We start from the raw sequence: 272,288 nt of genomic DNA on the forward strand, positions 1-272,288 counted from the left end.
AAGCTCAGCTCTGGCAGGAGCTGCTGGGCTTCCTTGCTGCCTCACGGGGCTGCTCCTGCCCCTGCCCTGCCCAGGCGGTGGTCCCGGCAGCTGCCTGCGCGCACAAGGGTGACCTTTCCCTGTGTGAACAGCAAAGCTCCCAGCTATCCCAGGAATGTGACCCTGGCTGCTGTGCAGCTGGGAACAGCCATGGCCTGGGTCCCTGCCAGCCAGCTGCAGCTTCCCCCCTGCCGAGGGCTTTGAGGAGGCCAGTGCTCTCATGCTGGCATTGCCCAGTGCCCACTGGGCAATGGCACCCACCAACCTGGGAAGGCACTGGGTGCCCAAATCTCGCTGCTGATTGTACATCCCACCAGCATGGGAGCTCGCAGGGGGCAGCCCCATGGGCAGCCTGAGCCCTCCTGTCAGCTGTGGGCTCGTAAAAACCCTTCCTCAAGCGATGCCCTATGGAAATCTGGGGAAAAGCTGGACTTGGCAGTGATGATGAGGGTGTCTGAGTTGTGCTGGGTGCACTCCAAGGCCGGGGTGTGTGTGGGGGGACTGGCATGCAGAGGGCTCAGCAGATAGTGGGGACAGTGGAGCTGCTGTAACATTGGGGAGGGGGCTGTGTAGCACCCTGAGAGCTGTGGGGTGGTGTTTGTGGGTGAGGGTGTATCTGCAATGGGGTGAGTACTGGCCCGCAAGGGGATGGGGGGCTGAGCCATAGAGCTCGGATGGCCAATGGCGGGAGGCAGAGAGAGAAGTTACTTGTTTTTCTAGAGAAAACACTTGGAGCAATGAGCGCAATGGCCATATATGTCTAAACGCTCCCTGGAAAGATGCTAATGACGCAAAATACAGAGGGCTACAGATAAACTTGGGCTGCGGGAGACGGGGTTTTATTTGCACACTTTAAGTTTTGCAGTAAAATGACATAATTGATGATGTTTATTCCTGTGGCAGTGCACTCAGCAGCCTTGCTCTGAACATTCCTTCTAACAATATTTGATATTTTTCCCCATTTTTTTTTCCATATTGGACAGGGTGGGGGTAATAACCGCCTGCCCCGTGTGAGGTTGTGGCAGGGACTGGCGGTGCCCTGTCCGTGGCTGGCTGTGGGGCAGGGGCACGTCTCCCTGGCTGGAGCGGGATGCCCCTTTGGGGCTCTGGGGAGTGACCAGTGGGGCTGAGGCAGTGCCCAAGGAGGGCAGAGGGAGGGGGGATCACCCTGGCACAGGGCAGGTGCCTGGTGGCCTCGTCAGCTGGGAGGAGGGTGGGCGCAGGCATCCTGCAGCCTCAATTCCCCTCTTGTCTCCGGAGGCTCCCCTGCGGCGGGGCCAGCTCCGGTGAGAAGCCGCAATGTCGGGCAGCCAGGCGCTGGGTAAATATCCCAGCGGCCGCCTTCGTGCCTTCCTCACTCAGCGGGACGGGCGGATGCAAGAATGTGCTGGGTAAACAGGGCTGGAGTGGGACTGGGGTGGGTGGGCTGCCCCCATCGTCTGCTGGGAGTTGGGGGCTGCTGGGGCAGAGGCAGCCCCGGGGCTGGAGGAGCTGAGCTGAGAGGCAGCACCCTGCTGCCATCAGGGGGGGCCAGGCTGAGGGCTGTCCCGGTGCTGCTTGCCGGGGGTGGGGGGATGGGGGTGGTCCTGGCTGGTGCAGGTGGGTGTCCCTGGGGAACCTTTGGAGAGGAGGTTGTGGGGTGGGAGGTCTGGCAGCGGGGCAGGGCTGGTTGGGAGATGTAGACAGGGCTTTCAGGTGGTGTGGCGGTGGGGTGTCCAGGGATGGAGGCAGGGATCCTGGGCCAGGATCTGCTCTCTGCTATGCTCAACACCAGGCTCCCCATGTGCGCTGCCAACTCCCAGCCTGCAGATCTGTCCCCAGGGATGACAGAGGGAGAAACCTCCCTGTCAAACACCCTCAGACCCAGCTGTGGGGCTCCCCTATTTCCCCCATTCTCCTGATCTCACCCCCCTCCCAGGCTCCCTGAAGTGGCAGGGATGCCCAAGGCTCCAGCAATGCCTGTGACCATGGGGAATCTCATCCCTCGGCTTGGCCAGGCTGCCCTGCTCCTCAGACATGGCGCCTGGAGCAGGGCTAGAGCCGGAGCGCACGGTGACCCTGCTCCCTTTGGTCACCCCACTCAGCGGGCAGGACTGGGTGCCCCCTCCCATCCTTCCTGAGGTCCCTGATGGAGCCCCAAGGGGTGGTTGGCCATGAACCACATGGAGCCAGACACAAACTTCTCTGAGACAACATAATTTACTGCGGTGTGGATGGGAAAGGGGTGCCTGGGCTGAGTCCTGGTGGCGGGGGTGTGTGTGTAAGGGATGCAGCAGGGCATTTGGGATGGGAAGGGTGGGGGTGCCCAGGCAGGGGCCAGGCTGCTCTGGGCACTTGGTCTTGCGGGGACCCGTCTGTGAAGACAGTGGGGCAGGAGAGACCTGCTTCGTCTGGGGTGGATCCCTGTGAAAGTGGGATAATCCAGGGCTGGGGTGAGGGCATGGGATGCTTTGGTGGGCTGGAGTAGGGATTTGAGGGAGCTAAGGGTCTGGGGCATGTCATCAGGGAGCTGGGCAGGGGTCTCAGGTGCAGCCAAGGGGTCCCAAGAAAGTCAAGCAGGAATTCTAAGTGCATGCAAGGGTCCCTGGGGTGCTGGGCAGAGGGCTTGAGGGTAGCCAAGTGTCTCTGGTGCAGACCAGGGCTCATAAGCATGCAGAGCAAGGGTCCTGGGTGCAGACTAAGCTCCTGGGTGTGGGCAGGGATCCTGAGAGGGTAACAGGGGTCCCAGGCCAAGGCAGGGGTCCTGACTGTGGATCAAGGCTCCCACGAATGCAGCTGGGAATCCTGGGGGTGCAGAGCAGGGTCCTGGGGCAGTCAAGGGGCTGAGGGGAGCAGAGCTGGGGTCCTGGGGTGCAACCAGGGATGCAGCCAGGGTGTTGGGGTGCAGCATCAGGCCAGTGCAGGAGTCCCAGGGCAGGGTGGGCAGAGCCCTAGTGCTGCCCAGCCCCATAGAGCAGGGGGTGGTAGAGGGGGCAGGGGTAGGAGAACATGAACTTGACGGCGAACTTCATCTCCTTGTTGTGCTTCTGCCAGGGGTAGACTGCGAGGAGGAGCAGGCGGCCGCCCACCTTGCGGCCCATCACCAGGAAGCTGCCGCTGAGGCTGTCGAGCTGGGGGCAGGGGCAGGTGCCCGCGTTCCTCATGTGCAGCACCATCTTCTTGGTGTCCTTGCGCTTGAGCGGGCCCAGCTTCAGCACCTTCTTCTTCTGGGCAGCCACCAGCCGCCGCTCCCCGTTCTCCTCTGTCATCTCCTTGATGCGCATCTTCACCACTGTGTGGGGCAGCCATGGGGCACAGTTGGGGGTGTGTGTGTATAAAACTGCTCTGGGGTGCTGCTGGGGGGGGGTCTGGGCTAGGCACCTGTGCAGGACAGGGTGCAGCCTGTCCCTGGGGTGGGACCCAGAAGAAAGGGTGCTGGGGAATTTACTGTGTAGGGAGGGGAAGGGCCTGTTGGTGGGGGGTTTCAGCAGAGGTCCACACTGACCCTCCCAAATATCCCATTCTGCCTATCCCCCCACTGATGTCTTCTTGTGTGGTGCACCCATCCCATGCACCCAGGGTCCAAGGAGATGGCTCGCGGGGTCTCCCATGGGATGTCCCTGGAAAGACATGCCCTCTGGCCGACCCTTGCCTGGGCTGTCAGAGCTGGGGGAGGGCAGCCCCTTGTCCAGGGGGGACTGGGAAGGGGACACCAGCACTCACCAAAGTCACTGGAGCACATCTGCTCCATCATGCCATCCGCCTTGTGCTCCATCTCGCACTGGGTGCAGATCTTGGACACTGTGGTGAGAGACCAGCCACTGTCACAGCTCGCTGATGCCTGTCACCTGGGCCAACTCTGTGGGGATATGCTGGGAGAGCCCTGGCAGCCCCCCTGCTCCCTGGGCAGCTGTGCCGGGGTGATGCTGGGGGCACAGAGCCCCTCACTGGCTGATGTCCCAGCACCCCCCTGCCCCCCCCGTAGGGATGGCATATGGGGACACCCCCTGTCCAGCTGCCAGTGCTTTGGGGCACAGCAGCAGCAGCAGTGAGGGTGGCCCCCGCCTGAAGGGTGTCACAGCCCTGTTCCTGACCTTGGCTGCCTTTGGGTGATGTCCCCTCCCCTGCCTAAAGGGACAGCCACCCTGTGACAGCAGCATGGGGCCCATACCCACGGATGCAGGATGCTCTTTGCTGCTGGGATGGGACACAGCGAGAGGAGAGGGACACAGCTCTGCCATGGGTCCCCCAGCAGCTCCCACCTCATCCCGTGTTCACCCCCAGTGCTGCTCCCGTGGCTGCTCCGCTCTCCCCTGCCCTGGGGCAGCCCTGTGCAGGCAGCTGGGTGCCCAGCTCCACTGGGACCAGGGTGCCTGGCTCCCTGGACAGCAAGGGATGCCCAGCCAAAGCAGCTGATGCTGCTGGTACTATGCCCACTTGTGCCCTGCGGCAGACAGAGGGTCCTTGGCCAGTGCCAGCACCCCAGGCACTGCTTTGAGGGGTGCAAAGGTGGAGGTGCAGATGCTCCGCAGGAGGACCCTGCATGGGGCTCCCCAGCAACATGGGGACATACTGCTGGCAGGTGCCCTGCATGCATCCCCATCCCACTGCAGTGCCCCTCCTGCTTACCTGGCGGTGGGGTGACCTTACTGTTCCCGAACTGGACGGCAATGCAGAGCTCGTGGTCAGAGGGAAACTTGCCACAGTGCAGCATCTCGGGCCAGGGGAAGCCGTAGGACTCCATGACGGGGGCGCAGGAGTCACGCACCACCTCGCAGAGGGAGCGGCAGGGGTAGACGGGCCGGTCGAGGCAGACGGGGGCGAAGAGGGAGCAGAGGAAGAGCTGGGTGTCGGTGTGGCACTGCTTGGCGAGCAGGGGCACCCAGCTGCTGGCCTGCTGCTTGGCCTCGGCCATGGTCTCATGCTCCAGCAGGTTGGGCAGCCGCATGCGCTTGTAGCCCACGTCGCGACAGAGCTGCATGTCGGGCGGGATGTCGAGGCACTGCGGCTCCCGCCCGTAGAAGCGCCCGTGGGGCAGGCTCTCGGGCTGCCAGCCGTAGTAGTCGTAGTGCTGCCCGCCGCCGGGGGACCCCGCCAGCGCCAGCGCCAGGGCCAGCAGCGCCGAGCCCCGGACCCCCGGGGGGCCGCCCGCCCGCCGCATCGCCGCCGCCCTCCTGCCGCCGCCGCCGGCCGTGCCTGCCGAGCGGGACGGGACGGGACGGGACGGGAGCGCGGTCGGGCGCGCTGCCTCCTGCCCTTGGCGCCTCCCACGCCCGCAGCCCTTTCTAAGGAGCCCGGGGAGGCCTCGCCGGCAGCCAATGTGCTCCGGCTGACGGCGCCCCCGCCCTCGCCCCCCGACCCGCGGCTGGCCCCCCCCCGGCCACCCGGCTGCCGCTTGCCCTCCCGCCCCGCTGCCCCAGACTTTCCCCCCTGCGGTGGCCGGCTGGGTGTCACCTGCAGGCAGCTCCCCCACAAGCTCCCCCCGGCTCTGTGTGTCGCTGGGGCAATGCCCCCTGGACGGGCTGGCTCGCCTGGGGCGGCAGTGTTGTAGACACAAGGTGCCCCTGTTATCCACCAGCCCCTCTGTCCCCATCCCACCTGGCACCCCAAAGGCACACCCTGGCATGGGGCAGGAGCCTCTGGTTCCTATCCTATGTGTCCCCCCCCCGCCATGGTCTCCTGTGCCCCATGGGGTATGGGTTTGGGGGTGCTTGGGGGGATGGAGGAGCAGGACACCCCAGCGGCTTCATACTGCAGCACTGGGGGGCAGCAGGGGCACAAGCTCATGCCAGGTACCATGTGTGGCATCGATACCAAGGTGATATCATGGGCATGGGGTCCTTATTCCTCGTGGAGAGCCCGGGGCAGCCCATGGTCTGCTGGGCACAGGCAGAGCTGGGGTTACACCTCCCAGCAAAGGGCTTGCACCCCGGCTCTGCTGGTGCCTTGGACACAGGCAGAGCTGGAGCCCGAGCATGGTGAGGGAGGGCAGCGCTGGGGCCACATTCCCCCATCCCCTTGGAGACAGGCTGGGCTGAGGGGTGCAAGGCTCAAGACCCCATTAGAAACCCGTTTGTCTGTGAGGGTTATCTGGGGCACCCCCTCCCCTTCCCGCGATCGATGCCCCTGCCCGGCCAGCGGGCTCTGGGCTGCCTCTGGCCCCTGCTCACCGGATAAGGCGGCTCTGTTAATGGGCGACAGAGCAAACAGCCTGGTGCAGGCAGGTGATAGCAGTTGCCCTTTGCACAGGGCTGGGAGTGGGGACTGTCCCCCCAGCCCCAGTGGGATCCATCTGCTTTTGGGCCATGCTGGAAACTTCACCTGCATGTCCTGCTCTTGCCTGCAGCCTGCCTGCCCTCCCCATGCCCTCCATGCTGGGCACAGCGCCTGGCATCGCATCGCCCAGGGATACTCGCTGCTGGACCAATGGTGGCCTGAGCTCATCCCGCTGTGGCCAAGCTCCGGAGATGGCACCATTAATGTGTAACGGCCAGGGAGCACGATAAGATAGAGTGGTGCTTTATCGGGGCTGCCCGGTAGCAGGAGGGAGGGTGCCAGAGGCATCAGGCTGTCACAGGAGGACTGAGATTGCCTGGAGATAAATGCTGGTAGAAAATAACTAATCCATGATGGATGGGCCAGGGCAGGGCGGCCGGGGAGCTCGGCTAATTGCCATGGGAGCTGGGCTGGGGCCGGTGAGACCTGGGAGCCAGAGCAGGGAGGTGGAGGCAGAGGGAGGCTGCATGTACGGACGGAGCTGCCAGTGTGCGGGATGCCGAGCACACCTTGCCCTGCGGGTGTGCAGTGTCCTGGGGCTGTCCCTGTGGCACCGCCAGCACTGGTGCTGCCCTGCTCTTGGCCATGGACCAGTTGCTCTCCCCACCTGTCCTGTCCCCCAAGCCGGGTCCAGCACCCACAGTCCCTCCCAAGGAAGGTGCTGGAGGTGCCGAGCACCCTGCACCGGCTGGCACCCCACCAGATAAAAGCAAGGGGGCCGGGGGGCAGTGTGGGGAGTGAGGGGCTCCCTGCCAGCTGGCCTGGCCCCCCCATCTGTCACGATGCCTTCATTAGAGCCTCTGAGTCACCTCCTGGCAGTGTGGCCATGCTGGGGGGAGCAGGGCTGGCCCCAGGAGAAGGGTGGCTGGCCCCTGCTCCCACCCTGCCAGGTGTCCTGGCAGCCTTGTCCCTGTGCTGACACCTCGCCTCTGCTCTGCGGGGGTCCCTGCTGCACCCCCATTTCTTCCTTAACCCTTCCCCACCCAGGCTGTCACAGGGCTGGGGGGAGACGCAGCCAGGGGAGGTAGATCTGGGCTGCACCCCGGGGAAGGGGATGGCCCCAGGGCAGCTGGAGCTGGCACCCTCCCCTGTGTCCTGTCTGCGCAGGCTGCTCCGGTGCCCGTGTCCCTGTCCTGTGCCTGCGCAGCCGGCTGGGGAACTGACACTTGTGGCTGTCACTCTGGGGAGCCGGCTGTGCCACCGCCTGTGTCATCCGTCACGGCAGCAACATCGGAAGCGGGGCCATGGGGGCTGCCCCCTCCACCGTGGGGACCTCGGGGACGGCCAGCCAGGGTGGCATGGTAAGAGGACATCCCCTGGGGGTGCACCTTCACCACTCCGGGCCCTCCCCAGGGACCTGCGCCTGGCTGTAACACAGAGCAGATCTGAGCCAGGGGAGCAGGAGACTCCTGGGAAATGAGATGCTGAGCAGGGTCCTGGTCACCTCTTCCTGTCCCCTCCCATCGTGTCCCCGTTCCGCCTCTCACTGCAGCTTTGGGTGCTGCCGACTGTGCTTCTGTGGGCAGAGATGCATCCCCTGGGGCAGGGTGGGCTGCCTCCAATCCTCCTCTCCTCCCCATCCTCCCATCCTCCCTGTCCAGCACCATCCCAGGCTCCTGGGACTCCTGGATCTCGGGCTGCACCAGTGCTGGGCATGGGTTGCACTCGCCATGGAGCAGGGACCCTCAGGAGGTGATGGCATACCGGGGCTGGCCATGAAGGGACATGCATCCCAAGGTGTCTGGCAGCTCCCAGGAGAGAGCACCCCGGCATGGGGGCAATGCGGGGCTGGCAGCACGGCTCCACAGGGGTGGCCCTGCCTGGGGGTGGCCGAGGGAGGTTGGGGTACAGCTGGGGGCACCGTGGGGCTGAGCTGGACATGGGACCATCAGGGCGGGCAGAGGGCAGAGGCAGCGGTGGCCGTGCACTTGCCCTGCGCCCACACACACTCCTGCTCGCCCGGCAGCCCCAGGAATGTGGCTGGCAGCGCTCCCAGCCCAGCTGCGGGGCCGAGGCTGCCCTGGCGCCCTCCCAGCCCCCCCGGCAGCTCCTGGCCCTGCCCGGCTCCCGCCAGCCTGCACACAGACCCCCTGTTCACTGCTGCTCCCCCACTAGCCCCCGCTCTGCGGGGCAAGGAAGGGGCACATCCTGCGTGGGGTCGCCTCTGGGCAAGAGCCCCCTTGCATGGCACTGTGCATGGGGACATGGGGACGCTCGCTGCAGTAGTTCTGGCCCCCTGCCCCGCTGGAGAGCTGGGAAAAGCCACCCACGTCTGCTCTGTCCCCGGCGCGGGGGCAATCCTCACACAGCTCCCAGCCAGCACATTTGCCAAAGCTGGACCTTGGCACCTTGCTCCGAAACTGCATCGCCCTCTGCTTGCCTGTTTGCAGAGGGATGTGATGCTGTGTGTCCCTCCCCGGGCTGTGCGCTCCTGCGAGGTGCACTGGGCACTGCCCCCACCATCTTTGGGGGCTCCCAGTGCAACAGGGTCCTGGCATCACCCGTCAGGAAGGACGCAGTTGGGTATGGTGGTGCTGTGGGCGCCCTGGAGGGGTGCCCATCCTCGGGGTGTCCAGACTGTAGGGCTGGTGGTACCCTGTTTTGCGGCATTCTCTGTGTCCTGCATGAAGGGACAGGCTGGGGCACTTGGAGCTGTTTTCCAGTGGCTTCAAGTGTGGGGGACATGCCCCCCCCCCAATTCTGGTGCACACACCTGGCATCTCCCAGGAAAGGTTATCAGCTAATCATCCTGTCCCACTGTCTCTGCACGCCTCCCAAATGTCACCGTTGTCCTCGCTGGGGCAGTGAGCTCATGCTCCCCCCCGCCGTTAATGAAAGCCCCCCCAGCACTGTGTGAAGCAGCTGCCAGGGCCTTGCCCTGCCGTGGCCCTTTTGAAGTGGAGCCGAAGCTGCTGACAGCCCTGACGGGTGGGGAGGGGGCCTGGCACACAGTGGGTGCAGGATCGGGCCCCAAGAACTGATCCCCGGCTAGTCACAGGGCTCCATCCATCCCCCACGGCCCCCAGCCACTGTGCCAGGACTGCAGGGACAGTCGGGGTGCGTGGATGAGGGGACGCGCTGGGGACACCCCCCAGTCCTGGCCTGGGAGCCAAGCACAGGGGCTGTACCAGGGACGTTGTGGGGCATGGCTGCCGCACTGTGATGGGCACAGGCACGCTGGCTGCGTGGGGCTGGCTGCAGGGGTCCCAAGTGCACCACACGCCTGCCCTGTGGGGCCAGGGGCAGGGGCTCTGGGTGATCAGGCAGAGCCGGGGGGCAAGGTCTCTGGGGTCTGTCTGTGGGACAGGTCAGAGCCCCCTCACTCCAGGTGCAGGGGAGGACCCAGGCAGGGGAATAAAGGCAGCGCTGGCAGCAGCCGTATGTGCGGTGGCCGCCCCCGCTGCCAGGCAGCCTAAAAATAGCCCCTCAGGGCTGAGGCAGATGGAGCAGAAGGGCCAGAGCCCTGTTGCTGCGGGCACCCTGCCAGCCCCCTGCGCGGTGCCAGGGGCCAGGGGGGCCGCAAGCGGGGCCATGCAGTGCTTTGGGACTGCCCTGAGCCCCCGTTGCCCCTGCTCCTACTGCCTGGGATCCCATCAGCTACGCCAGCCCTCCTCCCGCTCTGCTGGGAGCCATGGCATGGCATGGCCCTGGGTGGGCTCTGGACATGTGGGTGCTGCGGGCACCATGGCGAAGGCCAGGGTCTGTGTGGGGATGGGGGGTCACTGTGGGGTGCAGGTTGTCCCTGTCTTGCCTGCCACTGTGCAAGGCTTCCTCCTGGGTAGTATGGTTGGCAGAAGGTGGCTCCCCATGATGGGGTGAAGTTGTCCCACCAAAGGACACTCCTTGACATGTGCCCTGGTCCTGCAGACAGCAAGTCTCTGCCTTGTGAGGCAGCTGGAGCCCAGGACCAAGGGTCCAGTGCCTGGGCTGGGTTGGTGCAACCAGAGAAGGGACATCCCTGGGGCAGCACTGCAGGGTGCAGGCAGGTGGGCAGAACCTGGGGTGGCAGGGACAGCTGGGCCCGCCCCAGCTGCTCTCGGCCCCTCGCCACGGCGTAGGAGAGCAAACTTCATCTCCTGGCGGGTGCAGCATTGCCATGGCAACTGGCAGGGCGCGGGCAGGCGAGCCCTGACGTGGCGTTGACAGCAGCGCGGGAAGGAGCCAGGATGCAGGGCTTGGTCTTGGGGGCATCTGGGGACACGTTTGGGCGTGTGAGTGCATGCGTGTGCATGCACAGGGGCGCAGGCAGATGTGTGCCTGCCCAAACGCCTGCTTCTGTGTGCATGTGTGTGTGTGTACATGGGAGAGCACCCCCCCACACCTCCCGGAGGCTTTGGCTCTGTAACACTGGGTGTACCCCATTGCTCTGGCAGGGATACTCTGGACCCCAGGAGCAGCAGGTTTTCCCCAAAATTCCCCAAAAAGCTATGGGATCTGTAGTTTTGTGTTTGGGGGGGGAGATGAGCCCTCCACCCCAGGTCCCTGCCTGCACATGTCCCTTTGTCACAAACCCTGCCACACTCCAGCACGCCGGGGCTGCCTCCCACCCCTCCAGAGCTCTGCCTCTCCTCACACCGCCGTGGGCTGATGCTCAGGGCAGGGAGTAGGAGTCAGCCGGAGCTGCCCCTGTTTCGTCAGAGCCCTGTGCCGCTGGCAGCCAGCCGTGCTGTGTTAGCAGCCTGAGCAGAGATGCTGGCAGGGCCCCGCGCTGCCTTCAGCATCTCCCAGGTGTTGAGGGAAGGGCTGGCTGCTCTCCTGCCTGAGGAGGGCCCTGTGCCCAGCCACAGCATCCCTCCCGCCTCATCCCGGCCCCAGCTGCGAGCACCCCCTCCTTCGCCTCCTGGGAGAGCCTCTGTCGCTCCCCCCCCCGGTTTGGCATTTCTCTGCCTCTAATTGAGCTGTCAATGGGCAGAGATAACAGGGAATTCGTTAGCTCTCCTCTTTGATGTCTAGGACCGCAGCACCCGCTCCAGCCAGCTGCGAATCCTTCGCAAACAAACACCTTCAGACAAGGCCCCTTGGCATGGCAGGCTGCCGGCCCCACGGCCGGGATGGCCCCCCAGATCCCCACGGGGCCACCGCCCCGGCTACCTCCAACTGCACCCCCTCGGTAGTCAGTTCCGCCCGCCCCCGCCCGGGGACCTACAGCCGCATCCCCTCAGCAACCGGGGCCCCGGTAGCGGCGGTGCTGGCCGGACCCCCAGGACCTAGAGCAGCAGCTCCCCCGCCCTGGTACCGCCGTCCCTAGGGGCTCCGTGCCGGTAGTGGCGGACGCCCATCCCCGCCGCCTCGGGGCGGTCCGCGGCGGGGCCGGGCGGCTGCGCACACGGGGCGGCCGGGCCCGCCCCCGCCGCTCGGAACGGCAGCACCGCGGACAGCGCCGGTGTCCCCGCGCCGCCCGGCACGGCCCCGGTGACAGCGCCGGTGTGTGTCCCCCCCCCGCGACCCCCGGCCCCCGCCGCGCCCCGGCACAGCCCAGCCCGGCCCGGCCCGGGGCCACGCCGCGCCATGGCCACGGAGGTGGGTGCGCGGCGGCACGGCGGGGGCCACCCCGGCAGCGGGCACCTCCCGGAGCTCCCCCCCGGCCCTGCCCTCCGCTCCCGCCGCCACCGGGCGGTTGGGAGAGGGGGGGAATGGGGTCCGCGGGAGGTGCGGGGGGGTGGGGGGGCAGCGTGGGGCTGGGCCCCGCCGTGGGGTGCACTGGGGGGGGGGTTGTCGGTGTCGGGCTGGGAGGGGTGCGTGGTTTGTGTGCGCACAGAAAGGACGGTGTGCGTGGACTGCTGGGGGGGGTAAAGGGGGTGTCCTTGTCGGAGGGCGCAGTGTGGTTCTGGGGTGGGGTGCCCCGGGAGGAGGGGTGCCTGTGGGGCTGGGGATCCCTCTGCCGGGTGCCGCGGGTGGGACCCGGGACAGGGGCAGAGGGTCTGTGGAGCACACAGCTGGGGTGGCCCCATGTCACCCAAGGGGAAGCACAGGGAGGGGTCTGACACCCGCCCTTGGCACAGCCTGGCCCCTGCATCCTCCCATCCTCCTCTCCGGCCCCTGAAGCTGCCCCATGGCCCAGACCCCAGGGGGCTGGTGTGGACCCTCGTACCCTGGGGGGTGCCGGGGCTGGGCTGAGTGCCTGCCGCTGCCGCTGATCCCTTTTGTGCAGCCGCCCCACTGCAGGCTGCCCAGCCGCTGCGCTGCTGCTGCAGACCTGCTGCCGGTGGCCCCGCTGCCGGCAGCCCCCTGCTCCGCTTGCTTCCCTCCTCCTGCCTGGGAGCTGCTGGGGTGACTGCGTGCTGGGGCGCTGCTGAGGACAGAGGGCGGTCCCCTCCCCGGGCTGTGGCTCACCAGGGACACACACCGGAGCATGCTGCACGGGCCAGGCACCTGAGGCAGGGAGAACACACACTCACACACTCGCCCACGCTCCGAGCGGGAGGCTGCTGTGACATCCTCCCCTTGCTGCCATCCTCCCTTCACCCCTGGCCTTGCACCTCCTGCACCAAGCTCTGCTCTTGGCATGACACAGCCCATGCTGGGGGCTCCCTGCCTCGGGGCGTGTGAGCCTGCAGCCCCCATGCCTTGGTGCTGGGGGAATGGTATTGCTCCCGGCATCCCCAGTTACCAGCAGGGATGCCCATTGCCCCCCGAGTGCAGCCCCCCATCTCACTTCCCTGCTCCCCAGGTGCACAGCCTGCAGGAGCTGCGGCGTAGTGCATCCCTGGCCACCAAGGTCTTCGTGCAGCGGGATTACAGTGAAGGGACCACATGCCAGTTCCAGACAAAGTTCCCCGCCGAGCTGGAGAGCCGGGTAGGAAGCCTGGCAGGCCAACAGGGATGGGGGATGCCCTATGTTGGTGCCCTGTGGGGGGTCAGGGGGGAGAGGGGTCTGAAATCGTGGTGCCCCTATAGGGTATTGTATGGCCCTGGGCCAGCTGATGCTGCTGGGTGCACGCCACCACAGCCACCTCGCCCAGTGTGCAAGGGCTGGGGTGCTCCTGGGGACCAGGAGGCTCTGGCGCAGGGCTGCAGGCTCAGCAGGTCTTGGCATGGATGGGCAGTGGGCAGGGGCCGGGGAGCTGAGGCATCAAGCTGGGAAGGGAGAGAGGGTTAATGGTCCCCAAGACCCCACAGGGAGGAGGACAGGGCAGTGCAGGGGGTCAGCCTCTGCACAGACTCCTCTTCATCCCAGTTTCTGCTCTAGATCGAGCGGCAGCTCTTTGAGGAAACTGTGAAAACCCTTAATGGCTTCTACGCCGAGGCAGAGAAGATTGGGGGCAGCTCGTACCTGGAGGGGTGTCTGGCCTGCGCCACCGCCTATTTCATCTTCCTCTGCATGGAGACGCACTACGAGAAGGTGCTGAGCCCCAGGGGAGGGCTCGGGGACAGGCATAGCTGCAGGCCTGGGGGCGGGCACAGGGATGGCACAGGGACCATGGGGGCTGGAGGCCAGAGATGGCATCAGGGCTGGCAGGGGGGGACATGAGAGCTGGCAGGCCCTGAGTGTTGCTCTGTGTGCTGGCAGGTACTGAAGAAGATCTCCAAGTACATCCAGGAGCAGAATGAGAAGATCTATGCGCCCCGGGGGCTGCTGCTCACCGACCCCTTGGAGCGTGGCATGAGGGTCGTATCCTCTGGGCAGTGGGGTGTTGGGGGGATGACAAGGGTGAGGGGTGGGGGGACACTGCGAGCGGGTGCTGGGCAATTGGATTTGTGGCTGGCACATCCCACCGATGATCCTTAGCAGAGCCCAGATCGAGATCTCCATCTATGAGGACCGGTGCAGCAGCGGCAGCTCCAGCAGCGGCAGCTCCAGCAGCAGCAGCGGCGGCGGGGGCGGCGGGGCGGGGGGTCGGTGACTGGCCGGGAGTCCCTGCAGGGACTCGTACTGCCGGGACAGTGGCCTTTCCGAGCTCCGCAGGCTGCACTACCAGAGCACCCGCTTCTGAGCCCAGGGAGGGTGGGAGGGGGAGGCCGGGGGCTGCCCAGAGGGGCTGCCCACCCCACCTCTGTTCTGTGCCCCCCGCAGTGGCTCTGCCGCTGCTCAGACCCACTGCGGGCAGGGGCTGGTGCTGGGGTGTCCCATGTGCTTCCCACTGAGCCAAACCAGTGCCAAGGGGCTGCCGCAGCCCCCCGGGGCACTCTGCGCTGCTGCCCCTGCCCCAAGCGAAGGAGCTTGCCCTGCCGCGGGCAGCACCCTGCGTGCCATGCATGGGGGAGCAAAGCCCCAGGCAGCTCTAAAGGGGGGGGATACAGGCTTATCCCTTGCTGCACCCCCTCCCTGGGGCGTCCCGCTCTTGGTGCTGCAGGGTGGGCTCAGCCGCCGTGTGCCCACTGCCCAGGGAGCCTGGCAGAGCCCTGGTGCTGCTTCATCTGCATGATGGTGCCATGCATTCGCCCCGGCCCTGCCCCCCGCGCTGCCCGTTGCTGCTCCCCAGCCCTGGCCAGACGCCCTCACCCTTCTGGCAGCAGCATCCTCCTGCACTGCCCGCCACACTGGGCACTGGTTTCTGCTCCCTGCCTGACTTGGTGTCACGCTCAGCCAGACTCAGAAAGGTCCCCAACCCTAAGCCCCGTGCCCAGGGCAGGGAAGTACAGCACTGGCCAGGCCCCTGCCCTTGTGCTGTGTGCCCTGGGCTAGTGCATGGCCCAGCATAGTGGAGGCTGAGCTGTGGCATAGGTGAGCCAGGCTCCCTGCCCAGTCCTGGCAGAGCCTGCCCCACACCTGGCTGCCAGCAGCCCCCTGCCTGCTCTGCCCCATGACCTGCTCCCATGCAGGAAGTAGATCCACCAGGACCCTTCCTCTCCTGCTGCTGAACCCTCCCCTGCCCACACATCCTGCATGCTTCTGCCACCAGCACCCCGATTCTCAGCCCCCGAGGAGCACCTGGGCCCAGCTGCAAGGGGTGGGGGTTCATGGGCCAGGGTCAGATGGCGGGAATTGGAGGGTCCCTGTGACATCCAGCACCCTGGGAAGAAGAGCCCCTGCCTGGGTGCAGCGCTGAACCGAGATGGTGTTTCTCTCACAGGGTCCCGGAGGAAGGACCCTGCCCTGTGGGACTCCTTTTGGCTTGGCCACAGCGGTGTGTGTGCAGGGTGGCCCTGGCCCCGCCGTTCCTGCTGGGGCCCCCCTGCATGGAGACCTTCCTCAATAAACCCCGCACTTCATCCTCTGTCTCCTGCTCTGTGTCCTCCTGGGTCGAGCGGGGAGATGGTGGTGGGAGCACAGAGCCAGGCTGGGCTGGGGCTGGGCATCCCCCAGTACACCGGGGGGCACGGAGCCCCACAAAGAGGGAGAGCATGGGGGGAAATAAGGGGGAGAGATGAGGCAGTGCATGAGGGGGATGGGGACAGCTCTGTGGCCCCGGTGACAGGGACCCACAGGGAAACTAGTGCAGGAAAGGGTTTATTCAGTTGGCATCGGGTGCAACCAGCATGGGGCTGGGGGCGAGCAGGGGGCACCTGGCTGTGCCAGGTCAGGCTAGTTGCGCTGGCAGCGCCCGCCTGCCCCCAGGGAGAAGCCATGGCGGCAGTGGCAGTGGAAGGAGCCGTGGCTGTTGTGGCAGATGTGGTCGCAGGGGCCGGGCTGTGCCTGGCACTCGTCTATGTCTGGAAGAGAAGGGGAGAGGGTCAGAGCTGCACAAAGGGCACGGTCGTCATGTGGCACGGGCAGGACAGGGGATGGAAGGGACATGGGGCAGGGTGGGGGCAGCTCGTGAAGCTGGGATATGAACGCATCTCCAATGCCTGCACCCACGCAGCTGTGGTCCTGCCACTGCTTGTCCCCGAGGCTGTCAGGTGGCAGATGCCTCCTCACTTCACCAACTCCTGCACAGCCACAGCCACAGCCCCGCCGTGTTTTGGGTTGGCCGGGACCAGGGCTGTGAGCACAACAGGGCACCCCAGGAAACAGCATCCCTGCTCCCAGGGCAGCACGGCTGCACCTGGCAGGGGCGGGCAGGTGAGTGCCACTGGCTGCCGGCCCCGCTGCCTGCAGGTACTCACCCAGGCACTGGCTGGCAGTGGGATCAAGGGGACGGAAGCCCGGGCGACAATGGCAGGTGTGTGCCCCGGGGGTGTTGGTGCAGAGCTGACTGCAGTTGTGCAAGCCCTGGGCACACTCGTTGATGTCTGGTGGTGGGGAAGAGAGTGGCATGGGGTTATAACACATGGCAAGAAGGCAGCACAGCCCCAGCCTGCTACACCCCATCCATCCCCCCCAGTGCTGCACATCTGGCTGTGCTCCTGTGGCTGGGACCAGGGATAGGCACGGGCAGAGCTGCATGGGGCCGCTGTGCACCCTCCAACTAGCTCCTGACCCCACGGCATGGGGAGTTGGGGGATGCTGAGGCTGCTCCCCACCCGGCCCCCGCTTCCCCGTGCAGCTCCAGGGCAGGGTTGGCAGAAGCACGGGCACAGCTCTGCCCCACACAGCTCAGCAGGCCAGGCTAATAGACAGGATATAGTTTATTGGGGGAGGACAGGGTTCTCCAGGAGAGGGGTTGGAAGACTGAGCAGGGTCCGACTCCAAACAGTGGGGTCAATACATTAAAAAATAGACCAGGAGGGTCCTTTCCCCGCAGGACTTGGGGGGACCCTCCTCTGCTGGGGCTGGGGGGGGGCGGTCCCCTTCACCAAGGAAGGGGGGTCCCCACCACCGAGGAGGGGGCAGGCGAAGCACACACGTCGCAGGCCAAACCAGCAGGCACACGGTACGGTATCGAGGCGACGGAGCAAGCGACGGGGTGGGGAGGTGCCAGCGAAGGGGCGCTGCCCCGGGGGCTGCTTTCCCAGACATGGAGCAAGGGGCAAGCCCCCGCCACGGCCGGGCAGCCAGGCTCCGTGCCCGTCCCACCGCCGGCCGCCCCGGCAGGGCACAGCCGGCACTTCCAGGGTGGTTCGACATGGAGAGAGAGAGAGAAAGAGAAAGAGAGAGACAGGCAGAGACCGGCCGGTCCTTCCGCCAAGGCTGCTCTGGCATGTTACGGGCAGGGGTTAAAGTGCATAGAGGCAAAGGCAGAGTCCAAGGACTAGAGGGAGGAGGGCACCAAGGGGGGGCCCAGGCCAGCTCCCGACGGAGGGATATCCCCCAAAAAAGGCCACTTGAGCTGCACAGAGAAGGAGCAAGAAAGAAAAAGAGAGAGAAAGAGAGAGAGAGAGAGAGAGAGAGAAGGGGAGTCAGTGGGGGCTCAGCAGGAGGCGCAGGATGAACAGATACAGAGCCAGGGCGCAAGGGGCTGGACAGCTGCGTGGCAGCTTGCGGGATACGGCCAGGCCTTGGGTGGCAGGGGTGCAACAGCATCCCAGGGAGGTGCTTCGGGGCTGCACAGGGTCAGGGCATCCCCGCCGTCACTCACCCACGCAAGCCGTGCCGTCCTCGTTGGGCTCGAAGCCCCGGCTGCAGCGCTTGTTGCTGCGGCACCGGTACCCGCCGTAGGTGTTGATGCAGACGGGTTTGTCCCGGGGACAGACGAAGGGGAACTCGGTGCACTCGTCCATGTCTGCGGGCAGAGAGGCCTTGGTGGGATGCACGGGCTGGGAGCTTAGGGCTGCTGGCCATGGCCCCTCCAGTTTCCCCCGCACATGCCGAATGACCTCCCCCCAGAGGTAGCCATGCACAAGCCATGCCTCTGCTCGGGAGGCTGATGGCATGGCCACTGTCACATCCCCGTTGCCCCTCCATCACTTGTGGCTCTAGCGCAACGCCTGTCACATGCCTGCCATGCCTCCCACCCCCAGCACAGCACTCTACCCCCTCCCCGTGACACCATGGGTCCCCTCCGGAGCCGTGCCACTGCCCCCAATCCCACACCCTGTGCCGGGCAGGCAGTTGTACCCTGCACTGAGCCAGGTAGCAGCCCTGCCTGCACACCCAGCCTCCTCCCTGGCTGCTGCCCCCAGCTGCGCCCAGGGGGACGTGCCACAGCATCCAAGGTGCAGGCACTCACCTACACAGCGTCCGTTCTCGTGCTGGGAGAATCCCTGCCCGCACTGCATTTGGGGAGAAGCAGAGACCGCCGGGATGGGGAGGAATCAGCCCTGGGCAGCCATCGAGCCAGCAGAGCCCAGCCCCTCATTCCTGCCCCCCAAAGCCTCCTGCCCTGTGCCCCCACCTGTCCCTCACCTCCAGCGGGGCAGGCATGAGTGGCTCCTCCACATCCAGAGGGTAGGGGACCTCCAGGACAGAGTTAGTCTCACTGCTGGCCACAGCTCGCACCACGACGCGGCCATCCGGCCAGGTCACCTCCAGGCTGCTGGCTTCGTCGCGCCCTGCAGGCGGGCAGCCTGTCAGAGGGGGGGTCTCCGGGGCGGGCAGGGGCTGAAAGGAGGTGGGGGGGTGGTAGGGATGGAGGGGCAAAGCCTCCCCTTGCTCCCTGATCCGGGACGCAGGTGCCCGTGGTGACAGCCCATGCACAGGGATGCAGCCCAAGGGGTGCATGTGGGAACGATGGGCTGCCCTGCCAGCCATCAGGGACACCCCTGTGGGCTTGGCCGCTGGCCACGCTGAGCCATGGACGGTTAATGGGCAGGGGAAGCCCCAGTGCCTGGGCAAAGCAGCAGGCAGGGTGTGGGGAAGGAGTAGGTGCTCCTTGCAGCAGGGCTGCCGTGGCTGGGCACCCTGCCTGCAGCTTCCCCTGGAGCCCACCACGCCCAGGGCGATGGGCATGGATGACTATCATCAGGTGGCCACCAAGGTGACAGAGGTGGCCCCTGGTTGGTAGGGGGTGCAGGGCTCAAGAGCCCATCAAGTGGGGTGCTGGGGATGGCTGGGGGTGGAGGTAGCCCCCCTGGCTCACCCAGTCCGAAGTGCGCCACGGGCTCCATCTCGCAGAGGTACCCTGATCCACCATCGATGATGCGCAGGTGGGCCCCGCTGCGCCGCGTGAACAGCACCACCTTGGCCCCCCGAGCAAAGGCCCCGAAACGGGTGCGGGGGATGACACGCAGCCAGTTGTTGCTGGTGCCCTGGGAGGGAGCAGGGATACTGAGCCCGGAGAGGCAGAAGGAATGGGGACAACGTGAGGATCCTCTGCTTGACTCACCTGAGTGCCCTTGAAGATGGAGATTGGCTGTGCCATGGACTCGCCATGGGACAGGATCAGGTCCAGCATCCCATCACCGTCGAAATCCGTCACTGCACCCCCTGCAAGGACAGGATCAGGTCATGTCTGGGGTCTGGCCCCATGTCTTTAAGCAGTAGACTCTGCTGCCAGTGCCGGCAGCAGCACTCACAGTGATGCGGGGGCAGTAGGGATGATGGAGTGACCCCAGTGGAGGCAGATGGGTGACACCCTGCAATCAGGTGGGTCAGCTCCCCCGGCAGTGGGGGAACAGGGGCAGGCAGTGCCTGGGGGGCTGTGAGACACAGGAGGCTGCCTGGTCCACTCCCAAACACAGAGGCTAGCTTTGAACAGTGGAAGAAGCTCCCCAAGACCAAAGCCCTGGAAACAAGAGATGGCACCCTGAGCTGTGTACAGGTGGAGAGAGAAACCACAGGGACACTGCTGGGTCATGGGGGCTCCAGTGAGCTGGTGGTGAGCAGGCAGGTGACCAAGCTGGGCATGTGGCATCCCCAGGCACAGAGCGTGCCAGGTGGTGCTGTGGTACACCCCCGGCACAGGCTGCCCCTGCCAGGAGTGAGGGGGCTCACCCGTGCCCCGACCCTCTGGCTCCAGCGCATCCCCCGGATTCAGCTCTTCCACAATGGGGTCCGAGTGCTCCCTGCGGATGAGCCTGCGGAGCACGGACAGGATGTTAGTGTCAGCCCTTGCGGCCCCCGGCAGCTCCCTGTCCCCCTTGAGCAGCTTTGCAGAGAGGTTACAGCCCTGGTGGTGATGCTGGTGGCTTTGCAGGGTGGATAGGGGACGGGACTGGCCCCTGCCTGTTGGCACCTCACATCCCTGCTCCATGGAGGGGTGACAGGGATGTTGTGAGAGCCTGGCTCTTGTGGGACTGAACTGTGGAGCAGCACTGCCATCTCCGAACACTGCCGCAACCCTCTGGGACTGGATACCCTCCCCCCAGGTCCTCCCCACCACACCACTACCCCCCACCCACCCACAGGTGCCAGCACCAGGCGGGGACAACCAACTCCCACCACCCTGCATGGCGGGTGAGGAGGTGTCACGCAGCGGTAATGAGGAATTGACCCCCACGATCAACAGGAGCCACAAACAAGCTTCCACACGGCTGCTAATCAGCGGTGCTGGGGACCCCGGGGGCTGCTGCAGGCACGATCGCAGTGGCTGGTAATGATGCTGGGAAGGGCTCAGTCACGGTGCCTTTATTAGCCGAGCCCCAGCAGTGGCACTGCTGGAGAGGAGCCCCGTGAGCCTGGCTGTGCCGCAAGAGCTGCTCGGCCCCCCTGATACCCGCTGTGCTCCTACCGGAAGAGGCGGTTGGCGGAGGAGCCGCGGTAGGCGATGTTATTGAAGAAAACCTCCAGCTCTTGGTCGTTGTCGAAGTCGGCTGCGATGACGGTGCGGACGGGGGACGGCATGGAGAACTTGGGGGTGGCGATGTCCTGCGCAAGGGATGGGCACAGGGTGACAACGGGTACGGGGAGCGGGACACCGGGCTTCACCCACATTTGCTTCACAGGGTGCTTCACAGCACCCTGATGGTCGTCCACAGACCCAGCAGTGGGGGGGTCCCGTTCCCAGCCCTCACCCGGAATCGGACGCGCCCAGGGGCCCCGCTCTGCAGGTAGAGGCGGTGCGGCCCGTTCCAGTTGCCGTAGACGATGTCCACCCGGCCGTCACGGTTGAAGTCAGCCAGCGCCACGCCACGTCCGTGCTGGTAGGGGTCATCCAGCCCTGGGGAGCCGCAAGGGAACGGGGGGAGATGGGACCCCCTCCCTGCCTCCGTCTCCCTGGGATGCCTCCCAGGATATGCCCCGTGGTCCCCCCGGCAGGTCCTCCCCACACAGGGCTGCATCCCTGCCCTGATGAGTGCCCTGGTGCACCTCAGCAACCCCCAGCAGTCAGTGGGGCTCTGTGCCCCCAGGGCTGTCCCCCCACCCTCTGCTCAGCCCGCCCAGGCAGGCAGGGGCAGGCAGAGCCATCCCTGCCCTGGACACCCCGACACCTGGGTCCTCCCCCCTGCTCCCCCTACTCACCCACGGCAGCTGCGACGTCCCGGTATGTCCCGTCCCCCCGGTTGTGGAAGAGGAAATTGGGGCTGTTCTCGTTACCGCAGAATATGTCGGAGGCGCTGTCGCTCAGGATGGGGCCCACGGCCACCCCACGGCCCCCTGGGGACAGCAGCCCTGGGGTGAGGGGGCTGCTGGCACCCTGCCCCGGGGTGGGGGGGGGTGTTCATGCCCCCCCCATGCCCACCCGGTGCTCTTGGGACCCCCGGCATGCCTCCCTCACCCACCTCCCTCCCTCAGTCCCTCTCATCAGTAGCTAATTGGGCCTGGCAGCCGCTTGTGTCACTTCCAACTCTAATCACTGCCATCGCCATGGTGACAATACTCCTAATTAGTGACAATTTACTGCTGGGGAGACTGGGCATGGCGGCAGTCCCCACAGTGGTGGGGCAGCATGGGGCGCAGGCTGGCATGTTCCCTGCTGCCCTGCCTTTGTGTCCACGTCCCCCTGCCATGCCGCCAGCCCTGCAGATGTTGTGGGCTCCGGAGGGATCAGCCAGGGTGATGGTGGGTACAGGGGTCCTGGGCAAGCATCTCGTGGCCCTGGTCCCTTCCACGGGCCGTGGGTCTGCCACTAGATGGGGCAGTCCGGCAGCCTAAAGCGTGGCGTGGGCCACTGCCTGGAATGGGGTCCCACACTCGCCATGCCCAGCGGTGCCCCGTCCCCTCCGTGGGGCCACAGCAGCCGGGTACCTGTGTACTTGTTGACGCCAGCCTGGGCGGCCACGTCCACCAGCACCACGACGCCGCGGGCAGGGTCGCTGGCAGCCACGTCCATCTCGATCAGGGCGTGGGGGCCCACGTTGCCGCTGGCGTAGTTGGCGATGTAGATGGAGTACCTGCCGGAGCCCTGCGGCCGGCGGCACCTCCTCAGCACCCACCCACCCAAAACCCGACTCCATGGGGACCACGGGATCCCTGCCGTGGGGCTGGATGCTCTCATGGCTCCATGGGACCAGGCACTGCTACCACGTGCTGAGCAAGAGCTCTGCAAAGCCCATGGTGAAAAGCACCCTGGGAGTGGTGTCCTGGGGATGTGCCTCTGTGGTCCCCAGGCTCAGGGTGCTGGCACAGAGCATCCTGCCCACCCCCCCTCCCAGCATCCCCAATGTGCCAGGTCCACCACATCCCCACCACCCCCCTTGTCCCATGCAGCAGCTGGACCCTGATTTAGTGATAATCGTTTGGAAACAAACCACTGGGGGAGGAGGAAGAAGAAAGAGCAGGTGACAGGAACATAAATCACCTCGACAGGCACGTTTATCAGCTGGCGGCAACCGTGTGGACAGGCGCCCGCAGTCCCCACAGCCGGGGGGGCTCCCAGCCCTGACAGCCAGGGGCTGCTGGGAAGCACCCCCCAGCCCCAGCAGGGAGTGGGATGGGGCTGGTGCCCAGGGGAGGGGAAAGGTCCCTGGGGCCCCACAGGGGAGGATTGGAGGGGCATGGAGGGGTGGGAAAGGAGCAGGGATGCCCCCGGCACACCATGCCCTGCCTGCTCACCGTCCGGTCCACGCAGGCGACGGAGCGCCCGGCAAAGCGGCTGGCCACATCCCGGTTCACCTCGTCGCTCAGGAGGTCCTCCCAGCGCCCGTTGCGGAGCTTGAAGAGCTTGTCTGTGTAGGTGGCCATGCCTGGGCGGGGGGGGACGACACAGGTCAGGGGGCTGCAGCATCCCGCCTTGTCCCAAGGAGGGTGCCCTGTGGCAAGGGGAGGCTGTGGAAGGGGCACCCTTTTTCCAGAGCATCCCAGACCCCTGCTCTGTCCCCCACAGCCCCCAGCAGTGCCACGGGGCCAAGCTGCCGCTGCAAGAGCCCCTGTGACCCTTAAGAGCCACCAGGAGACATGCAGAAGAATCAACTCATTAAGGTAAAATGTGTCCCAATGGGGCACAGCCCCGTAGATCATCCCCAGGAAGGTAAAAAATCGATGCGGTGCCAGGCACAGGCAGCGAGCCGCGCTGCCCGTGACAGCGCCGATGGCAGCGCCTGATTTAGGGACAGGTGTGCTGGCGGTCACCGCCAGCCCGGGTAATTAGGAGCGTCAGGAAGACAGATCCACCGCGTGGAGGTCAGGGCGGTGGGACAGGGACACAGAGCTGGGCTGGAACACTGACCCAGGGAGCTCCGGGGATGCCCGGTGCCGGGCTGGGGCATGCGGGTCTCCTCCCCATGACAGACATCCCGGGAACTGGGACAGCACCGTCAGGGCAGGATTAGACCTGGCTTGGTCCAGCGGGCACAGAGGAATCATGGCACGGAGGGACAGAGCTGCCTCAGGGCGGGATTTACAGCACAGGGTCCCTGTGGCAGGGCAGCCCTGGGGGTGTCGGGGAAGTTGCCGTCCCAATTGGGGTGCCGCGGGGAGGGCGATGGGCAGCTGGAAGTGCTGACTCGGCGGCTGGCTGGGCTCAGCGTCCCGCCTGCGCTGCCATCAATCAATGGAGCCACTCAACTGAGAAATTAACTCCAGCCCGCACACATCCCTCACGCGCCGAAGGTCGCAGGCGGCCATGCCGGGAGCTCCCCCGGCACCCGGGCCTCGGGGCACAGCCGCCGGCGGGGCTCACCGGAGAAGGCGTTGTTGGTGTTGAGGAAGTAGACCTCCTCGCGGCCATCCCCGTCGATGTCGCAGGCTGTCACGCCGATGGCGTTGCCCTGCCGGTCCCGCAGCGCGTAGTACGGGGAGCCCCGCTCGTCCTCCGCCAAGTTCACCAGCCGTCCCCGTGCCTTGTCATACTTGAGCACCAGGTTGGGGCCATTGTACCTGTGGGTGCGAGCAGGGGTGATGGCTCCTCAAGGCTTGGGGACAGGATGAAAGCCCCCATGCCTGGGGGGACACTGGGTGCGACATCAGATTTTCCCCATAATGGGCACAGCAGGGACCTGTGTGGTCCCTGGAGGTCAGGGACCCTGGGCTGCCCTCAGCACCCGAACTTGGGGCTGGCTCCTGGCTGCCAGTGGGGAGGGCTCAGCCTGGACCTGTTCCAGCCCATGTCGGGCATTCCATGTCTACCTGGCCTGGGTACCACAGGGCAGTGCCAAGTAGGTGGCCAGCAGGGCAGGATGGGGCACAGGTTCCTGCTTGCAGCTCTTTCCCAGGGCAGGGAAACCGGCACACAAGGCAAATCCTCTCGGCACGCTGCTCCCCACAGGCTCCCCGCCTGCTCCTGCCCCGTGCACCAGTAAACAAGTTATACAACGGGCACCGTGGCCGCTTACAAAACCCCAGCTGGCTGCTTGGCTCAGCTCGGCTGGGAGTGGTGGCCTGGGCCCCTCAGGGGGTCCCTGGTGGTCCCGTGGCTTGGTCCCCCAGGCTGATGCTCAGAGCGGTGGCAGGGCTGGACTCTGCCTGCCACCATGGTGCCCTGGCTCCTGCAGCCCCCCCAGCTGGGTTCTGTGGGGGTGAGGGGTCCCCTCCAGGTGAGCACACCCACGTGTGCAAGCCTCCCTTGGGGGTGAACGCGGCAGTGTGTACACAGACACACTGTGCTGGCAGCCCACAGCTGTGCCAGCACACACACACAGAGGCTGTGCCATTGTCCCCACTGCCCCCAGCCAGGGCTGGACCTGCTGGCAGCAGCTGCTCCATGTCCAGCCCGGCTCGGGCGCTGGCAGTGCACGGCTCCCTGCCTCCTGCCTGCCCTTCCGAGCCATCACTCCAATAAAGGGCTATAAAAAACCTCCAGCCAATTAACCGAATCTCCGGAGAGCGCTGAGTCCTGTCAGCGGAGCCGAGCCGGCTTGGGGACACACTGGCTCTGCACTGCAGGGTGGACCCTGGCCACTGGGCAGCTGCCACCGCCCCGCAGAGGGGGGACCTGGCCCCGGGATGGGGGCACCCACGTGGCCCCACGCAGGCGCCCGGCTGGCGTCAACACCCTATGCGGGTGTATGCAGACCCCCAGCCCACCACCTTTGTGCACACCCCCTCAGCCAGCCACATGCGCGTGGAGGAATGAAGACCTCCAGGCCCTGCAGGGCCACCAGGTCCCGCTGTCACCCAGGCACTGGGTACACCACTCACCCCGCCACCACGATCTCGAAGTCACCGTCGGCATCCAGGTCGGTGACAGCCACGCCGTAGTTGAGCTGTGTGGGGTTGCTGTCATAGTCAGGTGGGAGGAGGCGGTGGGTGATGGCCGTGAACATGGGCTCGCTGCGCTGGGAGCCCTCGCTGAGCCAGGCCAGGGACAGCAGCCACAGCGCCAGCATCCTGGGCACCTGGGAGAGACCTGCATCCAGTCAGCTCCAGGAGGGGACCCTGGTCCACGGTGCCCGAGCGTCCCCACCGCCCTTGCACAGGAGATGCTCTCTTTCCACCCTTTGCCACCCATCCCAGCTTGTGCCACCCCACCATCCCCCAGACGCTTGGGTGCTGTCACAGCTCTGGCACCCCCACGCACGGACCCTCCTGGCTGCAGCTCACCCTCAGGGCTTCCTTGGGACAGGACCGTACCCCAGCGAGCTAGGAGCCAAGGCTGAGCAGGAGCAGGGCTGTGGGAGCCCATCCCATGGGAGGGACCCAGGAGGCGGCAGGAGGGCTGTGGGGTGCTGACGAAGCTGGGCTCAGCCCCAGCTCGCCCTGCCCCAAGGGGCTGCCAGCACCCAGGCTCCTGGCAAGTCATGATGGCAATCCCTGCTCCCTTGGCAGGGCCAGAGGAAGCAGGTGGTCACCTGGCTGGGGAGCTTATCCCTCCCGAGCTGGAGAAGGCCATGGAGAGAACATGGGGATACTCTGCCAGGTGACTCCTGCATGCCTCAGTTTCTCCACTCTGCTGGCACTGGCTCTCCCGGGGGCTCTGCAGGGTGAGCTCCTCCCAAGCCAGCTGGGGAAGGTGTCTGCACAGGGACGTGGTCACGGGAAGGAGATGCTGGGAGGAACAGGAGACTGGGAGAAGAGGCTCAATTAACCTGGACTGCGGACGATGGTGCCTGCCAGCACTGCTGGCAAGGCTGCGGAGATTTTGGAGCTGGCTCTGACCTGGCTGTAACACGGGTGACGAGCAAGGTGGCACTTAGGCCGGCCAGCCCTTGCCATAGGCCAGGCGGTCCCCTCCAGAGGGGGAAAGTCCAGCACTGAGCTGTGTGTCCCTGGGCTGTGGGCACGACCCCATGTGCCAGTGCTCCTGCTGGGAGCAAGAGCATCCTGTCCCACTCTCGCAGCCTGGAGGGATGGCTGGGGAACCCGGCCACCAAGGCAGGGGTTACTGCTCCATGTGGCCATGCCATCCCCCTGGGAAGGGCTGCCCCTGCTTCCTGGGGAGCCAGGAACAGCCCCCAGCACCGTCATGGGGATAGGGGAGAATGGCCCCGCTGCCAGCTGGTCCCCATGCTGTGGATCCTGCCAGCGAGCAAAGGAAGCTGTGGCAGCTGTGTGGTGCCACACATGCCTGGCTTGGAGAAGGGAAGCGGTCTGATGGTTTAGATCCTGGCAGATCCACCGGGCTGCGGGAGCAGCCTGCTGTGCCTCCCCTGGGGATGGGAATGGTCCCAAGGGCCTTTGGGGGGCCAAGGATTCCCCTGCCACAAGCAAATAGCTTTCTTGCCCACCTGGCTGGGCAGGAAGGGACTGTCCTCCAGCTGCAAAGGAGACCTTGAATCCCACTGCTCAGCACACCCAGAGCCCTGCCTCGCACTGCCCAGGCCCTGCTCCCCTTCCCTCTCCAATCCCATCTGCTCCTCAGGTGCGGCTGCAAGGGTGGATTTGTGTGTGTCCAACACTACTCTGTGCGGCTCCCGTCCCCTCCCTAGCATGACCCGCATCCTCCCACAGACCCAGGCGCAGCCAGACCCCCTCTGGCACCGTGCTCTCCACCACCCAGGCGGGCTCGAAGCACTGTGCCTGTCACCCTGCCATCCTGTCCAGAGCAGCTCTCCAGGGGCAGGAGCTTGGGTCTTTCCCTGGTGCAGGTGCCCGATGCAAGCCACATGTGATGGCGAATGGGGTTTCATTGGGTTGCACAGAGATGGGACAGGCCCTGGGTGTCACTCTGCATTGCCAGGCAGCGAGGGAGGGAGAGCCTTTTCCACAGCCCCACACTGGGCTCACTGAAGTAAGCGTGGGGGAGAGCCACCCACATGTGGACGTATGGGTGCAGGGCTACAACGTGAGCCCCAGCCGATGCAGAGTGGTGTCCCCTCACCCCTGGCCACAGCCAGGCAATGGGTGGCTGGCCCCAGGCCACCAGCAGGACTGTTCTTGCTCTGCCTTCCTTCCATCTCCTGCTCCCCGCAGCTTGGCCCGTTCCCCAGGTACCCCCCCACCCCATCCAGCTGCAGCCAAAATCCCTCCAGGCTGGATGGAGCCTTTCCAGGAGGAAACAATGTTCCTGATTGGAGACAAAAGGCTTTTCCCAGCAGATCCGGTGCTTGGTGCCATGGGGAAGGGATGCACGGCCCAGAGCCAGGCTGTTTTGGGAGGCGGGAGGGAGGCTCAGGCTCTGCATGACGGATGGGAAAGGCCTTGTGGTTCCCAGCATGCTGCTGATAGCACCAAGGCCCCAGCGTGAAGCTCCACCTGAGGTTTGAGGCTGCGGGGTCCTGTTTGTACGCAGGGCAGAGCTCAGCCTCTCTTGTCCAAGCAGAGCCACGTCCTGGCTTGTGTCGTAGCATCTGGTGGCAAGGTCACCCCAGGAACTGCGGTCACCCCAGGGTGCTCAGTGCGGATAAGCTGGTGACATGAAGCCAAGGGGCCAGGCAGGGGTAGAGTCAGCAGAAGGATGGGAACAAGGCAGGGTGTGCGATGGGCACCTGTGCAGGGTGCAGCCAGGCAGCGCAGGGACAGGGTGCTGGCCCCATGGCAGGGATGCACCTTGTAGGGCTCATCTGTCCCTGTGCATGGCTGCAGCTGGCAATGCCCTGTGGGGAGGATGGGTTGGGACTGGGAAGCGAGCCATGGGGCAGGCAGTGCCCCAGACCCCTCATGGCAGGTGGGGAAATACTGTCCCCAGAGCTTCTTATGCACCCACATGCGCATCCCCAGCCCTTGGCCCACATCATGTGGAGGGTGGGAGCTGGCTGTCTGTGCAGCCACCCCATCCCGCATGCCACCGTGACATCGCCGCCCACCACACTACGCACCCCAGTGATGTCATGCTCCACCACTGCAGTGACATCCCATCCCGGGCCGCAGCCACCTCCATTACTGGAGCTGGCTATAACATCACATTGACATTGTGCGGCAGGGGCCTCATGACACCCCAAAAAGCACCCCAGAGCAGTGACAACAAGGTGACATCACAGCAGCCCATGACATCATGCTGCATGTGCCCCAGTAACATCATATTCCTGTTCCTGCCATTCCCAGGCTGCCACAGCTGTACCCGCCAGGGCAGAGGACAGGGAGTAGATGTCCCGCAGACGCTGCAGCCCCTCTCCCACAGCAGCTGCGCTGCCCAGGGGTGCCAGCAGTGTCCCCTCCACAGCACCTCAGCCCCAAGCAGCCCAGCCCCTGCAGTGCCTCTGCTCCAGTCAGAGCCCATAGCCCTGGACCTGCTGCCCCGGCTGCTCCACGCTACCGTGGGCTCAGCACTGCTCCCTCCAACACCCCTCTCGCAGACCCTGGCCTATGCATGCATCCCATCGCAGATGCTTCCGACGGGCACAAAGCCCCCAGCTGCTGGCTGTCCCATCCCTCTCCCCTCCCAGGCAGGACTCCTCAGCACCGGTCCTGGCACGCTGGGGCTCAGCCAGCAGCAGCTAATGCAGTGTGGAGACGAGCAGTCACCTTAGCCTCTGAGCTCAGCCCAAAGGGACACCAGGTCCTTGGGGGTCTCAGCTGCAGCCACCTGCTCCCAGACCCACCAGCCCACAACCAGCCCCTTCCCACGCAGGCACACACACGGATGGACTCCTCTATCTGCAGCCCCCGGCCCCTCTGTGGGCTCAGCCACGACCAAGCACAAATGTCCCTAGAAAGAGGAGCTGCCTGTTCTCCCTCTCTGTCCCTTGCGTCTTGCCACCCTGATGCCTCTCCCCCACTTCCAGCCCACACCCCCCATCACCACTCCATCCTCCCGAGCCCCGTCCCCCCCAGCCCATCATCCCCTTTCCTCCCGCCTTGTCACCCCGCATACCCCTCCACGCTGCGGGGACAGCCCCGCTCCGCCCGCCACCAACTTCTTTCCGGGCCGGTGACCGTGCCGGAGTTGACAGCCACCCCCTCCCCGCCCGGGAATCCCCGGGAAAACTTCACGGAGCAGCAAACCACCCCCTTACTCACGGGCCAGGGGGGCTGCCCGGCGCCCCCGCGGCGGCGGGAGCGCATCCCGCAGCGCCCGCCTTGCCGCCCGCCGCACCGCCCGGCTCCGGTTCCGCCGCTCCCCCGGCTTCCGACGGGGCTGGCCCGGTCGAACGGCGCCTTATGTAGGGGCGGGCGGCGGCGGCAGCGCCAATGAGCGGGGTGAGGGGGGCCGCTGCCAATGGAGAGCGCGGAGGTGGGGCTGCGCCGCGCTGATTTACTGTCCCCATCGCAGGGATGCTGCGGGGGGGGGAGGAACCGCTGGGGAGCATCGCCCCGGGCACTGAGCCCGCCGGGGCTGGAAGTGGTGGGGGGGCTCCGGGACGAGCGGAGCATCGCTTCCCGGGCAGCCGGAGCCGCGGCGAAGGAGCTCCTGGCCGCGGGGGGCTCCCGGCTCGTAGGAGAGGAGCTGCACCCCGCGGTCACCCCGTGGATGGGGGGGGGGGGGGGGGCGAGGAGGTGACACTGGGGGCACGGCTCCCCACCTTCTGCAAGGGCAGCTTGGGCGATGGGGTGAGCAGGGCTAGGGACCTGCCCCGGCCTCGGTGCAGCGGGGGTTTGCCCCACAGAGCAATGCAACTGTGGGCACGGGAGGGGGAAAGGGAGCGCAGCTGGGCAGCCCCTGTAGTGCAACACCCAGCCGCACCCCGAGGGCTCAGCACCCTCCCTCTGCCGTCACCCTGCAGGTCACCCACCTCTCTGCTGCCACCCTCCCTCTTCAGGGACCCCAGGAGTAGCTCTGCCCTGGCAGCCAGTCCAAACTGACAGAAAGGCCTCATCTCAGGCCAGGCAAGGCACTGATTTGCCCAAAATCCTGAAGCCAGTGGATGTGTCCAGGCAGGATCACACTTAGTCTGCAAGTCTGCCTTCCCTGACATGCCTTTCTCCTGCGTGGCCGCTGTGGGGCTGGTCACAGAGCTCTCCATGTGTCTCTGGATGCAGAAAGTGGCTGTGGCAGAGACTGGGACAGCACTGGCAGGGCATAAGGCTACCAGGTCACCTCAGCAGAGCACGTTTGCAGGTGCCCCAGCACAGAGCCTGGGGCTGTAGTCACCAGGAGAGACAGTGAGACACCAGGAGAGACATGATGGGAGACAGCAGGAGCCGCAGGAGCCCACGCCATTTGGGCTGCTTCAAGTGGCTAATCACCTGCCCTGCTAAAACCCTTATTTCTCATTCGAACGTGTCTGGCTACAGCTTCTGCCTGTTGCTCCCGCTTCTTCTCTCCTTGCTGGATTCAAGAGCTCTCCAGTTCCAGTGATTGTCTCCGACGACGGTGCTTCCATGCGACCATCAAGTACCCTTTGATTTCATTTCCGATGACCCGCTCTCGCAGGGTGCCTGTCTGAGCACTGGGCTTGCTGCGCAGCTGCATGCTGCAGGGTCCCCACGGCCAGTGTGACAGTGTCTGGGCACAGGGAACCCGCTGTGGGGCACTGCTGTGGGGCAGAAACCGCCTCTGCTCTCTATGTTCACTGTGGGGCGACTGGGATGCCCACTGGGGCTGGGCTGGGCGTGAGCGTCACACATGTGCAATGCTGCGCTCCTGTGCCTGCCCGTTGGTGTCCCACAGCCCGGGTGCCCGGCTGCAGCCTCGCACATGCATGTGCGCTCAGGGCAAGCACCCGCTCTGCTGAGTCGTTAGCTCATCCCAGATTTAGTAACCACCTGGGTAATTATTAGCACAAACTCCGCCAGCCGCCTCCCAACACTCTCCCTGTGACTGGCAGGTACAGAACACAGGCGCCGGCAGGAAGCCAGCTCGAGCATGCCGAGACTGCGAATGGTGCTGGGCACACCGGCTCCCTGGGGCCGCGAACCCGACGTGCCAGCACACCGGGGCCCGGCCCTGGACGCGTGTGCACCCACCGGCACCCACGCACCTGTACAGTGCGCGCATAGGTGTGCACGCATGGTGTGCACAGCTGGACAAGCAGCGTGGTGCGCACACACGCAGCTCCGCAGGTGCCCACGCCGTGTCAGCGGGGATGTGCTCACACCGGGACACCCCGTGGGCACACGCGCGCTGCGTGCATGCGGGGCATACGTGCTGGGAGGGCCTTGCACGCTCCAGTCCCCATCCCACGCTGCTGGCACCCAGCGGGGTGATTTTCCACTTGCGGGGCTGCAAGGTGCTACCCAATACATCCTGTTGGAGCCCCCCAGTGCCCTTCCCATGGATGCTGCCACCCCATCAGGCTGGGACATTTCTCTGTGGGACAAGAGCAGCCAGCAGGTACATCAGGATCACAACTGCCGTGACTGTAATCCACAGCCCTGCATCGGTCCCTGTGCCCTGTGCCGGCCCAACCTGGCCCAGCCACCTCCATCCTACCCCTCTGCTCACACAGTGGAGCAGGGACCCCCGTGCAGGACACGGGTCTCTGCGAGGAGCTGCGGAGGGGAGCGCAGAGCATCAGTGAAAGGAGCTGGGACCTACGTGGGGATGTTCGCGAGGCGGTGAGGCAGGGCACTGGGGCGCGGGGAGCCTGGCTGTGCGGCGCACAGGGGATGCGCAGGGGACGGTGGTGGCGGCAGTGGGGACAATGCACAGGAAATTAGAGCGAGAGGCAGGCAGACACGCTGCGGGGGGAAGGGAGCCGCTGCGCTCCACCAAGGGCTGCACGCAGGCTGGGGGAGGCTCTTCTGCTGAGCCGGGGACAGTGTGAGCACCAGCCACCTCTTCACACACCCAGGACCCCCTTTCCCATCCTCAGAGCTTTCCGGAGGTGTCCTGGCTTTCCCTGGGGTGCTTGCTCCATCCATGCTGACCCAGCCCCCTGGGAGTGGGGACCCCCTTGCAGCCAACAACCCTGGCACACTGCATTCCCTGTGCCTGGTGGCTCACCTGCCAGCCCAGGATCTCCATGGGGAGAAGGGAGTGGGACACTGGGGACTGGTCTGCCCCTTGCTTGCACTGCAATGGGTGGAAGGGTGGCACAGGGCTGTTTGCTGACAGTGCCAAGTGCTCTGGCCAGCCAGGGTGAACCTGTGGGGTGGCAGGGACAGGTGACCCCCATGGTCCTTGCAGGGACAGCACTGCTCTGGGAGCTGGATGACCCTCAGCAGGACAGGAATCCACTCAGGATCAGCTGGATTCGTGGAGCACCCAGTCTGTCCCCTCCAGCGAATTCCAGATGGTGCAATACAAACCGGGTGCAGGTGAGCAGAGCAGTGCTGACAATGTAGGCACTAACCTCCAAGGTTCTTCACTGGGGCTGCCGTTCCTCTTTCTAGAGCATCATGAAGGCTGAGACACCTGCACGCAGCCTGCTGGGTGCACAGCACGCACACAGCCAGCGCACTCACATGCACCTCCACGCACACATGCAAGAGTCTGTGTGCAGCCGCCCCGTCTGCACACACTCTCTGTGCACGCAGATGGTGTGCGAGCACTCGATGCCCTGCCCAAATGTGCGCACAGCCGGTACGCGCACACACACACACACATATCTGCACTCACATGCGGACGCAACGATGGGCACGCACCCCACCGGGCACGCTGCCCTGCACGCTGCTGCACGCTGCACCCACCAGCACAGCCCGGGCAGCAGCCGGGAGGGCTGCACCAGCCACCCTTGCTGCTTTTTGACACTAGAAGAAGGGACACGCTGTCACCGCAGCACGCTGCGGGATCCCTCAGCCGCCGAGCCAACCCCGGCTCCTGCCTGGCACTGCTTCCTTCTCTGGAGGGGCTGTGCTGGGACCTCCCCGCTCTGAGGGTCTAATTTCCACCCTAAATGTATTCATGGATAATTCATCCCCAGTCATTCCTGTGCTAACGTTGTCTTTTAGCTGAAATAGCTCTTCTCCTCCCTGGCGTTTACCCCGCTGATGTATTTATAGTGAGCGCTCCGTTCCCCCGCTGCCTGCACGGTGCTGGGCACGAGCCACTGTCCTCCCATCACGGGTCTCCCGGGCTCTGCCTCCCCTGGCAGCCCTGTCACGCCTCTGCTCCTCTCCCAGGCTGGCTCCAGCACAGGCAGGTCCCCCGGGGCCCATGCAGGGACGCGAGCAAGTCCCCGGCCGTGCCAGAAATACCTCTCCTGGTTCCTCCTAGGATTGCTCCTGCCTCTCCCACGACTGCATGCCCATCGTGCAGTGGCTCACAGCGATGGACTCCCACACTCAGCCGGCTGCTTGCTCCATCCCTCTCTTCCCTGCCGTCCCCTCCCTGTTACTGTCCCGCTGTGCCTGACCTCCTGCTTTGCCTGCAGACCCCTGCCTCCTCTGGTCTTGCACCCCGGGCCAGCCTGCTGCTCCCTGGTGCCTGGACACCTCCCAAACCAGGGGCTCTTTGTACCGGGGCTGGCAGTGATTTGGGGACTGCCACCCATCCCAGCAGCTCTCCGTGAGCTGGACCCTTCCCTCATCCCCTCCTCCTGCCAGTGAGGTCCTTCTTAGGCGCTTGCTGAGCATTGGAACCCCTGGCGAGGCATCATCTTATCACAGAGGCCAGGTCAACCCCCAGGTGTGTTTCATCTTCCCCTCCCCTTCATCACGGGCTTCCCATACCCTCGGCAGCAGCCGGGCACGAAGGCTGGGCCCTGGGTGCTGCCCAGCCCGGGGTTCCCCAGGGGTGCCCAGCCCCTGCCTCCATCCCCCCGCCCCTGCAGCTCTCTCCCACCCCAGTCCCTGGCTCTGTACAGCCTCCCCAGTCCCCGCACCGTCCCCAGCCACTCCTGTCACCGTGTGCAGTGCCCCCGGGTCCCTGCTTGGACTCTTCCTGTCGCCGGGACATCATTAGAAATGTTAATTATTAATTATCACTAAAAGCCCTTTTTGCTGCATTGCTGTTCTCTGCCTATCTCTCTGCCCCGTGCTGCCTGTAACCGGATCCGCCCGTGCTTGCCTCCCGCCTCGCAGTCCCCGTCCCTGCGTCCCAGCTTTCCCTCCCTACCTGCTGGGGTGCAGGGTGGGGGAGTGAGGGCAGACACAGCCCCCCATCCCCCTGCGGGACATGACATGGGACGAGCTGAACTTGTTCCCCCTGGGATCCCGGAGCCATGGACGGCATCGAGATGCACCGGTGCCAGCACTCTGGGGACTCCCCCACCCCATGGCAGAAGAGGGGACAGGAGGCCAGAGGAGGGACCTGGCTGGTTCTGTGGTGGAGCCAGGGACTGTCAACTCTTCTCTGCCAGGGATGATGGGGTCCCTCGTGAAAGGAGCACTGGGACGGGGCTTCCTGGCTGGTAGGGTCTCAGCAGAGTGGAGGAGTCGGGCTGCGCTCTATCCCACCCAGGCACCTTCCCTGGCTGGGGAAGAGCAAACAGGCTGTGGGGAAACCTGGGGTGCTGCTGGGAGCCAGCTGGGGCTGGCAGCACCAGTGGGGCCAGTAGACACTCAGGGCAGCCATCAGCTTCGGAGGAGCCGTGCAGCTGCAGGGAGGCAGGGGGATGCCCAACCTGCCCAGCTCAGCCTCTTCTGCCAGGGCTCCTGAAAGATTTATCAGCTCCAAGTGGACCCCGCTGATGAATCAATTAAGATCATGGCCTATCTAAAGCAGTCCGGTTCCTTCTCATGGGGCAGTGGCTGTCACCCGACACAGTGGCACTGCCACAGCCAGCGCTGGATGAGATCGCGAGCTGCTTCCAGTCACAGCACCCCCAAGGGCTGGCTGCTGGGCAGAAACCGCCTCCTGGCAGCGTCTCTGCCCACCGGAGCCAGCCACACTGCCCTGGTACCTCCTAGGGACTGTGGCAGGATGGGCCACGATGGAGTGGGCTGTGACACAGCGCCAACAGGGGCTACCTCGAGTCAGGATAAAGCCTGGATGCCGCCCAAGAGGTCTCTCCTGCTTATTCCCCCCCATCTCCCGAAGGAGCCAGGCTACCTGGATTAGCAAGGGCCCCAGCCCCGGGGCTGTCACCGGCCACCCAGTGCTGCTGCAGGGTCCTGCTGAGAGCTGGAAAGCAAGACAATAGCAGGAAGGAGACGACAGGGAGAGCTCAGGGAGAGGCGTTTGGGAGCAGGCTCCCCGGGGGAGCGCAGGGAGGAGCACCCAGGCCGCTCCTGGAGCGGTATTGATTCCTGCAGCACAAGCGCTGCCTTCTGTGCCTGTTCATTGTAGATGTGCGGGAAAACAGGGAGCAAGAGACCCTGGCTCCCCCCTCCACAGCCAGCCCACATTCCCAGGGGCACGGCCCCATTGCGTCCCTGCCTGCGAGCTGCCGATAGCATCGGCGCCTTGCCCGTACCACGGGCTGCTTCCTTACATTATACAGCGCTGTCACGAGCCACCGAGTCCCCAGGTGTTTGGTGCAATAATGCAAAGCAGATCTAATCCACCCCAGCTCCGAGCTCTCCGCAGTCCCCTCCCCACAGGCTGAGCGTGTCCCCTGGCTGGGCTGTGGCTGCTCTGGGTGTCCCCGGCACGCTCCAGCTTCTGGGCGATTCCCTCCTTGCCCCTGCGTGCCCGTTGCACCTCCCCAGAGCTTTTCTCTGCCAAAAGCACTCTGTAAGCATTTGCTCTGCAGCAATAAATCAGAGGGATGCTCACACGAGCACGGGCCAGTGCTGGGCTCCCTGGGACTGGGGCACAGCGAGGTGCCTGAGGAGATGCTCAGCCCCAGAACATTACTCCTTAATTTCCCAGTGCTTCAGCACAAAGCTCAGTGGGTCCTGGGCACCACCGGCAGGTCTCTGAGCTCCTTGGGGTGTTTGGCTACTTGAAAGCAGAAGCAAAGCAAGCGGGGACTCCTCTGCACCCCGAGTATGGTCCCAGAGGGTTCCCAGGGCTGGCTGGGGGCTGGCGTGGCTGCAGCAGCCCTGATACCCCCTGACAAGGCAGCTCCCCATCCCCGGATCATGGCTGGCTCTGGGTGTCCCTCCTGCTCACAGCCTGGCAGGGAGTTGGGGGGCAGCCAAAGCCCCTACCTGCTCTGACACCCCATGTGTGTGTTGAGCCAGGAAGTTCTCAGCTTCCCAAGAGCTGTGGGAGTCACAGGGGGTGACAGGCTGGGAGGATGCTCCAGGGCTGGGGGAGAAAAGGCTGCTTGGGGAGCCAGAGCAGAGACGAGGTTGCCTGCTGCTGTCTCTCCTTCCCATCCCGAGGGCCAGGGCTCAGCCCAGCACAGGATGCCGCGCGAGTGGGAGCTGGATGCACAGCGCGCCTGCCATCAGACCCAGATCTGGGGCCGCTGACAGCTCCTTTCTCTCCCGCGCTGCTCCTTTCAGCCTGTGCCTCCCCGCGGCCCCGGCTGACGCAGCTGCAGATGAACAGACAAGGAGAGCCAGGCAGCACTCCCGGCCCGCTCCGCTGTCCCCGGGGAGGCACAGGCACGGCAGTTTTAAATCGAGACTCTTCAGAAGCAAGAGCAGCCCCGGCTATCAGCAGAGAGCGGCCGGCTGGCTCCCGGCACCCGCTCCTGCTGGCTGCGTGATGTGGGCAGTGGGTTTTAGGATGCCGAGGCAGCCAGGACTGGGGAGCTGGGCCCCGTGATGCAGAGCCATGGGGTGCTGCAGCTCCCAACAACGCTGGGCTGAGCGCCTGGGGCATGGCTGGGCTGGGGACAGACCTGGCAGCACCAGCCAAGCCCCTGCCCCAGCACTGGGAGTGGTGGGAGTTCAGTGCCACCTTGCTCTGCACAGAACATCAGTCAGCCCTTGGGGGAATGGGATCTCCACTCCTGGGAAGGCTCCCAGGACCCCTGAGACCCACCCAACCCAGGAGAAGGTGGGCCATGGCCAAGCAAAGCCCTGCACCCCCCCTCTGGGGTACTTGGCCTCAGGGGGTGGTGCAAGCGGGGTGCCTTTACACCACCCCTCTTTCCTGGGGAGCATGGGGGTGTCAGCGGCGCAATGGGTCCCTGTCCCTGTGGATGGTAGTCTGGAGGGTACCACGGTGTCCCTTGTGGGAGGCAGCAGCACAGACACAGCTGCAGGGGCTGGAGGGGACACGTGAGGTTGTCTCCAGTGGGGGCCAGCGAGAGGGTCCTTCTGCAGCCCACACCTCGCAGCGCTCGGACCGCACTGCTGCTGCCATGGAAACTGCTGTGGAGCATCATCCTGCCCTACCGGCCAGGGTGACCAGGCCACCGCGGTCCCCAGCCTTCCTTGGGCTCTGTCTGCGGGCACCTGGGTTGATAGAGTGGGAAAGGCTGTGTCCTCCCTGCCAGCCACTGTCCCTGGGTCACCCTGGGGCTGTGATGGGATGGGGGCACCCCTGGGTGGGACACCGAGGGAGCATCAGGGATGGAGAAGCCAGGGAAGCGCTGGCAGGGGGTGTCTGGTGCCATTCCCAGACAAACCCAGCTCCCACGCGGCCAGGGGCTCCACGCTGCTTGGCCTCCCACAAACATAAATCATTTTCTAATTTATAACATGAATAATTGATTTTGCCTCCGTAGCTGGCGATAAATCTCCTGTGCGCACATGCATAAGAAAATAATAATAATGAAAGCGATCAGGATCTGCTGCCATCGATTACCTGCAAGAGGGACCATGGTCCCGTGTGTGCCATGGTGGGTTGGGGCAGGGGCTGGTTCCCAGGGGGTGCTGGGTGGCCCTGGCTGGTGTGAGCCTTCCTTGTCCTGCTTGGGGCCATGTGGCTGGGGCAGGATGACCCTACCCATCTGTGGCGGTCTTGCCCAAGGGTTGTCCTACCCAACCCTCCCTTCCTGGTCTCAGGAGTGATCCCGCAGGACTGTGGCGATGGAGCGCAGCTTCATTCCCAGGGTCCTGCCTTGTTCACACCTGCACCCAAATAAAGGGAAATCAAAGGTGAAACACATTATTGCTTGGGTCCACCACTCAGCACAGAAGAACCAGGTCTCTGGGGCTAATGTATCTGCTGTGCTGGGACCCTGTGGCTGTACGGGGACCCACACTGCGCAGTCAGGAAGGTCCAAGTACTTTAGGGCATCCCAGACCTCAGGCATCAGCAGTCCCAGCCCTGTAGCTGCACCTGAGGAGGGATAAGATGCTTGGCACAGCCCCATGCACTGATGCCTCATGCAATGCCTCAGTGACACCTTGCCAGGGTGGCAGGTGACTGGTCCCGGTCTCTCAGGAGCTGCACAGCCTCTGGGGAGCTGCAGAAGCCACCAGGCTGCCTGGGGACCAGTCCCTTGTCCCACCACACACAGGTGGTGTGCACACTGTGGGGTATCACTCCTCCCTCACCCACACCGTGGGGGCCGCCTGCGAAGCAATTGCTTGGGAATCGCATCGGAGAGCTTCGGCTCGTTAGGAAGCCGATCCTGGGAGGGGGGCACTGGCAGAGAACCCCCCCTGTCCATCAGCCAGACAAACCAGCATGGCTGCACCAGCCTGCCCAAAGCCTTCCCAGCCCCGTGCCCCAGCCAGCCGCGTCACAGCCCCATTCCGCCCTCGGCCGGCAGTGGCAGCAAGCCCCACGCCTGCCGGCACCCCAAGGGCAGCCCCCTCTCCCCTGCCAGCCCCCCGCCCGTGGGACGATCCATCCCTGTTCCCCGGGGTGCCCCATCCTTCCCCGAAGGCACAGACCCCAGCTCGGCAGCGCTTTGCGGCACCAGCCGGTGGATGCGCTTGTCCCGGGCATTCTCCCCACGCTGCCGGCGAGCACCGGGGCCCCGTGCGTTATCTGGCGGGTGCAGGCGGGCTGCTCCTCGCCAAACCCCAGGAAGGAAGCGGAGCAAAGCTGCCCGGCGCAGACACCTTCCTCCCCGCCTGGGTGTCTGGGCAGCCGGCACGGCGGCCAGCCCGCAGCGCTGCGGCGGGAGGGCGGGATGTGGCCCGGGGGTGCCTCAGCCCCCGGTAATTCCCCCCGGTGCAGCCGGGAGCGGATGTAGGCGTGTGGGGGGGAATCTGCCCCGGCCCTGCCAGCACAGCCGCAGCGAGCACCGCTGCGTGTGACATTAAACGGTAACGGGGAACCCCACGGCAGCCTCCGGTGGGGGCACCCGGGAACGGGGGTCGCTCTCCCTCCTGCGCCCATCCCCGCCATGGCCACGGAGCTGCCGGGTGGTGCCTGGGGGCGGAAGGGCCGCGGTGGCACCGGGGCTGCCCGTCGCGGTCCCTGCTCCGGGGATGCGCCGAGGACCGAGGAGGAGGTGGGGGGGGGGGGGAGCGGAACGGCGGCCCATGTGCCCACGGGGGTGCCGGCGCGGGGGGAGCGTCCGCCCGGGGCGCGGGGCGGGTGCCGGTGCCGCACTACAGGTCCCGGCGCTCCCCGCGGCGGGGCGGGATGGGGCGGGCCCGGCGCGGCGGAAGCGGCGGCGGCGGCGCGGAGCGGCGGGGGACCCGGCGCGGCCACTGGTAACGGCGGGGGCTCGGCAGGCGGCACGGCCCCGGCCCGGTACGGCGGGGCGCTCGGGGCGGGGGCACGGCAGTCCGGGGTGTGCTCCCTGCCCGGTCCCCCGGCTGCACGCCCTGTCCCGCTCTCCCCCACCCCATGGCCCTGCCCTGCCCTCTACCTCATGTCCCATCCCTGTCCCCTACCCCATGACCCAGCCCTGTCCCCTACCCCACGCGCCATCCATGCCCCCCAGCCCTGTCACCCAACTCGCTGTCCCAGCCCTCACCCCCCACCCCCTGTCCCTGGCCTGTCCCGTACCCCATGTCCCATCCATGCCTCCCACCTTGCTTTCCCAGCCCTGTCCCCCACCCTGCTGTCCCAGAGCCGACCCCCACCCCATGTCCTTGGCCTGTCCCCCACTCCATAGCCCAGCCCCGACCCTCACCCTGCTTCTCCAGCCCTGTCCCCCACCCAGCTGTCCCAACCCTGTCCTGTACCCCGTGTCCCATCCCCCATGTCCCATCCATGCCTCCCACCTTGCTTTCCAAGCCCTGACCCTTACCCCATGTCCCATCCCTGACCCCCACCCTGCTGTCCCAGCCCTGTCCTCTACTCTGTGTCCCATTCCTGTCCCCCACCCCACTGTCCTTGCCCTGTCGCCTACCCCATGTCCCTGCCCTGTCACCCACCCCACTGGCAAGTAGCCCCTGGAGCTCCCAGGTAGCACGGCACATTGCAGACCCCGTAACTCTCCCCAACTTACTGAATCATGTCACCGGGGCGATGCCGACGGTGACAGCCCTCGAGGGCAGGGGAGTTATATGGCATCCCCGGGTGCTTGGTGTGCTGGGCTCCCATGGCTCATAAAACACATGCCCAGTGCTCCCAGGCGCTGTACGCTGTTTTTCACGGCTGCCTGCCTGCCCTCGGTGTCCCCTCCATCCTTCACGCTGCCCATGGGGCTCTGCGTGCTGCCCACCGTGGGGCTGTCACAGCCCGGGGCTGGCCTGTGGCATGGTGCCAGTGACCAGCTTCTGCCCCTTGCATGTTTTGGGGTGGTCACCCTGGCCACCTGCTTTCCAGTCTTCCTGAGCACACCATCGGGCTCTGTGCCTTGCTTTCCAGGCTGCTCCTGCCCACTGAGTAGCTGCTTTGGGTTATGTTCCCTTTGTTTTCCCAGGCTGGGTCTCGTTTTGTTTCCTGCCTACATTTTGCGGAGCCTTTGAATGATTTATCTGCTTTTGCCAGTGTTTGCAACACCTCTCTGCTCGGTATCATCTACAAAGATAATTGCAATTCACTATTCAAGTGAAAGTTTGTGAGATGGTGTAAAACCATCTGTAAAAGCAGCAAAGTTCAGCTAAATTGCTTCTCGCTTGGCTTATCCATAAGCTTTTCCCAGCAATTCTTCCAAAATAACTCCCGCTGGGCAAGCCAGTGTCCTTCATCCAGTGGTGGGTGTGCAGGCTCCTTCCTCTGGCCGTGAGGTTCTGCGCTAGGGATGGGCACAGGGTTTATCCTGGAGGTGGCTTGGCTTTTATTGTCCTTTCTCGCGCAGAAAATCAGCGCCTGGTTTACTCTGCCCGGCACCAGGGCCCCGGTTTCGTTCCGGCACCGCGTGTGTGTCGGCGGGTTAATCGGTTTGTCTGGGCACCAGCCACACTGGCCAGGTGACCATGTCTATGTGGAGATGCTGTTTTTGCTTTCCCTGCAGCTGTTTGTGCGAGGCCTCCGCCTCATTTGCATTTTTCTGGTTAAAAACAGTAATTTTGCCCTTTCGAGTCATCTTTATTTTTGAGCCGTCATTAATTTTCTCTCCCTCCTCATTTATTAATAGACCTTTTCACTTTTGTGCTGATTCTGCCTGGATATATTTGTGAAGTCCTTTGTATTCCCCTTAGCCCTCCAGCTGTTAACTCCTGCTGGTTTGTTGTCCCTTTTCCCCTCTGCAGCAGCGAAGGGACACTATCGACTTACAGATCCCCCTCCTGTCTGAAGTGTTCCCCTTCTCTTGTTCCAGGTATCTCCTAAGAGCATCGCAAGTGAAAGGCATGATTGAAATCTCTCTCTTTTCTCAGCCCCTTTGATGCCTTCACCGCCTCCTCACATAGCCAGCGTTTGCTCCGGCTGCTGGAGAACATCTTTCTGTCGGCAGAAGGAGACAGGGATGTCTTAAAGCCCGTGGAGCTGCCGGCAGGCATCGGATGGGATGCAGCTCTGTGCTCCTTGAAGGGCTTTGCTTTGCCTTGTGCTGGCGGCTCCGTGTTCTTGCCTTCGCTCTGCCTCTCCCTGCCAGGTATCCGTGTCCTGCCCTGGCCCCGTCGCCCGCTGCGTGAACCGGGCGGGCTGGGATGGAGCTCTGCTCCCAGCAGGAGAGGTGCAAGGTAGCCAAAACCTCTGACAATCCTTGCCCGGGCTGCCAGGCGCTGGCGTTGTGCAGTCAGCGAGCGTGCCGTGGTGCATGCCTGGCATGGGATGAGCCGGGTTCCCCAGCGGGGCTGTTTAGAATCTCCTTGTATCTGCCTTTTTATTAGTCTTGTTATTGTATTTATTTTTTTCCCCCTTCTTCAAAGAGCCCAATCTGCGTCAGGCTGTAAAGACTGACATTGCGGGCCCACGAGCTGCGTGCCGAGGCTGCGCACAGTCCCCCAGGGTTCCCGGTCCCCCGGTGCTGCTGTCCCCGTTCGCTGTCAAGGCTTTAAGGTTATCTGCTCTATCGACGGGAGTACGGATTGAGTGGAATTAGAAACCTCGAAGGCTAAAAATACAGCTCCCTGCCAGGAAATGCGGCAGCCTGCTGGGAGGGCGCTGGGTGGCACCGAAACTTTTCCGGGAACTGGCACGCTCCGTGTGAGCCCCGCAGCCTGGCATCCCTGCCCGTTCCCGGGCTCCCTTCACAGTGCCGTGGCTGGCATCTCTGCTTGCAGTGGGAGAAGGTGGTGGGAGCTGTGGCTTTGCTATGGGAGTCGTGCTGTAGGTGTCCTCACCTGCCGGGCAGGGATGCAGGTGATGGAGGAATTTGGTGATGTGCTGCGCAGCGTGTTTGCGATGTGGTCAGCCCTGTCTCACTGTATTTTGCGGGATCCTTCACCAAAGAGGAGAGGGAGAAAACGCTGCCCGTCTGTGCTGCAAACGCAGCATAGAGGGGAAAAGCAGGCTGGCACGTCGCCTGGGCGGCCGCTCTGAGACCTCACAAACTCATGCCATGAGCACAAGCTCCCCATGAGCAGTGTGCTCCTGGGGACGGCGCGAGGGGAGCCTGTGCCTGCGGGGGGATCCGGCCACCTCCTGGATGATGCTCCGGCATCCCCCTGGCCACACCAGGCCGTGTTGTGCCGCGCCGGCGGGCATTATGTGCCAGGCAGCTGGGCAGCACTCCCACCACCACTTTTACCGTGGTGCCATGGCATGCCTGGTCCAGGGCTGCCTTTATCTGCTTGGTGCCGCGATGCCAAGCTGTTTTGCCGCCCGGCTCCAAAAAGTGGGGCAGTACCTGGGGCAGCATGGGCCCTTTTGGGGATGCGCTGCCCGTCTCCACCTGGCTTTGCGGGGTGAGCAGGGAGCTCGGTCCTGGAGGCTGGTAGCGGCAGGCTTGCCCTGCCCAGCGTAGTGTGAATGAGACCCGAAGCCAGGGCCGTTGCTCTGCCTCCCGGAGCATGAAATCGGTCGGTGCCGACGCGTGGCCATGGCACCGATGAAGTGTGTAATAGGCTGGGGGCAGGAGCTGTGCTGCCCTGGGGGGAAGAAAAAAAAGTGCTGCAGCATCCCTGGGGCAGCCACCACCTTGCTGTGATTCTCCCTGGGCTGCAGGAAGAGGCTCTTCCCTGGCAGCGTGCAGCAGACAGAGGCAGGGCTGTGTGGGGAGAGGATGCTCCCAGCACCAGCCGTATGGCTAATGCTGCACCATCTGCTTTGGAGGGTGAGGCAAGGTGAATGGCAAGCTTTCGAGGAGCCCATAAATCCTGCGTGCAAAGGCTCTTCTTGGAGGTGACTCGGGATGCGCGTGGGGTGGTGCTGCTCCTGGCTGCTTCCCGTGCTGGATATCCTCAGGAAGCAGAGCCTGGAGGGATTAGTGATCCCCCCCAAGGCACTCGGCGACGGCTTGGTGCTCCTGCCTTCTCCCTGTGCTGGAAATCCATGGGAAGCAGAGCCTGGAGGGATCAGTGACCCCCTCCCCCGCAAGGCATTCGGTGGTGGCTTGGTGCTCCTGGCTGCTCCCCATGCTGGAAATCCATGGGAAGCAGAGCCTGGAGGGATCACAGAATCACAGAATGGTAGGGGTTGGAAGAGACCTCTGGAGATCATCTAGTCCAATCCCCCTCAAGGCATTCGGTGATGGCTTGGTGCCCCTGGCTGCTCCCAGTGCTGGAAGCAGAGCCTGGAGAGATCAGTGATACCCCCCGCCCAAGGCATTTGGTGATGGCTTGGTGCTCCTGCCTTCTCCCTGTGCTGGAAGTCCATGGGAAGCAGAGCCTGGAGGGATCAGTGATCCCCCCATCCAAGGGGGGCGGGGGGATTCCATGGGAAGCAGAGCCTGGAGGGATCAATGATCCCCCCCGAGGCGTTTGGTGATGGCTTGACTGGGAAAAGTCCTTTAGGAGAACGTGCTTTGGTGTAGCTGGAAGCTCTGTCTAGTTGCTCCCAGTGTCCCCCTCCCCTCCGGCACCCGGGCTGCCGCTCGGTGAGAAAACGCATAACGCCTCGGTGTTGAAAAATGACTAATCCAGACCTTGGAGGCTTTGTAGGATACGTTGCTTTTTCCCGGTCGATAAAGATAAAGGGGATCGTTCTGCCAGCAAAATTAGTGTATCAAAGAGGGGGGAAAAAAAAAAACGACAAGGGCTGTGGAGACAGAAAAATGGTTGGGGCAGCCCCGGGACGGTGCCCGGCATCACCGCGGCGCCCCGTGCCTGCGCCTCGTGCCACGGAGGTGGGCAGGAGCGCGGCCGCGCTCCTGCCCACCTCCGTGGCACGAGGCGCAGGCACGGGGCGCCGCGGTGATGCCGGCAAGCGCTGCCCTGCCTGGGCTTGCCGGTGGTTTCCAGAGAGCCGTGAGACACCCCCATCCATCACGCGGAGGCAGCCATCCGTCTATCCATCCGTATATCGGGAGGAGGGGATGACGATGCCGTGCGGCACGGGCAGCCCCCGGCCGCTTTCCAGCCGGCGGTTGGCCTCCCTTCGCCTTCCCGGCACCGCCGCCGGCTGTCGGCGAGGAACGTTCGCGCCTCGGTCGGGGGCTGCGTGGAGGGGAGGCTAATGTACCGGAGGTGCCTCGGAAATGAGAGCCTTGGATGGGTTCCTGGCCCTATTGATCCGCCGGCAGTTTATGCATCCTGACATTCATAATCTCGGTCGGCGCTGATGGTCCAGATTAATGGGCCCGGGGGCTGTCCATCCGTCACTTCACATTAATTACTGAAGAGGTGTTTTTCCAGTGATTTACCTGACAGCGGCCCGTGATGAATCCCCCTAAACGGAGTGGGCAGTGATTAATCACGGGGCCCCGGCCCGGCCCCGCTCTGCCTTCCCCTCGACCGCAGCGCAGCCCCCCACGCCATCCGTCTCCATAAACCCTGCCTGATGCATATTTATAGGGGTAAGGGGGGCCTGGCAGCTCGCGGCGTGCCTGCTGCTGCCAAAGATGATGAAAAATAAATCTCTGCCAGGACGGGGCGGCAGGTGAGCGGGGGCTATGGTGTGCCGGGGTGGCAGCCATGGTCCCGCACCGGGGTGTCCCCAGGCTGGCGTTTGGTTTCTGGTGTTCTGCAGCTGCTGCAGGCTTCTGCGCGGTTTTTGATGCATGAATGCCACAAGGGCTGTGTGTCCTGCTTCGGCCATGGCCACTGGTCCCTGGGGCTGAGGGGGTCCCAGGCAGCAGCTGCTGGAGCCAGGCAGGCACCTCAGTGATGCTGGCAGGGTTTCCCTGCTTCCCCCAAGCCCGCTACACCCCACCGAAGGCTGCAGGTCTGCGGGGTGCTCCGGGTGCCAAAGCCCATCTGCAGAGCTGCCACCGCAGGGGTGGTGTTGGGGCTCTGCTATCCATCGTTGCGTGCCGGCTGCCATGGGAGCGAGGGTGGGTGCCAGGCTGGGACCCCGACCCACCGCATGTCCGGCTGTGGGGCCGCTGGGACACGGGCAGGGCGGTGACACTGTCTCTCCTTGGCAGGCAGCGGTGGCACCATGCAGCAGGAGGCAGAGGGCGGCCGGACGCGCCGCAGGAAGCCCGACATGGCCCTCTACGTGCCCAAAGCACGGCGGGAGAGAGCGGCGCAAGCAGCAGGTGACACGCTGGCCGGGCACCGCCAGGAGCCCGAGAACCACCGCCTGGTGCAGGACACTTGCTGGGGCAGTGGTGAGGGGCAGAGGCAAAGCCCCCATGCCAGGACACAGGCGGGCAGAGCGGTGAGAAGGGAAATCAAGGTGGATGCCGGCCCGAAGGAGCTGCGGGCAGCCTCTGCCAGGCGCTGCCGGAGTCTGGGAGGCAGCTGTTCCACCATGCTGGAGCACCCAGGGGCATCACCCAGCGTGCGGGAGCCGTGCCCGGATCCGTCTGTTGCCCAGCCCTGTGATGAGCAGGACAAAACATCCCATGATGAAGGACTCGGGAAGCTCAACCGCGGCAGACAGATGATGAGGACCAAGCCTGACCCTCCATCCCCACCAAGTGCCCAGCCTGCGGCCACGGAGGCTACCCATGAGCCTGCGCAGGACCCTGCTGGCCCAGCGCCCCCTGCTAGCCCACTGCTGGCATGTCGGACAGGGCCGAGCGGTGTGTTGGAGCATTTGGGGGACAGCACCCCGGATCCAGCCGGGGACCTCTCCCAGCACCCAGGAGAGGGTGTCCAGCAGCCGGCAGGGCTGGGCAACCGGGACACTGTGCCCCCGCTGGCATGGGAGGTTGCGGGTCCGAAAGCCCAGGAGGAGGAGAGGGAGCATGAAGGGTCTCTCCTGGCAGAGCAGAGCAAGAGCTGTGCCACTGGGGTGCCGGAGGAGGAGAGGTGGGGAGCCATGGCTGAGCTTGCCAGGGAGAGCACCTTGGATGCACCAGGAGGAGCCAGCTGCGAAGCCGGGTGCTCACGGGGTGGCGCGGGCGATGCACTGGTGCTCCCAGGGGAGAGTCCCCCAGGGCAGGGCATCGTCAGCCTGTCCCAGCTCTTGCCAGGCATGGAGGAGAGCAGTGCCGGTGCTGGGCATCCTGGTGGGGAGGGCGACCTGGTGCCTGCAGCGGAGGGAGCGGGCAGCACCTCTGCCTGCACAGATGGCAGCGCTGGGGCTGAGAGCGGCCCTCTGGGTGCTGATGAGAAGCTGGCAAGTGGTTCATGGGAGGGGGCACCCCCAGAGAGATGCGAGCCCCCAGTGCCCCTGGAGCTGCTGTGCCATGGCGTGGAGGGGCTCTCGCCAGCGGCCTGGGCCGGGGAGCCGGTGGGGGTAGGGGAGGACGCGGGCTCATTGCAGCAGCACCAGTGCGGCCAGGAGGATGAGGAGGAAGAGGGAGGTCTCCGCAGCGGTTCCCCAAAGGCAGACCAGGCCAGTGCCGGGACCCCCAGCCAGGCCAGCCCCGGCGCCGAGGAGAGCTGGGACGCGCTGTTCAACGACGATGGGGACTGCCTGGACCCACGCCTGCTGGAGGAGGTACGTCCTGCGAGCCGGGATTTGCCGGGACGGTGGCTGCTGCCTGGTGGGATGCAGGGACAGGGGCCCATGGGGGTCGGCTGTCCCTGTGTCCGCCGGGGTGGGTGCATGGCGGGGTGGGCTGCACCCAGGGGGGCACACAGCCATCCTGCTGTGGTGCCAAAACACCTGGGACCTCCACCTTCCCCCCCAAGGCTGGTTCCCATCCCATCCCACGGTGATGGTGGAGGCTCGGGGAGATCTTCCCTCTATAGTACATTGCTAAAACCTGCTCGAGCAGCGCAACCTGCAACTGTACCCTTGTGAAGTCGGGGCTGGTGATAAAGAAATGGTCTGAGACGTATGGGCTCCCATTTGAAATAGCAACGGGAAGTTTCCTCGAAACTATGGCTTCTTAATCAGCTGTGGCTCATTACCATCCCCTCCTGCACGCGTGCGGCTGAATTTACTACAATTAGCTGCTTAGCGCTGGAACCCACGCCGTTTTCCTGCCGTTTGTGAGGAAAGCTCGGCATCTGCAGCGAGGCTGGATGTCCCTTATTGCATTTTAAATCAGTAGTATCAAACCGGTAATTTTCCAAATGACATTAATGTGCCCAAAGTAACAAACAGCGCTAATAATGTTACAGCCAGCGTCCGTCCACCCTGGGCTGGAAGCAGGGTGTGAAGTGCCGGATGGTGCCCGCTAACAGCTTCTGGGAAGGGATGAGATTAACTCCAGAGCATCGTTACCGAGGAGCGCTGGTACCCACCTCATCCATGGGGCCGTGCTCGGGCTGGTGTGTCCTTGCCGAGCCTGGTGTGGGGCTGGGACAGCATGTGGGGGACGCAGGGCTCACCTCCGGGGCTGCTGGGAGGGAGATGTGGAAGAGGTTTGGGTACCCCCATCCTTGCCTGGCTGTGTTCCCCGCAGCTGCAGTCCCCCACCCTCCAGCCGGGAGGTTGTGGTGAGGGGGGACGGTGCTCCGATGGCAGCACGTGACACTGGCACTGGTTTTCCATGGGCTGGCATGGGAGACATGGCTTCGTCCTCAGGCACAGCGGAACGGCTGCCTGGCCCCACCGGGGAGGCAGGTTAAGGGAGGGCCCCTGTTACGGTGCAGCTGTAGGATGCTGTGGGTGAGGTTGTGCTGCTCTGAGCAGCTCTGGAGCACCCGCGTTAGCTCCCCTGTGCACACGCTCTGAGCAAAGTTTGAGCTTTCCAGGCAGCTCCCCCAGAATGGGTAAATAAGAACCTGGAAAAGGGATTTATCGATTAAAAGTTCCCATCTTCACGCCCGCCCCCTGCAGATTGCCATGCCGAGCCTGGTGCTTCCCAAGCCCTTTGAGCTCTCGGCAGGCAGATGGGGATGTGGCTGCTCAGGGAGGGTGCAGGCTCTCGGGGAGATGGAGCTGCTGTTAATTAACAAAAAGGACAAGAAAATTAGTAGCGTTCTTCCTCGTAACCGAATCCTTATGCGCTGCGGATAGCCGGCAGAGAGCAAGATTTATGACGTTCCGTGTGGAGGAGAGATTTCTGATAGGGGACGGCTCTTTAATCTAGCAGGAAAAAACACCATAGCGAGATCCATTGGCTGGAAGCTGAAACCAGACAAATTCAGAGCAGAAATCAGTTTGAACGCAGAGGGTAATTAAGCACTGCGACCGTTTCCTTGCAGGCTCGGTGGACTCTCCATCAGCCGGCACAGCATGCCGGGGGCCACGGTGCGTGCGTGCCGGTGCACGCCTCCCCTCCAGCTCTGGAGGTGCGCTCTCGGCGAGCGAGCAGGAGCGTAAGCGAGCAGCCACGGACCCTTCTAACGTGCTCCGGCCAGGATGCGTCATTAGGGAGCAGCGAGGCGTGATGGACAGGCTTCATTTCCTGCAGCGTCCTGCCTCTGTTGTCCGTCCGTCCGTCTGTCAGACACTTCCCGGTGCCGGGTGCCTGCTCCCTGCCCTGCCCCGTGGCTGGGGGGCTGCGGGCACCCTGCATGCCCAGGCTGGCAGCGTTGGGGGGACCTGTTGGGCCATGCCTGCCGCGTGGCTGAGCCCGGCTGCCAGACGGCTCCTGTCCTTGCCGCCCCGCCACACCGGGTGATTTGTGAAGGTCAAGGACCGCTCCGGCACTCGGTGCTCCCGCGCTCTAATCATCTTCCCGGCGCCTGGCACTACCCGAGTGCTCTGCTCCCTGGAGCGGCACCGCAGGGCTTCATCCTGCCCGGGGACGGCTCCTTCCCGTCCCCCAAGCGGGCAGGGGGTGCTGGGTGAGTGTGCTGCCCCGCACGGGCTGTGCTCGGTGAATGGGTGATGGTGGCAGGGCAGGCGGCTCTGCCGGCAGCGCTAGCCTGTCCCGGGAGCTCCATAACTCAGCTCTCCCCTCCGCCGGCATCCAGCCGCCCTGGCAGCACCCCCTCACCTGCCGTGAATCCATCTTCCCCATAAAATTGTCGGAATGAGCACTTTTTATTGACTGAGCTGGCTGGGATTTATGGACTCTAACCTTCCAGCCGTAGCGTGCTCCGCTACGATCGCTTGGGGGACCGGGCTGGGAACCCGGCTGAGTTATGTACCTGCTCCCCGGCACCTCGCCAGCCCCACGCTCCGGGGAGGGGGGGAAAGGGGAGCCGACGGTGGCTTCGGGCTGTACCTGGCACGGTGTCACAGCCTGAGTGGGGCTGTGGGTCCCCTCGGCGCGGTTTGGAAAGCAGAGGTGCGGCACGCGGTGGCCACCGGGTGCCGTGGGAAAGAGGGGAGCAGGGGGCGGCTGCCACCCCCGTGTCGTGGCAGTGGGAGGATGACGCCCGTGTTTTACAGTGAAGGTTGAAAAATGGGAGGGGTAGAAAAGCGCTACAGCTGTCATCTTTTAGGGCTGGGGAAAGTGTCCCGCTGTGAGATACTAAACGCACACAACCCGTTTAGCTGATCAAGAAGAAGATTGAGAAGGGACTTGATTAGCGTAAGTGCTGTCACGGGGAGGGGACCGGGGACCGAGGGCTCTTTAATCCAGCGGAGATGCAGAACAAGAACGGCCGGCTGGAAAGGGAAGCCAGACAAATTCAAATGAGAAATAAGGCATAAATTTTTAGCCATGCAGGTGATTAACCGCCAGAACTTGCTCCTTGGGGGAGCTCTGGCTTTTCCATCTTGGTGTCTGGGATGCCGACGGGCTGCGCCGGTGCGTGTGCTGCAGCCAGGACACGCCGAGCCAGGTGCTCCCGCGTGGTGGGAAGACATTATTTTTTCCTCTTGGCCTTGCTTTCCTGCTCCTTGCTGTTCCTGAAATGTATTTTGGGTAACATGTCAGTGTGGAAAGAGGGCTGTGCTTGGGGGTACACGTGCTGTCTCACCAGTGCCATTCCCACCGCATCCCCATCGGGACCACAAAGCGCGTCAAGCGAAGGGATGCTGGTAATGGGAAAAGCAAGTGCATGGCATGAGAGCCCCGGTCGATAACTCCTAATATCTCAACGCCATGAATCCATCTCCAGTGCTGGAGCAGGGTGCGGGGGCCGGACCACTTCCCGGGGAGTGCTTGCCATGGATCGGGAGCTGGCGTGGGACGGGCGGGCATGGGTTGCTCAATGCTGTATCTCTCCCACCCCTGCAGCTCTCGGGGGGTGAGAAGCGGCGTGAGAGCCGTCAGTCACCCCGATTCGACTACTACGGGGCCGAGCCTGCTGCACCGGACCTCAGCGATGACGAGCTGCCCCACGTCATTGAGATCTATGATTTCCCTTCGGATTTCCGCACCGAGGACCTGCTGCGCGTCTTCTGCAGCTATCAGTGAGTCTGCCGGCAATGCCCCATTGCCGGTGCTGGGGTCTCCTGCCTGGGCTCTGCTCCGGACCCCTGCCTGCCCGGTGCCGATGCCTTGCTGAGCTTCCCTCTCTCTGGCAGGAAAAAAGGCTTTGATATTAAGTGGGTGGACGATACGCACGCCCTGGGCATCTTCTCCAGCCCCATAACAGGTACCGCTCCCAGTTCAGCTGGGGATGGGCAGAGGGGAGGCATCCCTGCCTCTCCCGCAGCCGGATCCTGGGCACGGGACTGGCCCCACACGCGGACACCGCTGCTCTCTCCCTGCAGCACGCGATGCCCTCAGCACCAAGCACCTCATGGTGAAGACTCGCCCGCTCTCTCAGGGCACCCGTGCCTCTAAAGCCAAAGCCAGGGCATACGCTGGTGAGTGGTGCTGCCCCATGCCAGCTTGTGCCGTGGTGCTTCTGCTACAGCATCCTCATCCCGATAATTGGGGAGGGATGGGGCAGCCGGCACGGCTCCGCAGCGCTTAAGCGCTGCGGAGCCGTGCCGGCTGCCCCATCCGTCCTGGGATGCCCCTACTGATGTCCCCCATCTCGGCTCACCCAGACTACCTGCAGCCAGCCAAGGAGCGCCCCGAAACATCGGCTGCCCTGGCCAGGCGGCTGGTGATCGGCGCCCTGGGAGTACGCAGCAACCAGACGCCAGCCCAGCGAGATGCTGAGCGGAAGAAGCTGCAAGAAGCCCGGGGTGAGATTTGGATGCCCTGGGGGCGAGTGGAGGGGGGGCTACGGCATGGGGCTTTCTCAGTGGACGACCTTCTCACGGGGTGTTGGGTGGGAGGGAGATGTGCCGGGGTGGGCTCCGGCCACATTCATGGGGAAGTGGGTGGCTGTGGGGTGATGAGGGCGTGGGGTTGACCCTCCTGTTGTCTCCGCAGAGAGGAAACGCCTGGAGAACAAGCAGCGAGAGGATGCCTGGGAGGGCCGGGACTGAGTCGGGAGGCTGCACCTTATCCCTGCTGGAAAAACCTCCCTGGGGTGCCCAGGCCCCTCTCTGCGGGCAGGCAGGACACCCTGCGTCTCGGAGCGGGGATGAATCCTGCACCGCCTCCCAAGCTGCTCCATCTGAAGGGCTGAGCAGGGTGCGTGCAGGCTCGTTGGTGCCATGCGGATGCCGTCGCCATCAGGCAGCACTGCCCATCCTACCCTGGGCAGGACCCCCGGTGCTGCCCGCTGCAGTTGGAGCAGCCGGTGGGACACCGGGAGCTCGTCAGGGAGCACGTGGGGCTGTGCAAGGCGGCCCTGGCCACCTGGCAGGGCCTTGCAAGCGAGAGTTTCTGTCCTTTATTTTGCTAATAAATACCATTTATTTTATTTTCCTGGCCGGGCTGCAGCTCTGCATGCCAGGGAAGGGTGTGCATGCTGGGGAGGGGGGACTGCCGCACATGGCCCCCACCGCCGTGGGGATGTCCACCCTCTCCCAGGTGGTGGGTGTCCCCGGCGGGTGGGTGGGGGGCGCAGGCAGCGGGGCTGGGGCAGGGCGGCGGGCAGGAATGTGCTGGCAGGGACCCTGTTTACTTCCGCGCAGCAGCTGCGGCCCCGAACAGCGGGGCCCTTGTCGGTGCACAGGCAGGGCCACCTCCCCGGCCCCGCGCCGGGCTGTGATGTGGCTGCGCTGCCGGCCCCAGTGGGCTGGGGGCTTCCTGCCCTGCCCCAGCATGGGGGCACGGGCAGGTGGCTGGGACCTGCCTTTGCCTCCTCTGCTCTGCACCCAAAAACCAGCCCTGCGTGCCCCAGCACTCCTGCCCATAGCACCCCCCCCGCCCCCCCAGACTCCTGGGGCAGTGATTTACGGGATTTCCATGCCCTTTGTGGCAGGTGGGGACGGGGACGATGGTTTTCCACCACCCCTGCCAGAGGTTTGTGTGTTTTCAGTCATGGCTGCCTCGCCCCAGCCTGTGCTGAAGGGCTCGTGTGGCTGCCCCGTGTCCCCTGGCTGTCCCCCAGCTTGGCGGCAGCGCAGCCGGTCACGACCCTGTGCCGGCGGCGCTGCCAGCCGGGAGCCGTCTCAGCCGCCGCTCCCAGCCACACGCGGCTTGGCCAGTGGAAATGTCAGGGTATGAAGCTGCTCTCATGCGGAAAGCATCTTCCCCGCCATCCGGCATCCCTTGAACCCCGACCACGGCGGAGCGAGCCTCTGCCGGCACGCGCCTCACCATGGCCCCTGGCCTCGGGCCACCCCAGTGCGTCACCGCCGTCCCCGGCAGCTCCTGCACGTGTGGGGACTGTCACGGGTGGGTAGAACCCAGCCTGTCCCGGCTGTGCAGGGCCAAGGTGCGTGCTGGTAGCCCCCCCACCCCAGTGTCTCCCAGTAAGGTGGGGACGGTTGGGGGTGTGCAAGGAGAGGGGCAGCACTGCCTGGTAGCTGTCTGGCAAAGGGCTGGGCAGCGCAGAGTGTGGGTCAGTGGCAAATATTCCCATTTATTTCCTTTAAAAAAAAAATGTGCTAGAAACCACAGGTGGAAAGTAACGCAGAGAGCAAGGGCACGGTGTCCCCTGTGTCCCCACCCTGTGCCCAGGAGCAAGGGCTTCGAGGGGCAGAGCAGCCCCATCCCTGCTCCCGGGGCTGGGAAGTTGCCAGGGCAGCCTGGGGAAAGCCCGGCATGGTGGCTGCAGCCACGGCGGCTGGTGGGCTGGCTGCTGGCCCGCACTGCTACAGAGCTGGCCCAGTCCCTTTGCGCATATGGGGTCAGCCAGGTCAGGGTCAGGGTCAGGGTGCCCTGGCCAGTGGGGACTGCTGGTGGCAAGCTGGAGCCCCTTGGCACCAGCCATAGGCAGCCAGCCAGTGGCAGGGTGGGGACACTGCCTGGACAGGGGGACATTGCCTATACCAGAGCTGGTCCTGGCTGGGGATTGGCTTTGTGGCCCTAGCGGGGAAAAGCGCAGGGGATGGTGGGGTTGATAATGGGGTACCCCCTGTCCCATAGCACGGCAGCCCTCTCTCATAGCACAGCACCTTTATTGAGGTCAGGACTGGTGCACGAGTGGCAGTGGCTGGGGGGGGGGGGCCTGTCCTGAGCCTGCTGGGGCTGGGGGAGGGGGGGCCAGGCAGGCTGAGGTAGTCATCCTGGGGGGGGCACCGGAGCTGTGGAGGTGGGGGCTGCTGTGGTACCCGGGCCCTTCTCGCAGGTCCTGCTGGCCGCGTGGGGCTGGGGGGCACCGGGCGCTCCCCGCCAGCCCCGGCGCTCGTCGCCATCCTCTGCGGCAGCATCAATAAATACAAAAGTATTGGAGTCCCTGAGCTCAGTCGGGTGCTGCCCAGGCGCAGGGACCGGTGTGCGGTAGCCAGGCTGCCCTGTGGCGCTGCCGGGAGCGTGCCGATGCCGGGGGCCGGGTCACACAAGGTTGTTGGCCAGGCGTTCCCGTCGCTCCAGGTCACTCACCACGTCGGCACCGTAGGCATCACCTGGGGAAAGCAATGGAGTAGGTGGGGGGGAGGACACAGGAGCTGTGGCACCCCTTGCCCCACCACTTGCCCCCACCCTCCTCGCTGTGCTCCCTCCGCTCCAATCCCTCCGTACTTGTGTGGCAGCCATGCATCCAGATGCGTTGCCCATCATACTTGCACTGGCACCGCATCACGTTGTTGGAGAAGTCTGACTCGGCCACCTCGTGTTTGGGGTTGACGACCACCTGGGGAGGGCGAGGGGCAGGCCTGGGGGCACCGCTGCTGTGCCTTGCCCAGGCAGGGCCATGGCACGCACCGTGGGGTGCGGAGCAGCACCCCGATGTGCAGGGTGAGGGGTGCTGGTGGTACCCATGGAGGGCGGCCCCCAGCCCTGAGCTCCGGTGGCTCACTGGCCCCACCCCGGCCCCTCCATCCCGGTACCTGGAAGGTGTAGCTGCCCGGCGGCACATCAGTGATGTCGATCCACTGGCAGTCGATGTCATGGCGGTAGGTGTCCCAGCACCCCACGCTCACCCCCTGCTCCCCAAAGTTGGCACAGGCAAAGCGTCGCTGCAGCCCTGCGGGAGGGAGGGGAGGTGAGGGAGGGCACGGGCAGAGCCCCCACCTTGGAAACCAGGAACGGGGGGGTGTCGCTGGCAGCTCTGCGGCTGCCACCTACCCTCGGGGCAGTTGGTGTCCTCCAGGCAAAAGCTGGCCTTGTGCCCTTCGGCCACCTTGGAGCCGTTGAGCGTCAGCAGGTCATAGTGGGTGAAGACCTCGATGCTGTGGAAGTGCCTGTGGGGACAGGGACTGAGCGTGGGGCCGGTCCCCAGCTGGAGAGTGTGCGGCCAGCCCAGCCAGGAGCGGGCAGCACCCAGAGGCTCGGAGCAAATTACAGCCTTGAAGCCAAATAAAGCCATAATGACAGTGCCAGCGCCGACGCTGCTAATTACCCCGGGGCGGGCCAGCCTCTACGGGATGGGTGCCACCATGCCCTGCCTGGCCCAGGGAGGGGGCAGCCCCCCTGCCAGCTCCTGCCCACGGGCCACTCACCGGTGGCACTGGTGCCAGGTCCAGGCGTGGCGCCCCATCCTGGGTCGGAAATCAGCTCTGCCCAGGTTGTGGATCTGGGAGGAGAAGCGGAGGAGGCGGCGGTGGCCATAAGGCCACTGCATGTGGTCGGCAGAGCGGGAGAGGCAGCGCTCCTCATGGGCACAGTACAGCAACCCCAGTGGCCGGTCCTCCAGGTAGGCTGTCTCCTGAACCAGCTGGGCATTCATCACCAGGTCCGGGGCGTCTGGCATGGAGGGGATCAGTAGGGATGGAGCAGGTGGTCCCCACCCCACATAGCCCCCCCCCACTCTCTGTGGAGCACCCAGGAGAAGGGGGTGGCCCCTCCCGGCAGTACCCCGTGGGCTCCCGGTACTCACGGGCAGTGCAGGTGACCCCTGCCGAGAAGCGTCCCCCGCCGCTGGGGCAGTGGACAGGGCCGTGACGCTGGCACTGCTGGAGGGCCAGCTCGGTGCCAGCACAGCGCACCCCGCTCATCACCACCCGGGTGGCATCGGGGCTGCCTGCCCAGTACCACGTCTCCTGGGCAAAGGAGGAGCACAGCGCTGGGACCAGCCCTGGCACTCCCTGCCAGGACCCACCTTGCCTCCCCTGCCAGCTCCCCCGCCCCAGCGCTGCCACCAGGGCTTGTCCCCCCAGGCTGTCCCATCCCAGAGCCCCCAGCCACCCCATGCCCACATTGCACATCCCGTAGGACCCCTCTCAACCCAGGTCCCGGGTTGGGACCCCGCTCACCTGGAGGGCATGGCTGGCAAAACCCAGCCCCAGCTGCCTGCAGACCACCATGGCCTCGTTCAGCCCCCACTGTGCTCCACACACCGTGCCCCACTGCAGCCGCCCCTGCACCGGCACCAGCACCTCCACGACACCCTCCTCGGGGCTGCGGCCCCCGGCCAGCCGCACCTGTGGGCAAAGAGGGGCTGAGACAGAGCGTGGGGCAGATCCCCATCCCTCCCATGGGGCAGGCAGCCCCATGCACCCAGCTGAACATCTTCCCCACCCTCCTCTTCCTCCTTTCCTACCTGCAAGACCACTTTTGCCAACAGCTCATCCTGCAGACCCCCAGCAGCGTGCTGCTCTGTGTCCCCCCCATCCCCATGGGGATGCTCTGAGCATCCACACCGGGCACAGAGCTTGGGGGGCAGGGGCTGTGCAATGGGGCTGGGGCTCCACGGGCTCTGAGGAGGAGGCAGGGGATCACCTGGCTCTGGAAGTCCATGTGGGGCATGTGGCAGCGGACGGCGGCGTCGGCCTCGTGTCGGCACCCGCTCTGCTCGGCGTTCTGGAAGCGACACTCGGCCAGGGACCGCTCGTGGCCGGTGCACCGCACGTCGCTCATGTGGATGGGCCCCAGACCTGAAGCAGAGAGAGGGTCAGCGCTCCACGCTTTGTGCCTGTCCTGGAGCAGGGGACGCCCCCCACCCTCCTTCCCCTGGTCCGGGGGTTCCCTACAGGCATGGGGCTGCCTGTGGCAGAAGCAGCCAGGGGAGCCCCATCCCAGTGCAGGCTGGAGCTTCCTGGACATGCAAGGGCTTTACCCACCCGTGCCCCTCCAAGCGCAGCAGTGCCCCGAGTTCCTGCCATGCCGTCCACCTCACCTTGACCCATCTGGGCTCCCACCAGGGCTTGCTTCGCCGTCCCGAAGCCCAGCTGCCGGCACACCACGCTGGCTGCGGCCAGGTCCCACTGCTTGTCACACACAGTGCCCCACTGCCCGTGGCGCAGCACCTCCACCCGGCCTTCGCCGATATGGGTGCCCGCTCGCAGCCGCACCGGGAGCACCTGGGCAGGGGGAGCAGCCAGTCAGCGGCCCCAGGGCAGGGCCGCCACGGCTCCAGGACCCTCCGTCAGCAGGATGGGGCATGGGGTCGTGCTGGGACTCACCTTTCCTGGGGAGGTCTTGCTCCTGCCCTTGCTGGTGCCCTTCTGGAAGGCAGGGCCGGGGAGGCAGCTGACAATGGCGTGCATGCCACGGGGGCAGGCATACTGGCGGGGGGCTGGTGGGGCCACCTGTGTGGGGCAGCGGGCCAGGTGGGGCTCTGTGCCCCGGCATTGCACCCTGTGGACCCAGAAGCTGTTCTTCTGGCTGAGGGTCTTCAAGCTGCCAAGGTAGAGGAGCAGGAACAGGCATCAGCTCGGGTGCTGGAGACTGTCCCCCACCCAACACCCGCTCTGGGTGTCCACACGGGGTGTCCCTGCCCAGGACTGAACCCTACCTGGATTTGGGGTCCTTCAGCTTCATGTTCCAGAGCTTCCTGTGGGTGCACAGAGCCGGGAGGTCAGGGGGGGCCATGATGACCCTGCGGGGCTTCAGACCACCCCATCCCACTATCCCTGCCCTCCCCAGCACCCTGTGGCAGGAGCTGGAGCCATGGGGTCCTCCCACGGCATGGCAGGGTGAGGACAGGTTCTCTCCCCACTGGCAATTACCGTGCCAAGCCCGACTGTGCCGTGTGTCCCAGTGGGACTGCGAGATTCCTGGCATCGGCAGGGGCTCATTACAGGTTGTATTTATAGCCCCAGACCGAGGCGGGGGCGGAGGGGCCGAGGGCCACTTGCCTCTCCTCTCCTTCCACTCATGCTTTGCCGGCCATGGCTGGTCACCGTCCCCACATTCCCCTGCCTGCTGCCCAGCCCAGCTCTGTCCCTCTTCGAGGTCCCAAGAAGGGGACCCCGGCTTGGCCAGGCCATACCAGCACCCCACACACCCACCCACGTGTGCATCCCTTCCCTGACAGCCCCCAGTCTCTTTCCCCCATGTCATGTCCCAGCCAGGCACCCTGCCCCACATGCCCCATGGCTGCAACATTGCTCTCCCGCATCCCTACCGGTAGAAGCTGGTGTTGACGTGCTTCTCCTGGGGGAAGCCCAGCATCCCGCAGACCACACGGCTGTTGTTCCTGGTCCAGCCGGCATCGCACACCTGCCTCCAGCGCCCATTGTGCTTCACCTCCACGGCACCCTCCGTCACCGGCACGCTCAGCTTGGCTCGCGCCAGGATGGGCTTGAGCCGCACCTCCTCCAGGCTCAGCCCCGGCACCTGCCACAGTGGGCACAGGGGTGGGCATGGGGGCTCCAGCATCAAGGGCAGGGCGTGAAGGATGGGGAGACGAGGAAGGGTCAAAGGGACCTGCCGAGCCCCTGCATGCATCCTGCTGGGCACTCACCAGGTTACTAGAGATGGTGGCCTGGGGGGAGGCGACAGGCAGGCGCTCTCCCGAGCACACTACGCCGGCGTCCTCGCCATGGTGGCAGTCGCTGGTGCCCCAGCCATTGTGGACACACTCTGCCAGGGAGCCCTCGCTGCCCCCACACCGCACATTGTCCAGCCAGATGGGGCCTGAGGGGACACATGCCGGGCTGGGGGTTCCCATCTCCCTCCCCAGCACCATGGGCTCCATCCAGTGCCCCCCGCAGGCTGCCTGCACCCACAGCCCCCCGGGCAGGCTGCCCCAGCCAGGGCTAAGCATGATGCCCTCACCAGGACCCTGTGCCCCCCCTCCTTCCCCACCTGCCCCCTACCTTCCCCTTGGCCGTAGGTGGCACTATGGGTCCAGGTGATGGCCGCGGTGTAGCCCAGCTGCCGGCAGGCGACGGTGGCCGCGTGGAAGTCGAAGCCATCATCGCAGACAGTGCCCCAGCGCCCCTGGTACAGCACCTCCAGCCGGCCCTCCCCGGCTGGACCCTGTGGCCCTGCCAGCCGCAGCTGCACCGGGGATGGGTCTTGCCTGCTGGGGGCCACCCGGCACAGCAGCAGCACCAGCGGGACCAGGATGGGGCTCACATCAGCCGGCATCACCATTGTGGCTCTGGGAGTGGGATGCCTGGGGACAGCCCGACACTGAGCCCTTGGGGACCACAGCAGGGTGGAGGGTGCTGCTGCAGCCCCCCCATGGCCCATGAGCTGGGCGATAGTGGAGGGATGTCACGGCCCCTCGCATAGTGGTGACATCCCTGTCCCTCCGCTGCGGGGGATGCAGGGGCTGGTCCCTGCCATGCACAGCTTGCAGCATCCACCACCCTGGGGCTCAGCCCCAGCCCCGCACTCACCTGCCCCTCGCCAGAGGCACCCAGCCCTGGCACAGCCGACCCCCCCAGGAACCCACTGCCCCACACTCAGCCCTGCCTGCCAGCAGTCAGGGGCAGCCCCACAAAAACTTCCCTGCCCCTATTGCTTCATGCCTGCCCCTTGCTTCGGGCCATGGGTGGGGGAGCCCCACAGACACACACCCCCCCCGCCCTTATCCTCCTCCTGAGCCCTGTGCGGGACACCAGGGCCTCCTCCCCATCCTGCACGCAGCCCTGTCCCCCACCACCCCACCTCTCCCCTGCATCCCCACTCACAGCACTAGTGGGCTTGCTCCCCGCCCCCCCTCCCCCCCCCCGTCACATCACACTCAGTATGCCCAGACCCTCCCCCCCTCCCCGGCCCCGAGCCACCCCCGGCACTCACCCTGGCAGGGGGTGACGGTGCGGGACAGGCAGCGGTGCGGGACGGGGAGCAGCGAGGGGACGCGGCGCTGGCTGCCGCCGGCCGCCAGCAGCTCTCCTGCCGCCGAGCACCGCCTGCCGCCGCTTTTATGGTGCGGCGGGGTGGGCCGCCCCGGGTGGGGGCCAAGCTGCCCAGCCCGGCCCCGGTTCCCCACCCCCGCACTGTGCCTGGAGCCCAGCCCTGCACCCTGCGCCCCCCCTCCCCCCCAGTCCACCTCTGCCACCCTGGGGCAAACCTGCCCCTGTCCCAACACTTGTGTCGCCCCCCCCCACCCCCAACCTGGGGGATCTGAGCACCCCTGGGATGTCCCCTACCTGCTGTGAGCCTGGACAGCCCCCCTCCAGAATGAACTCAATGGCCCCAGTCAGGGATGCCCCCCCCTCAGCACCATGGGGCTGGCCCCGAGCCAGGCAGAGCATGGGTTTTCTGAGGGTGACAAACTGCCACGCTAGAGGGGGGGCACCTCAAAAGGACACCCTTCACCCCACGCAACAGCTCAAGTGGGAGTGCAGGGGTGGGATTCCTGGGGCTGCTGCAATGGGGCCAGGACTTGGGGGGCACAGAGACTAGGGGAGGCTGTGGGGTGGCACCTGGGGTGTTGGGCATCACCTGGACCATCCCTGAGCCAGGCTGGCTGCGGGGGTCCCCAGGCACAGCCCTCCTCTGTGGGACGTGGAGACGGGGGATGCCCCCCCCGACCTGCCCCGGGAGCAACCTCCAGCTTGGGGTGCCGCCAGTCCCCGGGGCACCCAGCTGCCTGCCCACCCCTGCCGTGGGACGGGGATAAACAGGAAGCCCTGTGCCCTCACCGTGGCCAGGGGCCGGCCAGGAATGTGCCGGTGGCCACCGGGCTGTTTGTTTGGAGTCAAAGCAGCTGGTTCCTGCCGGGAGGAGCCAGGATCAACACAGCCGGGAATAGCCCGTGAGCTCATCGCCACGTCCCGCAGGAGCCTCCAGCATCCCCAGGGTGTGAAGGGGTGCCCAGCCCCGGGACCCCTTCGCAGGGCACCCTCCTGCCAGCCCTATGCCCCAGCTGGGCCTGGGGCACATGTTGGAGCCTCTCCTGGCGTGGGGGTCCCTGGCCAGCCCCAACATGGGGGCCACGGAAAGCCCTGGGGAAGGGCAGAGCTGGGGCCAGCAGTGGAGCCCATGACTCATTCGCGTCTCGACATTTTGGAGCTCAATTACTCAAGTGTGAGACCAGGAGCGCCCCCGCCCCCCCAGGCATCCCCCTCAATGCAGATGCCAGCAGGGGTGCTGGGCAGGCAGGTGCTGTGTCCCGCTGCCGGGGGCAGCAAGAAGAAGGCAGCAGGATGGGGGTCCAGGGGGCTCTCCCACACCTGGGACCTGCCAGCCTCAACCCGCAGCAGTGGGGGCACCGTGTTCAGCTGCTCAGTGTGACCGTGGCAGGATGGGGGTGTCCCCCCTCTCTGTCATCCCCCTCCAGCCCAGCCGTTGGGGCTCATTGGGTGCCAGCACCTGCAGCCCCCCGGCACCCAGCGACTGCAGCAGCTAAAAATACGCCGCCGGCAGCAGGGCAGCCCCGTGCGTGGGAAGCTGTGGGCAGCGGCGGCGTGGGGGGGGACGTGCGGGGCTATTCTCAGAGGGCTGCGGGACTATTCCTGGCCGGTCAATATTGATTCAGCCAGCTCAGGTGCAACAGCTCAGCCTGGCAGCACCGTATTTAGGGCCCGGCGGGAGGCGAGGCGGGCGGCTGAATCGGGAGCATTGTCCGGGGGAGGAAGAGGGCAGGGAGAGGATGTGAGCTCTGTAATCTGCAGCAAGCGGCTCCCGGCAGCAGCCCCAGGAGAGGGGCACACCCCGGGCCTGCCGCCGGCTGAGGGGTGGCCAGCGAGAGCCACTGGGTGTCACGGAGCATCTGCCCTGGGGATGGAGGGATGGGGCCAGAACACGCGCGGGCAGCTCCCCGCAGGAATCGGGGTGTGTGAGGGACATGGCGGGCAGCTGCCAAGTCCTGGCTTCTGCAGTCTCTGAGCTGCTGGGCGCGTGGCCGCTGTACACACAGGCCCTAAGGGCCAGCGGGACAGAGGACAGGTAGCAAAGCAGGTCTTAAGCAGCTCCCTGGTTCCCTGCTTGGGGTGGTCCAGGCCAGCCTGGGGCTGGGTGGCTCCAGCCAGATAGTCCTGCACGCACCTGAGCTTGCGTCAGTGAGCGGAGGAGAGAGGGCGAGGGGCTGGTTATCCCCATTCACCGCGTTGGGACATGCCTGTGCCCTCCGGCAGCTCCCCCAGGGGCTGCATGGCCAGGCAGAGTGCAGCCGCCCACGCCAGCACGTCAGGAGCTGCAGAAAAAACTGAAAAGCCGTAGTAAGAGTGCTCGAAGAAGAGCCCAGGATGAGGTTTATTTCCATGGGTGCAGGTGGGGGCTGAGTGAGGCTCGCCATGGCTGCCCGGTGCCCAGGAGCCACCCGGGCAAGGCTGGGCTGCAGTGGGCTGGGAGCAGCTGTGTGTTCAAGAGGACAATGGCAGCTGGGAGCACAAGGGACCCTGCCAGCCTGCACCCCCTGGCTCTCAGGGGATGCTGCTGCCCTGCAGTGCCCAGGAAGCAAGTTGGGGACGGGCAGAGCTCTGTGTTGGGACAGCACGGTTCACTGCAGCCACAACCCTGCACAGGCAAAGTTGGTGTCACCACTGCCATCACAGCTGCCTGAAGTCCTCGAGGGCCACCTGGGCAGCATTGCGTCCCGCTGCTCCCATCACTCCTCCTCCTGCAAGAGAGCCGAATTGGGGAGCAGGGGGCAGCTCCAGCCCCAGGAGATGGGGCCCAGGGCTGCACCAGCAGAGCCCATGGGAGGGCAGAGAGTGGAGTGGACACCCCCCTACTCCTTGTGCTGCCCACTCACCTCTTCCATGGACCCTGCTCTCCTCCTGCAACCCCCCCAGGAGGGTCCTGGCTCCCAGCCTTACTCACCGGGGTGGGCTCCACTTCCACACAGGTACAAGCCAGGAATTGGGGACCGGTAGCCTGAGTAGGATGGTGCCGGCCGGGCAAAGTACAGCTGGTCCAGAGACATCCCTCCATGGAAGATGTTCTGCAAGCAGAGCTCTGGGTGAGCTGGCTGTGCCCGTCCCAGGGCTGTGTGCCCACCAGCCCTGTCACTGGTGCGATGCTTGGAGCTGAGCTCGCAAGTAACCCACCCCGCCGGGCAGCCCGAAGATCCTCTCCAGGTCTGGTGGCGTCAGGATGTCCCTGCCGATGACGGATGCCTTGAACCCCGGGGCATAGGCTTCGATGCAGTCAAAGACTAGAGAGGGATGAAGGGACTGGTGGGCAGCTTGCGGGGACATGGTGACTGGCTCCTGAGCAGCTCCAGGGTGACTCTGCCCATGGGCAGGGACCAGCACTCCTGGTGTTACCCGGGTCCACATGAGCATTACGTACCCATGTCCATGTATGCGTTACATACCTGTGTCCGCGTACGCGTTTCTGGCCTGCTCGTCCCAGGGCTGCCCGCCTGCCAGCACGGAGGGGGTGTACTGGGTGAAGAGGGACACGACGTGGCAGCCCTGTGGAGCCAGCCCTGGGTCCAGCGCTGAGGGGATGCAGAGCTCGATCATGGGCCTGGGGGAGCAGGACACCAGCTGGGCAGGCAGAGAAGGACCCGAACATCCCAAACCTCTTCTCCTAGCACCACCCGCCATGGCCGTCCTGCCCCTTCCGTGGGGTGCCGAGGTGTGCTGGTGCCGGTTCCTACCTGCTGGAGGGGTGCCCATGGGTGGCCTCAGTGAAGGCCTGGTGCAGGAGGTGGGTGCCCTCGCAGTTGAGATGGATGGAGCACTGGTGGTGGGGCAGGGGCCGGCCGTCGCGGGCATTGGGAGCAGCCAGGAAACTGGGCAGCCGATCCACAGCCACTGGGTACGGGAGGTGGGATGGGGAAAGCCTCTTGCTGAGCATGGCACCAGTGTCCCTCCAGCAGGGACAGCAGTGGAGGTGGCCCCGCTGGTACCTACCATTGATCTTGGTGACAGGAGAGCGCGTGTCGACCTGCTGGATCCGTTGGACAAAATCCTTTGGCAGCTCTTCCTGGGGTGGGAGAGGCCGGGGCAGAGCCCAGCGGTGAGGGGGACAGCCCAGCCAGGGGACGCCACCACGCCAAGCCCCTGCCAGCCCTGCGCGCCCTGTACCTGGGGGGTGAGCTCCAGGAAGGTGATCTGGGGGGAGGCATTGGACAGCACCAGTTTGCTCCTCACCTCGGTCCCGTCCTGCAGCACGACACCCTGCGCCCGCCCGTCCTTGCCCAGCAGCACGTGGCACACTGCCTGGGCAGGTGGAGGGGACAGGACCTCAACAAGAGCATCCCCGCTTCCTCCAGGCCAGCCAGGCAGCTCCCTGCGCCCAGACACCCCTTACCTTCTCAGTAAAGATGTGGGCTCCTCGGGCAGCTGCTGCGCAGGCGATGGCTTGGGACAGAGCCCCCATCCCACCAGCCACATAGCCCCAGGCCCCCCGCCGTCCCTCCAGCTCACCCATCACATGGTGCAACAGTACGTACCTGCGGTGGCAGGACCCCAGGTTAGCCACCGGCTGAGGGGACGAGTCTGTCCCCTGCATGGCCATGGTGATGATGGTGCCACAGCCCCCACAGATTGGGTTGCACCAGCTCGTAGGATGCCAGATCGGTTACAGGGACAACCCGCCGACCAGGACTTGGCCCGACTTGGGGACAGAGGTGTCCAAACAGCAAAGGAACAGTGAGGACCACTCAGGAGAGCCATATGGCAGGGATGGAAGGCAGCCCCTTGCTCAGCTCCAACCCCTGAGCCACCCCTGCAAGGCTAAGCGGGCAGGAGGAGGGAGAGGCAGCGGGGCAGGACATGGGGTGCCAGGGCACAGCAAAGCCAAGGAGTTGCCAGAGCAGAGGATGGCACGGCAGGATGGTGGAGCCATGACCTCCGGGTGGAAGGAACCCTCACCCGCTGCCAGGGGTGTGGGGGCTGGCCATGGCTCCAATCACCGCGTCAGTAGCCAAAGTTGCCTTCAGGGGCTCCGACTCAAACCACTGATCCAGGATCTGGCCCAGGAGAAAAGGAGAGCGCCAGGCTTGGGGTGGGGGGCTGCCACAGCACCCTCGCAGGCAGGCAGGGAGGCGGCTGGTGGCTCCGTGCTGCTGCTGCTGGCACTCACCTTGGAGATGGGGGCTGTGAGCACCTCGTAATAGCGGGGCAGCTGCCGCCCCAGCACCAGCCCTGGGGGTGCAGAGGCAGCGTGAGACCTGCACAACCATGCCAGGGCCAGCTGCCTGCACCCGGGTGGGTTCGGGGACAGACAGTGGGCAAGCCTGCTGGTCTGCCAGCCCAGCTGGAACTCCCGAGGAGCCTGTGCCCTGGGAAGGAAGGAGCATCACTCGCTCCAGGTGTGGGTAAACACCCATTGCCATCAGGGCCTCCTGGCACCCTAAACGTACCTGCCCGCAGCAGGGGCCGCAGGGCTCGCAGGGCCCTGAGCCGCTGGAGCAGGGAGCCCTGCCCCAGGGCAGCTGTATCCACCGGGGGGACATCCAGCAGGGGGTCAAGAGCTGACACCAAGCTCCCCATGAATGCCTCATACTCAGGGTAAGCCTGAAAAGGGACAGAGAGGGGACAAGAGGGACTGTGCCACAGCAGGTGTGATGGATACCCCACCTGGGAGCATCATGGGGTGCGTGCCCCCACGGTACCTGGGCATCCTTCTGGGAGAACTGAGCGATCTGCTGCTGGGTCTGGGCCATGTCGTGCCCCAGCAGGAGGGAGCGGGGGGGGCTCCTGTCCTCCAGCAGCGGGGTGAAGGAGTAGGGGTCCCGCGGGAGCACTCTCAGGCCGTGCCGCTGCAAGACAGGGATGGCAGGACCCATCCTGTGGGGATGACCTGGCAGTGGGCTCACCCTGCCAGTGTGCCAGCAGCCCGGCGAGGGACGGGTGCCGGTACCTGCAGCTCCAGCTCGGCGTAGATCTGCGGCCGCAGCAGGCTGAGCAGGTACGATGCCCGGGAGAACTTGAAGCCTGGAAGATGTGGGGCGGTGGGGGGTGCCCGCACCGAGGGCTAGCTGGGGGCAGGGGGACATGGGGTACACAGGGGTACCTGGCACAATCTCCTCCGTGACGGCCGCGCCACCCAGCACGTGGCGCTTCTCCAGCACAGCCGTGCGCACCCCTGCCTGCTGCAGGTAGGCAGCCTGCGGGGAGCGCGGTGTCATGCTGCCCATCCCTCCAGGTGGGATGTGTTCTTGTCACCCCAAGCACCCTCTTGCACACCATTCTGCTCTCACCAGGGAGGGCCCTGCTCCCCACAGCCCTGTGGGAGCCCCCAGCCCCATGGACCTTGCTACCAACACCCTCCCTTGCCCACGGTGCAGACCCTCCCTGGTCCCCCACCGTCCCCCAGTGATGGAGGTGACAACATCCTGTGCTTGGTACTCACTGCCACCAGCCCGTTGTGCCCTGCAAGGAAAGAGGGAGATGAGCCGAGCCCGGTGGTGGGGCAGTCCCACGGCACAGGGCACCTCGCCATGCCTGGGGCATGCGGCTGCCTCAACCACCCAAATAACAGGGTTCTGGATATGGGGATACAGGTGACAAGGAGCATCCTCTCCCATCCCTATAGCCCTGGCCGTAATGGTGCAGAGGAGGGGGACAGAAGCAGTCAAAGCAGGTGTTCCAGCTGTGCCCTGCACAAGCAGCATGCTGAGGGGGGCTGCAGTGTGTGCCCAGCTGTGCAGGACGCCTGGCAAAGGGAGCATGCCAGAGGGCTGCAACGTGCCCAGCACCACTGTGGTCCCCCCCGGCCACCCCCCAGCCAGCCCTAGGGGGAGGGCAGCTGAGTGTCCCCATCAGCTCCCCGCAGCCCAGCATTACCTGCCCCGATCACCACCGCATCGTACTCCCGCTGCAGCCGGTCTGCAGCTCCGGCATGGGCCAGCCGGGCTCCTGACAGCCCCGGTGACAAATGCCAGCCCTGCAGCCAGCGTGATGGGCAGCCCGTGCCCAGCCTTGCTCGGAACCCGGCTGCCATCACCCCGCAGTGCCCGGCCATGGCTGCCCTGAGCCCAGCAGCCTGGACTTTGCTTTCACCGCAGAGCTTTTCCCAGGCCTTCCGGGCACGGGGAGGGGACAGCGGGGCCAGGGCAGGGGACGCCTTGGCACAGGGCTGGACACTGCGTCCCAGGGCTTGCAAGGCACTGAACGCGGCAGAGCTCTGCCAGGGACTCGCGGGGGGGGGCTGGAGATCAGCCCCAGCGCTGAGAAGGCGACAGGGTCAGATCTTGCCTGGTGCTCAGTGGAATGCCAGCTACTCCCCAGCCTGTACCCCAGGAAAGTGCTGGGCAGGCAGACAGGGGCCTGAGAGCCCCCCCAGCCCCTGTTCTGCTCCAGGGGGAACCCAGGGGCATGTGGCTGGGGTGATGGGCCAACAAGCGCTGGGGGACAGGGGGAGCTTGGTCCCCCCTCGAGCAGGCAAGCCCCAAGCACAGCACTGAGAGCAGAAGGGGCAGCTTGGGGGTGAGCTTGTCCCTGAGCCCAGCACTGTTGCTTGGCAGGGCAAATTCCTGCCCAGCAGGATGGGGCAAAGGCCCTGCCACGGTCCACTGCCCCCTGAACTGCCGTCCCCAGCCCCAGCGAGCAGCACAGAGTGACAAGGGGCAGTGGCTACTGGAGACCCCTGGGGCTGGCCCCATCCCCAGCTGTGCTCGGGGTAGTTTGCATGTGCACTGAGCCCAAATATGCCTAGGAAACACAGGAGCTGCCTCACTTTATCCCCCGTTCACAGCCGAGCTTCACCCCGCGGCTGACGGGTGTCCGTAAGCCCGGGCATGGAGAAGGGGGTGCAGGATGGGCTGCACCTCCCCATAGCCTGCCAAGCCCCTTGAGGGCCCCACACCCCACATTTGGGGGTGAGGGGTAAGGGGGGACAAACCCTGGGCCATTCCTCCACACACGTTTGGCTACACCGTTTTGTTCTCCAGCCAAAGCCCGGTGGCGATGCCAAGCCAATGCTATAAATCCTGCTTTGGAAACGCACTTTTCAGCACAACGGTGATTTGCCAACAACCTCTCAGCCCCACTCTCTGCCTGTCCCTGGAGGCTGCTGGGTGCCAGCAAAGCCCACGGGGAGTGGGGAAGCAGGCAGCCAGAGTCCCAGCCAGACTGGAGGATGGGAATTCTGCCGGTGGCTGCCTGCAGGCCCAGCCGACGGCACACAGACACCGAAAAAGCAACCCAGGCACTGGGAACATCCACAACACCCGCTTTAATCCCAGCCCCCAGGTGGCTGAAGGCAGCTCAGAGCAGGGGGATGCGGGAGGGCTCCCAGAGACGCCGGGCCAAGTCGCAGGCCTGCTGGACCACCAGCTCGGAGGGGATGATGCCCAGGTGCACAGTCAGCAGCTCGTAGCACTTCACCACCTCTGCCTGGTGGTTCTTGCTGTAGTAACGCAGTAGCTTCCTGGGAAGGAGAAGATGGGGGGGCTCAGCAGGTGCAGTGCAGCCTGGCATCCCCTTTCTAACCAGCTTCTCCCTAGCAAGTCTCTGGCAAGGACACAGTACCTGTCCACCAGGCTGGGGAGACAGGCTGTTGCAACCCCAGTGACACTGCAGCCCTGGTACCACCCAGCATCACTCACGGGGACTCCCATGCCAGCACAGCCCCGGGCCCTGGTGCCAAACCACAGGGCTGGGGACTGCTCACCTGTAGTAGTCTCCTGCCAGCATCCCGATGGGAGCGGAGTCATCGGAGAGAACCGGCACCTCCATCACCTCCAGCTTGTAGCCCTGGGGAGAGATGACAGCAGAGGGTGGGAGCAGAGAGGGGACTGCCGAGGAGCCGGCTGTGCCCACAGCCCTGCTCCCTGCCCGCAGGAGCTGCTGGGGGAGAGGGGCTCAGCCCCTTCCTCGCTGCACGTACCAGCTCGTTCTCAAACCAGAGGAAGTAGGAGCAGCAGTAGTCTCCATCCTGCAGCACGAGCGTCGTGTAGCCCTTCTGTAGGTATCGCCGGGCCAATGAGATCAGGGACCAGACCTAGGGGACAAGGAGCACCTGAAGCCTGAGCAGAAAACTCTCTAACCGTCACCCCCTCCTGTGGTCCCCATCCCACCCCCCCGCCCCATGAGCAGTACCTTCCTCTTGATGAAGGCGGCCAGGGGGCCCTTGCCCAGCTCCGAGCTGGACTTCTCTGTCACGCTGAGTGATGGTGCCATCATCTGCCCAGCTGTGCGGTCCACATAGATGAAGTGCACCAGGCCAGGAAAGTCCTCCAGGTACGTGTGGTGGAGGTTAAGGGTGTCCAACAACTTTGGTGCCCTTCCAGGACAGTCCCTGAGCCTTGGGGAAACCGCTTTTGCCCACCACACTCCTCCCCTCGAGCCTGGTGCCAGGGGGACAGGGTCCTCCCCCTCCCACCTCTCCTCGCCGGGCTACCCCCCAGGGACCTCTCCTCGCTGGGCTGGGCTCCCAGCCGCAGGGACGGGTATGACACCATGGTGATATTGCGCCTGCTCTTCACCAGCAGAAAGTCTCGCCAGTCCAGCAGCTTCTCCCTGCCGAAAAGAGGCACGGTGAGATGCTGGAACCCCCCGCCAAGCTCCAGCACAGCTGGGTGTGGGGCAGCCCTCCGGGGATGCCGGCCACCCCCATGCACTCACCTCATCAGCTTCTGGGCACGGTCCCGCAGCCCCTGGGACAGGCTGTGGCTGGCAGAGGCCAGGAAGAGCTGGCGGTACACGGAGCAGAGCTGCCGCTTCACGTTGGCCACTGCCTGCAGCAGCCTGAGCCAGGAGACACAGATGGTGCTGAGTTTAGTGCCTGGGTCCCCAGTGCCGCAGGGACAGCCATGCTGTCCCCCTGCTGGGAAAGTTCCCTGCCTCCCTGGATACTTTCCCCAGCCACCCCGTACTCACTCCAAGGAGCTCGCAGGCTCGCTCCGGGAAAATATCTTGTTTTTGAAGTCCACCCAGGCGTTCTGCAACTAGAGAGAGACAGGGCTCAGCGTCAGGCTGCGGGGACCACAGGACAGGGTCTTTGTGTCCCCACTCCCACCTGGATGTCCTGCCCACTCAGCTTCTTCACAAACTTGTCCATGCGCTGCCGCAGCTCGGCCAGAAATGGGTAGGAGCGTGGGGCTCCCGCCTCTGGCCCCTCTTCCAGCTTCTTCTCCAGCACCAAGAAACCATCCAGCAGCTGGTACAAGGTGACGGCCACCTGGGTTGTGGGGCCCTGCCGGGGAGAGGAGAGGTGGGTCAGCCAAGAACCATCCCACCGTCACTTCCCTCACCTTAGAGGCAGCTCACCTTGGTCAGGAGGACAAGGGAGATGCCTGGCCAGAGTGGGAGGCAGTGCATGGTGTGTGGCAGCAAGGGGCAGTAACCTTCCCGCAGGCTGGCATCCAGGAAGATCCTTCTGGGGTTTGAAGCTTCAGGGACCAGAGGTTCCAAGGTCTGAAGCAAGTCCTCTGCCATCTGGGGAGAGAGGGGAGATGCTCAGCCCCCTGTGGGGATGAGACAGCCTGCACCGACCCAGGACGCTCTGGAGGGACACCAGAAAGCTGCAACCAGGCACTGATGGAGCTGAGGGAGCTACGCGGCAAAAGATCAGCAGGGAGGGAAGTGCCCAGGGACCCCAAAAGAGCAGCAGATAGAGGGGAAGCCGCCTGCAAAGACACAGGTTGCAAACACCTTGCACCAAGGCCAGCACTTGGATGGAGTGTGTGCGGCTTTGCAGCATCTGGCAGGGAAGCAGCCCAGAAAGCCCAGAGGCAGCAGAGGGAGACACCAGACTGCTCTGAGGCAGCCCTGTCCCCTCTGTGCCGACAGCTCTGGACAGGGAGACCGTAAGCAACGCCCCAGAGAGGGTGGCCAGAGCTATCACAATTATGCACAACATGAGGGATGCAGGGCACACCCCCAGCCCTAGAGCCTGGGACACCCACAGCCCCAGCACAGCAAGGGACAAGTGACAAGGACCGGCGACTGCAAAGAGCACCAGGACAGGCTGAGAAGACGCAGAGCCAGGAGGGACTGCAGGACCCCTTGCTCACCTGGATTTCTGCAGTGTCTGCCTCCCCGATGCCCAGCGTCTCAGCGCCCTCCGACCAGCTCTCACTGCCTGCAGGGAGCATGGCAGGTCGCCCTCCCCACCAGCCCCCCACGCAGCCCCGGAGCCTCCGTGGGGCTGGGGGGTGTGGGGCAGGGCTGCTGCCTGGCTGGGCACTCACCCGTGCTGTGCTCGCCTGGTGAGGGCTCAGGCGTGTAGTAAACCTCAGGCACGGATTGATCGTCTGTGTCCTGCCAGCAAGAACAGCTGGGTCAGCGATGGGAGTGACACAGGCTGCCCAGCCAGCGTCCCACCCCGCAGCTCCCGGTCCCAGGGACTCACCTGGTCATCCGAGTCCTTCTCTGCAGCTCCATGGGAGCCAGGGCCACTCACAGGGATGCTCTCGCTTCTCTTGGGTCCCTGGGGGAGCACCTTCCCTGCTGAAGGCTTCTGAAAAAAGGGGAAAAAAATTAAAGCCTGGCCACCAAGGCATCACCCAGCAGGGCCACCCCGACCTGCTGCGCCCCAAAGCCCTGCTCTGGAGCACCTGGGGGCCGAGCTCCTCCTCGGCACTCTGGCTGGGGTACAGGTCCTGCACCAGGAGGATGAGGATGAGCAGGTCAGCGGGGCGGATGGAGCTGGCATTGCGGCTGCGGGCCAGAGAGGGACGGGTCAGCCGGGAGGGTGAGCAGCTGCCCTGGGGAGGGTGGTGGGGCTGGGCGCACCTGGAGTAGAAGGCCAGCAGCTTGGTGTGCACCAGGAGGAAGGCATGGCCCACCTCATCCCCGCCGCGCTCGGGGCTGGTGTTGATGTACTGCACCACCTGCCGCTCCAGGAACTCGATGCACTGCTCGCACAGCTGAGGGTGGATCAGACGCTCCACGGCCTGGGGTGTAGGTGGAGGGGATGGCTGCTGAGCCCCCCCCAGACCCAGCCACACAGCCACAGGGGCAGGTCTGAGCCTCCACTGCCCCAGGAAGCTGCCCCAAAGTCCCCAGTCCAGAGATCTTCCCCGCATCCCAGGACTCTACACAGCCTCGCACCACTGGGACACCCCAAAGGTGGGCGACACCCCGGGGGACAGTACCTCCACCGCAAAGCTCTGGTCCTCCTCCCGCAGGCGGCTGTAGGTCTCCAGCAGACCCCGCAGCAGGCTCCAGACACGCTCCCGCTGCTCCGAATCGGCCGGCCGCAACCTGCAATAGCCACAGAGCCTGAGCCAAGGGCCGGCCATCACCTCCTCGGGTGGGACGGGCACCCCAAAACCCAGCTGCAGCCCAGCAGGCAGGTCCTGCTGCAAAGGGGGGGTCCCAGCTTGGAGACACCCACTCCCACCCCCCAGGTCTGCACGAAGGCACCACTCGGCAGCTGCCCCGGCACCGCGGCGTGCCAGCCCATGCCGGCCGGCTGTGCCCGCTCACTCCTTGCGGACGAGGTGGGAGTCGAGGGTGACGAGGCCGCAGTGAACCTCCACCAAGCGCCGCAGCATGAACAGCATCCGGCGCAGGTCGTCCTCGCTCTCCGTCCCGTCGCCGTTCACCGCGATGTACAGGCAATCCCCGAACTGCAACCGGCAGCGGGGTCAGGATGGGGGGGGTCGGTGTCCCCGGTCGGGGACAGTCGGTCCCCGGTGCCGGCGCCGTCCCTACCATGTGCAGGACGTGGAGATGCCGCCCGCCCTCGGTGGCGAAGCAGGTGTAGGTGTCGGCGAGCTTCTCCAGCAGCGCGGCGCAGGAGATGATGAGGGGGGCGAAGAGGGTGTTGAGGCTGTCCTCCAGCGCCGGGCTCTGTGGGCACACGCTGCGGGGTCAGCGCCCCCCCGCCACCGCGCACCCCGCCGCGAACCCTCCCGCCCCGTCCCGCCCCACCTGCCCGCCGTGGGGTGCCCGCAGCCGGCGGAGGAAGGCGCCATCGGCCCAGTAGAAGAGCAGCTCGGCCGCGCTGCTGGCGATCAGGACGCACCGCATGGCCCGCCCCGACCAGCGGCGGCGGCGCGGGGGCACCGGGACCGCGCGGCTCCGCCCGCCCCGCGCCGCTTCCTGCTCCGCCGCGCGTGACCGCCGCGCCCACGCGCGCAGCGCCCCCACCGGCCCGGCGCGGGCCTGCACCGCGGCCACCGGTCCAGGTCCCGCTCCCGGCCCTGATCCCGGCCCCGATCCCGATCCCGATCCCGGCCCCGGCCCCGGTCCCGGTCCCGGTCCCGCTCCTGCTCCCGGCTCCGGCCCCGGCCCCGGCCCCGGTCGCGCTCCCGGCCCCGGTCCCCGCTCCCGGCCCGCGGCGGACAGAAGACGCCGGCGCGGTTGACAGCCCAACTTTATTACACCTCCGGTAGCGCCTCGGCGCGTCCCGGCTGCTCCTGCCCGCCACACCGGGCAGGACACACTCACGGCCCGGCCCCGCCTCCCGCCGCTCCGCACGCCTCCGGGCCGTATAATTTAATTAGCAACATTTCCAGACGCGGACCCCCGAGCCCCGCCCGGGGCGGTCCCCGGCTCCCCCTCCCTTCCCCCCGCCCCCGCTTTCTCCCGGCCCGCCCCGCCCGCAGCATCCCCGCGCCGGTCCCCGCCGGGATGGCGGCAGCAGAGGGAGCTGCTTCCATGCTCTTGTTGCACCGGCAGCGCTGCCCGCGCCCCCCGAGCAGAGGACAGGGGGACCCGGCTGCTGGAGGGGTCACCCTGAGGGGCAGCGGGACCGGGGACACCGGGGGAGGGTGCCCACGCCAGGCACACCACCCCGGCCCTCCCCATCAGCCGGTGGGCACCGGCCCCCGGGTGCCTCTCGCAGCTTGCCGGATGGATGGCGGCAGGCCCTGCAAATTTGCCGTCGCACCGCTCCGGCGGGATGGTGGCCAGGGCCAAGCAGAGCTCTGCGGTCGCAGGGCGGGAAGAGGGTGCCAAGCCGGAGGGCATCCAGGGTGCAAGGAGGCAGAGGGCACGGCGCGGTGCCTGCCCGAGGTGGCCCTGCTGCGAGGCTGTGCGGGCTGCCGAGGAGGCAACGTGTCCTGGGGAGTGCGCGGGGACAGGAGCGGGGCCGGTGGATCCGTTCTGGGCCACGGGCTATCGGTACCGGCAGGCCAGCGCGTTCACGTTCTTCACCACGTAGAAGCTCATGGTCAGCGGGGGGATGACCAGGGTGCGGCCGGCACGCAGCGGACGAGGCTTTAGCTCGGGGAGGGTCCCGTCGTCCACCATGGCCAGTGGCTGTCCGTTGAGCTGGACCGACCTGTGGGATCAGGAGAGGGTCAGGACGGTGGCATTGAGGACATGGCGGCAGTGGCAGCCCCAGCCGCCAGCATTGCACTTACTTGGAGTGGAGCCCGTCCTTGCCATAGGGCTGCAGCAAGTACTGGTGGACGATCTTATCCCGCAGCGTCCCCGCCAGCTTGATTTTCTTCCGGGAGCGATGCAGGTTGATGATATAAAGGGTGATGGACCCCCGGACGTAGTTGTGGCTGCAAAGGGGAGAAGGGGAGCTGAGGGGCGCATTGACATGATCCCTGGGAGCATCACCTCCAAGAAGAGGTTTGGGGGTCTCTGCAAGAACCGGCCTCATGCAGCCATCCAGAGGGGACATCGCCGTCCTGGCAGCCCCTCCACAGGGAGATGCCACCTCCCCATCACAAATCCCAGCTCTGCGATGACACCTTCCCAATCTCCCCCTCTCCTCCTTGGCCAGGGTGGCATGGCTCAAGGGGGTGCCACAGGGGTGTTGGTTCTGGGGCAGTCCCCACCAGGGCCTCGCAAGGAGGAGGCTGAGAACGGAGGGGAGCTCTGTGCGTGAGTGGCGTCTCCCCCCGCTACCCTGGGCACCAAACTGACAGGTCCAGACACTGATCCTCTGTCCCTGCCTAATCAGGCAGCCCCAAACAAAGGCTATAAAGCACTTTGCACCTGTCAGTTACTGGACAAGGTTTCCTACCGAGCTGGAGGCATGTTGAAAGCATCTGGACTGTGTAAAGAAACAGTCTCTCCTCCTCCACAATAGCAACTTGTGTCTGCGGAGGAGGTGGCTGCCCCCCCCGGCTCGCTGGGGCGCTTTCAAAGACCTTATCAGCGAAACAATAACCAGGCCGGGCTCCCCGGCAGTGCGGCCCGGCGGGTAACCCGACCGACCGGGGGCCCCTCGTGTGAAATCCACTCCCTTGATCTCTGCTGCCGGGGCTGCCCGCTGGCCACCGCACCAGCCCCGGCCGGCCCCATTCCCAGGCATGGGCTCGCCGTGACTTTCATCAGAGGCATCGCCATTCCTGTGCGCTCCCTCCACTGCCACAGCGGCCAGTGCAGCGCCCGAGCGAGTCCCCTTGGGGAACCAACCTTGCCTTGCCAGAGCCAAAGCCTGGGCTCCTGCCCCAGCTCGATGGTCCCCATCTCCTGGGGGTCCCCCCCGCTGCAGCCTCCAGCCTCCCTCGCTTACTTGTGGTAGCTGGTGCAGTGGGCGTAAATGCGGAGCTTGTCGCGAATGACTCTGCCGGGCCGAGGTTTCCTCTGGAGACCGGCCACGTGGATCGCCAGGACCTTGGGACCGATGAGGCGCTTGTAGAGCAGGGACAGCCAGTAGTCCTGCGGGGCAGAGGGGACAGTCAGCAGCACAACGGTCTCACAGTGGGAGTGGGCAAGAGAGGCTGGCTTCCGTGCTTACAGCCTAGCAAAATTTTGGGATGTTGGGATGAAAACGTCGTGTGCCAGATCCCTGCCTTGGGGTGAGCTAGTTTTGTGCAAGCCAAACCAAAATGGCACCACTGTTGACAGGAAAGAGACTAAAGGAAGAACACATTGCTCTGCCCGGGCTGAGAGACACCGATACCCTCTAAAGGAGCTCAGCTTTTGGCTGGGCTGTGGAGCATGGGGAGCAGCATGGAGGTCCTGCCCCATTCGCATGGACCAGCACGTAGCCATACTGTGGCCCTGTTCACCAGCTCCAGCTGAGCTGAGGTGTGATGTCCTGGAGCAGGCAGGTCGCCCTCCACCCCACTCTGTACATGGGGCTGGAGCCCACCAGAGCTCTCCCGTACTCTCCAGCTCTGCTCATGGCATGCTGGCTTTGGTGACTGCTGAGGGTGCTCTAATTCCCAGAGGTTTTTCTCCTGTTTTAAAGCCTCCTGTGGAGTTAAGCACCCATGAACATAGCGCGGGGAAGCCAAGCGCTCAAGAAGTAGGAAATGTTCAGCCCCTGCACACATGCGTTAATGATGCAGCCTTTAATTACGTCACCACATACTACTTTTTCCCTCAGGGCACGGCCTCGCTCGGCACACAGGATGGGCCCCAAGCCCCGGGGAGGGAGGCGAGGCTGTGCAGTGACGGAGGCCACTGCCGGCAGGGCCCCCCCCTCATCCGCTGCAGAAGCTGGGAGGTGTGCAGTAAATGAAGCAGGGTTGTGGGAAGGGAAAGGGCAGTCTCAGGCCCTCGCCTGCCGTTCTGCAGGATGGGGCTTCAGCCCCGCTGCTGCTCCGGGCACCCTGAGTGATGCTGGGGAGATGGAACCTCTCAAGCTGCTTCTCAGGGTGCTGCCTGTGGATGTGCTGGGCACCACCTGGGTGCTGGGCCACCTCCTCACACACAAGCACGCTGGATAAACCCACTCTGTGCAGGCCAGACTGGCGGCCCCAGAGGGATCATGTGTCCCAGGGCAATTGGGATGATCCCCCCAACCCGTCACCAATGTAGGAGTCCCATCAGTGATGGTCATGCTGGCACCAGGGACTGCTCTGCCCAGCAGCATCTGACCCACACAGTGAGGATGACCCGCTGTTGATGCGGAAAGGAGCATGGAGCAAACACCATGTGGCACTCTGTACACTGCCTGGGGAGGTACAAGGAAAGCCCTGCGGGGTCAGGATAGTGCCAGGAAGGGGTCTGCCACCCCAGCGGGGCATGGAAGCCGGGAATGGAGTCTCCAGGGCCCCAGGCTACAGGGGAGGATGGGCAAGTGGAAGCGCAGATCCCTCACACAGGTACAGGTATCCATCCTGTGGGTGGGAAGCCTTCATGCAGCCCCTGATTAACATGCATTTTGGATGAAGAGGCCAGCAGATGAAACACAGAGCAATGCTGCAGCAGCAACCGGCACGAGGAGAATACCCACCGGCCAGACCAGACTGCTGGCCCCATCCTCTCTCCAGCCCAGCTCAGCTGACCAACCAGTTCCAGCAGCGCTGGCCTGGCCTGGCCTGGCACGGGGAGATCCAAACCCATTTCCCACTTTCTGGGTAAGTTTTTGCCACAGCCCTAGAGGAAAAGCCGCCTCCTGCTCTCCTCTCGCTGCTCCCAGCCAAAACCACGGGGCGTTGTGCCACACCAGCCTGGTAACTGCTTCCCTTGCAAACCCCAGGCTCCAGAGGGGACGCGAGGGTGAAGAGAGAGGCTTGTGCACCCCGAGGAGGCTCAGCCCACAAGGCCAAAGCTCCCGGGGAGGATGAGCTGCAGTTGCCCAATACTACAGACATGTGCCATCCCTGTGGTGCATGCCACCGTCCCTGTCCCTGCTGGCTGGCGATGCTGCCCCACACCCTGGGGACATCCCCGCCGGCACCGTGCCATAAGGGCTGTGCCAGCCCACCCAGCTCGGGCTCACGGCAGGCGGGAGAAGCAGTGCCCGGCACACTGCCAGCTCCCTGGCGAGCCATGCCGATTAGCAGGCGTCATTAGATGAGTAATTACTTGGGTTTACGGCGAGGCCAAAGGTGAGCACAGATGGCAGTGTTTAGCCCCACAGTTGTGAATTAAAAGTAAATGAGGTCAGTGCTCCGGGCTACCTGTCAGCTCAGGCTCTTAGGCCACCTTAGGCATGGGATGACCATGGCTAAGCGTGAAGTATTTTGGTGCAGGCAATGCCCCCAGGGCAGCACGGGGACCTACTCGTCCCTCCACCATCTGCAGGAGGCGAAGGGATAGCAGTGATTTTACTTTGCCTTGCTGGCAAGGCTAGCTCCAAAGTCTCCGTTTTGAGAAGGATGTGGAAATACACAAAGAGAGTTCAAAGGAGGGCCAGAAAAACGACCTGGGGCTGGAAAAGGAGCCGTTCAGCGCCGGCCTCAAGGCACTTGAGCTCTTCAGCTTACTGCAGGGAAGCACTGAAGACAGCTGCAGCTTTTCGCGTCATCGCAAGCCCGCTTGTGTCGGGGGCCAAAATCATGTTACTTGCAATAAATTACCAGGAGCTGGTGACACCGAGCATTTGGGTGATGAATTACACGCACACCTAGCACGATGGAAACAAACCCGCCGGGTGCGGGCACTTCCCCCAGCTGGGCTGGTGCTCTGGGGCTGCTCCTGCCACTGGCGTGAGTGAATCCCAGTTAGAATCACACGTGGGATGTTGGGCACCTGCAGCCACTGCCTCCTCTTCAAACGGTGACCAGCTTGGGAAGCAGTCACTCTTGAAACTGATCTTGGCTGCAACTGGGGTGGCTTTACCACCGATCAGCGACCTCTCCCCAGACGCCTGGCAGCGGCTGGCACTCCCTCCCATATGGTAAACCTCGTGCAAGTGTGGACCCAGGCTGGCAGTACCCAGCAGGCAAAGACAAGCACCCACTTTTCAGTATGGTTCCAGGCATCCCGGTGGAGGCAGTCCCAGTGATCCCCTGGGAGATGCACGGCTCCAACCAGCACAACCGCAGAAAGGATTTGGCTTTTGGAGTCAGGGAGGGCTCCCGTTGTGAGGACTGAGCCAGCAATACAGCTGTAGCGGTAGAGGAGGAATAACAGACAGGAATCTGGTCCGCTATTAGTCCCCTGGGAGTTGAGGGAGCTTTCTTGCTTTAATTACTTTGCAGACCCATTAAGCAGTGCTGCCACTGCAGCCCGCGGAGCTGCAGGTGAGAAGCACCTGAAGGCAGAGCCGTCCTGCGCCCCAGGAGGTCTCCTGGCCCCGACCCCTGATTTATGGGCAGGAAGGGCCCTTGTCTCAAGCGAGCTGATGCGCAGAGCTCAGGCCAGACACGTCCACTGAGCACCAAGGGGCCAGTGAAGACCCACGAGCTTTCCACTGGATGGGGAAAGCCCAGAGGGCTTTGCGCACTTGATCTCTTTGCACATTTTAATTCATTGCAGGAGGTTTTAGAGACTTCAGCTTTTGGAAACAAGGCTCATTAGGCAGACCCTCAGACAGACCTATTAACCGGACGCCCTTGTCTCCAGAACCATTAGGAAGGGCGCAGGAGTGTATCCCCACGCTCTCTCCTAGAGGCAGCGAAGCAGCTTTACAGCCCGCCCGAGTTTGTTCAACTCCATGTTCACCAGATGCGAGAAGATGTTGCCATAACCAGAAAACTGGAGTAACAGAGCTGTAGCCCTTCGATCTCCTGGGAGCTGTAACCGGCCAAGGCAGCTGAACTTCAAATGAGCAGGCACAGGCTGGGGCTGCCAGGGCACGGCTCTGTGTCCCCGTGTCGCCAGCAGCATCAGCTGGCTGCTGCCCACCCTCCTCCTCTTCCTCTTGCTTCTTCCCTCTTCTGGAGTTGCCCAAGCTCTTCCTCCGTCCCTCAGGCAAGCTCGAGTTTCAACAGCCTGTTGTAGATTGCTCCATTCCTGCACCTTCATCTGTGTTTTTCCACAGTCCAAGCAACCCGCGCGGCGATAAGGGCTGGCTGGTCTGCCTTCCGTACCCCACAGGACAGAGAGCTTCACTCTTTTATCCCTCTGTTGAGCCTGATGGTTTGTTTTTGGCAAAAACATCTTCCAGAAAAGTAGTGATTGTGGTTGTGAGGGCTTGGAAGGATGGAGAAGCTGCCACTTTCCAGGGAGTCTGTTCCAGCGGTTAAACATCCGCACTGTTAACAATCCCACTCCTTATTTTCAGCTTGAATTTGTCTGGCTTCAGCTTCCAATCAGTGGTTCTTGTTCTTTCTTTTTCTGCTAGATTAAAGAGATCCTCAGCATCCAAAGCCTTCTCCCTCCGGAGGTCCGTACATCCTGTTCAAGCCACGGCTGGTCATTCCTTCAGCAAGGCTGGACTGATGCCGCTTTTAACGTTATCCGTGAGTTTCATGTGCTGCTTGGACTATGGGAATTTGAGGCTTTCTCACCCAAATCCTGTCCAAGGTCCTGTGACAAGCAGAGCAGGGCAGACCCTCTCCCCAAAGGGAAAATTTGCTGAAGTCAAAATGATCTGCTCCAGGAGCTGATGCTGTCCTCACGAGCTCACATGCACCCATCCTCGGGGACGTGAGTTGTTTGCCATTTTGCGTGTGCACCCTCCTGGCATGGAGGTCCTGAAGAGCTGAGGACTCGGTGAGTGGTCTCCTACAACATTTGCTGCCGTACTGGGGGAATTTGAAGGTGTGCCCTGAGCACCACGGGGTCTATGAATAGGGAACAATGCTCCTCCTAGTCCCTAATGAGGGGGATTCAGGTGGACCGGACTGCCAGGAGCCAGCGGTGTGAGCTGGAGATGACAGACCCTTGCTTTGATCCAGGCACCTTCACCTGTGAAAGGATTGGCCAATGCTGCCCAACTCCTTTCTTGCTTAGACTCAGTCCCCGCAGACGCCCACCCACCAGTCCCCTGCGGCTGCTGACATCTCTCCCTGGGCATCCGTTGCTTTCACCGGGCTGATCCCCTTCCTTCCTGCTCTAACGGCTGCGAACGCCTCATCTCACACCACTCTTTCCTGCATCGCCTTCCGCCTTCACATCTTCCCAGCAGCTTTCTCTGCCGGCAAGCGGTCTACAGATGAAGCATGGCATGGGGCTGGGGGGGGCTGCCAGTCCCGCACCCCTGTGCCTTTCGGCTAAGGAGGGAGAAGAGAGGAGGCAGGCAGGGCGAGGGAGGGTGATGGGATGTCAGCCGGTGCAGGAGCGGCTCTGTAGAGCAGAACAGTCGCTGCCGTGGCCGTGTTGTGCACGCTGTGTGCTTACCGGGCTTATGGCAGGCTGGGTCTCCGTCAGGGAAAGGAAACCAGGTCATATTTTGCAACGGCTCTGCAAGGAGTCCCAAAGCGCAGCACGTGGGGACAGCCCAGATAGCCGCTCCCACTCCCAAATAACCTGCTAACATGTGTGCACACATGGGGTTGGAGAGCAGCTTTCTCATCCACTGGTGCCAGCAGCACCACAAGCTCCTTGTTCGGGCTGAGCATCAGCCGTTCGTCCCACAGCCTGGGGTCTCCCCGAGCTGTGCCAGAAGCACAACCCGTCAAGCCTCTGATGAGCATCACGTCTTCCCAGCCTTCAAACCATTGCACCCTTTGCTCAGCCCCTCTCCCATGTCTCTGTCACTTTTGCTCTAAAAGGCCAAATACTGATACTAAGGCAAAATTCCTGCTGTGGGAGCGGCAGACACAGGAATTGCTGCCAGGCACCGGTGGCACCAAGGGGACAGCCTGCTCAGGCACTGGGAAAGTGGCCTGTGGGAAGTGGCCCCTGCCTACCGCTGCCCTTCACAAGCTGGTCCCCAGCCAGTGTCCTCCACCTTCCCAGGGAGCTGAGCAGATGGAGGGACAGCCAAACCTCTCCTTTGTCATCACCTCTCCCCAGCAGGGTCCAGGCCATGGAGGCCGTAGGAAGGGAGCAGAGTTGCTGTTATCAGAGGACTTGGAAACCAAATGTGACTTCTTTGCTGTTTTCTGTTCTGCTGCTGCTTTTCACCATAATGCTACTTTCCTCTGCTCCACCAGCGAGCACCAACCCACCCTGGGAAGGGTCTTGATGTCCCACCTCCTCCACAGCCCCAGGATGGCTCTGTCACCAAGGTGGGCAGGCCCGTCACTAGCACAGTGCCTCCGGGAGACATGGGCAGTGGCTGTGTCCATCCTTCCATGTACCAACTGCTGCTGCTGGTCCCAGCTGGACCATGTCTCTGCCCCAGTCTCCAGTGCAGGAGGAGCAGCCTGGCTCCGGGTCTGCACAAGCCCTGCAGCGCCGGCGCGTGGGTGCCAGAGCTGCTAGCCACAGCACGGCTTTGATGCATTTGAGACTCCAAGCATACACACTTCAGAGACATTTTTTATGGTGCACTAAGAGGGAAAGGCCTCTTAACCCGCCGTGACAGCAAGCAGAGTTTAGGCGCTTTAAATCTGTCTCCTTGCTCTCAGATAAAACGAGCCTCAGAGCAGAGTTAGAGCTCCTGGAAGGCTGAATGCAGCGAGGGTGCAGAGAGCAGAGGATGCCACAGTCCTTGAGTACGACCATGGTTGAAAGGACAAGGCAGCGGAGGGGATGCCCTGCTCAGACCTGCTCCAGGCGTTCATCCCCAGGCTGGCTGGGAGATTTCTGCAGGGCACCATTTCCACTCTGCCCTTCAGCAGGCCGTTCTCCAGCTTGACATCTCCTGGGACAGCCTTTCCCCCACGCACACCTGAACTGCCCGGGATTTCACCCCTCCTTCCCGCAGCCCGAGCGAATATCCCGTACAGACAGCTCCTGCCTGTCCTCGCCTCTCCCACCCCTTCCCCGTCTGCAGGCATCTCTCCCGCCAGAGCCAGTGCAGGGCAGATGGGGGTGCCAGACACCCGCGCGGCAGATTTATGGCCATCAGGAACAGTTTCCATGTGCGTGTGAGCTCCATTGGACCCGCTCCCTCCCTCCACCCCATGTCAATCCCAGGTTTGGGACCGTGACCCTGCTCCCGCGCCACCCACGGCACGCAGCAGCCCAACCCAGCCACCCTCTCCGTGACAGTGACCCCAGAGCCGAGGGTCCCCGCCGGCGGGGGGGGACACGGCAGCCGCAGTCCTGGCCCTGGCAGCTCGGCCGGCTGCGGTGACTCAGTGCTGGGCGTGCAGATGGGCCGGTGCAGCAGCGGGGCTGAATTCCCCCATCCCTGCAGCCAGCTGGCCGGGCTCGGCGGTGGGAGCAGGAGCGCTTGCGGGAAAGGGCTCTCTCCGTACACTTCCCCCTACTGATGCCGAGCCTTCTCTTCGTCTCTTGACACTTGCCCAGCGCAGCAGCCGGGTAGCCACTGTGGGAGTGGATGGCAGGATGGGGATGGGGCAGGTGGGTGAAGACCTGGCCCCCACAGCAGCTGGGGGAGAGGCACCGTCCGGGGAGATGGCTGGGACCTCCAGCTGCAATTAGCAGTGCCTCTGGCCAAGCCAGCTCAGCTAATGAGCGCACCGGGGAGTTCATACGTGCGGCAGGCGGAAGCTGGGGGGCCTGCTCCTGCCCCTGGCACCTGGTGCAGCATCTTGCTGGGGAGTCCCTTGCCTCTGTGCACCCAGAGACCGGGGGGACCAACTGGTGCCCCACTGGGGAGGTGCTGGGACAGGCTGGGCAGGCGCCGTCGGTACCAAATGGCCAGGTGCAGCCCAAGGGTACGTTTCACACCACGGCTCTGCCTTCAGGATCCCAAGGGATGCTGGGGACGGTGGCAACCTGGCACCGGGCTCGTTCACACCAGGGCTTTTATGAAAGCCCGGGTAGAAAGGGGACAGATCGCTAAGGGCAGACCTGATGCGAGCCCAGGGTCCTCCCTCCTCCAGGACAGACAGTAACTTTCCCATGGAGCTCCTCAGTGCCTTTGGGCTAAGCAAAGGAGGTGAAAAATTACCTGCAGCATCCAAGCATCCGACCACGGCACCATCAGGCACCGACCTCTGCACTGCTGCGATGCTTTCTCAAGGACATCATCAATTCTCAGGCAATATCACACTGTCTTCTACTACCACAGCTGAGCAGGCAGCCCCTGCCGTCGCTTCACCCTGTGATCCCTCTGGGCCTTTCTCATGCTGCGTATGAAACTTATATGCAGAAAGGGAGTTTTAGCATCTAACCTAACCCAGGACAACCAAGTATCTCGCCGTCCACAGTCTTGAGGAGAAGGTCCAAGAGGAGCCACAGCTATCAGGAGATGGAAGCCTGGATTTCAGCATTGGCTTTTCCATGGGATTTGCATTGCTCTGGCCCTGCCTAGGAACATGCCCGAGTTTTTCCAAACGTAGGTATAACCTTACAGCACTGTGCATTAAGGGAGTAGAAATTACTACCAAGGACGGATAAAAAAGGAGGAGAGTGCCACATGGAAGAGCGTACAGAAAGGTCTTTAACATGCTCTAACAATCTGAAGAGAAAGCTCACGCCTACCTGGGGGGTTCTGCAATGAAATAAATGTATTGCATGCCTCTGGACTGTTTCAGAGTGATATTAAGGAGAGATGGAGTATGGACACTGCGTGCCTGAAATGAGCCTAGATCTGCGAAATGCCAGACCGGCATTTCAAAGGCACTGGCCTGTGAAGGGCGAATATCAGTGCTGCTCCTGCCCTCCTTTCCTCCGCTCCCCGCTCCCACACACACGTTCAGACGGGTTTAGGTGCAGGCAGGCAGACTGCCGTACCTGCGAGAAGGCTTTATTTGAAGGGCTTCTCAAGCACAAGCCATGCAGTCAAGCCCTGAGTATTATACAGCTGGCTGCCCCAGTCACTCGGGAAGAAAAAGCACTCTAATGATATATGGAAAAGTTATCCCCAAAATAACAAGGCATTAAAACACTTGAGATCAGTTGTATTAAGGTCGGCAGGAGCGTTTCTGATTGCCTGATCGCCCAGCCTGATAGCCTCCATGCCCAGGCCAGGGGAATCTTGTGTCACCCAGTTTCTCCTGTTTTGGTCCCCATTAGTCCAGGAAGAGAAACTTCTTTCCTTGGATCTGCACCTGGAAGGAGGATCAGAGACGCACCTCTGCACCACCTCCGAGGAGAGGGTGCATGGGCAATTCTGGCAGCCAGGACAGGTGCCCAGAGCTGCTCTCTCATGGGTGAAAGACCTGCATGGGGGCACGAATGCCCCTTGCAAGATGCCCCAGAAGCCACAAGATGCTGCTTAGCTCATGAGACAGCTGTATGCGGAAAGCCCAGCAGAGACATGAGCATCTCCCTAATTTCTCCATGAAGCTGCAGTGCCCCTGGGCCACACCGCTGCCATCCGAGACCATTTTTGAGAAGCCAGGCTGTGTTGCACTGGCAAGCCACTGCAGTGCACAGCCAGGGATGGACTAGCTTAAACCTCCGCTTTCAAGGTTCACTCTATCCCTGCCTGCAAGCAGCTGTTCCCAGGTACTCTTGCATTTCCCACTGAAACGGCCAGAGTTTACAAGTTTGTTTTCAAGCCCCACCATGCTGCTCGGGTTTGCTGCCCGGTGCCTGCACCCAGAGAGCGGCTGTGCTCTCTGCCCACCTGACGTGTGGGTACCCCTCGCTAGCTCACAGCATGGCCCCGCCACAGCGGCTAGCATCCTGCTATACGCAGAGCAGTGCAGTGATTTCCCTGCTCCTTCCTCTGTACATAACAAATCCCCCCAGCGCTGCAGCCCCAGGGGAGAGGCAGAATGAGACGTGATGATTTAGAAGCTGACTCCCGTGGCGGTGCCCACCAAGCGACCCCCGTTATCTGCATTCCCCGATCCCCAAACGTGGCACGCACCCCACATTTTACGAGCTTCCTTATGCCACTTGCTGTAACGTGCCCTAACAGAGACAGTACTAAAATGAGCCAGACCAGCAGCATCTGAGGGGCCCAGCTGAAGGACAGGGAGGAGGGCTCCTGTGGCAGCAGCCCAGTGCTCGACAGTGACAGACTACAAATCATGCGCTTTTATACGGGAAGCTCTTTAGCACAAGGATGGAGGGTTGTATTTGCATTGCCAAAGCATCCTTGGACCACGCAGGAAACTCTCCCTGGACCGTTCAGCTCCCCAGCATCTAAGGACACCACTGTAAAAGGCTCAACTCCAGCTCAGCGTGCTGAAACACACCATCCTCTTATCTGACAAGCAGGGATCAGCAGTGGCAGGGGAGAGGGAGGTGCAAAGGCTGCTACGGGGGAGCCCAGCCCTGGCTCCTGGCTCCCTGAGGAGCTGCCAGCTGGAGCTGCGATTGATGCCGCGGTGGTACGACCCTTCTCTCAGCAGGCAGCTGCCTCGCGCCCAGCCGGCGTGCGGAAACCTCTTTGTCGTGGCAGCTAATGAGCAGATTGTATTTCACAGCGCCGCGGCCCGGCGCAGGTAGGGCCAGTGGCTTTCATCTCCCTGATAGCTCCCACGGGAAAAGAGCGGCTGCTGCCCTGGGGAGCAGGTCATGCTCTGGTCTCACTGGGCTTTTTGGTGTTTGCAGCTTTTAAACCCTCTGTAGGGTTCAAACCATCAGGTTTGCACCTGCCCGTGGCTCCTTTAAAGCACAGGAGTGGCAGGAAAGGGGTTGGGGAAGCACCCACTGGAGTTTGCACAGGAACACGATGGTGGGATGTGGGATCAATGCTGAAGCACATGGGAGAGATAGTAAACAGCCATGGCGGGGGTGGCAACTAACTTATTGGGAGAGTTAACTTTAAAACAATAGCAAAATCCAGTTTAAAGACCTCCATTGTGTTAAACAGCCTGGGGTTTATTCCTCGAACTCATCCCCTGGCTTTCATCCCGCTCCTAACTGCACGCCTGCTCCAGCCGCTCCGGGATGCTGCCCCTGCTGTGCCGTGAGAGCTGGCCACTGGCCACCCACTGTCCCTGCTGTGCCTGGTGGGCAGGAGCTGGCCTGTACCCGTCCAGCCATGAGCTGCCTAGGGGACGGGGGGAGATGAGGCTTCACCAGGGGAATTGGCTCTTCAGAAGAAATCCATCAAGTGCTTGCCCCAGGCTCAGATTCATCTCAAAGAAAGTCCAAAGCCCCCCAGCTTTCCCCCAGCCTGGGGCCACCAGATCTGGCAGGTATGCTCGCTGGAGGGGTGCGTGCGGGGGAAGCCCAGGCAGGGGACTGTGCTCTCCTGCTCACTCATCTGCTCTCCGGAGCCACCCACCAGCCCATTCTGGGGGTCTTAGCGCAGACCTCGTGTCACCAACACCCCCCATGTCCCTCCCTGATGCTCATGGATGCTGTCGCGGGGATGCTGTTTTCACCGGCTGAGTAGGTAGAGCTGACGGAGATGCAGCTCCCTCAGCCCCTGTCCCCCCTGCAGCCCCTCCCGAGATTCCAGAGCAGTGTCAAAGGCAGGTTGGCAGCGGCAGGGTTGTGCACTTCTCTGACATGGGTCTGTCCTGCCGGCAGTGTCTGCTGGGTCACAGCCCCCCCAGATCCCTTCCAGGGGCCATGCAGGACACCCAGCCGCTCTGCCAGGCTCTCCGCTTACAAGGCAGTGTATTTACTATCCTCCAAAAAAAAAAAGATGAAAAGGAAATCTGCTACTTTTAACAGTGTTTTTCATACAGTTTCTTTATCAGCACCATGTGTGCTGGGAATTCCCACCTGCCCAGGCATTTTTGAAGAGCGAGGGATGCTGTGGGGCACTGGTGAGGACCGCTGCTCCCTGTGAAGCTGGGAATGCCCTTCACCTCATTTTCTAGAGATCTGAAGTCAGGTGCTGAGGCTCCAGCCTGGCTTCCCTCGGGCCAGCTCACCACTAGCCATCTGGCTGCCTGCCCTGTGCCATGTGTGGTGGTCCTGCCACATCCCTCCCTTCCTCTGACTCCGTAGTCCACCCTGGCACCCGTTGGTGGCACCAGCCTCCCTCCTTTGCTACTGACCCTGGGCACCAGATTAAGTTTCAGCTACAGCTCTCTCATCTGCCTCCAACATGTTGCGTCTGACATGAACTAATGTCCCCTATTAACACTGCAAGAAACAGATCTGGAAAAATTCCTTTTCAAGCAGAGTTCAGACAGGCCACAAGGAGAGAATCCCCCCAAAATGAGCGGTGAGAAGCCAGCGCCAGCGCGATGCCCCCGGGCAGACCTACCGGCAAGGGGTTGAAGTTCTGGTCCACCAGGTGGTTGTGGCCGTGGTCGAGGAAGGAGTGCCGCACCACCACGTCGATGCCCTGGCTGGCCAGCAAGCCCAGCGTGTTCAGCCACCTGGGGATGGAGGGAGCGGGGTCAGGCTGACACAGGGGGAGCTGCCTGCTCCCAGCGCCTCCCATGCCCCCAGGTGTGTCCCCGCGCCTCCCCCCAGAGCCCAGATAATCTTCCTCCATCTTTTGTGATCACGGCCAGCTCTGAAGATCTGAACTGGGGCTGTGCAGCAGGATGCCCGTGCCACGGGGCTGTGCCAGTAGACAAGCCCCAGGAGCCCCAGGAATTGTTGTGGCTTTGAAGAAGGAGAGAAAATGGTTTCCAGAGCAGAGTCCTGCCGAGCGTTTCCCTGGGCAGGTGCCCCAGGAGTGAATGCATGCAAGGATGTGTGGCTGCAACCTGAACCAAAAATGCAAAGCAGGAGGAGACCCCGGGGATCCCGAGCTGCTGAGTGAGGCAAGCCTGTCGGGATGCCAGCCCTGGGGTCCTGGAGCTGGCATGCCCGGATCACACCTCCCTTTCCACGTCCATGCCCTGCGGGCACACCGTGGGTACCCGTGTGGCATCTCGAGCGGTCCCCTCCTTGCTCTGCTTCCCTGGGTACGCCAGAGGTTGGGTCACCTACAGGAAAGCAGAGCTGAGGAGAGGTAACAGGGATGCTACGGAGAGAGTAACGGTGCCCAGGCTGCCGGGGGAGTGCTGAGGGGGTACAGCTGGGGTCTCTGGGCACAGAGCTGGCCCTCTCCTGGCTGCAGTGGCTTTGCAGCACCCGAGCCCACAGAGCCCATGGGGATGGCAGTGCCACAGCACCGGCGAGCTGGCATAACTCACAGGAACCCCGCCGCATAGGAATCGGAGAGGTTGTTCATGCCTCCGGCCGAGGTCGCGCCAACACCTTCCAGCCAGATCTTCTTCCCCGGCGTGTATGTGTTCACTACCTGCGTGGGACACAAAAGCAACCAAAATGACTCTCATGAATCGGTGATTTAAAGCCAAGGCAGACACCTCCTGTGCTATGCTCCGGGAAGGGTTTCAGAGACCTTCAGTATGGTGTTGCTGGGCAGTCAGTGCCTGCCTGGCCCTGGCGTGGCCACCAAGTGTCTTCATCATGTCTGGGTGGTGGGACACTAGTCCTCAACTCTGCTGCCGCTGCTGCCACGTGTCCCCTTCCCGTCTTCTGGAGCTGCTCCTAACATGTCCTCCCAAACGTGCTCTCAAGCTCCCAAACCCAGGCCCTACTCTTTCTCCATGGTCTCCCCACACACTCCCCGTCCCGCAGGCTGCCCTGCCATGTCACCTCAGCTCTCCACGGCCCCATGCAAGGTGGCCACCAGCCAGAGGGAGCACCCGAGCCCTCATGGCTCTGCGGAGTGGGAGCCCTGGGAGCCACATGGAGGAACAGTGGGCACCCACGAAGACAGCAGTGGATATCTCTGGCGACAGGCAGAGCCAGCCCCATGGCTGAGCGGGGGCAGCTTCGATGTTCAAGGGGTCCCTGGCAAGGCAGGACATGGAGGTCTGAGCATGCTGGCCCACCCCTTACAAGGCTCCAGCTGTCAGTGCAGACACCCATGAGATGCCAGGTGGGGTGGGAGGGCTCAGCTGGCCAGAGCTGCCCTCCCCCAGTGCGAGCAACCTCCGGCACCACACAACTCCCCATCCTCTCTCCCACAATCCCACTTCTCCAGGCCGGGCAACGAGCTCCTGCGACCAGATGTCTGCAAACCCAGCGGCCCGAGGAGTGCTCCGCGCAGCCTGATGTATCCTGCCCCATTAGTGAGGAGCGCTGGAATGTGCTGGATGGACTGGGATCCCTCAAAGATGTTAAATACGCCAGCTCTGGGCTGCCTCCCACTCACAGCCTGTGAGAGTCGACATCCCTGACTGAAGCCCCAGAGGTGTTGGCATCCTGCCTGTAATTATCTAAGCCCGCCACCTTCCCCCGTCGGAGAGGAAGCAATAAAACAGGGAAGTGGACAAGCCCAGCTGCTCTAATCAGCCCCGGCAGGATGCACGGACTCAAAGCCAAGCTGGAGGCTATTAGCACCCAGCGCTGTGCTGTTGCTCAGCCGCACTGGCATTCCCGGGAGAGCCCTTCCTCGACCATGCCCCACGCAGACCAAATCCTGCCCCGTGTGCGCGAGAGTTCCCCCAACCTGCATCCAGGGCAGCTCCTCACAGCTGCTGGCCTGGGGATGGATGGGGTCCAGGGAGCCCCTACGGTTGGTGTCCTGTCCTGTCAGGGATGTCACCACCCGTGGCCTGGACAGCAAATGCCATCCCCAGCCATCCCGCTGCTGGTGCCCTGCTCCTAGGCCCCTCCGCTCAGCCCACCCGGGGGCTCCTGCTCCCTTCCCAGCAGTTTCCCAACCCACAGCGGAGGTGGGACATGTTTTGGTGGGGTTGTGTCCCCGCAGGGGGAGCAGGGTGGCCAGTGCATCTCGCTTGCCCCTGTGCTGATCCCGCTGGCCGCCCCACCATGCCTTCCCATAGTGGGAGGATCATCCGCGAGCGTGGATGATTCCCAGCTTGTGCCGGAGGACTCAGCAACCGGCTCCTCTCCTCCGTTTTTGCTGTGCCGACCCTCGCATCCCCTTTCCTGGGGCCTCTTTGAGTTGTTTACTCATCCCACAGTTTCTCCCTGCGGGAATTACAACAGTAAGACATTGTGGTGACTGGTATGGTATGAAAACCTGGACAAGACAGACAGATGGACATCTCCTCTAGTCCCTAAAGCCTTCCCTGCTTACTAGGTGTTCCTTATTTCTTGACGGAATGACAGCTGAGCGGGCCAGTCACGGCCCTGGCCCCTGTATCAGCCGAAGCGGGGGGGACCTGCGAAGCCCCCATTCCCTACCCAGTCGCTAGAGATGCGATGTGTGTCCCCCCGGCCGGCGGGGAGAGGAGCGCTCGCTGCAGGCTGCACTGGCCAGGCAGAGCCGTGGATCTGACACAGCCCGCCAGCAACAGCTGGGTTTTATAACACAGTCAAAACACGATCATCAGGGAAAAAAAACCCAAACCAACAGTTGTTCATAACGATGTTCATGATTCTCCACCAGTGAAAAATCACCCTGGAAATGCAACTGTCACAACTTTGCAAGCAAAATTTTTATGCACTGGCAGCGAGTGGGGCAAGATACTGCAGCAGGAGCCGCCTCCGGAGCAGGCACGGCACTGGCTGTGCTCGGGACGGTTTGGAACCGCCTGGTTGCTCCCTCTTCTCATCCTTGGGAGAAACTTTCAGGAACGGATGGGTTAGAAAAGCTTTCAGAGAGTTGGCTGCGTTAGAAAAGCTTTGCACGGCAGTGTCTGCTGTGCATCCAGCCCACACCACGCTGCAGCCAGTGGCCGCTTCCCTCCCGACCCACCGCGCATCCCACCCCGGGGCCAGGCATCATGCCGCCCGGACTTTCCTCCCATCCCCTGCATGAGGGCTGGCTGCATTTGGGCTGGGAGGACAGTCACCCCCCACAGCCACCCTCCATCCCTGCCCCACGCCAGCTCCCCGGGAACATGTCGGTGCTGAGGCCAGAGCCCTGGCCACCAGCTGTGCCAAGGCCAGGCACCGCGGGCACGGTGCCCCCTCACCGACCATTCGCACTCACGCACTTTCTGGATTTTCCTGATCTGGTCAGAGAGTGTGTCTAAGAGGCGCGTTTTCAGGAAGTCCGTCACTTTGGCCACTCGGCCATCAATGTAGTAACTGGAAGGAAAATAAGACAAGGATCAGACAGCTGGGAGTAGCTCTGCCCCAAACCACATCCTCCCGTCCCGCTGCTGCCCCATGCCAAGAGGCCTCCTCTGCTCTGGGGCAGTCCCTGCTTACACCCTGCCCTGCCCCCTTGGCCCTCTGGCCATGCCTGCGCCTGGGAGATACTTTCAGTCTCCAAAACAGGGCGTGAGGTGGATGCACCCTGAACACTGAGCATCCTGCACTGCAGAAACCATGGGAAATTTTGCACTTCCTTAACTCTTGATGGTGAAACGCTGGGAGCAGAACACAAAAGGCTGGGAGCAAAATGCCACCCGCAAAGGCTTTGCAGCACCCTCTGCACTGATCTCATGGAGACCCCCATGGAAGGAGACCCTCCGACACAACGCCTGTGATAGCAGCACCTGGGCTCCACCACCAGGGAGATCTTGGGAGATCCTCTGCTCACCCAGCTCGTCCCGACTGTACCCATCCCCTGTATTAGGGACTGTTTCTAAAATGCAGATAAGCCAGTCATCCCTGGGCCCAGTATCATTGCTACTGGACATATTGCTTTTATGGGATGCCAAAAAGGAAGGAGCACATCTAATGGCTGAAGTGAAGGGCTCCTTAGCCACAGGAGGACACTACGCAGGCATCAAGGAGGAGGAGGGTCCCAAGCAGCCAGCATCCTTTGAAATGCATTGGCAATAGCTGCAGAAAACACCCAGGAAGGGACAGGGGAGGCTGCCCACGCTCCCAGACGTGGGAATAACTAACTGCATCACTCTGACCAGGTTGTGGGACACTGTCCGTTCAGCGGCTGGTCTTTTGGCCACCAGTGTGTCTGCAGGGGACACCGTACAGCACCTCTTCTGCTCTGAGAACCAGAATTGCTCCTGGACATCCTGCTGTAATAACAGCCCTCCAGGCTAAGCCCTGATGGTGTTTCTGAGCAAGGATTAGTGACCGTGGGGTGCATGGGCTCAGGACCTATGGCACCAGGGCCAGCCCTGCTCCCAGCACCCCCGCACAACCTGCGCCCTTCTTGCTCGCCCTCCCAGCAAAGTCCACAGCCGAATCCCTGACTTGAGAAATGCCGTGTCCACCACTGGCAGGGAAAGTCACAGAAATCCCTTCTGCCTTGGGAGCATTTCCCATGCAGAGGGATGATTCCTGCTCTCCACATGCTTGCTTACGTAAAACATGGCTATAATGCTGCCAATCATAAAATGGATCTTCTGTCTCTAAGTGTGGGGGGAAGGCTCTGAAATGCCTCAGTACAATGAAGCCGTCTGTCCTGGAGAGCAAATGCCCTGCGTCTGGAGGTAATCCCAACCGGCTCCTCCTGAGGAGGTGTCTGGGGCTGGCACCTCTGCCCCCACGCAAGGAGCAGTGGCAGCCCTTGCACATCTCCCACAGGCTCCTCCCAGCCTCGCAGGGACACCGGGAGGTCTGCTGCAGCGCGTGCTGACATACCCCTGGCACAGCTGTTTGGCTGACGAAGAGTTTTTGCAAGAGAAACTTTCTGAACCTCCTCCTCCTCCCAAATCTGCAGCCTGCATCAGCCGCTCGACACAGCGAGCCCTGGAGCGTGTCGGAGCCGTGCTGGGGTGACAAAGGTGCACAGGAATTACAACAGCTCTGGCTGGGGCTGGCAGGGCTCGGCCATTGCCTCCCATCCCTCACTGGAGCCACGTCCACTCGGCGTTCACAGGAATTACACAGACCCTTCTCCCTCTCCACAGACTGCAGTGCAGCCATGGGTGCTGGGATGCAGAATGGACTCAAGACCTGGCGTCTGGAGAAAGGTGGATTCACCTTTCCAGGGCCGATTTCTCCATAACGTGCATTTCATCCGCACCAGCAAGCAGCGGTAGCGGCTGCAGTGGCTGCTTCACTCGGGTGCTGGAATGCGGGAGCATCCCCAAAGGATGCCATGGGCTAACTCAGCCTCAGCCAGAGCGCCAGCCACACGAGCAACACGCACGAGTGCTCAGAGGGGATTTTTCGCTCCAGGTCACTACCCAGGTAACCGGGTATATGCACTTGGAGCTGCGCAGGGCTGCGGTGGCAGGGAAGCAACGCCAGGACTAACTGGCCCTGACCAGAAAGGCATTAAATGAGAAGAGTCTCTCCTGCCAATCTTCCCGCAGGCGCACGGTCCCTGCTGTGTCCCCAGCGAAGCACAGCATCATGCCCACTTTCATTCCAACCTTGTGTAATCCAGGGAAGAGGCATTTCTCTATGTCCAGATCAACTGGAAGGTGCTAAGGGCAGAGATTATATCCGGGGGGGGACTTAGGAACCGTTCAAAATCGTTCCAGTCACTTATACACTATCGAACGACTGGCTGCCGGGAGGAGAGCAGATCTGTAAGCAGCAGGCAGTGCTGGGGTTTACAGAGATTACTTTTTAAGACAAAATTACAAAGCAATGGACTCTGGGGATGGCAGATGTTTGGATTTTAGCACAGCACTTAAAAACTGAACAGAAACGATTTTTTCAGACTGCTGTGGACTAAAAAACCCATCATCTGGGGTGAAAACTGGCTAAAAGGCCATAAAAATAAGGTCGTATTGACTGGGAAAAGATGGAGTTAGAGAGCTCTCAGTCTGTGAATGGCCCCTCCAACGCAGCAGGCTTTCCGCAGGGTTCGCCTTGTCTGCGCGAGCCAATATGGTCCCAGAGCCCAGAATGAATCCCCCGGAGAGCAAAGGCAGGCTTGCACCTCCTCATCGGCTCATCCAAGCGCAAGGTGTGCTCTGATCTAGAGCTCCGCTGCCAAGGGAGAGGAACATCTCTCCAGGAGATCCCTCCGGAGGAGGCAGCCTGGGAAGGTGCTGCTGTGCTGAGCACAGCCAAGACCCTGCCGGGAAGAGAAATGCCCCAGGACAGTGCCACGGTCACAGGGTTTTGATATTTTCATTAACAGCCCAGAGAAATGGGAAGCTGGTACAGGGATGAAAGGCAAAAATTAACTTTCTGCTTCAGTATCAGGAAATCTTGCTGGCAACACATCTCCTGGGGGAGGGAGGAGGGGAGCACTTTGGCTTTGGGTATTTAAGGAGAGAGAGCATTTATAAGCACCTGTAAGATGGGCAAGGATCTCTTGCAGATCTGCCTGGGAAGTTCTCAGATGCCAACAGGCACTTTCAACCTCCCCAAACTGGGAATCGGGGGGGAAATGGCACCAGCTGCACGAGGCTTGCGAGGAAGAGAGAGGCACTGGGATCTGCACTGCCTTGGTACCAGGCTACTCGGGAACGGGTGGGCCGTTCCCAGCTGTTGGCTTTGTCATTGAGATTTGGGCACTGCCTTTGGAAAACCTTAACCGTCAGTACAGACAGTATAGAAATCCGCAAAACGCAAACAACTGACAGACCTTTAAAGCAGGAGAAGCTCTCATTAGGCGTGGATTATTCCCAGGAGCAAAGGCTGCAGCTTTGCTGATATTTACAATGACTCAGTGCACTTGACTTTCAAAAAAAAAAAAAAAAAAAACACCAAACCAAAACCAACCAAAAACCCTAACAGTCGCAGCTCTCCAAACTCCGAAAAAAGCCAGCAGCAGCTGCAGAGAGCTCCAGCGCTGACAAGTACCTCCCCAGGCAGCAGCGCGGTCACAGGCAGCCGGGCTGAGCCAGCCCCGGGGGCTGCAGCTTCCACATCCTCCTCCCCCCGTGCAGGCAAGGTCTCAGTGCCAAAGGAGACGGAGGGACAGATCCTCCCCAGCGCGGGCAGGGGTCTCTGGCAGCTGCATCTCTACAGAGGTGGACAACGTAGCTCAGGGACAAGCTATTTGGCTGGCAAATCTTCCAGTGGGGTCTGGGTATGATGCAGAGCTGGCCCCGAAGCCTAGGAGATATCAGTGTGCCCACCCTGGGCACGGACCACGCCATCTCTCATAATACACTAGAGAATAGACAGGGGCAATTACATGCAGAGATGACTCATCGTGTCCCCCAGTTTGATGCCGCTATCTCTGTAGACAGACAATCTGCAGGAACCAGCCATGGAAAAGAGGAATGTGGCAAATAAATCCTAGATGAGACACACATCTCAAAGGAAAGGCCATGTACAGTGACTCTGGGTGCCCTATTATACTATACAAAGCTGAGGCCAGTTCTACGCCTTCCACTTAAAAGGGTAAGTGGGTACCCTTGGTACCCAAGTGGACCAAGGGGTACCGCATTTGTAAAAAAGGATCATTTGAATATGGCCCAGAAACCCAGGATGGGACCAGTGCACTCTGCAAAGGGAAATGTGACTGTGTCACTCTGGAGGTGGCCAAACCAGAGCATGGCACAGGGGGAGGACTCGGCCAAAGGGTGGGCAGGGGTTTGTGCCAGTGTGAGGAAATGCACCACCCCAATTCCCGATCCCTGTTCCTGGCTGGAGCTGTAGCATGAGACTCAAGACACAAAGACACAAGCTGGAAACAGGACACCAAAAAAGATGCTGCCGGGGGGTCAGCTGAGGCAGGGCTGAGCACAGCTGCCGGCCAGAAATGCCCTTGTCCTTGGGCAGGCTGCAAAGTTGGGATGCACAGAGGTATCCAGTGCCTCCCAGAGAAGGTCACCTCCTGTCCTGTGCTGCCTTTAAAATGGTTTTCTGGAAAGATCCACAATTTGCTGCGTGGGACCATGAGCATCGTCCCATATTTAATGAAGGCAGTGCACTGGCTCCTGGGCAGCTGGTTTCATTTACCTCCTTTCTCATTTTAAAGAGAAACCTTTGCCCCTATTATCTGACCTCTTCTTCTGTTGCAGTTAATTACATTAAAGCCCACTTCCCAAAGCTCAGGAATTTCCGGATCTACTTTGTTGCCTGCTGCGATGGGGAGAGTCTGCTAGGAATTAGGGCACCCGCCTGCCAGGGACACCGAGCAGGGCAGACCCCCGCCATCAGCGTGACACCCCACCACCACAGCAGCTGTGAAACCGAGACACCTCTGCCCACAGAGGTGGCCCTGATCCCTCAGCATCTTCCCAAGGAGAGGGCAGAGCCCCCGTCTGCAGCACAGGACACAGGCAGTCCGCCTGCTTCCCCCAGAGAGGAGAGGGGGGACGTGACCGGCTCCCCTCAGGTAAAGACCTGGGGGCACAAGGGAGAGGTGCTGCCCACCTCCAGTCAACTAACAAATGCACTAATAAAGAAGAATGGCTGTGGGCTGCTCTCTGGCCCTGAAGGCACAACTCACACCCATGCCTCTCTCTGTCCCCAAGATGAGGTGGCTCTGTCCATCCCACCAGTGGAAGCCATCTCTGGCCCATGCCACCTCCCCAGCCATGCCCTGGCATCACCTGGGACTGTGCTGGTGGCCAGGGCCACGATGCTGCCGGGGCCTGTACCCTCCATCAGACAGCGCAGAGGATGGCAAGCCAGCGTGCAAAGCCGTGCCCTGGCCAGGAGATGGGCCAACGGTTCCTTCATGCAACTCCTTCCTCCAGGCACAACCTCAGAAGACACCGCGCTCTGAACATTTGCAGCAGGCTCCTGCGAGCCCAAATATACACCCTTGGGATATCCATTGGGGTGTGTGAGTGCGATGGGAAACTCTCCCCCAGCACCTTTAGGAAATCTGTCCCCTGCTATAGCTACTGCCTCCTGAGCACCTCTGCCTGCACACCTGGTGCTCCCAAGCCAGAAGAGATGTCACCCAAACTAAGCCCAGCAGAAGCATTTTAAGCAGTATCTCACACATGCCCCTGTGCCTGCCATCTCTGATTGCCACACAGCGTGGCTGACTTTCCAGCTTGGAAGATAACATGGCATTCTCCGAGGAGCCAAAAGGATAGATGTGCGCTGGCTTTGAAGAGGCAAATATTTACTTTCCATGTGTGTAACAGGGATTTGTGCTTCAAAGGGAGCGTTACATAAGGATTTGCCCACTAAATTTGCCAAACGTGGAGTTTTGCGCAACACTTTGGATGGAAAACCCTCCGTACAGACCGAGAGAGCGCGCACAGAGATGGGACCGGGCATGGCTGCAGGTTTAAGCAGGCAATGAATATTCCCCACGCGCGAGGACACCCGCACGGAGCAAAGGGATGGCTGTGGGGTGGCTTCCGAGCAGCAGGAACCCGCATCCAAAGACGGAGGGGGTCCGCAATAAACCGAGCGTTTGCTCCTAACCAAACATAACAAACAAAACTAAATTATGGGGGAAATGCCAAAACTCTCGGAGCCACTGTCAGTCCCACCTGCCACACCCTCCTTTAGTGGAAATTCCCTGAGCGTTTCGAAGCCATTCACACATCCCTCTCCAGCAACACATTACTTCTGAAGAGGGAGGCACACATGCTGAGTTACATATGTAAGTGAAACCATTCTCAGAAAGGCTGGCGAGGCTGCTTATTTCCACCCAGTGTCACTTTTCTGTCAGATATATTTCAGATACATTCTGTTTTCACACAGAGAATAGGGATCCCTGCAACGTATTCCCTTCTCAATTCCCTTTCTGGATCGAGCGCAGCCTTTTCAAAGGAATAACAGATTTGACAAATTTATAACCAATATCCCAGGAGAACATTAGGGTTTGGAACAGAAACGTTCATACTTGAAGTTAGACAGCAGTTTAGTTTCCTGCTAATAATTTTCTTCTTGGATACAAAGGAACTTGTTTTGTTTTGTTTTGCTGTTTGGAGCAGAGGGATGAGACACTGTTTTGACATTTATTCATAAACAGTACAGAAGCCCAGCTCGGAGCTGCGGCCATTGCCAGTCCTCGCAAATACATATGGGTGCAATCTCCAGAGCTCCAGACCCGGGCTGGGGGAGAAGCGGCTCCTTCGCCGCAGTGGAAATGGGTGGGCAAGCAGCACCTCAGCCCCACAGACCCTCGGGGAAGCTGCCCCCGCCCTCCTTGGTGCTCAGCGTCACCAGAGCTGCCGAGCACTTTGCACTGATCCTGTAGAGAAGAGGTTTCAGAGCAGGCAGACGGGCAGATTCCCCGCACACCAGGATGAAACTCCATGTCTGAAGCCTGGAAGTTTGTTCCTTCAACTCCTCCAAGGGCTTGGCCCAGGGATCAAGCCCCATTGCAGAAAGCAAATTCCTGGACGAAGTAAATGCGATCAGCACATCGTGTAATCATGAAAAGCAAACTCCCAGCTGAGACATAGATCATCAGTGCACAGCATGAGCCTGTAAGTAACACAAATCCTGCTCCAAAGGCTCTGCTACCCCGCTGCCCCAAGCTGCTGCTGCCTGGCAGGGAAGCCCCAGGAGCCAAACACCCAAGCAAGCAACACTTGAGCTCCCTGAGGAGCAGAACTGGCTGGATGCTGCTGCTATAAACCCCTCTGAGATGCCAACAGTTGCTTCCGCAGGAGGCTCCAAGGTTAACATGCCAACACAGAGACCGTGAGTGCACTTGCAAGAAAACCTCACGTCTTAAAACCCACCAAGCTCTTTTCAAGAGCAGGTCTCCAGGTGGGCTTTACAAGAGATGGGCTTCACAAACCACGCTGCTACACTTCAGCCAAGCAACCTGAGCACCCCAATGAAGGATCTCTGTGAAGAACCAGGTTGGGGAACAAGCCCTGTGGGCAGCACACACAAACCCACCTTGGACCAGAGACCCCAGCTCCCGTGCTCAAGGCCAGTAACCCTGCGTGGGAAGTCAAATCCGGTGTCAGAGCAAACCCATTTTTCCTGGGGACAGGGCGAATCTCACCATGGCTTTTGCTCCAGCGAATGCCTGTCTCTGAAACGTGTCCTTTCTGTGGGAGGGAAGAGTCCTGCCTGCCCCACAAGCCCTTTTTCTAGCACTTCTGTGGGTCGCTGCTGTGCTTGCACGCTGCCTCACCTTTGCACTGGCATTGGCACTGCCGCTGCAGGGAGCCACAGCCTGCTGGGGAGCCTGCCTCTGGCCACAGTGTGCAGGCTGGGGCAGTTGGAAATAAGAGGAGTAAAAAGATGTTTATGGGTTTTCCCCCAGGTAATAAAACCTTTCCCTCCACTTGGTGCCTGTCGCGCTCAGTGCTACAGCTCGGAGCTTGCTTTGCTCTTCTGAGCTGCAGCACGTGTAGGAACCAGGAGGAAAATCAGGTATCAGCATCTCTTTGGCAGCCTCAGTGGGGACCTGGATCTTGGATGTTCACCCTCTTTTTGTCAACGTCTGCTCCTGGGGCTCCACCTGCAGTGTAGGACAGCATCTACAGACATCCGAGACCCTTACAGAATGGAGTGGGCACTGGGGCATTACGCATTTACCATTGGACTAAGCTGCCTCTCCCTCCTCTGGGCCAGACCAGCTTAGCTTCAGGCCAGTGGTTGCAGGGAGAGAGTGGTTGGGGTGGAAGGAAAAGGGCTTTCAGATAGTCCCATACACCTGTCACATGTGGCTTTTTTCTTCCCTGTTGTCCCCACCCAGCCACCACAGGAGCTCCTTGGCCTCCCAGCTGCCTCCGGGGACTCAGAGGTCCAGCGCAGGGCTTTGTTTCCAGCCATCAGGCAGGCCAGGCATGCCGGCAGTGGTATTTTTAGCCTCTGTCTCGGCTGCAGTGGTAAAGATTAATACATCCCCTCTTGTATTTGCTCAAGAGGCTCCCGAAGGAGGGGCAGAGCCTCTTTTGCTTATTTAAATGCAGCAGGAGGACAGAGGAGGTGGCTGTCACACATCTGCCCCCTTTCACACCCAGACAGCGCATCATCTCTGCTCCCAGCATCCTCTGATCACCGCAATTAGTGTTGGAAAGTAGAAAGAATGGTGAATACCTACTGTTGCCAGGTAACAGCATCCACCGTGCTGCCAGCCACTTTCATGAACCTATGGGAAACAGAGGAAGAAACCAGATAAGCCCAACGTTGTCACAGGGGAAGTCCTAAAACAACCAATGCCCATCCTTCATCACAGGATACCAAAGGCAGTCACCACACTCACAGACCCTTTCTAATGAAACCTTTGCATCCTTAAATGGAAGGAATAAATTACGCTTAATACAGATGCTTGCAGCAAGCACAGCTGAGAATAACGGAGTGAAACCCAGAGCTCTGAGCATCATTGTGGGGCAGGTAGGGAGAGCTCTCTGAGCACAACAGCATTTCAGGAACGAGATCTTGGGGTATGTACCTAGTTCTACGACTGCAACAACACTCAACAGCAAATAAAGAAAACGTTTTAAATGCCCATCTCAAAGGGAGACACTTCTTCACTCAACATGTGTTTAAGCTGAGGAGCTCCTTGCTCCTCAGCAAGGGAAATGGAAGAAAATGGAAGAAAAAAACGCAGCAAAGCTATTAGATGCAAAGATGCCACTTCCAGCTCAGGAAGACCCTGAGCATTGGAGAATGGGAGGAAAGGCTGGACTAGTACTGCTACATACTTCCCTTTTTTTTTTTATGCTCTTTCTTTGGCATTGGCTGCTAGCAAACTGATGGGATTCTGACCTGGGTGCACTTGTGGTCTGTCCTGCTCCTGTGACTAACCAGAGCCCTTCCCTGCACAAGGTTACAGTGAGTTATATGTATCTGTATTGGTCCCCTGATGGCTTATGACCCAACTATCTTAAAGAAAATACACCTCCTCCAGACAGCTCCTATTTGAGCTAGACCTGAGGCCACACAGGTGTATCTGTTTATGCTGCCGATGCCAAAACCAAAGCAATTGCTAATTTTGGGGACCGCATGTGACTACCCCAGCAGCAGCCTCTAGCACAGGCTAGCTGCCATCCAAGACGGTCCCTCCCCGGCTCCCTGCTCCAGCAACCCAAACTGCACCTTGGAAAAACTGCAGCTCCCAGGAGGAAACCCAAGCAGTCACTCTATTCTTAGGCTTAGGAGCACCCTATGAAAGCTATGAAAACACACAAAGGCACAGAGCAGCTGGACAGGCTCGCTTTTCTGTTCAGTGGTGTAACATGCGCTGTGTAGCTGATGCATTTTGGAAGTGATAATGTACACACATGGCAGGAGGCACTGGCTTGAGCAAGTGAGTGTGACGAGAAAGAAACCCATGCTGCATCGTCTCGGTCTGCTCTTTGATGCACGGGGGTTCCGGGAATACAACAGGAATCACACAATTGTCCTGACTCCAACAGGACACAGGGATGAATCCCCCAGGACAGCCCCATGATCGAGGGTGGGGAAGGAAAGGGAAGGTTTGTGAGGAGAGATGAGACCTTTTATCAGACCAGTTGTTATGGAAGAGAAGAGCAGCAAGCTTTGCGGCACATGAGCCTCTAATCAGGTCTGAAACAAGAGCAGCAAACTTTAGGCTAAATATAGCTCGGAAACAATCATTCTGACTTTAAATTAATGACGATGGTCAATTATAGACTGGGACAAAAGGGCAGCTGGACCCTGTGAAGCATAAGAGGACACTGGCAAAGACAGCGGTAATAAATCGCTGTGGACAGAGAGGGAAGAGATACAATTAGAAATGGAAAAACAATAACATGCTGTAAAACCCCACAGCACTGATGCGTCCCTGATTCTGCTGCCTCGCGGTGCTGTGAGCGTCGGTTCCCGGGCTCGCCTCTCAGAAATGCTTTTACATGTCTCTTGAGGGTCAGGTCAGTGCCAGAGCGGTGGTTTGGGGATGGTTCCTCCCCAGCTTGGCAGGACGAGGAGTCCAGCCGGACCAGCCCCAGTGAGGTGTAAACTCCACGCATCTCACACAGCTCATCTGGCTCAAAAGGAAAAGGGGACTTTGCAAACACTGCGATCGAGAGGCTGCTGCTCTACAAAGCTAAGTGTGCAGAAATATGCCAAAGGGATCAAAAAACCCAGGTCCCAGGTTTTAAATGCTCAGTACAGGGACTGCTGCCTGAAGTGTAATGCACAAGGCACACAAGAGTGAACTAATGAACTCTAAGCTGAAATTATGAACACAATCTATATTGGGTTTGAAGATCGATATATTGCAATTGGGTTTGAAGATTAGCCCAGCTTGCTTTCTGACCTCAAATGCTTTTTGTTCTGGCTGCAAAATAAACCATCCTGGACTTTACTAAATCACCACTCCAGGCTCAGCTTGGCGCTCTCCACTCACAGTCCAAAACCATGAGCAGACTGAGCTCGGAGGAAGAAGTTCTTCGGTTTTCCTCGCCCCTTCCACAGTGCCCACAGCCCTGCTGCAAACACACCTGCTGCAGCGGTCTTTGAGCAGGGGCTGAAAAGCAAAACAAACCCTGGGTATAACCTCCAGCATCCCTGGAGCAGCAGAAGCAGGACATCCAACTGTCCCATCTCCCACGTCTCTAGGAAGCCAAGTGACCTGTTGTTTAAAAGCTCCTGAGAAAATGTTGTTTGAGGACACAGGCATCACAGTGCAGACAAAAAGCAGGACAGAAAAGGCCCTGGCTTGCTTAGTGTTCCTCTTCTGTCTCCATAAGAGCAAAATAAATCGGTTAGTTCTGGTCATTTTCAAATTTTACCATAAAAGATGCATACCTAGCTCAAATTTTGCTTTCCATGCCCCTCCCCTCCCCTCTTTCTTTTTCCTTTTATTGAGATTTTTGCAGGATGAAGTTCAAATGTTCCTGGTAAAACTTCAAGTCCTGCCTTAACGGTGAAGTTGCGCCTGGAGCACCCCAGATGACTCGGACAATGGTCTCTACCCTCCAAAGGGAACCTAGAGCAGCTCAACTGCACGAGCAAGAGATGAAAGCCCAGGGCAGGTGGAGATGCAGTAATGCTCAGGTATGCAAATACCCTTTTTTTAGGAATACAGATGTTACTAATCCCTTTATTCCTGTAGCACCTGTGCTGCTCAGACCACAGATTTTGAGGCCAGTGAAGATCCATACGGCCCAAATGACCAGCGCTGGCACTTTTTATCCAGGATTTCCTGGACTGCGCGATGTCCGTGTGAGCAGCGCGGGGCAGGCAGAGCAAACCAGACGCTTCCGGGAGGGCTCAGGTCCCTGCACATGTGCTGCACAGATGGCAATAAATCTGCCATTTTCCTACGCATTGGCCTTTCTCTGTAAGCACCAATGGACCGCGCAGCGCCTGTGCAGTAAATCCCACCCCCCCCCCGCCCCATCCAGGAGCAGTGGGACAAGCTGAGCCCGTGCTGTGCAGGCAACGTGGGCAACTCCTGCAGCGATGCCCAGAAATTCGGGTGGGTGGCAGCCCCAGGGCATGCCCGTGTGGTGTCCCTGGCAGGACTTTCACACATCAGAAACCTGGGCAAATGTAAAAGTGCTCAAAATCTGTTGGGGCAGCATCTCTAAGTGGGAAAACAGGACATGTCAGAGGAACAGGAGCCTCGGGCAGGGAGTTTGTGATACTGACGATTAGACAAAGTCACTGAGCTCAGATATGTCCATCTCCTTACCCTTGCAGCCGCCCGTGTGCCAGCATCCCGTGCCAGCATTACTACTTGTGGGGCCTGTGTTGAGCTAGAACAGAGGCTCAAGCTTTTTTTTTTTTTAAACAAGCACTGATAAAAATGTAATTTAGTGTTGCTTAGTCACCCAAACAGTTCACAGCTCTGTCCCAGAAATGGTAATACTAGCACAAGGTGGGACACAGGTCAGGAATGCGCTGTGGGAGAGTGGGGCAGGAGAACTCCAACACCACGAGATGGTACTGACACCACAACTCTGTATTGTGAAACCACGGCTCAAATCTGACCTTTCCCGGAGCATCTCCCAAAGCCACATCTCCCAGGACCGCAATTTTCACATGAATGTGGGCACATCTCTGAAACAGATCTCCTGTCCTGATTCAATACTTGCCAGTCATGGAGCACATCCTGCGACCTTAACCAAATTGCTCCCATGGTTAATTAGCCTCCAAGTATGTTATTTCTCATCTGAATGTGTCTGGCTTCAGCTTCCAGCCACTGGAACTTCCTAGGCTTGTTCCTGATACTTTAAAGAGCCATCTGCCTTTGGAAATTTCTTTCCCATGTGGGTAATTGCAGATTGTCATCCTTTAAGTAATAACAACAACAAAAAAAAAGTGTAACAAAGAATGCAGCTGCACAAGGAGACAAGTTACCGATGCACAGGCTCCCAGGTGCGTTAGCATCATCGTCTGACTCCTGGGTGCTGGACTTCACAAACACGGGTTATTTCATCTGCTACTCCCTGAGGGACTACAAAAGCAAACTGACCCCCCCCTCAATCCCCAAATGTAGGAGCAACACTGGCCTGCCCGTGGTGTCGTGGTGGATCCCTAGAGCTGGGTGGCAGATCTCTGCCCTTTCAGCCAACAGTGAGGGGTAGAAATAGCTTTATCTTCTGTCTGAATTGGTTGGTGAGGGGGAGTAAGGCACAGGCTTCACTTGCTAACTTCTTCAGTTAGAAGAATCAAATACCTGCATCAGCAGAGACAGGTACCAGACCAAACTCATCCCAGCTGCTGCAAAGTCTTTGACCTGCAGGGCCAGATTTCAGACAGGGATTTCATTTTGGGGAACAGACCCTGGTGGGGACTATGTATGGACCTGCTGCTATATAGTATTCTCTCTCTGCTCAGCATCACCTTTCTTCAACCAACCTGATGTACAGTAGGACTGCCCAAGTCTTCTAGCAAAGAGGGCTTTATGTCCCAGACTGACCCTCCCAGCCTTGGTAATCTGCACTCCAGGGACTCTGGAGGTTGCATTTGGACCATGATGTTGCGTTACCACTGATACTTTTTCCCACCATTGATTTGTCCAGTCCCTTTCTGAACACACACCTCTGGCCTCCACCACACCCTGTGACAATGACTTCTACAATGCCATCACATACCACTTGAAAAAGCTTCCTCCTCCTTTCCAAAGCTTCCTTCCAAACTGCTTTCTGCACTGTGGAAAATATACATCCTTCACAGGCTCCTGGGCCTCGGTAACATTCCCTCTGAGCTGTCTGTCTTCTGCGCCAAAGAAGCACGGCCTATTTAATCTCTTCTCACATCAAGATATCACATACCTCCGCACATCCTTGGCTCCTCTCCCTGTAGCCCTCCTGGTTCTATCACATCTTTTCCGAGATGAAATGACTAAGATTGTAGATAGAAATCAGGATGAAGGTACACCGTGTACTGATACAGTGGCATAATCTCATCTATGTCTTTTCTTACCCATTTTGTTCTTCCTACACAGGTGACCACGATTTTGGTATTCCAGCCATCCAGATGAAGTTTCAGCAACGACTACCTTAACTCTTTCATCCTGAAAGAGCAATAGCTAAATCCTTTACTTATATCTCAGATCCTTGACCCTGCTACATAACCAACCGCAAAATGCCTCATCACGTCCTTCGCACCTCATTTCAATGTATTTATGAATGGATTTGCTCGTAAGTTCAATGCTACCAGAGCCTGAGTTCACGCTGCAGTGACCTCCTCCTCCCTTTGTATCATTAGTTTAATGTTGCTTGTCTTGTGGCTTGATTTTTCACACAAAGTTCTTTCTCTGGACCTATTCAGTGTCCCGGTACAGCCTGTGCCACCAGCCTTGTGGTAGCTTGCATAAGGGTGAAGCTTCTGGCTCTGCTGACGGAGATGCGCTCGCCTCTGCTGCATCATTGAAGAGCCTTAGACCGATACAGCAAGGATGTACTTTTTAAAGGAAGTCAAACAGCCAAAACAGCTTCTAAAAAAATGCAGTGCTTACAAAGTCCCCTGTGTCAAACAGGGCAGAAGTCCTTGTCAGCAAGAGGACAGGACAAATACCTACATTTCTTCCTGAAACCCACCTCAGAGTCCTTCCCTCTGCTGGATACCACCTACTCCAGGCTCTCCTTGTTTCTCTTACCTACTTGAATTTAAATAAACAAGCTCTGTCCATACGCTCTCTTTGGCTGCTGCTCCAGAACAATTAGCGGATAAAAAGCAACTCCTGGACCGACTGATGTGCACTGACCTGCTCAGACAGCCACAGCCCTCTTCATCCTCGTGATGGCATAGACACAAGGCATAGGCAGTCATCGTAAAAATAGCACCAAAGACTTTCCCATCTTTTGCACCTTGATTTTGCTTTGGCCTCTGGTTATGTTGGACCCCAAGTGTACAGCCTGTGCCATTTCATGAGCTATAAGCTAAGATCTCTCTCCATCACATAAGGACCAACACGGGAACCTGGCCTTGGGGCTGATTTGTGGATGCAGGGGGCAGGGCTGAGGCCTGGGACAGGTTTTAGCCTGACTCCTACCTGGGCTGCCCACAGATAATCAAGACATCATCTCCATGCCCCCTCCCGACCCTACCATGTCCACAGCTAGCAGGAAGGAAGGGCATCATTACCATTGATAAATGTTCTTCCTCACCTTTATGGGCTCCTTTCAGAGCACCATAGGATGACATCATCACCAAAAGGAGACAAAGTGACCCAGACGGCTGGTTAACTCTCCACAGGTGCTACAAATCAGGAGTAGGAGGCAGTAAAATCATGAAGGATGAGAAACTCTTGTGCCTTGTGAGGTAAGGACTGATATGTGGATGCTTTCTTGTCTGCTGCTGCCACCTGGCCAGAGCTGCTGCTGTGGCTTTGTGACCAGAGGGTGGATGTGCAATGGTGACAGCAGCAGCAAGAAGGCTGGAAAAAGGGCAGACAGAAAGCCAAGGAGGCAGCACGTCTGGTGGCTCCTGTGGGAGCTGTCGGATGAGGAGGTAGGGAAAGGCTCTAGCTGCAGACAAGACAGATTTTCACTTCTCTGGTGGCTTCGGCAGGCTCAGGACCCAAAGTGGCCACAGAACATCAACAGTCAGCCTAGTGTGGACACAAGTGCCCACCAGTCCTTATCCTCCTGGCACTGCAGCTCCCCAACACTTGTGAATGTCTGGTGGCAAAAACTAGGCTACACCAGCTGAGGAACAACAGGTCATGAGAGGCCCCAGCCAAATCTGCCCAGACGTGCTGGCCTAAGTTTTGTACCAAATGTTCTGAGCTTTAACACGTGTTAGCATCTCTTCTTCCTAATAGCTTTCCCTCGTGTTTCTTCTCTTCCAGCACTGAGTGTGTGATTCAGTCATGCATTAACCTTTGTGTCTGATTCCTGATCTGCTGTTAAAATCTATGTTAATTCCTTAGAATCTCACAATTTTTTCCCCAAGCAAATTCTGAGCAGTTCTGGGATTCCTGTACCCGCAGACGCAGTAGGTAGCTAACGTGGTCTGCTCTCCAACAGCTCAGGCTGCATGAATGGTCTAATTAACACCTCATCAAACTCAACTGTTGGTTGTGTCTGGACAAATTCCCTCTTGCACCTGTGCATTCACAAGACACCATTCCTAGCCTCCCGCACAGCAGGCTCCAGCCATCGGAGCAATGTTCCATCACTGCAGAGCCCGTCCTTGCACCAGCAGTAGCGGTGCTGGTCCAGTCTCCAGGACTTGCCAGCTCAGTGCAACATGGATACGCTCTGTGGCTGCTCTGAGACATTGCACCGTGCAGGATGGTGCAAGAACTCAGGAGCAATAACTCGGCGGTGAAGGGCGTGCAAAGCCCGTGCTGCTGCCTTTCAGGCAGGGCTCTCCTCCCCTCACCATATCCCTACCTCCAGCATCAGAAAGTGCATAGGTTTCACCCAGCACAGCTCAGTGTCACCTGCCTAGGGACAGTCTTTGCAGTGGGACAGCGTGCACACAGCCCCACATCCTGCAAACCATCAGGTGCCTGATCTGCACTCATCATCTAGCCCGTCTAGCAGACCCCAGAGAAAGGTGGCATCCCAGGAGGGTTCAGTCCCACCCTGCCCTGGAGGACAAGCCCTAGGATTGGGTCAGAATGGCCCTGGAGGTGCCCATCTCCCACCACTGAGACAGGCAGAGCCTGGTGCACGGCAGAGTGCGATGCCCAATTCATGTTGGCACTACCATTATTGCAGGACATAGTTTAAACATAAAGAAAAAGTTTATCTTGGTTACTTGAGATAATTGTTAAACAATAGACTACGGTGTTTGGAACACAGAGCATGCAACAGCAACAAGAAAATGTAATTTTAAGTGGTGCTTCACAGTGAGACAATTCTGAGTGTTTCAGCACCTCAGGTAACTCTAGAGGCTTTCCCTGAAGAACATCAAACTCCAGCTTCTGCTGTTGGAGATCACACTCCCTGGGCCTCTCTGAGCTCTCCTCTCCCATCTCAGCTCATTTCCATTACTTCCCCCACCAAAACTCGCTTCCTCACTTTGTCTAACAGGGCACTGCTTGCCTGGCAGACTTATCCACACATCCCGTCTTCTGCTCTGAGGTGTCTCATCTCTCCCCTCCACCTTTACTTAACACTTGAGTCATAATCTTCCACTCAGCATATCTCTACCTACCTGGCTGACTTCTGCTGTTCATCGCGTTTTTTGAAATAATTGTGAAACTTTGCAGATTTCACATCATCAGGACTCTTAACCACACACACTTTATTTGCTCTGGAGCCTTCATGCTACTGTGAGCACTACATAGACCATTTGTGGTGGTCTAGCAAGGCGGACAGCAGGCTTGCCATTGAGAGCACCTTCCTCAATTCCTTCTCCTCTCTCCTGCGTGCTGACTGTGTGGGGCTCAGTCAGGATGCCGAGAGGCACGTCCTGGCCATGACAGCTCCAGGCACATGCTGAGCCACATCCCATTGACCGGTTCCGCGATGCTCCTGCAGAAGGCAGAGCTCTCGGTAGCACTAACCGAGAGCACTAACCGTACTGAAGAGACCTCAGGGAGCTGCTGGGAATAAAGCTCATGCTGTCAAGCAGCTTAGGCACTGGGGTTTATTTGTTTGTCCTTTTGCAACTCCATTTCCAAATACTGTAAATGAGTGTTTAGCCCTTTGTCTTTGTGTAATCAGACTTGTTCCTCCTCTCTACGCCCTGCCTGGTAATAATGGGGTCTTTATGTGGAAAGACAAGCAGCTCCTGTTTCACAGGACCCCGTGGGCTGTGAGGCCATGCAGGCACGTGCCGCTCGCCATGAGCGGCAGACGCCAGGGTCTGGAGTGCAGGACACACAGTTTCTCCATGGGAGAGGGAAATCACTTCGAGCGCCTGTGGACCAGCGTCACCATGGCAGGCAGGGATGGCAGCAGAGAAACAGCATATAGCTTGGAGAGCAGGTACATTCATTACAGCTCTTTCAGACCAACGTGAGGGTCTGGAGAGCCCCCGCCATCCCATCAACCAGGGCTGCTCAAACACTAGCTCTTACCTTCCTTCCCTTTCGTTCGAGATGGTGTTTCTCTGCCATCCTCTCCATCGGACTGTACGCTACAGCCTTGCTCCCGGGGTCGCCGTCAGCCAGAGCACGGCTCCGGCAACGCAGAGCTGCCGGACCACCCTGGCCGTGCGACTCGGCTCTTCCAACCCCTCTTCCCTGGGACCCGGCTGCGGTGCACGGAGGGCAAACGCAGCAGTAGGACTTCCCTTTCTCTAAGAGCTTCTTGGCTCTCATCCCTGTTGTTTTCCTTACTCAGCCCGCTCCTCCCGGCGCTAATAGATTTCCTGCTGATCAAGGCTACCACAACATTTTGTAACTCCCCCCGTGCCATACCGAACGCCGGGGATCTGATGAGTGATGCGCCCATGTAGCATTGGCCGTGGGGTGGGCGCAGGGGCTGCTCCCCCACTTTCATCAGCGGGAGGGACGCTGGCGTCGCAGCTGGTTCCACCAGCTTTATGGTCTCTTTGTGCTGCTGCAGCAGAGCTGAGAATCTGGCCCTGGCTCCCTCCCTGCCTCGCCGGGGACTGCATCAGTGTGCTGTTTATTGTTTCTGCCAGATCATTCATGCAGATGTTAATGAATGCTAGACCCAGCTTTGCTCCCAGCAGAGTCCCTTCCACACCTCCCCCTGCCCAGCCCTCTGCACTGGAGTTTCTGTTTACAGTCCTGCAGGGAATTTCCCCTCTGCTGCAAGGTCTTCGAGCTGCACAGTCCCAATTCCTGCTGCCAGCAGGCTCCCACACCTCCCTGGTTCCTGTAGCTGTCCAATGTCACCTCCAGGTGTCTGCGTCCCTCACTGTCACCATTCCTTCTCCACCGCTGGCCTCCCCAAACTAGGGACATGCCAATTCTCCTAGGAAGGAGCAGAGGGCTTGGCCAGCGAAGAAAGTTGCTACAGGTTCTCCCTCTACACAGATGGAGAAAGCACGGGGAGAAGCAGCCACCAAAGTGGAAGAGCAAAGCAATTTGTCCAGGAGGACTCTGAGACCACATCTACACTGGTAAGGGGTGCCAGGACCCACCTCCTGGCCCTGAAGCCCACAGGCATGCAGCAGCCTGCATCCGCACCACTGAGTCATCTTCACATCCAAACAAGGTGGGCACCTCAGTCTGCCTATAATTGGGAAACACTGGGAATACTTGGGAGAGCATTAGTCAGACCAGCCCAAAACCCCACCAGGGACCTCTGTAGAAATTTAGCAGCACAAATGACCATGTCCCCAAGCCCCTGGTATTGCGGTGGCTGAACTGCACAGAACCTCTCTGCCCTGGCAGCTCTTGGACGTTGGGAAGCCAAAGAGCAAGTCTACCTGCTACAAAGGGTATCAGTCCCAGGAGAGGTTTCTGATCTCTTCTTGATCAAAGCAACATCACTTACCCTTCCAGGAGAGCGATGACGTTCTTTCTAGGCCTCCCAATGTTTGGCCCATAGAGGTTTGCTCTGGAATAAGTGCGGATAAGCTGCAGCAGGCTTCTCAGCTGGATGTAGTCCTTCCCCAGCTGGCTGCCGTTCACCGAGCGGCCGATCAGGGTCCGATAGTTATTGGGCTCTGGGAAAATAAAAATAGACAAGCAAGGCTTGCCAGCTCTGCTCCTTCATCCGCGCTTCCGGAGAGACACACAGCTCACACGCTGTCGCACAGCTTGAGCTCCGCAGAGCTGCCTGCCTGCTCCGCGGGGCAGCAGAAGGAGCCTCAGAGGTGTGGATGAGGGCCATCTCTCGCTCTCCTGTGCCAGCATCTCCTCCCATGTCCCTTTTGCTGTATGCTGGGTGAAGGACCTGCACCTTGGCGTCATGCCCTTGTCCCTCTAGGGTACCCCGCTTCCCCGGGCACTGCAGCCACCATGCAAGTCCATACAGCTGCTGGTCTGCCCACCCCAGGACCGGCTGAACCTGGTAGCCAGGGCAAAAGCATTTCATGTGTTTAATACCAACTGATGGAAACATCCAGCTAAGCTGCAAACACGCGCCAGGTCTGTCTTAGCGATGGTGCCGCCTTATAGCAGGGGCCTTTAAATCCCTCTGAACCTACATTGGCAAAACATCCTGGGATTTGCAAATATCCTTTTCCAAAAGGGAATACCTGTCTGCTACAGCAAGCTCTGTTCCCGTGACCCTCCTGTTCCCACACTCACCGTTGCCCAGCTCCCAGGAGATGTTGTACTTCTTGCTGGCACTGTACTTCAGCAGGCTGAGAGCGTTGGAGCTGTTCCAGGAGTTGTTGGGATTTCGGCGCAAAGCATTCAGTGCAAAGATCAGGTGAAGGCCAGAGCAGTCAGCAAAGTTATAGAGTTTGTCTAGAGACCTGGCTGGGAAGAAACAAAAAACAGCTTGTAATTCAAATGAAAGCTAGTTCCAGGGAGGTTCAAATGATCCCGCTGTCCATCAGACCTTGGCTTCTGTGTAGGATGAGCCAGGGTCAAATGCCATCCCCACGACATCTGTAACCGCAGAAATGCACCTGACCTTTGAAACCGGGATAGGATTCCAAGTGTGGGCTCATCTCCTTCCAGCATAAAACTTGGATGCCCTCCACCACTGTGTCAGAGCTAGGGGCCGTGTTACCAGAGACAAGTGACTTTATAACATCTCTTTTCATCTGCTCTTGGCAAGGACAGTTCAGCCTTTTCCGTGCTTATCCTGCCTTGCATTTCTTTCGGAGCAGACCTCTGCACTGCTTGGGGAGCAGAGGAGGAAACCACCACCCCAGCTCTCGTCCACCTCTCCTGTCCACCACCGCAGCCTGCTCTTGGCTCCCACCGCCCCCTGAGCAGTAACCAAGCCCCAGCAATAACCAAGTAGAGCCTCCAAGGTGGGCACCAGGCACCCGGCTAACCTCTGCTCTGTGCACAGAAAGAGGAGCTTCGTGCCACCTCTTGAGCTCGGGGAGAGAGGAGGGTGACAGCACGGCCAAGCCCTGCTGCTGGGGTGGCCGTCCTGGCGTCTTTGTGGGATTTGTGCCCTACCTGCTGGTCCCAAAGCTCCCCGGCTGGCACGAGGCCGTGCTGTGGCCTCGATGAGCAGCAGGGCAACAGCCAGCAGGAGAAGCAGAGACCAAAGAAAGACCTGATGCACTATTGAGGGAGGAGTGACAGGGCACTGCTGGGAGAGCCAAAATGCTTAATACCTTTTTTTTTTTGCTTCTGTCTTCCCTAAAAACCCAAGCGCAATCAAATGTCTGATGAAGCTAATGCCAGCGTTTGCAGGATAAGAACTCACGCGACAGCAAGAGGAGATTTTGTTAGAGAGTAATTAGATAACTGTGGTGTTTTCAATCATCCCTGCCTGTTGAACTGCATCCCAGGACACTCCGCGAGCTTCCTGAAGCAGCCTCGGAGATGCATCCACTTGACGGCGAGGAGCCACCGGGGATGGGGAGGTTCCAGGGGGCCGGGGAGGGCGGACCGAGGGCTCCGCTTTCAGAAGAGGGGAAGGAGGCGCTGGGGAATTATGGAGTAGGCAGACCGGCTTCGGGTCCCAGAAAAATACTTGGACAAATAATCAAGCTGCTTGTCAGCACTTACAAAATATAAGGAGATGATCAACAGCCACAGGAATGTGTCAAGAACAAATCACACCGAAGCAATCTACTGACAGGAGAGCAGGGCTTGCGGGCAGCAAAGCAGCCGTTTAGGTCTTGTACCTTGATGGTTTTGAAGGCTTTTGACAAGATTGCACGTGATGTTCTCTCCAGAAAGTGAGGTAACCCTGATCTAGGCTGAGCTGCAGTGAGAAATACACTCACCGAGGGCAGCTACCAGTAATTTGCTGTCAAACTGAAGGGTGTAGGCAACCTGCTCTGGGTCTCTCTACACATTTCCAATAAAGAGGGGTATAAAGGAGCGGAAGATACATACATGCCACGGCACTAAGGTGCTAGCATGCACTGCCGTGGCCGAGGGAGCTGAAGGGGATGGAGAGGAGGTGACCGCATTGCTCAGGGAGCTGCTCTAAGCCCAGGGGCGATGCTCAGAGACTCCCCGTGCCCGCACCACCGGACCAAGGCACAAGCGAGATGGTGACAGCCAGGAGATGCTTGCTCCAGTTGGGATAAGCTGCTCCCAGCCTGTACGTCTGCGTTTATTCTGTCGCCTTTCCTGGTCACTGAAAACCTCAGCGAATACGGAGCCAGCTCTGAGGTCTGAGAAGAATAAACTTATTTCAAAAGCAACATTTTAAGGAGGGTCAAGGAAATAAGCTAACTGAATAGCTAACATTTAATGGAACGCAGCAAAGTCATGGAAAGGAGAAGAAAGGAAAAATGTGGAAAAGAAATTCCTAATCCCTTTCACAATCTTTTTCTGAACGCTACTGGTTTTTTGAGTGAAAAGTAGCTGAATTAGATTAATCTAATGTATTCATCCCACTGGTTCAGGCACATTAGCTGTTTTCTCTGGATGTTTAGTGAATCAGAGACAGATACAGTTACTTAATACTCATTTACTTCAGACCTCCGGGCAAAAAGCTGCACTTGAAATGAGATTCCTATAAAGAGGATAAGATAGACCCCTAAATGACAGCATGAAGATAGCAAAAAGGTGTTCCCTGCGGTTCTCCTGCTAGAAATGAAACCTGTTTGCTGGTGCAAAACAGTTGTAGTTCTTAAGTGCTACAGGAGGGGATTTGGTTCACGTTTAGGAGCCTCTGCAGAGGACTGGGAATTGATTTTCCATGCATCCACCAGAGGAAACAAGCCGTCTGTTTATCCCAGCGCAGGGCCTGCCACTGTGAAATTATATTTTCCCCATGACACTTATTTTGTTTCCATGCGCCTGGACGAGAGATGCCACGTGTATTTCGCGTTCTGCCATGACTTTCCGAGCTGGAAACCTCAGCGATCGGGAAGAGAGCTAGGAGAAACGCACAGATGTCTGGGGGTTGCTCCCGCAGGTTTCCAGTGGTCTCACAAACCGACCCGCAGACTGCAACGAGGCTGCACGGAGCAGAAAACTGCTAACGAACCGATCTCTGCATCAAGCCAGATTGTTAATATGGCCACTCTTGGTTATCAAGAGGATCGGGTATCAAGCCCATTTATCTCCTTCATCCTTGGCAGCTCTCTGAGGATGGTGTGAATCTGGAAGCACCAGTCTCTCCAGTGACTGTAGCAGAGCCTTGATGACCAGTTTGCACAAGATGCCCAACTGTTAGTGGTTAAAGGGCACGTCTGACCCCTCCCGAGGTGACTGCCTTAAACTGGGCATCTCCGTCGCAGACAGCTGCGGTTAGATGAGAAGAGTACTGTCATGGGTGGCTAAAGCACAAAAAGAAGCACATTTAGACGACCTCGAGTGATGTCCAGCCCTCCATAAGTACAAACAGGGCCAAAAGAGAATGCTATAAATATTTTACTGCCATGACTAGGGATGGCCACAGTACTTCTGAGTAATGAGAACATGAAGAATCGCAGTATTATTAACAGCTGGCTAAAACTCACTTTGAATTCCGGATAATTGCACTGTTTTTTCTTCATCAAACAGAGAAAATCTTCCAGGAATTTAACCTTTCCCCAGGTAGCAGATCATTAGGCAAGGCTTTCACAAAGCATTTCAATAGAAAAAGCCATTGTCGTACCAGAATGAATCTTAACAGAGCAGAACTGGATTCATAAGATGTTCTCCCTGCCCCTTCTCCCCCTCCGCCCGGTGCGGAGGTGCACACGCTCAGCGCTCACGTGCCACTGAGCTCAGGGAGAAGGAATAAAGCGAAAAAAAAAAAGAGGAAAAAAAGAGGCAAAAGAGAAAAAAAAAAAAAGGACAAGGGTGCTGAGAGTCAGCTTCTGCCGCTTACTAATGCTCACGTAGTTGGAGCAAGGCTGACCGCGGCAGCAAAGCTACGTGCTCCGCTCCCTCCAGTCGCTGGCAGGTTTCAGGGGGGACGGGCGCCTGCCTCGGTGGGTTTGGGACTAACAGCAGCCAGTAGGATGAGACCAAGGCCCCAGGGCTCTGGCACAAAAAAAGAAATTAGAAGATCTTTGGGCTTTCTCAGCCTTTTACATCCTCGGTTGCGGAGGCTTGGACGCATCTGGAGAGCGAATACCACCCGACGATGCATGGGCTGGGTGGCCGCCAGTGAAGATCTGCTCGCAACCCTGCCCTCAGCTGAAACTCTGCACAGGAATTAAAGATTTTGGCTGTCTGCATGCATCTCTCACCCTGCACAGAGGGAGACAAACAATTTCAAAATGCAGGAGAAGGTGTCTGCGAGGCCACAAATGGTGGTGGGGTTCATGGGACAAGTATGTCCTTTGGGATTCTTTCCCATTTTTCTCCTTTTTATACGAGGCTAAATTTTAAAGTTCTCTTGAAAGATGCATGGCACTTAGCTGTGGCATGCCAACACAAAATCTGAGGCGCATTAAAACGTCTCTGGCAGTTTAAAATAATTGGAAAGACTTTCCAATTGTAGTTACTGAATTAAACATTATACTAGAGACGTTACAAAGAGCATTAGCATTGACTGCCATTTGGTAAGAGGGACAGTTCAATAATCTCCGGGTTTGAAAGTCTTCCACGTTTTTTTTATTCTGCTCCAGGAATTTTGCTTTGGCAGGGTTTAGCGCGAAGAGTGGAAATTCATGCGCACGCTGAGAGGGAGGCTGAGATCAGCCAGTGGGCTGAGGGGCGGCGGGGCATGGCACGGCGTGCGGGGGGCTTTCGTAACTCTGGGAAGTCAACCAGGAGGACAGGAAAGAAGAGCCTGTTCTCCCTCCATCCCCACCGTTCACCACGTCCGTCTCTTGCACGTACGGCGCCTGCCAGCGCTGAGGAGGAACGGGGCGAGAGCTGAGCAGGGAGCGGGCAGCACACCCCGCACTCCCCAAATCCACAGGTTAGCTGGGAGACCCGGCAAATGCACAACAGATGAACCCTTCTGTTGATAAAGCAAAGAAACGCAGTTCTAGAAATGACGATTTCAACTAATCACAGGTACTGCTCGACTCCGCGTTCCCCACAAATTCTGAGCAATGCCTGGAGCATCCCCGCACACAGCTCCTGGTGCCAGCACCGAAGCCAGCAGCATCCCCTGCCCCTTGAGCACCCCGCAGGAGATAGCGGAGGGAATGGGTTGGGAAAGACCTGGCAAAGAGCAAAGAGAAGCCCAAAGAGAGCTTTACAGGGAGGGGGCAGAAAGGGCAGCACAGAGTGTTCAGACGGAGATGAGTAAGATGGCTGGCGAGAGCAACGAACGGAAAAAGAAAGGTATTCCCGCTTATAAAAGAACAAGTGGGTACATGGAAAATTTATTTACAAACAAATTGCCACCATAGTCAGCTGAATCCCATTTGCACTGGCTCTCTCGGGCTGAAAATCCTCATAAAACCACATGTGTGTGGCAAGGACTTAATGCTTTCTTAGCAAATAAATATGATTCAGAAGATACGCAACAGGCAATCAGAGTAACTCCAGACCCATGGGACAGGTCTACAAAACTGCCTTGAAATCTTCCCATGGATTCCATCCCCAGTCACGGTAGCGTTTCAGACAGGGAAACCAGAACTCCCCCATCCACAATTTGCACAGTTAGAGCTCCAAGGAGTAGCCTTCACCATCACTGCAAGTTCAGAGGAAAAGCAACATCCCACACTGTCTGTATGCACTACAGCATCCACCTTGATCCACTGGATCATGGGAAGATTTTCCTATTCTAGCTGCATGCTAAGCCGTTCCTTCAAAGTTGCTGTTTAAAGAGAATTTTAAAGATTTCGAGGCTACCAAGAAACCCACACAGTTGCTGGAAATTGCATTCTAATGATGACCATCCCAGCTGGGAAGCTGTTTGGTTTTAATTCAGTCTTCTGAAGCATTTTGCTATGCAGTAAAACCACACCGGGTAAAGATGCTGAAGAATTCCCAGGCAAAATTACTGGCAGGAGGAAAAAGTTTGCTTGCCTCAGACACACGTTTCACCTGAAATGCTCCCTCTACCTGGTCAGGCTCCTGATTTCCCCCAGAGAGGATGGAGGTGCGCAGAGCCATCCCTCGCTCTCATTTACCTCCCAGGCTTCCTTATATTGCTCTACGGGGGAGCAGGGACTGGGGGCTTCCCAAGGCAAGGTGCAGCGTTGGAGGTCCGCTCTGAGTGACAAGGAGTGCTTTGGCAGAGCCTCGCCGCGCTATAGAAAAGGGATCTAGTTTAATCCCATCTGAAGAATACCTGAAAGTTGGAGGAACTGACTTTAATATTGCCAGCCAGTAAAGAAATGCTGCGCGCTGTGTGTTAATGAGAACCTGGATTTTATATCCAGCTGGATGACAGATGGGGGATCTGGGGCTATTCCCCCCGGAGTATCAAGGGGGCCTTGTTCCAAGGGAATTGTTGTCATCATCCCTGGTCTTTAAGCAGCTGAACATCGACCCTCGATATTCATTCAAGTCTTTAACTAGATTTTTCATTTCACTGCCAATGCAGAGGTGATTATGCTGACCACGTGAGCTAGGTTTAGTCCTTAACACCACCGTACAGAAATAGCAGTCTGGGGGCTTGGTGTCAATCTCTCGCCAATAAGAAGCTTGGCCGGCAGCCATGGATTGTGGGCCGAGTTCCCAGCTGGCATATAACTTGGAAGACTACCACGAGGTCTGGGTTCAATATCCAATTGCTAAGGAGTCTGGCTGACAGCCTCATTTTGTGGAATGAATCCCAAATTAATATAATGCTTTTGATACCAGACAAGGGGCATGGCCCGCTTCCAAATGCTGTAAGGGCTCAGATAAAAGCCATAGGCATCGGGTTCAGTGTGTAAATGGTATCGAGGTCGGATAGCAGTCAGGATTGGGCTTAATCCTCAGATGGTGAGAAAAAGGAATGAGCCCTGAGCTCTGCCTTCATGCAAAAAAAAAAAAAAAAAAAAAAAAAAAGAGCTCAAACGAGCAGAATAGCTCTGTTTTCAATCCTCGTGTGGTAAAGAGCTCACAGGACAGTAATGGTTTCTAGGAACAAGTGTAAATTGACATAGAGCTTCAGAAGAGATGGGGGATCTGGGTTCAATCTCCCAATGCTGTAAAGCTCAGATAATGGCCAGAGGGGCAATTTCCAAACCCTCTGTTCAAGCCTGGTGCCTGAGAAGGAACCAAGATCACATTACAGCTCAGAAAGCTGCTTTCTTCTGCTGCATAACTTAAGACATTTTCCCTTTCGGGCCAGGATGAATCCAGCATCTTCTAAAGTTTCAGAGGGAAATGGAGGTGGGCAGGGAGAAGGCTACATGTTTGAGCAGAGCAGAAGAAGAGAGCAAGAGACAGTAAGACCGTGAGCACCACCAGCTCTTGTGCACCTTGTTGGCCACCCCAGATCCCCAGGTTTGAGCCATGGAAACCACTCCAGGGAAAACACAGGTACAGCTCATCAGCATCCTGGCTGCTCCGGCGTGTCTGCAACCGCTGGGCATCCACGGAGCCTCTGTGGGAGGCAGCCCGTCCCACCGAGAGACGGCGACAGCCTGAGTGGCAGCTGCTTCTCACTGACACCGCTCGCCCAAGGCATCGGTGCGAAACAGCGCGCGCAGCAGTAACTCCCTCCCACTCTCATAGCTCGCTCGTGGAGCAGCCTCCTGATGCAGCGAGGCTGGTTTGCTTGAAGTCGTTCCACTTTGTATAAAGGAACGCAAGTAAAATGCGTATAAAATACTCAAACGCTACATTGAGCGGGCATTTGAAGTTGTTCTGTTATGTCAGAAATCCTTCCTGGACATGGTTTTATTGAAAACGATATTGTTCCTGTGAAAAGCTTCAAATTTGATAAATCGGCACTATTTCCCTTCCTTTGAGGAAATCCTGTAAAATCTAATTGTGGTCCCTGGGGCTCTCAGCTTTAGCTCCAGAGTCCGAATAGGACAGGCCACAGAGGACAGGGCCTGCTCTCCGTGAGTACTGCTATAACAAGCTGTGGTTTGTACATCAGCCAGACCCTCGAGCACCAACTGCACATTTGGGGTAAAAAAAAAACCCCAAACACCCTCTCAGGGCAGCAACTACCCGTTCCTAACGACCCAGGGTGCTGAAGACAAGCCCTGCCAGCACCATCCCCTGCACGGGCGGCGGGGGGCACAGCCCAGCCTTTTGCTCTTTACTCCGGGCGAAGCTACGACGTTGGGGACAGGTTACAGCCAGTGCTACGAAGCCGCCTTCCTCCGGGCTTCACCGATGCATGTGGAGGGAGCGAACCCGCTGAGCTTGGGAACACGGCTGCGGAGAGAACCCGGCTCCGCTGCCAGACCGTTTGCTGACAGAATGACTGTTTTATATGGCTATAAGAGCAGCTATAAGCGCAGCTGTCTGAAAAGCAGCAAAATCTATGATGTGTGTTTCTAAATCCAGTGACAGCTGGCAGTGCTGCGCTGCAGCTCATTCCTTCTTTTACACAGTTTAGCTAAAACACTTCGCTGCGATCGCCCCGATTTATCAACAAACAGCAGTTTCTGGAACAATTTAAAAGCATTCCCAAATAGGCAAGAAGTGGTCAGCTCTTCAAGCACTAAGCGATCCGTGAGCTCCCAAATAGGCAGGCAGCTGGAGATGGATGGGGATGGCTGATGGGAGGACAAAATTGCCCTCCCCAGCCGCCTTGCGGGGAGGACGGGGCTGTGGATCACATCGGGATGGGGGGCTTTGAGGCAGGGGTACATGGGCAGCTGCAGAGCATTACCCACGGGTGGGGGAAATGATGATTTATATGCTTTAAAGCTGGCTTGAGGCGCAAATGTGAGACATTTCAGCGCTGCCAGGGAGGAGAGGTGACTTGGTCCCTGCATGGTGCTGCTTCCCAGCTGAGGAAGCCACATGGAGGGGGATCTCCTCCTGCAACCGAGTCTCACCTCCCAGGCATGGGAAAACCCTTGCAGCCCAAACCCACGCAGATGTGTACCAGATAACGCCATAGCTTGCTGTACAGCCGTACACTGTAACACGAGTCAGAGCGAGAAGACTCAAGGGCAGGTACCATGCCTGTCCCCACGCTCACCTCATCCTGCCTGCGGAGCAGATGACAGCAGCCATCTCGGGGACCCACTCCCCCGCGCATCACTTGCTGCTCAGGCAAGCTGCCTCCATTCTTTGCACACCTGCATTCTTTCCAGGTAACACAGTTGCAAGGCAGACACTTTATAAATACTTCTTCTCGGCAGCACCTGAAGTGCTGCAAGCAAGAGGATGGATGTTTTCGGCGCTTTCCTGCAAAAAGTGAGGGGGGCAGCGTGGGCTGAGCAACACCCTGTGCACGTGCTAAACTGCAATGAGAGATGTACAGCTACAAAGCATGATTTTAACATTCATTTAATCTCAGTAAAATGCTTAACCCAGGTAATCTGTGCCTCTAGCTAACCGATTCCCTTCAGCCCGGCCAGCAGCTCCCATACATGCTCAGTTTTCGCTGCCTGAGCTGCCGTCATGTGGCAGACACACGGCTGGGTTCGGAAGAGCCTCGCGCAGGGATGTGCGCCAGACCCACCCGACAGCATCCCCAGACCCCTCTCTCCCTCCTGCCCCCCAGGTGTCCCCCTGCTGCTCCAGAGGACAGTGACACCGATCCGTCATGCTAGGACGCTGAAATACCGCATTGGGAACAGATTCATACGGAGGACTTCAGCGTTGCCAAACCCCAACATTCAAAAATCATGAGTCAAACTCCCAAAAATCATGGGACTGGCTCGAGAAACCTGGTTTTAACATAATTTTCACGGCCTGCTGTTTTGAAAAAATTTGGGTGCCTTTACAGGACATTTTTAAGCTCTCCTACAACCAGGAGAGCTCAGATCTGGCTTGCTTTTATTTTTCCTTTTCACGGCAGTGGACGTGCAGCAAAACACCCGTTTTATTTTACAAGTTGTTTGGGTTGGCTTCGCTTCCCCGTGGGTGGGGGCTGCGGCCGGCGGCCAGGGATGGCAGGGGCAGGTCTGACGCCCCTCGCCAGCGGGCGCTGCGACGGAGAGAGATGCTCTGCCGTTAGGCAGGGATCTGCCCATCTCCTCTTACAACCCCTAAAAGCAGAACCCACAAGAATCAGGTGCTTCGTCGTTTTACGGGTCTGAGTTAAGGTTTCCTCTCGTGCGAGGAGCCGTGGTCGTGAAAACCACCGATCCCAGTCCCGGCCCGTCCTCTCCTGTTTGCTGACCCCGTTCTCGCCATCGGCCGTTCCTGGCTGTTCCCGTCTCGGCGGAGCAGCTGATCTCCCTGGGAGGAAGAGGGAGTGACTAGGGCTCTTCGCACACTTTGTGAGCTGGGCATCTGGTATTTTTCAAAACTTTGAAACATTTTAACTGAAAACTGTCCCAACAAAAAAAAAAAAAAAAAAAAAAAAAAAAAATCCAACCAAAAAACAACGCAGAAAACCGGAAATGTTTCAATCTGAAATCCTTAATTAAAACCACACTCTTTAGTACATAAAGGAGGAAGTTAAAACAGAAATGTACTTTTGCACATTACAGACAGCGTTATAGTAAACACAAAGCACTGCCAAAGAGAAGAGGCATTTTCAAGGCTAAAGTAGATGCCTCCAGCTGCACTCAAATCATGTCAGAGGGCTCGTCCACGCTGCCGAGTGTCACTGCCTCTCAACGCCATAGCCAACGACCAAGCGAGGAGGATGAGGAAGGAAGACGGCAATTATCGGCGCAGGTGGCCAGCGTTGCAGCAAGGACCACAACCCGCCGGGGTCTGCGAACTCCGCCGACTTCCCACAGGATCCCAGACCCTGGTCTTAATCTGTAAAATATTTGAAGGAACTGGCCCTGGCTCTTCCTGCTCCTCTGGGCTCGCAGATACGGCTCAGCTGGAGGGACCCGGTTTGGCAGGAGCTCCACCACGGCTAATCTTTGGGGGAATCTTGTACCAAAGCACACAGGGTGGAGTCTGAACCTGATTTCGGAGGCACAGACGAATGTCCGGAAAAGGCCAGCGTCGTTAGCCTGATGACCTGCACCACGCAGCCCGGGACGCACACAAGGAGCGCAGGAGTCAAACCCAGTCCCTCAGCAGGACAGATCAGATCTTTCGTAAAGGTATCCACCACCGGCTTAAAATTTGCTGCAAGTATGGAAATCAGCCTGTCCCCATGTAAAATGTTGCAGTTATTTAATGTCCGTGGTCAAAATAGGCACCTGGCTTCTCGTCCAAACTTACCTGTTTTGGCCTTCTAGTGACTGGATCTTGCTATACCCCTGCCTGCTAGGTTTCTGTTTCTTCTGGATAGCTCAAGATTAAGATCAAGCCCCCTCTAAATATACTTTCATTAAACAGCATTTGTTGAGGGTCTTCGGTACCTTCACAGTAATGCAAGTTCTTCCGTGCTTCCAACCAATTCTGTAGCTCTGCTGTCCTACAAGTCTATGTCACCAAACCGCTGCTGTGCATGACATTTAGGATCTCACGAAACACTACTGATGTGCTGAGGGAGGATACATCTGCTCGGGCTCCTGCTGCTCTGCACCAGCCCCAGAGCCGTGCTTGAGTGCCCGGCTGCCACCGAGGCGAGATGGTCTTCTGCAGGGAGAGGATGACGGAAAAAGCAGCTTCTGGGTGAAGATGGTTGGTACCTCTCCAACCTAGAGAGAGGTCTGGAAACTAGGTCCGAAGGGAACCGCGCACAAAAGCCAGTGAGTGGCCCAAAGCCAACTGAAGGCTTGGGATATGGCTATGGGAAAGGGAAATTGCAGTAGGCTCAGAGAAAAACTCTGAGTGAGAATAACAGGGCAGCCTTCTGGGCATATTATACGTCTGCACATAAATGCCAGGAGAACAGGGAATAAACAAGATGACTTTAAAGCCCTCATATACAACTACAGCATTCAGCCTCACACGCGCTTCATAGAAAGACATCATTGGAGGGGAATACCGATATAAGAAGATGTAACTTGTTTAGGAAACAGAAGAAGGAAATAGGAAGGGATTTTTTTGTATGAAGAACACTTCAGGGTTCAAGAGGTGAGAAACAGACTGTGCATGTCCCTAGGGACAGAGAAAGAGACAAGTTAGCTCCACTAACCAGAAAGAGGACATGGACGAGGCCTTTTTGAGCATCTGACTGAAGCAGCCAAATAATTGGAGTTGGTAGGAACAGGTAATTTTAATTACTCTGGCATCTGCTAAAGACAGAGCAGGGCAGGTCCCAGACACACCAAGCTGCTGGAATGCGTGGGGAAAAGTTGCTCTGGGAGAAGGGAAAGTAGCAGGGGAGGGGATGTTTATTACTTGGATATTATTGATACAGAAAGTTGATTAATAGTCTAAAACTGGAAGTAAATTTGACTGCAAGTGGTTACAAAACCATAAAGTTCAGCAACTTAAGGCAGTGAAGGAACAAGAACAACGGATTAAAGATAATGTATTTCAAAAAAAGCAAATTTGAACAAATTCAGGGCACAGGTCAAGAGGATCTCTGGGGAAGGGAGTTTAAGACAGCATTTCCCAACCAGTGAGACATGGAGAGGCAACAGCTGTGCTGTGGGTCCAGGGGAGAGAGCAGCAGAAAGCACAGCAGGAAAATACCCTGCAAATACATACAAATAAGAGGAAAAAAGAGAAAAATACCAATCCATAACTCAGTGCAATAGAGTAAACAACGTATTGACAAAGAGACAGCTCTTTGCTTTAGTTTTCATAGAAACAATTAACTGTGACATGGCTGTTAATTACATTAACTTTAAGTGTGAAACAGGAGCAGACCTGAAGAGGGAAGGAACAGATGAAAGACCACTTAGGAAACCTAAACCACAAAAGTGCTCAGTTATCACTATAAAATCTGTGTCAGATTTCTTTTTGTCAAACGCAGAAGATTCATATGTATTCAATAAATACTTTTTCTGCGTTTTCACCCAGAATTTTGCCATTATCAGCATGCCCTCTTGCAATTAATGCTGCACTTCGCTGAAACAGTTTTACTCCTGGTATGCTGGAAGTGTTATTACTGCACTACTCCCCTGGACCCAGACGCATCCCCGACACTTTTAGCTTCCCCTCTCAGCATTTCAGGGCAATGTGTCTCCTCCAGCTTTACTGCAATGGAGATATCATCATCAGAACTGCTTTTCTTTTCAAGGTGAGCAGGGAAGAACGGGCATGACTCCTTGTGAAGCAAACACCAAAAGCAGCTCAGGTGAACTCCATAGGAGCTCTATACCTCTTTATCTTCCCGGAGAATGACCCAAAGCCAGCCCACCCCTGGGGATCAACACTGCAGATACACGGACTTGGATGGGGTGGATGTTAAATTTCACAACAGTTAACTCCGCAGCCACTGCTGCCAGCACAACTCCTCCGCGCTAGTTAGCACATCCGCGGTCGCTGTGGAGATGGAGAGGGGTGCTCGCGCCGCCTGCCAGGACAGTAGCTCCAAATATCATCCATTAAATTGTATCATGCCTAGAGGTGGCTGTCAAAAACGCAGGGAGCCACGTAGGCAGAGGAGGGAGGTGAGAGCGCGGCTCGCTCGTAGTACACGGGACTCGGCTAAACACGCAGCAAACGGCTCTGCCGTGAGTTACGCCAATCGACGAATGGATTTAGATGTCAGATGTTAGCTCTTTTCCGGAGAGACCCTCTTGCATGTTTTTTAATACAGCTGTGTACCCAACTGCTGAGTGACCTACAGCACGGCCCTCCCTCCTTCTCCCCTCTTACTACTGGAACACAAATCCTTCAACTGAAAATACATCATATTCTGGAGCTAAGGAGTCGCATTAAAATCGAGTATATGAGGTGCTGGATTAAGCTAATGGTGTCATTGGCTTGCCTTCTGGGAGAGGGATCTGAGATTTTTGCGATATACTTGTCAGATTTTTAAACTTACTCAGCTAAGCAAATAACCACCGTTAAGCCTCTGAAAGGGATTCTGCCCCCAGCCAGAGGAGACAGCCTTCCGAGACAATTCTTGGGGATAAAGGTTGATCTAAAGAAGCACAATTTCTCAGGGTTTAACAGAATGTATCTCGCCGGCTAAGTGAACCGTTATCTTTCTGGATATGGCATAATCTCCACCGAAAAATAAATGTGTGGAAAATATTGAAATCAACTTATTAAAATAAATTCCCCCCAAACTGCCCGGCAGTCCCTAATTAAATAATTCCACCTGAGAATCCCATCCCCTCAGATCACGTATGGGATATGCCCACTGGCTCCCACCTTCATTAAACGGGAACCACGTGGGCAGCATTAGAAGAGGGAAGTGCAAGGAAAGGTGAGCCCAGCGAGGGGCAGATGAACGCACCATGGCATGCTGGGGAAGACCAAAAAAAAGGAGGGCTGAAAGCTTTTGACAGCAGAGAACAGGAAAGTTTCCATATCTGAGAAAGGTTACAGGCTTGCTCTGAGCGGAAAGGAAGGTGTTAGCAGTTGGAAGAAAAGACTAGGTCTTGTCCTGGGAGGAAACACTTCAAAAGAATTTACTTTCCAGCTTAGCAATGACATTGCTCCATTTATTGCTGAGGGCTGTGAATGTTGGAAGCCTGATCCCACAAAATGAGGCTGGTTATGCGTTATTGTACAGTTGATAAATGTTACACTTTCAGAAGTGGGAAATATATTTATGCTCACAGCACCCAGAAATGACTCAACAGATTCTCACTCAGATTTCAGGTCGTCTCCTCGAGCCCTCAGTCTGAAGCTTTAGCATAAGGAATTCCCATCTAAAGAGAGATGACAGGGTAAAATTACGAACCCTCAAACCAGGTTTGCAACCACCAGCCTGGGTTTCCACACGCTCTTGTGCTATATCAGCATCCATCAACAGAGTGAGAGGTTGGACACCAGGAGGGTAAGTCAAGCTCCAGAAGCTCCTCCTGGAGAGAAAATGGAGAGAGACAGAGGGTGCCCAGGAGGAAGGCAGCAAACTCGGGAAGCCCTGGCCTCTTTCCAGCAGCCCCAACCCCCAAGGGCACACTGACCAGACCTGGTGGTCTGTGCAACACAACAGGTTTGATTACAAAGACTGATGGCAGTGAAGAAGTCGATACCTACAGTGATTTAGAGAGCAATGGGAAATATCTTCTGTGCGTGTGTATAGAAACAGATGACTACATCTTTCTAGAGCACTTTTAGCCATGCAAGCAAGAAGTCCCATACGCAGCACCTGTGCTAGAAGAGGTGGCAGCCGCAGGGAGAGGTTTATCAAGCTGATGCTTCAGGCCCTAGTTGATCCTGATTTCTTCCTGGTGAAACTTACTGGCACACAGAAATCCTGGCAGAACAAAAGCAACAGAAGCCTGTAACTATCAGAGGGGCTTGGAAAACCACATTGGATTGCTGACGGCTCTTCACCCAAGTGCCATCTAGTCACCACAAGGCCTGAGCAGTAAGGAAACCCAGCCTCTGCAGTGCCCTGGAGGAGTTTTGGCAATGCTGTTGATAACCACATTCCAGGAGGGCATCGGCTGGGGCATTACACTGAAAGCTGGTTTCTAATCGGCATATTTCCTGTGTATCCCGTTCCTTGACACAAGAGGTGCTGCAAGTCCTATCAGTGATGATTTCCCACTTCTCGAAGGATGGAGATCTGCAAAATTTCCTTAGCCTCTAATGGCTCCTTCCCAAGGACAGACTCGCTAGGAGGTGCAAGCTATTGGCAGCTTGAGGGCCCAGAGGAGCTGTTGACCGTGTTTAGGCCACAATCCAGAAGACTTGATTTCATCCAGCGTAAGCGGAGCTGTTTTATTTATTCTAATGGTCTGATGGCGAGGGAGGAGTGCTCCCTGGCTGCCCGCGACAGCCACAGCCCTGTTCCAGACGTGGGGTCCAACGCACAGCCCTGCTCCAGGAAACACTGCTCACAGGGACAACGCACCCATGCTCACGTGCCACCTGGAGGCAAGGTTTCAGCAGACTTACGCTGCCTCCCCAGAGACATTTATTCTTCTCTTAGACCCGTTCCCTGACCCTGTCACATCTTCCCCAGTCAGGTGAGCCTATGTGGTTGCTCCACATCATGATGGAGGACCGTTTGAGCCTCCCATCTCCAGCTATGTCCAAGAGGAGATGCCTGGAGAAGAGAGCAAGAGGGACAACCACATCATGACACCTCCCAGGGTACACTCCGACCTCCAGGAATCGGTGGCACAGGGCACCAAGCACGCAAGGCGTCAGGAGTCTTACTTCCCAAATAAAAGCAATAGCAAAAGCCAGTAAATAACGATAGCCCCAGCGCTTCACATGCACCACAAGTATGACGAAACTCAACTCGGAGTAACCTGCTGTCCCATCTAAAGGTCTGAGAGCAAGATGTCCTAGTTCGCACAAAACAGCGAGAGTCTGCTGAGCCCTCAGAACAGACTCGCGCCAAATTATAAATAAAGATCCAAGAAGACTTGACACAAATACTGAGGCAATGACTGGAGGAATGACTTATGAAGTGCACAGCGAATGCCTGCAGGGCTGACCAAATGGAGGAGAAGCTTTTAAGAACTGCAGAAGCTTTCCAGAGGAATAGAATCTAAGGAGTGCCAATTTGTGTCAAAGATTTTCCATCTGCACATAAATAAATAAATAAGGAAGATGGAAGCAGACAGGGAGAAATCTGTATTGTCCATCACAGAGCCCTATGTGGGTGTAGCTCCTCCAATGCAGAGTCTGTGCTGGACTCCAGCGAGACTGAAGCGTTGCAGATGGCCGGCGGTAGTCATCTGCGTGGGGATGAATTATACTGTACAGGTCCAATTCTGCCTCTAAAATGAATGCTGTGTCCTCAACGTGTCCGAGGTACTCTCTGGACCTGCACAGCATTCACCTGCTGGAGAGGGAGTAACAACGTCCCTCAGGCAGAGCGTGGTCTGGGAGGACAGCGAGAACAAAGGAGCAAGAAAAGAAGATGTGGGACAATAAGTAGAAGGGAAAAAGAAAGAAATTTATTGGCCAAGCCATAACGTCCCAGATCCCATTAACTCCCACTGCTGCTCACCACAGCACCTCGGCATAAGGACACCAGCCTTGCCACCCACCGACACGTCCACAGAGGGAGGGATGGCAGGCAGAGAGGGGACGAAGGCAAGCCAAAGAGTGCGGGAGGGAAAAAACATTTTGGGGTTTATTTTTCACACAGGATTCACAACATTCCTCAGAAAATTTAATTTTGCCGTCCTGTTCTTGTTTGCTAACCAGAACCAATTTAATTTTAAAACAACATGCAGAGCCAACGGGGGGAAAAACATTTTGCAATGGCTCTTCGCTCCCACTTGGAACGGCGAGCGCAGCTTAACTCGTTCGGCTCCCGCAGCCGCAACACCGGCTCGTGGGGAGCCGGCCCATCGGCACGGGAAGCCTCGGGCCGGGAGGGAACAGGGGACTGGCTGGCGCCGGTAAACGATACGATGCAAATGGCTTTTTTTGAGCAACTTGACGAATCCCACCCCGCTCATCTGCGGAGGCTGGAGGTGGCGGGAGAGGAGAGCAATTTGTTGCATGGAACATCTTCCTCTCGCCCCAGCTCCCCGCTCGACAGCTCGCTCCGCGGTTTGTGGAAAAAAAATGGCTTGTTACCGCATTTAACAAAGAGCAGAAAGCTCCTATTCCTCTTCCGCTACCAAGAACACGCACATTTCTCATATCAGCATGTGAGTCTTCTGCAGTTTTATTCCTTGTTGTGACAGTTTGGTAAACAAGCTGATAAAAATCAAGCGCTTTTCAAAGGCAAGGTTAACACACTCACGTGCAACCTGGCTTGTCAGGGAACACCAGAAACTCCAAACACGTTGCTTCTGCTTACCATCTGCATGAGCTTATTCAGACTAAAATAACAAAGTGTGTTTCCTGATCTCCGTCAACGTAAATAGAGCCATTAAGCTGCCAGGCTGTTTACATTCTGGAAAATAGTCATCGCATTCATCCTGATTGCTCCTCGTCCCGCGGCCGCCGCGTCCCCACGCTGTGCTAGTGGTGGCCCGGCTGCAGCCCGCAGCCCCACCGGCCGCCCATTAACACCAGGCTCCGGGACCCGCCACGGCGGTGCCACCAAGCCAACGTAAAACCCTTCGCAAATATTACACGTTGCTGTCCAAATTTGGTTTTATAACTAGAAACAAGGACGCGCTTGAAGGATCCAGGCTCTCCCAGTTGTAATATCTGGCAGGCAGAAGTAGGAACATTCATGTCTCTCTTAAAAGGAGCTCTTTTGGTAGGTAGAATCGTAAATATTAGAGCAGAAAAGACCTGGAGGTTGCCGGCGATGTGCTTACAACAGCTCCGTCTCCTGCGTCACGCAAGGACCAACACTCCAATGCGAGCACGTAGAGATGGCACAGCCTCCGTCCCAGAGGATTTACCTCCTGGAAGAGGAGGGGACGGTACGGCCTGTAAGCCGTTGCATCCCAGAACATCGCAGCCAAACGCTGCGCTCTTTTGGCCGAGGCGACCCATCTGCTCATGGAGAAGGGCTGAGAGAGAACGTCCCCCAGCCCCGCGGAGGTCCCACCGCTCCAACCAGCCCCTCTCGGCCCACACGGGGACCAGGCTCTGGGGACGTTTCCCGGGGAACACGTGCCATTCTGGACGCTGGCCTGCGTTGCTAGGCTTGTTACAGTCCTAATAGGTGCTCCCTGTAATTGTGGGAGAGCATTGTTTTTTCTTGGCCTAGCTTCACCTGCAGAATTGTAGAAGAATGAGAATTCCACATTTGGAAATAATAACAAAAGGATAAAACCGGGCAAATAATGGTGCAGGCCAGGTCACACATTCCCGTTTTATTAGACTCAAACCCTCCTGAAAGAATTTCCTTGAATCTGCGTGTACTAGCTAAGTGCAAATATTTTCTAGAGGACATTCTGTTTCACAAAATGGAGGGGCTCCGTTTCTGCGAGGGTTACATCATAAATTATCCATTATAAGTTCGGCAAGTTTTTGCCTTTACTCTATCTAGCGGAACAGCTCTGGACCTGCCCTCTCGGCTCTGCTTGGCGAGCCGGCCCCACAGTTCCACCGTCCCATCAAGAAAAGCTTCCCCGCTGCCAGGCCAGAAAGTTGCGCCTCTGTTTTGCCGCTCTTCGCCGCCCGCGTCTTTGTCTCGGTCCCAGCCGAAAAAATATCCCTCTCCTCTTTTGCATGTGGCTCTTCCCTACCCTCTCCCTCTGCTAGTAATTAACTCGCGGGAGCGTTCGGGAACCAGAACGACGGGCAGAGTGGAGGATAAAGGCACAGTCCCAGTCCCCACCGTCGCGATGGGGACAACCCTTAGCCCAGCGTGGTGCCGAAGGGCAGCCTGCAGCAGAGAGCCCGCAGGGCAGGGACAAGGACGACAAAGACGCGAGTATGACTCCGTTTGCTTCGGCAGCTGATGTTCTGCCAACCACGTCATACGTAACCGTTTAACAAGGGAGCTCGTGAAACCCAGCACACCAGTATTTGCTTTTACCTTGACTTTCAAGGCATTTGAGCTATGCAAGCGCTGTTTTTAAAAGAGTAAGGCAAACACGGCTTTGGGTTTGTACGTGAGCAACGGTGAGGTGGGACACACCGCCGGAATGCCGTCGCCCTCAGTAGAGCCGGTACGTCCAAGGGAAACGTCCTGCCTTGAATTCAGAGCTGTTAACCATATGCCAGGAACCATTGCTGGTTCCAGAGCCACGCACCCACTAGGACACAGAGGCTTTCATCACACTGTAATTAAGGGGAAATGTTAATGTTACATGTTAATAACTTGGAACAGCGGTTATCCTGGGAGTTCAGAGAATTTAAAAAATGTAAGTATTTTGATAAAGCTAATCAGTTTACATACCAGCTTTAATTTAGCTCCAAATAAATCAGGAAGGTTTGACTTTTTTATGCCAAGATATCCCTGCAGAAATAGAAAGTACCCCAGCGTGAACACAGCAAGTCTCAGCCATGACACAGGCGGGCACAGCGTGCCAGCACGCAGCACCTTGCGTCCTTCCCTCTACATCTAAAATAGTTAAAGAATTACTCAACGCTTTGCACAATAAACTCTAAATATCCCTATAGCCCCTCAGGTTCGCTTGAGGCGGGGGGAGGAGGGGGCACTGAGCGAAAAAAAGGATGCCTGTGGCTGGACTGTGTGTTTTAATCACATCCAGCCCTTTCCATTTGAGGTGTACGTATCAAGTATCTGTCCAAACAGGAAGGACGCACACACAGGATAGTCGGAACAGCTGAAGCTCACGCACTCAAGAAGGAAAACATTTCCCGGTTGTGCGTGGGCTGGCTCTGAAGATCAGGAAATACATGGGAGACAATGCCCAGGGATGGGGCGGTCTCGACCACGGGACATGCTTAGGCACGCTGCGGTGGGGTCACGGGGGAACGGGACGTTACGGGTCGGGGATGGAGAGGACGCTGACCCCTGCCCAGGGTCAGGTCCTGCTCAGAAGACACCTAACCCAGCTGGGAGAGGTGAAAGCGGCAGCCCCGGTCTGTTCTCGAGCGTGTGGCAATGTTTCATTGTCAAAAAGCCTGCGCTGGCCAGAAATGTTACTACATTATTCAGCATTAAGAAACATTTTCCACTTAAGAACAGACACAAGCTTGAAGCCAGTGTAAAAGCACCCTTTCAATCAGTAGTAACAATGGCATCATTCAGTCCTGTTGATGCTGCAGTCGAGATCAGTACTTCTGCCTGTATGGTTTTAATAAAAGTAGCCAAATAACCCAGGGATGGGCTCTCCAGAAAGCCCTACGGAGGGGTTTGTGTACTCGAAAACGGAGCACGGGATTCATGGCCGTTAAGGTGGCACTCGTGTGAACGCAGCCTCCCTGGGATAAAGATGTTCCCGGCACAAGCTGAAGCAGCACAGAGCTGTGTGCAGACAAGCCCCTGGAGAGGCAGAAGAGAATTATGGAGTGTTGAGCTAATTAAGTTCACAGCCTTAATTATTGGAGCACTACAGCTGATAATGCAAAACCAGCCTTGTAAACAAGCTTCTATTTTCAGCCACTCATGCCAACAACTTTCTCCTGAAAGCATCTGCTGCAGAACTCAGACGTGTCCCATCCCAAGGGCACGTTCTGGAGAGTGTAAAAAGGCACTCTGAAGCCCTGTAGCGGCAGGTAATTAAAGCAAAAGAGATCTTGACAATTCCCATTTTTAAACAAATAATGAAAACATGATGGAACATTTCAAACTCATATGTGGGCTGGATCATGCGTGGCTTAAGTGCTGGTGGAGGAAAAAAAAAAAAAAAAGATGAACATGGGAATTCAGTTTTATATATGACTTCCAAACTCACAACCCTTAGCTTTTCTTCAGAGCATCCTCTCCCGAGATCGGGGGAACAAGAGGCAGGGTCACATGCAGACCCTTTGCTAGTCCCAGGAGAGCGCAGATGGAGTCGCAGCCTCACACCTTCACCGGCCCCATCCTTCCGGCCACGCTAAAACTTCTTAGAGGCTCTAAAGCCGGAGGAACCATCAGATCACCTTGTCTGACCTCTTGTACATCACACGCTATAGTATTTCACCCACTTATCCACGTGCTGAGCCAAAAACCTCAAATTTGCCTGAAGTGTATTTTATATAAAGGCATCCAGACTGAATATAAAGCATTACAAGAGGAAGAAAAGAAGCCACTTTTTTTTTTTCTTTCCTTAGGTAGTTTATGCAGCCGTCTAAATATTTGTGTCCCATTTCTAATTGGAATTCTTTGGGTTTGGCTTCCAACCCCTGATTCTTTTTCTGCCTCTAGCCATTAGATTAAGAGACTCTGCAGTAGATTATACCTTTTTTTTTCCTGAGAATACACAAATCAAGTAACTTTTTGGTCTTCTTTTTGATACGCTAAACTGACCAAACTTTCAAAGGCTCCTGCAATTCTTCTTGGCACCCTGTGGAGCACCCTCCACCCCTCCCACCTGCACACATCCAGGTGAAATAGCAAATTGAATGTGTTTGGTAGACACCTCAGCTGGTGCACGGGGAGCCCAGGGAGGGAGAGGTGAAAGGGGACGACAACTCTCAGCCCCCAGGAAAGGTCAGGGGAGCCTGGAGATTGCACCGAACTCTGTCCTGGAGAATGCCAAGATCTCCAGTTACAGCAACATCCAAAGCGCCATTCCTGTTCGCACACATGATTCATACATCAAGGCACAGAAAATGATCCTTGGAAAAAAGCCTCATCCCATATGAAGGCCAGAAGATGTCATCCCATCATCTGGGTTACCCACCTGCATAGCCAAAGCCAGCTACCACCCAGAGTCACCTTCACTAACTCAGTAATTTGAATTTTACTCGATAGCAAAAAGCATGAGACTTTTTTTTTTTCTTTCTTAAATGAAAAACACATGCACCAGATCCACTTTCATGCTGCTGCCCACTCAGGGAAGGGTTAAATGTTTCCTGGGACAGGGTGTAAGCAATGATGTGAGGGTTTGGGAGCCTGAGACATGGGGCAGCTGGAACAAATGGAACATCATGATCCGTCAACATGTGAACAAAGACATCAAGGAGGAGATGGGATTCTTGGGCATTAGAATACACACATCGCAATTCCCACAACGGACGGTTATTTATAACTCACCCAATTATCCCTGTCTTGTGATGGTGTATAGCAGAAACGTTAATGAGGGAACCAGAGTTAAGAGGAGACAAAAATTGACAGATCTCCACACAGTCATGCACAATATGATGATATGACACACATTGCAATATTCCAGCGCCCACCCAAGGGAACCAGGGCTGGGCAAATGGGGGAAAGTCAGAAAAGGACCAGATCACCTATTTCTGCTGCAAGTAGTGGCTGGAAGAACAGGAGAAGCCAAGATGCTGCACTTTCGTCCTGGGAGAGTGGCAGTGGCTAATGAGCCAGCCGCAGACCCCCCTGATACTGCAGCCTCCAGGGCAAACCTGAACTCTAAATGACAACGCATTTTATTATTTCATACCTTTGCCCTACCACTGTAAATCCATGAGGTCAGGCAGGTTAATGAAATAACGTGTCACTTAAGCCCTGCCTAGTGATAAACCTGACCCCAAGGCTCTCCACCACACCTGCCCTGCATCCCCAGGAGAAGTCACGTTGGAGGGGCTGCAAGCACGCTGCACCGAAAATGGGGGTCCCCTCCTCGCCCGGGCTACACCCCAGAGTGCTACTGTGGTATTATCATATCACATTATCATGTACATCTTTCATTTCATGGCGCTTTCCAACTTAACTCGGGCCAATCCGCCACTTAATCGCAAGGACTGAGTCATTAAGCAAGGAACATGAATTGGCAGGTTATGAGAAACCTCTTTTCTCAAAAAGGTTAGCCTGAGCTACTTAATAAACAGCACGATAGCAGAGAGAGCGTCTGAGATTCAGGGGTCACCAGGAGCTCACTGCCAATACAAAAGCTTTTACAGGCTCTCCTGGACCTCCTAAAAGAAGTCACCCAAGAAACAAGTGTGAAATCAGTTAGTCGCAGAGTAAGAGAGCTGTGTGCCTTCCTCATTTCAAAGCAAAGGTCAAGCACCATGCAATAAAATAATTGAAAAAAAAGAGATACAGGTCTGGTTTTATGTGCATCTTTCATACAGAGGGTAAAAAACGGTGTAAGGGCCAGAGACGGAGCAGCCCCTGGGGTCCCTGAGACAGCTCTTCCTCAGCAGCACAGGGAGACACCTGGGACACAAAGATGTGATTTTAAAATCACGGATGTCAGCAGGGACAGAACAGCAGTTTTAATTTCTAGCATGACTGTTAATTAAGGAAAGCAACAAGATAACAATGAAACCCCCATACAGCCAAAGCATACAGGGTATCTGGCTCCACATTGCTTTAACAAAAACTTCCTTCAGACACCAGGAGGCACCAGCATCCTGAGAGGGATGGAATTCTTGTGGGTGATGCTCACAGCTAACTCCTAGGTATCCATGTGTGCACTTCCTCCAGCTGGGCAAGTACGGCTTTTCCCTAAGCGTGAGGTTTGCATTTGCCTGTAGCCTCCCACATCCCTTCATTTTCTCCCAGGCATTCTGGTGTATGAACATCTCCACTAGCTGTCATCTTTTTGGCCTTTAAATTCTTTCTAAAGGCTTGCACCTGCCTGTCACCCACCAAGTTACTTAAAGTAAAACCTTGCTGCTTCTCCCCAGAACATGATAAGCCCCGACATGTGCATCATAACCCAGCAGAACCGCAGCAGCGCCCACATGCCCAAGCAGCCACTACCGGAACCCCCAAATCTCCTCTTCCCATCGTTACTATCCCCAATACCATCACATCTAAATTGTCACCGGGAGGAATGGTCCCTTGCATGCGATGCCCAACTTATTTCTGAGCATGTAAAATTTCACGTCCGTCTCTAGTTAAGTGTCCCACCGAGGCACTCAAATGCTGAGCCAGCCAAAGCCCACGCGTCTGCTGTGACGGGAGATGCGCTGTGGCAGCCAAATCCCCCGGGTGCCTGCAGGCCATTTGTCTTTACTTGCAACAAGCCAAAATGAGGACACACCATAACACCTAGTGTTACTCTCCTCCTCATCTCTTCCACCACCCTGTTCATCCAGTGAGATAAATCCTTCCCAAGGACAGAAACCCACGGGAGCTCAAGTCCCAGCCTTAACACGGGCTGTATTTAACTCTCTATTCATGGACTCCATCAGTGGGAATCGAGCTCCTCCAATGCATGAGGAGGGGGGCTACCAGGAACTGAGTTCCTGTGTCCGAGAGCTGACAATCCAAACGGCACGTGACCAAATGGCACCGAAGCATAGCGTTGGAGGCACCCTTCCCTCGGGAAGCCACTTCGAGGAACGGGTGCCATGGAGGGGTCCCCATCCCCAGACACCCCCCAAGCCCCACAGCCACACGGGCGGGCAGGAGGCAGCCTTGATGCCAAAGCCCGTGGTGCTGCTCCGAGCCTACAGAAAGCCACCAGCACGGATCTGCCCCACAAGGTCCCAGTCAGTGTTTCTGCAAAGCATAAACCCCTTAAACCTCATGTTTCTGGAACTTAAATGTGCCATTTTAAAGCAGCTTAAACGCGATGCGAACACTAATAAAAACACCATCCACCAGCTCTGCTGCTGCAAAGCAGCTGGCTTTGAAGTTGGATAATTCACTTAGCAGGAGCTTAGCCTTGCAGTGCTCTTGAACAAGGGCAGAGGGACTACAGGAGCATCGCTAACGGCAAAACCTCTCTGGAAGAACCACCAGGTTGTTTCTACTTACTGCCCAGGGTACTAACAAATCCAACAAGGAGAAAAGCACATGTATTTTCCTGTTACAAAGGTAATGCAAGCAGCCCAAATGCATGAGGTAACTCACACATGAGCTTTTTAAAGCAATGGCTGTAACCAGTTGTGGGTTTTGGGACGTGACAGCCCCAAGGGAACACATTGCTACGTGACACACAGCCCCTCTCTGGCATTTGCACTCTCGGGAGTTCACTGAAGCTAAAGCTTTTATTGCATTTTTACTTTGTTTCAGGACTGGGTAATTTTATGGCCATTAATAACACTTACAGTTAAGTAAGATACGCCTATGAAAAGGTAATCAAATGTCATGCATGAATCCAGAAACCAGTGGTGGTTCATTCAGAGAGGGCTGAGGAAATGGCAAAATAATTATCTTTGAAAGGAAAGAGGAGACGTACTTATATATTAGCAATTAGCAGTAGGTACTTACATATTAGTAACTATACACCAGCAAATTAAACAAGGGCTGGTGCTTGGAGCCATGGGCATCGGGGCACAGCTGGCTCAGAGGTGGGCTTCTGGCGGGGGTAACACACCCAGATGCCTCCGTTACAGGCTGGGAACACAAGAGGAACTAAATTAGGCATCACCACTCTGGTGATGGAGGTTTCCCTAGGCTGATACAGCAGAGGATTAAACTCTGCAGGTAGACAGTGCTGGGCTGAAAGGAGACAAATCAGAGCAAGGAGGACATGGGAGGGCAGGGGTGGGAAAGGTCCTGCTGGCGGAGCCGTGCTCACAAGCAAGAGATCCTGATCCTCTGCCACAGCCGCCCCAGGGAGCAGCCGCCCCGTGAGGGTGATGGATACGGGCAGTGGCAGCAGCACGACTTGATCTCAGGAGCTCATCTGCTCCTGCACCACAGCGCGAGTCAGTGGGACGCTGCCGGGTAACACATCCGCAGCCACAGCACCTTCTGGATGCGCGGTGTCAGTGTAACTGGTGCCCATTACATGTTTGGGGTTTTTTTGCTGAAGATTTTTCCTGAAAGGTTAATGCGCCTCTGACAGCATCAAAGGAACAGGCAGCTGATCTGTCCCTCCTAACAGAAATAATGACTGAGGGTTTGTTTGTGGAGTGACCTCCACAGCCTGATACCGCACTAAATCACCCTCCTGGTCGGGGTGTTCAGCGTGGAGAAAGCACGCTAAGGCTGGGGCTGTGGCAGAGTACATTACTACAGCCAGGAGTCATTTCTGCACCCCGCGACCTGATGCTGGGGTCTTTTTTAATTGCACATTTTCCTGCACTACACTGGCCCCTCGGGGTCCTGGGCTGCGGATGGAAAGGAAAGAGATGCCACAGCACTCTTCAGAAAAGATTTCTGGATACAGGCTCTTTGATCGTGGGGAAGGAAGGGCCGGTTTGGACATTTACATGGAAAACAAAACCCCCTTATTGCAGGGTAAGGAAGAGTTTGTTTTTTTCCTTTGAGTTCCGCACAGTCTAAAAAAAAAAGAAACCCACAGAAAAGGCATAAACTCTGGCAAATTAAATGTAAGAGCATAATAAAGCAAGTCAAAAAGATTTTAAGAAACAACTTACTAAAGCCTTAAAAAATAATAAAAGCTTTTTTCAAACACATCAAAAGGAGGAAGCCTGCCAGAGAGTCTGTAGAGCCAGTAGATGGCTGAGGCAAAAAGATAAGGCTACGGCAAAAAAGCTAAATTAATTCTTGGCATGTGTACGAAGAAGCTTAGGAAGGTTCCCACAGCAGAGCCTTTTTCTCCGTGGGTCGAGCCAGAGGAACGTCTCCAGCCGCAGCACCAGCACCAGAGGTGCAACGGCAGGGGCTTGTGGAGCCGGGCAGGACAGGGAAGCTTTGGTCACTGCTCCTCCCCACCGAGGGATCACCAGGAAATCACACGGTGGAAGTATCAACTCACACAGCCAGCGCCAGCCGTGTAATTAAGCAGAGGAGCTCGTTACCAGAAGAGCACGGTAGGTGCCACAAAGTTGGATGGATTCCCTGGGCTCCAAGATGAATAAGCTGGGAGAAATCCCCCATCGGCAAGGAGCACTGAGCTGCAGGTGATGTACTGGCAGCTCCACTACCCGCCTGTCCAGGCTCTCCATGAAAGGCAAGGGATGCAGGAGATCCCACTGAGGGAGGGAGCAGGAGTCCCCAGGAGGAGGGAAGGCTGAAGGTGATCCCCCAAATGAGACTTGCCATCACCCTGATTATCGCTTTAAGACTGTTCTTTGGGAAAAGGTGCCAGTAAATGAGGACTTATATCATAGAATAATTTAGGTTAGAAAAGACCCTTGGGATCATGGAGTCCAACCATCAGCCCCACTCTACAAAGTTCTCCCTCACACCATACCCCTTAACATCACATCTAAACGAGTCTTAAACACACCCAGGGATGGTGACTCCACCACCTCCCTGGGCAGCCTATTCCAGTGTCTCACCACTCTTTCTGTGAAGAATTTTTTCCTAATGTCCAGCCTATATTTAAAGGATGACAGCCGAGAGGGGGAGGACAGGCTGAGAGAGTTGGGGTTGTTCAGCCTAGAGAAGAGAAGGCTCTGAGGAGACCTTATAGCCCCTTCCAGTAGCTAAAAGGGGCTTACAGGAAGGACGGGGTTGACTCTTTATCAGGGAGTCTAATGATAAGACACGGGGTAATGGTTTCAAACTGAAAGAGGGTAGATTTAGATTAGATATTAGAAAGAAATTCTTTCCTGTGAGGGTGGTGAGGCACTAGAACAGGTTGCCCAGGGAAGCTGTGGATGCCCCATCCCTGGAGGTGTTCAAGGCCAGGCTGGATGGGGCTTTGAGCAGCCTGGTCTAGTGGGAGGTGTCCCTACCCAGGGCATGGGGCTTGGAACTAGATGATCTTTAAGGTGCCTTCCAACCCGAACCATTCTGTGATTCTATGATTCTATGACAGTACTGTGAAACAGGCCAGTCTTTTGGGGGTTCAAAAGAATTTTGCTATGGGTGCTAGGCTGGTCAAGGGCTGTGCCTTTAACCATACTGGAAATCCTTGGTCATCACAAAACATGAACCACCAGTAACTGGGAAATGCATTGGTTCAAGGTCCTGCCTGCTTCCAGCATGAATTAATGTGATTTGGTACCAAGCGTATTCTGTCACCATCATTCACTTGGCTACGCAGACTAGTCACAGCACCACGGATGATGAAATTAGGAGCAGGGTACTTATCCTGAGCAACACTTTCTTGGCTTCTCAGGGCACCTCCCAGGAGAGCCTGCTGCAATGCTGTCTGTAAGAGGGCTCTGTTATTAAGCTTAATATTTTTCGGGGGAAAAAAAAAATCACAAACATGGGAGTGGTGGAAAATTCGGGGTTGGAGGTGGAAATACATGTCAGGCTATAGAAAGGTATAATTTTATAAGTGGCCATATTTATTTTTTTAATCCAAACTTCTCTGGGTACTGCACAAACCCCTTCCTTTCACCGCCCCCTTGCCCCTGTGCATTTTCCAGCCTCAGGTTTTCCCCACTGAACCTCCCCGAGGGGTCAGGCTGTTCATCAGGGGCATGTCCCAATCCGTTTCGTAAACTTACAAAAACGAACTCTGCCTCCCAGGCCACACGGAGCCTCGTGCACGGCCGCCGTGGGCCCCCGATGTCCGTGGGAACGCAGCACCTAAGGGGGCTCTGTGGAAGCCCAGCACCTAGAGACTGAAGTTTTCTATTCACGAGCCTAATTCCCACCCACAACACCCTGGAAAATTTCAAGGCTCCACCAAAAAAATAGCCTACAGATTATAGATTCATATATTTAGTTTCAAAAGTTTAAGTCTCGCTTTCTGTTATTCACTTAGACCTCCTTGGGGCAGGAAATGAGGGCTTTCAATTTGGCTATAACAAGGGGAAATTTGCAGATGAATGGAAGATGGCTTTGCTCCTAGAAATGCTGGCATAACGACTCCACAGCGAGATACCAAAGAACTTCAAGCTATTCAATTTATTCTAGTGACAGATAGCACGTCAATCACCTCTTAAGCACCGGAATACGTTTAAAAGACTTTTTTTTTTTTAATTATAAGTTACACTTTAATTTATCAAAGCCAGAGTAATTTTTAGAGACAGAATGAAGCAAGACAAATGTACGTACTAGAAATAAGCCTCCTTTTTATACATACAACCAGTGAAGGCAGTTAATCATTTGAACAATTTATCTACATTGTGGAGGGTTCTCCATCACATGTTATCTTTTTAAGGGAAGAATAGAAAATTTTATTAAAATCTGCTCTGGTTCAACCAGAACTTGCAAGTTCTAAGTAGGAATTTCTGAATAAGAATTTTTGCTCAATGTTATTATGCAAGACAGACAAGATTTTTGTGCTAGTGCCTACTGACCTTAAAAGCCAAGAATGATTGTAATGAGAGAGGTTTCCCATTAAAGGAGATGATATTAAGGGAGTTAAATTGTATTTCTTTGAACTATTCTGAAAATTTTTGCTTTGATATAGATATTCTTTTTCGGTCAGTGTTTATTTAGATATCAAAAGGTACTAAAACTAATCATGGGAGTTTTCCTTAACATATATTTAATATAGCACAATAGACTTACCGAAGCACGTAAAATATCTGAAGTATATTAGGAGTTTAAAACCTTGTAAAACTATGGATTACTAACCCGGTGCTATGAATGCATTTGGGGATTTGATGGGATGTTGCAGGATATTAATTCCCCCCCCCATCGTGGCAGCAGGGTGAAGGGAAAGCTCCTCCAGTCCCTCTAGCAACAGAGACAAAACACTGGAGGCCAGTAATGAATTTCTGGTGGACTCGCAGAAGTTTGGGTGCGTGAAGGTCCTCCTTCTCCGGTTGCACACATGTCCTTTGCTAATACAAACAACCGCCGACGAGAAAGAACGCTGAACTTCGAGTCAGAACTAAAATAGGTAGAATAGTCAAGTATTAAATTAACCAGAGCTCTGGATCAAACTTTTCCACATTAGATTGAGCCCCGGCTCATGCACACCACACAACCTCTTTTAGTCAACACAGACACAATCAGATCTGATTCATATTCCAGCTAAGGATCAGCCCTTAATTCCCTCAAACGAAATCCAGACGCAAGGTGCCCCACGTTCCCGCGCTGTATGGATTCTTAAACACTTTCTTCTTTCATGTAGACGCTCAGGACGCCGGAGAACGCACCACCTCGGAGCAGGCAGATACACAAAGATGGCTTTGCGCCAGGTGTGCTCCTCTACAGCAAGACGTCTAGTCTTTGCTTAGCTAAAAGCAATTCCTAGTCAAACTGGCCAGGAATAGCCCAAATTGACAACGAAAAAAAACAGGCATTGCCCACAAAAGCCAAATTCCTAGCTGCCCCCTGCTCTCCCAGGCGTGCTTCTGCACCAGCCATGTCGTAACATCTTATGTAGTGCCACTGCATTGGTAACATAAACCTGCCCAAGGGAAGGCAGATTTCCTACCTAAAGGAAATTTTTTTTTTTTTCCCAACCAAACTACAGCCAGATTTTCCAGTGCTTCAGTCCAGCTGCCTTGAATTCAAAGCATTTATACTATCTGTAAAGCAATTTGAGCTGGCTGGTCAAGAGCTCTCAGTTTATGCCATTTTCTTCATCTCTCAGCCCTTTCTGTCTGTTATACCTGCTCTGGGGGAGGAAGGAGGGGTTAAACCTGGTCCAGGTCAGTAACCGCAGCATCTCGCATCACCCTCATCCCGATGGTGGGAAGGGCTGCATGCCCTCACCCACTGATCTCCCTTCTTCTCCACTGTCTTCATCAACAAGCACTCAGATGCCACGGGGAATCAACAACGGAAATGTGCTTGTTTGCAGCCCCTCTAAATTGAATCTGGACGGAAGGAATGAAATAAGTTAATGAAACTATTGAATAATACTCGACTTCGCCCTTAAGGCTCCGATGGGATTTCTCTTCCCTGTTTGACAGAGAACTAGCTGTAGTTATTCTTTGAATATATTTTTTTTCACCTATTTTGTAATGATTTCATCCAAAACAAGTGTCCTTGGTTTGCTTCTGAGACAAGTACTACCTCACAGTCAAAATATATCACAGCTGCTATTATCTTCCCAGATCAATGGATGTCAAAAAAGAAAACAAATTTGTTCTTGACTGCTCTAGGTTAGACCAATGTTTCTTGTCATCTTATTATCCTGGAAGCGTTTTTAAATTGGTTCATAATTTGCTCTAGTATCTTCCTCGTTACCAAAGTCAAAACAACCAGTTCATAATTACCCAGGTCTCCAGCCTTAGAGAAGAAGGATTATGTTTGTTGTGCTCCCTTCTGCCAGGGCACAGCCCGTCGCTGAAGACGGCTGTTTCGGTGCAGAGACCGGATTATCCACATACCCTCCAAAATATTTTCCTAAACCATTTTCCTACCCCAGACACACGCAAGCCCCGCCCCCCGCCCGCCATTGACAGATGCTTTCAGAAGGGCCTCACGTCCTGCATCCTCGGCAGTGCCAGCCGGGCTCCAGCACGGTCCCCATTCCCCAGAACCACACACCAGCACAGCTTCGCCCGGTCCACTGCCGTGCCACAGCAGGAGCTCGGCCACATCTCTGCGTCCTTCCTGTGAGCAAAGCAGGCGTTCCCAGGGAAATCACCGCCCCATGGATGTGAAAAGCTGGGATTCATCCCTCTCTCTCAAGGGTTAATAACAGGACTTGGCACTGTGGGGCAAAAATAGGGTATTCAAACCCCTGCGCTCATGGGCCCATCAGGGATGAACTGGACAGGCTCCGGTAAGCATCGTGCAAGAAAAGAGGGTGAGAGCATGGCTGACTGTGGGTGGGGAAGATGCTGGGCAGTTAGGACAGGCATCCCTGTTCTACCTTTGAAAACCCCTTGCTAAGTCTTGCTTGCCATTAAACGATGCCCAGAGTCTTGAGCTCTAGCCAGTGCCAGCTCCGCACCACGCAGGACTGGTCCTTATATCAATTCCAAGTCACCCTTTGGCATCAAGGGCACAGGAGAGCCGTGGAAGGACCATTTCTGCATAAGCAATTTCACTCTGTCACCATCGGGTGCCACCACGGGCAGAGACAGCCCCAGCCCCAGCTTCGGACTAAGGGGTCTGCCAGCACAAGCTCACCAGCAGCTGTTTACATGTGTTTGTCTGAAGTCAGAAAACAAACAAACAAAAAGAACCCAAAAAAAAAAAGAGAAAAAGAGAAAAAGGAAAGAATAAGAGAAAATGAGCATTTTAATTTCCCAATAAAATCTATGCCACAGTATGAGTCATTGTTTGCTTTTTTACACTAGCCTTCTGGTTTTAATAACTAATACTGCTGAGTTCAATAAAAAGCACTTAATTTAATTTAATCCAAGCCCTGATTAATGCCAGCTTCCCCTGGAATTTTATCTTTGTTTTAATTTGAGTCACTATGTTAAGGGGGGGAAAATAAAGACAGAAGGGGATAGAAGTCAATTAGTTCCTGTGCTTGTTTCTGGACAAAACACTGGAAAATGGAAGATTGACAAGTACGGTCTGAGAGTCTATTTTTCCCCATTCCTTGGGCTGACTTTCCCCTAAGAATGTAATGTTTGCTTAGTCTTAAAAAAGGAAGCTTAACGGCTCACAGCTCAGTTTGGAAAATAAAATATTCCAGGGCCAATTAAGATCAGATTTCTTTGCTGGAAATATATTGCTTTTAATGTGTTAATATTCAAGAGATATGCTACTGTTTAATTGGACACAGAGAGCCCTTAAAGCTTGAGAGCTCTAACATGAAAACAGCCAGCTTCATTCATGGGCTCTGGAGGGGCTACAGAAGGAAATAATCTGGGATAAAACCTCTGATAAGAAGTTTTCATCCTTTCCCTACAATTGTCTGCGCGTATGTTTATTCAGATTCATATCTTATACAAATAACCAGCGCTAACAGATTTTTTTTTTTTTTTTTTAAAGGCTGGAAAGTTGAATATTCAAAAAGCTAGAGTAGGCGAGCTGCTGATAAAGGAGTTCAACACCCTTTTGTGGCTGTGGGGGGACCGGCTCTGCCCAGCATCACGCAGGAATCCCGTGACAGCGCCAGGGTTAGGATCCAGTTCTCCCACATCCCTCACCAGCGCCTTAACTACAAGTAAACATTCCCTCTCCTCTTGCAGCCCTCTATCTTATTCTGCGCAAGGAGTACGCCAAGGTCCTGCCAAGCCAATAGTTTTTAATTACATGATCGCATACTCTTGTAATGCATATATGCAAGGGAACTGAATTAAGGTCGCATGGGCCTGGGTATTTTCTAACTTTTGTATGACTGATTCCTGCAGCTTTACGGAGAAGGGTTTGGATACGTTGTCTAGGATTACCTTTCATTACAGAAACGAGAGAAAGAGACATGAAATTACGCCAACCTACAGCACTGCTGGCAAACGTCTCCGGCAGAACCTTAACCATAAAGGAGCAACGGAGACCTCGGTCCCTTCGGCAAAGAGACAGCGGCAGGAGCAGAAGGATGGAGCACTAATTGCATAACACGCTCGTCACCACATATGGGGTTTAAGTCTTTTTCCTCCCCCCCCCTCCGGCCTTTAAGCAGCCAGGGATGCTGGAAATTAGCAAGTCTGAGCTCTCTGCTGTGCTGGAGGCACTCGGCAGCACCCTGGCGTAGGCGGGCGTTGCGTGCTCATTCTCACAGTCAGATGTCTGCTCGAACAAGACTTAAATTTTTTGTGTGCGTTAGAGACCTGTAAAACTGTGAGCAAACGGCGCACAGAGACTGGATTTGCTTGCTCCCAGCTGATTCCATCCTCCCAAGGCAGAAGGGCTCAGGGAGACCACTGCCGCAACTCCGCTGGCCCACAGCAGCGGGACACAGCCATGCTGGCCATCACCCTTGGGCACTGGTAGCACGAGCCGTTCCTACCGACCTCCCATATTCGCACCTTTCCCAGGGAGATGGAGATGAAATGGCTGAGCATCTTTCTCCTGGCTCTAGTGCAGAGCTGGCCCAGGAAATGCCAGCCAGAAAGGATGCAGGAGGACTAAGGCAGCTCCTTCCAAAGCACAGGAGGAGGAGCAATATCCCTCCCCCAGCACCCCCCAGCTCCACGTACATTTGGCTCCAGCCCTGGTCAGGCACCCTGGTGTCCCCTGCCCCAGCAAAGGGCAGGTGGGGTGGCTGGTGCTTAACAGACTCTCCTCTGGTCCACAGAGCCTGGGAGCAACCTCCTCCCTGGGAGCAAACCACCACCCTGGTGAGCACGAGAGTCGCCGAGACAAAGGAAGGGGCACAGGCACCATCCCCTTCTCCCTTCACAGACCCAGTCCCAGCCCTCATCCTCCCACTGCTAACATGAACACAAACAGAGAAAGGCAAAACCAGACGAGCTACTCTCGCAAAGAAAAGGGTCAACAAAACAGACGAAGGAATTCAAATTTGAATAACTATATTTTTGAGGAAAATAAAAAAAATTACAACGGGAAACGAAAGACGTGTCAGTGGAGAAAGTATATACAGGACTTCAGGCTCTCAACTGTGCACAGATTAGGTAACGAAGCTCGTTACTCAGAGGTGCGGAGAAGGGTTCATGAGAAGACGCTGCCACCACGGTCAGCCTGGCTACCCAGAGCCCCAAGCCAGCCACCTGCACCCCGCAGCAACTCAGGCTTCCCTGCTCACACCAGCAATTACGGGAAAGGGATTTCAGGCGCTGCCCCTGTACCTCCTAGGAAATTCATTCCCTGTGGTTGTCGGGCAACCCTTCTCTAATAAAAATTAAACAAACAAAAGTAATAAAGAGTTTTATTCAGAATAGAGGCCAATTTGCTACTAATGGCAGCATTAAGGTCCTAAAAGGGTATTGAATTACAGAGCAGTAAAGCCACAGAAAACAGCCTGTAGTTCTAAAATAACTACAGGTGCCAAAATTAAGGAGGACCAAATTACCAGCCTGTTTCCAATGTTGGCCTGCAAATACTCAACACAACAGGAAAAATGAATGGCAGATGATTGTTTCTATATTAAGAAAAAGTTGTTTGAATATATTAAATATGTCTCATTGTGCAATTTCTATGTTTGCTCTGTTCCCAAAACAGCATTATCCACCTAATACATAGATTAATGAGATGACACTCAGCAGAGGGGGAAGGTCACATATAATCAGAGCACTTTCAGGCAGTGTTTATAAAAGCTATTTAACAACAGCGAGGAGGAGTATGTTGCACTTAAGGCTAAGTGCTTCTAGGAGGGGCCGAGCACCTGCACCGCTCAACACACACAAGGGCTTTAAACCAAACCAAACCCGCCTTCGCGTGGAGGATGGCAATTCTCCTGGATGACAGAGAATGAGATTTCCCGTCAACTGACCTCCCACCTCCCAGGCGATGGGAAGGAGAGCCAGCCATTGGTAGCATCACCGTTCAATTTGAAGGAGCACATGTTGCTTGCCTGAAAACGTAAAAATTGGGATTCAACGCGCTAGCTGCCTGCGCAGCCATGTGAGGCAGTATAATGGCACATGAAAGAAGAGGTCAAATTTACTAAGTGTTGAGGAGGTGTCATCAAGAGCCGCATATTACTTCAAGATGTGTCTTCGGCAGCAGAGCCCGCGTGAGCCCCTCTCTCCCATAGAAATCTCTTCCACCCGCTGGGAGTTGGAGAATTCCTCCCAGCTTTGGTGCTGCGCAGGCTTGCATACGATCCATCTCTTTTTCCTGCTCCATCCTCCCTTAAAGAGCCACAAAATAAAACCAAACTGATGGGAACCATCCTCTGACAACCCCCTGTGCTTGTTTCTTTCTTTCCCATTTGCAGAACCGTGTGGGTTGCCTACAGGCAATTAAGCTTTTGAAGAGCGGTGATTGTATCCCACTTCATCCTAAGAGCTGCTCTCACCTCCCTCAGCTTTCACTTTCCTTCAACTTGAGTTATCAGTTTCTTCGCACAGGCGAAAGCAGCCTGATGCCTCCTGGGGATGGGGGAGGCAGATTTTTCCCTGGTGGTTAAAGTCAGGGTTCTCCAGCCCCTCCAGAAATGCTCCGAACGTCTCAAATCTGTTTGGTTTCTGACCCATTAGCACACTTCCCTGTCTCTGTGTTTCCCATTGAGAGCGGGTGGGAATTGCCTGCCCAGGGTCAGGAAGCCCAGCCAAGCAGCACCGGCTCGGCGCAGCACGACACCTCTTCCTCACCGCTGTCTTCCTCCCCGCCACCCCCCCCCCCCCCGCTATTCTCCAAATACAACCACCGCCAGCACAACTGTCAGCGGCAAGAACAATGTGCTAAGGCAAGCACCAAGGCAAACAGAGAAGCCATCAGGCTCTCCGCAGAGTAAACATGAGCTAAAATCCGGAGTCACATAAATCACACGGATACATGCAGTTCTGGGGGGAGAGGAGGAAAAGGAGGGACTCATTTGTCTTGCACCAGCCCTGGAGGCCCCTTCCCAAGACGAAAGCAACTCATCCAGAGGCGCTGATGATGCACTGCCTGGTTTGGCCAGGGCCAGGGAGCTAGCTAGGAAGATGACTTCGGCATGTCTGTGCAGGTATCCGCTCCTGGGCTCCTCCAGGAGAGTTTTCAGCCTCACAGCCAGCAAACACCACTCTCTGCAGTGGGGAAGCTGCAGCCAAAATGCAAAGCCCCTATATCTAATCCCCCACTTACGGGAAGTGGCTTTTCTTCTCATCAGACTGTAGGTCACAGGCCACTTCTGAGGGCAGATCTGCAGCTCCAGACCATGGTGCTGAGATTCAGGAGAGTTGGGGGTTGGACATGGAGAATCACAGAGGTCTGGTTGATTCTTCATGGGATGTGAGTTCCTTAAGGATTACATATATGAGATGAATATCACAACATATAAAGTCACTTCGGTAGCAATTCTAGTCCTCCAACCATGCTTGGGTTAGAGGCACTGAGCAGATGGACCCCCTCGCTATCTCTTTTGCAACTTGCTTCTGAAATGCAGGAGAAAAGCCACACAGGAACAAACAGGGGTAAAGTATCTAAACTCTCTTGAGCTTCAGCCTCAGACATGCCAAGGAGCCGTGGAAGGTGCAGGAGGAAGCGGAGGGTGTCTAATTGCATCTACCCTTGGACAAACCCCAGCGTAGGTTACTGCATTTGGTGGCAGAGCCACAGGTCTCCATCCCTTCTTAGTGATACTGCAGTTACGATAAGTGCCCAGAACACCCAGCTGGTTTCCCACGCATCCATCTTCAGCAGAAATGGGATTTGCCCCAGTCCACTGAAGATACCCTGAACTGAACTCGTCACAGCAGCAGCCAAGAGAGCTCATCAGGATCTCCTGATGGCCCACAAAGGACAGTCACTCCATCCACTAACCGCAGCATTGCAAGATGCACTTGATATAACATTTCAGGCTCTTCACCCAGCAATTTAGCGGCAGCTCTCACCATAAATTGCAGGACATGGAAGCAGAAGACAGTCACTACATTAGAAAATGAAAGAGCTGACACAGTTTAAACACAAGGAGTCCCTTCATTCTCCAGATTATTTCTCCTTCTTTTGTACTGCAGAACCCTCACCCTGGACTGGGGTCCTGATCTGCTCAGCACTAACACTTCATTTTAAGAAATCTGCTATACACTTCTACTGAAAAACGCATTTTTTTTTCTTTTAGTGAAGATAGATAGATATTTAAATACATATATCCTTGAATGTTTTGCCCAACACTCCTTTGTCGCCTGCAGCACCAAGTCACAGAAGGTAGTATGGCCCCTCAGGCACGGGCCAAGTGTGACAGTGGCAGATTTAACTTGTGACGGTCCCTAAACGAGCATGGCACAGGATTTGAAAAATCTGAAGTAAAGTATTAGCATCAAGATTTAAAGCACAAGCATTTTCATGTTTTGAAGTATCTGGTGAAGCCAGCGTTTTCAGAAGGCTTTGAATTCATTAGTCATACCAGAGTAAGCATTTGGGAACAAGCAAACGTTCACCGAGAGCAGTGGAAACAGGGGTTGGCTCTGCATTATCGAAGAACAATTCTTGTGCCCAAGTTTCCAGTAAGTTAATGTGCTTTGTGTTACGTATTCTGAAGTTCAGCTCTCCCTTCGCATTATTTGGCTGGTGAAGAAACTTTGGGCTTTGCACAAACAGTAACGCAGATATTTCAATATTAAACTCATTTTCAATTTTCTGATAATCTCCGCCTGGCAAAAATCGCAGAGAAAATAAAGAGATAATTACAATAAGCTGCTGAAAGAGCGAACAGCAGTTATTTCTTAATTCAGTAGCCTCACATTTTATGTGCGTGTCTGAGCTTATAACATCCATGAGTACTGTGTTGGTTTAACCTATTTTGCAAAGCTCAGGAGAAAAGATTAATTTAGCTCTCTTACAAGTCTCTCCAGTGGTTGAATACGCTTTGCTTCAACAAAGACATTGCAGGCAATCCAGGAAATTGCAAGAAAAAAAGACATTAAGGCAGTGCCATATGTGATGTTTCTGATACCTACAGAGATAAGGTGACTTACAAACTTTCCCATCATGAAATAGATACAGAAGGGCGGGCATTTTTTTGTTATATAGGAAGCAAAAAACTGAAAGTAGTGTTCCTAAATGCTCTGAAAGGTTAACGGTGAAATATTTGTTTTAAGTTAGTAATACACTTGCATTTCCCCGCCGCCCCTTATTTACAAAGTTAGTGTAAGACCAGGGAAGTTCTGAAAATCTTCTGAACTAGTAGTTGATGGTGGCTTTGTTCAAACCCAGTAACGCATTTGAGTCCCAATATAAAATCTGTCTTCATTTAGCGTCACCTCCTTGCAAGGACCAGCCCTGATATTCATACATCTGAGCTGTGCTGAATGTAGAGGACATTTGCTTCCAGAGACTTTCCAGAGCTCTGATGCCTCTTCTGCGTTTTCCTATCTCTACCTCTAAGCTTAGAGAATCTTTCTCTTTGCCTCTATTTATTCAAAACTGAACTGTGCCCACTTAGAGACATGATTGCTTTGCATGATACAACGTGCAAATGAAAATGCTACCCACTGTGTTTCAGTAACAGGAACCTAGAGCTTAAGGACCAGCTCAGCCAGATGCCTGCTGCTCGTCCCCAGACACCTCGAGGTGCCCAGCCAAGCATCCTCCTGCCTCTGCCCACCGTGGCCTTGGGAGGGTGCTCCCCTCCCCATACCAGGGCAGCACAGGCTTGGCAACAACACAATTGCCAGTGGCAAGCGCTGAAAGAGCAAGAGCTGCCCTCTTGCCCAGGCTGGGGATGTTAATGTACCCAGTGCACTTTGAGAAGTACCATCTGTGCGCACAGGGCAGCGTAAATCCCCAAAATTGCTCCAGATAGGCGATCAGGTGTACAAGCGGCAATAGCTGTTGTCCTATACAGCCAGACATAGTTGAAAAGGGAGTATCCCACATCCCTCATTTCTTCCCACCCTAAGTCAAAAGACTCCAAAGCAGAGAGGAGAGATGGAAGGTGCTCAACAGTGCACACGGATAGCACATTTTGAAGAATTTGGTGCCGGTACATAACCTGATTTTTTCCCTTGTATTGTCCACATGGACATTGATAGAGTGGGCAACACTCAAATCTCCCTTCCAGGGCACAGTCACATCCCAGGGAATAACTCCGGAGTCTTTACAAGGGCAAAGCCTGAAGAGTTGCTGTGCCAAGTGTTGTATCATGCCTGGAAAAATGATACAACAGACCAGCACTTGGCAAAGATACAAAAGGCCCTCCAGGCTACCCAGAAAAAAAGACACTGACAAACATTTCTCTGAGACACCACTGGATACTTGGATGTTGGACAACACACGGGCAACACAACCAGTTATTCAACCTTGAAGCACTCGCACTAAGTCCTGACACAGCCTGTCCACGGCCAGCGCAACAACCCTGCTGCCCACACTGATGGACATGTGAAGCCTTGCCATGGAGGGAAAGAAGGGAAGGTTCTTCCCAAATGTTATGTAAATATGATAAAGGTTCCCTCAGAGAGCACAGAAAGGGTAGAAAGCAGTTCATGGCACACACAATACAGGGATGCTGCAAACACGCAGCAACTCTAATGCTCCAGATGTGCTCCGTGCATATCCAGATGTGCTCCCATTTGAAGTCTCCGTTATTCCCCAGCTGCACGCGTGACTCATCAGCACATGTGCCAGAGCAGCTCCCAAAGCATGAGATCCCCACGGCGCGCTTGGGTGGCACACGCCGAGAGACTGCCCAGGCACCTCTGCGACCCCCCCACGGAGCAGAGCCCCCTTCCCGCTGCTGCACAGAGGCGCCACGCTTCTCACAGGGCAGCGCTGAAGGGTAAGAGCAGTTCTGCTTTATCCTATCAAGGTCAAAGCCAAAAGCACTGGATTACAACATGGAGAGTTATAAAAAGGCAGCATAACGGATGCACAGTCAACAACTGCCTGAAATTTAGATCCATGATTTGCTGTTAGCTGATTTCTTCCCCGTGGTATCACCCAGTCATTCAGGTTGATGATGGGTCATAGCCAAAAATCCTTTGCCAGAACATGCTCTGAAAAAAAATAACCTCAGCTTGGAATACAGCCTGCGAATATCTGCTCGCTCAGTTCCAGTAAAATACTGAAGGGAAGCGAAATCTTCAAATAATTTCTGCTCTCTCCTACTCTTTTTCCGGTTGCTCAGTTTGGAGATGGTAACATACGAATTTCCCTATTTCTCTCCTCTTCCATCATCTGCTCAGGAGCCCACTCTGCTAGCTCACACTAACACCAGCGTTCACACTTCTGTCCAAAAAGCCTGTTGTTCACTTCACGTGGAAGGGGAAGGATTGATTGCTTCAGCCCAAACATCTTTGCTGTGCATTTTTGTTTTCCCTGATTTACTTTTCGAGTTCGGACAACTCCACCGATGCATTAAGCTTCCCATAAATTCCCATAAGAATCAAGAAATAATTACCCTCCGACAATCGATAAGTCTTCAGCCGTGTGCTGAAATTACACAACACGCAGACAGAATAAGCAATGACATTAGGAGGGGGTGCCCGAACCATGGCCACGATGGCAGGTACCCCAGCAGGGCGTCAGGCTGCCATCCCATGCTCGGGCCAGCTGAGAGGTGACGCCACCCAACAAGGCAGAGAGGCAAGGACAAAAGCCAGGTGCCCACTGTCTTCCAGGGAGCTGGGTTACATGAGGCACCTATTCCTTTCATTCCTTATCCCAGTACTCAGCTCCTGGCAGGAGCTTGGAGGGTTTTTATTGTTTGGCCAAGGATAAAGCCAGAAGGACAGGAGCGAGTGAGAGGAAGAAGGCTGCACGAGTGAGGAGCATCCCTACTTGTCCCATAGTCTGCCAGAAGTTCTTACAAAGCGAGCAGTCAGCAGTGAACCATCAGCCATGACTTGCACCAAGTTCCCAAGTGACAATTCTGCTGGTGAAACGTTCCTGACGCTGGAAACATCGGCACCAGGTCTCTCGCGGTATGTTAATCCCACCACATAGATCTGACTAGCGTATAAACACCATCATCTTCACCACTGCTTGGCACATCATAAATACAACTGCTTGAAGTTGGCCGTTGGTCACTTGTCCGAGGGATGGTGCTGTAAATCCAGAGAGCAGGAGAGTCTGCACAGGAACAGCCCAGGAGAGAGCGGGAGACAGCTGTTTCGTTTCTACATCTTACAGGAAAATATTTCCATGAAGTGTAATGTTTGGAAAACGTCTAACAACCCAGTTCATGCTTTCTACAGATTATGTGGACTTAGCATTTCTGTTGTCTATACTGGGATAGATGAATAGAGAGATAAAAGGAGGCATGAAAATATAAGACACTTGGAATGCAGGAGAATCTACAGAATGTGCGAAAAATGTAGGAAAAGCTAAATAAAAGAAGAAAAGACAAATGAGATATTGTCAAGGCAGCCAGTGAAGCATCAGGGTCCCAGTTCAGAGGTGGAATCATTAAACGACACGCGAGGCAGCTCTTACAGAAAGCCTACATGGTTTTTTTAACCCTGGAATTCACTAGGGGGAGCGTGTGGACAAGGCCGAGTGCCAGAACAAATCTGTTTTCCAGAAGAAAAAGGGAATATATTGGGAGTTCGGTCACCCCAGAACAGGGGCTGCTCAGGGAACGAGGTGGCTTCTGTGCTGGCCAGACTCGGGGCCCATCACCCAACAGAAGGTGGGAGGCATCCGCCACCCATCGCATGCAGTGACAGCAGCTACGGGAAAGCAGGTCCACCCTCTTCCAGAGCGAGGACCAAATATCGTGGGCCTGTAAATGGGAATCGAGAGAAACGCCACGGAGAAGATCCGGTGAATTTGCTTGCATTTTGCCTGGATCTAGGAAAGAAAGCTATTAATCCCTCCTTCATTCTCCAGCCTGTCACAAAGATCTGGGTCCAGAAAAGCCACCGTGCAAGCACAAGAGCTTACACTCAAGTTACAGTCCCTCCATCTCCCAAACGTAAGCGAGCAGCATGTCAGACATTTGTTAGAGACACCGTGTCCCGCATCCTCTGTTCTTCTGTGCTGCAAGAGGAATGGGAACGTACAGATCCCTGCAGGGACCTGCGCAGAGAGGGAATGGAAGGGCCCAGCAAGGAAGCAAGAGGCAGAAAAAGGAATTTTAGGCACAGGACAAATTAAAGGTTTTGCCTTAAAGCAAGGCCACGACACAAAGGACCTTCCTACTTGTCCTGAGGGAAAGTACCCCCATCTAGGAAGGGAACGTGAAGGACTAGGGCAGAGATTTCCAATGTACGCACGTTTGTATGGAGTGGTCTGTGCACGTGCAACAAAGTTAATCCTAAACCTCTGGGGACCCGCCAGGCTCAGACACACACAGACCAACTCCTCTTCGAGATCTTGCATTCCCTTCAAGCACGCTAAAAGCAGTTCGGTAACACGTGTACATTTGGCCCATCCAAAACTCCTCAAAGCATCCAGTCCCCTGCATTTAAGAGCGTATCAGTGATTTCCAGACAAGCAGCAGCTCAAAGCTCCTATGCATGTGGGCATATCCCACATTTCCAGATGCTTGGCAGCCCATCAGGATTCCTGCATCTGTGGACATATCTGGGCTCCCCAGGCATGGGGCAGTCCCGTCAGAGTCTCTGTACCGGCACAGCAGCATGCAAGGCACTTGAATCCCCCAAATCTGTCCGGACAGTGACGGACAAGAGGACACGTCTGGAGAAACCTGGACAGATGGTGACGTGAAGAGCAGCCTAGCCCAGGAGATACGGCCAGTGGAGGAAGCTGGTGGCATTGGAGGTGAAAGACAGGCACGGCAGCCTGGGTCCTTCTCCTCACACCTTCTACATGGGGGCAAACCAGGATTGCATCTCCTGGGGACAGGAACGTAAAGCTCGTGCTACTTCTGGACTATCCTGTCCTTGCAAAGAGAAACAAGAGGCATGGAGTTACTCCCAGTCCCCGTGGGGCTGCCAGAAATAACACAAACCTAACATCTCACACCAGCTGGCGAAGAGGACTAATCCGGCTTCAGAAACTGCTTGACAAAGAGCCAAACCTCCCATCCAGTTCTCATGGCCCCTTCCAGGCCCCCTCCCAGACCCGGTTCCCTTTTCTGGCACGATGGTATCCCTCAGTGCTCAGCTGACGCCAAGCTGCTCCTTGCAAACCGCTGTCGCCCCTTGGAGATGCTCTGCCGACCCACCCTGCGGCAGCGTGCTCGCCTGGGATCCCCTCGGTGCTTCTGCTGTCCCCACGCCATGGCCAGACACACCACGACAGGGCCTGGCTCTGCGGTGGCCAGACCAGAGGGTGATGGGGCAGCAGACGCGGCAGGGAGCTCCACTCCTTCCTCCCTCCGCCCCCGGCATTGCAGCTGCACCTCTTCCCTTGAATTCGGCATCTCAAGAGCTTCCCCTGCCTGTGAACCTCCATTTCTCTCAACAGCCTGCGTCTCTTTTGAAGCCCCAGCGCCAGAGCCTGCAATCCTCTCTAGAAAAGGAGCTCGGTCGTATTTTTGCTTCCCCCTTATCAAACACCTCCGTTGGCTCCACATTCACTTCAAGTTTTGAGGGGTCTTTTTTTAATTAATTATTTATTTAATAATTATTTTCAAAATGCAGTATGACCAGAGGAGAAGCACGAGCGTCACGGTAATTTCTTCATTTCCACCACCAGCTTGCAAAATTACAGGAAAGAGTCATTGACTCAGATGCATAACTAATTGCAATTAACGCGATCCTCTGCTTGATGATACTGCATCGCCCAAACCAATAGCTGTAAAGCGCCGTTCAACTTAGACATTCGTGGAAGCACAAGGGCTTATTTCCATAGCTGCCATCACAGACACATCAACTCTGCTCCTGCCACCACAGCCCTCCCTGTAGCCCTGCCCCGCTGTGGCTCCTGCATTAGAGAATTAATATATGTAAAAAAATAATATATGTAAGAAAGCATTTTTCCTCTTGAGTCAGCGCAAAGGAAGGAGGCTGGCACACTCAGCAGCCTTCAGGCTGCACGTAAACAAGCCAAAAGACAACGTGTTTCAGAAAGAAAAGATAAGTTCAAAAATGAATTTTAGAAGGGTGAGTCCCTTATGAAAAGCTACCCTGCATAACAAGCGAACAGAGCCGGGCAGAGCTAAATTCAAAACATTCCTAGCCTGATTTGGTCTGCAAGGTTCCTATCTTCTTCTGTCACACATTATTAAACGTAGATCAGAAACAGGATCTGGGATTACAGAACAGACTGACCTCGGGACATCATAAGACACCTGTCCTATAAATAGGAATCATTTACCAATTCAGAACAACACACACATGTTTTGGCAACCTCTCAGCCAATAAAAGCAGAAGCCCCAACATCAGAATTATCCAAGCGCTATTATTTTAAATGCAGAACAATGATTTACATCATCACGACTGACTTAACTCCTCATTTCCCAAATTCTCACCAGGCACGTCTGCACCGAATCGCACCAAAAATTAACCTTGTCTGGAAGAAGCCCATTACCAAAACGCATCCCAATTTCAGAATTGGCAAATTGCCTCTTCTTTTTTTAAGAAGAGCAGCAACAACAACAACAATCAGAACTCTAGATTTGGAGCTACCGATTTCTTCGATAGCTGTTTGCCCGTAATCCCCACAGCCCAGGATTTCCGCTTCAAACCCCCAAAAGCCAATTCAGTCGCTCAGGCCACAGCCTTTCCACAGCAAAACGCTCAGAAACACACCAATTTGGGATTTCGCACAGAATTGCGAGGCAGGGGCTCCGATTTGTTGACACTTGAGTTTCTAGGAAAAATTAACAGAAACACGTGCAAGGGTCTGTCTAAGGGAACAACATGAAGCGCCACTTCCAAACAGGTGCAGCCGATTATCTGAGGCAACACTGTGCCGGAAAAAAAAAACCACGCTGTTTTCTTCACAAATTTTTAAGAGCACTAAAAACTTCCAGATAATGGGAAGTCCCTGAAGCTTTTAGAAAGTGTTTTCTCATACTCCGTACCTGGTATGACAGCTGCTTCTTTGCAGCTATGGGGAGTTGCGGTTTTCCATTTGTGAAAATTCAAGTGAAATCTATCATTTTTTGGAAAGAGCCAAAGTCCTGGGGTTCTCAAATATCTTTACAGGTTGAACATTTGGAAAGGATCCAAGACTCCAATCAGAGCCTGACTATGTGGAAATATTTAACTCTGTAAGAAACAGTATATAAAATAAGCTGTTTCTCTGCTTGATGACTATTTCAGGATTGACTAATGACTTGTCGTGGTGCCAAACACCACGGAGATGGCTCAAGAGGATAATTTCTGAAACTTGAATTTGTAACATTCTATCAAATGAAGACTATTTCTGTGTCAAAACCCTAGATCGGGGAATTTATATACAGCAAGATCATAAATGAACTTTTGGACACCAAAGTTCAGAAGTAGCTCTACTACATTTATTCAATGAAATATCCGCTAAATCTTTTTTTTTTTTCTTTTGGGGCGGGGGGGAGGCGGGGGAACAAGCTTTAAAATAAAGCAGGAAAATAAGGACTACCGTATCAAACATAGAGCCCTCCTGGGGAAGGTCTTGCATTTCAGCTGGTTGGCCTCTGGGTCTCATTCTGGGGAAAGATTTGGTGGCAGGGATAAAAGGCTGCCCCACTCAGAGCATCAGCTCCTCCCTGGGAATGGTTATGGCCAGGAGAAGCAGCCAAGCTTGCCTAAATTCAGCCATCTCTGGACAAAAAGCCCCTGACCTAAACTTGATCTTTCTTCTAGTGCCAATGCACGTCACACCGGGGCCAGGCAGGTTCCGGCCCGGGTAGGGGCTAAGTTCAGCTCCTCTCTTAATCAGGACCGAAATGGAGCCTGTAGCTTATTCCCAGCAGAGCAAAAGGTCCATTTGGCCAAGTTACTAGCAAGGGCTAACAAATTCAGTTTGGTTTCAGGAAGCAACCAATTCCTGCCATCACCTATTCTCTAGGAGGCACGATGCTCACGTTACACATTTATTCGGATTATAAGGATGGAAAGGACCATTAATATAACATAGTTTTGCTTCCTGCTTGATAGGGATTAGAGGATCTAACCTAGTAATTACTACACAAAATCCATAACTTCTGTCTGAAACAGTTTCAGCAGGAGTCTGGCTTTCAGGCTGACAGTGGCTGTTAATCCACCTCATACCTAGGTAGAAACATTCCAACTTTTATTCTCAGCATTATAAATCTGCACATTATTAGCCCAAGGTTGTCCTGCATTAGGCTTTAAATCATAACTTCTCCTTGTGCCTTTCTTCACTAACATTTCAAGCTATTTGCTCTGAACTTTTTCTTCCCCTTGCTGGTACTTGTACATGACGATCAAGCTATTTTTTAATTTTCCCTAAGTAGATGAATCTTACTAAAGACTTGCCTATAGCTCCATATTTCCAGGATTTGGTCACATTTATTGCTCTTTTCTGAATCTTTTCCAATTATACAGCATCCTTTCCGCTTAAAACAGACGAAAGAACGGGACATGGTGCCCAACACCGCCTCACCAATACCATTTCCGACAGCAGAGCTTCCCGTTAGCTTAGAGGGCTCTGGTTGTGCCTCCCAGCTGCTGCTCTGCTCATGCCCACCCGGCTTGTTTGCAACATCTCCAACTCCTTTTTCGTTATCTGCTTCCACCTCACAAATTTAGCCTACCCTGTTGGGGGTAGGCTAAAATCCAAATTTATATTCGGCATCAAAACACGCGGGTGTGTGTTGACCTGTGACACTATCAGATGCCATTCCCAAGCTCAGAGCCACACAGGGCTTGCTGCCGCGGGAGATTGCCGAAGCCAAGCAGCAGATTTTACACCAGTCCCCTGCAGGATAACGGAAGGCTTTGGCACAGAGAGGACAAAGACACAGCAGGTGTTAAAGCAGCGATGTCCATTTTAATGTCTTGCCATTTAAAAATAACCTTTCACTTGCCACCAGCATTGCAGGGGAGCTGCACCAGGTGGAGGTGGGTGTCGCGTGGGGTTTGGGGAGTTTTTACCTGTGTGCCTGAGGGGGCTGAAACATAGCCTGACACCGGCCGGGCAGCGGACCAGGTGGAGGGAGGAAAAGAGGGCTCACGGTCAGATCAGCAAGAGAGGCTGCCGTAGCACCATGGGAGGGGGAATGAGGGGGAGCTCAGGAGAGCAAAAGCTGCAAAAGCCAAGCAGAAGGGCCACGAGGGCAGATAACCATCAGAACACGCTGAGCTCCCGCGCGGCAGGAGGGGACGGCAGCGCAGCAGCTCGTGCGTGGGAGAAGGGGAGAGGGAGCAGCGCGTTGCGAGGCTGCGGGGAAGATGCAGCTGTCAACCACAGCCCTGCAGAAAGGGCTCAGCAGGGGAGACGCGCACGGAGCTTGGTTTTGGCCAGGCTGAGAAGAGCAGGCAGCCATCCATCGTGGAGGCTACGGGGGATGCACAAGGCTGGCTGGCAGAGGGAGGGAAGACGTCCCCTCCAGGGCATTCCCCACCTCAGATGGGCGAGCTGGATCCAAACCAACACAGCAACCCATAACCCTGAGGAGAGGGGAACTGAGAGCAGGATCTCATGTTTGTGCAGAGGGCACTGAACCTGGCCAGGAAAGGAGGACGGCATCCATCAGTAGCAGCCCTGGCACTTTGTTCCTACATGCCATCCTCACAGGGCACTGAGAACAGCTGTGGCACAGGTCACCTGGCAAACCCTGCCACCACCTGCATGCCAGAACTGAAATTTCCTTTTCCTTCTTCCACGTTCACCTGCTGAGGGGCTCAGAGACCAGCAGAGCAGCTGTGGTACCCAGAGCCACAGGCAGCCTCCTAGAGGTGCTCACCCCACGCAGCATCCTCCCTTGTTTGCTCCCAAGCGCCCTCCTCACGCAGACAGGCTCATTCCTTGAACCTCAGCACGGCTGACAGAGCATCTCACCCCATGGCTCAACACCAGCAGCACCAACAAAGCATCCCAAGCCTGGCCAGCTCTCTGGGACAGCCTTCCCACACCAACCCCAGAGGCCACATATCCCCCCCCCCCCCAAGGTCTCACGTCATGCATGATACACCCCTCGCGCCCCACCGCTGCTTTGGGGTACCCAGAGCCAGCCCTCCCCACGCGCACGCTCACAGACACCAACATCCTTGTCCCACAAGGGGATGGGGACACAGGGTAAGTGCCACGTGGGTCAGCAAAAGCAGGCAGCTCTGCAAGGCAGGTTGGGTGAGAGGCAGTTCGTGCCAGCAGGCTCAGGCACCATGCCCTGGCATACCCACCTAAAGGCAAAGCCTCCACAGGCACGTGTTTTTGCTGCTATGTGTGTACATCCCTATGGTTACAGTCTCCTACCGATCTAAGGACCGTCACTCTTCCCAGTTTCCTGGTTCTGTGTAGTAGATAATACATAATGGTTTAGACCTACAGCTTTCCTGGGTAACCATGTGCCGGGGAGCACCCAGGAACAGTTTCACAAGATGAAAAGGTTTCTAGAAGGACCTTCTGCAGTTGGTACAACTATTAGTCAGACATCTAAGCAATTTTTCTTGGCCTGTGCCCCCCGCAAGCTTTAGCCTCCAAACAAATCCCAGAGCTGAATCGGTTTCCTCCATTTAGAGGCTCCACACAAGTTGTTTCTAGGATTCCCATCTTTCTCTCCTTCTTTTTACTTTACAAATATATAAATAGTCACATCGTCATACGAGACAAGTAGAGACTGACTCTTACGGGTAAAAAACAGATGTTTCCCAATCTTCCCTAACAAAGTAATATTTTATATATGGCTCTTCAATGGATTTATAGCCAATGAAGGGATGTTACTACATTAGCTCATGGAGGGGGTGGGTGATAAAAACTGGAAAGGAAGAGCCAGACAAGGAGAAAAGAAGCTATCCAGAGCGCTGCAATTGGAGAAGCATGACAAATGGGCAGCACAGTTTTAGAGGGCTTCGACAGCAAGGCAGATTGCCTGGCTGGGAGTGATTGTCCACAGCTGGAGCATCGCAGAGACCATCTGGTATTTCTTAAACATGCTTTCCCCAGGTGATCCGGTTCTTGGAGTGCCCCAGCAAAGAGAAGAAAAAAGGCTTGTGAGTCTCAGCCCCATTTCCAGGGTTCCCCTAATTAGTTAATAGAATTATATTTGAACCGGTTTGAGTTTCTCATACAAAACCTTTGCTTTTGTGCTTTTGCCACCTTTTCAACAGGGAAAGAAAAAAAAAAAAAAGACTATTTAAATTCATGAAGTTTTAAATTTCTTTCAGAAAGTCAACGATTGTGTCTCTTGGCACAGCAACCTAATATAAAACTTAATGAAGTAAAAAGAGATCCAAAAATTTTCTTTTGAACACCTTGTAACCTCGCTCTTCCCCACACCACTTTTAGCTGCACAAGGCATGCGTTTCCACAGGCTCTCATGTTACTCTCCCACCCCAGCGTATCCATCCCCAGTACGAGCCTCTAGAAAAGCAGAGCGTAGACCGCACGGGGCGGGGGGGGGGGGGGACGGGACTGTGAACCTCTTATTTCCAGGATTCTGACCCTTTTCTCATCTTGGGAAAATGTTAAGGAATGTCATTCATGGTGCGTGCCGCACGCTCCTGTCCTCACGACGAAGAGGGCTGGCAGAGCAGCAGGACAGCGGTGTTTTGCCGCTGCCCTCGCGTGCCCCATAAGACACCCCCTTCCTGAGCCAGAAGCATCGGGAACCAGCTAACGAAGAGAAGAGCAAGAGAAAGCAGTAAATAATAAATGAACGGACAGATGGAAAAGGGGTTAGAGCGAGCAACCGGAGAAGAAGCCTTGGGAACCAAACGGCGTTCCCACCAGCAGGCAGTGCCCCCACCGAGCAGCGCGGCGCAGGCAGGAGCCAGGCTCCGGCCGCAGAGATTATCCCCGTCCCTCCCCGCCAAGCCAGGCTCACCATCCACACCTCTCCCCTCTCTTTTGTCCATGAACTAGCCCAGCCACAAAGCACGGGTCTGTCCGAGATGTATCCTGCACGCTGCAGACGCGCATCCCCGATTCCCGGCTGCAAGCTTCCCAGCAGCACGTAAATAACCATTCCTGCTATTTTTCACAGGGAGAAAATACACAGGGATGGTGGCTGGAGCGCTGAAGGTGGCAATACTCCTCCGACTGCGGCAAAATTTGTTGCTATGTCACCATTTGCTAGGAAATTTAAAAAAAAAATGCAGAGAACTCCCCAGACACACAAGTCCCTTCTCTGTCTGCATCGGCAGCCGCCTTCTCAGAGCCTGCATTTGAGAAAAGCTATTGGGGCTGTGATCCCAGTCAGAAACACATACGCAAAGGTGCTACGACTTCTCCAGGCTAAGAAAAATTACCTAATTCAAATATTGGGAAAGAAATACTGGACAAAATAATTCAAAAGAACATTTTAAATTTTATTTTTTTTTTTTTTAGTTTGTTTTTAGGTGGTTTAGATGGCCAAAATCAGCATATTCCACCACCATGATGGACGGGGATTTTGGTTGGAAACCCATCCTTACACAGTGGTATAGACAACAGTGACAGAAAACAATATAAATCACAATTGTAAAGCTAAAGAAACAGCAACCTATTGTGAATCACAAAGTGTAGAAAATTAATAAAGTGTTTAAAAAACACAATGGAAAAATTCATGCCTTGCCAAGTTAGTGGGAATTTAAATACGGAGGAAAGAAGGGAAATGTGAGCAGAGACATCGATGCATTATTTTGTGCACACGGTAGAATTACCAATGTAATTACAAAAATATAAATATATGCATTCTGTATATGGGAAAAAGATACGGTGATGAACTCATCATAAGACGATGCTGTACTTCACAGTTTACTAATGACCAAGAGATGTATTAGATAACATCTGCTTTAGATAAACACTGTTAAATCACCCATCCTGGACAATTTGCACCTCTGAGTGTGCTAAGGAGCTCTCTGACCTGTTGATGCTAATTTTTAATAAATCTTGGAATGCCAAGTAACTCTAGAAGGGTAGGAGAGCCCTAATCCTGTGCCGGTGCTTAGGCTGACCTAGGGAGCGACTGCCAGTCAGCCTGACAGCAGAACTAGACAAAGTAATTAAAAGCCAACATGAGAATCTACCGATCATTCATTATATTCATGTCTCAACTAATTACCAGCCAACATATGCTGTACAGAATCATCCTGTCTAACTGATGTTACAGCTTGATTTAAGAACTTGCGTTAATAGGAATAATTTGGCATAACTAGATGGATAGAAGTGGCTGATGAGACAAAAACGTATCCATCGCCTGCTTCCCATCCCCACAGCACGCGGTGTTTTTCACCAATCAGTTAGATAAAAATAAATATAAGGTCTGTAGAGGCAGCTTGCAGATAGCACAAACGTAGGTTAGTAAATAACGAACAAAACAGCCCCCGTTTACCCCATGATCCAATTTGTATGGCTAAATGGCCACCATCCAACCAAGCGTGCTTTAATCCGGCCAAGCGCGAGATAATACACACAGGGGAAAACAATACAGAGCTCGTACCTCCAGGATGAAAAAGTCTGTCCTGCACAGCCACGGGACAAAGCAGGAGCTATGAGGGGACTTTGGTGGAGCGAAACTTAAGGAGCCAAATCTATTCATTTTATGAAAGAGGAAAATCCATGAGATTGGGCTGATGCTCTCAGGCATGACATTAGCGTGGGGGGAGAGGGGGTTCCAACCCAATGGTGAGAGGCAGAGTAAGCTCCAGGGGTTGGAAGTCAAAGTTAAGCACGATACTGACAAAGAGGAAAATCACCATCAGCACAGCAGAGGATGAGAAACATCACACGAGAAGGTCTGGCTGATCTCGGGGCCCGGCATAAAAGCAGGGGGTGGAATTCAGTAGTATAAAGGGCAGGTATAAAAATCTCTGTGTAACGTAAGAGTGGAAGGAGCCCAGACAGTGGCACACTGGGGGTCTGCTTTAGGCTACAAAAAAAAATCAGGGAGATCAGAAGCACAGGCTTATTGGGAGCATCTGAAACACAGAACTCGCTGGTAATTAGGGACCTTTAACTGCCCACACATTTGCCAGGAAAGGAAGACATCAGACACAGCCTTGCATCAAGTTCCTGGAATGTGCCGAGGAAAAAAAAAAAAAAAGAAAAAAAAAAAGAAATTGTGAAAGAAGAGACAGGAACAAAACTAGGAAGGAGGCTCCTCGAGGTTTGACTCCCATCAGCAGAGAAAAAAACTGGGGAAAAAAACCCAAGACACAAATGTGGAAAGCACCATGGGCAAGGGAGCCAGAAACGAGTGTTTGTGCTCATTAGGAATAGAAGGGGAAACAGCGGCAGGGTGAAAGCGGTGCCGTGTAAGGACGGAGGCTTTCAGTAAACTCAGAGGGTTGGCGAGTGAGATTTCATACAGAATGAAAAGAGAGCTCGGGAAAGATGGTGTTTTGTAAACACGCAGCAAGATAAGAGAACAAACGCAAGTTATCTTAGTGCGGGGGGTACAATAAGGGTAAATGAGAGGCTCCTCCCTGGCTTGCAGCAGAGGAAGGAGAAATGGAAACTCCATCAGGCCGATGGGGACGAGCACAAAGCAACAGCAACGGCACCAGGAGAGAGGGACAGAGCGAAAGAGCCAAGTGTTCAGCAGGAACGGCTCGCAGCGGGGAACGCCGGCAGTAACGAGGAGACATTTGATAACTACATCGGTGAGAAGAGACAGACCAAAGAGTTCATCACCTCCTGAGCAGGGAGAAAAGGTTAATAGATTGGTTTATGCCACTGAACACGCCACAGGCTCTTCCAAAGCTGTTAGTGCGTGTCAGCCCTCCCCCCCCCTCCCCCCGAAATCTGTTTTCTGTTAGGTTTATGTGTTTCCTTTATTCTCTACACGGCACCCAGAACCGGCTGGTTCTAGTAATGACATTACATATTATAATGTACGTATAATTGCTAATTTTAAGATAGACAATTTGTAAAATATCTTCTCTTCTGAGGCTAGTTAAATTGGACAACAAATTGAATTTAATAAATACCCAACACATCATTAGAAGCCACGTTCCCCACAGTTCCAAAAGCAATAACCAAATCAGATAATGAGAAAGCCAAAGCGTTGCGTAACAGACTAGAGAGTATCACCTGAAAAAGAGATTCACCTTCGTGACCTCTCTCACACACACACACACACGCTGTCAGCACGCAACGAGTTGTAAAACTACTAATTAGGTTAAGAGGAGGCGGGGGATCCCAGGGGTTTGGCTCGCAGCTGTCTCAGGAAGCAAAGAGGTATAAATTGGGACACAATTTCACAATAGCCAACAGCTCGCAGAGTTGTGGAGACAAAGCTGAAATGTTTCATGCTTTTGTTGGGTCAGACTTCATGAAAAAGGATAGCTAAAACCACAAAGTTAACGCAATTAAAAGCGGCAGAGTAGAAGCGTAAGGTGTAGTCGCACATAAGCGGAATTAAGATTACTGAAGTTCGATGTCGTCAAACAGGCTGGGGTCCGTCAGCAACTACCTGTGGGAATTTCTGGAAGACAAACGAGGTTTCAAAAGACTGGAAAAGGGCAAATATAGTGGTTATATTCAACAGGTTGAAAACTCAAGGAAATTGCAGGCCAGTCAACATAACTTCAATTCCTGGAAAATTTTTGAAAAAAAAAAAACCAAAAACTTATCAAGCAATCCATCTGCAAGGAAGGGCTGGAAGCAATAGCCCTGTCGCGTGAAGCCAACCTGCCTTCTCTTTGACAGAGCAAAAGGGTCTTGTATGCGAGACAGAGGCAACAGATGTTCAATACCTTTACTTTTGCAAGGCTTTACCTCCACTTTCATACAACATCTTAAATTAGCAAATTAGGAAAGTAGAGTCTAGATGAAATTCCATAAAGGGAACGCACAGCTGTTTGGGAAATGGTACACAAAAGTGCAGGCATGAGCAAGCAACACTGTACCAAACAAAAAATAATCTACGATTATTCAGGGGTATACAGACAGGAGCATCAGGCACGAGATACGTGAAATAACCGCGCTGCTCTTCTCAGTCAAGAAAGGCCTCGGCCGCAATGCTGGGCTCATTTTAAGGCAACACACTTCAGAAATCAGCCCAGACCAAGCGGAGAGAGCCCAAGGGACTCCAACAAAACACAGAACCACAAAAAAATTTTAAAGAGGGCTGAAAGGGACCTCAAGAGGCAGAATCAGCCATGCATGTGTCATTCAACTTGAAAATAACACGGCCATGAGGAAAGCAAAAGAAAGGCAGTTGTTCAGCGCAGAGAACAAAAGTCTTCGGGGAAACATGATAACAAGCCTCAAATATGTAAAAGATTTCTGCAAAGAGGAAAGGAGTGCTGTAAGCTGCTCTCCACGTCCACGGGGAGAGGACATGTCGTAACGGGCTTAAACTGAAGCAAGAGATTTTAAGAACACCAACTCCATAACGCTATAAGATAATTACGCCCTGGAGCCAATTGCTGAGGGAGGGTACATCTCTCTCCCATCGCAGGAGGTTTAAGACCAAGGATAAAGCCACATCATTTGAATCGGTTAACAGCGATGTCCCCACAACCTGGGCAAAGCCAGAGCCCAGCTGCTGAGCCCCAACAACCTGCTGGCTTTACACAGACATGCCCAGGAACGCAATATATTTCAGCGATGCACCAAACACCCTCGGAAAGCTGCGTAGTAAAAACAAACAGCCACTTTGCTTCAGAATGAGCTCATATGAACGACTGATAATGGCACAAAAACACTCAGTTACAAGAGATTGTTTTTCACGGTTTATTTTTCCCAGCACCATCCCCTCATTTCTGATCCCAAGGTCTCAGAAGACACCTGCAATCCATCCTCAAAATGGACCTGGCAACCCTGCTCGGTCATTAACTATGGTCTCGGTACAGTTATTGTTTTAACAGCATATTACAATTTTTTTTCCGGTCCCTTCCTCCCAGGAACCCCCCTAGTGCTTCACAGCAATTCTCTCTCCCTCTCTCTTTCCCATAGGAACTGATGACATTATTGTCATCCCCTTGCTTAACCCGACTTCTCCAACAGTACCCCAGTTGTGCTAACCAAGGAGACAAACTCAGGCAAACTATTTTCACTGTGTATTTAGCTTTGAATGCTGCTTTTTCTTCTTCAGCCCCGACAAAGGGTTCAAGCCCCCCGCAGTTTGTCTGTTTTTCCAAATGTATCAGCTGGTCATACAGAAGATATTGCCTCTCCTTATGCACCTTTCCCCAAGCTGAGTCCAGGTACAGCTGATTTGTCACGGAAAAGGCTAGAAGATGCCCTCTTGAGGTCCTTTTCAGATCTATTTTGTACTATGTGAATAACATGTATAACATAACAGGCTGTGATGGACAGAAGGGCAGACAGCCTGACCCAAAAAGCCACTCACAGGCCTGTTGCAAAGCCCCGGAGAGCACTTTCCTTGAAGGAAAGCTGGGGAGCAAGCGCAGTGCAGACCACCCCAGTGCAGCACCCAGTAAAACAGCTAGGATAGGTATCACTGCTGTGCAGACCACAGGGCATTCCCAAATGAGGTGCCAAAACGGCAAGGAAGCTGCACTTACCTCTGCAACAACCCTCCCAGGTCCCACCTCACAAGGTGGTCCCCCCTTCAGCCCCATGGAGTGAGCTATAACGGGACATAAAAACATCTATCTGGGGAAGACTCCGGCAAAAACAAGCAGAGCAGCCTTTCTGCCCGGCAGCACAGGCACCAAAAGCACGGCCAGCCCCATCCCTGCTCCCTGCAGGGACCCCCACACAAGGGCAGCCTCTGAGCCACGGCCCCCTCCAGAGCCAGCTCCCCATGAGACGGGTCCCAGGCCCTGCGGACATGTCCTGCGGCAGGACCACCATCTCACAAACCCCACAGCATTCAGCAGGAATCACAGAACCACCAGGGGAGGTTCACAAGTGCAGGAAACACAAATGTCACAGGTGCTCGACCTGAGAGCCGTGTGATTCCGTGCCAAGGAACGAGCACGACTGCGGCTCCGGCCATCTTCTGGGGAAAGGAGAAAAACAAATTTCTGTAGGGTAGCTTCTCTCTTACAAGCTCTTCACCCAGACATTCTGCCCTTATCCTTGCTCCATGCCACCCCACATATGGTTGCTCTGCAGTAGCCACACACACGTTTCTGCTCCTGCACAACCTGCTTTGTTCCCCACTCGTGCCACCATTCTGCATCCCTACTTAGGAAAAGCTAGCACGTGGCCTCCACCACCTCCACCTCCACCTGAGGCACCAATACCACTTACCCAGGATGAAGAGGGTCTCTGCCTGGTTGCTAGCATCTCCAGAAGCAGCCTTTTGCAAGGACGGCCTCACAAAGAGCTTACAACTGCTGTTATGGCAGAGTTTAAGTTATTAAATTACCTTAACAAGGGTAATGGGATGACAATGTAAAACACCTGATTGTAATGTTGGACACAGGCAGTGAAACGCACTTCACTTAACTCTCTTCCTAGCAGCTCCCACCTGATTTTAATTCCCCAGGTCTCTCTGAGTGCAGCTGGAAGAAACTTTCTGCTAACACCCTCAGCAGGGTGGGACCTCAGAGGAACAACTGGGAGCATCATGTACCCCGTGGGGAGGGTCTCCTCCCTTAACCACTGCTTTTAGAAGCTGTGTCACATTTTGCTTTTAGAAGATGTGACAGGGTGGGGGGCTCCCAGCACACACCCTGCAGCCCCCTCACCGGCTTTTCAGTGCAGATGTGGTGTGGTGGGACAGGCTGGGGAGCTGTCATCACCAGTCTCCTGATGCAGAGAAGCAATCTGCATCGTAGCTTCAAGCAGAAGGTAGAGCAGAAAGAAGCGACATTTTTCCACTCTTCAGAATGAGGAGTGGGGGGACTATTTTGTTTCCTCAGAATGGGAAAGCAAATTTATGGTTTGTCCTTGTATCTTGGGAAGTTCAGTTACACTTAACACTTCACGTTAATACAGGAGAGGACAGTTTTTCACATGTGTCTATTGACCTGAGCAATTCCCTCTTCGATCAGGCTTAATGGGCTTTACTAATAACAGTGCAGAAACCTGTGGATATCCAATCTCTCGAAGTACAAATGCGGTACCTGAGCCCAGCCCGAACTGGCACCGCAGAGGGAAGGTTTCAGATTTAATCTGGCAAAGCTCTGCCTGCTGCTGCCCCACTCTCCACAATCTCACTCCCCACAACCTACACGCACATTGGGTCTCCACTGCCCCGGGCAGCTCCTCACCCGCCGCCAGCCCAATGCTGTGCACCCCTCAGCTCCAGGGCTCCAAAGTCACCTTACTGTCACCGGGACATTTCTCCTGAGGGCTGCAAAGGAGGGGGGCCTGCTGTGACCATTGCAGCTTCTACTCCTGCTGATACAAGCAATAAAAGAATCACCGCTTTCTCCACCTAACTGGACCGGGAAGAAGCAGAGAAGTGTTTCTAGGGAAATATTCCTCCTCCTCCTCCTCTATCCCAGCGTGGGCTGAGCTGAGCGAGCCGGTTCCCGGAGGAGAGCGGGCGATGCTGTGCGGGCAATGCTGTGCACTCTCCCCCTGCTCTACCACGGGCTCGCCCGCGAGCATCCGAGATGCTGATCTGTGAAACGAGATACCTATCTCTGAGCACCAAGGGGGAAGCAGCAAAGATTAATAAGCCTCAAAATGTTTTACAGCATTTAAATAGTACCGTCACAGATCGAAGACTATCACTCATCTGAGAGAGGCAGGCTCGGTAAGCCTAGAGAGATCACGCAGGGAACGCAAATGCAAGATGCAAGAGAAAGCCGGGAGCCAGGAGCCGAGGAAAGCTCATACTTGTCTAAAGAAACCAAAGTGGCCTAAACCAGAGACTAACATGTGTTCCTGGAGGAACGAGAGCCAGAAAGACTGCCTGGTTTCACTCAGTCTCAGTTGTGTCTTAGCACAAAAAAAAAACCAAACAAAAAAAAAAAAAACACAACACATTTCATTTTAAGACACCCTCTTACCTCGGCGGTACCTGCTGCTGGGAGCAGCTTAAACCCCAGCGCAAAACCACAACCCTGCCAGATCGCTGAGATGAGGAGCAAACTGGGAACCATGTGCAACTGGTGAATAGATTTGAAAAAGCCCCCGATTTACATCGATGCCACAGGGACTGCAGAATCACACTCCCTGCACTCTAAGAGCTTTCATTCTTAAAGCCATGAGGATACTGCATCGAAGTTTGATGGCAATATCACTTGCCCACACTTGCAGGCAGCGTGGGAGGCCTGATCTATAGTCTTTTGAGCTCATATAACTATGTCATCTGGGAGGAGGAGGAAGAGAAGGGGACCTTTTATCCAAATCACTACAGTGGTAGCAATAGTAGCCGGGGAATAAAGATGCCTCACAGCGGTATTCCTACTCCCAAGCCCTCCTAAAGCAGCTATCACATCGTAAAGCATCTTTATTCTTGCATGACTTTGGGCAAGATACTCCATTTACGTTTCTTTGATATAATTAAAGTGTTCCAGGAACTAGCGGTAGTAGGACCCCCCCTCAGAGGTGTGGGGTTGAATATTCCTGCAGTCTAGGCTGGACACTGAGCACTGGGAGTCATCCACAGCATACGCACTGCACGAGGCCAAGTGACTCCTGGATACGGAGCTCCGGGGAGGAAACCCTGGTCTCAGGGCTCCCCTGGATACTCCATCCCTGCAAACTCCGTCCTTTGCTATCCCTCCCCAGGTCTGCATCCTTGCTCCCGCACCTCGCCCCACGTACCTTGCTGCTGATCTGGGGACTCCCTACAGCACGGTACAAAAACATTGTGCAGAACAAAAAGAAATCCTCAAGCAAACTCTGGCTGATTGAGTTTTGAAGGTAAGGAATGCCCTTCTGCAACAGATGTACAACCCCCTCTGCCCACCCCAAACACCAGATCCATCACGGAGAAGGGAAATATTTACACAAGTTAGTAGAGTTCCAGTTAAATATTATGCTTAGCTGTCTAGAGTCCATGTTCTCAGACTATGCCTATGAAATAAAAGATTAAACTTCATAACAATTATGAAGTTGCTCTGCTCACATTCAAAAGGAGTTAAAGGACATTAAAATAGTTCTTTGGGTAATATTCCAGTGAAATTGCTCTCTCCCCCCTGGAGAGTTAGAGCTAAAACCTTCTGAACTATCCTGTAAACACACTTGGAAAGGCTAAGAGCTGAGCTGATAACCAGGTAGCACCTCTGCTCTGCAGGTTCTGTAAAATATGTGAGCAATGCCGGAGAGCTTTTGAAGCAGTGAGGGAAGGAGGATAGGGGAGAGCAGCTTCTCTTCTCGAGGGAAGTTTGTTTAGTGGAAAGTAAGCAAGTTGTCAGGGGAAAAGCTGACAATGTTGATTCCAGCAGTTGTACTGGGAATAAACAGCCAAGTGGATTACGTTACAGAGAATGAGAAACGGCTCTGAGGATCCCATTTAAATGCTGGGCTTTCAGGAATGATGCGATTCAGCCACGCTCCTGGCCCCGATGCCCACAGCCCCCCAGGGCTGAGCCCTCTGCCAGACCTGATATTGCCCTCCCACCTCTGTGGTGTCCCCAAAAGGTCCAGCCGATGTCCCCAGGAGCCAGAGCTCACTGCAATGCCGTCCCTGGCGAAGACGCGGACCTGTGCTGGCTTAAAGGCAGGGGCTGGACATTGAATTAGGGACAGCAGCAGAGGGGGGGGAGGTTGCACAGGACCCACTTGCCTCTCCCAGCCCAGCAGGAGGGGAGGGCCACTATGGGGCTTGCCATCTCCTCCCCAGCCAGAGCACAGGGCTCTCCCTCCCATAAAAATCAGATGCCTCCCTGCCTTTCACAGGAAAGGGACCCGGCTAGAGGAGAAGGGGATCTTGTTTGATTTATTAGTCTCTTCCTCCTTCCCGTCGTCTGTGGCTCATCCAGCTGTAGTGATAAGGAGAACAGCTATGAAAGGACACTGCTGGCTGCTGGGAACCCATCCTTCTGCCCACTCACTGCCTGAAGACATCAGTCCTTTACAAGCACCATTAAATGTGTATCCAAAATGTGGCAGTCTCCTCCATCCTTTGAGATTCTGTTCCCTGGATAATACAAACAGTTGCCAGAAAAAGAGTATCCTCTCATCTCTGTCTGGGCCATTATCCCTTTATATTTGCTCTTTAATATTTACTGGGTTCACACAAAGTGCATGCTCTGGAAAGAAAAAAAACTCAGCTGCAGCTTAAAGGACTCCAAATTTAGTAATTGCTGCAGCCCCATCGACGTGAACGGTTAGCAGGGAGATTTCTCCAGCACTTCACGTGCCGTGGTATTCTGCTTAGGTCAGACTGTAGAAAACATTCTGTCCAGGGGCACCAAATCTGGAGTGTCTGTGTAGGTGCCAACCGCAGAGGCCTTATGAGTCCACCACGATTTCCTGCGGGTCCTTTCCCTCCCGGCACCCAGTAATCTCGGTAGGAAACAGAGGCAGCCAGAGAGATGCTGATTCATACAGAGGTGAAGCACCCGAGGGTTTTAACACACCGGTGAGTTAGCAAGAACCAGCCCCAGCTCCCGAGCTGGTCTTGCAGCCTTACCTGTTAATGTGAGGTTGCTGTATGTGTTTGAAAACTGCTCCTTTAACAAAACCAAGTGCATCTGAGCTGCCTTTTCCCTCTGTAGCTCCAACATTATGTCAGGATGCTGGGCGATCTTACAGCCTTTCTGCTTATCCAGGGCAATGTCACTGCGAACAATGTCTACAGCAAAAGGGAAAGAAAAAAGGGAGATGGCCAAACCTCAGCTTTCATTTTCACCAGACGCTTGGATCAGAACCAGCCAACATGACAGCCACACAACCACCACTCAGCACGAGCAAACCAAACCAAAAGGTCCAAACCCCTGGGATCGCTTATCCGATGAACCTCCTCTGCTCAAGCCTCCTTTTCTCTCACAGAAAGCTCAAGTCATTGACTTTAATATGCTAACACAACCTACCACCCCTTCCATCCTCCACCTGCCAAGTAGTTGATGTCTTACAATGATGACCCCTCCCTTGCTGGAACGTGCAAATGTCTCACAACATTTGTATTATGACCCTGTTACTGGTCTGTTTGACACTAAATACTGCAAAAAGACTAAATCCCATTCTGGTGACCTCTGGTTTCCATGTACCTTTGCCTGTCCAAGAGATGATGAAGGCAGCTTGTTCTCGCCTTGTTTATCCTCACTGCAGCTATCACGGCTAGAGTTAGGTCGGCATGGCTTGTGGCTCTTTGAACAGGTCTCTTTACCCTTCTAATCCCTGACATTCAATTCAGGAAGCAGGAGGGTTATTTAACAATTGCTTTCTCTTCGCTTGAGGATTTATAAGTCATATTGTAAAGTAAGAATATGATATTCCCTCTCCTGGAACTACTCATCTGCAGGGGAAATGGAAAGATGGAGGTAGCAAGGCAGAACAAGAACGAAGTGAGACATGCCCAGTCTCTAAGCAGTAGGGGAGCAGTGCAAACTAGTCCTTGTAAGGTCCCTTTCTGAGTTTAATTAACTCTGTAACATGCTCAGATCCACAGGCACCATATGCTGCGTCTAATTCTTACAAAACCTTAGGCGGCCAGCACTGATAAGGAAGGATGGAAGTTGGAGTTCTTCCACCACGTTGCATGAGCTCACCCTTTGCATCATGAGCTTGTGCTTTGCTTGGTGTAATTCCCATCCAGCTAGAAGTTTATGAAGGAGCTTATTATCAGAACAGACTCACATCTTGCTCCACATACGCTCTCCAGTGCCATTATTGTTACGCACATCAAGGAACACCAAAGTTGTTTGCAATAGTAATGCTCCCGTCCTTCAAGGTGTCATATCTCAGGTGCAGCAAACCTAGCTTCAAAGCTCTCCTACATCTTGGGTTAGCAGGGAACCCCCACCAAAGGTGGGTCATAACACTGGAAGCCACATTATCTTCCTGTCTCTGAGCCTCATCTTAAGAGTCACTATGCTTGTCCTGCCCAGGCTGTGCTGTCTGTCTCTCTACTGCATTGTTTGGGATTAACACAGCTTCTCTAAAGCCTGCCTAAACAAAAAGACTGCTCAGAACAGTAATGTCATTAAAGCCCTTGTAGTTAGGGACACAAGTTCGCTCCTCCACGCACAACTAGCATGCTCAGGGGTGGAGATAGAGGGGCATCCGGCTAACATGAAAATATGTCTCAGTATCTCCACATCCAGCACAGGGGTTTCAATGCAGAGAGAAGAGATGAAGCAAGAGGAAAGAATAACGTTCCTCTGCAGATAATGAGCACACACCCCCACCATGCGCTTCTGGTGCACAGCCTCTTAGGTAGACACTGAGTAAGGTTTGAGACTACCCAAAGTCTGCCCAACTAATGAAGCAGTATGATGACACAATCCTAAACCCCGCTTTGTGAGATATTTGGAGAACTGAAGATTGAGAAACACAACCGTGTCACTCTCTCGCACCAAAAAGGCTATTACTAATGGTTATTACTGGTGTCACCTGGAACACATGCATAGCCATTCCCCTTCCTGGGTGATGGATTTCCTTTTCCACAGAACTGAACGCAACAGTTGTACACCCTCCATAGCCAAGGCAAAATGGAGCAAAACACATCAAGGAGGCCCTGGCGATGGAGAAGACTGAGAGGCAGAGAGGTCTGAAAATAGGTGGTCAGTAGATGGTCTCCAATTCTCTTCAAACTGCTATAAGAGAGTCCAGGCCAGGTCAAAACAACTTTGTTTCCTAAAAGGGATGGAGGGGCTCTAAAACCCAAACCAGGGCCAATGTGGGGGAACGATGAGAGTCCCTGCCCTCCCGGCCGGGGCCAGGACAGCACCTTGGAGAGTGCAAGGGGATGTGGCAGCAGGTCCTGTGCGACATCCGTACCTCTGTCTTCAGCGACCACAGGCCACAGCAAACACACCACTGTGACAGGGGTGAGCACAAGGAAGTCAAGCCACACTCAGACAAATCCCCGGTCTTTTCTTAGCTGTTGAGGTCTAGAAGAAGGTGCGCAGGGCACAGAAAGTGGGGGCACTCTTCTGGCAGCCAGCTTCATGGGGTTCCCAGAAAGTTACCACTGTGGACATTCAGAAAGCGCAGGTAAGACATGCAAAGTCCTGGCTTCTTAGATTGATGGGGGAGCCAAGAAAGTTGCCCAAAACCTAAAAACTGAGTGTATCCCACATTCATTATGGCTCCAGTTCAAACAGTGGGCAGAGGTCTGGGATATGGAGCTCTTCAAAGAACTCAGTGCCTGGTCATCCACACCCCAGCAGGCTGCACTCGGTGCAGGGGAGGAAGCAAGGGCAGCCCCACACCACCCTTATGAAACTGAAATACTGAGGGAAGAAGGGTGGCAGGCCCCAGCTGCTGGAGGCTCAGGGGAAATCTCAGCAAGAGCGACGCAGGGGAAATCTCAACAAGGAGTCTGCAGCCCTCAAACCTTAAAGGAAGAGAGAGAAAAGATGCCAGGAGCGCAAGGAGGAGGGTATCCCAGAATGTGCTGGGCAGGGCAGCCCCCTGAGCGGGAGCTCCAGGAGGACACTGCCTTCCTGAACGTTGATGCAAAAAAAAAAAAACAAAGGAAGAAAAAAAAAAAAAAAAAAAGAAATAAACTACCCAGCAAAACACGAAACCAAGCAGCTCTTGCCAGAAGTGCGAAAGAAGAACTCCAGATGTGTGAGCCCCAGAGGACGCCAAATGGTTTCCAAAGCCGTCAGACGACGGTCTCTGTCCCGGGGGGGTGGCCGGTCCGGGCGGGCCGTGCCGGGTCAGTACCCTGGCCAGCTCAGCCTCCCGCGCCGCCGCCGGCGGGGCCGGGCGGGCGGACGGACCCCCGGTGGCGGCGGCGCTCCCGGGCGGCCCGGGTCCCGCGGCGGCGGGTCCGGCAGCCCGCCGTGCGGTATGGCGGGAGCACACCCGTGTGGCGGTCAGGTGAGCTGCGGCTGGCGGGAGACAACGGCAAACGGAGGGGAGATCCCGGCGGCGGTGGCGAGGGGAGCGGCCGCCTCGGCCGCCGTCGCCGCCTGCCTGGTGATGCAGCTGGGATGCCGGGCTCCTGCGGGAGCTCTCCCCTCCCCAGGCTGCCAACCCTGGGCGGAGGGTGCCGCTTTGCAAAGGCCGTGTTGTGTTTCCGAGTGCCTGCGCGTTTCTCGGTCCCGCCTCGGGGTCTGCAGAGCTTAGACACATGCCACCTACGGAGGTCACCGAATCGACCAACGGAAATTTTGAAGAGCAAGTTAGAAAACACCCCTCAGGAGCAACACAAGCTCAGCAATCCCATTCCAGGGCAAGACAGACATCCCAGGGCTGGCTGAGCTCTGGCAGTCCCTTTCTGTGAGTTGCCTGCACCAATGGGTTGCACCAACCAATTCTCACCACAACCTGTACCAGATCAGAGAGCTCCCAAGCTGTGAAACCTCCAGGATGGGAAACAGCACACGGAGATAGCTCCCAGATGCCTGCTGGGGAGGGTTTCCCTGACCCACAGGATGAGCTTCTGCACATGGGAATTTACACAGCATCAGCGTGGCCTGTGGGCAAGTGCCCATCCTGTGGCTCATGCCACCATCTGCCCATAGGCAATTCCCTTCCAGGAGTCACTGGAGTCGCAGAGCAGACACGGGATATAGCAGCTGACCAACTGGGAGGTGGGAGGGCACAGACCCAGGTTTATGTGGAGAGGGCAGAGGAATATGGTGATGGGCAGAGGGATGTGTGACAGAAGGGTGAAGAGGAGAACTCATCTTTCTCTGTGTGTCTGACAACGAACACTGCTCGCAGCCATCACCGCTCCAGCAAAAGCCACAGCCACCACTGCAGTGCCACCAGAACAAGCTGAGTTTGCCCATTCTCCTAATGGGACTGTTTGCTTCAGCTTCGCAGTCTTAGAAAGTGAATTTAAGAGCAAAAAAACCCAAACTGTTTTATGTTAACAAAAGCTGAATATTCTTACTAAAAAAATCTGAATTTTAGAAAATGGTGTTAGTGCAGAAGTTAGAGAGATGTTTAATGGGTCACCAGGAAAAAGCTCGCATGAATTGCAGGTTGCCAAACTTGTAAAATGCCTACTTTTTAAAGAAACACATTTTAAATGCTTTAAAAATCAGATTTGTCTGCTGAAATTATTACAAAATGCCCAGTGACTGTGAAATTGGGAACACAACTTCTATTTAGAAAGCCTGAAGATTTCTCAAGCCAGAAACTGCATCCTCATCATGTCTGTCTTCAATAGGCAAGTTTCTGACACGTTAGTAACATTCCTTTCTTTTAGCTGGGAAAAATTCCCTGACAATGAGTTCCACAAGTTATTTCCCACTATATATACATATATAAAATCACATTTGTTTGGTTTATATGTAATAAGTCCACTGGATGCTCCCTATTTCTTGTGTCATGACAACAAGGAAATAATCATTCCCAAGTTCTCTTCTCTCTGTGCCACTGGGTTCTCAGCATTTATCATATTCTCATTTTTTCCAAGTTGAAAAAAAAAAAAACAAACCCTAATCTCTACGACTGAAAGCTGTGACTTTGATCACTTCCATCACCCTATTCTACACATCCATATTCTTTACCCTAATTAGTATGTCATCACCTAGTTTGCTTATAGCATAAAATGTTCTCAAAGAGTTTCTCCAATTCTTTTCTAATGTTCCTAACATTGGATTCACCTTTTCTTCCCTAAATGTATCCCGAGACCAATCCATAATAAATTCAAAACATTTTCCCCGAATGGCAACTGCTAATTTAGAACCTATAGTTGTATATGAAAAGTCACACGGGTTTCACCCGCGCATGTAACTTTGCGTGAGTCACTTTTAATTCATAAGAAGAAGATGTAGCATAGAAAGAAGTGTGGAACTAGCAAAAATATGCCATGTCTTTTGGAGAATTTAGGATGCTTATTATAAACAATCAAACGTATAACCACAGAAATCTTTCATCTCACCCATATGCCAGCAAATAGCTAACAAATCAGCAACTAATTGCCCGAATGCGCCGTTTCCTGCAGTTAGTAAAGCAATCTTCATGCATGATTCTAGCAAAACAGTTTGAAATTTAGAAAATAAAATAAAAATATGGAAAAAAGCAGGCAATTTTTGGATGCACCTCCCACATAGGCAGTATCTCCTTTACCTTGTAAAGGCTTCCTACAGCCTTTTTTTTTTTTTTTTTTAAATTTATGAGGAAACAGCTGAGCACTGGAGCTCCTTCCATGGAAATCCCCGCCAGGCAGAGCAGGTTGCAGCTCCTTCCCTGCAGTCGCGGACCCTGGGAACTAGAGGGCAGGAGGGCTGCCTTGGAGCTCAATGCCAAGGCACGGAGCAGCCTGATCTGGCAAATCCCAGAAGACTGAAGGACATCAGAAGATCTCCCTGTCTTGGGGACCGAATGCTTGCAATGTCTGAAAAGCTGCAGCGCTCCCAAAGGGGCTGCTTTTTAAATACACGTGGGGTGAAGAAATGACCGTTTCCTCTGCAAGCTCGGAAAGGACAGATGCCTAAACTGTAAAGGGACACTTAGGCAGACAAAAAAGGGGCTCTGGGTGACCAGAAACCGAAGGTGATTCCTTGAATAAAGGAAAACTTGTTTGTTCATTCTTTCTGGGATAACAAGGATGGTTCTTCATGCAGAAACACCTGCTGCAAAGTTTTAGGAGCTGGCAGAGCCAGAGGGGCAGTCCCAGCCATATGACAATAACCTCCCTTGCTCTGGCTCTGGTATCCTCATACCCCATGATCACCCACATGATCCTGCTCACTAAAACCACAGTAAAACAGTTGCCTTTTTCTTTTTCCCCTGAATTAGTTTACTGCTGTCTTAGCAGAGGATCAGAAATGTGCCCGAGCAAACACAAGGGAAGCAGCAGAAGGACACAGCGCAGGGTAAAAAGAAGCCATGGGGACTGACCCTTTTGGTGGCAGAGAACCAAGAGATTAGCTTCACCACCTTCAGGACACAGTTCTGTACGATTTAATCTGACCAAGGCGGAGGCTGCTGCAGTCCCACCTTTCCCTGCAGGCGTTCCTTTCCCAGCACTGTCCTCTACTCCTCTGTGGTCACACACCATTAATCAGCTCAGGCGGCTGAAGGAGCTGAAGCTCCTCTCCACCACCAGGTTTTGGCCAGCCGAGTTCCCTGAACTGACTCACCACATAAACTCAGGCTCCAGGCACAGGAGAGCGCAGGAACATGCCAGAAGGGGCAGAAAAGCAGGAGCAGCATCCCTGGCTGAGGTCAGGTCCAGCCCCCGTGCAAACACACACACATCTCAAGGAATCCTCCGGTCATTTAGCAGTTAATTATATTCCTTTCCACTCGACACCTAAGACCCTCGCACACCCTAGAAGCCACCTGTGCAATACAGGCTGAGCAAGGGTGAAATGATGTTCCCACTGCGGCACAAATCTCGAGGTTAAGATGCAGTGCCAGGTACCTGAAGGCATCCGAAGGAACGGATCCCAGACTGAAAGGATGCCCAAAACCCCATGCCAGGATTACACAGCATCATGTGGATTTTCCCACGCTATACAGCAAAACCTCCTGACTAGTATGGAAGGCATAAGAAACACGTCTTTTTCCATTTTTTTGTGGTAATTGGCCATTCTTCCAGATACCCAGCATCCTCTCCAAAAAAGGAGATAAAACAGAAGGAAGTAACTTACCAGTAATTAAGAGAGTATTTTTGAAATGTGTTGTCCATATGCACTTCAGCTCAGAAACTTTTCTGACGCACTACCTACAGCATGCATATGGGCTCCTCTTCCCCTCTCCCTCCCAGGACCCACACAGGGCCACACTGTCCGCGTGTGGTAAATGTCCTTTGGTCTCTCCTCAGCCACACAACCCCAAGAGGCTACACAAAGCCTGAGGGACAGGGTGGAGAAGCCATGTGCTTGGGGCAACACATCTTGAAGGACTCCATCTACGAGTAACTTCTCTTTTCCCCTTGAGTTTTCCTTCATATGCACAGGAGGAAACTCTAAGCAATGTTAATGTCACCGTGGGTTGTCCAAAGCTGATCTGTGTGATTTTGAGGTGAGAGGCAGTTGACGGCCGCCCTGCAGACGAGGAAGTTCCACATGAACCCACCAAACTTGTGCTGTAGCACCAGCAGGGAACTTCTGAAATGGGCTCTAGGTTCAGGCACTGAACAGCATCCCTTCCCGAACCAACACCATGTCTCCATGCCACACATAACACTCCAACACAGAGCTGCAGGGCAGCACGCCAGTCAGGTTTTAGCAAACCCAACTTCAGAAGAGGTTTTGTACCAGCAACTATAGACTGAGTGAACAGGTAGCCCTGTGCGTTTGCTCCAAAAAGGAGCTGCTCAAGCCTGTTTTCCTGGAGACCAACATTTCTTATTGTCCCATACCTCAAACCCGAGTGGTCCTTGCCACGTGCGAGGCAGTTGAAAGGACAGGCCAAACAGATTGCTTGGTAGACAATCCAACAGCAAAAGGAGAAGCAGGTCTACTACATAGACTGAGGATGAGATCTTACACCTTGGTACCTGCCCAGGGATCAGACACGTGCCTACAGCAGGAGAAACACATCTCCAGAAAACAAAGCACAACTCTCAGCACAGCTGGTGAAGAAAAACAAACTCAGCAAGGCACATACAAAGAAACACGCTTTAAGGGAGAGAAAAGTCTCTCAGGCTAAAAATGTTACACCTCTTGATCATCAAATGTCAAAAAGTCTCTGGCACAGCCCTACCTCCCCATACCACAGAGCCTGACATACATTAAACTGGTTTTCTGTTCATAACAGACCGCAGGCTGGCCAATGCCACATCCAAATAGGGTGGACTCCAGGAGTGACAATGCAAAGCAGGGGCTGCACAGGATGGCAGCCACCTGATGTACACGATAGACGGGGGTGTTAATACAACAGGTTAGTTGACCTTAGCTGACCTGTCTAATAACAGATTATTAGATGACCTTCTAATAATTAGCAAGGTTCAGGGGGTACGTATAGCCGCGCTGCCATCAAGAGGGACTGCACGCCCTACAGCTCACCTAAACCATTCACCAGAGGCAATCACTTTTATGAGGTGCTCTGTCAGGTACGGACAAATCTGCCACCAGGTGATTAAATTGCTGTGCCAGCTTTATATGCGGTGTCGAAACCAGTTGCCACACGCACCCTCTTCGTGGGCATCACAGGCTGCCACCGCAGATCTCTCACCGCTTCGCTACCTTTACTGCCCAGGCATGACCGGTCTGGACTGGGGTGAGGCTGTTCGGAGTTACAAAGGAAAGACGCCGTACACACCTGGTATTACACAATACTTCCAGGTTTGTGCTTCCAGGAAGAATTTGTACAAGAAAAGAATGACCCTGAAGCCAAAAGGAAACACCTTGTTTCCAGGAAAATGAAGTACATTTTAGATACGAGTCAAAAGCAACTACCAAAACCCTCAGAGAGCACCCATGCTCTCTGTGGAGGAAAGGAGAGGAAGAAGATGAGGTGGTGAACCCAAAGGCAGCCCTAAGTAAAGGCAATTTTCAGAAGGTGGAGGTATGCATGGCTGTAACGGTTTGAAAGGGAAATAAATATAAACAGAGGGGAAAGAGTAGGGCAAATCTCTGAGGAGGCTCGATCATCAGGAAGGTAGAGCATTACAGAGATAGAAGAGACCACCAAAGGCAGCAGTGAGGAGTACCTGGTCTGGAGGGCAATGGGGTGCCCTAGGGGGATTTATAGCACAAAGATCCCTGCGCCGAGATTCATTCAAACTCCAGCAGGCATGGTCACAGGGCAGAGGATGCATGAAGGATGCTGCAGAGCAGTCTTGTTACGGCTGCCCCCCATCTGAACACCCGAGATGGCCACATTGGTGTGGGTTCTGCGAGCACGCAGAGGAGCGCAGCTGCCTGTGATGTGACCACCACTCACAGAGTTACGCACTAGTAACTGCAGTTCTCTGAGCAGTCTCGTACACGTACCCTTCGCCTCTCAGTCCTGCACCCTATTGAGTTGCTGCAGCTGTGAGGAACATAAGATGTGCCCTTCCCTCCCCATCTAGACGCAGGCCACGTGGGGACACGAGGCACAGGAACACCCGTGGGGGCTGCAAAGAGAGACCAGGCAGTGGGGTGACAAGCCTGGGGTGAGTCCGTGTGCACCCACAGGGTGGACAGGCAAAAAGACAAACACTCGAAGCACAAAACAACCAAGCTATCACTTGTCATGTCACTAAAAACCACCAAGGTGGTGCATAAGACTTAGAAATTCACTGATTTCTCTTTTAATTATTTTCTGACTTTTTTAACTAATCGAGCTCCCCAGCTTCTTCCCCACTCCTGTGCCACTAAAGCTCAGACAAGAAATTTCAGAAAACAGATGCTGGACCTACAAAAGCCCACAGACATAGAAAACAACCCCAACCACTCCAGATAACTTGGGAAGGAGAAGGGGTACCTAGAGGGATGCCTGCTGGCTTCCCCCACGCTCAGGTGCTGATTGCCATCTTTTTTCTGTGCTGTCTGCTCAGGCTGTAAGTTCTTTGCAGCAAGAGCATCTGCTTGCGCGTTTGTGCATGCCCTGATCCCAAGCAGGTCCCGGGCGAGCCACAGATGAGGGAACAAAAACCAGACCAGTGCTCCAAAAGGAGAAGATGGCTGCTCAGATCCAGTACAGCGGGGCAGAGAGTTGCCGTGGCATCAGGATTTCATTTTGGAGAACTGGATCCCTCTAGTGAAGCGCTCAGTGCAGCCTCAGCACAAAAAGATGCAAGCTACTAGCAACTCTAGCCCTGGAGTTTGCACACAGATCTTCAGAACAAATACGAAAGCTTTGCTTCCAGGCAGGAAATCCCTTTTACCACACCTTTCTGATTTACACCGATGCTTGATACACACCACATGTGTCCCCTGCCTCCCTCACCCGCATTTGTAATGGTTCTGTTCCATATTTAAGCGATGAAAAGTTAAGACCTGTGGTTACAACTTCTATGAGAAGCTTCATTTTGAAGGGCTGCTACATTTCAACTTTATTGCCACGAGGAGAACTGAAAAAAACCAAAAGATTTCAGTCCTTCCCGAACATGAAAGCTGTTGTGAAGACATTTAATAAGTGTAAGTTCTCTCCTGCAAGCTGTTGAAATATTGGAAGTGGGAAAATTTATTCCTACAAATGTTTTGTACGAGTCCCATCCACAATTTTATGCACTACACTTATTTTCTTCTGCTCAAGGTGCCTGCAGTAGGTTTGGTCAGCATTTTCTCCTGAACTGCATCTCAGTAGGCAGAGCTTACAACAAACCCGTTGCCTGAGATTTGTTACAAGGAGAAGAAAAACAAGGAACAACATCGGGATTGCTTCGGCCCGGAGACTAAGTGAAAGACAGAGCATTCAAACTTACCCACCTGCCTGCGTGTGGGAATAGAGGGACATTCATCTCGGTGAGATCAGATGTTACATGGGGGAACAGCGGGAGCGAGAGCCATCAGAAAACTGGCAAATGCATCTGCTTTTTCCATTCAGCACTGTGCTGCTGACTAGATCTCTGCAAAACTTCCTCTGTTCCACAGACCTGCCCAGTGGGATCTGTCTGGCATTAATTGGCCTTCAAAATTACTTATGGAAATATCTTTAGCTAATTTTTGTAACTCATTGGGTAAGAAAAAAAAAGTTGGTTTTGGTTTTTTTTTTATATAAACAAGGAAGAGAGAAAAATCAATAAATTCTTGCATGTGGACATGGTATTCTGCTTCTTAAAATAAATGCCTGAGGACGGAGACTTGGCCTTGACTTTTCTACGAAGTTTCTTTGTGCGAATTAAGGGCCGCAAAAGGTGAAAAGCCTTTTGTGCCGATGAGGACCGCTGGGGAGGGGGGCAGAGCCGCGGAAAGCCCTGGGCCAGGCGGTGACTTTCGGAAAGACCTACGATGGCAGAGCGCTCCGGAGGGCACCGACCGGCGGGGACCGAGCGGCCCAGCCGGGACCAAGCTCAGCGGGGAGCCCCGGGGCTGCGGCGGGCGGAGAATCAACGGGGAACGACGCCGGGGTCCTTGGGGAAAGGCCGGGAGAAGCGCGGGGCGGTGCGTGCTCGGGCATCCCGGGGCTGCGGTGCCCGGTCCCCGCCAGCGGCCCGGGCAAAGCCCCCTCCGCCGCCGGCGCTGCCCACCCGGGGTTTGGGAGCGAAGTGAGCCGGAGAACGCGGCGGAGCGGGGGCGGGGGGTGGGATACGAAAAGCCCCGCTCCCCGGTGCCGGCCTTTTGTTCCCGGCAACGGACTCCGCCGAGCTCCCCGGCTCCCCCGGCTCGGGAAAGAAGAGGTACGGGGGAGGGTCCCCGCCCGGTGCCCGCACTGCCCGGGCACGGCACGGCCCAGCCCCGCCTGGGCGCAGGGAGCCCGGAGCAGGCGGAGCGGGACCGCCCGGCGCCCGCAGCCCCCCGCCGCCGCGCCCGCCCCCCGCCCCGGCCTCAGGAGCTCACCGTCCTCGTAGTTCTTGAGGTAGTAGTCGGGGCCGGGCCCGCCGCGGCTCTTAGCCGGGTTCTTCACGTTGTGGAACTGCAGAAAGTCCGTCCTCTTGCCCGCGAAGCGCAGGAAGGCGGGGGCCAGGCCCCGCGCCAGGGTCACCAGCCGCCGGGAGCTGGGGAGAGGAGAACGGGCTGAAGGCGCCGCGGGCCGGGCCGGGCCCTCCCCGCCCCGGTACCGGCAACGACCGGCGGCCGCGGGGCTCGGGGACCCGCCGTTGCCCGCCCGCCCCGCCCGGCGCGGGTACCACCGCGGCGGCGCCCGGTTGCGGGGCTTTACACCCCGCAGCCGCCCCGCCCGCCGGTGGTGGCTCGGCGGCCGGCGGGACGCGGCTTTTCCCCCCGCCACCAGCCCCTCACACAGCCCCGGACAAGTGCAGCGGCGTCCCCGGAGATGGCAGCGCTCAGCGCCCCACGCGGGACCGTGCCGTGGCCCGAGCCGCCGGGGAGGGGAGGGAGGAAAGCGGGAGCCGGCCGGGCTCCCCTTCACCGGCGCCTTCCCCCCGGAGATGGAGGCGGTAGCCGGAGGGACCCTCAGAGCGGGCGTGCGGAGGAGACCCGCTCTCCCTCCCCGACTTACCCAGCAGGGAGAGGGATTTCTGGCCGTCCCGGCGCCTCCAGGCCGCGGCCGCTCCGCTCCGCACCGCCGGTGGAGCCCAGCGCAGCTGCAGCCCGGCTCTGCCCCCCGCGCAGGGCTGGAAGTCCGGGGAGCGGAGGGCTCTGAAGACCTGGCCGACACCCCGCTCTCCGCCCGTCGGGACCTGGGGAAGGCTCGGCTCGGCAGGCGACCCCGTTCCTGCTGCTGTTTTTTGTTGCTTTGGGTTTTTTGTTGTTTTTTGTTTTGTTTTGTTTTTTTTTTTCCCTGTGCTGCCTCGGCCCCGTGTTGTGCCTTTTTTTTTTTTTTTTTTTTTCTTTTCAGAGAAGCGGTTGTTGGAGCGAGGGGAGCACGACATTTTTGCAGTCATAACTGATAAGTCTCCGAAATGCTTTCTCCATTGCAAACATGTGCATCTTAATGGAAACCATGGCCTCGCTCCCTCCGTCACAACAAGCGCCGCCAGCAGCGCGGAGCCCGGCAGGGCTGGGCGGCGGGGCCGCCGGGGCGCCCCGCGGGCGGCGTGGGGAGGGCGCCGGGGGGGCTCCTGCCTTACCTTAAGAAATCGAGCCAGCCATCATGAATGATGGAAGGGTCCAGCTGCAGGGAGAGGAAATTCTCACTGATTATCCTGACAGGGCTCTTGGTGTTGACATCAAGGAGAATGAGAGTTCTTCCCTTCACACCTGGAGGTTTCTCCACCGGCAGCGCTCTCCTGTCCCCGGCCTGGGAGGGCAGCGAGAAGGTGGCCATGAGAGCCAGCCCAGGTGCCATCAGGGCTAAGAGCCCGGGGGGGCAGGAGCTGGGACAGGGCATGCCGGAGAGCAGGAAACCCCTAATTAACTCGCTGTCTGCAGGGGCTCGCTGGTGGCTAATTGTCCTTATCTAAAGTGTGGGGCGCTCTGCCTTTTTTTGCAATGTTTTGGTGCTGGTGGAGGGGAACTCACGCCCCTGACCAGCCTTTCTCGCAGCCGGTGCCAAGACTCCTTGCAGCCAGCACCGCCCCTTTAAGAGATGCAGGCTCCAGACATTTTTAACTTTTTGAAGGTAAGGGGAGGCTCCTGGTTTAACCCCCTCGGCTCGGGACCCGCCGGCCCTCCGCAGCCCCGCCAGCACCGGGCTTTCGCTTTCCGCTGCCGGAGCTCCTGGACCTCGCAAAACCGAGCCGGAGCCGGGACACCGAGGCACCGGGGATTTCGGCGGCCGCCCAGCACGGCCCCAGCTTGTCGCCGGCTGCAGGAACGGCCGAGGCGGTAAGGCAGCGGGGGTGGCCCGGGCTGGGGGCAAGGGGGGGTTAATCACCCCGAAAAAAAAAAAAGCCCTGCCCGTGGGGTGAGCTCGCCCCGAGCCGGGACCCGCGGTGCTGGACGAGGCCCCCGGGGCTGAGCGCTGACCGCTCCGCGGGACCCGACGGGCGTAGCGGGGCTGGGGGCCGCCGGCAGCCCGGAGCCCCGGAACGGCACGCAAGGCTCGCCCTGCTCGGAGCCATCGGCTCGGCACGGCCGGCGCACAAAGGCCACTCGGGCACGGCGGGGAACCGGGGCACGGGGAATCGGGCCGCCGGCCGCCCTCTCCCGCCGGCCTCGAGGCCCGGCGGGGTCCGACCCGCGGCGGGAAAAGGGGCGGCGGCGGCAGCGCCCGGTGGGGAAACGTCTGCATCGGGGGTGCAAAAGGACAGCCCGGGGCAGGACGGGCCGGGCTGGGCGCGCTGCACTGGTGCAAGCGGCCGCGGTTCTCAGCGCTGGGTGCAGGCTGGGGGCATCCGGCCCGCGATCGCTGGAGGCATCCCGGGAGCGATGGCCCACTTCAAGGAGTGTCCACCCGAACGGGGCATCCTTCCCCGCCAGCAGCCCGTTCCCGGGCAAGCCCCGAGCTCCGGCACACCAGCAGACAGCGAGCTCCGGGACACGTAACGCGCCCTACCTGGGCCCTCCGCCGCCGCCGCGGCCCGCCCCGGTTCCCCCTTGGCCCGGTGCCGCTACCCAGCCCGGTGCGGTCCGTCGGGGCCCCGCAGCCCCGGGGATGGGCCGCCCGCAGCACCATCTGCTGGTGAGGGGCCCGGCCCGGTGTGGGAGCCGGCACCCACCTGCGGACAACCCCCCCGGTGCCGGGGTCGGGAGGTGCCGGGCCTGCGGGGAGCAGCGGGGCTCCGGGGTAGAGGCACAAATCGCTCCCGGAGCCGAGACGGCCGGACGGCGGGGACCGACCCGCCTGCAGGGGTCGGGTACGAGCGGCGAGCGCTGCAGGGCGGCTATCCCGGGACCCTTCCCACTGTTTCGGTAGGGCTCTCTGCGCTGGGAACCCCCTCCCACTCCTCCCGGTGCCCGTGCGGAGCCACCTGCGCTCCTCGTCCGCCTCAGCCGGGGCCCGGGAGGCGGAGGGAACGGACCCGGTGTCTCCCACGACGGCAAGTCCCGGAGCCCGGTGCGCTCAGCGGAGCCCCGCAGTGGGGCCTGGGTCCCGGAGAAGTCCACAGGCAGCGTCGTCTCCTGTGGAAATCTCTCCCCTCGCCTCTACGCCCCACGAAACGCTTCCAGCCCATCGCCTTGCCCCACCGTCAGTCCCCGGTTACCGAGACAGGGGTTGCGGGGGCACGGAGTTACCGTGCAATGAACGGTAACGGTGGTGGGGAAAAGGATGAAACATACCTTCCGGCTCTGCTAGGAGTGAGCAGGGAGCGCACAAACCGGGATTTGTCGTGAAAACATCCCGTTAAGGCGGAGATGGGAGCGGGGCTCAAAAGGCGCCGCCGCCGGCTGACAAAAAGCAGCCAAGGGGTGCCCGGAGCAGCGGGGCTTTGAGCGCTGGAAAAAGTAAGAGGATCCGGGGGAAAGGGCCGTGCAATTTCATCTGAGCAAAGCCCTGGCATCCCGGGACAGGAAGAAGGCAATTTAAGGCTGGAAATTTGTGTTCGGCTGCAAAAACTCCAGCCGCGATTTGTAATAGCGCTTAAAACTGACCCAGAACTTGAAACCTCCCGCTTCAGAAGCTGCTCAGATTTTGGGTCAGCTCCGAAAAAGGGATGCGAGTTTCTGACAGATCTCGTTATTTTATAATTAATTTTTTTCCTCTATTATCAGAAGATGTCGGCAAGGCTTCAGGGGCATTTGCTGCTCAAATCAGTGTTGTGGTTGCAGGCCGAAATTTTGTACTGTGCCTTCTGCTAAGGATGGCTCTATTTTAAAACGAAACTCTAGTGCGTTATGTAGTAAAGGACAAGAAACAAAACAAATTATCCCGTTTAACCTCCTTTATGTATTTTTTTTTCCTTACAAACAAACTACTTTGGATGAGAAATGTGTTTATTCTGAAACGTTCCTCACAATTAGTCTCTGCTTTGCATGCAGACTCCGGATGCAGCGAAGTCACTTATCTGCAGAGATATCGCCAAACAACCGAGAGCAGCAGGGAAAGGAGCAAAAAACCTCCCAGCTGCCAGGGTCGGCTTCCAGAGTCTGGGAAGACGGCGCTAAAGGAAATATTCACTTACCTGTCTCAGCTTTCCAGACCGACACCTGGAGCCTGCCCCGATCCGGTGGCCTCGGAAAAGCACATTGCACCTCATTTTGAATGTGGCTGCAGCAACGGCAAGTCGAATCTAAAAAGAAACCGGTTTCGTTTTTTTTTTTTCCTTTCCTTTCCTTTTCTTTCTCTCTTTTTTTTTTTTTTTTTTTTTTAATAAATTGTAGGTTTGCTATACAAGCCCTTTAAACTCTAAAAGCTTTGGTTACCTGCGAGTGCTGGGGCGGCAGCGGAGGTGCGGGGAGCATCGGGCCCCAGGAGCCGCCGCCGCCCGGGGAGCACCAGGAGCCGCCGCCGCAGCTCGGGGGCGACCCGGGAACCTGCAAGGGGAGGCGGGGGGGAGGGCACGGCGCACCTCCTTCACAGCAACTCATACCAGATAGGAGGTATCTCGATTTACACAAGCTGCGACCCCGGCTCGCCGTCCGCAGGGGCAGAGAAGCGCCGGTCCTTTCTTATATTAAGATAATTACTTTAGAAAGCCTGACTCACATAAAAAGTATCTATAAAGATTTACTCGCGGTTTTTGTCGATTTGGAAATGCGTTTCTCCATTTTCCGTCTACTCTAAACTTGCTGTTTTTAATCTCCAAAACAGTCATTGGGAAAGAGAACGGGGGGGAGGAGAAGCATTTCTATAAAGAGTTTAACCAAAGCACATTAAATATTTTCCCAACATCACCAAATAAACAACAATCCTCCAGCTCCCTATAAACTATTTAAAGCATATCATCTCTTCAGCTCTTGCCAATGTACTTTCCTTTTAATTTATAAGCCGATTAGAGCAGGGGCCTGTCTTTTTGCGTGTATTTGCAAAATGTCTGGCACCCTTTCAGTCACTCGCAGTTCACAAACACTTAAATCTGTATTTAACTTCGTTATTATAGGTAGTAACTTCGATTTTTCCTTACTTTTGTAGACCTACTGCCTGTGAAAGTGCTTGTTGTAAATGATCTGAGCAGTTGCTGAAGGGTTTCAGCAGAGGAAACCTCTTTGGATGGCAGGGCTGATATTAAAAAAAAAAAAAAAAAAAAAAAAAAGAAGGAGAAAAAGCACAAGGGAAATTTAAACTGAGATCTCAGGCTGTATAAGTCAGCCCAAAAGAAAATGGGGAAAACCTCCTTGGGAGGAACATTTTTAGTTCGCCAGAAAATAAACTTCTGCTCATAAATGATGAAAGTTATTATCATCAGAGGATGTGCTGTACCAAACAAACCTCCATTAGGCTGGGAAGGATAAAACAGGCTAGACAGCTTTTTTTAAAAAAAAAATCATCATGTCTTTGATTCCCAAGATATCAACCATGTCTGTTTCTGTAGTGCTGTCAAGTAAACCTGAGTTATGGATGCTCTAAAAGAACCCAGCAAGAAGAAAATCCAGCAAGTGAAAATTAGGACCGCCATCCATAGATACTTTACCAAAACTATACTTTATTTTCAGACTCTTAAATTCCTGCCCTGTACCATGGCATGACAATTTCCGAGAAGAGGAGCAAGACCCGTGAATGTGGTAAAGCTGTGGTTGTCAGAGCACGCAATTGCATGTCAGATTCTTTTTATTGAGGTTTTTCCTCTTTCTGCGCTGCAGTGTCCATCATTTTCACCACAAGAGCCTTAATGTCTGGAATGTAACCTCCTAAAACGGCCAGTGCCTCAAGGTGGGTGTTGCACAGCCCGAGCTCCACTGCTGAAACCATTTCCTAGCACGTTTATGTATCGCGTCTAACCTGAACGAGCAGGCAGAGGACGACTGCTTGATTTAATACGGTATCCGTGCATTGCTCTTTCATGTAGGTGACCTGGGAAGTTCTGTAACAAGCAGATACATCTGTCTGGGCTAGGAGGACTGGCTGGCTGGGGAGCTCAGCGACAGCGGGAGGAAAGCAAGCCTACTGAGAGCGCTTCCTCCCTCCATATGTGCAAAAAGCAAGGCATCGATCAAAACCAACTGCCTGGTCAGGAAGAGCACACTTGGCAATGCTGTCTTTGCATTTTTTTGCCAGCACGAAAGGAACACAAACTGGTATCTCCAAATCTAGCCTTAGGAAAATGGAGCACAGCGGTGCCGGGCTTTCCTTTGTCAATCTGTACTCACTAGCTGCCTAATTAAGAAACCTATAAAAATATGGGACAGGGACAAAAAGAAGGCACTGGTCCCATAAAGGCTATGAGTATGGGCTCTCTCTAGCTGGCAAACCATGAGAAGACACACGAGAAACTGGGGGGGCTGAAGTTGAGTTTTATGTAGCTGCTGATCAATGATCTTTGTTGTTGTTGTTGATTTTTCTTTTTGTAACTTGATTCCCAGTCCTGTGAGCAGTTAGCTACCATGTGCTCTGCTAGAATAAACCAAATTTATTCTTTTCCTGAATCTGTATGATTTGATGCGTGGTCTCAAAAATACTCTGACGAACCCAGGGTACCCCAGCTCCTGCAGATTTGTCTGCAGAGAGAATTAGTGGGCTCCCAAAGTGTCCATCTCCCAACAGGTGTTCCGAGGTTCTTGAAAAACTGAGATGCACGATTTCCATAAAGCTGTGAGAATGGCTCTGGAAGCTGGTCAAACCAGGTGCTGTCCCAGCAGACAGAAATCCCCTTTGCCAAAGTGCCTCTTCAGCAAGCAGAAAAAAACTCCAAGTAATGACTGAGTGTGTATAACAACACTCTTTGACACAAAACGCTCTCTAGATCCATGGACTTCCCTGTACTCCTCAATGGCAGGGTCTGACTTAGCTTTTGTCTTTGTATCTTAAGTAGCAAATGTGTCAGCAATTTGTCATAGTCAAAGAGATACAGAGGACAAACACAACAGCGAGACCCGGAGCTCTGCCGTGCTCCAAAGACCACAATAGCCTCAGAAACATTTTCCTCAAACTGAGCCCAACCCTGAGGAGCGGAGAAATGTGTAAAATTATCCTTGTTTCACATCATCACGTGAAAAAGAAAGAGAAGTGAACACGCCAGTTTTACAAGCCTGAGAATGAATGCGAGCAAGCATTTGTCCCACCATCTGCAAGGAGATGATAGAGGTGAAGGAAGAGGGAATACAGGGGGGATGGTAAAAGTTCACAGAGACCTTCTATTTTTCTGGAGAGATGCTTCACATTCCAGCAGCAAAAATGAAGGAAGCGGACATGAGGAGTAGATCAGAGAGGGGAAATAGGAAGATGGATGAAGTGCAAGGCTGGAGGAGCAAACGAGTCAATTATGAATAAGAGGAAGGGTCTGTGTGCAGACACCAACGAGGAGATGGAGCTCATGGGAAGAAACAGCAGCCAAAATGCTCCCCAGTCAGAGACGCTGCCGGGATGAGGGAGGCAGAATAAAATCGTAATCTTTCAGGTAAAGATAGAATTGTAAACCCTTGTCCTCTGTATCTATTTGATTATGGCACCTCTGTCACCAGCTCCATCAGGACAATTGAGCATGGCCCTGCTATAGACAGAGACAGGAGAAACCAGCTATGTCAAAGCTGCAAACTATTGGTTTGCATAGAGAAATCAGAAGCAAACTGTGAAACTCATGGCTAGAGAGCAAGAGGAGGAACCCCGCACAACTATGGGTCATACCTCAGAAACAGGCAAGTAGATGAAGGAGAAACAAAGTGAAATGCCAGCGGTGGATGCTCAGGATGAACCCAGGAGATGAGGAGGGTCGGAAGCGAGCACCACCAAAGGAGGGGGAAAGGCCAGCAGTACCTCACTGAGCTGTACTAATGGAGGCGGGAGGAGATGGGCTGATGCCGGATAGAACTTAAAACAATACTCTGCTTCCATCATCCAGCAAAAGCTCTCAAATAAATCCAGAAAAAGCAAACATCTTTCTGCACAAATTCCAGTAACAGCAGTTAAGTTCCTGATCTGTTCCTCTTTGCGGCGGTGGCAGACCGACGAAGGTCTGCAAGCGTCACTTGTAAGGTTAAAAGTACAGAATCTGGGGATCTCTTTGGGATTCTCTAACCATGCAAAGACACGGTCTGCCTGCAGCTTCCCACAAATCTGACACAAACCCCATCCCTCCTCCTGACAATGAACAAGCAAATAGTTCCTTTCCCCGTCTCAGGAGCAATGGGGCAGGAGAAAAGCGTTCACGATGACAAAGAGCTCCGAGAGAAGGGTTTCCACAGCCCTTACAGCAACACAGCCTCACCTCAGCACTGCTGTGGGGCTGCAGACGTGAGGGGGAAGGCGCGGGGTCCTCAGCCCAGGCACAGTAGCTTATCACCCAGAAACAACCACGGGGAAAGAGCACATATTCATAGCGCAGACATCTCCTTTGTCCTTTCTACCAGGATCTGGGTGTTGCCCTGTTTCTTCTCCCTCCACGGCTTCCCTTCTGTTAGCCCTTTAGTAACAGCAACATGGAGAAAGCTAAAAATAAAGCTGTATAAGCAATGTAATAGGCATGCAATTGCATGTCTATTTTCTTTGAAAAAATGATGCTTTATTTCCTGTACAATGGAAACTACAGTTTGATGTTACAACTATTGGGTTTTGACTGAACGCAGAAATTTGACTTAAACAATGACAATTCCCCCTGTATTTAGTATTACCATATGTCACTGATTATATATTTAAGTTGCAGAAATGAATTAAATTTCATGGCTTCCTCAAGTTAGACTCTCTTGGAGTAGACTGTCTGTTGCTATTAACCAAAATCCTTGGAAAACAGTTTAAATCAAACCAGCAGACTTTTGGTATCATTTCAGGAGAAAATTGGTTATCACAAACCAAATGCTTAACACATCATCATCCAGAAGGCCACATAAAGCTTTGCAAACCTGCAGCAACCATGGCCAGGATAGAGAAAAGGGGTTAATTGGACACCACAGACTCAGAGATGGAAAAAAAAAAGACACAGTGCACTGTTTGGAGCTCCTTTGCCTGGGGTCTTATTCCTTCTGCCTCAGAAGTTATCATATATCCCACATCTCAGTGCTTACTTCACTTACTTGGGGAAAGTATCTTCTCTCCGCTGGCTACAGAGCATTAGTGACAATCATGTTGCACACATGTTCCAGGAGAAGCCAGCCTTGTACTTGCTAGATTTCTTCCCGCTTTCTGGAAAAAGAAAAAAATCATCCAGATTTTCTTTACTCCTTCTGTTTCCCATCATGATTTGGATTGTTAACATTTCTATCCCCACTAGCAGTCCCCCGGCGGCTCCTGGCCCTTTTCTAGAGGACCAGCAGACCCCCTCGGCTCCCATCAACCAGGAGGGAAGCGAATTGCAACCTGCAGCCTCTGGGAATCCGGCTTCAGACCTTAAAAGTCAAGGTGATGTGAAGGGACTTTACAAAACGCCCCATGTCCGCACTTCCCTGGACCTGCACAATCAGAGCTGGAAGAGAAGAGCTGCCACCAGAGGTGTCACCACTGGCAGGAGACACAGAGAAGCCGCAGAGGGAGCTGAGTGGTGGCAGACACAGTGTAAAGCAGAACCTGAGCAGTCCTGGTGAGCAGGAGGCAGGTTATTATTCCTAACTGAAGAGCAACGTCGTGAGGGTACAACAGGTAAAAGAAGGAGACCTCAGCGTAAGAAGAAAAGGACAGCTGTGCCGTGCTTGCTGAAGGACTCACCAGGCAGGATACAGCCGGGACAGGCCTCGGTGAGAGCCTTGCGAATTCACGTCATACTTTGCCAAAGACTCAATCAATTGAGTATGTGCTAAAGCTCAGTTTGTTTTGTCTTATTTGGAGCTTTGGAAGACATTTCCTATCTTGAACCATTGAACACGCTCCAGCCACACACCTGCAACTTCTGGAGTGCATCCTCTCAGCGAGAGGCTGGCTCGCACGTCGTCACTTATGCAGGGCAAATCCTACTGAAAGCACATCAGACCACAGCTTTCGCGCCAGTTTACTTTTACATGTAGCACATGTAAGCTAACATCTGGCAAGGACACAACTATGTCCTGATCGAGATGGAGCTCATCGCAACAGATGGTGTTTGATACTGCAGGACCAGGGCAGCTCCACCCCAAACTGAGCACGATTTCTCTTTCTGCGTTTTTACCCGCTCTGGCCACGTCTTTTTGGGGATTGGAGCTATTGTCACTATGGCGTTGCAGTCCCCTCGAGACCATATGCCATGCTCAACCTACAGGTCACTGCCTAGTCCTAACATCCAGGTTATTCTGCTCCCGTTGAGGCATCTCATTGCATGAAGCCAGATCCTGACACAACTGTTGTATGGCACATCAATATAACATGAGGTTCACGATACTCTGAACCAGCTGCTACAGATAGTGCCTCCAGTGGAGGAGGAAACTTTCTCTCCGAGCACACAGCAGCTCTGCCAGCACACACGCAAGCAGCACTGGTAGTCAGCAATCTAACAAGCAACACCTGGTGCCCATTTTGGGCCAAAGGATGGAAAAGCCAGCAGAGAGCAGCCTCCAGTGCCACCTCTTCAAGCCCGAGAGTTTCACCCTGAAGGGAAAAGTATTGAGAAGAGAAAACCCAGCATCGAAATGAATGTTGCTGCAGCTCTGGACGATGTTGGTCACAGACAACTGGTTTTCAAGTGAGCAAGGTTAGACTGCTGCATTGATCTCAGTGGGGTTAGGAAGCTTTGTACTTCACCTTAGGTGCTTCACTAATTCCTCGTACAATGCAGTATCTTCTGAAACGTGATCTTTATGTTTCAGTTGTCCGTAAAATGAAAACGCTAGTTAATACTGAGAAGCGTTATGGTGGTACGGAGTCTCGCACACACAGAAAAGCAAGTGCAGTTTTTTCAAAGCTGCAGACGTCACCAACATCTCTGCAGCTTTACACGGTTGCTGTCCGAGATTTTTTTTTGCCAGAGGTTTATTTTGCCAGTAGAAGTACGGAGAGAGATTGCCACCTTGTGGTTCCTCCTCTTGCAGTGCCATGTGGTTGGTTGTTTTTTTTAATTGTACTAGCCTAGACCAGTGGTTTTCCAAAGTGCTAACCGAGGATTTCTCCTCGATGACAAGGGTACTACGGACAAAAGTACTTTCCAAGTACTCACTTAACTAAAAAAGCAAGCCTGTAATTCACAGCCTTCAGTTCTTATACTGAGAAACTCATCACTAGAAAATCTCTCAGGAATCTAATCTGCAAGTTAATAAAGATGAGTAACTTACTGGCAGGGGTACACAGCTTCCAAACAGCGATCCAAAACGCTATGGCAGCGATGCACAAAACCAGATTGACTTTACAATATTCTCAGCATCAAGAAATCTGTGAAAAATTCAATGCTGATGACAGCCTGCAGTTTCAAAAATTTGGGATGCGCTCAGACAGTAGTTCCCACAGGGTCCCAATAAGGAAGGAGCAGCCATGTGCTCATCCCCACCACCTGCAGACAGAAAGGCAGGAGCAGACTGAGCGTGTGCCTAGTCACTACGGGTACCGCTTAGGACAGTTTGTGAGATCTGCTCCTCAGGTGGTATAAATTGGGCTAAGGTTACCATATGGATTTATGGCTCCTCCATAAATCACGCCCAGGTAGAGCACCAGGTGATATTTCCCCACTGGAGCTGGGGCGGGGGGGGGAGCTGGAAAGGGGAAGATGACCAAGAGCTTGTGAAGCAGCACACGGCCCCTGCGAAATCCCAGGGAATTAATCAAGCTTGGAAAAAATTTATCAGCCTCTCCCAGAGAGGGGGAAGAGTCTCTCCTAACACAGCGAGGAGCACAGATGTCCCTGGCAGCTTTTCATGCCTGTCTCCCTGCTGACATACTGACACAGAAAGTGGCCCATTTTCATGGGCGCAATAATGAGTGAATAATCTGAATTTTTGGAGCACTTCCTTTTCTTCCATGACATTTTCTGACTAGCTTCCTGCTTTGCCGCTAGCGAGCCTGTTACAGTTGTAAGCAACTGACTCTTTTCCAGTTCCCCAGATTTGTCTCAAGGCCGTTGTGGGTGTTGGTCCAGGGAAGACCCAAAACTTTCGCAGTCCTTAAGTGCCTTCTTCAGCACTTGCTTCTGAAGCTGATAAACCCCGTTTGTGCGTCACATTCCCCATCAGGTCTAGACACAAGAATAAATATCAGTTACAGCGTGGTTCGTTTCCCTAGCAAGACTGCAAACCTAATGACTATCCGCCCCCCCCCATTAAAAAAAAAAAAATGTTAAAAAATAAAAATCACTGCCACGGGAAGAAGGAAGATGAATTTGAGCTGAAAAGGTAAAGAGTTGGGCCTCGGCGGATAACAGAGCGATGTCGACTGCAAACCCCAGCTCTGGAGACTGCTGGCAGAAGGCTTCCAGTAAACCTCGACTGCAGCCCCCCCCCCGCGCCCCCGCAGTGCACGGCCGGCCCTCGCCGTGCGACACCGGCAGCGGGTGGCTGGGGCAGGGCTCGGTGCCCGCCGCCCTCCCTACCTGCCGGGGGCGACGGCAGCCCCATACCCCGGGGGATGTGGGTGCTCCCGGGCAGCCCCGCCACCGTCCCACCAGCTGTGGGGAGACCGCGCCGTGCGGATGCTCCCGCGCGGGCCGTGCGGGAGCGGAAGGCGAACACCCCCCGAGATCTCCCCATGTCCCTCCCCCCCCGCCCCGTCCCCCGCGTAGGCTCCCCGGCGGGAGGGGCTACCGGGGCCGGCTCCCGGTCGCACGTGGCGTGGCGGCTGCCCGCCCCCCCGGCCCACGTGTGCCGCCGCGCCGTGCCGGCTCCCCCGCTGCAGTCCCGGTGCGGCGGGCGGGCGCTGCGGTGCCGGCGCAGCGGCATGGCGGCGGGCCCGGGTCGCGGCGGCAGCGGTTGGGGCCGGAGCCGGGGGGCCGTGCTGCTGCTCTTCTTCTCGCTGTCGCCGCGGCCGCCGGCCGGAGCCGCCTGGCTGCTGGGGCTGCGGCCCGAGGACACGGCGCCGGGCCGGGTGTCCCTGGAGGGCGGCGCGGTGCAGGCGGCGGAGGGGAGCCGCTTCCTCCTGCGCCTCTACTTCCAGCCGCCGCCCGAGGGCAACGGCAGCCGCGGGCCGGCGGGGGAGCGGGAGCCGCGCCTGGTCTTCATCGAGGAGGCGGCTCCGGCGGCGGCGGCGGGGGGGGGCAAGGCGGCGCGGGGCCCGGCGGAGCGGTGCCGGGAGCGCAGCGCCTGGGCCTCGGACGTGGAGGTGGTGGGTCCGCTGCGGTCGGGGGGGGCGGCGGGCTCGGCGCTGGCGGAGGTGCGGGTGCGGGAGCCGCGGAAGGGCGAGACGGCGGCGGCGGCGCCGGGCGGGCGGCTCTTCTCGCTGTGCGCCTGGGACGGGCGGGCCTGGGCCCACCACGGGGCGGCGGGGGGGTTCCTGCTGCGGGTCCGGCCGGCCTCCCCGGCGCTGGGCGCCTGGCTGCTGCCGCTGCCCGAGGCGGGCTGGCTGCGGGCGCTGGGCGCCCTGCTGCTGCTGGGGCTGTCGGCTCTCTTCAGCGGGCTGCGCCTCTCGCTGCTCTCCCTGGACCCGCTGGAGCTCCGCGTCCTGCGCAACAGCGGCTCGGCCGCCGAGCGGGAGCAGGCGCGGCGGGTGCAGGCGGTGCGGGGCGGCGGCGGCACCTACCTGCTGTGCACCCTGCTGCTGGGGCAGGCGGGGGCCAACGCGGCGCTGGCCGGCTGGCTCTGCGCCTCCCTGCCCGGGGGCGGCGGCGGGGGGGCGGCCGGAGGGCCTCGGGGAGCGCCCTGGCTGCCGGTGGTGCTGTGCGCCGCCGCCGTCTTCCTGGGGGGCGAGGTGCTGCCCTACTCCGTCTGCTCCCGGCACGGGCTGGCCATCGCCTCCCGCACCCTCTGCCTCACCCGGCTGCTGATGCTGGCCGCCTTCCCGCTCTGCTACCCGCTGAGCCGGCTGTTGGACTGGGCGCTGCGGCAGGAGCTCAGCGTCTTCTCCACGCGGGAGCGGCTGCTGGAGACGCTGCGGGCCGCCGGCCCCCACGGCGACCTGGTGCGGGAGGAGTTGGCCATGGTGCAGGGCGCGCTGGAGCTGCGCACCAAGGTGGTGGAGGATGTGTTGACGCCGCTGGACGACTGCTTCATGCTTCGCGCCGATGCCGTGCTGGACTTCGCCACCGTCTCTGAGATCCTCCGCTCCGGCTACACTCGCATCCCTGTCTACGAGGGTGATCGGCGCGACAATATCGTTGACCTGCTCTTCGTCAAGGACCTGGCCTTCGTCGACCCTGATGACTGCACCCCCCTGCAGACTGTCACCCGCTTCTACCGCCGCCCGCTGCACTGCGTCTTCAACGACACGCGCCTTGACACGCTGCTCGAGGAGTTCAAGAAGGGTGAGGCCACCGGGCCGCCACCCCCCGGGCTCCCCCTGTGCCCCCTCTGCACCCCTAAAGGTTCCTTGGTGAGCAGCCCCCCATGGCCCACCCTGCATCGCCTCCTGGCAGGACCCGGCAGGTACCGGGGATGCTGGGGGGAGTTGGGCCTTGCATGCGCTGTTGTGGCAGTGACCCTGGTGTCACCTCGTGGAACAGCCCCTGGGTAGATGGAGGGCCTGTGGTGCTGGTCGTGCCTGTGATGTTACGGAGATGGTAAAAGCCTTCGGGTGAGCCTGTCCCGCAGGGCTGATGTCTCTGCCAGGGCCTGGTAGCATGGTGGGCACGGTGCCTCCCTCACACCCCTGCCTAGGCAAAGCAGCCTTCGCCGCTTTGTTCAGCGTGAAGGAGTTTATGGCAGGAGATCGCATCTCATTACTTAGCTCTTGCGTTTACAGCTTAGCAGTGAAAAGCAGGTCTAGAAAGTGTTTCTGTGCAAGTGTTTTAAAGGAAGAAGAAAGAGCTGTACCTTTTTTGCAGCTGTGACAGTATTCATTATGCAGCAGCTGCCAGCAGCCCCAGAGATGCTGAGAGCTGTATGTCATTAACCATACCTTGAGAATACACACAGCATGTGGTCTCCCCCCACGCCGGGAATTGTGTTTTGCTGCGTGTTGCTCGGTACGTCATACGGTGGTGAGTGAGTCTTTAAGAAATGGCTGCATCGGTGACATCCTGCATTACGTAATGCAGGAGGACAGCAGCGGCTCCCCGGCTGCCTGGGGCCGCTCTGCTGCAAGGAGAGCTCATCATGTGAGAAAGGCCAACCTGGTCCATCCCAGATACAGAGAAAACCTCTCTGAGAGTCATCTCCGAGCTCATTTTTTAAAGCTGGGAGGAGGGGACGTTTCTTGTGTGCCAGGAAAGTGATCATCAGATACATGCAGGTCAGCATCCTCTCCCAGATGCACACTATGTCCGCACCATCTCCCGGGATCACAGGGAGAGGAGTTCTGTGTGGCCACACAGCACCTACCCTCTCTGCCTCTCAGTGTGACTGGACGCTCCCAACAGTGCAAATCAGCAAATTCCTGTGTTTTATACCAAGACTGTTTAGCAAAAGCGTTAAGATTGCTCTCTGGGTACAACCTTGATGAGCTGCACTAGTTTTCCCCCTGCCCTCATGCCTCTTCTGACATAACCAGTTGTCTCCCCTCTTCCTAATTCCTTATTGGCTTCGCAGTTCTTTCTTAACTGTGGCTTCCTGCATGATACTACAACATTACTAAAGTTCACCTGAGGTCTCTGCTACCTCTCCCTTGTCTAGAGAGTTTGGTGTTACCAAAGATGTCCGATGACTTTGGCACAGTCCCCTTTGGTCAGCCTCCCCTGCGCTTTATCTGATTTACTTTGATGCATTCAGCTACTTCCCCCTCCAGATTTGTTCTACAGCCTGGGACCCGATGGATCGATAGACACACAGAAGTGGACTTGTGGTTGCTTAGCTCACTGCCCTTTGCTTGCCATCCTCTCTGCCCTCCTTAAACTAAGATGTTTTATGTGTGTCGCTCCTTGAGCTGGCAGGTGCCTTAACAAGCCTTGCTACCTGCCCTGCACTTTCACCTGCCAGTCCTCGTCTCAAGTGAAGATTACCCATCCCTCTCCAGCTTTGCACTATTAAACTCTTGGCATTTCACTTCAGACTATTCCTCTCTTACATCTGTTTGCCATCATGGCCTTCTGGGGCATTTTGCTACAGCCCCTATGTAGACCTCTCCCTAGAACTTATTTCGCTTCCTACTTCATTCCTCCTTGTGTTTTCTAAATTACATGGCTGAAAAGCCTTGCTTTTGATCTTAGTATCTAACTCAGCCTGGTGTTTAGCAATCCCAGCTCTTTCCCCAAAACATTCTCCTCCCCAGCTGTTGCTGTTCTCTTCCAATTCATCTTTTCCCTGTTCGTAGGCATTTGGTCACCCCCGGCACCCTGTGTTTATAGACAGACACCCCCCAGTCCGGCCCCAAACCCCTCCTAAACTCTCTTTTCCCAGTTCCACATACAGGTTCCTGTGCCGGCTCCCACACTGCGACAGACATTCGCTCCCAGCTGCCTTCAGTCCCATCCACTGCCATTTTCAGCCCCGTTCACTTGACTATTGAATTTCTAAAATAAAGATTTCCCCGTTTGTAATTAAGAATCTTCATCACTGTCTCCTTTTCTGTGTCCGTTTGAGTTATGGTGAAGTATTTTGTTTGATCCAATCAAGGTTGCTTTCCATGGCCAGGTCTTCTGTGACACCTCCGCTAATTAGAGAGTAGGCTGATTGCTTGTTGGTTCAGCGAGTGCTTAATGAAGGCATTCATCACTTCACACATCCCAGGTGCCTGCAGGACAGCAAAATGCTCCCACTGATGAGGCCTGGTCTCTTTCTAGGAAATTAAAGTCTCAGGTAAGGATGGGCATTGATAACCACCTCCAGGTCTTTAGATCCCTAACAAACCTCTAGCGAAACCTTGCCAGCTTTCTTTTCCTTCTCCCTTGATTAACTCAAACAGGTTTTATGTCCTTTTGTTTCTTTTTGTTATTACAGTGTTTATACAAAATACCCATCACATTTTATATCTCTTTCCTGGATGGCAATGTATACTTTTGATCTGTTTCACCAGTGATTAATGTTCTGCCACATCCACCATACCCATAATGTCATCTTTTGCATAATGTGTAAGGAACACAATTTCACTGCCAGAGCTCCTTGCCACAGCACACAAACATTTGTTCTTTCTTACCAAAAATGTCAAGGGATGATTAAATGCAGCACTCTGGGACTCTTGCTCACACCTCTCGCAGCACTTTCCCTTTTATGCCTCTCCTCCTACTCACCGATATCACACCGTATGATCCTTGTTTACCTGATGCGTTTCTTTTCTCTCGATGTGCTATGCTAGCGCTGAAGATTATCAGCTTTTTTTCCCTCCTCGCTGCTCTTTCATAGCAGGCTTGGAAGGGAAGTTTTCCGGGTACCCTCACACCTGACCTCCTTTGAGCTCAGTTCCATTCAGATACATTGATTTTTGCCTTGAGTTTAGTCCGTGTGCGAGTCGTGAATCCCCTCTCCCCCAGCAGGACTATTTCCTGGAAAAAGATGGTTAAATTGAGGGCACTAATGTGAACTGGGGAAACCCCAGAGAAGGCTGCAGACAGCAGCAGGGGAGAGGACTGGCCTGCAAGAAGGTAGCTTGGGCTTCAACCCGTAGCCCGAAAGAGGAGGGCAGCTGCTAAAACTGCATTGAAAACCAGCATTACAGCAGTGTGGGGCAGGTCCAGCTGAAGGCAGGAGTTGCTTATGCTAGATGATGGCTTTGACTTCATCTCCTCAGCAAAACTCAGTGAAATTAGCTCGGAAATAATGAAGCCTGGACACCCAATTTGCCATCTTTTCAGGCAAGCCAGACAGGGTCATTACGGAAGGCATGCGTAGCTGTGCTGCATTTCCATAGGAGTGCTAAGTGGAGGACGCTGTACAAAATCTGTGTCCCCTCTTCTCTAGAAATAAGAAAATGCACGCCGGTACAGTAACTTTTTCACCTGCAGCCTGGAAGAAGCTGAAACTACTGAAGGAGTGAAAAAATTTGGAGACAATGTCTTGGCAAATTGTCCTGGTGCATCTCAGAGCACCTGGCTTTGTTCTAGGCTCACAGGAGGAATTATCGAATACACCAGAGAAATAACTGCACTATATTTAGAAAGCTAAAGCAATGGAGAGGGGAAGATGAGGCCCCAAGTAGGATAAACTTCACCTTGGGAACATGGAGCTAGGAGGAAAGGCTTATGCATTCATTCAGTGTGAAATGCTGTGGGTGATGCAGTCTGCTTCTCCTCCATCCCTAGAAGATAACCGAAGCCACGCAGATTGAAGCTTCAGTCCTGTGATATAACTCCTCACGGGAAGCTCTTCCATGAGGTCCACCTCCTTCTTCTGTAGGTGTCTTTAGGAAGTCATAGTCTTATCCCATTGCTCAAGTCATTTAAGGACTTTGTTGACTAATTTTTTGGGGGTCCATATCTAGCAATAGCAGTTTTCAGCAAATAACCTTCCTCTGTCAGAGAAACAGCGTAAATTTGCTCTTATGTTCATTTTACTGCAGCAGGGCAGAGGCTGAGCTGCAACTCAAATTAGCCTCCTGTGGTTTGGCATCTTTTAAGAGTTACTAAAAGTAAATGCTCTAAAAACAGACTTCCTGGCTTAGCAGGGAAAACAGCCTGTCCTGTGGAGGATGGTTCTGCCCCAGGGTCTGTCTTTGCTTTTCAAAATACTCCACAGCCTCTATTAGACCTCTACAAATGGAACGTAGCTGGAGAAGGTGCTCACACTTGCCGGGAACTAGGGTCAGTACCATTCCACCTGCTTTTCCTCCTGGCCTTCTCCTGAGCCTGCAGCCATTGTAAGCACAAAGCGTGGCTTGAAATTTAAACCAGACTTCATGAGATTTCTGCAACTGTAATAGCCACTGTCTTGGGTACCTTGATGGGCTGAAGCCAGCTGTATGGATTAAGGAGCTGGTTGTTACCCGGGAACTATCCCGAACACGTGCCCTGGTGATTGCCAGATGAGAGTGGGTGAGGTGGCGATACACAGAAGATGGTTTCAGTGACTCATGCCGCAACTCTGCCTGAAATGTTATTTTGCTTTCCCCTCAAAACTGTGCTAAATCTTACTGTGTGAACTCTGGGTTGCTTTACCCTACCCCAGCAAGCCCAGCAGCAGTCCTGCTCCGGGGAGGTGTTCAGCAAAGCAAGAAGAGAGCCGTGTCCTTGGGGGGAGAGGGCACCCACTTGGCCATCTCCCTCTTGGGAACTGTCAAAGGCACAAAGACTGAGCTGTGGGAAAGAATCAAGTGGCCTATGCTACAGACACTAAAGAAAACAGTTTTGCATCAGCTCTTTACAAGTGTTTTTAGCTAGAAAAATCCTCAGCATCTTTGTAGGCTTCCTTAGGCTCCCAGTAACATGCAAGGGGACTGACCATTTGTGGGCAGGTGGGGTCATTACCCAGGAGGTCAGAGCCCTGTTGTACAGCAGATGGAAGATGAAACTCCACGTCCCTTCTAATCCCCCCCTTACCCTCCTGATCCGTCTTGTCAACTGTAATACATCCGCTATTCCAAATACTCCATCTTTACCCCATTTTTCCTTAGGATTAGGAAGAGCACCCGGGCGGAGTGTGAGAAAGGCCTTTGTACTCTGCTAGAGAGAGATGTAAGCGGATGAAGTTCTCATCTCTGCAGAGGGTCTGGATTAGATTAGGATTTACAGTTTTCCCTTCGCGTAGCTCTGATTCCCCGTGGAGTTGAGTGCCCCCGCAGCCCTCCTGGTTATTTCCCCCCCCACCCCCTTGAGGTGTAGATGTGCATTGCCTCTAGGTGCAACTCCTCAGGCACGTGGTTTCACCCTTGGTGCGGCGTTGTGGTAGCACAAGAGCACACTCACACGCGTGTTTCCAGTTCAAGAGGGTCAAATGGGGGTCCCCGCTTACTCCAGATGCGGGTCTGCGAGGGGGCACAGAGATGCTGGCAGCCCCCGGCCCGCAGAAGAGCTCTGATAAAAGCACACAGAAAATAGCTTTCAGTTACGCCATGGTTGTTTCACGAATCAGCCTCATTTACCAATTATTCTTTTTTTTTTTTTGCCTTCCATTTTGTAGCTGTAAATGGTTCATGGCTTGTGCCTGTACCTTTGATCTCCTAGTAAAAGCTTTAGATCTTACTGTAAAAACGCATGAAAATAAATTTCATGCTCAGAATGCTCATGCCGTGGAACAGGAGACAAGACTAAAGCATCTTTAACATTCCTCTGGCAGAGCACCTACATCAAAAAAAAAAAAGATAAGGAAGTAGCCTGGGCTATATTTGCAGCCAACAGCACTTTCTTTCCCACAAGTAAAGGCGTTTCCATGTGTTCAGACCCTGTTCTCCCATCAGGGAGGACGCTTCGAGGTGGAGCTACAAGGCCAAGGTCATTTAGGTACCTATGGAAAACAAAGGCTCCTAAAAACAGGCACGAAAAGCTTTAGATATCTGTTCAGAGGCTTACTCCATCCGGAAGCTTTCAGCTGTTTATATTAGCTCTGTAATTTAGCATTTTGAGGCATTAACTTTCCACTGAAGCTGTTGTTTGAAAAGAGCAGATTTCATGTAGCTCATAAAGAATTTAGTGCAGTTGTATCCCATGCTGAGCAGACACTTAATCACCTATAGACTTCCTGTGCGAGAGCAGTCCTGCGGAGGCCGGCGGAGCTATTTCGCACAAGTAAAGTTAATTGCCCATTTGTTCTAGCGTTTGCCAGACAAAGGCTTTAGATTCTCAAGTGTTTCACTGTGCTTTTCTGCATCAGTGATAGCTCTGTAAAATTCGCGTGTGACAGCTCGCTAGCGGGGAGGCAGCTCGCCCTTATAATTCATTTCATTTGAGCTATCGAGCAACGGTTACAATAGCGCGGTTTTTGGAATCGGCTTCACAGATCTTAAAGCTGGTTTAGATCAAGCTCAGAGTTTTGTTTAAATGATTTATCTCCCCTGTGTCGTACTCCCACCAAGGCAGACCTGCGGGGTAACAGCTAGAGAGAAGAATGTGACCCCTCTGATGTCCCCGCGTCTGTCCCTGTGCCACCTGCCCTGGGACATCGCCTCCACTTCGTAAGATTGCCCACCCTCTGCCCTCATACCTGCTCCAAAAGCCACTGCGTTTCCTCGGTGCGAGTGTAGCAGCTCCCAGGGCTGGGAAAGGGGGAAACAGCCGAGCTTGGCAGCATCCCCAGCCCAGGAGGGAACAAGCTATGACCATGCAGCCAGGGCACCTACAAGCCCCCACCCCCTTCTGCTGCCAAATTTATAAGGTCGGTTCAAAAAGCTGGTGGGAGGAGGGGCAGGACCCAGGTGGTTTGCAGGATCTGATGGCCCTCAGGTGGGAGATGAGGGCAAGTCAGCCCATTCCCAGCCAGGGACAGCTGGGAGCCGCCGTCGTTTGCACCAGCCCTGGGAGGGCTGAGAGTGGGTTTTGGGGGGGGCTTGTGATACAAGTATGAGCTGGCCGGGCAGGGGCTAGCATCAGCCCACTCAGTACGGGCCAGGAGCAACCGCATGAATTGCAACAATTTTCCATCGCTGGGTACCCGCTCCGTCTCTAATGTGGGCGTCCGCCTGGAAACCTAAACCTGGGGGTTTATAGCGTGGCTGCAAGTGTTTATTTTCTGTGAAAATAAAGAACTCTTGAGCGCTCTAACAGCCCTCCTGGCTCTGCCCCCAGCGCGGTGAAACCATGGGTCTCCTCCCAGGCTAACGGTGCTGGGTTATTTCTAAATAATCTCATTTGCTGTTACGTGAACGTGGAGCTGGAATCGCATTTCTCTGAGGCTGCTCTAGTGTAAATTACAGCGTCGATGTAGGTGTTTAGCCAAAAAAAGAATTGCCTCCATTACTCTCTGACTGCCTTTAAGTAGCACCTAAGCTTTTTGTAAGGGCTTGGTGGTTTTGGGTTGCATGTAAATGTCATTAACAACAAGCTTTCAGCCAAAAGAAATAACTTCTCCCCTCTCCTTGCTCACCCGAGGACTTGTAGGAGACCAGATGGCCCCAGTGTTTGTGAGCGGGGTTTGGCAAAGGAGACATTTTCGAAAGTTGGACTTTGCTAAGATGAAACGTAGCTGTTGCTGCTGTCTTGCGGCCAACTCCGCTGCTTTTTTCTTTTTAAGTCTCAAGTCGTGTTGTTTTATTACCCACTGAACAGACAAGATGCACAAAGCCCTGTACGAAAGGAGTGGAATAGCCTGGCCCAAAGAACATGCTGAATTTTCAGTGCCCTGAGGCTATTGATTTGGTTTTTTAAAGCGCATCTCGGTGCTACTTGCTGCGATGTTATGTTCTCGTTTCTAATTCTGTAGGCGTGGGAGGCAGCGAGCTGCTCTCTGAAATCTTGCAATAAAAGCTTGGTATGAGGAGGAGGGAATTTAGGCTGTGGAAAATGCCCGAGCTTCGCCGTGAGAAATGTGTAGCGCTGATCTTCGGATGAGAAGTATCATTTGCTGGTCTCGCATCCAGGGCAGGGTTGTTTGAAGGTCGCCTGGTCCCCAGCAAGACGTGTTTGCTGGGACTGCCGGGATGCCCTGCCCCGCTGCGGGGACGAGGCAGGAGGCACCGGCGGGCGAGGAGGGAGCTGTGCAGCGGGCAGGAGCCCACCCCTGTTCCGTCTTTTTGCATAAATACTCTTGGCATCCCCTCGCCCAGAGCCGCAGGCGGGTTTGTCGGGGAGGCTTTATGGGAGAAGCAGATGCGGAGGCAGCTGCATAACGGAAGGAACATACCCCCCTTTTCGGTGACTGTTGCCGCTCAAGGAGCTCAGCTTTGAGCCCATGGGGAAAATAAGGTGTTTGCAGCTTTCTGTAGGTCTGCAGTGCCCGCGCTACAGTTGGGTTTGTGCAGGCATTGCGACAGGAGACCCCAGCGATGCAGAGCAGAGGGAGGGGAAGTTGTTGGCTGTGGTGCCGATGAAGAATGTTTTTAACGTTTTAAGTAAAACAAGAAGTTCAGAACCTGCGTGCGGTGCTGAGCAGCGTAGGAGCCACAGGGGCAGTAAGAAAAACAGTGCTGTTCGTTGGCAGGTCCAAGAATACGTTGGAGCTAGAAACCCAGAAGTTGTTTGTGGCTTGGAAGTTGGGTTCTGGTCAAGCTGCTGAGCAGGAGCATAAATCAGAGCAGACAATAAAGGAAGGGAGTAGCTGAAGAAGTCAAAACAGCTTAGAGAGAGCTGGACAAGTGAAAACAAATAGCGAAGTTTCAAGCATGCCAAAAGCAAGAAGGTTGAGAATGTGTCAGCAGAGCTGCCAGCTTACCGGGGACAAGGGAGGAAGCTGAAACTGTGATGGAGAAACACTGCGACTTCCAAGCAGGAGTCACCATCATTGCAGCTGAAGGTCCCAGTCCCAGTCTGCCGGTTTAAGGTAACAGAGAGGAGGTGCTGTCAGGGGCAGAGTTTGGAGAAGACGTTCAGGTGCAGGCCGATGGCTTGAAAAGCAATCAGCCTCCACAGCCCAAGAGTTCTGCAGGAGCTGGGCTGAAAGCTGCAAACAAACATACGGATTTCTGCATTAAAACCAGCTGCTGTTCCAAGGAGCTGGAGGCTTTGCCCGTTATTTTTAAGAAAAGCTTTAGGATCGGTCCAGACAGTGATGGATAGAAAGATGTGGGGGAGCTGTTCCTGGCAATTTGATAGGAAAGATAATTAACAACAGAATGAGAAAACACTAGCATGAGTGAAACCAGTAGAGCCCAAGGACACACTCCCATTTCTGTGTTGGAGGACGCTGTCTCATTGCTCTGTTAGAGTTGTCTGATGCCAATGAAGCCGAGAATAAGCAAGAAGCAGCTGGTGTAATGTACACTTCAGTCCTGCACAGGAGGCTGTCAGAGAGCTGAACGGAGGGTCTCGCAGCAGATTGCCTGGGTAAAGCAAGCAAGCACCCCAAAAAAGAGCTGTGCAGAGTCCTGTGACACCTAGAAATCATCCTGGAGAGCAGGAGCCCTGTTAGGCTGGGCTGTGTGTCCAGCCCTTCTCCTTGGGTTAGTGCGGTTGGGGTGGGTTTGGACGATAGTGGCTGTCTCTGAGGTTTGGGTCTGCCTCCCACCGAGCCCCGTCTGCCTGCCAGCCCGCCGTGCTGGGGACCACTGTCGCCAGGGGTGAGGGTCTCACTGCCGCTCTGCTCTCCCCTCACAGGGAAGTCCCACCTGGCCATCGTGCAGCGGGTGAACAACGAAGGGGAAGGAGACCCGTTCTACGAGGTGATGGGCATTGTCACCCTGGAGGATGTCATTGAGGAGATCATCAAGTCCGAGATCCTGGATGAGACGGATCTGTACAGTTAGTGTCCCAGAGCAGCTACTGCGGTTGCAGGACCCAGGGTGGGAGCCGGCACAGACAGACAGACATGTGGGTAGGAAACAGGCCAGAGCAAATCGTGGTCCTTCCCCAGAGCAATTCACAGTCATGGTGGGAAAGACAAGAATGGTGTAGAGATGCTGGTCAGATGTCAGGGAGTTTTGACTGCTCGAGATAGAGAAGCACCAGCATCAGCAGCTGATTGTTGGGCAGGGCCTGACCCAGGGACACATGTGTTGGGCATGAAGTGCCCATGGGTGATTCCCAAGCTCCATTCCAGCTCTGGGTGATGCATCCAGCCAGGGCAACCCAGGACCTGTTCCCGAGAAGGAAGCGTGTTTCAACACCCTGCTCCCTCCCCAGGGACCTGCTCCCAAGGCTGTCAAACATGGCTCCACAGCAGCCCTGCCGTAGGGTACAGCAAGACGTGTCGCTCTACTTAGGTGTGCATGTGGCATGGGGCCCTGCAACTGCAGTGGCTTTGTGGCTGCTGCAAGTGGGCAACCGCTCTGCTCTCTGCCCCGCAGCGGACAATCGGAAGAAGGAGCGGGTGCCCCACCGGGGACGCAAGCCCCAGGACTTCTCCATCTTCAGGCTCTCGGACAGCGAGATGAAGGTGAAGATCTCCCCGCAGCTCCTCCTGGCGACCCATCGGTTCATGGCAACAGGTACCCTTGCCCTTGTGCAAGCCCCGTCTCCCTACAACAGCACCAGCCCTGCAGGGAGGCCATCCCTGAGCCATTCCTTGGCCAGGCTTCCCCCCAGCGAGCAGTTTCTACTTGCCTGGACCCCCACCCTGGGCATCCCGCTGCTCCACCATCATGGGTTTGCGCTTGGCTCCCCTCCATGTGGTGGGGTGCCGAGGCTGCGGGAAGGGAGGGCCGTGCGGCTCAGAGGATGAGGGGTTCCCGGCAGCCGCAGCCCCGCTGAGCGAGCCTGTGTTACCTCCCCTCTAGAAGTGGAGCCTTTCAAGTCCCCCTACCTCTCCGAGAAGATCCTGCTGCGGCTCCTGAAACACCCCAACGTCATCCAGGAGCTCAAGTACGACCGAAAGAACAAGAAGGCAGCGGAGCATTACCTCTACCAGCGCAACCGCCCCGTCGACTACTTTGTCCTCATCCTACAGGTGCCTGGAGCAGCGGCGAGCAGAGGGTGGCAGGGGGTGGTCCGTTTCTCCTTGCCACCTTCCTCTGGGCTGCTTCTGCATCTTCTCATACAGGGTGTCAGGGGTCCCTGCAGCCCTGGGTGGGTCAGTGGCCAGGAGCGCGGGGTGCCCCTCTGAGGGGGTTTTCCTTCTGCTTCCAGGGGAAAGTGGAGGTGGAAGTTGGCAAGGAAGGGCTGCGGTTTGAGAACGGGGCATTCACCTACTATGGCGTCCCCGCCATCATGGCTGTCGTCTCCTCGGGTAAGGGTTCTGTGGGCTCCCCCCATCCCTGCCTTCGCTTTGGCAGCCTCCACAGGGACTAAGCCGGCTGGTGGCCAGGAGAATGGGCTGGTCATGGGGTGGGGTGGCCCTGCTGTGGGGCACGGGGCAAGCGGGAGCGATTCCTCTGCGATTCCTACAGCTCGAACTGTTGTTTCAGATAACGACGTGCGGAAGGTGGGCAGCCTGGCTGGATCTTCCGTCCTACGTAAGTATTTTGGGGCAGGCTGGGGCTCTAAAACCTCTCCTCCATGGCACTGTTGGGCTGGAGGTGGCATGGGTTTGTGCCCCACAAAGAGCAGCTTGGGCTCTGCATCAAGGTCACCCCTTTTTAAATGCTCAGTGAGGGACTGGGGCAGCGAAGTCCCCACAGAGGGACTTTGAGGTCCTTTTGAGGTTTTAGCCGTGTGCTGGATCCCTGCGGGTGGATCCCAGCGTGGCTGGCACCACAAGGGGCACTGCCGACGGGCAGCAGCGTGCCCACACGGATGGGAGCCGTAAACCCTGCAACTCCTGGCGCTGTGCATCTAGGTGTTGGCTTAACATCTCTGGACCCATTCACGTTCCTGAGGCTCGGTGCTGGAGCTGAGCATGGGTCCCGCCCCAGGGGAACAGGGAATTCCTCGGGAATTGCAGAGATGCGTCGATTTACCTGTGAGGCGTTCACACGTGGTGGTGTGGGAAATTAGCAGAGTTAAAAGTAGATGCCCTAGTCCTGGTAAATTCCCTGCCTGCAGAGCTGATGCGTTTAGGAGCAGATCCCCTGCTGGCAGGAATGAAGAGGGAGCTCTGGTCAGGGGACTTTGCTGGTCACCCCTGCAATCCTTGCGTGCCTGGTGGCTGGGGAGCAGGCAGAGGTGCTGCCCACCCCCAGCCCAGCACATCCCTCATCCCAAACCCCAGATGTTGCCGTTAGATCTGCAGTGCCAAATGGTAAGACAAGGATGCTCTGGGTGCCTAATAAAACAAGAACCCACTAAGTTCAGCATTTAGGTGTAGGGAAGGATGTCATGGAGAGCAGAGGAAAGAGTCCCTTGGGGCATGTGACTGGTCCCTGGGTCCCAGTCTGCCTGCAGCTCTGGGGTTCGCCTGTTTGTTGCTGCTTGCTTTGCTTCCATTGGAAAGGCTGGCTCGTGGACTGCTGGATTAACCCCTCAGTGCACATTCCCGCTCCCCTGTGCGTCCACAGCACACTCGGCTTCAACAGAGGAAATCAATGAAGCGGCCAATTTCCCTTGAGATGTTGCTGCATGTCCTGATACCCCCAGGCCCTCGGTGGCCGTCCCCAGGGCTGCCCAGGGCACGAGCCACAGTGGGAGCCGTGTCGGTGTGGCCATGTGTGTCCGCAGTGCCGCCTGCCGGGATGCTGCCGCTCAGGGCTCCTTTGCTCCCCATGCTCGCATGTGACGCTGTGTCACGAGATGTTTTCTGCCACCCAGCCGCCCCTGCCTGCCGTGGGACGTGTGTGTGTGTGGTGAGGGGGGTGTTGCAGCCCGAGGCCAGCCAAGGAGGCACAGGTCACAGGGCATCTCCCTTGCCAGGCTGGCATCCTCCTTCTTGAAGCAAAGCCCAGCAGAAACGAGTGTGAGTAGCGTGTCACAGTGGAGAATTCAGACATTAACCCGTGAACGTTTAGCAATTTGTTATTAATTAACCATGGTTATGCAACTTTTTTATCGCCAGGCAATCTTTGGCATTGGTGGCCGGGGCGGGGGTGCGGCGGTGGAGACCCTGCACGGCCAGCCCCGCTGTGGTGGGGTCGGGCGGCGAGAGCAGGGAGAGAGCGGTAGTGGTTATCAGTCAACACGTCCTTTGCGCCCGGCTGGACCAGGTTGTTCTGGGCAGCGCTTCGTGCTGGTGCCTTTGCTTGGACTTCTGTTTGCAGAAGGTGTCGATCCAGGGCAGGACGCAGAACAGGAGTTACGGGGGGGAGGAGCGGGGAGATCGGAAGGAGGGGGCTGCAGGGCAAATTTCCTGGGGTTTTACCCTCAAAGCACTTTAAAAACGTTAATCACGTAGGCAGCAGGTGGTACCTAGAGTGCCCACAGCGTGGGCACAGTGGCCGGAGGGAGAGCAGCTGGGGGAAGCGTGGCCATGGCTGTAGAGAGGGCTGGCAGCCAGCGGGCTCTCATCTCCCGCTGCTTTCAACGTGGGTGCTGCCAGCAGTGAGAGCAAAGATGAGGCACCGGGAGGTGTGAAGGCGTGCATCGCTCATGCTGTGTCTCTCCATGCAGCCCACGGAGCCCTGCAGCCTCTTCTCAGCATCACCCCATGTCTGTTGAGACCCAGGGCCTTGCAGGGAGCTGCAGGCAGCCCAGCGTGAATGCCTTTGCTTTGCTTCCTGCCCAGGGGCTTCTGCCAGCCCCTGCCGGCAGCTGTGGGGCTGTGTGGAGGCGGGGGCTGTTGCAGAGCACAGTCCCCCTCTGCCACCTGCCTGCACACACAGAATGATCCCAGATGCCAAGCACAGTGACTTGGTTTAACTTCCGCCCATCTCCCAGGTGGCACAAGCTGACCACAAGGTCCCCTCTCCTGGCAGCGGCTGGCCAAGGACTGGAGCAGGGTGCCAGCACTCAGCCGATGGGGAGAAGGTGCTTTCTGCCCACGCCATGGCTCTGGGGAGATGTGAGGCTCTGCAGACAGGCCTGGCAGGAGCTGGTCCCCCCCAGCCTTACCTGCTCTTACCTCATCACAGAGCATTCGAGTCTGTGTCCGTGCTGGTGTCCCTGTCCCCAGGGCTGGTGAGCGCCTCCCCGGAGCAGAAGCAGGAGTGTGTAAGGGGTGGGAAGGGGTGCTGGAGGCAGTGGCGGGAGCCCAGCCTGGGTCTGCTGCCATGTGATTCCTTTTCTCATTTTTCCTCTTGGTCTGTCCCCCACCTTCACCTCTGTCCCTCACCTTCCCCTGTCCCCTCCTTCCTTCTCTCTGCAGTGCCCGTTTCGGTGTCCCGTACCTTCGCCTTCAGCAGAGGGGACTCCCTGGCTGGCTCTCCAGGTAACAGGGCATGGCTTTGGGCAGGGAACTCCGCATGTGCCAGGCTCCTTCCACTTCCCTGTGCACCAAGCCCCCTCCACCCTGCATGCCGGGCAGCGCCGGGAGAGGAGCACCCCCGGAACCCCATGCGGGGCAGCCCCTCACTGGTTGGAGCACAAGTGGCAGACTGGGGGCAGCAGCCCTGCCACAGCCTCCCCAGTATGATGCAAATCCCAGGAAGAATGGGAAGGGGACAAGGGGGAGCCATGGGTGGCTTGGGCTTTCTTTGGTGTGTAGTTTCTGTGATTTCCTGCACTCAGTGCTTGGGTTTTCTTGCTACTTGCGGCTTCTGACGATGGTTACCCGCAGCCCTGCGTGTACGCTGCCCTGCTGCCCTTGCTTTCTGGCAATCCGGGTAATAGAAGGGCGTTTTAGCAGCAGAGCAGAGTCAGCAATATATTGACGTCACCCGGGCAAGGAACAAGCTGCCTTTGTTCCCTAACAAATCACTGACTAGACAAAATCATCAGGTCGCGTGTCAGAGGCCATCAGTCAATGTGAGTGACGAGCCAGCTTGCCATGGCAGCCTCTGCTCCTGTTCTGTCGGAGCCGGGGTGGACAGGAGTGTGCCCTCGAGGCAGGTTAAGTAAACCCCCGTGGGCTGCCAGCTGCGACCAGAATTTGTGCCAGATGCCGTGCAGAAGGCCTGCGTTAGCAGGAGAGCTGTCACTCAGCCGGCGTGACAGGCAGGCAGCAGCCATAACCTTGCTGCCGACGCCAGGTCGGATGCGTGCCTGCCCGGTCCCTTTGGTTTGTGTGGGGCTGGCATGGCACGGAGTCTCTACTGCCAGCGTGCACCAAGGAGGACCTTGCCGGAGGTCTCCTGCCCCAGTATCCATGGGGCACAGCCACCAGAGGTGACTGGTCCACCCTGGCCCTGCGCCGGCACTGGGGACCCCAGTGGCACCACAAGTGAGTGTTTGGCCTCTCTGCCATCCCTTCCTGCAGTGAACAGGTCACCGTCACGCTGCAGCGGGCTCAACCGCTCTGAGTCCCCCAACCGGGAGCACAACGACTACGGGGGCAGCAGCACGCAGCTCCACAGCAGCAGCAACAACATCTACACGCCCGACTACTCTGTGCACATCCTCTGTGACGTGCAGTTCGTCAAGGTACCGGCTGGGCTGGCGGGGACCGTCCCACCCCCCCCGTCCAGCCCTGCCCGGGCACCCTCTCGCCCCACTGTGCCCCGGGAGCCTGGTGGGTGCTGGGGGAGGGTCTCGTCCTCCTCTTGACCAGGGGTTCGGTGCCTCCAAGACCCTAGAAGGTCCTGGTGCGGCTTGGTGCCCGCTGAGCTGGGTGCCCGTGTCTGTGTGCCCAGGTCACCCGGCAGCAGTACCACAACGCGCTGGTGGCCAGCCGCATGGACAGCTCGCCCCAGTCCCCCGACATGGAGGCCTTCGACAGGGATTCGACCAAGGCCTCGACCGCGCGGGGAACCCCACAGACACCCAAGGAGGACCCCACCACCCTCCTGAATGAGAGGAACACCGCCATGTGTGAGTCACCCCGCAGCATGCCTTCCCTGCCATGGGCAGACACTGCGTGTCCCCTGGCGGGGGGACATGCTGGAACTTGCTGGCATGATGGGCACGCCACCACTGACACGCAGTTGCAACGGACCAGTGCACATGGGCATTTGCATGCACAGGCATGCAGACACTGTTCTGTGCCTGCACAGGCACACGGGTGCGAGCGTGCAGGCACATAAATCCCCATTCCCCACCTGTGCGTGCTCCCTGGAGGTCCCTGGCACTGGGACCTGCTGCCACAGCTGGCATCCCGCTGCGTCCTGCCCCAGAGCACAGCGCCTGCCCACCCTGCCGCCATGCCTGCCCTGTGTCCCCGCAGGCAGCCGCTCTGAGGGGCCGTGCAGTCCCAGCGAGTCCGTGTTCCTGCGCATGGAGGCCATCCCCTTCATCCAGGAGGAGCTGGCTGACAACGAGGAGAACAGCAAGCGTCAGAGTGAGTTTGGACGGGGGGGACAGACACACACACACACGACCTTGGGGGTGGTGGGGGCTGCGGTGCCCCAGGGCGTCACAGCCAGGCTGGGATTTTGCAGACAGTGAGTGCTGCGGCACCGTCCTGGAGGCAGAGTCACCGGGAAGAGAGGCCGGGACCAGCTCATCACCGAGCAGCTCCGAGGAGACGCTGGGCAGGAGGCTGCTGAGATCCCTCAGTGAGTGACTGGCCTGGGGAGGGAGCACCCAGGGGAGACTCTGCAGCTCGGGTCATCTCCTCCCCAGCCCTGTGCTGGGAACGGCCTGCATGGGGCTGGCATGGAGCAAGGGGCAACCCAGTTCTCCGGCAGGCAGAACTGCATGTGGGGCTAGCTCAGGCAGAGCCAGCTGTCTGGTCCTGGCCCGACCCCATGCACCCCCCTCCCTGGGCACCCTTGGCCCCCAGCAGCCAGCCCTAGGCACCCTTGCTGCTGCAGGTGGGCGCAAGCAGCGGCTGGCACCAGAGGGTGAGAAGACGCCAGAGGAGAGCTCCAATCTCGCCCCGTTAATCACCTGAGCAGCAGCGTGGCCGGAGCACGGTGCTGGAGGCCCACGCAGACTGGAGGTAGGAACCTGCCTCTCAGTGCAATACTTCCCTATCAAATAATGTAAAATCGAGTTTCAAGCAGCAAAGCCAAACGATGCACTTTAGACCCCCATGCAGGCACATGTTGCTGGGGGCTGGAGCAGGGTCAAGGGATGCAACAACAGACTCTAACCATCCGTGGGACAGGAATGGATGTTGGAGACAGAGACCCTAACTCAAGTTTTCGCAGCTAGAAACGTGTGCCTGTACCGATTTCCTGGCTAGGAAAGGTGCTGCAGGCTTGAGTGGGAGCAGGTCAGGGAGGACAAGCTCTGGCCACCTGCATCAGGCTGCGCTTGTGTCTTCCAGGTCTGCAGCATGGGGGTCTCCTGCCGCAAGGCTCACGTTCAACAGCAGCAGGTCTGCACCCGCTCGCTGCCTGCCCGCCCGCCTGCCCGCTCGTGCCGCCCCTCCCTGCAGGACTTGTGCGGAGCCCCATCCCCAGGCGAGAAAGGATGTGCCCCCGGTGGGGCTGAGCCACCCCAGGCAGCCTGGACCAGCCAGCTAGAGTCCGAGGGCCCTTGCCCAGCTGCTCCCTGGTAGCATCTGGTCTCAAGGAAGAGGTGGAAAAAGGAAAGGTGAAGTGTCTGGCACGGCATCCCTGCAGGCAGAGCAGGGAGGGGCGGCCCGACCCAGAATAGCCCTTAGCATCATTTACCATCCCCATCCCAGCGAGGCCTGGAGCCCCTCAGTGCCGGGTGCTGCACAGACGTGGCCTCCACCATGAGGAGAATGTGCTATTTGGGGGGGTACCACACGCAGCTCAGGGCCCCAGCACACGTTTGTGCCGTGCCCAGTGCCACGCACACTCACGGCGCCTTGCGCACGCTGACCATGAACACAGCCCGGCACCCCCGACGCCCTGCTAGGCACGGGGCAGGGAGCCCAGCTCACCGCCCAGCGCGGCCCCCCTCTCCCCGGGGGGAGCCGCTCCACACTGCATTGAACCATCCTCCCCTCCCTGCACAGCTGCCTGTGCGAGGGAGGCTCGCGCTGAGCCTTCGGGTTGATACAGACCAGTCAAGTAGTTTTTTTGTAGAGGCTGAACGCAACAGGGATATTAACATTAAAAGTGATTTCTCCCTGAGCGGTGCCCTGTCTGCGTCAATGGGTGGAGGGAAAGCTGTGCTGACCTCTCCCACCAGGCTGGGCTGTCCTCATACCCACGGCCAGAGGTGGCTGGAGGAACAGGACTCAGCATCGCTGAAGGACCAGCTCAGCAAGTGTTTCCCAATTCTTCCCTGTGAACCTGAGCTCTCTGTCGCTCTTGCTGCCAGGAAAGCACTCGGCAGTGCTGAGTTACACCATAGCAGCGCAGACAAGGACTGGGGAAGACCAGGAGTTAATCCTGTGCTGTTGCGAACACAATAGCGGGATACATATGCTGGAACAGACGGACAGATAACAAGAGAAATCCCATAGTCCACCAATGCTGATAAAACTTCAGCTGGAATAACTGCATCTCTGCCTGGGCACTGCCCTGCTAAGGAAACACACAGAGATTGAAGGGAGGCCAGAGGAAAGCAAGGGCTGGAAAACAGCCTGCCCCGAAGGCTGAAGGAAACAGGGTCGCTTAATCTTAACTGGTGAAGGATGTGAAGGGGAGAGAGGAAGTTTTCAGATACATAAAAAGCTGCTGCAAAGAGGAAAGGAATAATCTGTTCTCTGTTGCCATGGTAAATGGGATAATGGGTAATGAGCTTACACCACAGAAAGGGAGAAATTTAGGTCACTCATGAGGAAAAACAAGGCTAGTAAGGCTAGCAAAGGACTCATACAGATCACGTGTGGGCTGGGCCAGGCTCCACACCTAGAGGCCTGTCAGGACAGAAGTGTAGGCAGATGTCAGAAATAACAAAAGGAAGAGCTGGTTCCTTCAACTCCTCCTGAGATCAGCCCTAGAAGTCATCCTTTAACCACTACCCCATCATTCCAGCTGTGGGTGGATGCCAAGAGAAAAAGCTCCCCACCTGCACAGAGGAAAGGCTGCCTTTGGCTCACTCCCTTATGTGACATGAATGCTGTTTGGAAAAGGACAAACAAGAGTCCCCATGCACTGTCCCTCTGCAAACACAGCAAAGGAACAAGGCACTAGTTTTACCTTTGCTGTCTAAGGTGCAGCACAAAGTCCATGGGGGCAGCAGTGACTATCACTAACTGACCCAAGGAAAGGGAATGTTCCTCTTTCTTCCCTAAGATCTTGGCAGGAGGCTGCTCTATCAAGGTAATATCAGCTCACAAACAGATCCACAAACAGGGACTGCAGTGAGCAGAAGCAGATGGTCCCAGCTTTTTTCCAGTGCCAGAAACACGGGCTGTTGCTGGCAGGCCCCGCTGAAGCCAGGGGGAGTAGGTGGTGGTTCACCAGGGGCCTGCTGAGAAGGAAGAACAGGGAAGATCCGCTTTTCGACATATTAGCAGCGGGTCAGGAGCTCTGGGCCAGGGAGGGAGGGCCAGATGGATGGGTAACACACAACCGTCCAGAAAGCAAGCACATACAGATGGACAGAATGGGCTGGATAGCACGGGGTGGGGGGGCAGAAAGAAGAACACAAGACAGACATGGGAGGAACCGGTCAACTTCATGTAGAGTCACAGGGAGCTCTCAACTACACTCTCCCAATATGACTGTACCCCGTTAGTAGCAACCGTGATCATCAGAAGTGCAACATACCACAAGGGAGAAAGGAAAAGCCTTGAAACAAACCAAGTAAGACCCAGTAACCAGGATGCTGAGGCTTTAACCTCAGCCTGGGAAGAGGCTAGCACAGCCTGAAGACATGGCATTACACAAGGCAGGGGTTCAGAGATGGAGGTTTAATTTTCTGTCAGCAACACAAAGAAGCAATTAACCACAGTAACAAATGTTTGCTTGCGTAAGGCTTCGAACTGGGTGAAAGCCAGCAACAGCTTCACCCCTCCCCAAAATACTACCGAGTGACATTAGTTCACAAGCCATACGAGATCCCAACCTGTTGGGGCTGTTATCCCACAGCGCATTGCACTGGCACCGGACTTTGCCTAGATCAAACCGGTCAGTTACATGGAGTTGATTTGGATGCGCTAAAGATGCAGCTCTAAGTGCCTGAAGCCCAGGCTGCTGTCAGTCAAACAAGAGCCAAGGCAGCTCATGCCGCCCCCCACCCTCCTGGGGGCACTGGCTTACCCATATTGCAAGGGGTATTTCAAAAAAACATCAACAGATGATTATCCCTGATTGAGCTATTGCCCCCATCTTTATTAAACCCCAAGAGATGTGGGACAAGGCAAGCCATGAGCAGGGAAAGACACGGACTACACGCTACAGCTTTGGTGACTTCATGTAAGTTTGGTTGTTCGTGTGCTTCACTGGATTTTTGTGACGGCTTCATGGATGGACTTGGCCACATAGTCCAGGTTCTTGGTAGTCAGGCCACACATGTTGATGCGCCCACTAGCCATCAGGTAGATGTGTTTTTCCTTGATCATGTACTCCACCTGCTTAGCTGGGGAAACAATTGGACATCAGGTCAGAGCGGTGACCCCAAAGTTCAGAAAAGCCCAAAGAACAAGTCAGGGATGCTTGAATCTCACAAGGAGCAGAAAACTTCCAGCACTGGCCACTAAAATGTTGCCTGATGCTTCATCCCTGCCTAGCCTCAGAGGCAGTGATACCAGGACTCCAGTGAGGTCCTCAAGAGATTCTTGCCTGGACTACTTCAGCCCGGCTCACCCCCAGCAAAACTGTCCCCACCCAAACCTCCCTTCATCACATCACTTGGTACTTACGATTCAGCCCTGTGAAGCTAAACATGCCGATCTGCTCTGTGATGTGGTTCCAGGTGCCCGGGGTGCCGAGGGACTCCAGGCGAGACCGGAGCTCTGACCGCATGAGCAGGACACGATCTGCCATCGTCTTCACATTGTCCTTCCTGCAGCAGGCAGGAAGCAGAGCGTGAAGACAGGCACCTGACTGGTTTGGAGCCATCTGGCCAAGCCTGGCGCTCAGAGAAACAGCTTCCCCCCCCGCCCCGACTTTCCCTCTCCCACCAGCCCCCGCCACACGTACCACTCAGCAAAGAGCTGCGGGGAAGAGAGTGTAGTTGCCACAATGCGCGCTCCCTGAGAGGGAGGGTTGGACCAAGTTGTGCGCACAATCTTCTCCATCTGGGAAAGCACACGCTGCACATTGTCTGCATCCTTCCCCACCACAGTCAGGTTCCCCACACGTTCATCTGTGGACAAGCCAAGAGAGGTGAGCCATTGGTCCCACACATCACGGCAAAGCAGAGCTCTCCCCGCCCCCCAGTATGCCAGCCCCATCTGTCTGGGTATGATGCTACTGGACCAGCTTACTGCCAGACACTCACTGTAGAGCCCAAAGTTCTTGGAAAACGACTGTGCACAGAAGAGCTCAAAGCCCTCGGAGACAAAGTATCGCACAGCCCAGGCATCCTTGTCCAGGCTGCCAGAGGCAAAACCTTGGTACGCCGAATCGAAGAACGGAAACAGGAACCGGCGCTGCAAGGAGGAACAGTGTTAGAGGGAAACCCCTTCCCCACAACCTTCACTTTACCCCCCACTGTCCCCGTAGGAGGGAAAAATGACCATTGAGCTTCTGGGCTCAAGGAGACATTGTCCAGCAACACCAGAAAGGTATTTTCTTTCTACTGGGGTAAAGACTAAAGTGGTCAAGAAAAGGCTACATGCAGGAGAAAACTACAGCAGCAGCCTCCTCCCCATTCTGGAGGACACAGGGCACAAGAGATGTCCCACCTTATATCCTGTATGCAGCACCCATGAAAAGCAGGTGCCCTTGGAGAATCTTTCCAGCATGAGAAACCTCACTGCAGACCATGCCATGGAATTTGAAAGCAAGAACTTGGGAGGCAGGAGCAGAAGTGGAATGCTCCTATTCTCTGAGCAGAGAGGACCATCATCCTGCCAGCCTCTCCCTTTAACACCTGCCCTGTGGGACTCTTCCAGCTCCTGCCACATCCCATGCTACTCCCTACAGCCCATCTCCAGCTGGCTCAAGAGCTATTTGTCCCCTCAGCACTGCTTCAGCCCCAGCAGCAGCCCATACCTTCATAACAGCAGCAATCTGCTTCCACTGGTCTGGAGTAGGGTCTGTGCCCGTTGGGTTGTGCGCACAGGCATGCAGAATGAAAATGGAGAACTCTGGGGCTTTCTGAGGAGAGAGTAGGTCTTGGTCATATGCATGGATGAGACTGGGCACCCACAGCAAAGGGAGAGGCCCTGTGCTGCTCTGGGCATCAGCAGTTTCTTTTGTAGAAATCCACTTTCAGGCACAGCACGCAAGAGCCCAGCCAGCGGCTGACAGCACAGCACCAAGCCTTGACAGCACAGCACAAGCACCAAGGTTTTACTCACCTCCATGTCATCCAGCAGCCCCTGGAGATCCAGACCCCTCTTGGCAGCATCCCAGTAGTGGTAGGTTCTGATATCTTTAAACCCAGCATCCACAAAGACGGAATTGTGGTTCTCTGAGGAAAGAAATCACTTTTCAGAAAAGTGGGCCTCACCTCCAGCAAGCCACGTTCTCCAGTCCCAGTATCTCCCTAAATGTCACCAAAATATGCAATGGAGACACTTACACTGCCTTCACCCACAAGGGAAAGACTCCTCTCCCACTGCCCAGGCCCCCACAAGGAGCTCAACCATTCCTCCCTCGCCCACTGACCCACAGGGTTCCCTGCAAAGAGGCGGCAGCATGGACAACGGCACTCACCCCAGGACGGAGCGGAGATGTAGACCGGTGTCGCCGTGTTGTTGTTTCCATTGTACCATCGCCTCAGAAATTCTGCGCCAATACGCAGAGCGCCTGTCCCGCCCAAGGACTGAACACTTCCAATCTGCAACAGAGAGAGTTGCCAGCAGGGTCCACCCAGCTCATGAGTACACAGACAGCAGAGGTGCTTGCAAGAGCAAGATAGGATCCCAGACGTGCTCCCAGGGGTCGCCCCAGCCAGGACACCATCCCCTCCCAGTGGTCTTCAACCTCCGTCAGCACTCAGGACCATCCTGACACAGTTATAGACTTCAGTTGTTTCTGCTACTTTTTGTCACAGAGCAGATTCCCAGCTAGTAGCTTATTTCAGGAAAGGTGGTCTATTTTCTGACTTCAGTTTCCCGTAGGGAAACCGTTAAATGGTGAAGGAAAAAAACAAAAACCAAATTCCAATCACAGACCATGTTCGTTCTTTTCCAAAAACTACAACTACTTGCACAAATGGCTTCACGTACGCAGGTTCAAGTGACCTACAACCAGCAAAGGCCACGTCAGAGAAAATTCCCAAATCCTGCCAAAATGCCAGTACTCCACACATTTGCGCTCTACTGCTGCGTCCACTGTGGAGACACCCCGGGGATCCCAGCAGCTCTCCCAGCAAGGAGTGGTCTCGCTCCCTGCCCGCCACCTACCCGGTTCTCCTTGATGGCAGGGCTGTCGTCACCCAGAGCGATCCGGGAGGCGTTGGCCCGGAACTCGGGCAGGCCTAGGATGGGCAGGTACTCGTGGTTCAGGCTGTTGTCGTTGGCGATCATCTGCTCCACTTTCTTCACCACCGGCAGGACCCATGGCTGCCCCTCGTCCGTGCGGTAAGCTGAGAGGAGAGGGAGAGCCGTCCATTCCGCCGCACTCAGATAGACGCTGGGCCTGCCCGGTGCACCGACACCCGAGGTCGGCAGGCGAGACAGCGCGGGGTCGCCCCCGCGACCTTGAGGCCCGCCGGTGACCCGCCCCCCCACCCCGCACCCCGCCGGAGGCTCGCCGCGGCCCGGTGACCTTTCAGGCCCGGGCACCGCTGCCGCCGCCCAGCCGCTCCGGCAGGCGCCGGGCCCGCCGTAGGGACACCGACCGGCCTTCCCTCCCCCCCCCCCCGCGGAGATGGGCCCCGCCGGGCCAGGGGAGGCCGCGGACTTACCGCCCACGCCCAGGTTGACCTTCCGCGAGTCCCCGTCCTCCCGGAAATCCGCCGTGAGCTTGAAGACGGCGACGGGCGGTGCGCGGGGCACGGCGGTGAAGATGGAGGCGGCCATGGCGGTGCGGCACAGCCCCCTCCGGTCCGTTAACGGGCAGCGCGCGGCGCCTGGAGGAGACGCTCACCTTCACCGGCGGGGGGCGGGGCCGCCGCGCGGCGCGGCCAATCAGCGGGCGGCCAGCGGCCCCGCCCCCGCTCTCCCTCCGGGGCGCGGCGCGGCCAGCCAATCGCAGCGCGGGATGCCGGTCGGCGGCGGCCGCCGCGCCCTGTGACGCCGGCGGCGCGGGGACGCAGGCGCTTCCTATTGGCGCCCGGCGGCTCCTCGGCCCCGCCCCCTCCGCGGCGCGCGCGGGTTGGCGGGGCCACCCCAGGGTGCAGCGCCCCGGGGACGCAGCGTGACGGCCGCCTTTGGCCGGGACCGGGACCTGGTGCCTGGCCGGGTGGTGCCGGCAGGCCCGGTGCGGTGGCGCACAGGGGCTGCGGGGGTGGCAGCGTCCGGTGGTGGTGGAGAGATCCCGGCAGCGATGGGGTGCGGGGTGGGCCCGAGGAGCGATGCCCGGGGAACGGGGAGCTGCTGGGGATGCCGTGCCCGCGGCAGCGCTGCTCTGCGGCGGTGCTCGGGGTTGCAGCGCTGGGGGGGGCGGAGCACGGCACGATCCCCAGAGGGGGCCCGGGGGCGCAGCATCGGTGCGGGTGCGGATCGGGCCTGGGGCGCAGAGCCGGGGCGCACGGCAGCCCCCGGGGGGCCGCGCCCGGGGCCGCGGGGTGGTGCACGGCTTGGGGGGGTGCAGGAAGGTGCCGTGCCCGGGCGTGTTTCCACCCCAGGGCGGGTCACGGGGTGGTCTCCGGTTCATCTGCCCCGCGTTTTTAAGGCACTTTCCCGATTCCCAGCCGCCTGCGGGTGGGGTGGCGCCCTGAGGCCCTCCCAGCCTCGGGGGAACCCCAGGGTCACCGGGGGGTGTCTCCCCTCCCAGCAAGACCCTCCGGCCGGTGGCAACCGCCGCCAGGTCGAGCCTGGCTCCGGCCCACAGGGAGCGTTTGGGATCGCTTGTCACGCCGGGAGCTTCCCCCCGAGCCCGTGGCGTTGCGCTTATCCGCAGGGAATTTCGCGTGGCGCTTTGCTGCCGAACTCCGCATCCTTCCTGCGGGCACGGCTCTCCGTGGCTCTTCGAGCCGCCCACCGCCCGGGAGCCTCCCTCCAGCCCTGCGGGGACCTCCGGGGACCCTGGGCGTCGGGGTCGATGCCGTGGCGGGGCTCAGTGGAGCGGCACACGGCCGGTGAGCGGCGGCGGTGCCGGGGGGTGTCGGCAGAGGGCAGAGCCGGACCGCGCATCGCGCCGCCGCCGCCGGGACCGCACCGTGCGGCCCCGCCGCTTATCCCGCAACCCCCGGACTTTGACCGGCTCCGGACGGGACAGGTGGGAGGTGGCCCGGGGCTGCCCCAGCATCCCACCCGCGGCTCCCTCCCCGCCCGCCTCCCCGGAGAGGGGGCTTGCTGCCCCCCCCCCGGTGCGTGGCCGGCTCCTTTAGGAACCCGCCCGCCCGTCTCAAGCGGCTTTTGAAGTTTGTGGGAATCCGCCCGCGATCCTGTAGCACCTGGAAATGGCTTCGGGAGAAACGGGAAGGACGTTGACAGCAACAGCCCTGTCAGCGCGGCACCCCCACCCCCCCCCACACCCCTCGTGACATAAAACACGGGGATACGGGACGGTAAAAGGCCCTGCTGTCCCCAAACGCTTTTGCAGACAACCCGTGTCATACGCTCCCTTTGTGAACCTGGCCAAGATCCCTCTGAAAACCAGTCTGGCGCCTCGCCCCCCCTCCCATGCCGAAGGTGGCTCCGCAGCCCGGCTGCCTGGGAGGGAGCCCGCGGGGCACAGCCCTCGCCTCCCCCAGCTCCAGGCAGCACCTGGAAGAACTGCCCAGTGCACTTTCTGCTTAGCATGAGAGCGGGGAAGAGGCAAGAGCTGCCCGGCGGCACAGCAGCGTGCCAACGCTTCTGCCTGCGGAGAAAACAGTGTAATGGGAAAGGCAGAGGAGCAAGACAGCAGTGCTAGACCAAAGCCTTGGCCCTGGTGGGGTTTTTAGCTCGACTCGGATAAAACCTCTATCAGGCCTTGAGAAAAGGCGGCGTGGAAACCCAGAGAGGGCTTCAGCTCTGCTCCCTGCAACAGCTGTGAAGCCCTGCAAATGCCCAACCTTGTTAAGGTGCTGTGAGGGCATCTCCAAACCTTACCCTTAACTCTAACCCTAACTTTAAATCTAACCCTACCCATAACTCTAAATCCTACCCTTAACTCTAAACCCAATCAGATGAAGGGCGCTTGGGTTTCCTGAGGTCTGTGGGTGCTGCTAAATGAGAGCTGCCGTGCTAAGCAGGGAAGCATCTGATGAGAACAAAGGTGTCAGAGCTAAATGGGGGTAGCCCACCGCAGGGTGAGTCATCTTTTCTGCTCATGAGGAGTAAAGCATTGCACAAGCGGGATGCTGCAATGGGAAAAGCCGACCAAGGGTGCTTAGAGCATCCTATTTCTGGAGCAGACAGAAGTGCTGGGGAGTCCCCAGACTGGCAGGCTCTCACTGCACTTACTGGTTTCTAATCCTACCCCTCTCCAAAGAGCACTGGGATATTTGGGGACATGGCCAAGCCCTTTCCCAGTGCAGAGCAGGGAAGTCATGAAGCCACAGGGGTGCTGCCTGCCAAGCTGGCTGCACCAAGCCACTGCTTGGGACCGCCGGAGCAGGCTGAGCAGTGCCAATTGCAGGAAAAAATGCAGTTTCCCCAAACCAGCACTGTCTTGGTCTCCTTCCTCGGGGGCTCCTGGGCAGCACAAGCTCAGCTGATGGTGAGACCGTCTGTGCCACTGCCCATGCCTGCAAGGCCAGGGTCGCTGACCCAGCAGGAGTTACCTGCCGGTGCTCCTGGCTGCCCCCAGCCCGCCTGGTGTCCCATGCCCTTGGCGGCGCAGAGCGGGGCTCTGCTGGGAACAGATGCCGGAACGAGACAAACAGGCACGAAGCAGCAGGCCGCCGGGCCCCCGAGCCGGATGGCTGTGCCTTAGCAAGATCCCTCTGGCCCTGAGCTTTCATCTCCCCAGCCTACACAAAGGGTGCCACCAAAACGTATGTAAAAGCAGGAGAAACATGGGAGCCGGCCCTGAGGCATCCCTCCCTTCATCTCCTGCCTCCGACTGACAGCCAGCAATGACCTGCCACTCAACAGGAAGGCTTGCACACCTTACCCAGAGTGAAGGAGCCCCCCGGGCGTGCACCACTGCGCCGCACGCAGGCACGGCCCCCCACACTCAGCCCCTCCTGGGAGCCAGAGGCAGGGGGGCTCAGCAGCCAGCCCAGATCCTGCAGAGCCCAGGCTGCCACAGGGATGCGGGGATCACTGGGGAGCTGATGCTGCCCTCCCCGCAGCATCGAGCCTCGCATGGGCTTGGAAAAAAGCCCTTTTGGGGAGGGTGCAGATGAGCTCCACTCCTCTATCCCCTCGCAAGATCCACCCTCACACCCCTCTGGCCTCTGCCTCATCCTCTTCCTCACAAAAGAGTTCAGCGCTGGGGCACCCTCGATCCCGGCATCATAGAAGGGTTTAGGCTGCCCTGCCCTGCGGTGTTGCCCATCTCAGGCCGAGGCAGGGCGCAGGATGCGGGCAGGGGGCAGAGCCCCGGCCGTTCCCAGCGGGTGCTGCGCAGAGGCTGTTTTCCCAGCCGTCCTCCCAATACAGATGTTTTCTCAGTGCAAGATCCAGACAGAGGAGGGTAAAATGTTTTCATTCCAAGCTCCCGGGGTCAGGTCATGGTTTGTCTAAATGGCTTTTGTTGCTGTAATTATCAGATTAGCTGATCTCTGGCAGTGCGTTTAGGGGCAGCTACATTATCTGCGGATCCTGACTCCCCCACTACCACCCTGCCCAGCTGGGACAGCGGGTTTGTAATGGAGTGATGGGGATCGGGGATGCCAGGAGAGCCAAGTGAAAGGTTCATGCTTGATTTTGAGCTGGTACCCAGATGGACCCCGGCCCAGGAGCAGCCAGAACATTTGGGGAAGACAGCAGTGAGCCTCCTTGACCTCCTCATTGCACATGATGATGCTGAGCTTGGCCTGATCCTTTCCTCCTACTCCAACCTGCAACACACCACAGCTGCAGAGCCCCATCCCAGGCACCTGCCTCCTGCTGTGGCTGATGCTGAGCATGCAGACGTGGGATGGGGGCACCTGAGGTGCCTCCACTTGCTCAGGGCTGGTGCTCCCAGCAGGTCTTGGGGGCAGGGGGTCCGGGACCCTGCACTGCGGCTGGGATGTGGGAGCCTGGGGCCAGTGCCTGGCCGCGGGATGCTGCGAGGGGTGGGCAGCCCCCCAGCAGCCGGGGAGATGCAGGAATAGGAGCGTGAGATACCAGGCGAGACGGAGAGCGTGACAGGGAGATGAGAGAGCAGGGCGAGGAGCAGATAAAGAGGGATCAGGAGTTTCCGGCCCTCGCCAGCCCCTCGCCGGGTCCATCTGTCAGCGCCTGCGAGTGCTGATGGCACCAAGCCTTGGTGGCAGCCGGGGCCGTAGGTCCTGCCGAGGGGCACCGTCAGGGGCTGGGAAGGGGCCCCCGCCGCTGCCTTCCTGCTGTGCTGGAGGAACGGCAGCACCTTGGCCCCCAGTGTGGCCGGGGATGGGCAGTGCCCATGCACAGTCCCACGGGTGCCCCCGAGGCCGAGCCCCCCACCCCTGCCCCCCCCACACCCCCAGCCCCGCCGCACACACAGATAGGGAGCACCAGGGATTTCACCCACCGGCACCAAAAATAAAAAATCAGTTCACGCTCTGCTGGGCTGCAGGTGAACACGCAGGTGCTCAGTAGCCACTCACGCAGGCACCGTGCCCGCAGTGGCCGCCTGCCCCCCGACACATCATCCCACCTCCTCTCTCACCTGCCGTAGGTGGGAGCAACAGGAGTTTCCCTTGAGCAAGGCAGAAGCTGTAAAGAAATTAAATAATTTCAAGTCAGAACAGACTTTATTGTTTTTCCATAAAAAAAAAAATTGTTTAAAATGTGCTTTCACTGGATTTCAGTTTCTGAAGTTTTATCGTGCTGGAGCGTAACACCCCACTGAATGAAGACTTCTGGAGCAGAACACCTACATCTTCTCTTCAAGGAACTTTTCAACCTTTTTAAATGCTTCAGAAAATTTCAACAGCAAAATTCTGCCTTTAAAGACCATGTTCCTGCAGGAAGTTTTGGCTTCAGCAAAACATAACTTAAAATAAAAAAAGTTAAAAATTAGTGTAAGCTATATTTCTGGTATTTTTCTTAATTGCCACCATGGCAGAGCTTGGTTAGCTTCCAGTCATCTTCTTTGCTTCCAGCTGAAAGCCAGAGAGCAACCCAGAGCAGCGAGGGCAAAGCCTATGCGCCCCTGAGAAGGAGCATATCCACCAACCCAACCAGGCTCAAACCTCTCCTGCCATCGCTGCTGCCTGGGCACAGCCAGAAATTTGCCATTTCTCTATTTAAACCTATTTTGCACATTAGTCCTGGTGTGCCTGGAGTCCCAACTTGGCCCACGGACCACTCAGGACCTGCCCCATGGCCATGCTCACCTCCCCTGCACCCGCTCATCCCCCAGGCACCCAGGAGGAGCGCAGGCACCCTGGAGAGAGCTGGCCCTGAAAAGGCTGGTCCTGGTGCTCACCACAGGATGAGACACTTGGGCTGGGAAAGCGTGTTTGAGAGCCCTGCTTTCCCCTAATTTTTCCTTTTGCATCAGCCCCCACTGGCAGATGTCAGGAGACCAGACTATGGACCACGAGCTGCTCAGGAGCTGATGCCCAATACCCTGGCGCATTGAAGATGGTTTCCCAAGGGTGCAGAGGACCAGTGGAGAAAAGGCTGTTGGTCCCCAGCCAGCCCCGAAGGAGGACAGGCACCGCTGTGTGAAGGCATGGACTTCTGCACAGCCAAGGAAGCTGGTTTTGGGAGGCCTGATGCGCGGAGATAGCTGCCAACCCAGGACCCGGGGTGCCGCAGAGGCGGTGAACCCCCTGCCCAAGCCCCTGCCCCCTCACCAGCGAGCCTGGCTCGTGCCTTGGGACAGAGATACCCGACGTGTCGCAGTGAGCTGCTCCACCGTGGCGTGCCCAGGCTGCCAGGCAGCTGCAGGACCCCGGCTGCACCCACAGGGCTGGTGGGATGGAGGCATCTGTAGCACAGCTGGTCACAGCTGGACCACTCCGGGCCAGGCGTGTGCCCCGGCACGGCCGGGACAAGGCCAGGAAAGAGGACTCCAGCTCCTTTGCAGCAAACCCGGTGCCGTGGGTAGCTTCTGGACCTTGGTGTAGGAGCGGATTTACTGAAAACAATTTATTTAATATAAAAAAATAATTTCTTACGGCGTTTTGGCTGGCGTCAGCCGAGCGCTTACTCACCCGGGAATTCAAACAAAGGCAGTGCTGGCGCCCAGCCAGGGGGTCGGGCGCTGGGTGGTCGTGTCCATCCCGGCCTTGGACCCGCCTCTGGGTCACTTGCGGGCTTGTGGCATGATGTCTCCATTTATTTATTGGAAATGTTTGAACAGGAAATGCTAATGGTTTGGGTTTGTGGAGACAGCTGGAGGGGTCCGGCCGGAGCTGCTGGGAAGGGGAGGGTGCACTGGGATGGGGCAGCCCGGCGGAGAAGGGGGAATCGGTGCTGCCAGTGCTGCCGGCACTGCCGGTGGGGATCTGTCCCCTCTGTGTTTGGGGCTGAGGACCCAACAGGAGATGAGACTGGGGAGGGCTCCGATGTCTCTGCTGCCTCCTCCTTTGCCGTCAACTGCAGCCTCCACTGCAAAACGCACAGCCGTGCTGCAAGCGTGGGGCTGCCCCCAGCACGCAGCCGTGCCCGCTGCCGGCACCCCACGGGAATGCGCATGGGAATGGCACCGCTGAAGTGGCACAGGGGGAATGGCGACCACAGGGCCCTACACATCCCATCCCCAGCCCTCGGGCTCGGGCCTGGCCAGTGCCCGTTAGCGTGGGAGGGATGTGAGAGCGCTGCCTCCCCCTGCAAGGGGGTCGAGAGGTTCCTACGCAGCCCGGCTCTGGACCGGGCTGTTCCTGCGTTTGCTGATAACAGCGGAGGTGAAGCCTGACCCAGGAAAGCAGGCAAGATCCGCAGAGATAAACTCCCCGCAGCAAGACAAAAGCGCTGACCTCCGCGCAGCCCGAGCCGCCGCATTCCCACAAGCACAGCAACAATTGCCCAGCCGCAGCCGCCGCAGCCGCCGCAGCAGCAGCGAGCCCTGCACCGAACCACGCCGGCCAGACAACGGGAAGGGCCAGAGCGGCAGCTGGTGACACGTCCCGCCAGGATCGCTGCAGAGAAACCACAGCTCGGGGCTTTTAACCAGATCTACTGTAGATATCAATTGCCCGGGCAACGATGGCAAAGGCAGCCTGCTGTTCTTGGCTCCTCATTCAGCGGTGCAGCGGGTTCGGCGTCGCCTCGTTGCACGGCCAGAGGGATGCTGCACAAGCACCCCCTCCTATTCCCAACCTTACGCTTTCATGTGCGCACCCGCACCACAAACAGGCTTTAGGTTTCATCCCCCAAATGCAGCCGAGGATCTTAATGCACTCCTGCAGTTCAGGTTTCAAGCGCCTGCTTTGAGCGGAGGCTGCTGTGGCACCGCACACCCCCGGCACACCCGGGGAAGCCGAACGGCAGGCGCGGGGTCAGCTCCATCTCCCTGTCCCCAGCCCATGTCCAGCTCATGGGATGGGGGGCTGGAGCCTGCCTGGCACCTCCACAGGTCCCTGTGACACCTCTGCCCCAGAACAGCACCAGCTGAAAAAGGCAGAGGCGCTTAATGGGATTTGCAGAAACACCCGGCTCAGTTACACGCCGTACGCCTGTTGTCTCGGGCGTGTTTTTAAAATCTTTATCTCTGCATCATTAAACACTGATCTACATTTGAAAAGAATCCCTTCGGTTCCCTACCTCTGAAATGAGGATAACTATCCTTCACCTCATAGCGGGGTTACGAGGATAAACAGATTAAAGACTGCGAGATATTGCGGCAAAGAAGGTTAAACAAGCCCCTGTGACAGACGGCCCAGGGGCAGGGACCAGCATCAGAGCGATGCACAACACAAGCCGCCGACCCACGTCTGCACCATGCTAATGACCCCCAAAATCCCAGCGCTGGGTTTGCGACTGTCTGCCTTCCCAGGACGCAGTCCCCAGCCAGCCGAAACCCCACCGAGGGGCTACCCGCCCCCCCCCCAGCCAGGGATGTGCACCTGTGCCCTGAGCCTGGCAGCGGGGAGCGCAGGGGTGCAGAGGGAAGGGGGGGTGCCGATTCGGGGGTGCTCAAGGCTGTGGGAGGACATGGGTGACCCAGGTGCAGCAGCAAGGGGCGGTGGGGGCGCAGGGGGTGGCTGCCCCCTCTGCGCATCCCTCCCCGCATCTTCAGAGCGGGACACCCCTCTGCTACTGCCCAGAGTCTGTCCCTGCCCCACCGGGCGCCCTGGGCAGGCAGGGACAGCAGGGAGATGTGCACTTCTGCAGAAAGAGCTGGTGGGGGAGAGGATGAGCCAGACAATTACTGTCTGGAAAGTCTCACCCGCGTCCCTAGTAAAATAATGGCACAAATATTAAGAAAAGGAGCTCTGTAAACATCTAGAGGATAATGAAACCATGAGCTATAAGCAGGATGGGATTTGTAAATAAAGGGCTGTGCCAAAAACAACAAGCCCTCCATAATTGTTTTGGATAGAAGGACAAGATTAGTGCGGGAAGGGGACTTGGCGGATGTCATGAGAGGAGACATGGAAGCACCGGGTCTGTCCTCCCGCCTGGCCATTTGAGAGCCCCCAGCACGTCTGGGCAGGTTTGAGGGGTCTGACCTGCACAAAAAGGTGTCCCTGATGGCATGGCTGGCACCTGGGGACGTACCTGTCCTCTGGAGCCGGACACCTGCAGTGCCCGGCCTGGCACGTGTCACATCGGCACTGGTGCGGTGGCTCCTCCCTTGCCCACCCCCAAGGCACCAGCAGAGAGCAAGGCTAAACCCGAGCCCCCATCCCAGCTGGGGGACATCCCACCACCGTCCCTCACAGGGCTGGGACCCGCGCGGCGCAGGAACAAGCCGCTGGACAGTCACGGAGGGGCCGGGTGAGAAATAAAACCAGGTGAAGCCAGGAGGAGGAAAATAGTGCTGGCACCTTCCACGCCATCCCCCAGGTTTTGGCAACGTTTTGTCTTTTGTGAACATCAAAATGGCATGTTCTGCGAAACTGTAGGGTTCCCCGGCGCTCTCAAGTATCGGATTTTTGGCCAGACGAACAGGAAATGTGCGTGCACCTCCTTGCAACCAGCCCTTTGAAATGCTACGCGAAAAAAGCACACGTAAGCGTTAGCAGCCATCCGCACCGCACAGGCCAAACCCGTCCGGCTTTGACGTCGTCGGATGGAAGGTAAAGCAGAGGCCGGGCCAAAATGTACCTGGTTTCATCAGCGAGCCCCTGGTGCCGGCAGCGTGCAGCCGGGCTGGGTGACATGCGCGGGCTGGCGAGCAGCTGGCTGGCTGCGGCACGCAGGGTAAGGCAGGCTCCCGGCTGCGCACGAACCGAGGGTGAAATGCACCATATATGGTGAAGATATTATTAGTCCATAGCTGTCTTCCGAGGAAATCTTGCTTGAAAATAATGGGAAACAAAAGAGGTTTGTCTGCGAGACTCCAGCAGGGACTCAAGCTGCCCGAAGGACAAAAAGCGATGGCTTCAGAGGAACGGGGAGCGGTGAGGCTGGGGGTGTCAGACCCTTAGCTACCCACAAGGTGCTTAACAATATTCCAGCTAAGTATTTGTCCTGATTAATGCTGATTGCCCACCCATTACCTACATCCCGATCCATCTCCAGAAGTGCTTCTCAGCTGGGAGGTGTTGCTGAAACGGTGTCAGGGAAGGTGAGGGCTGGGCTGGGGGTTCCCAGCACGGGCACAGGCGAGCGGAGGCTCAGCACCGGCTCACTCCTGCCAACCTCAGCGGCAGCCCAGCACGTGGTCGAGGGGATGGAGTCAGCGGGTGGCGGGTTTTGACCGAGCTGAATGCCAAATCGGATGTGCTGGCGAAGAAAGTGGGCTTATCCCCCTGGGTGACAGGGGCGAAGGTGCTGAGTGGGGCTGGTTTTGGGGGTGCCGGGGGTGAGCAGCTGGATGTGAGCTCGATGGTAGGTAGGTGGGCATCAGAGCAGGGAGCACAGGGATTGGGAGTTACAAGGCAGAGTCTTACACAGCAGGGGGTGGGATGCCAGCCCTGAAATACTGTCACTAGCCCGGTGCCCCATTTTAAAAAGCAGGAGATGAAGCGAGACCCATAGATATCGTTACCCCCACTCCCCATTTTCACCGTCTCCCACAGCATCCTTGCAGCCAGGCTGGGGAGGTGTGGGCTGGAAGTGGGGGGACACAAGGTGGGTTAAAACTGGAGCGCTGGCGTGGTGGGATCTGCATCTTCAGACATTTCCAAAATCCGATGGATGAAGGCCCGACCAGCGGGCTGTACCGCCAGAGCTCCTGAGGCCAAAATTATTCTGTGAAATGAGAGAGGGTGCAGAAAACAGCCACGGAAAAGACAGAAGGGCAGGAGAACGCACCCCACAGTGACAGAATCAAGCTCAACCTGTTTTATTCTTAAAAAAGCTTAGGAAATTTGACTGCTATGCACAAGTACTCTCATAGTAAGAAAATACCGTGTGCTAAAGCGTTTTTATTCCAGCCAAAAAAGGCAGAACAAGAATCAATGGCTGGAAATTAAAAGCCAGACAAACCTGCATAAGAAATACGACATGCATTTTCTGAGCAATGCTGATTAGCCGTCAGATTAACCATCAGTGTTTAAGTAAGACCAAACAATGAACTCCCGCGCTCCTCCAGACCAGATGCTTTTGTGCATTAGCGAAACCCCAAGTTATTTGGATCTAGAAAGAGTAACGAGAGCAGGCAGCCGGGGAAATCAGCATAGGTGATCTAATGACTAACTCCGATCTTAAAACATCGTGAGTAAAAGCACACTGTGTTATTAAGACACAGAGAGCAATTCCCATTGCACGACCTCTGCAAACCCGCAGACGGAGGGGGACATCAGTTGCTCGTCTGTCTGAGGAAAAGAAAAACGCTCAGCCCACGGATGACCCACGGGGGCCTTGCGATGGGAGTGAAACCACGAGTGAGACATGAGCTTGCAACGCCGGGAGTCTGTCACCAGGCAAATTCATGAGCGAGATGGGGTCCACCCCGGGATGCTCCTGGATCCCATGTATAGCCATACAGTCCATTGGGTGAGGAAGAGAAGGTTGTAGCTTGGCGGGGGGACCACACAAGGCTTATAGCCATTCCAGGAAAAGTAAAACCACGCAGATGTACAGAAATGGGTAAAAAATCCGATGGAAAGAAAAAAAATGCTACGGAGCGAGTAACAAAAAAAGCTGATGGAGATAATGGAAACCTGGGCGACATCCACAGCTGAAGCAAAACACACCTGGCAAGGACCAGTCCCGAATAGACTGGCTAGAGGCAAAATGATCTTCTCTTTTTTTAGTATCTGTATTCACAGAATTATAAAAAATAAGCCTGGAAGGCCCTTGAAAGGTCACCTAGCCTGTCTGCCTGCCCCCAGATGAGGCAAACCCTTCCTGGTGGAGCTTTTGTCTAAACTCTTCCTAAAACAAGCCTCTAGTGGTGAAGACGGCTCCCAAGAAAAACGAGTTTTAATCTTCTTTACCGCAGTCATTGCAGGGTGAGCCTATGGCTTCTTCTTCTACCCACCCTGAAAACAAGGAATAGCCCATTATCTCGCGCTTTGTACCAGGGCTTTATGCATTTAAAGACTTTTATCTTATTTCCCCGCAGTCTTTTTGTCTTGATACTAAGCTACCCTGGTCCTTCAGCCTTCTCCAGTATGTCATGTTTTCTGAATTTCTGATCTCGTTCTTCCCTGGGCTTTCTCCAAGAACCGCAACTTGAAACGCTGAGCCCCAAGTGGGATTCAGCGCTCCGGCTAACACTTTCTAAGTGCAGCGGGATCACATCAGGTGTCTTGCAAACACCTTGTTTCTATGTCCCAGCCTGATTTCGCTCTTCTCGCTCGGGCTGCTGCTGGCTCACACTCCCTGCGGGACCCACTGTCACCTCCGGCGACTTTCCCACAGACCAACCTTGCTCATTCCCCAGCTAGTCCTTGCGATGTTGATTTTTCCCAGCTCATAGAAAAGCCTTACATTTGTTCTCATCGACAGCTTTATTTCAGATTTCTCCAGTTTCTCAAAACAAGCGCTCTTGCGGGCCCCACCAGACTGGTGCTGCAGGTAAAAATCATTGATGAAAGCACTGACTAACCCTGGACCCAGACCAGACCCTCTCTGAGGGTTGAGCACTGGTAAACTGCCCTTTCCATACGGTTTTCCAGCCAGTTGTCCTCTCACAGAGCCACACACTCACCTAGATCATGTTTCTCTCCATTGCTCACAAGAATTTCATGTGGAAGTGGGACTAAAGTCCTGCAAAAGTCAAGATTTAGCACGTCATCTTTTTTTTCCCATATTGCCCAGCATAGATATCCTCAAGCAGAAGAAAATTCAGTTGGCTTGGCTCTTAGCTGATGGCCAAAGCTGTCACTTACCGCTTTGTCATCTGTACTCGCGTGTTGTGTCCCTTAATGGTGTATTTGCCTGTCTTCAATCTGTTTATGCCAATGTCCCATTTTTCCTTCAGTTCTGCACCCCTGGTCTTGGGTAAAGCTCAGGAACTTGGAAAGACACAGAGGTTCATCTGGGAAAAAAAAAAAGGAGGGGGGAAAAAAACTACTCAACAACAACTAAATCCTCGGAACTCACATGTTTATCCAAATTTATCTGAACCTTCTGGGGACAGTGACTTTTTAGGGTAAAATAAAAACAAGTTCAAGTGAGTTTTCCATCCCTGCGACAGTACGGTGATTCCAGCCAATCTGAAACAATTTTCCAAGAAGATTTCCTGCAACCTCACAGTGATTAAAGGAAATAACATTGTGAATAAAGGGACATTCTTCAAAGTCAATGAAGGAGCCACAAACTGTACGTTCTCACAGAGGGCCGGAAAGCGCCGGCGCGAGGTGGATTTTGCGGCGTGTGGCCCCCCAAAAGGAAGAGGGTGGGATGCTGGGTCCGTCCCTCTTCCCCGGGCAGGGGTTGTGACCGGGTTTCTCCTGGAGCAGGCAGTGAGGGATGAGGGACCTCAGGATCCTTGTGTTTGGGGGTGAAAGGCTTGTCCCCGCGGGCTCTGACCCCCAGGCTCCGGGCGAGCATCCGCAGGGGTGGGCAGCAAGGGGCTCGGCGTCTCTCTGCAAACAAGATGCAAGAGCCCATCGACCCTCTCAAAACCCCAGGGCGACGCCTCAAAGAGAAGCATCCCGCCATGGAGGCTTCACGCCGCAACCTCCTTCCAAGGGAACTCCCTGTGTGTCGCTTTGTCTGAGTCAAACCCCAGGCGCGTTCGCCCAGACGGGCTCGGAGATTGACAGGGAAATGTGAACGGGCCCGAAAAGCCACTTTGGCAGAGGCGAAAGCGCCGCACGGCACCGGCGGGCAAGCAGGGTCCTGCCTGCAGCAGCCCCAGCCCCCAGCAGCCCCCATCGCTGAGGGCACCCCGGGACCGGCGAGGGAGGGACGAGCATAAGCCCAAAATGGCTAAGCCAAGGGGACTTTTAAAAACCCACCGTCTTAGCTAAAACAAAGAGAAGGGAGTAAGGAGGCAAGCTGGGGAGAAAGGCGAGAGGGGGCTGCCTGGAAGCCCAAACACACATGCTTCATTCAGTTGATGCTGCGTAATAAGGGAATTAGCTAATGAGCTTACTGCGGCACACGGACAAGTCCTTTAGAAACATCATGGCCACCTGGGGAGGCTCGCAGAGGAGCCAGGCGGCCCTAATCTGCAGCGTTGGAAAGATGAGCCCCCGCCGTGGACAGCCCTGCTTTCCCCCCCTCAACGCCGGCAGCACATGTCCGGGGGTGCCGATGGAAATCCAAGGAGAACTCATTGTGGAAACGGTAATAAACAGTGTTTTAATAAAAAACACCCAGAAGCCCAGGCCGAGGGGTGATCTCAGAGTCCACGACACCCCTGCAGAGGGGCTGGGGCTGCTCGTGGACGGGCAGCGCTGCCCCGGGGCTGCCGGCATGGGGGGGGTGCTTACAGAAGTACGGATCGCCTTCCCCTGCACCAGCAGCTGCGACAGATATGTCAGAGAAAACCAAATAACTCCAAAATATGGATTGTTTTTTTTTTTTTAAAGCCATTCAAATACAGCTGTATAAAATCCCAGCCCAAAATGCAAACGTTAAGTGCGTGTGAACATGCTAATTTGAACCGAAAGCGGCTGAGAGAGAACCTCATGTTAAAAGTCACTTAGAACAATGCAAACATTAAATATACAAATACTCATCAAATACTTATTTAGAAAGTGGCTTTTAGACAGCAATCAAGCTGGGCTGCAAAAAAAAAAAAAAATTATTTGCTGATTAACATTGAACTCATTGAGGAATTTGTGTATGTGGCAGTATTTGCAGGAATTAAGAGTAGAGGAAGTACGAACAACGCCGAAGACAGAGCACTCCTCTGAAGGAAAAAGGGGAACAGCAAAAACCTGAGCCAAAAATGAGGCTCCGCTTGAAAGAAAAAAATTATTCCCGCACCAGTGAGAACACGACTGAACCCAGATATTTGCCAGAAAGGTGGAAATTGAGGATTTTTATTATTATATTGAGGTAGAATTATTATTATTATTATTGTTATTGTTATTATTATTATTATTATTGAGAAAAATAAATTATAATACTTATTCGGGATAAAAATTAAAAAAAATTTTCTTGACCAAAATTAGTTAGATCAAAAACTATTCTACGGAAACCATTTTCATTTAACTTTTCAATTTTTTTAAATCAAAAAGTCTTAACAATTTTTTTCTTTCCGTTTCCTAAACCAGAAAGCTGTTCGAAATTTGGAAGCACTGTGTTTTCATGTTTTCCTTGTCTTCTTTTTCTCCCTTGCCCTGAAGCTGCTTGAAGTCCTCCTGCCATTCGCACTAGATTTCCTCCTCTCTTTTCTCATCTTTTCTTCCCTACGCTGACACTTCTCAAAGCTTTGGCACTTTTGTAAGAGAAAAAAAGAAAAACCTTAAATGCAATATCACTTGCTCAGCTATTGAAGGGCTATAAGAATAAAAGCAATAGGAGAGGAAAGAAGAGAAGATTTTCAAAATGTCAATAATTTTTCAGCTGTAATAGAAGCAATTTGTGCCTACATAGAAAATGATGGGACTTACAGCCAAAAAACCCCAACTTTTTCTGTGAAGTTCTTTTCTGAACTGCTTTAATTAGAATATTTTTTTTTTTTTTGTAGGGAAAAATCAGGAGCTATTTTCTGGGGCACTGCTCTCTCATTAGCCGGGATGATTAAGGCCTGGAGGAGACGCGGGCAGGGCAGAGCACCGGGACCAGCAGCGGGGCAAGGGACCGGCGATGCCCCAGCCCACCTGGGGGGCTCAGCTCCTGCGCTGCTGCCCAGGGAGCGAAAACCCCCGTCTGCAGCACCGCGATCTGTCGCTTTTCCTGTGGCCAGACCCTCCGCCGGAGGGGGGTGACGCCGGGGTGCGTGGCTGCAGATGACAGGAGGCATGAGGACGACCCCATAGCTGTCACAGCAGCAGGCGTGGGGGGCTGCAGAGCCCCCAGCCCCGCAGGGGGGGGGATGCTTGTATCAGGCATGAGGACCTCGCACACCTGCGGTGCGGCTGAAGGGAGGAAAACCGCTACGGCTGGCGTTCGGGAGGGAGGGTGAGATGTCCCCTCATCTTTCCAGACGGTCAACTCTGTCCCAGCTCCCGGCCCAGGCACCGTGAGCTCCATGAGTGATGCCCTGGGTCCTCAGCCTGTGCAGGGATGGTGGCTACGAGCATCAGTGCTCATGGTGAGGCGAGGGCAGGTGGGGGCTGCGGGCTTGTCCCCTTGCTCCCTCTGCACCGGGGTCCTTCCCCATCTCCCTGCACCTCCGAGTGTCCACCGCGGGACAGGGCAGGGACCCATGCAGGGGGGTGGGGGGTGGGGAGGACACACAACTGTCACTCCGCAGCGACGAAACAATAGTCAGCGGACGGTTATTTATTTTCCAAATAAATCAGCGGGTCCTGCAGGCGAAGGGCTGGAAAGCGACGAGTTTAGATTAGACCCTCCCCAAACCCCGGCCGGGCCTTGAGCCGCTGTCAGGGCTGCAGAGAAACAGCAGCGAACTCTCACGCAAATGGCCTATAAAAAAGGCCCCTTGTCAAAGGCACCTTGACCTGGAGGCTCGCTTTGGTGCTGGGCTCCCCAGCGGCCCTCCCCTCCCAGGGCTGCGCTCCCCTCGCATGATGTATTTCCCCTGCCTTTTTTAGAGCTGCATTATGTTAGCTCCAGGAAACAGCCTCTTCCTTCTTATAAACACAGCCCTGGGTTACTGACCAGCGGCCCTGCCACTCCACAGCCACTCTCTGTCCATCCATCACACCTCGCTGTCACCCTGGCAACATATCTCTTGGACCGGTCCGGCTCCAGCGATGGGAGAGGCGGGGGGGAGCGGGGAGCTGGGGAGGTGGAGGGGGGGGGTCACATACACAGAGCACAATTCCAGCCTGCTGACTAATTCCCTGGAAACCCTGGGGCTGCACAATGAGAAAGCCTTTCCGAGGGCTTCTCGAGCGTTACTGGAAGGTCAGGCGAAGGTCAGCGCAAGGACACGGCTCCGACTTTCCCCGCCGTCAGCAAGGGCGGAGGCGCGGGGCGGACGCAGGGGTACGGCGGGCGCGCAGCGGGAGGGATGTTTGGAGAAGGGCGCCGGGGCCCGGGTGGCCCCATGACGCGGCACGGTGCCCACTCGCTGCTGCCCGGGACGTGCCTGGGACGGGGACGGTGGGGTGTCCCGGCAGCCAGACAGGCGTCAGTGCTTCCAATGGGACGGAGCACGGCCAGCAGCGTGGCCTCTTGCCTCCCTGGGAATGGGGAGGACGAGGAAGGGAAAGAGTTGTCTTGGCCCCGTGCTAACTACTGGCCACCTCCACCATGGCCCCGGCGCCTTGGCCTGACACGACAGCACTGCACGGGTCATTCCCAGTGGAGGAGGGGTCCTGGGGGAGAACACCGGTGGGCTCCTGGGGAGAGCATCCCAGTCATGCTGGGATGCCCGTGGCCTCCAGTGCGCTGGGACATCAACAGCACTGGGACAAGTCAGGAGTCACATCAAGACACCCAGGTTGCCCTGTCCCTGCTGGCAGCGGGACATGTTTTGGGTGAGCCTTGGACCCATCCAGCCTTTTGCACATGTGGCCAAAGCACAGCAACCATGGCAGGAGGGGTCCAGCCCTGCTCTGCTCCCAAAACACCACCCTCGCCCATCCCCACCTGCCTGTCCTTCATGTTAAGCGGTTGTCTCTAAGAGGAAATGCCATTTAAAGGCAGGTATTTTAAAAGAAATGGGAGATCTCTGCTCTCCTCTGAAAAGCTCAGCCCCTCACTTCTGCCCATTCCCGGTCTAAAGCCAGGAGTCAGGTTTACGTGGGGATAAAAAAAAAAAAAACGGCAAAGCTTTTAAGGACAGATCTTCACAAACTCAAACCAAAACCCCATAAGGGCAAATCCTTTCTAATCCATGCTCTTCCTTAGAGGTGTAAGTGGAGTGGAAGGGTGGAGGTGGGGGGGATTTAAATCTGGAAAACTGAGTTCCCCATCCCTTCAGTCTGGCAGAGAGCCCACCGATAGACTAAAAACAAGTCTGCAGAGAAGCCTGTGTGGGATAATCCAGCTCTGGCCCCTGAGGGGACAAGAACAATTAGGAATCCTCTCTCAAGTCTCCACTCCAAGATAGAAAAACAGTTTATAATTTGGTCCAGAGTTGTTGTTAGAAAGTTCTGAATCATCGGGATACACTAACAATTTCTTCGCAGTAATTACGACGAGAATTCATTAGGCGGACTCAGAGATAAACTATTAACAGAAGCTTTCAAATCTCCCACCTGCCCGCCTGCGTGTGGGACCCAGGGGCTGCTCTATTTATACAGCGGCCGTCGGCGAGGAGCTGTCGCAGGAGGGAGCAACACGAGCAGCCCCGGCAAAATATGAAAAGCATTTTAAAGGAAAACGAAAGAACGGGTGTTTACTAGAAGTGCGCAGACCAAGCGCACGCTCCAGCGTTAACCTCTCCAGGCACAGTAGCTGGCTGGCGACCTGTTTGCCTCCGCTGCCCCTGAACACACCACAGCCCCCACCCGCCGCAACCCTCCCACTTCCAGAGAAAAACCCGCTGCGGCGTCGGAAGCTGGCCCGTGGTGGCCTCTGGAAGCAGCATGCAAAATGCCTTTCGGCTGAGCCCGCCAGGCTCTTGTCCTGTATTTACCCGGCGGAGACAGAAAGGATGAGGTTCCCCAGCCCCTGTCTTCCTCCCAAGCCCCCAGCTGCAGGTTGTGGCGAGGCAGGGGGATGTTTGTGCACAACCCTGCTGAGAAGATGAAGGCAGGCAACAGCCCCTGCCTGGGGCTGCCCCTCAGAGCCCGTGGTAGCCCCTATCGATGAAATGCCAGCAGAGCGAGTGCCATGGGGAGGCAACTGCCTGTGCGTGGCCCCACTTGTGCTCAGCCAAGGTTGCAGCACAGTTTCTTCCCAACCTGGTTTCTCCATCCTTTTTCAGTCCAATTACCCCCAAGCCACCCTGCCAAACCCGCAGCCCTGTGCCATTTCTGGCGCACATTTGCCAGCTCCGGGGGTAGCCGTGCCCAGGATGGCCTCACCCGCACGGGAACAAGCCCTGCTTGCAACCGAAGGAATCTTGATTAAGCAGGGAGAGAAGTGGGGACTGGCTGCCGGGCAGATGCCCTAAACAAGAGGAACTTATCAGCTCTGCTTCCAAGACCAGACATGTGTCACCACCTCGCACAGATCCAGCCGGGCTGCTCGCCTCCTCAGCAGCACGCCTGGACAGAAGCACGAGGGCTTCCCCCTCTCCCTGAAGGACGCCTGTGGAAATAGCCACCGGATAACTTGCGAAATTTCTTCTAGAAAAGGCTAAGAAAAGCCTTTGCACCCAGAATGCTTCGGGGGAAGGCGCCGGACGGGAAAGGGAGCCAGCGCGCAGCTGCGCAGGGAGGTCCCCAGCCCAGAGGAACACCAAGCGCCGCGGACAGTGAGGAACCGCTCCGCCAGCAAAGCCCGCCGCGGCTAATCCCTCCTGTTTATTATGTAATAAAACGCTTTCCAGACCTGTTAAAATTTAATTGGTTTAATCTTAATTGTTCCATTTTCTATGGCGCAGGCAAACACAGAGACTGACCCTGCCACTCTCGTGTGAACCGTCCCGCGGGCTGCGGTGGGAGCGGGATGAAACCTGCTGACCTCAGCGGGATTATGTGCATGATTCAGAGCTGCAGGCCTGGGCTCGGAGCTGAAATCCAGCGCCGGGCAGGCCGCCAGCGCAAGTCCCGGGGTCCACTTAGGCTCCACTTAAGCCCTATGGGATGCAAGTGGTACGCAGGCCTGCGGATGCGAGCGGGGAGCGAGCCTCATGCTGGGCCTCTGCCGAAGGATGAATTTCAGCCCTTGCTGCTTAACCTCACGGGCACAAACACGCAGCAGCGGCTCCCGAGGCACGGAGCAACGGCGCTCCTAGAAAGGCTGTGGGTTTTGCTCTGCGCGAGTGGCACTGTGTGCGTGTCCCCGGCAGTGTCCGCCAGCAGAAGCCTCGACACGGGACCTCCTCATCACACGAGCAGTAAACTGTGATTTATGACAGCTTCTCCCCCAGAGGAAGAGGTGTTTTGCTACCCTCTGCACGTCCACAGCCGCGGGGCTGTGTTGTGCAGCAGGGTGGCTTTGTGAAGCCTGGATATCCTTTGTGCACAAGAGACGCCAAATAAAAGCAGGCAGGAGGGGGTCCTTGGCACTGACATTTCCTATCCTGCATTGCCTCAGATGTGGAATGACCTTTACCTGCTCCTACAAGTTGGCTCTCATCGAGCTCAACGCGTCAGCCTCATTTTCCGAGGCCCATCGGGCACTGAAATCAAAGACAGCCTTCCCTTTGGTGTCCAAATCTACCGAGCTCCCCTTGATGCTATGACTGGCATCCTTGCATCACCCTCTCCTGTCCTCCAAAATGCCGAGCACTGAACATTGCACACAGCTACTGGTGCCCCCAAAATCACGCTCCCACCTTGGAAACCTATGTGTTTCTCAGGATGCTAAGGAGTCTTGGTCTGACCCTCAGAAAACACATTTCTCACCAAGGCTTTGTTTTGGGGCATATTTCCAAGCCATACATCCCTGCAAGAACTGTGAAGCAAAAGTAAAATAGCCAGTGCCAGGCGAGCAAGAAAACACTGAAGAAAATATTTGCGGTGATGGATTTCTCAAGAAAAATTGGCATTACATGGGTGGTTCTTGGCAAAGCCAAGCCAGGGGGTCCCCGGGACCCTGAGAGGTGGAGGTAGGTGTCAGCCGGCGGACCCGAGTGGGCAGGACGGTGCCGGCCATGCCCTCGCAGGGCTGGGACAGGACAGAGGGAGATGAAGACAGCATGGACAGTTGGACAGTTGGACGAGTGTGCAGCATCCCTTGCCTGGACTTGGCTCCCTGGCCTGCAGGAGCCCTGTGCTCCCCTGGGGAATAAAGATAACGTTTAGATTCAAAAAGCTGTAAAAAAAAGAGTCATTCCTGGGCAAGTGGTGGGGTCGGGATAAAAGCTGTCCTTTACCCCGGGAAATGCGGTGTGCTGGGGATGCGCACGTGGGCTGGGAGCTACTGGGGGAGGCTGCTCCGTGCCCGCTCCCCCCGGAGCTCCCCAGTGCGGTGCAGGGAGAACACGGCCCGGGAGCGGGCAGAGCGCCGTGCCGTGCCATGCCGTGCCGTGCCGGACCGGGCTCCGCGGCGGGCGGCCCCGCAGCTGGCAGGTGTCCGCCTCCGGTACAGGCCGGCACGGGCCGGGCGCTTGCCCACCGTCGGCCCCGTCGGCGGGTCGCTGCCCCGGGACCCGCCGCCTCCCCGCGGCTCGTCGCCGTCCCCGTCGTGCGGGGGCGTCCCCGGCGCCCTGCGGTTCTCACATAAATCAGGGCCGAGCCACTGGGAAAGGGCCATCCTTCACCGGGCGCTGCTGACAGAGAACGAGAAACAGACGGGCCCTGAGATAAACCACGGCGCGCAGCGTTTACACAAGGGCAGGCTCTGTGTAAATAGAGCCGGGCGCGGGGGGCAGCTCCCGGCGGCGCGGGTCCCCCACCGGCCCCGGTCCGCGGGCCTCCGGGATGCGCGGGGCGGCGGGCAGGTGGGTGCCGCCCGCCGAGGGGCCTCCCCCGCAGCCGCGCCGCCGTCCCCCGTCGGGCTCCCCGAGCGGCGGGGCTGGAGACAGGGCCGGATTAAGCGTGTTTGTTTGTTTACGGCCATTAGCGCGGGGCCGGCTCCAGCACTCGGCACCCGCGAGACTAATGGAGCAATTAGCAACCCTGGGGCTTGATAGCATCGCCCCGAGCGAGGCCCCCGGCTGCGGCCGCTTGCTACCGGGCTGCCTGCGCCCGGGGCCCCGGGACAGGATGGGGAAGGGGGGCGGGTGGGGGGCTGCCCGCCAGCCGCGATGTGCGCGGCCGCTGCAAGGCTGCTCCCCCCTCTCCGGGCCCGGGGGTGGTGGTGGGGGAATCTTTTGGCTCCGCTGCAGCATCCGCACGGCGAGCTCCATCCATTACAATAATCCCCTGTCTAAACAGAGCGCAGGAGCGGCCGGGACAACAAGGCCCCGCTGTAAACAGAGCTCAGGGGACGCCGCTAATGATATAAATAAAATAACCATTAATAGCCCGGTGACCCCAGATCAGCCGGATTGGGAAAGCCCCGCAAGCCGCATCTCGGGGCTGACACCCGCCGGCAGGTACCGGAGCTGTGCTTCCCCCCGAGCCGCTCGCCCCGGCCCGGCCGTGCCCCTCGGCCCCCGCCGCCCCGGTAGCGGGGCGGCGAGCACCGAGGGGTACGGCCGGGCCCGAGCAGCTCCCCGTTTCCTCGGCATCCCCAGCTGGGAAATCGCCGCTCGTGTCCCGCTGAAGTGGGCCTGATCCGGCCCCGGCAGGCTGCGAAAGTGCGGGCTGTGTTAAGGCACCGGGAGCACCGGCGGGGGACGAGGCGGCCGCGGGAAAAGCCGGGATAACACCGGGGTGCTCCCACGCGTGTCGGGGGCCCGGCCGCGGCTTTCTCCCTCCGCGGGGCGTGGGTTCCCCCAGCATTTTCTAAGGCCGGCGGCGGCACGGTTGAGGGGGTCCCGGCGGGAGAAGACGTCCCGAAGCACCGGTTCTGTCTGGCCCGGGCTCTCCGTGCCCGCAGGCCGTTCCTGGCGCTCGGCCCGTCCGGGATCCCGCTGCGGGCGGCAGCGCCACGGCGCCAGGCGAGCCAGACCCCGCCGGGCCCGGGGCCGGGCCCTCGGCACGGCGGCTGCTGCTGCTCCCGCCGACGGGCGGACACCGGGCTGTGCCCCGGCATTCCCCCCATTGCACCCGCCACCGAGGGCACCGGCCCCCGCCGCTGCTCTCCCCGCCGCGGGGACCGGCCGCCGCGGGGGCTCCCGTGGAGGGCGGCCCGGTGCAGAGCCCCCGTCGCCCGCCGTTCTGCCGCTGGGCCTCCGCGCCCGCACCTCCCCGGGAGCGGGCCGAGCCGGGCCGGCGGCGGATGTGTAACACCGATAAGGCGCTAATTGTTGATAATTGTTATCGGGGCCGCGGCAGCGAGGCAGTGACGGGCTTCTCCGCGCACCGGCGGCACGGAGCAGAGCCGGGCCCCGATCGGGCCTGGTTACGGCGAGCGCCTTTCCCCGTCCACCGTCCGGACCAGGCGGTCTCGGGACGGGAGGAAGGCGGCCGGCACCGGCAGCGGGCGGGGAGAGGCGAGGAGAGACCGACCCGCCGCGATTTATGGCGAGGGGTTTGAAGCGGCGTGGTGGGAACGATCCGGCGCCCCCGGGAAACGGGAACCGGCCCCGCCGCGGGAGCGGCAACGCCCGAGCTGTGGCGAAGTGTGCGGGGCCCGGGCTTCCGTCCCGGGCTGCGCCGCCGATAAATGAGTTTCTCCGGGGCGGTGTGGAGCGGCGGGAGCCGGGGAAAAAAGGGCACCGACAGAGCCGGTAAACGGCGGAGCCGGCGGACGGTAACGACCCGAGAGAAGCGCCTGGGAAGACCCCGCGAAGCCCCGGCCCCGGGACACTCACCTGCCCGGCGTGCGCGCCCGGCTCCCCGCGGCCTCGCCTCGGCGCTGGTCCGAGCCCTGCGGGGCGGCAAGATTTTAATCACAACGAAATGTCTCGCCCGGGACCCTCCTCCCCGCCTTCGGTGCGCCCGTTCCCCGCGCCGCGGCGGCGCTGAGCCCTGGGGGGGGGGGGGCAGAGTCCGCGGGGAGCCTCCGCGGGGGTCGCGGAACCCCTCGCCGCAGCGGGGTGCTCGGACGGTGCCCCCAGGGGTTAGGGGACTCGCGATGCGGAAGGGGCTCGTTCGGCTCGTTCGGTGCGTCACCCGCCGGCACGGCGGCGTGGCGGCTCCGCGGAGCCGCTCGCCGCCCGTTACCGGCGGGAGAAACGAAACGAAACGAAACGAAACGAAAGAAAACGAAAGAAAACGAATAGAAACACCGAAAGGCGCGGGGTAGCGCTCCCCGCCCCAGCCCCGCGCCTCCGCGGCCCCGGGATGCCCGCCAGACCCGGCCCGACCCCGCACGGCTGGGCCTGGCTGTTGCGGGGCTGCGGGGCCCGATCCGGCAGCGGCGGCGGAGCGCGCGTTCCCCCGGGCTGCGCACCGGCTGCAGCGAGCCGGGGCGGGCGGCAGATTGGCCCGTGGCGGGGGGGATCTGCGGGGGCACCGGGGGATGCGGAGCGGGTCGGTTAGGTGTACGTCGCACGGTTACGGTCCGCCCGGCACGGCGGGGCCGCCGTCGGCTCCGTGAGGAGCGCGGGGCGGCGGAGGCGAACCTCCCCTCCGCGCCACGTCCTGGGCGGCGGGCGGCACTTGAGGGGCCGGGCGGCCGTGCTTGGCGGGGCGGGGAGGCCGGGACGGCGGGGCCGCACGTGTTCGCGCCCGCCGGGACCGGGCCGGGCCGGGCCGTGTGCGGGCAGGGGCCAGCGGGGCGCGGCGGGGCGGGGGTCCCTACCTACCTACACGTGCTTAGCACTGGGAGGCGCGGCGGCGGCGGCCGCGGCTCTCTGCGGGGACGCCGGCGCACGGTCCCCGCGCCCGGCGGGCGGGTGCCGGGCCGGCGGGGCGCTCGGCGGGGCAGCGGCCTCCCCGAGAGCAGCCTTAATACATTGCTATTTCTGGCCGGGCGGCCGGAGCCGGGCAGGGGGCCGGCTCTGCCTCCCCCTCCCTCCAATGGCGAGGCCGCCCCCGGCCCCTCCTCGCCGTGACGTGCCGGCCCGGGGCAGAGGAGGCTCCCGAGCCCTTGGCTGTCCCTGCAGAAGCTGTAACAAAACGCAGACCCCCAGCGCCGGGCTAATGGAGGCAACTTAGACAGGAGCAGGCGCGGCCCCTCGTCTCTCGGCGCTGCCTCCCCCCCCCCTCCCCGCACCGGGCGCGGCGCTCCCCTCCGAGCCGCCGCCCCGAGCGCCGCCGGGCCCGCGGGACTGCCTGGCCGCTTGCGCTGCCCCGATGATGTTACCGAGCCCCGTCACCTCCACCCCCTTCTCTGTCAAAGACATCCTCAACCTGGAGCAGCAGCAGCAGGACCCGCACTATGGGGCCCAGCTCCCGCACCACCTGGAGCACCACTTCCACCCCGCCGCCTGCCTGCTGGCGGCCGCCGACGGCGCCCGCTTCTCCGACGGCGAGGAGGAAGAGGAGGAGGAGAAGCTGTCCTACCTGAGCCCCATGGCAGCCCCCGTCAGCCAGGCAGACGCGCGGATCTCCGCCGACAACTACGTGCACGCCGTTCTGCGCGGCTCCTGTGAGGCCCCCGGCCCGGGAGAGGAGCTGGACCCCGCGGCCCGCGACCCAAGTGAGTATCGGCCCCGCCGCGCTCCCCCGCACTGCCCCGCACCGCCGGGACGGGTCCGTGGCTCCCTCCCCGCGGCGCGTTCCCAGCCCGCTGGGCATCGCCCCGCGAAGCCCCGGTCCCGGCGCTGCAGCGCGGTTCCCCGGGCATGTCGAGCCGGGACTGGCACGTCGTGGCCGCCCTCCGCCGCGCTCCGCTCGCCGCCTCCCCGGGAAGCGCCTCCGCAGGGCCCCGATTCGGAGCTGACGGATCAGGCCCGCGCTCCGCAATTTCGGTAGCGGGGAGGGAGGAACGGGGCGGGTTAGGCCTAACCCGCGCCCGCTGCGGCGGGGCCCTCCGGGAGCGAAGCGGCGGAGCAGGTGCCCGGTGCCGTGCGCGGCTCGTCCCGGCGGTGCCGCAGCGGTAACGCCGCCGGCCCGGAGGCGCGGAGACGCGCCCGGCCTCGCCGCCCGAACCGGTGCTTCGCAAGCGCAAGCGATGCCGGAGGCGGCCGGTCCCGGCGCTGCTTCCCCGCCCGCACCGCGGTTCCCCGACGGGCGCGCAGCGGCGCGGAGCCGGCCGGGGCGCGGCGCGGGGCTCTCGCCCGCCGGTGGGGCCCGTCGGGAGCAGCGAGCGCCCGGCGTCGGCGAGGTGCAGCCGTGACCTGTGCTCCCCCGTGCAGAGAGCTGCGTCCTGAAGAAGCCGCTGGACGCAGCGGAGAAGGCGGAGGAGGCGGAGAGGCCGAAGCAGCGGAGCCGGAGGAAGCCGCGGGTCCTCTTCTCCCAGGCGCAGGTCTTCGAGCTGGAGCGGCGGTTCAAGCAGCAGCGTTACCTGTCGGCGCCCGAGCGGGAGCACCTGGCCAGCAGCCTCAAGCTCACCTCCACGCAGGTGAAGATCTGGTTCCAGAACCGGCGTTACAAGTGCAAGCGGCAGCGGCAGGACAAGTCGCTGGAGCTGGGCGGCCCCGCGGCCCCGCCGCCGCCACGCAGGGTGGCCGTGCCCGTGCTGGTGCGCGACGGCAAGCCGTGCCTCGGCGGGTCGCAGGGCTACGGTTCGGCGTACAACGGGCCCTACTCTTACAACGGCTTCCCCGCTTATGGCTACGGCAACGCCGCCTCCTACAACCCCGGCTACGGCTGCACCTACCCGGCGGGCACCGGCGGCGCCTCCATGCAAGCCGCCTGCAGCCCGGCGGCGGCCGCCGGCCCCTTCGTGAACGTGGGCGGCCTGGGGGGCTTCGGCGGCGGCGGGCAGCCGCTGCACCAGGCGGCGGCGGGGCCCTCCTGCAGCCAGGGCGCACTGCAGGGCATCCGGGCCTGGTAGCCCGCACGCACTGAGGGCCGGGAGCGGACCGGCAGAACGGCCCGGCGGCTCCGGGGCCCCCGTTATCACCCGCACCGCAGCCCGGCTGCGCGCCCGCGCAACGCGCGCCCTGGACCGGCGACGGCGGCGGCGGCGGCGGAGGGACGGCGTGGCGGGACCCCGGCGCTCCCGCGGGGCCGGCGGCGGGAGGAACGGAGCAGAGCGGAGCGGAGCGGCAGGACGGAGCCGCCCAAGCTCGCAGCGAAGCGCCGCCGCCCCGGGGAGCCGCCGCGACGGCCGGGCGGGCCTGGGTGGCCGGAGCCGATCGCGCCGCGCCAGCGGAGCAGCTTTGCTTGTAAAAAGCCGACGGCGGGGCCCGGGGGTGCCGCGACCCCTCTATCTACTCTGTATCGGTTACTGCCAGCGCCAGCTCGCCGAGTCAGTCAATAAACCAGGTGCAATATCCGCCGCCCGCTCCTCCTTCGCCCAGCGGCCGGTGCCCGGCGGCGGGGCGGTGGCAGCGGCGTGCCCGCGGGGCAGGGCGGCCCGGCCGGCTTGTGAGCGTGCCAAGGGCGCTTGAATGGGGCCGCGCAGCTCAGAGCCGGGCCCATTGTGGCCGCCGGGCCGGCGCTGAAAGGAGCCGCCGAGGAAGGTAGCGGGAATAGGCGCTTATTGGATTCGGGAACAAAAGGTGTGGCAGGGAGGCGAGGGACAAAGGGGCCCCGGCGCCGAGATTGACGGGCCGCTTTGCCCCCCACTGAGGCCCAGGCCCGGCGCTTTATGCGCGGGGGCTGCAGAAACGTGCTGGGTTTTGTTCCCCTTTCTGGGAGCGCAGGGGGAGAGGAGGGGGGTCCGCGGGCCGCTGATTAGGGCCGGCCGGGCCGGGGCAGCCTGAATGCCGGGGCATTATTGCTACATGTTCAGCCATTTCGCTCGGCTGCAGGGGGAGGGGGCGGCCGAGGCCCCCGAGCCCTGCGGGACCGGCCGCGGGGTCGCCTCTCGCCGGCCCCGTCCCGGTCCGCCCCGTCCCGCCGCCGCAGCCGCCGCGGAGCTCTCGGGGCGGTCCCGGCTCCGCCGCCGCGGCCGTGCCGCTGCCGTGCGGGTCCCGCCGAGCGCCGGGACGGGAGCCGCGGCCGGGGAGGGGCGGACACCCGCGGAGCTCTGGCTGGCTGGCCCCGGGCGGCAGCGGAGACCGGAGGCGCGGGGAGCTCTCCCGCACGGTGCCGCACGTCTCCCCGGCCGCGACGCTGGAGCTCCCGAAGATATTTCCAGCGGAGCCTTCTCGGAGCCGCCGGGACGGACGCAGCGCAGGGCCTCGGTATGCCTCCCCGCTCATCCGGCGATGCCCACCGTGTCCTCCCCCTGCCCTCCCCATGCGTGTCGTGTGACGGTCCCTTCGCCACAGGCAAGGACCAGGTTTTGTAGCCTTCTGCCATCGCAGAAGCAGCAGGTAATGACCGTTCAGGCTGCTAAACCCGGTTTTACGCTGCGCATTTCCACCACGAGAGCTGAACTCGCACCTTTGGGGTTTGCTAGGAACTGGAGAAATTCTTTCCATCGCAGCACGGCGGGGACAGAGCGGGCAACCAGCAGGCTGTGTGTCCCAGCCCTGGCTCGGCACGGCACCCCGCTGTCCCGCGAGCCACCCCGAGGCCGGCAGGCTTCGCGGGGCCGGCGCTGGGAGAGGATGCGGCACACCCAGCCGATTGTTTGCTGGATGGCAGCAAGGTGTCGCGGGAGAGGAAGCCCAGGCCCCGCTCTTGGCTTTCGGAGATGAGTGGTTAAGGCCCTGTGGTCTCGTGGGTAGAAACAGGATAGCCAAGAACAAAGATAGGTAATGCTCTCTCTTCACAGCAGCAGTCAGGCTGGGGAGATTTGTCTCCGCCATAGGAAAGAGTTGCATTTTCCTCCATGTTCTGCCAGACGGTTGTCTGCAAAAATAGGGGACCTGCGTGAGGTCATGCCCTGCTGCGCAAGCCAGAGGAATCGTAACCACAATACAAGCTCCTCCAAAATCAGGGTGTGTGAGAGGCGCTCCCAGCTTAGCACATCCCCTCCAAGTATGTGGCAGCTGGTTAGAAATCCACTGCATTCCCAGCAGCACCCAGAGGCTCCGGATGAGACCTGAGCCCCGGCCATGGGTCATGCTGCCCACATCCATAGCCACGGTCTCTGGAGCACGGACAGTTAAGCAGAGTGAAGGGGCATACAGGGACCCCAGGACCATGTTACAAGAGGCGATGCCGGGCGGAACCAGCATCACCAAGCACCAACAGCACCCAGCACTGCTGCAAGTGTGAGGTCAGCATTGTGCTCACCCCACTTACACCTGGTGACACCCGTGTGTGCTCCCCGGCCCCGCTCTCCCCACGCTGAGCTGGAGCGGTGCCGAGAGGCCCAGCTGCAGGCTGATGTGGCACGGCGGTGGAAGTTTCTAGATGTCCACCATAGCCAGCTCTGTTCCTGGGACAGATCCCAGCTGTCCCACCGGCTCAGACTGGGGGGAGGGCAGGGGGCTAGTGGGAGGGACCCCTCTACAGAGTCTCGCCCCAAGCCCCGGAGCCGATGGGGAGGATGGAGCGGCACAAAGAGCCAGCGGTGCCGGAGGGCCCGGATCAGGGCGGCGGAAGTGAAGCGCTCCAAAGAGGAGGAACAGCCGGCAGAGGACGGTGGGAGGGAGATGGTGGGAGACCGCAGATTGGATGGGCTGCCCAGGGAGGGGAGACACAATGGAGGGAAGTTGCTGCGTGGCCGTGCTGGAGGCAGTGCCCGCCCGTGACGTACCCCATCCCCTGTCCTCCGCGCCCCGGGGCGAAGCGGGACACTGCAGGCGGGGCGCGAGGCAAGAGCTGCAGGGTGCTGGTGGAAACCCTTCTGGCACGGTCCTGCTGCGGCCGTGGTGCGGATGGAGGGACATTTGGGAGGGAGAGATGGGGAGGGCCATCATCAAGGGGCAGAGGGCGCATGTTGTTTCTTCCCAGTCGAACGGGGGGGATTTACTGCTGTTTGGGAGTCAGGGAGGGGAGGTGCCGATTGATTTTGGACAGGGAGGAGATTCTCTAAAACAATGCACAGGCTTAAAGCAAAGGAGGGACTGTTGGGGCGTCCAGGCTTTAACTATGAGGCTTCAGGCCTGCTCTGTGCATGGACTCCAGTTCTCTTTTTCATTCAAGTTTCCTGGCCAAGGAGGAGCCCATGAGCAGAACTTGCTTCTGTCCGGTGGTTCCCAGGGAGGCTCTATCCAAACCCCAGCGCTAGCTAGTTTTCTGAGGCGTCTTCCTCATGCCAGGGATTGTGCAGGAGCAGCGCTGCTCCCTCTGTAGCACTGCAGATCTGCTCTGGTTTCCTCTCCTTCCTGACATCTTTTTCCATTCCTTCCTCCTGCACTATGGTCATCCCTCCCCCTCGCGCCCTTCATCCTTTTCTCTTCACCACCCACTCGCTGCCATCAACAAGGAGCTTGCCTGGGGAGGGAGCAAGATGCCCGCTCCCAGCGAGGCTGGCCAGGCTGCCCATGGACCTGGGCAGACCTCACTGAGTTCTGGTCCCGTCTGCTTCCACCCAGGCACAGCCACCTCCCGCTGCCTTGGAGCTGGGAGCCCAGGGACCCAGCTGTGTGCTGGGGTGGTGCCCAGCTCTTGCCCCTCTGTGTTGGAGCTGGGTTGGAGCAGCAGATCCTGCCCTGCAGCGCTTCCCAGCGCAGTTGCCCCACGCCATGAGCTGGGAGCTGCCGAGGCTGCTCTGCGGAGATGTCAGTGCTCGGTGGGCAGCCGGTGCCTGGAGCTGGAAGCTCCTCCTGGTGATAGCAATGTGGGGTTGTCACACAAGCACTCTCCAGCGCCAAGAAATCTGTGTCCAGCCATGGATCAGGTAATTAAATTAAAATATCAGTACTTGTGCTGCGGTGCCTCCAGGGAAGGTTTCTCTTGCTACTTGCCTGCCGGCACAAAGGCCAGGGACCTGCCTCCCTTCCTTGGATGTGTCACTGGTGGCCACAGACCCTCCCCAGTCCTCCAGCCTGTCCCATGCATCACAAGTCACTACACCTGACTAAGTGGGGTGGGGGGACTCGCATATTTCAGCTGTTCCTTCTCTCCACCCTGCACCGGGGAGACCGAGCGCAGCACTGCTACGAGGGATTCGGGTGACCCTGCCGGAGAAGGGGACTCCATCTCTGTCCCCTCCGGAGCAGACAGCGCTGCTGAAGGCCAGAGCCGCCCCGAGACAATAAAATCCATGGTCGTTTTCCCGTGGATGACCTTCGCCGTGTCTGGGGCTGCTGCAGGTGGGTGCCGCCGGGGCCCGGGGGGTCCCGGGCTGCCAGCTGGGACGTTGCTCCCGGGGCCTGTCCCCAAGCGAGATACGCCACCGCCATCTATCGGCAAGCACCCGGGGACAGGGAGCGACAGGTACCCCTCAGTCCCCACCACCCCATGGCACAGGGACGCTGTGTCCGGTGTTGGCTCAGTTTGGGGATGCCCGAGTGCCCCTGCAAGGCTTGGGGGGGGGGTGCAGAGCAGGCGGGCAGAGCTGCCTCCCCCCGCTGGCATCGCGTCTCTGGCGCTGGGGACAGCAGTGGGACATGCTGGGCGTCGGGAAGGCTGGGCTGGTTGCGCCGGCTCTTGGCAGGCTGGTGTCTCCCCATGGCTGAGCTCTGTGGGAGCTGGGGGTCTCCCGACACACGTGGGCAGCATCGCTGGGGCTTGTGCACATGGCGAAAGGAAAGCACTCACATGTGTCCCCACTGCAGTGGGAGAGCTGGGGACAGGGCCAGCATCCCCTCCCGGCCTCTAGCCACTCTGCAGGGCCCTTTCTAGTGCGCAATGTTTTGCTTTCTGTTTTTTTTTTGTTTTCTTTTTTTTACTAAGCACAAGCATCCAGCATGTCTTTGTGGGAGAGCCAACAGGTTTTTAGCTCTGATTATCTTTTCTGTCCCAAAGCAGTGCAATTCACCCAACGCCGGGACCCCCTCTGAAAGCTCCTGATGCCCCGGCACTGCCCGCTGCCTCCAGCTACCGCATTCACCCCCGGCAAGTCCTTGCCCAAGGACATTTGTGATGGTTGAGGTGCCCGTTACAGCTGCATCCTCACCAGAGGGAGCTGCGTCCCTGCTGGAAGTACAGCCCAATTTTGGCCCAATTCCCTACTCCCTCCGCTTTTAATAGCCCTTGGCTGTACTCTGGGCAACATACTGCCCAGGTCTAATGGGCACCCAAAGGTGCTGGGGACAGAGGAGAAGGCTGCTTGGGTTTGCATTTCTCCTGGCACCCACCTGGACACAGTCTGTGCCCTGCCAGGAAGCTCTTATGTCACCCTGTGTGCCCCGGGGGAGATTGCAGGGTTTCTCCAGGGGTAGCACTGCCGGCAGTGCAGCACCTGCAGGCACGCTGGGCCAGGGAGATTAGGGATGGAGACCCCCATCTCCATCCATGGAACAGCCCTTGCTTCAACTGCTTTTGAGACTGATCCTGGGGCAGGCTCTAGTGTCACGGTGCACTTGAGCTGTCCCCACTGTCCTCACCCGTGTGCCCTTGGGGGAGCGTCCCCTGCTGCCACCTCAGTGCCATCTCCATCCAGCCCAGGAGCGGCTCTTCTCCCACCTCTGCCATCTTCCTGATGAGGCACGTTGTCTGCCTGCACCCCAGCTCCAGCCAGGCAGCATCTCCCCAGAGCCACTTTGCAGCCCCTTGTCGGGGGACTTTGACACATAACCCTGTGCTAAGTATGGGTATTGCCAGCATCTCCCCATGAAACCAGACACGCTGAGTGCAGTCCCAGCCCAGCCCTGGGGATGGGCCTCTGATGGCCTTCCTCTGATGACTCTTTACAGCTGAGAAAGCAGGTTTTCAGCCTCCGTTTTACCTTTCAGGCTATATTCCTTACGTCCTTGCACTGCTGCGAAGCTCAGCCGGAGCCGGGCAGGCTGGGACCAGCCCAGCCAGGGGTTGTCTCTCAGTGGTTTAACCCAGGCAGTGACATGGGTCAGAAGAGGGTTTCCCAGGGCCCACCAGAAGCAATGTCTGCTCTGTGTCCAGGCAGCCTTGGCGCCCGCGTTTACCACCGCTGTAAGGCCGTGGGGTCATGAGAACTTGTATGACTTTATTGGGGGTCTGACAGAGCCCTGAGGAATCCCAGAGCCAGGGCGGGTTGGAGCTGGAGGGAGGCTGGGAGCCCACCTCCGCGCTCCCCGTGGGTCCCAGCCACCTCCTCCCACTGAGCAGGGCCATCTGGCACCCGCTGCAGAGGGGCCGGGGGGCAGGAACGCTCAGGGTAGCCCAGTGCACTGGCAGAGGAGGGGCAGGGATGCAGTTTGGCAGGGCAGCGCCCTTGCCCCCCCGCACCTGCCCCCGAGCTGGGCTGGCAAAGGGCCCTACGGGCTGGGATCCAGCACCCTGTGTGGGGTCCCTGGGGCAGGAGCAGCTCAGGAGCCCACCGTCCCCTGGCCAAAGGTACGGGGCAGACACACTGGAGGGATCTCCCCTTCTTGCTCTGGGGGTGATGAACTCCCCTCAGCTCCCCTCACCCCAGCACTACCCTTCACCTGCAGGAGCACAGGCATCTCCAGTTACCCCAGGAAGGCAGCCGGGGGCTCCTGAGCTGCTCCTGGCACGGCAAACTCGGGCTGCCCGAAATAGCTTGGGCTCCTGCCACATCAGAGCTGCGGCAGCCCTGGATCTGTCACCCAGAGCGGGGCAAGGCCAGCAGCGCTGCCCGGCTCTGCCTGCTCGGGGGCTGCCCCCCACGCAGGACCCCCATCCTGGCACCAGCAGCAGGACAGGGCTTGAGGGATGGTTGGACACGGGACGGCAAGGCAGCAAATCCCTGCCCGCGTTGGATGTGGCCAGGGATCCTGCAGGGAGGCGAAAGGAAAAAGGGCTGTCTCCAAAACTCTGCCAGGCTGAGCATGGCTTCCTTGCTGGAAAGCCAAAAATAGTCTCTTTACTCAGAAGAGGCTGTAGGAGGGATCTCATCCGAAGTGCAGCCAAATACCGAGGAGGCCATAGGACAGACCCAGAGCAGCGTGGCTTCGGGAGGCATTATCAGACCTTGGAAAGGCAGCGGCCATAGCAGAACCAGCCAATAACCCTGTTACCTCTGGGCATCTCATCACGCCAAAGGCGCCAGAGGAACCAGGCTGGCTGGTGAGGGGACACGGCACCCCGGCAGACCTGGGCAGCAGCCACAGGCAGCCCTTGGTCTGCGGCAGAAGTTCAGCTCGGGGGATGGAGATGGCAGCAGGACAGGGGATTTTTCCAGTCTCTCATGGCCTGGGCCAAGGGATATCTGGAAACCCCCTGGATGACACTGCTGTCCCTGCAGAGCCAGACGACTGGCAGGCAATGCCATCCTCTGCAGGGCTGCTGCCGCCTGCTCTGGGCAACACCCAGCTGCTGCTGGGCAAACTGGCAAAATGCCAGGAGACCAGAAAGGCCGTGCCCTTGCCAGGGCAGCGCTCGGGCCCATTGCTCACGTGGCAGCATCCCTGCGCTGTGCTGATGTATCACCTCTCCGTTCCCGGGGGTCTCCCTCCGTCCCCCAGCACTTCTGTGGGCAGTTATTCCTGGAAACATCCTGGAGTCACCTTCAATCATGCCTTCACCCGCTGACATTTATAGAGCTTCTTCCGGCGGATGATGGATTTAAGAGTGTGGATCTTCCCCCATCCCAGCCCATGTTTATGCCTTCCCCTCCGCGGGGTCCGTCATTGCCTCGGTGCGTGGTGAGGGCTAAAGGCGAAGCTGCAGCTCCGCTGCCAACAGCGGGCAACTTCTGGGCAGGAGGACCCACCCTGGCAGAGCCCAGTCGTACCCGTCTTCTGCAAATTCCCGTCTAATGCCCTGCCCGCCGAGCTAATCCTCCCCTGGTCTCTCCCAGCCATTTCTGCTTCTCGGATTTCTCCCTCTTGGGTGGAGGAGTGGCAGGGCTGCCAAATCTTGCAATACTCAGGCTATTTCTTAAAGCCCCAGCTCCTGAAATGGTGGGGGAAAATGGAGGCTCCTGGCTTCCGGCAGCTTTTGTTTCTTTAAGGAGCTTCTCGTCCTCCTGCTTGTGCAGAAAAACCAGGGACCAGGAGCCTGCAGCCCATGCCAGGGAGCAGAGGATGGGCGCAGCCTGCAACCCAGGCAGACTTGGGCTGTGGAGCACTGGCTGTGGCTGCTCTGTGCCCAGGGACACCCAGAACTGCTGGGCAGCCGTCAAAATTCCCACCGGTGGTGACTTGGCCTCAATCACCCACCCCCAGGAACTAAGAGAGATGCTTAAGGGAAAGGTGGAGCGGGGCTGGGATGGGGTTTGGGCAGGGTGTCAGGCATCCAACCTCTTGGCAGTGCTGGAGCCTGATGCCCCCGAGGGCTGTGCATCCCCCCCTGCTCGCCCAGCAGCCTTTCCAGCTGCAGGACAACCCCTTTCCCTTCTTCGCAGCCCTCCGTGCTGGCCAGGCCAGGCCAGTGGATCCTCTGGTGCAGCCCCGAGCTGACCCAGATGCTGCCGGCAGCACATACCACGGCTGTGAACGCATTTCCTCCAGGGAGATATTTTGGGCATGGCACTGTGGGATGGATACTGCTCTTGCAGGCACCACGGGAGCATCCCGCGAAAGCCAGGCGTCACCCAGGGGCACCCAGCTGGAGGAATCCAGAGCTGAGCTCTGCTCTGGGAAGGTCAACGCAAGTTGGTGATACTTCGGTGCTCAGAACATGACCCACTGAAGCTGGCTCGCAGGTCCAGAGCTGGGTAGGACCCTAAAAGAAGTTGGTATCAAGACAGCTAACAAAATGGTAAAAAAAATAAGCTATTCTGTTAATTATCATTACGTTAGACAAAATATTAGCATTTTGAGCAAGCGTGTTGATAGAGTTTTAAGACACCTAACAAGGCACAAACTAGTTTAATTTCTCAAAGTGAGGAGGCAAAAGCCCCAAATCTCCTGTGCGAGGTGCACGAAGCCCTCCAGCCTCACCCAGTGCCGAAACTCCTGTGCTGTCCCCAACACGCACAACCCAGGGCTCTCCTGCCATTGCCTCCACTCAGGGCATTCTGGAGGCATCCTGAGGAACCCCGGTCAGACTCGGGGTGTGGGACTGCCTGTCTGAGGAGGCATAAACCTCACCTTCTCCAGTGGTGTCATGGCCCACACCATGCAATGGGCTGGGCCATGAGCCAGAGGAGATGGAGACCATCACCCTCCCTGCATGCTGCCAGGGCGGCCGGGCCAGGCAGGACCCCTCCTCCCGCCACCGCCCCCGAACCCCATCCCCCTTCCTCTCTGGCACCCATCAAAAGGGCTGAGCACCGGGCACAGTCAGAAAGGAGCGGTGCCGGGAGCTGGGCCATGCGGGAGTTAAGAAGGTGACATGAGGACAGAGCAGAACAGTTTTTATTGGAGGTGTCAAGAGCAGGAACAATAACAAACCTACAGGCTCCCCTCCTCAAGTGCCATCCTCCCCCCCACCACCACCGGGGCAGTCAGTCAGCATCACGTGTGCGTGCTACAAGACAACGGCAAGGCTTACACTTCGCTTCAGCCAAAAGCCAGACAAAGCCCCCAGCATCCTGGGCAGCGCTGCTGCCCCCTCCTCGACGACTGCGAGCTCAGCTTGGCCCTGCCAGTGGGAGGGCAGGACATTCGCCTTCCCCTCCAAGGAGGGGCAAGCTTTGCGTGGGAGGAGGTTTTGGTTAAGGGAAGGACAGGAGCACAGCTCCACCGAAGTGCCAGGGGACGTGACCTGGGCTGCAGCTCCCAGCGGGACATCTCGGAGGAGCCCGGGAGAGAGCAAACCATGCAGCCTGAGCAGAGCTGCAGCAGCCATAGGCAAAAAACGGCATCGCTAAAGCCCGAAGGGCTTCGCTGCCCCCTCTCTTCAACACAAACCAAACCGAAAGGCAGAGGGGTCAGAAGACAAACCAGGAGGGGAGGTGAAGCAGGTCTGGAATGGCGTTTGGCTCTGGCTCACTTCCCAGCCCGCCGCTCCTCCTGGCGCTTGGTGAGGATGTATTTGAAGAACTCATACACGGACCAGGCGATCGCCGTTGAGGGCATCTGATAAATGACTCTCGCCTGCACCCCTCTGAAGTAGGCGGTCACACCGCCCACTTGGTACACCGTCCTGAAGGCATTGGCCATGCCTGTGATGTGTCCGCTGATGTTGGAGCTCAAGGCCAGGGACTCCTGGGTGTTGAGCAGCGTTTTGCAAACGTCCAAAGGCGTAGTGGCAGCGGCAGCGACAGCCCCCGCGCAGGCTCCGGAGACCACGTGGGAGCCTGGGTTGTACTGTCTGTGGGGGTTGAGCTGCTCTTGCAAGAACTCGTAGGTCATGAAGTGAATGGCTTGGAAGGGGATGTTCATGGTGAGCTGGGTGGTGTAGCTGCGGTAGAAAGCTCCGGCCCCTTCGTTGCGCCACACAGCCCGCACACAGTCCGTCACACGCTGGTAAGGCGAGTTGTACATCTGCATCCTCTGTTTGACCACTTGGGATGGACGGCGGCATCCAGCAGCAGCCAGAACCCAGGCGCAGCGGGGAAGAGGAGAGAGAAAGGGTAAGCGCAGCGCCAGGCTTCCTCCAAGTGCCCGGAGTTTGATCACGCTGGTGTAAGAGCTAATGACGGACAACTCAGACCAGCAGTGCCCTGCGTGTCCCCAGGCAAGACTGCCGCCATTCAGATCTGCCGAGGCATCACCGTCGCACAGACATCTCCACCTGCAAACCCTGCAGCTGTCGTGGCCCCAGGGAACACCTCGATGCTCGGGACCTTATACTACAGGTCCACCCTTGCTTCCAAGCGACCGACATCTCCCCATCCACCACTGCAGAGCTACCACGCAGTCAGGAGAACCCCCTCTGCATCTATTCTCCTATTTTCCAACAGCTCTTGATCTGGATGAGCCCGTCCCTCCCCAGCTGCCCCCGCTGCAGCCCAGAATAACCACAGCACGCGGCAGAGCCCACCAGCCAGAAATCATTAGTGGCCGCCGCTGAAATGCAGCCGTTCCGGGGCGAGAACCAGATGCCAATTCCCCCCCTCCACATCCAGAGCAGGCCCAGAGTGCAGCCTGCTGCTGTCCTGCCTTCCCCCATGCAATACGGCCACAAAGAGCTAAAAACGATGTGACTACAGACTACTACAGTTACGATAAGACGATGAGCTCCAGGGAAGGAATGACAACAGCCTGGCCACACACCTGCCTACTCCTTGGGGTCCCAGCAGGCAGGAACCTTGCTGGGCCCAGATCAGCTGGGGCCTGCACCGCCACATACCCTCCAGTTTTAAGAGGAGAAAATACGTTCATGGCTGGCCTTCCCTTGTTATTCCTCCTTCTCCCACCATATCCACAGACTTCAATTACAAACTCCCTCTGCCTTTTTCATACATACCAGGCTCAACAAAATCGGCATCTTCCAGACATTCCACAACACAAGATCTCCCTTCTCCTGACTTCTCTGCATGCTTTCTGTACCCCATTCTTTTCATTTTCTTCTTGAACGCAGGCCCAGAACTGTACAACATCTTCCCGAGATCTCACCACAGCAATGCCCAATTTCCACACACTTGAAATAACTTCTTGCCTTCTCTCCTGCCCCAAGTCACTGTCCCCAGCCAACCCCCTGGGTGAAAGGCTGGTGCCCTCCCAGCTCCTCCTAACCTGGGGTTTGCTGCGCTCCCCAGAACTAATCTCTTCCACCTACCCCCTCCAAAACGGGCAGCCAGCAGGCTCCCTAACCAGAGCCGCTGGCCCCCAAAGGGTCCTTGCAGTCGGGCAACCAATGAGGACAGCACCCTCCGTGCCGCAGAGGGGACCCCAGTGGCATGGGCAGCGCCTGATCCTCCCCTCCCCGGCAGGCCAGGACCATCGTTACCTTCAGCAGGGTTCATGGCTGCATCGTGGAGCAACGTTGCTACACACCCGGCTGCACCTGCAAAACAAGAACTGCCACATGTGAGGGGTGGGAGGCGAGGGACCCCGGGGCTCCACCACGGCCCCGAGACCCCCGCCAAGGCACAGGAGGAGACCCCTGGAAGAGGGCAAGATCCGAAGGCGGCCTCCATCTCCCCTCCAAGAGGCGGGCTGGTCCTCAGCACTTCCCACCCGGAGAGAGCTCAAGAAAGAAGGAGAGGGTTGCGACAGGTTGTCAAGTCCCGTGGGCCGACCGGGACTCACTTGGGGACAGGCCCAGAGGGCGGCCAGTGTCCCCAGGCCCCACGGAAGAGAAAGCCGACAGCGCTCCACTGCACGCCTGCCGATGGCGGGCCGTGCCCTGCTCTCCCCTCGGCCCCACGCTCTGCCCACTGCGGCGGCTCCTGGAGTCGAGTAACGGGCACCACGGCGTGACGGGCTCTGAAAGCGCGCAGCGCTGCTGGAGCGAGCTCTGTCACCAACCCACAGCGTCACAGCCGGTCCCGGCTTGTCTGCGGGCAGCTCCCGTCCACCAGGCCGGGGCCACTAACCTGCTTCAAGCCCGGTACCGTCAGCGGCTGCAGAGAGCACAGGGCTTTAGGGCACCCGTGGCACCCCAACGCCCTGCGGCCGAGCGGGGCCAGGCCGGACCTGACCTCCCCGCAGCCACGCTCGGCCTCTCCCCACCCCGCTCCCCGCCCCAGTGCGGCGGCCCCCGGTAGCCCCCGGCGGGGGGTTCGGGAGCAGTACCGTTGGCCACATGGCTATTGCCCCCCGCGTGGATAACGTCGCTCAGCGTCTTTTTTAACTTTTCGTAGCAGGCGAAGTAGAGGGCGTGGGCCGGGCCGGCGCCGGTGGCGGTGATGTTGAGGCCCCGCATGGGCCGCCAGACGCCCTCGGTGCGGGCGATGCGCCACAGGGCCTCCAGCACATTCCGGTAGCGGGCGGCGGGCTCCGGCCGCAGGCTCTGCATCCGCGTCTGCAACACAAGGCCCGCCCGGGCGGCCCGTCACCCCCCGCGGGCCGGGCCGGGCCGGGGCATCCCCCCGCCTCCCTCCCCGGTAGGCCCCGGTTCGCCGCCCCCCTCCCTGCCCCGCCGCCGGTACCGGCACCTTGACGCAGTCGACGGGGTACATCACGCAGTGCTCCATGACGCCCGCCACGGCGCCCGCCAGCATGTGCGTGGAAACGGCGGCGCCCTGCGGCAGCGCCTCGTAGTCGGGAGCGGGCGGGGAGCGCGGCTCGGGGCCCCCCGGGCCGCCCCCGGCACCGGGACCCGGCCCCGCCTCCGCCTCGGCGCCGCCGCCCCGCCGCGCCCGGCCCGCGCCGCCGCCGCCGCTGCCCATCAGCAGCAGCAGGACGCGGCCCGACTCCGCGCCGCCCCGCGCGCCGGGGCCCGCGCCCGCCCCCGCGCCCGCCCCCAGCTCCATGGCGCCGCCGCCACCGACGCCGCCGCCGCCCCGGCCCCGCGCGGCGCAGCCCCGCCTCTCGCCCCGCCCCGCCCCGCCGTCCCCATTGGCCGCTGCCGTCTATCGCCCGCCTCCGCCGCGCGCCCACTGGCTCGCCTGCCCGCCCGCGCCGTGCTCATTGGCCGCCGCTGTCGCGACTCGCACGCCGCCATTGGCCGGCCGCTCCCTCCGGCGCGCTGAGGCGCGCCGTCCGTTGGCCGACGGGACACTCCGCCCCGTCGCCACGCGCAGCCCATTGGGTGCCTCAACTTGGCGCCCCGCCCCGCCGCGCAGCCCATTGGGCGGCGAGCCCGCGACCTTTGGCCCGCCCGCCGTTCCTCTCCGCGGGGCCGGAGAGCCGCCATTGGTCAACTCGCCCGTCACTCCGGCTCTCGGCGCGTGTTGTTTATTTGGGCGCCACGGATTGGCTGGGTGTTGGCGGCGACGCCGCGATAGGCCGCGCGGCAGGACGTCTCCGTGTGACGTCGCCCGGCGAAGGTCGGACGCAGGAGCAAGGGCGAAGCCGGGCTCGGCCCCCGGCCTCTGGGGGCACCGCCCCGCCGCGCTCCCATTGGTCGTCGGGCCGAGGGGGGCGTGGCCCCGGCAGGGCGTGGCGGCGGAGCCGATTGGGCGGTGCGGCGGCGGGAGGCGGAGCGCCGCCCGGCTGCACTCGGCTGCGGCGGCCCCTATTGGCCGCGGTGGGGGCGCCTGGTGACGTGGCCGCCGGTACCGGCGGCGGGTGCCGGCAGCGGGGCGATGCGCGGGCGGGCGGCGGAGGGCGCACATGGCCAGGTGAGCGGGGCCGGGCCGGGGGGGTGCGGGGCCGGGCCGGTCCCGGTGTTGAGCTGTGGCCTCTGCCCACAGGATCGGCGTTTCCTGCCCGTCGTGGCGCTCGGCGGGACCCTGCCCGTTCTTGGGCCCGCGGCAGCGCCCGGCGGCGCTGGGGCTGGCCCTCGTCCTGGGGCTGCTGCTGCTGCTGCTGGTGGCTGCCGCCCCCCGCCGCTGGACCGCGCCGTCCCGCGCCAGCCGGCGCGACGAGAGGTGAGCGGGGCCGGGGGCTGCCGGGGGGCCGGGGGTCGCCGGTGCCAGCCGGTGCTGAGGCTCCCTGTCCCCGCCCCTCCCGGGCCCCCAGGTACCTGGCGCGGGTGGAGGAGCTGACGGCCACCGACACCGAGGACCTGGCCCTCAGTTACGGGGTGGTCATCGACTGCGGGAGCAGCGGGTCCCGGGTCTTCGTCTACTTCTGGCCCCCGCACAACGGGAACCCCCACGACCTGCTGGACATCAAGCAGATGAGGGACCGCAGCAGCCGCCCCGTCGTCAAGAAAATTAAACCAGGTCGGTGCCACCCCTCCCCGCTCCCGGCCCCACGGGAGGGGTCCGGCCGCTGCCGGCGGCGGGGCCGGGCCGGTTCACAGCCTCCCTTCCCCGGGCAGGCATCTCCACCGCGGCGGCGGCGGCCCCGGAGAAAGCTACGCCCTACCTGCGCCCGCTGCTCCAGTTCGCGGCGGCCCACGTCCCCGTCCAGAAGCACAAGGAAACGCCGCTGTACATCCTATGCACGGCCGGCATGCGGCTGCTGCCCGAGAGGTGACTCCTCGCGGGGGGACACGGGGACCCGCCGGGACCCCTCAAGAAGGGGGAAGGCAGCTACCTCGTCTTGCACCTCAGGGAGAATTAGGAATCCTGGGCAGGGGGGGGATTGGAGAAAGGAGCAAGCAGCGCGGGCTGCAGGAGGGGGGTTTCGGCACGCTGGGAGGGAGCTGAGAGGAGACGCTTTTTACTGAAGTCTGAAAAGCATCGATGTAATTTCCCGTCTCCACGCTGGGTGCAGCAGGAGGGCTCGGGGGGGGGCTGGACGTGGGGTGTGTTGCAGCGGGAGCGTCACCGGCGAAGGTGCCTCGGCATCTGTCCCTCTCCTGTGCTCTTGCAGGCAGCAAGCTGCAATCCTGGAGGACTTGGCGAGAAACGTGCCCCTGGAGTTTGATTTCCTCTTCTCCAAATCACACGCAGAAGTGATTTCAGGCAAACAGGAAGGTAGGAGCTGCCGCAAAGCACTGCTTGGTTCCCTTTAGTGTACTGGCATAATGACACTTTCTGTCTCGTACAGGTGTCTATGCTTGGATCGGCATCAACTTTGTCCTGGGGCGGTTTGATCACGAGGATGGTGAGTCTGATGGCTGGAAGGGTTTGAGCAGAGCCCTGCTGGAGCTAAGAGCAAGCTCTGGAGTGGGCAGCACCTGCCCCTCTGGCCAGGCAATGCCTGACTCCAGCCACGCGCATGAAACTCTCCTGGACCTGGGACCTGGAGGGACACCTGCCCCGGTCACGGGAACAAGGCCCTGGGTGGGGGGGGCACCTGCAGCATTTTGGGAGAACTGTGGAGAGAGGGTTTGTAGTAGTGTTCCTGTAGTGGCTTCTAGTGGTGGATGCTCTGGGGGAACGTACAAAGCTGGGAGGCAGCCAGGCCCGAGTGCCAAGACCCACTGCCCTGCAAGTGGTTCTTGGGGGCTGCTTGCAGGGGTGGAAGAGCCCCATGAGGCTGCTCTGGCGCGTAACGGTGGAAGGCACGAGATGCTGTCCCAGGCCCTGCCTCTCGCTGACACGCTGCTGTGCGTTGCAGAGGAGGATGCGGTGGTCACCGTAGCACTGGGGGACCAGGGACAGTCCCTGGTTCGGAAGCGAACAGTTGGGATCCTAGACATGGGCGGTGCCTCCCTGCAAATCGCCTATGAAGTACCCGACTCTGGAGCCTTCTCCTCCCCACAGCAGGTGCGTATCTGGCCGGATGGCCCCCAGAGCAGCCCCTGCCTTCCCTGGGTCCCTGCTGATCACGGACCCCTCTGCGTCCCCAGGAGGAGGCTGCTAAGAGCTTGCTGGCAGAATTCAACCTGGGCTGTGACGTGCAGCACACTGGCCACATGTACCGCGTCTACGTCAACACCTTCCTGGGCTTCGGGGGCAATTTTGCCCGGCAGCGCTATGAGGAGCTTGTGCTGAACCAGACCTATGTGCACAACCGGTATTGCTGCCTCACCTAGCGGTGCCGCATTGCGAAATGGGGTGCTGGTTCCTTCACATCACCCTCTCCCCACTGGGTTTGCCCCAGGAGCCGCCTGTGGTGATAATAGGTCACACAGCCACGCTGGCAGCAGTAGATGCTGGGGCTGGCACACAGCGCACAGGCACTGCCCTTCTCCCAGCCTGGCAGGCGTTATCAGTGCCATATCTCCCTGCCTTCCTCCTCCTTTCCTCATGGCAGGCTGCGAGGAGGCCCCTCTGGTGGCTTTTGGCTTTTCTTGCTTTGACTTTCCCTCTGTCTCCAGCACCGATTCACTCGGCACATCCTTCCATCGCATCCCCACCTCGAGCTCTCTGTCTCCTGTCTCTCCTTCCCTTCCCAGAGCACTACGTGAAGCTGTCGCCAGAGGCGGAGAGGCTTGGTGCCCAGGTACTCCTGTGCCGGGAGCAAACCCTGCCTCCAGATCCCCGGGGGCTGCACAGGGGTGCGGATCCCCGCAAGCGGGGTGGGGTGGCTGTGCCTTGTTACCCCCTGCAGGTGCTCGGGGCACGTGGCCACAGGTCACCATGACAGATCTGTCGAGTTTGGCTTCAGCAGGAGGTGGCGGGGCGGGTGCCAGCACTGCGGGGTACAAGGGGCCACAGCCTGGTCTGGTGCAGGGGGTATCCATATGTGGGGCAGCACTAGGCTAGGCTTTGGGGGGTAGTACAAGACCCCCCACGCAATTGCCTTGCCTTCCTGGCCTGTTTTCCAGCCTGCACAGCCAGTGGACAGGGCTGAGCCCCGAGATACCCTTCCTGGACCCCTGCTTGCCCGTGGGGCTGGAGGACACGGTGGCCAGGGGTGGCCAAACCCTGTACGTGCGAGGGCGAGGGGACTGGCTGGCCTGCGCGGAGCAGCTGCAGCCCCTCCTGGCTGGGTCCAACAGCAGCCAGGCCTCCCTGGTGGGGGCCTACAAAGCACCCATCGACTTTGGCAATAGCGAGTTTTACGGCTTCTCTGAGTTTTTCTACTGCACAGAGGATGTGCTGCGCCTGGGGGGCCGCTACAGTGCCCCCATCTTCACCTCTGCCGCCCAGGTGAGTGCTGGGGAGATGCTGTTCCTGGGGCTGGGAGGGAGCAGGGGCCGTTTCTCTGCCGTGAGCCCTGACTTCTCCCTTTCCCAGGAATACTGCAGCCAGCGATGGGAGGTGCTGACCCAGCGCTTCCGTGGCGGCCTCTACTCGGCACATGCTGACCAGCACCGTCTGAAGTAAGTGGCTTTGCTGGGGGGTTGCCGTGGCCAGACCTCCTGGGGGGCTTTTGCTGGGGTGAGGGACCGTGGTGCAGGTGGTAGCATCTGGTTGATGCTCCCATGTGCTGTGCCTGCAGGTATCAGTGCTTCAAATCAGCCTGGATGTACCAAGTCCTTCACCAGGGCTTCCGTTTCCCCCTGGACTACCCCAGCCTGCGCACGGCCCAGCTGGTGTACGACCGGGAGGTGCAGTGGACGCTGGGAGCCATCCTCTACAAGACACGGTTTCTGCCACTCAGGTACCATTTGCTTGCTGATGGCATCGCTCAGGGAAGGGTGGTTGGGGAGGAGCAGGAGTTACCGCACCGGGCAAGGGCTCTGCTGCCTCAGCAAGGGGAGCAGTGGCGCAGGACCCTGGTAGTATCCCATGGCATCTCACGGCCAGTCCTGATGACTCCTCTCCACAGGGATCTCCGGCAGGAGAGCATCCGGCAAGCACATGCCTCCTGGCTGCGCCTCTCTTTTGTCTACAACCACTATCTCTTCTTCGCCTGCATCCTGGTCGTAGTGCTGGCCATAGTCCTCTACCTCCTGCGGCTGCGCCGCATCCACCGCCGGCAGCTGCGCTTGGCCCAGCTCACCCTGCTCTGGCTGGACAAGGTGGTGGTACCACCAAGCCAGGGAAACGGGCTATGACATTGGTGGTACCCACCGTCCCATTGCACCAGCAGAACCAGGACTGTCTGACAGCCTGGGCTCCGAGGGCTTGGACTCTTTCTTGAAGACCATCTCAACTCTGCACTCCATCATCTCCACATCAGAACCAAAACCTGTGGGCCAAGGCAGCTACAGCCACCAGAGCTTTCCTCTCTGCCTCGCCCCAGTCCTAATCTTCATGTTCCTTGGCCTCCGGCCTTCTCCTTGCTACGTGGTGTAGAGCAAAGTCCTCTGCTGCTAGCGGGCTCAAGGCTGCAGCCCTGGCAGGTCCCTCAGATAAGCAGGACATTATCGCTGAGGTGGCCAACCCAGGGCTGTTGCCTGAAGCACTAGGCCACCCCATGACTCAGCCACCAGTTTGCAGAGCAAGCTGGTGAGGTGCTGTAGGTCATCACCCAAGGTCCTTTACAAGTCCATGAACCAGGTGAGCCACGAGCTCCAGGGGGCTGTTCTGCCCAGCCTGGCCCCTCTCAGAGCACTCTTTAAGAGGTGTCCTGCTCTTTGCCATGTCTTCCCCTCCTAGGACAATCCTCCCATAGTCCTAGCCACTGCCCCAGGCTCAGCACCGAGAGCTCAGGGATTGGTACCTAAGGCACCACCAAAGTGGGCTGTGTTTCCTTTCATACATTCCCTCCTCGGCGCATCTGCCCCGTGATGTCCCACAGGTTAATCAGGCACTACTGCCAGGACCCGTGGTTCTCTCCCCTGAGCGCAGGCTGGGCCTGCCCACAGGGCAACCACCTCACTCCAGCTCAGCTCACTGCCCCAGGGCAGATCTGGGCTGTGGCTCTGCGCACAGGCACGAGCCTTCTTCCCCTGGGGCTGGAGCCCCTGATGACCCAATGAAGATCGTCACTTTTTACTTGAACTCGGCTGTTCCCATTCCTGTAGCAATAAACAAACTCCTTGAGCCATCCAACACTGGTCTTGTTTTCTAGCAAACACCTCCCCAACAGTGATGGCTCTGGGCTGGCAGCATGACTGGGGGCTGGTAGCGGCAATGATCCAAACTGAACTGTTGTGATTCTCGGAGGCAGCATCCTTTGCTGCTCTGCTCTCCTCCCTCCTCTTAACACAAGGAAATTGAGCCTGGCCACTCAGAGCCCCTGGAAGATGTTGTTCCCTGCTTTTCACCTAATTCCCCACCCCAGCCTAGAAAAGGAGCCACTAAGCTTCTCCAGCTGCTGCACAGCCACAGGGATGGCCCCAGCACAGCTGCCTACCACCAGGGAGGCTGGACACGTACACAATTTTCCCTCTAGCACATGCTGCTGCCTACCTGTGACCCCAGTCCCACAGGACAAGTGCACAGGTGGCATCAAGGATAAAACTTTCCAGGCACCCAGTGTGCTGCCAACCTTCTGCTCCACAGCTGAGGATCCCAGCCTTGTTCTCATGGTGCAAGAGCAGGCTTAGAGGGAAGAAGCCTGAATAAAACCAAGACTGTTCCTCAGCCTCAAAGCATCAAGTGACTTTGCCTCCAGCATCACTTACTAGAAAAAGGATTTATTTCCACAACACAAATTTAACAAACACAGACAAATAAATAAATACAGATAAATTATCTGATAAATAAGGGGAAACCTAAAACACAATGCCCTACTCAGTTCTCAGAACCTGGACACAGGTGGTGGTGGTGGTGGGTACCTAGACACTACTGCAGCACCCTCACTGCTGAGGTGGGAGGAGACACAGCACCACTTTAACCCCCCCTGCAGGCTGCCAAGCGGCAGAATCCCCTGCCCTACATCCCAGCGCTTCCCTCATCACACCCACGGGGGGCTGCATGCTCCTCAAGGGTCAGCCCTCCCTTCTCACACCCACAGCCAGAATCTGTCTTAGCAAGGACCACCCTCACCGCAGGGGACTGACCACACAACAGAGGATGAGAAGGCAGGAGCCCGTTGCACGCAGAGGGGCAGCTGGTGCCTGAAATGACCAGGGACACAGTAACTAGTTGGGCAGCTTGGGCTACGAGCAGGGGTTTCACTCAGGGGGCTGGGGCTTGAGTGCACTAGAGGGAGCAGGTCAAGCACTGCAGGGACAGGATCCACTGGCACTGCACGCAGATCTCTCTCAGGATGGTGCTCAGTGTCAATAACTGCAGCACTCAGCCAGCTGAGGAGATCTCTCCCTGGTAGCGTGTCTGCTCTCGGGGCCAGGATTACCAGGTCCTCATCCCAGGCAGGGGTGCTGCCTGCCATGCTCAGGGGCCCAGCCATCATCGGTCCAGGTTGCAGCGCTCAGGGTGCGCTGGGCAGCGGATCCAGCCTCTGTCCCAGCACCTCTGGGGGCTGCCTGGTACAGGAGGATAGAGGCTGGAACAGCAGCAAGAGCTGGGGGATGGAGAAAGGAGAAGTTAGTACCAAACTGCACCCACAAGGGAGCACTTACAAACCGCACCCCCTACAGGGCAGTGCCTGAGGAACCACAGGCTCAGGGGGAGCGCTTGGTTTGCTCAGGCCCAGCGCAGAGCAGCAGCTCCACACCAAGACCAGCTTGCCACAGCCACAATGCACAGAAGCCAAAGCATCTCGCACCAAGTGAGAACCAGGCTGCAGCTCCCTCCCCAGCCAGACACAGGCAGACAAGCGGGGACATCTCTGCCACCCCAGCCCTCTGCCCACTCACGGTGATGATTTTGGGAGGGGGGTGGTCTCTCTTCAGGCGCCAGCTCCCGAGGACTGCTCACTCCCAGAGGAAGCGCACGTACCAGATGGTCTCGTTCTTCAGCTGCGGCCCGAACAGGGGGTTGGCTTGGGCCAGGATGGCGATGAGCCAGCTGCAAAGGGACACAACCTGCCGTCAGCCCCGGTAGCACGGGGGCAGGGCCCAGGATCCCGGGATGCTGCCGCCTCCAGGAGGTGGCAGAGGGAGGGCTGCCCCGGCAGGGAGGCGGGCCGCAGCCCGCGGGCTGCCCCGTTCATCCGCAGCAGGAGGCTCGGCAGCAGCCACCGGGCCCGGTGAAGGTGCACGGAGGATGGGGGAAGGGCGGTATCGGGGCCCGGTTCGCGGTACTCACAAGAGGTAGCAGCACACGGCGGTGGTGACCAGCATCGTGATGATCACCCTGCGGAGACACCGGCGTTAGGGCGGTGAGGCCCGCTCCCGCACCCCCCGCCCCCGGTATCCCTTCGAGGCCCTCACTCACCCGCGGTTCGGCCCCTTGGGCACGAACCAGGGGGCGGCGATGCCCACGAGGCCCCAGAAGGCGGAGAAGAGGACGAGCGGCAGCGCGAAGCTGTGCGCCGTCATGGCCGCCCCGCACCGACAGACCCACCGCCGCCGCCGCCGCACCGGATGCCGCTCTGCCCACTGCCGCGCGCGGCAGCCAATCCGCGGGCGGAGCGCGTCAGCGCCGCCTCTCATTGGTGGAGACGCGAGGCCGGGCGTACGTCGGGCCGACGCCAGGGGGCGCCACAAGCAGCCCGTCCTCCCCTCCCCGCCGCGGCGGCGCGGCGCGTCTCGGCCCGGCCCCCCCGCGCCCGCTGCCGCCGGGGCTCCCCGCATCCCTCCTCACCTCGCTCCGCAAAGGAGGCACCCAGCCAGACACCAGCCGCTCCGTAAAAACTCCTTTATATTACAAAGTTCGCGCTCGCACCCGCCGCCTCCTCCCCGCGCACAGCCCGTCTGGGCGTGCATCCCTCCCGGTGCACCCGAGGTGGGGGCTGTCTCTGCCGCCTCCCAGCCCAGTTCCCCGGGAGGGCTCTTCCTCCAGCCGGTTACTTGGGGACCCGCCGGAGCTCGCACATGAGCCAGAGTGCCGTGCTGAGCAGCGCCAGGGAGCCCGACTGGTGCGTGGCGGCCAGAGGCGTGGGGACATACAGCAGCAGGGTGCTGATGCCCAGTCCCACCTGCCAAGAAGGGAGAAGGGATAAGAGCAACTGCAGATGACACACGTCCTCCAGCACGGAGTACAGAGTGGAAAGGCCCACGGCCACAGCCAGACTTCCCACCCTCCAATTCAGAGTGTGCACGCAGTATGGTGAGGCCCTGGGCCCAGGCAGCTCCACCTCTCAGTGGCAGACTCTTGGGGCCAGCACAGATCCAAGCCAGGGGCTGCTCTGTCTTGCCAATGTGCTACAAATGACTAGAGGGAGAAAAAAAAAAAAAACAAACCAAAAAAACCACAGTACCTGCATGCAAGCCACAGCCAATAAAGAAGTCACTGCCATCCTGGTCCTGCGAGGGAGTGGGATCTTCCGCGAGAAGAGGTACAGTGCTGTGACAGCCATGAATGAGGTGATTCCCTGCAGAAGGGAAGAGAAACAACCACCCTTCAAGAAAAGCTCAAAGGAAATGCGTGCAGTGGCCTTTGGCTGCACCTTCCATGCAGTAACAGAAATTCTGAGAGCAGTGTTTGACTGTGGAAACGTGCTAGCAGCCATGACCAAATCCCAGAGCTCCCATGCACACCAGGTTAACAACCCTGAAATTTAACTAAAGTTATAGAGAGTTCCATTTTTCCAATTAATGTTTTACTTGCCAGTAGCTTTTCCTCATTTCCTCACATCATTAGGGACTATTTTTGTCCTCTCCCCATGTGTAACCTTGTCAATTAAAGGTGGAAGCTTTCATGTGGCAAGCTGATCTCATTTTCACCCCTCAGCTGTAGTTCAACAGCATAATCTTGCTGCGCAGGTCACCCCAGGTGACTCCTCTTCGAAGTCGCTTCATCTTTTTTAGTCTTAG

The 272,288-nt window shown here is 57.5% G+C and overlaps 15 protein-coding genes across 22 annotated transcripts in view; 5 read left to right on the top strand and 10 right to left on the bottom strand.

Annotated features, from left to right (window-relative positions):
- Nucleotides 1-2,233: 2,233 nt before the first annotated feature.
- On the bottom strand, nt 2,234-5,323 carry SFRP5 (secreted frizzled related protein 5). Its single transcript, XM_063339488.1, has 3 exons — nt 4,648-5,323; nt 3,742-3,819; nt 2,234-3,310 (listed from the first exon to the last, which is right to left on the bottom strand). Exons 1-3 carry the CDS (start codon nt 5,177-5,179, stop codon nt 2,970-2,972), a joined length of 951 nt encoding a protein of 316 aa, XP_063195558.1. The 5' UTR covers nt 5,180-5,323; the 3' UTR covers nt 2,234-2,969.
- A 6,231-nt stretch (nt 5,324-11,554) lies between these two features.
- GOLGA7B (golgin A7 family member B) lies at nt 11,555-15,452 on the top strand. The gene is made up of 5 exons (XM_063339489.1): nt 11,555-11,814; nt 12,965-13,090; nt 13,484-13,636; nt 13,805-13,906; nt 14,034-15,452. The coding sequence occupies exons 1-5, from the start codon at nt 11,803-11,805 to the stop codon at nt 14,136-14,138; spliced, it is 498 nt and encodes a 165-aa protein (XP_063195559.1). The 5' UTR covers nt 11,555-11,802; the 3' UTR covers nt 14,139-15,452.
- A 280-nt stretch (nt 15,453-15,732) lies between these two features.
- On the bottom strand, nt 15,733-29,758 carry CRTAC1 (cartilage acidic protein 1). 2 transcript variants are annotated; one of them, XM_063339486.1, is made up of 16 exons: nt 29,651-29,758; nt 25,454-25,650; nt 23,997-24,193; nt 22,931-23,061; nt 22,124-22,280; nt 21,398-21,532; nt 20,950-21,095; nt 20,667-20,803; nt 19,931-20,013; nt 19,323-19,423; nt 19,077-19,245; nt 18,404-18,549; nt 18,228-18,270; nt 17,637-17,780; nt 16,285-16,410; nt 15,733-15,888 (listed from the first exon to the last, which is right to left on the bottom strand). In XM_063339486.1, exons 1-16 carry the CDS (start codon nt 29,693-29,695, stop codon nt 15,761-15,763), a joined length of 2,085 nt encoding a protein of 694 aa, XP_063195556.1. In that variant the 5' UTR covers nt 29,696-29,758; the 3' UTR covers nt 15,733-15,760. The 2 variants fall into 2 exon arrangements, with proteins under 2 accessions (XP_063195556.1, XP_063195555.1); XM_063339485.1 differs by lacking the exons at nt 15,733-15,888; nt 16,285-16,410 and adding an exon at nt 16,729-17,387.
- A 10,087-nt stretch (nt 29,759-39,845) lies between these two features.
- Nucleotides 39,846-52,619, top strand: R3HCC1L (R3H domain and coiled-coil containing 1 like). Its single transcript, XM_063339638.1, has 7 exons — nt 39,846-39,907; nt 46,057-47,522; nt 51,109-51,284; nt 51,399-51,469; nt 51,588-51,683; nt 51,870-52,010; nt 52,201-52,619. The coding sequence occupies exons 2-7, from the start codon at nt 46,071-46,073 to the stop codon at nt 52,254-52,256; spliced, it is 1,992 nt and encodes a 663-aa protein (XP_063195708.1). The 5' UTR covers nt 39,846-39,907; nt 46,057-46,070; the 3' UTR covers nt 52,257-52,619.
- A 1,805-nt stretch (nt 52,620-54,424) lies between these two features.
- On the bottom strand, nt 54,425-60,319 carry LOXL4 (lysyl oxidase like 4). The gene is made up of 15 exons (XM_063338697.1): nt 60,235-60,319; nt 59,304-59,605; nt 58,949-59,121; nt 58,610-58,821; nt 57,998-58,036; nt 57,666-57,882; nt 57,380-57,563; nt 56,983-57,137; nt 56,517-56,684; nt 56,141-56,303; nt 55,764-56,007; nt 55,390-55,505; nt 55,152-55,288; nt 54,844-54,955; nt 54,425-54,728 (listed from the first exon to the last, which is right to left on the bottom strand). Exons 2-15 carry the CDS (start codon nt 59,581-59,583, stop codon nt 54,658-54,660), a joined length of 2,271 nt encoding a protein of 756 aa, XP_063194767.1. The 5' UTR covers nt 59,584-59,605; nt 60,235-60,319; the 3' UTR covers nt 54,425-54,657.
- Nucleotides 60,320-62,612: 2,293 nt separating this feature from the next.
- Nucleotides 62,613-68,361, bottom strand: PYROXD2 (pyridine nucleotide-disulphide oxidoreductase domain 2). Of its 2 annotated transcripts, XM_063339345.1 has the most exons (16): nt 67,125-68,361; nt 66,691-66,710; nt 66,352-66,445; nt 66,199-66,272; nt 65,951-66,097; nt 65,699-65,852; nt 65,419-65,480; nt 65,208-65,305; nt 64,645-64,786; nt 64,419-64,553; nt 64,245-64,317; nt 63,989-64,145; nt 63,701-63,855; nt 63,432-63,538; nt 63,205-63,325; nt 62,613-63,001 (listed from the first exon to the last, which is right to left on the bottom strand). In XM_063339345.1, exons 1-16 carry the CDS (start codon nt 67,300-67,302, stop codon nt 62,931-62,933), a joined length of 1,788 nt encoding a protein of 595 aa, XP_063195415.1. In that variant the 5' UTR covers nt 67,303-68,361; the 3' UTR covers nt 62,613-62,930. The 2 variants fall into 2 exon arrangements, with proteins under 2 accessions (XP_063195415.1, XP_063195416.1); XM_063339346.1 differs by lacking the exon at nt 64,645-64,786 and having other exon boundaries at nt 64,419-64,623.
- Nucleotides 68,362-68,494: 133 nt separating this feature from the next.
- HPS1 (HPS1 biogenesis of lysosomal organelles complex 3 subunit 1) lies at nt 68,495-73,337 on the bottom strand. 4 transcript variants are annotated; one of them, XM_063339343.1, is made up of 18 exons: nt 73,161-73,337; nt 72,942-73,079; nt 72,714-72,856; nt 72,380-72,488; nt 72,018-72,178; nt 71,840-71,942; nt 71,635-71,739; nt 71,474-71,543; nt 71,297-71,364; nt 70,551-70,718; nt 70,300-70,476; nt 70,161-70,228; nt 69,906-70,028; nt 69,735-69,800; nt 69,381-69,525; nt 69,169-69,282; nt 68,953-69,035; nt 68,495-68,709 (listed from the first exon to the last, which is right to left on the bottom strand). In XM_063339343.1, the coding sequence occupies exons 1-18, from the start codon at nt 73,257-73,259 to the stop codon at nt 68,547-68,549; spliced, it is 2,103 nt and encodes a 700-aa protein (XP_063195413.1). In that variant the 5' UTR covers nt 73,260-73,337; the 3' UTR covers nt 68,495-68,546. The 4 variants fall into 4 exon arrangements, 3 of the variants coding, with proteins under 3 accessions (XP_063195413.1, XP_063195412.1, XP_063195414.1); XM_063339342.1 differs by having other exon boundaries at nt 71,635-71,742; XR_010071695.1 differs by having other exon boundaries at nt 68,653-68,709; nt 70,628-70,718; nt 71,635-71,742.
- Nucleotides 73,338-73,833: 496 nt separating this feature from the next.
- HPSE2 (heparanase 2 (inactive)) lies at nt 73,834-186,110 on the bottom strand. Of its 2 annotated transcripts, XM_063339898.1 has the most exons (12): nt 185,844-186,110; nt 184,651-184,808; nt 172,776-172,937; nt 111,928-112,101; nt 111,170-111,341; nt 100,429-100,476; nt 91,619-91,712; nt 88,838-88,944; nt 87,955-88,069; nt 75,706-75,851; nt 74,597-74,743; nt 73,834-74,514 (listed from the first exon to the last, which is right to left on the bottom strand). In XM_063339898.1, the coding sequence occupies exons 1-12, from the start codon at nt 186,101-186,103 to the stop codon at nt 74,349-74,351; spliced, it is 1,749 nt and encodes a 582-aa protein (XP_063195968.1). In that variant the 5' UTR covers nt 186,104-186,110; the 3' UTR covers nt 73,834-74,348. The 2 variants fall into 2 exon arrangements, with proteins under 2 accessions (XP_063195968.1, XP_063195969.1); XM_063339899.1 differs by lacking the exon at nt 172,776-172,937.
- Nucleotides 186,111-197,107: 10,997 nt separating this feature from the next.
- Nucleotides 197,108-217,053, top strand: CNNM1 (cyclin and CBS domain divalent metal cation transport mediator 1). Its single transcript, XM_063339897.1, has 13 exons — nt 197,108-199,028; nt 208,773-208,916; nt 209,462-209,602; nt 209,891-210,060; nt 210,240-210,339; nt 210,518-210,565; nt 213,286-213,348; nt 214,336-214,499; nt 214,709-214,886; nt 215,239-215,352; nt 215,453-215,569; nt 215,828-215,955; nt 216,286-217,053. The coding sequence occupies exons 1-12, from the start codon at nt 197,201-197,203 to the stop codon at nt 215,905-215,907; spliced, it is 3,147 nt and encodes a 1,048-aa protein (XP_063195967.1). The 5' UTR covers nt 197,108-197,200; the 3' UTR covers nt 215,908-215,955; nt 216,286-217,053.
- Nucleotides 217,054-218,778: 1,725 nt separating this feature from the next.
- GOT1 (glutamic-oxaloacetic transaminase 1) lies at nt 218,779-223,112 on the bottom strand. Its single transcript, XM_063339574.1, has 9 exons — nt 222,903-223,112; nt 222,400-222,581; nt 221,708-221,831; nt 221,350-221,462; nt 221,042-221,146; nt 220,326-220,476; nt 220,025-220,190; nt 219,745-219,887; nt 218,779-219,461 (listed from the first exon to the last, which is right to left on the bottom strand). Exons 1-9 carry the CDS (start codon nt 223,015-223,017, stop codon nt 219,322-219,324), a joined length of 1,239 nt encoding a protein of 412 aa, XP_063195644.1. The 5' UTR covers nt 223,018-223,112; the 3' UTR covers nt 218,779-219,321.
- Nucleotides 223,113-247,566: 24,454 nt separating this feature from the next.
- Nucleotides 247,567-249,680, top strand: NKX2-3 (NK2 homeobox 3). Its single transcript, XM_063338820.1, has 2 exons — nt 247,567-248,004; nt 248,663-249,680. Exons 1-2 carry the CDS (start codon nt 247,659-247,661, stop codon nt 249,301-249,303), a joined length of 987 nt encoding a protein of 328 aa, XP_063194890.1. The 5' UTR covers nt 247,567-247,658; the 3' UTR covers nt 249,304-249,680.
- Nucleotides 249,681-258,640: 8,960 nt separating this feature from the next.
- Nucleotides 258,641-263,142, bottom strand: SLC25A28 (solute carrier family 25 member 28). Of its 2 annotated transcripts, none has more exons than XM_063340140.1 (4): nt 263,001-263,142; nt 261,926-262,154; nt 261,138-261,194; nt 258,641-259,749 (listed from the first exon to the last, which is right to left on the bottom strand). In XM_063340140.1, exons 2-4 carry the CDS (start codon nt 262,146-262,148, stop codon nt 259,232-259,234), a joined length of 798 nt encoding a protein of 265 aa, XP_063196210.1. In that variant the 5' UTR covers nt 262,149-262,154; nt 263,001-263,142; the 3' UTR covers nt 258,641-259,231. The 2 variants fall into 2 exon arrangements, with proteins under 2 accessions (XP_063196210.1, XP_063196211.1); XM_063340141.1 differs by lacking the exon at nt 263,001-263,142 and adding an exon at nt 262,288-262,620.
- A 124-nt stretch (nt 263,143-263,266) lies between these two features.
- On the top strand, nt 263,267-268,969 carry ENTPD7 (ectonucleoside triphosphate diphosphohydrolase 7). Its single transcript, XM_063340134.1, has 12 exons — nt 263,267-263,415; nt 263,488-263,664; nt 263,756-263,961; nt 264,060-264,213; nt 264,557-264,660; nt 264,734-264,790; nt 265,247-265,395; nt 265,479-265,645; nt 266,400-266,724; nt 266,812-266,897; nt 267,017-267,178; nt 267,347-268,969. The coding sequence occupies exons 1-12, from the start codon at nt 263,408-263,410 to the stop codon at nt 267,573-267,575; spliced, it is 1,824 nt and encodes a 607-aa protein (XP_063196204.1). The 5' UTR covers nt 263,267-263,407; the 3' UTR covers nt 267,576-268,969.
- Nucleotides 268,970-269,082: 113 nt separating this feature from the next.
- Nucleotides 269,083-270,980, bottom strand: ATP6V0E2 (ATPase H+ transporting V0 subunit e2). The gene is made up of 4 exons (XM_063340142.1): nt 270,748-270,980; nt 270,619-270,666; nt 270,228-270,378; nt 269,083-269,932 (listed from the first exon to the last, which is right to left on the bottom strand). The coding sequence occupies exons 1-3, from the start codon at nt 270,963-270,965 to the stop codon at nt 270,285-270,287; spliced, it is 360 nt and encodes a 119-aa protein (XP_063196212.1). The 5' UTR covers nt 270,966-270,980; the 3' UTR covers nt 269,083-269,932; nt 270,228-270,284.
- Nucleotides 270,981-271,156: 176 nt separating this feature from the next.
- The window catches only part of LOC134517991 (cytochrome c oxidase assembly protein COX15 homolog), a 4,296-nt gene continuing 3,164 nt past the window's right edge, over nt 271,157-272,288 (bottom strand). The window contains exons 7-8 of the mRNA XM_063340135.1: nt 271,733-271,846; nt 271,157-271,450 (exon numbers count right to left, since the gene is read on the bottom strand). Coding sequence (XP_063196205.1) covers nt 271,319-271,450; nt 271,733-271,846 — 246 coding nt within the window. The 3' untranslated portion in view covers nt 271,157-271,318. The remainder of the gene's footprint in view (nt 271,451-271,732; nt 271,847-272,288) is intronic.

This window comes from Chroicocephalus ridibundus, chromosome 6, assembly GCF_963924245.1.
Source record: "Chroicocephalus ridibundus chromosome 6, bChrRid1.1, whole genome shotgun sequence".
Taxonomy (NCBI): domain Eukaryota; kingdom Metazoa; phylum Chordata; class Aves; order Charadriiformes; family Laridae; genus Chroicocephalus; species Chroicocephalus ridibundus.

Coding starts and splice junctions, on each gene's coding strand:
- SFRP5 (XM_063339488.1), bottom strand. CDS start 5,179: ATGCGGCGGGCGGGCGGCCCCCCGGGGGTCCGGGGCTCGGCGCTGCTG. Junction 3,820..4,647: donor TAAGGTCACCCCACCGCCAG/GTAAGCAGGAGG, acceptor CTCTCACCACAG/TGTCCAAGATCTGCACCCAG. Junction 3,311..3,741: donor GATGTGCTCCAGTGACTTTG/GTGAGTGCTGGT, acceptor TGCCCCACACAG/TGGTGAAGATGCGCATCAAG.
- GOLGA7B (XM_063339489.1), top strand. Junction 13,091..13,483: donor CCGCCGAGCTGGAGAGCCGG/GTAGGAAGCCTG, acceptor TTTCTGCTCTAG/ATCGAGCGGCAGCTCTTTGA. Junction 13,907..14,033: donor TGGAGCGTGGCATGAGGGTC/GTATCCTCTGGG, acceptor AGCAGAGCCCAG/ATCGAGATCTCCATCTATGA.
- CRTAC1 (XM_063339486.1), bottom strand. CDS start 29,695: ATGCGCTCCCGCCGCCGCGGGGGCGCCGGGCAGCCCCCCTGGCCC. Junction 21,096..21,397: donor GGACGTCGCAGCTGCCGTGG/GTGAGTAGGGGG, acceptor GCGGCTCCCCAG/GGCTGGATGACCCCTACCAG. Junction 20,014..20,666: donor TCCGCCAACCGCCTCTTCCG/GTAGGAGCACAG, acceptor CGTGCTCCGCAG/GCTCATCCGCAGGGAGCACT.
- R3HCC1L (XM_063339638.1), top strand. CDS start 46,071: ATGCAGCAGGAGGCAGAGGGCGGCCGGACGCGCCGCAGGAAGCCCGAC. Junction 51,285..51,398: donor CGCGTCTTCTGCAGCTATCA/GTGAGTCTGCCG, acceptor TCTCTCTGGCAG/GAAAAAAGGCTTTGATATTA. Junction 51,684..51,869: donor CAAAGCCAGGGCATACGCTG/GTGAGTGGTGCT, acceptor CGGCTCACCCAG/ACTACCTGCAGCCAGCCAAG.
- LOXL4 (XM_063338697.1), bottom strand. CDS start 59,583: ATGGTGATGCCGGCTGATGTGAGCCCCATCCTGGTCCCGCTGGTGCTG. Junction 56,008..56,140: donor AGGGGTCACCTGCACTGCCC/GTGAGTACCGGG, acceptor CCTCCATGCCAG/ACGCCCCGGACCTGGTGATG. Junction 54,729..54,843: donor GATGCATGGCTGCCACACAA/GTACGGAGGGAT, acceptor TGCTTTCCCCAG/GTGATGCCTACGGTGCCGAC.
- PYROXD2 (XM_063339345.1), bottom strand. CDS start 67,302: ATGGCCGGGCACTGCGGGGTGATGGCAGCCGGGTTCCGAGCAAGGCTG. Junction 66,446..66,690: donor GGCACAACGGGCTGGTGGCA/GTGAGTACCAAG, acceptor CGCTCCCCGCAG/GCTGCCTACCTGCAGCAGGC. Junction 64,318..64,418: donor TCCTGGAGCTCACCCCCCAG/GTACAGGGCGCG, acceptor CTCCCACCCCAG/GAAGAGCTGCCAAAGGATTT.
- HPS1 (XM_063339342.1), bottom strand. CDS start 73,259: ATGCGGTGCGTCCTGATCGCCAGCAGCGCGGCCGAGCTGCTCTTCTAC. Junction 71,743..71,839: donor AGGAGGAGCTCGGCCCCCAG/GTGCTCCAGAGC, acceptor CCCTTTTTTCAG/AAGCCTTCAGCAGGGAAGGT. Junction 70,719..71,296: donor CAGACACTGCAGAAATCCAG/GTGAGCAAGGGG, acceptor CTCTCTCCCCAG/ATGGCAGAGGACTTGCTTCA.
- HPSE2 (XM_063339898.1), bottom strand. CDS start 186,103: ATGCCCTGTCCCAGCTCCTGCCCCCCCGGGCTCTTAGCCCTGATGGCA. Junction 172,938..184,650: donor CCTCAAGAACTACGAGGACG/GTGAGCTCCTGA, acceptor CTTTTGCTGTAG/ACATTGTTCGCAGTGACATT. Junction 100,477..111,169: donor GTCATCGCTCTCCTGGAAGG/GTAAGTGATGTT, acceptor TGTTTCCCATAG/GTTCATGAAAGTGGCTGGCA.
- CNNM1 (XM_063339897.1), top strand. CDS start 197,201: ATGTGGGTGCTCCCGGGCAGCCCCGCCACCGTCCCACCAGCTGTGGGG. Junction 199,029..208,772: donor GCTCGAGGAGTTCAAGAAGG/GTGAGGCCACCG, acceptor CTCCCCTCACAG/GGAAGTCCCACCTGGCCATC. Junction 213,349..214,335: donor CTCCCTGGCTGGCTCTCCAG/GTAACAGGGCAT, acceptor CCCTTCCTGCAG/TGAACAGGTCACCGTCACGC.
- GOT1 (XM_063339574.1), bottom strand. CDS start 223,017: ATGGCCGCCTCCATCTTCACCGCCGTGCCCCGCGCACCGCCCGTCGCC. Junction 221,832..222,399: donor CTGCCATCAAGGAGAACCGG/GTAGGTGGCGGG, acceptor TCTCTGTTGCAG/ATTGGAAGTGTTCAGTCCTT. Junction 220,191..220,325: donor CAAGAACTTTGGGCTCTACA/GTGAGTGTCTGG, acceptor GCTTGTCCACAG/ATGAACGTGTGGGGAACCTG.
- NKX2-3 (XM_063338820.1), top strand. CDS start 247,659: ATGATGTTACCGAGCCCCGTCACCTCCACCCCCTTCTCTGTCAAAGAC. Junction 248,005..248,662: donor CCCCGCGGCCCGCGACCCAA/GTGAGTATCGGC, acceptor TCCCCCGTGCAG/AGAGCTGCGTCCTGAAGAAG.
- SLC25A28 (XM_063340141.1), bottom strand. CDS start 262,605: ATGGAGCTGGGGGCGGGCGCGGGGGCGGGCGCGGGCCCCGGCGCGCGG. Junction 262,155..262,287: donor ACCCCGTCGACTGCGTCAAG/GTGCCGGTACCG, acceptor CTTGTGTTGCAG/ACGCGGATGCAGAGCCTGCG. Junction 259,750..261,137: donor AGCCATGAACCCTGCTGAAG/GTAACGATGGTC, acceptor GTCCATCCCAAG/TGGTCAAACAGAGGATGCAG.
- ENTPD7 (XM_063340134.1), top strand. Junction 264,791..265,246: donor GCGGTTTGATCACGAGGATG/GTGAGTCTGATG, acceptor TGTGCGTTGCAG/AGGAGGATGCGGTGGTCACC. Junction 266,725..266,811: donor TCTTCACCTCTGCCGCCCAG/GTGAGTGCTGGG, acceptor TCCCTTTCCCAG/GAATACTGCAGCCAGCGATG.
- ATP6V0E2 (XM_063340142.1), bottom strand. CDS start 270,965: ATGAGAGGCGGCGCTGACGCGCTCCGCCCGCGGATTGGCTGCCGCGCG. Junction 270,667..270,747: donor CCCAAGGGGCCGAACCGCGG/GTGAGTGAGGGC, acceptor GTGTCTCCGCAG/GGTGATCATCACGATGCTGG. Junction 270,379..270,618: donor GCCGTGTGCTGCTACCTCTT/GTGAGTACCGCG, acceptor GTCCCTTTGCAG/CTGGCTCATCGCCATCCTGG.